This window comes from Schistocerca serialis, chromosome 5 (genome assembly GCF_023864345.2).
Source record: "Schistocerca serialis cubense isolate TAMUIC-IGC-003099 chromosome 5, iqSchSeri2.2, whole genome shotgun sequence".
Classification (NCBI taxonomy): domain Eukaryota; kingdom Metazoa; phylum Arthropoda; class Insecta; order Orthoptera; family Acrididae; genus Schistocerca; species Schistocerca serialis.
In genome coordinates this window covers 610,236,806-610,453,497 of record NC_064642.1, presented here as the reverse complement: position 1 = coordinate 610,453,497, position 216,692 = coordinate 610,236,806, and the positions used below count along the sequence as shown (strand labels likewise).

Genomic DNA, 216,692 nt, shown 5'->3' with positions numbered 1-216,692 from the left:
CATAATGAAAATAAATTCTGTTCTATGAGAACACTTCACTGAGATCTGGTGCCTCCAGTCACCAAAGGTTGGTTTTTGACAACTATCTAAAATTAGAATCCTTCTGCCAAAAGGAACCACTGGCTTCGAAAGCTTGCATATGTAAAACCTTTTTATTTTACATGAGTCGTCTTCTGCCACTGCTTGGTGAGTACTTTTTTTTTTATCCACCCAATTACATTGTATTGTCAATAACTGATTATTTTCATTAGTATATCTGAAAAGGATTCTCACCTAAAGTGATACCTGCATCTCTTCCCACAAATTCTGTATGAATATGATGACAGTCATCACTGCTGAAAGTTTTATAAAAAACATGTTGTTAACCAAAAGCAATTGATGATATTTTACTGTTACTGCTTGTCTCTCATGGTCAGTCAAACTTTATTCTACCTTTGTCACAAACATTCTTCCTAATTACTGTTTCACTTGCTACTTAAGTGACGCCCAGTCTTGATTAACATCTCATTGGGCTCTAAATTCAGTGAACAAAGTTAGGATGACCACAAACACGCAGACTCAGAATTTTTAAAGCAGGGTACAGAATAAAAAAAAAAGCATACAACATGAATACTAAATCATTACAATGTTTGCAGCATTTTATGTTTAAAAAAGAGCTACACAATAGGCAAATTAAAAAATAGTACACTGACCATATAATAATTTATATCCAAGCAGAAGATCTGCAGTCCATTAAAAATGAGCAAGGACACAGAAGCATGACCCTTCTGCAAAGAGTCGTCATAAAAAAAATCTCACTTGTACTTTAGTAACTTTCATTTCTAAGTCACAACTTCCCAATTACTATAATAAATATGCAGTCACTCATGAAAACACAAAATTAATATGCTACAGTTGCATCATATCATTACACACACAAAACCTATATACAGCAGGTAATTAATTACATAGCGTATTCCTTGAATGTTTACAATAATTTACACAAAGGAATGGTTATACAGTGAAAAGAAGAAAATTAAATTATACAAATATTCATAAATTCAAAACAGAGAATCTAGATGAAAAATGAAAATAATGTTCAGTATGGCAAGCAGTGCTCCTTTTAAGTATCCTTTGATACAAGTACTCTTTTTTTTTTGCTTTCATGCAAAGTGACGGTAAGTAAATATTGCTATTTCATTGCTGAAAACATTTACAAATGTTGTCAAAACGAAATCAGAATCCTATCGAATTATGTAATTTTTGCTAATGTTTTCTTGTATTTCACAAAGTATTACACATTTATTTTAATACATAATGCTATGTTACAAAATTCCTTAGTTGCCTGTTCAGTATTTCTGATCAATTACACTGCCTAAGTGCTTATCAATATGGCAATTTTCCTTCATTCTTGTTTTAACTGGTCCAAAGCCATTTTGTTAATAAGTAGCAGGTGGAAAACAAAATCTTTTGGTTTATTGGGGATTACAAAGAAAAAGTAAAATATAATAGCAAAGAAACCAGACATGTAAGTTGATTACTAACATTTGCAGAATCAGTAATAAAGGGAGAGAGAAAGGGGCGGGGGAGAGAGATTCTAGTCTAGTTCCTACAGTTGCAGCAATTGTTGAGAGAGCTTTGTTTTTAGGTAGTCTTAATTTTGTCTGAAAACTGAATTCATAAATGTTCTTAAATTTGAACATCTTTAAACAAATATTCTGTAATTAGTTTCAAAGAGTTGCTTGACATTACAAAATGCCAGATGTAAGTTAATCTGTGCATAATCATTCAACGAACAAAAGAAACATAGGTCAGAAAGAATTTACATATCAAATAGTTTCACAGTGCTGACTCTTACATCATACAAGTCTTTGATGTAAATATCAAGTTAAAGTCTCTTGACAATTTCTTCATGAATCTAAAATCTCTAATTTCACACAGTTAAATTTAAATTTTATTTAAACAGGGTTGGTAATGCCATAGTCATTTGTGCAATTTACAATAAAGGAATCTTTACAACTCGTCCTGTTCTTAGGCTCTGAGGTTACAGTATTAACCACTGTAATAGTGATAATTGTAAAGCAGGTCATGTATACCACATCTGAAGCATATAAATGTATATAGGAGCACACTGTTGAGATCTAACAAAGTTACATCAATGTCTTTATTGGAAATAGATAATTTTTTACTGATTTGAAGTGCTAACAATTTGATTTGTAATCAATTTGCTTTATCATCTTATTTAGTATTCTATTACTATGATACTGAAGTTCTGCTTGCATAAAGGTCATGTAAGCATAAGGGTACAAAGAACATAACAAAAACCAGTAACAGCAATTTCTGTTCACACAGTAGTTACACATACAACAATTTTGTAGTATCTCTGCTGCATCAAACAGTTTACACAAGTCATATGATGAGGTATATTAAAAATGAACGGCATAAAAGTACTATTAATTCCACTGGGTAATGGAAGATCACCGAAAATGTGACACATTGACAAAACATTTATTCTCATTATATCACTAGAATTATGATTACACATTGACATTATGCATTTTCATAATGTGCAGTCTTCTATACTAAATTATTCACAACAGGGAAGGACATATAGATGTGGCATACAAAAATGCAATGACTCAACAGTATTCTAAACAGAGCAAAGTATTAATGTTAACTCTTTAAGAGGTACCTAAGCTCTGATAATATGTACTAACTGAAAAATGCAAATATAGAAATCTTTCTCTTTCAGCACTTCGAGGTTCCAATGAATCTATCATTTACAATCAATCACACATCTAAAATAATATACAAAGCACTTACTGCATCCAGAATGTTGCAGAAGGGACCAACACGGGACTCTACTCTGCAAGGTAGTCAGATAATAAATTAAACCTGCAACTCAATAAAATCGTTACAATGAAGTTACAGCCTTCATTAACCAAAATCAGTAACATATTCCTTATTTTTATCATGTGCATATTTTGGCCATTTGTTTTGGAAAACTGATTTTATTTTTGCCACAGAGATAACAATGACTAGAGTCTTATGGAGCTCACTGTTACATCATAACACAACAGTATTTTATGAATCTCAAATAATATGTAAAAATGGTCACATAATTCACTGTACGGCTCACGCAATCACAATTGTTCCTAACAAACTAAACTAGCTTTCCAAGACTTCCAAAAACAAAAAAAAAAAAAACAAAAAAAAGCAAAAAAACAATATTATACACACACTTGCACTCATTCTGCCGTTATTCTTCCAGCATATATTATAATTATATTCTAACAAACACAAACTCTTGAATGACAGATATGTTCTTCAGGTTAAGAGTAGGGTAAATAATGTAAAACTAATATTTAGCAGTTATTTGAAGATTTTGGGAGTGGCCGTACAAGATATAATTTCTCGCCTTGCTTGTTAGTATAAATAGGTGCACGCTGATAATGGTCTACGAGCTGATCCAAGGTATGAAACTTCCGCTGACCAATGCAATAGAGTGCACCTTCCACATGCACTCTGAAATGCTTATTTCGTCCAGGAGCTTTCAAAGATACCGAATAGTCACCCACCTACAAGAAGAGAAAAGACAATTACTACATAAATCTGCAAAACAATATCCTCATAATTCACAATGGAAAATTTTGGTTTGCTGAAGCAGAACTCACATTGGTTTCACTATCTCTTATTAGGAAGTCACCATCATGGCCATGCTGATTTAAAAGATTATCACACTGGGCACGAGTAATTGTTCCATAATACCACGGTTTTCCCACAAGATGAGGTCTGTCGACACTACGAACTCCTGGGGCATTACCGTCTGTTCGATGATCCAGCGAATCATGCCTTTCTCCACCGCCATCTCGATTTCTATAGGGCTGCGTAAGGTATTCACTTAGTTCCTAAACCAAATTAATTATACAAATAAGAAAAAAGATGAAAGAAATCGAGTGACAAGACCATGTTCTCTTACACATACACTAACCTACCTGAAGATAGTTTCTTGGAACCAAGCCTATTTGGCCTTGTGCATTGCGAGCTTTATACCATTCTGGATCAGAGGGTGGTCTGTCCAATATTTCAAGGCGATCTCCCTTTTCAAATGATAACTCTTGTTCGTTGTTTGATGAAAAAGAATAGAGTGCAACAACAATATCGAGAACATTTTCTGCCATAGCATATGTGTGCAAAGTATCATCTGCATCCCCTTCTTCTTGTGTATAATTGCTTGGAAACCAACCAGCCACTGAACCACTCTGTCCACGCCACCAGCCATCATTACTCTTCTCCAAAATCAAAATCCGTGTTCCCTTCACTAGAGATAGCTCATCTGCTTGCTGAGCTTGATAATTGTACTTCACAACAGCTGTTCCAATAGCTTCCGATGGGTCAGCTGGCAAACGTCGTCCCATTGTTGGTGATTCAATAGCTCGTGATGGTGAATTACTGGAAGGAAGAGTTTTTGAACCAGACCCTTTCTTCACTTTTTTCTTGATGCTGAAAAAGTATTGACAGAAATATTAGTACTTCTGCAAATACTAATGAGAATGAAAAGGATGTGGAGGGAGGGAGGGAGGGAGGGAGGGATTATCGAAATGGGACACATTGATAGATATGATGTAAATGTACGGATAAACAAATGATCACAATTTCAGAAAAATTGTATGATCTTTTCTAGAGAACGAGCTTCACAAATTGAGCAAGTCAATAACACATTGGTTCATGTATGGTCCATATGCTAGGAGTTATTTAGCTTGGCATTGATTGTCAGAGCTGTGGGATGTCCTACCGATGGATATTTTCCAAATTCTGTCCGACTGGGATATCAGAGTGTCAAAATCGCAAGATGGTTGGAAGGTCCTGCCCATAATGCTCCAATGTTCTCAACTGGGGAGAGACCTAGAAACCATGCTGGCCAAGATAGGGTTTGGCAAGCAGGATTCTCTGGCGTGGAACCAGTGATGGTCTGGTGTGTCATTTCTTTTCATAGCACGACTCCTTTGGTTGTCATCTGCGACACCTTTACAGTACAGCGGTGCATCGACAATATTCTGTGCCCCTTACGGTAAGCCCTCCTTGGCTTACATATCAGCAAGATAATGCCCAAACCACACATGACGAGAATTTCGACTGACCGTCTTCATGCTTGCCAAACCCTACCTTGGCCAGCAAGATCTCCATCTCTCTTCCCAATTGCAAATGCTTGGAGCACTATAGATGATGCCAAGTCAAATAACTGCTTTAATAAGGGCCAGAGGTGGACCAACGAGTTACTGACTTGCTCAATTGGTGAAGCTCTTGCCCTTGATTAAATCACAATTTTTTTCTGAAATTGTCATCATTTGTCTGTCTGCACATGTGCATCACATATACTGATTTCTGTCCCGTGTGAATAATTCCTTCATGGTGTGTATTTCTGAAGCTATTGAATTGAAGTGGTGTTGAAGTGAGTCTAGCTATGGAGACTGATGTAGGAAAGCAACGAAAATATTTATTGAAGGCACAAAAATGCAAATGAGCGATTGGCGTCATTGGCCGGGAGGCCCCTTGCGGGGCAGGTCCAGGCGCCTTGGTGCAGGTCTTATTACATTCAACGCCATATTGGGTGACCTGCACGCCAGATGGGGATGAAATGACGATGAAGACAGCACAACACCCAGTCCCTGGGCGGAGAAAATCCCTGAACCAGCTGGGGATCGAACCCGGGCCTACAGGACGGCAATCTGTCATGCTGACCACTCAGCTATCGGGGTGGACATTGAATGCACACAAAACATGAGTGTCTAATTGCGTACAAATCTTAAAAATATTACTTGGAGGAAGCACTATTGAAAACTGAACTTTAAGAACAATAGTTAGGGGATAGTATTCAAGTGCAAATTGTTTTTCTTTCAAATTTCAAGAGGTATGATAGAATTTGAATTTTGACATGTAACAGCAATGTGCAAAAAGTTCACAGACAGGCACCTCAAATTGTTCTGAAACCCTTTTTTGTTTAATAATATATTTTGTCAATGCACTACATTGCCTTAAAATATGTATGATTGACAAAAAGATTTTTTTACAAACAATGGAAAATTTAAGATGGAATAATGACAATATTATGAAATGGATCGCTCACTGCTCACTATATAGTGGACATGTTGAGCTGCAGATAGGCACAACAAAAACACTGTTAGACAAATAAGCTTTCAGCCAAATGGTCTTCTTCCGAATTAGACACCACACACACACACACACACACACACACACACACACACACACACAGTCTCTGGTTGCAGATGCTAGAACACGCGCGCGGGTGTGTGTGTGTGTGTGTGTGTGTGTGTGTGTGTGTGTTCTAATGCGGAAGAAGGCCTTTTGGCCAAAAGCTTACTTGTCTAACAGTCGTTGTGTTGTGCCTATCTGCGGCTCAACATCCCCACTATATGGTGAATAGCGATCTATCCTTTTCATAACATTGTCAAAAGATTTTTTTGTATCATATGTCTTGTATTTAGTAGCAGATGACTGATTTTCACAAGAAGCATAAATAAATGTACATACACTGAACTGTTATAGAAAAACCAGCCAGTGGCAGACAATTACCATAAAAACAGGAGACATACCTTTAATCTTTAAGGAACATTACTGGAAGTTTGAGAATGTTGCTGTTGTTCAGAGACTGTTAAAACTTAAGTTTGGGACTAATTCACTAAAAAGATTAATAACAATGTCTGTGAGACAAATTTGAAATACACGCAACAGTTTTTGATGTGCATAAAGACTTATTGTGGCAATCTCGCATGATTACAAGTGATGAATCCTCTAACGTGGTGTTGGAATTCAGCACAAAAACCTTCAAGGCAAGCTTTGTGTAAGAGTGGTGCAAGCACTAGTAGCATGTAGCAAATTCTGAAAAGAAGGAAAGTACAGAAACTAGGCGAGGCTGACTCAGACCATGCAGTGCAATTCTGTGAATAACAGGTGATAGTTGTGTGTCAGATGGTATATATGGGTAGCATTTTAGGGGTGTGCAATTTTACTTGAATCAATATTATGAAAAGGAAAATCGCTAGACAATTGACCACACTGCGAGCAGCGGCACCAGCGCATGATGGGCGTGGTGACTGGGTGGGGTAAGGAGGAGGCTAGGGTGGGGAGGGGGAGGGATAGTATGGTGTGGGTGTCGGACAGTGAAGTTCTGCAAGGCAGTTGGAGGGCAGGGGAGAGGAGGGGCACGAGAGAGGTGAGGGAGTAGCGAGAAAGGATAAAAGTAAAAATACTGGGTGTGATGGTGGAATGAAGGCTGTGTAGTGCTGGGAGCAGTCGCAGTCACAGTCAAGGCCTGTGGTATATGGATCCTTCCCACCAACACCAGCTTCTCTGAATTGTGCAGGTGGGAATGTTCCCTGCAACACATCCTATGTTCCTGTAACCCTCCTGGCCTCAACCTTTGTTAGTCACTGTCCTCATACATCCAGCCCCTTCCCTGTTCCCATTCCAACACTGCACAGCCATCATTCTACCATCACACCCAGTCTTTTTACTTCTCTCCTCTTCCACTACTTCCATGTCCCCCCCCCCCCCCCCCCCCACCGACCCCTCTCTCCTGTCCTCCGTCTAACCTGCAGCACTTCACTTCACTGTCTACCACCCCACCATACTATCCCTCTCCCTCTCCACCCCAGCCTCCTCCTTATCCCCACCCAGTTGCCACACCCATCATGCACTGGTGCTGCTGCTCGCAGTGTGGATTCAGTTGCTTGAGACTGCAGTTGTGTGTGTGTGTGTGTGTGTGTGTGTGTGTGTGTGTGTGTGTGTGTGTGTGTGTGTGTGTATTGTTCACAAAGGCCCTAATGGCCAAAAGCTTTATTTGTGACAGTCGTTTTGTTATGCCTATCTGCGACTCAGCATCTCTGCTATATGGTGAGTAGCGACTTTCCTTTTCATAACATTGTTAAATTCCACCCTGGATTTTCCGTTACTTGAATCAAAATTTATAAGGTAATTGGACAGATAAAAATCTACTACCAAGGGGCAGCAGGAGCACACACACATTAAGGTACTGAAATTTGGAATATTTTGGAGCCAGTGGTTCCTTCTTCTGGCAGAAGAGATGAAGGGGAAGGAAAAGTGGTGAAAAAAAAGGACTGGTGAGATTTAAGACATGGGGAGAGTTCAGAAAAGTCACCCAGAACACCGAGTTAGGGTAGACTTACCAGAATGGAGGGTAAGGGAAGACAATACATATAATGGCAGTGACAGAACATGGGGAACCAATAAAGTTTCCTGTGCACACTCTAGACTTCTATTTCTTCTTATGGGACAATGTACTAAAATGGGCAACGGAACATCACTTTAAGAGGAGTGGGAAGGCTCTTGGGTTGGATGTCCCTCATTTCAGGGCATGATGAGAGACAATGAAAGCCCTGGCGAAGGATATTGTTTAGTTGTTCCAGTCCAGGGTGATGAGGGGGATGCTCCTTTGAACCTGATTCTTGGGGATGGTGGGAGGAGTGGGTGAAGGGGGGAGGGGATGAGGACATGGCACAGGAAATCTGTTTACAGAGTAGGTTGTGGGTGGTGCCTCCATGAGTATGCTCCAGCTCAAAAAAGAATAATCTGAAAGCTGGGAATTACTTGACTCAACAACTCTACTGTTCGGTAAGTTCTTACTTTTACTCCTAAATTATTTGCATAATATTCCATGGGAGTATTTTCATTTTTCACAGAGTACATGATTCAGCACACTCTTGGTTTAGTTCCTCTTTAAGAAACAGGGTGAGAAAACACACTAATAAACACACACACACACACACACACACACACACACACACACACATTATTCAAATAGAAATCAGGTCACCTTTGCTCTCATTACATGTTAAAGGTTTACTATTTTATTTAAATCAGGGGGCAAAATTAGTTCCTTCTGGAAATGATACAAGAACTGGCAGGAGGTACTACGTATGCAAGCTTTTGGAGCCAGTGGCTTCTGGCAGAATGTTTGAAAGGGCAGGTAGAGAGCTGAAGGAAAAGGACTTGTGAGATGTAAGAAAAGGTAGAAAAGGGGTAGAGTTCGGAAAAGTCATCCACAATCCTGGATCAGGAGAAACTTACCAGACAGGACGAGAAGGAAAGACTCATACATCCAGTAAGTCTCCCCTGCCCTAGGGTTCTGGCTGACTTTTCTGAATTCCACCCCTTTTCCTAAACCTCACCAGTCCTTTTCCTTCACCCTAGTTCCTTCACCTTCAATCCTTCTGCCAGAAGAAGGAGCCACTGGCTCCAAAAGCTTGCATATGTAATGCCTTTTATATGTGTGTTCTCCTGCCGCCGTTTGGAAAGTAGGTTTTTTATCCATACAATTACATTATGTTTTCAAAAACTGATTATTTTTGTTAATACATGATATAACACATTTGTGATCTAGCATTGTGAATAAATTAATTGGGGGGGGGGGGGGGGGGGGAGATAAAAAATACACAAAAAACACAAAGAGTTCATAGTATAATGATCCTACAATAGAGTAAACTTAATTCTTAATAAATTATGAGACAGAATTGCTGGTGAGTACTTACATTTGGACGGCAAAATGTATAGAACTGCCATTAGAAACAAGTACAAGTAACACACTGCTTAGCTTTCAGGCCTAATGGTTTCTTCATCAGGGAGGGATAAGGGCCAAGTTAAATTTAATTCTTGCCCGATAAACTGCTACACCCAACAGTAGATTGATCGTCGGGAAAATAATGACTGTTATTGGCATCAGAGTAGAGTAAACATTATCTACTAATACTGCAATGGGATAGTAGCAAGGATATAAGAAGAACTTTTGTAGAAAAACTGTATATTTCCTTTCTAAAAGATGTTCCCATTTTAAGTTCACAGGTCAGTATCTGTATTTACAAGGGTGCTAAATACAGTATTAGCAAAGGAACCACTAGAAAAACTAATAATGTGCGCAATTTTCATCTCAATAATGACAGAAACACAAAAGAGCTCCGATTTATTACAAAATACAGCTCACACAATGTGGAAGGAATGAACCATAAGGTTCTTCAAGAATAAATCTGTTAATAGCAGTGTCCAGTTCTTAGGATTGATACTCAAAATCATAAGCTGTGATAACATTTTCAGAAATGAGGAACACAAAACTATAAACTATCTTTTAGAGTTGTTTTTTGTTTAACTCAAAGTTCACACCAAACAAATCAACATTTAACAATGAAAATTAATGATGGTAAAGGCAAGAAGGAATTGAGAGGTTGATAGGTATATAACTGAGACTGACAATTTAGATAAACTTTTGAACAATGTTCTTCAAACCTAATTAATACAGGTGGCATAGGAAAAGAAAAAAAATTGTGTGCACCTGTTTAGCTTCATTTTACTGACCTACATTGTACTGATGATGTTGCTTAGCTGGCGTGTGATACAGGGTGGAGTGACTAAGGGGACAAAGGAGGCATAAACAAGAGTAGATTAGAAGGGGAAGGTAAAATAAAGACAAAGATTGTTGTTAGTGGTTGAAGGTGTAGTATGAGTCAAGTGGGTGAGGGGGCAGTATGACGACAAGAGGTGGAGTGAGGTGAGTGTGAAACAGGAATTAGAGGATACTCTGCCCACCTGGCTTGCAGGGTCCAAGGATGTACTGTAAGGATGATTCCCACCAATGCAGTTCAGTGAAACTGGTACTTCGAGATGGTGTGGGAAAGGATGCATATAATAAAGGTTGCACCAGTTGTGAAGCAGCCATTGAAGTCAAGCAAGACAAATTCTGCTCTTGGCCACAGTTTGGCAGTGGCTATTTATTCAGGAGGGTAACTGGTTGATGGTTATGCCAAAGCTGTGCGTAAGTTACAGCACGGCTGGTAAAAGATTTAACTGCTTCCACAGATCGCCTGGCTTTAGATAGGATAGGACAGGACAGAAGAGGACAGGACAGGACATGAGGATATAGTTAGGTGTACAAGGAATGAGGTAGTCAGTCTGGAGGCAGCAGTAGATTGGGAGAAGTAGTGTTCAATAGTGGCATTTATACGGACAAAGTTTACAGTAAATAAAAGTGATACAAGTTAGAGCATTTAGGAAAAACAGACTAGAGAGAGAGAAGATAAAATCTGATTATGTTTCACATAAGTGTCCTCAGAAAAACAACTTCTCTAAACAGATCTCAGAGAAATTTTTCTAGCACTGAATGTGAGAACAGCTGAAGTTCTGAATATTAAGGTATGCAATATGTTCCGACAAGTGACTTCCTCAGTGCTATACAATTTCTTTAAAAATGCCAAAGTACATTTAAAGTATGACGGAGAAGAACACTGCAAAAACAATATTATTCAAAGCATACCTGTCAAACAGTGATGGTTTTTCCTTCTTGACATAATTGCTTGGCACATATCCCGCTTGATTTCGAGCATTCTGAACTCTCCACCAGTGTTTTGAATCATCCAACAGCAGGTAGCGTTCATTCTTTCTAAGATCCAGTTCCTGCGCTCCTTGAGCTGCATAGTCATATTTAGCAACGACATAGCACACATCATCTTGGCTTGTTTTGCCTAAAAAAAGTATAGGTCTCATTAATATAAGTTTCAAGAGTAATGAAAATAAAGAACAATTAAGTTGTGAAGTGTACCCTTGACTCACAAGCTAATATGAATGTATTCTTCACAGTACAAAAAATTACTAGAGAATAATATAAAATATCTGGAATCCTTCCCAGTAGCCAATGATATTACAATGTGCGCAGTACTGATTATAAAAATATACCATGTTTATAATTTTTCGTACAACTTCAGCAAGTTACACATTGCAAAAAGGACACTTATTCTAAAAGGACAAAAGAAAATTTGAGCTATTCAACTCCAACAATTATAGAGCTGGTAAACATTTTGTCATGATGAGAACAATTGCAAGAAATATTGGGATGTTTGCCTAACTCTTGACAGGTTAAAATGAATTTCAAAAAAGTATTGTTAGATTCAGATCCCATCTCTCACAGAATTTGTTTGTTGCTATATTCATTTGTTGCAACTTTTTGGAATATGAGACTAACTGAGAAGGATCTCAGCAATCATTAACATATTCTGGGCCTGCAAGTGAATATAGCATTTGATATTTTCATCATTTAAAATGTACCATAGTTATAGCAGAGTTGACCTGAATCTTAAAGGTGGGTTCACATCTGTTCAACTTTCTGTATGCATAAGATGCACTGGGATGATGTTAGATTTCTATGCAGCAGATATCTTTCACTGGAACTTCAAACAGGGGTAACTGTCCTCGATAGCAAGAATTTGAAACATCAGACCTAACCTTATCATCACTGATTTAATGTCTCTGTATTTAGCATTTTCCTCCACTATCAATGGTCTGACACAGAAGAGGAAGACAAGTAAGGAAATGGAACCCCATATATTTGATAACAATAGTTCCAGGTTTACTCTTGAAAAATATATGATGAAACACATTGTTACAGTTTATCAGGGCTGTCTAAAATGATAGCTCAGAGTAACTGGCGACTTGCAACTCCGCAAATGATGTGGCCCTTACCCTACTGTGCTCAGGGAATCAAAGTTTCATGAAAGATGATCGCCTTACTTTGAAGAATATATTCCTGAAAAAAAAAAAAAAATTTAACTCAAAGTCTCAAGCAGAAATGCGCATCAATAAAGTAAGTTTTGATTTGCAAATGGAAGTGAAAACACAACATTTAATGTCCTGTGCTTCTTTTATCTATAGCAAAAACTTCTCCTCTCTCTGATTCACAAACAAATTTTAGCACCTAACACCTCTGGCTTAGCCAGCAAACTGAATTCATCGGAGCAACAACAAAATACTCAGACATTTGATACTCTTTCCAATGCTTCTGTTTACAAAATCCCCATGTCAAGCAAAACTTTGTATTCGTAATATAAACTGAAGGACTCAACAAGCAAATTGATATCATGATTGTTACTTTTTTCTAAATATAATTTTTTCTCGTATTTATAATTAACCATTACAATAGCACATTTTGCAAGATAAATAAAATATGCATAGTTATATTATCTTGAGGTATTCGTTACATGTTAAGAATATACAAAGGGTTTTGTCCCTCCAGTAAGCCTTGTAAGTAATAGTAGGTGGCCAAAGCCCATGTTTATGCTGCAGCCTCACTGGGGCTCATTGCCAGCACACTTGGCTGTTTCTGGTAAACAAAACAACTGCCCATTGTCCAGCCATACATGCAAATTTAACCTGCAGCTGTAGTTTGATCACTGGAGTAGTGTGTGTGCACTTCTCTCTAGGTGTGAATGGCATCACTTATATGCACATGCTGAGAGAGATGCATGCACATACTATGTGTAATGGAATCACTTATATGCACATGCTGAGAGAGATGCATGCACATACATGTATGCCTCTATTTGCACATGGGGCAAGTACAGGGATATTGGCGACTAGGCACAAATTGCAGTGGTGTAAGTGCAGATGAGAAAGACAGTAAATTGCTCATGTTGGTCCATCTCTTTGTAGACAGAATGATGATCTGAAAGTTATCACTGATTTCTATATCTTTTAATGGGCTCCACATAACTTTACCTTATTGCACATACTCTCTCTACACATATGACGTTTCGATGGGGCGAGAAAGGACACAGGACTGCCCTTTTTTTTTTTTAAATCCACACTGGCACCATCAGTAGCATTTGTATTGCAGACTGGACCATGCCAGAAAAAGTGAACCCTCCAGATGGAGTTGTCACACTGATAGGAGCACAACATGCTTACAATAAGACTATTACAGCTCAAATGAAGTCACTTTGTGATTGAATGATAGCAGTGCTCCCTGCCGCCGTTGGATAAGCAGCTGCAGCAGCAAGTCGTATACTCCTAGCTCACTCATTTGTTACATAGTTTAATTCTTAATTTCTTTGCGTGTTTTTGGTACTTGCATTGTTTAATTCATAAATTTCGGGCGTATTATAGTATTTGAGAGTTGTAGCATCGCGTTTTGTACCTGAATAGTGTAAATTCGCGTAGTCGTTTGTCTTCTGTTTTTGTTTTGAACGGCCAGTGTCAGTTGGTCACAGTCAGTGTGCTCCCTGCCGCCGTTGGATAAGCAGCTGCAGCAGCAAGTCGTATACTCCTAGCTCACTCATTTGTTACATAGTTTAATTCTTAATTTTTTGCGTGTTTCTGGTACTTGCATTGTTTAATTCATAAATTTCGGGCATATTATAGTATTTGAGAGTTGTAGCATCGCGTTTTAGTACCTGAATAGTGTAAATTCGCGTAGTCTCCTTCCGCCGCCGAGCAGTGTCAGCAGTGCGCAAGTAGCAGCATTACTGCATTTACTAGGCAATCTTGTATTTTAATAACCGTTTAAATTTTGTCGATTTGTTTGCGCTCTCTGTAGATTAGTTCAGACGTTCTTTGCAAAACAGTTTTTAGCATGGATAGGCACTGCAACTGCTGTGTTCGGATGCAGGCTGAGTTGGCATCCCTTCACTCCCAGCTTCAGGCAGTGTTGGCTTCGGTCACACAGCTTGAGGCTGTTGCCAATGGGCATCACTGTGGGGGTCCGGATGGGGGTTTGTCGGGGACGGCCAGCTCGTCCCACGCATCCCCTGATCGGACTACGACTGTGGTTGCCCGGGATACTGCCCGCACTGAGGCTGATTCCTCACCTGTGGTAGAGTGGGAGGTCGTCTCAAGGTGTGGCAGGGGGCGAAAGACATTCCAGAGGGCTGAACGGAAAGCCTCTCCAGTTTGTCTGACGAACCGGTTTCAGGCTCTGTCTCAGGCTGATACTGATCTTCGGCCTGACATGACTGCTTGTCCTGTTCCAGAGGTTGCCCCTCAGTCTACAAGATCCGGGCAGTCGCAGAGGGTGGGCTTACTGGTAGTTGGGAGCTCCAACATCAGGGCGTAATGGGGCCCCTTAGGGAAATGGCAGCAAGAGAGGGGAAGAAAACCAATGTGCACTCCGTGTGCATACCGGGGGGGAGTCATTCCAGATGTGGAAAGGGTCCTTCCAGATGCCATGAAGGGTACAGGGTGCACCCATCTGCAGGTGGTCGCTCATGTCGGCACCAATGATGTGTGTCGCTATGGATCGGAGGAAATCCTCTCTGGCTTCCGGCGGCTATCTGATTTGGTGAAGACTGCCAGTCTCGCTAGCGGGATGAAAGCAGAGCTCACCATCTGCAGCATCGTCGACAGGACTGACTGCGGACCTTTGGTACAGAGCCGAGTGGAGGGTCTGAATCAGAGGCTGAGACGGTTCTGCGACCGTGGGGGCTGCAGATTCCTCGACCTGCGCCACAGGGCGGTGGGGTTTCAGGTTCCGCTGGATAGGTCAGGAGTCCACTACACGCAAAAAGCGGCTACACGAGTAGCAGGGGTTGTGTGGCGTGGGCTGGGCGGTTTTTTAGGTTAGATGGCCTTGGGCAAGTACAGAAAGGGCAACAGCCTCAACGGGTGCGGGACAAAGTCAGGACATGCAGGGACCAAGCAGCAATCGGTATTGTAATTGTCAACTGTCGAAGCTGCGTTGGTAAAGTACCAGAACTTCAAGTGCTGATAGAAAGCACCGAAGCTGAAATCGTTATAGGTACAGAAAGCTGGCTTAAGCCAGAGATAAATTCTGCCGAAATTTTTACAAAGGTACAGACGGTGTTTAGAAAGGATAGATTGCATGCAACCGGTGGTGGAGTGTTCGTCGCTGTTAGTAGTAGTTTATCCTGTAGTGAAGTAGAAGTGGATAGTTCCTGTGAATTATTATGGGTGGAGGTTACACTCAACAACCGAACTAGGTTAATAATTGGCTCCTTTTACCGACCTCCCGACTCAGCAGCATTAGTGGCAGAACAACTGAGAGAAAATTTGGAATACATTTCACATAAATTTTCTCAGCATGTTATAGTCTTAGGTGGAGATTTCAATTTACCAGATATAGACTGGGACACTCAGATGTTTAGGACGGGTGGTAGGGACAGAGCATCGAGTGACATTATACTGAGTGCACTATCTGAAAATTACCTCGAGCAATTAAACAGAGAACCGACTCATGGAGATAACATCTTGGACCTACTGATAACAAACAGACCCGAACTTTTCGACTCTGTATGTACAGAACAGGGAATCAGTGATCATAAGGCCGTTGCAGCATCCCTGAATATGGAAGTTAATAGGAATATAAAAAAAGGGAGGAAGGTTTATCTGTTTAGCAAGAGTAATAGAAGGCAGATTTCAGACTACCTAACAGATCAAAACGAAAATTTCTGTTCCGACACTGACAATGTTGAATGTTTATCGAAAAAGTTCAAGGCAATCGTAAAATGCGTTTTAGACAGGTATGTGACGAGTAAAACTGTGAGGGACGGGAAAAACCCACCGTGGTACAACAACAGAGTTAGGAAACTACTGCGAAAGCAAAGAGAGCTTCACTCTAAGTTTAAACGCAGCCAAAACCTCTCAAACAGAAGCTAAGCGATGTCAAAGTTAGCCTAAGGAGGGCTATGGGTGAAGCGTTTAGTGAATTCGAAAGTAAAATTCTATGTACCGACTTGACAGAAAATCCTAGGAAGTTCTGGTCTTACGTTAAATCAGTAAGTGGCTCGAAACAGCATATCCAGACACTCCGGGATGATGATGGCATTGAAACAGAGGATGACACGCGTAAAGCTGAAATACTAAACACCTTTTTCCAAAGCTGTTTCACAGAGGAAGACCGCACTGCAGTTCCTTCTCTAAATCCTCGCACAAACGAAAAAATGGCTGACATCGAAATAAGTGTCCAAGGAATAGAAAAGCAACTGGAATCACTCAATAGAGGAAAGTCCACTGGACCTGACGGGATACCAATTCGATTCTACACAGAGTACGCGAAAGAACTTGCCCCCCCCCCCCCCCCCCCCTTCTAACAGCCGTGTACCGCAAGTCTCTAGAGGAACGGAGGGTTCCAAATGATTGGAAAAGAGCACAGATAGTCCCAGTCTTCAAGAAGGGTCGTCGAGCAGATGCGTAAAACTATAGACCTATATCTCTGAGGTCGATCTGTTGTAGAATTTTAGAACATGTTTTTTGCTCGAGTATCATGTCGTTTTTGGAAACCCAGAATCTACTATGTAGGAATCAACATGGATTCCGGAAACAGCGATCGTGTGAGACCCAACTCGCTTTATTTGTTCATGAGACCCAGAAAATATTAGATACAGGCTCCCACGTAGATGCTATTTTTCTTGACTTCCGAAAGGCGTTCGATACAGTTCCGCACTGTCGCCTGATAAACAAAGTAAGAGCCTACGGAATATCAGACCAGCTGTGTGGCTGGATTGAAGAGTTTTTAGCAAACAGAACACAGCATGTTGTTATCAATGGAGAGACGTCTACAGACATTAAAGTAACCTCTGGCGTGCCACAGGGGAGTGTTATGGGACCATTGCTTTTCACAATATATATAAATGACCTAGTAGATAGTGTCGGAAGTTCCATGCGGCTTTTCGCGGATGATGCTGTAGTATACAGAGAAGTTGCAGCATTAGAAAATTGTAGCGAAATGAAGGAAGATCTGCAGTGGATAGGCACTTGGTGCAGGGAGTGGCAACTGACCCTTAACATAGACAAATGTAATGTATTGCGAATACATAGAAAGAAGGATCCTTTATTGTATGATTATATGAGAGCGGAACAAACACTGGTAGCAGTTCCTTCTGTAAAATATCTGGGAGTATGCGTGCGGAACGATTTGAAGTGGAATGATCATATAAAATTAATTGTTGGTAAGGCGGGTACCATGTTGAGATTCATTGGGAGAGTGCTTAGAAAATGTAGTCCATCAACAAAGGAGGTGGCTTACAAAACACTCGTTCGACCTATACTTGAGTATTGCTCATCAGTGTGGGATCCGCACCAGATCGGTCTGACGGAGGAGATAGAGAAGATCCAAAGAAGAGCGGCGCGTTTCGTCATAGGGTTATTTGGTAACCGTGATAGCCTTACGGAGATGTTTAATAAACTCAAGTGGCAGACTCTGCAAGAGAGGCGCTCTGCATCGCGGTGTAGCTTGCTCGCCAGGTTTCGAGAGGGTGCGTTTCTGGATGAGGTATCGAATATATTGCTTCCCCCTACTTATACCTCCCGAGGAGATCACGAAAGTAAAATTAGAGAGATTAGAGCGCGCACGGAGGCTTTCAGACAGTCGTTCTTCCCGCGAACCATACGCGACTGGAACAGGAAAGGGAGGTAATGACAGTGGCACGTAAAGTGCCCTCCGCCACACATCGTTGGGTGGCTTGCGGAGTATAAATGTAGATGTAGACAACCTACAAAGCAGTGAACACATCCACTATGTGATGCTCAAGAAAGAATTGTGACTGGCTGATGGCTGGTCACACACTGAACAGTCAACCCAATAAGTTATTTTAATCTGAGTAGTGGAACCATCTGGCCAATCTCTTTTTACTGTGAAGCATGCGATTCTCTCACTCGCTACATGCAAACTAGTAGTCCTATGGAAAATGTGAACAGGACCTTTTTGTAGGAAATTTAATGTAGTTAAACTTTGTATTGGGATACTTTTTCACTACAGGCCATAGTCTTCAAGTTATTAAAGAAAAAAGTACAAAAGTGACCTTCAAACACAGCCCCATTCCCACAGTCAGCCTCCATTGGTCAGGATTTCTAGTATGTTGTTCGTGGCTCTCTCTCCTTCCACTGTACAAAAATTTCCAGTTACACAAACTAGTCCTGATATTCAACCTTTCTTGGTCTCTATTGACTGGGCTATTATGCCACCTTCATAGTTGGCTATTTAATTAACATTATAATTTAAACGTGCCCCAAAGCGTAATGAGAGAAAATCAACTTCTTTAAATATTATGCTACACTAATTACACATAACTAACACTTGGTTTAAGAATCATGAAAGAAGGTTGTATACATGGAAGAACCCTGGAGATACTAAAAGGTATCAGATAGATTATACAATGGTAAGACAGAGATTTAGGAACCAGGTTTTAAATTGTAAGACATTTCCAGGGGCAGATGTGGACTCTGACCACAATCTATTGGTTATGACCTGTAGATTAAAACTGAAGAAACTGAAAAAAGGTGGGAATTTAAGGAGATGGGACCTGGATAAACTAAAAGAACCAGAGGTTGTACAGAGATTCAGGGAGAGCATAAGGGAGCAATTGACAGGAATGGGGGAAATAAATACAGTAGAAGAAGAATGGGTAGCTTTGAGGGATGAAGTAGTGAAGGCAGCAGAGGATCAAGTAGGTAAAAAGACGAGGGCTAGTAGAAATCCTTGGGTTACAGAAGAAATACTGAATTTAATTGATGAAAGGAGAAAATATAAAAATGCAGTAAGTGAAACAGGCAAAAAGAAATACAAACATCTCAAAAATGAGATCGACAGAAAGTGCAAAATGGCTAAGCAGGGATGGCTAGAGGACAAATGTAAGGATGTAGAGGCCTATCTCAATAGGGGTAAGATAGATACCGCCTACAGGAAAATTAAAGATACCTTTGGAGATAAGAGAACGACTTGTATGAATATCAAGAGCTCAGATGGAAACCCAGTTCTAAGCAAAGAAGGGAAAGCAGAAAGGTGGAAGGAGTATACAGAGGGTCTATACAAGGGCGATGTACTTGAGGACAATATTATGGAAATGGAAGAGGATGTAGATGAAGATGAAATGGGAGATATGATACTGCGTGAAGAGTTTGACAGAGCACTGAAAGACCTGAGTCGAAACAAGGCCCCCGGAGTAGACAATATTCCATTGGAACTACTGACGGCCGTGGGAGAGCCAGTCCTGACAAAACTCTACCATCTGGTGAGCAAGATGTATGAAACAGGCGAAATACCCTCAGACTTCAAGAAGAATATAATAATTCCAATCCCAAAGAAAGCAGGTGTTGACAGATGTGAAAATTACCGAACTATCAGCTTAATAAGTCACAGCTGCAAAATACTAACACGAATTCTTTACAGACGAATGGAAAAACTAGTAGAAGCCAACCTCGGGGAAGATCAGTTTGGATTCCGTAGAAACACTGGAACACGTGAGGCAATACTGACCATACGACTTATCTTAGAAGAAAGATTAAGGAAAGGCAAACCTACGTTTCTAGCATTTGTAGACTTAGAGAAAGCTTTTGACAATGTTGACTGGAATACTCTCTTTCAAATTCTAAAGGTGGCAGGGGTAAAATACAGGGAGCGAAAGGCTATTTACAATTTGTACAGAAACCAGATGGTAGTTATAAGAGTCGAGGGACATGAAAGGGAAGCAGTGGTTGGGAAGGGAGTAAGACAGGGTTGTAGCCTCTCCCCGATGTTGTTCAATCTGTATATTGAGCAAGCAGTAAAGGAAACAAAAGAAAAATTCGGAGTAGGTATTAAAATTCATGGAGAAGAAATAAAAACTTTGAGGTTCGCCGATGACATTGTAATTCTGTCAGAGACAGCAAAGGACTTGGAAGAGCAGTTGAATGGAATGGACAGTGTCTTGAAAGGAGGATATAAGATGAACATCAACAAAAGCAAAACAAGGATAATGGAATGTAGTCTAATTAAGTCGGGTGATGCTGAGGGAATTAGATTAGGAAATGAGACACTTAAAGTAGTAAAGGAGTTTTGCTATTTGGGGAGCAAAATAACTGATGATGGTCGAAGTAGAGAGGATATAAAATGTAGGCTGGCAATGGCAAGGAAAGCGTTTCTGAAGAAGAGAAATTTGTTAACATCCAGTATTGATTTAAGTGTCAGGAAGTCATTTCTGAAAGTATTCGTATGGAGTGTAGCCATGTATGGAAGTGAAACATGGACGATAAATAGTTTGGACAAGAAGAGAATAGAAGCTTTCGAAATGTGGTGCTACAGAAGAATGCTGAAGATTAGATGGGTAGATCACATAACTAATGAGGAAGTATTGAATAGGATTGGGGAGAAGAGAAGTTTGTGGCACAACTTGACCAGAAGAAGGGATCGGTTGGTAGGACATGTTCTGAGGCATCAAGGGATCACCAATTTAGTATTGGAGGGCAGCGTGGAGGGTAAAAATCGAAGAGGGAGACCAAGAGATGAATACATTAAGCAGATTCAGAAGGATGTAGGTTGCAGTAGGTACTGGGAGATGAAAAAGCTTGCACAGGATAGAGTAGCATGGAGAGCTGCATCAAACCAGTCTCAGGACTGAAGACCACAACAACAACAACAACAACAACTAATTACACAGACAATTCGATCTAAACTTAGCTCTTACACGCACAGCAGTTTCAGAGTCAGAAGAACTAAAAAATACAATGATGTAATTTTTTATTTTATGGTGTTAAAAATACACAAAATTGTTAGGTAAAATTTACACTAAGATCAATTTTACAACCTGTAACAGTTGAACTACGCTGGTGTTATAGCAAGGTCAGTTAATGAAGACCAAAGAAGATCAAACGTGGGAAATAATTTGTACAGTTGCAAATTTTTGTACAATGTTAGGAGAGAGTGCCATGAACAACACACTACAAATCTTGGCCGTTGGGGGTTGAGTGTGGAGTGAGGCTGTGACTGAAGGTCACTCTTGTACAGTTTTTTCGAATAATTCAAAAACTATGGCCTCTAAAAAAAAGTATCCCAGTACAAAATTTAATTACCTTAGTTTCCTGCAAAAAGGTACTGTTTACTTTTTCTGTAGGTCTAAGAGTTTGGGCCTAGTGAGAGAGATAATATGAAAATCTCACATGTAGTTTATTTTATAATATACGCTACATATAAATACACATCTAATACATTAATATGTATATAATATATAAAGGGGAAACATTGTTCTCAAAATTCTCAAAAATTTTGTAACATTTTTTCTTCAAAATTGAATATTCAGACTGACAGACTAAATATTTTTTTTCAAACAACAATTTATATGTTTTCTGTTAAACTGACTCCGGGAAAGAAACTGCTGTGAATATGTGCCATTTCATTCTCTTTCTTGAAGTCAGTTTCAACTACAACAGCAGGGCATGTAAACATTTAGACAAATTGTTTCTCACATATATACAATCTTTCTCTTTAAATATATCAAACAAAAATTATATATATGACAATATACTGATTTGTTTTCTTTCTTGTTATCAGTTTTACAGAAAACAGGGAAGGTGTATCTATGGCTTATCAGCTAATGATTAGAATACTACCATGGAATGTAAATCTCCCAGAACTCCAAAACTTGCTAATCCTACCCATTCACAGATTAAAACTATGTGAAACACCAGCAATGCAGCAATGAAGCTTCTATCCTCACAGATCCAGCAGCTGGAGAAGTCTCTCTCAAACCCTGTACAACTGACGATCCCAACAAATTTACCCATTCATTTTAAGCAACTGCATTTCCCAATAAAAGTTTCATTTGCAATAACAAACAAGGCTCACAGTCATAGAGAGGGGTAGGAGGATGGCGGGGCAGGTGTGGATGTGGTGTGCGTGCGTACACACACACACACACACACACACACACACACACACACACACACACACACACACACACACACAGAGAGAGAGAGAGAGAGAGAGAGAGAATAGACAAGGGGAGGGGGGGGGGGAGCAAGGAGTTTAAGATGTACATCTAATTCCCAAACACATTTTCCAATTACAGAGCGTTTCCAAGTTCACTAGTACAAAGATATGATCAATGTGGGATGAATATTTGCTATGTTAAAATAAATCACCAACAGTTTTTATACTTGTTGTTACTGTTATTTTTTATTTGATTGAATTACAGATCTGATTTTTAGAAACTATAGAATGTTATAATGCTACAAATACAGAATAAGGTAATTTACAGTAAAAGCACCACCAGCACCATTTTTCTATCCACACTGCTGCTAAAGTTATAATAAAGATGGATTCTTGCATTATTTTACAGTCTATCAGTTATATAATTACAATAAATCTTGCAGTTAATACCAAACCGAACATTCCGTATCAATTATGAATCATAAAGCATGAGGTTGCCACGATAGACAACCCTAAATGTATCCACAATGAATAAATGTAGGGTTTCACCAAGTTAGAATGGACAATACGGGAAATTTCCTGATGTTCGCGATAATTTTTATCATTCATAGTTGCCGAATTACGACAATAAGGATTTTTTTCCCTCTCTAATGGTGCTATATACATTTTTCTCTGGCATTTGAAAGAAACTCTTAAGAGAACGTCGGCGATTTAATATGTATGGGACTTGACCAAACAGTATCAAAATAACAGTGCCGGAAACCACAGTCCCGCCTGTCAGGACAAGGGGCTCCACAAGGATATACATCAACATACATACTCCGCAATCCACCATACGGTGCATGGCGGAGAGTACCTCGTACCACAACTAGCATCTTCTCTCCCTATTCCACTCCCAAACAGAACAAGGGAAAAATGACTGCCTATATGCCTCTGTACGAGCCCTAATCTCTCTTATCTTTGTGGTCTTTCGACGAAATATAAGTTGGCGGCAGTAAAACTGTACTGCAGCCAGCCTCAAATGCTGGTTCTCTAAATTTCCTCAGTAGCGATTCACAAAAAGAACGCCTCCTTTCCTCTAGAACCTCCCACCCGAGTTCCTGAAGCATTTCCATAACACTTGCGTGATGATCAAACCTACCAGTAATAAATCTTGCAGCCCACCTCTGAATTGCTTCTATGTCCTCCCTCAATCCGACCTGATAGGGATCCCAAACACTCAAGCAGTACTCAAGAATAGGTCGTATTAGTGTTTTATAAGCGGTCTCCTTTACAGATGACCCACATCTTCCCAAAATTCTACCAATGAACCGAAGATGACTATCCGCCTTCCCCACAACCGCCATTACATGCTTGTCCCACTTCATATCGCTCTGCAATGTTATGCCCAAATATTTAATAGACGTGACTGTGTCAAGCACTACACTGCTAATGGAGTATTCAAACATTATGGGATTCTTTTTCCTATTCCTCTGCATTAATTTACATTTATCTATATTTAGAGTTAGCTGCCATTCTTTACACCAATCACAAATCCTGTCCAAGTCATCTTGTATCCTCCTACAGTCACTCAACGACGATACCTTCCCATACACCACAGCATCATCAGCAAACAGCCACACATTCAGAAAACAACAGCGGACCTACCACACTTCCCTGGGGCACTCCAGATGATACCTTCACCTCCAATGAACACTCACCATCGAGGACAACGTACTGGGTTCTATTACTTAACAAGTCTTCGAGCCACTCACATATTTGGGAACCAAACCCATATGCTCGTACCTTAGTTAGGAGTCTGCAGTGGGGCACCGAGTCAAACGCTTTCCGGAAGTCAAGGAATATGGCAGCCGTCTGATACCCTTCATCCATGGTTCGCAAGATATCTTGTGAAAAAAGGGCGAGTTGCGTTTCACAGGAGTGATGCTTTCTAAAGCCGTGCTGGTGCATGGACAGCAACTTCTCTGTCTCAAGGGAATTCATTATATTCGAACTGAGAATATGTTCGAGAATCCTGCAACAAACCGATGTTAAGGATATTGGTCTGTAATTTTGAGGCTCCGTCCTTCTACCTTTCTTATACACAGGTGTCACCTACGCTTTTTTCCAGTCGCTCAGGACTTTACTTTAGGCAAGAGATTTATGATAAATGCAAGCTAAGTAAGGAGCCAAGGCAGTAGATTATTCTCTGTAAAACTGAATTGGAATTCCATCAGGCCCTGGTGATTTATTTATTTTCAACCCATTCAGCTGCTTCACAACCCCAGGGATGTCTATCACTACGTCCTCCATACGGGAATCTGTACGAGACTCAAACAGCGGTATATTTGTACGATCCTCCTGCGTGAAAGATTTCTCAAATGCTAAATTTAAAATTTCAGCTTTCATTTTGCTGTCTTCCGTTGCCAGGCCAGACTGATCAGTGAGCGACTGGAAGGAAGCCTTCGACCCGCTTACCGATTTTACGTAAGACCAGAATTTTCTTGGGTTTTCAGCAAGATCTTTTGCTAAGGTATGACGGTGGTAGTGGTTGTATGCTTCGCGCATCGCTCTTTATACAGCAGTACGAATCTCTACTAACTTCTGCCTGTCCTCATTCTCCCGATCTCTCATGTACCACGAGTGCAACTGTCTCTGCTTCCTGAGCATTCTCCAAATTGCTCTGTTAAACCACGGTGGGTCTTTTCCATCCGTAACCCACTTTTTCGGCACATACTTGTCCAATGTGTGATTTACAATGTGTTTAAAATTTGTCCATAATTCTTCCACGTCCATCGTACCGGAAGTAAATGAAGTCGATTCATTTACTAAGTGGGATGCTAACAACTGCTTATCTGTTCTTTCTAGTAAGGATACTCTCCTAGCCTTCTTGACCGACTTTTTTACTTTCGTAACCATAGTCGTAATGACAACATCATGACCACTAATTCCTGTCTCAACACTGACACAGTCAATGAGGTCTGGTCTGTTCGTGGCTACCAGATCTAAAAAAGTTCCATTACGCGTTGGCTGTCGATTTAGCTGCTCAAGACAGTTTTTGGATAATGTGTTCAAAAGTAATTCACACGATGGCTTGTCTGTACCACCTGTAATGAATCCATAGACATCCCAGTCTATACTAGGTAGGTTGAAGTCGCCTCCGACTAATATAGCGTGATCCGGATACTTCTGCGATACAGAGTGTATGATTCTAGAACTGTCACGGTGGAACCTGGTGGCCAGTCGTAACACCCAACAATTAACTTTATTTCTCCTAGCCCTGTTAAACATGTCCAGATAACTTCACAATCACACTTTACTTTGACCTCAGTAGACACAATATTTTTGTCAACTGCAATGAAGACACCATCTCCTACGGTATCTAATCTGTCTTTCCGATACGCGTTCCAACCCTCACTAAATATTTCAGTACTTCCTATTTCAGGGTTCAGCCAGGTCTCAGTCTCGAGAACAATTTGCATGCCACACGCTTCCTGGAGGGCAGTAAATTCAGGAACTTTACTGCTAATATCTTGATAGCTGAAGTGTCTTTACACTGAGCGCGTCCTCATTTCCCCACCTGCACGTCGACTGATGAGTGTTCATCAGGTCACCTCGCACTACTGCCTAGCCTAAAAAACCCTCATGTGCACGCCAGGATAGATTGTTACTCACCGTAAATATGACACAATACGTTGCAGACAGGCACAAGGAAAAGACAGTTCCACACTGAGACAAAGCCTCCTGCAGAAACGAAAACACACATATACATATTCATACAAGCAAACACACCTCACTCATATATGACTGCTTTCTCCATCTGGCTATACGAGTTTTGCTTGCTTCTGTGGAAAAAGGCTATGGCTGAAAGCTCAGAATCTAACAGTCTTTTCATTGTGCATGTATGCAAGACGACGACGTATCTTTACGGTGAGTAGCAGTCGATTCTTTTCGTGGTTTGTTGACATTCTAACCTGGACTTTCTGTTATACCAAATAGCAAACACACAATTAGGGTATGGTTCTTGTGTTTACCAGTGTGCCTGAAGCCAATCAATCTGTGTTCTGCTGTCGTAGTAATCAGATAACTCACTCATAAATCTATTGAGACATCCGCAATGTACGTGACAGTCAAAAAGTCAATATCGTTTATGGTAAATATCATCAAATCCATTAGAGCAGTAATGTTGTTGTAGGCTGAAGAGTATCCAGATCATGCCAAGCTCTCACAATCTGTCTTCGTAAACATGATTTTTTTTTTAAAAAAAAAAAGGTCCTACAAACTGGAAGTGTAGAGAATAAAATACACCAAGGAAATACGAGCAGCTGATGAAAGAAATGAAACTAATGTTTCAGCAGAAGTAACACAATACAAATGTCATTAAGGGGCATCTCAGAAGAATGAGAGGGACCAACTGAACGAGTGTTCTGTGTACACTACATTGCGTCAAATTGCATCCTCTTTGTATTTCACTGCATCTATGGCCTCATGGCGAAAACTTTCAAAATTGGTTACAGCTCACTAAACATTATCTACGAGGGCTGTTCAATAAAGAACGATAATTTTCTCTTTTTTTTTTTTTTTTACAACATACTATTAACTCATCCTCATAATTTTGATGGTCCTCCTCAAAGTAGTCTCCCATGATTGCGATGCACTTGTCTATAATGAAGTTGAGGGATGCACTTAACTGATTTTTGCAAGATAGCAACAACATTGGCAATATGCGGCCGCACATTATCGTGGTGCAGCTTCCAGCCTGCTTCACGGAAATTTGGTCTTTTGTGCCTGATATGGTCTTGCAACGTTCTCAGGACATCCCTTTTTTTTTTTTTTTTTGTTTGTGGTTTTAGGGCGCAAAACTTCTATGGTCATTAGCGCCCAGCCCGTGACGTAGAAAACAGGAAAAAAACGAAATTTAAAATCAGCAGCAATGGAAACAAAGTCAGAAAATTTGAGAAACTAAAGGCAGAAGGAATGCTTAAAAGTCCACTATAGAAAGGGGTTGGTTGTCCCCAAAAAAAAAGGTTCAAATGACTGACGTCATTTCACTGTCACTAATAAACTGTAGAACGCGGTCAGCTGAGCGCGTGTCATCTGCTAAAATCAACGATAGATCAGGCGATAGCTGTAGACGGGAGCGTAACGGATTAAAATAGGGGCATTCAATTAAAAGGTGTCTGACCGTCCACAGCTGAGAGCAGTGGGGACAGAGTGGGGGAGGATCACCGCTTAAAAGATGTCGATGACTAAAAAGACAGTGCCCTATCCGGAGTCTAGCTAAAATTACCTCCTCCCGACGACGCGTTCGGGAGGAAGAGGTCCAAGCGCAAGGAACGGCTTTCACTTCCCGCAATTTATTGTGGGGAAGTGTTGACCAATGCGCATGCCATAAGTGAGTAACTTGGCGACATAAACCGCTCCGTAGATCGGTAAACGGAAGAGACTGAAGAGCTGGCCGAGGAAGAGAAACTGCAGCCTTGGCCGCTATATCGGCCGCCTCATTTCCACAGATACCAGCGTGTCCCGGGAGCCAGAGGAACGCCACTGAGACGCCCCCCAGGTGGAGCAAGCGCAGACAGTCCTGAATCCGGTGGACCAGAGGGTGCACAGGGTAAAGAGCTTGGAGACTTAGGAGAGAGCTGAGAGAATCTGAGCAGATTACGTACTGTATCCGCTGATGGCGGCGGATGTAGTGGACAGCCTGGAGAACAGCGTAAAGCTCCGCAGTATAAACCGAACACTGGTCGGGAAGCCGAAAGTGATTTGGGGTGTCGCCAACAATATAGGCACTCCCTACACCTAACGATGTTTTCGAGCCATCGGTGTAAATAAATGTGGCTTCCGTCATTTGTGCACATAGAGCAGCAAATGCCCGACGGTAAACAAGTGTAGGGGTACCATCTTTGGGAAATTGACATAGGTCTCTGAGCAAGTCGATCCGGGGACGGTGCCAAGGCGGTGCTGTACCCCAAGTTGTCAAGAAGGTTTTAGGAAAGCGGAAGGAAAGAGAATGGAGCAGTTGACGGAAGCGGACTCCCGGGGGTAGTAGGGAGGAGGAGCGGCCTGCATACCCGACATCAAAGGAGGCGTCGAAAAAAAGGTTATGGGCTGGATTAGCAGGCATGGAAGACAGATGGCTAGCATAACGACTCAGAAGGACTGCCCGCCGATTGGACAGCGGAGGTTCAGCAGTCTCAGCATAAAGGCTTTCCACAGGGCTGGTGTAAAAAGCTCCAGACACTAAACGTAATCCACGGTGGTGGATAGAGTCGAGACGCCGAAGAATAGACGGCCGAGCAGAGGAGTAGACTATGCTTCCATAATCCAATTTCGAGCGCACTAAGGCGCGATAGAGGCGGAGAAGGACCACCCGGTCCGCTCCCCAAGAGGTACCATTCAGGACACGGAGGGTGTTAAGGGAACGCAGACAGCGAGCCGAAAGATAGGAAACGTGGGAGGACCAGCACAGTTTTCTGTCAAACATAAGACCCAAGAATTTAACGACGTCGGAAAACGGAAGGTTGACAGGACCTAGATGTAAGGAGGGCGGAAGAAACTTCTTACGTCGCCAAAAATTAACACAAACGGTCTTACTGGGTGAGAAACGGAAGCCGGTTTCGATGCTCCACGAGTGGAGGCGATCGAGACATCCTTGAAGACGTCTTTCAAGAAGGCTGGTCCTTTGAGAACTGTAGTAGATCGCAAAATCGTCCACAAAGAGGGAGCCCGAGACATCAGGAAGGAGACAATCCATAATTGGATTAATGGCGATGGCAAACAGTACAACACTCAGCACGGAGCCCTGGGGTACCCCGTTTTCTTGGGAGAAGGTACGGGAGAGAGTAGTGTTCACCCGCACCCTAAATGTGCGCTCTGCCATAAATTCGCGAAGAAAAAGGGGCAGCCGGCCTCGAAAGCCCCAAGAGAACAGTGTGCGGAGGATGCCTGTCCTCCAACAGGTATCGTACGCTCTCTCCAGATCAAAAAATATTGCTACCGTTTGGCGTTTCCGGAGAAAATTGTTCATGATATAAGTGGAGAGAGCAACAAGATGGTCAACAGCAGAACGATGCTTTCGGAATCCGCATTGGGCTGGTGTTAAAAGACTGCGGGACTCCAGCCACCAAGCTAAACGGTAATTCACCATACGCTCCAAAACCTTACAGACACTACTCGTGAGAGAAATGGGGCGATAGCTAGAGGGGAGATGTTTGTCCTTTCCAGGTTTCGGAACGGGAACGACAATAGCTTCCCGCCATCGCCTGGGAAAGGTACTGTCGGTCCAAATTCGATTATAAAGGCGAAGGAGGTGACGCAGGCTATGGGTTGATAAATGCAGCAACATTTGGACATGGATACCATCCGGTCCTGGGGCGGAGGAGCGAGAAGTAGAGAGTGCATGTTGGAGTTCGCGCATGGAGAAAACAGTATTGTAGCTTTCGCGATTTTGAGAGGAGAAAGCAAGATGTCGCACTTCCGCTGCACGTTTCTTCGGGAGAAACGCTGGCGGGTAATTTGAAGAGCTCGAAATCTCAGCAAAGTGCTGACCCAATGAGTTAGAAATTGCGACGGGGTCCACTAAGGTATCATGCGCGACAGTGAGCCCAGAGACCGGGGAGAAACTAGGCGCGCCTGAGAACCGTCGAAGCCGACTCCAAACTTCCGAGGAGGGAGTGAAGTTGTTAAATGAGCTAGTAAAGAATTTCCAGCTTGCCTTCTTGCTATCGCGGATGACGCGACGGCATCGCGCACGGAGCTGCTTATATCGGATACAGTTGGACAAAGTTGGATGGTGACGGAAAATGCGAAGAGCACGTCGCCGCTCACGTATTGCGTCACGGCAGGCCTCGTTCCACCACGGAACTGGAGGGCGCCGGGGCAATTCGGAGGTGCGTGGTATTGAACGTTCCGCAGCTGTGAGAATAACGTCGGTAAAATGTGTGACCTCATCGTCGACGCTGGGAAAGCGACGGTCATCGAATGTCGCTAGAGACGAAAAAAGTGTCCAATCGGCTTGGGCAAACTTCCAGCGTCGCGAGCGCATATATGGCAGTTGAGGCTGCAGTCGAAGAACACATGGAAAGTGGTCACTCGAGTGTGTATCATCAAGGGCGAACCATTCGAAGCACCGAGCTAGCGGAACAGTACCGACCGCAAGGTCCAAATGGGATAAATTTGCCGTGGAGGCAGACAAAAATGTAGGGACCCCAGTGTTGAGGCAGACTAGATCCGCTTGGTGGAAGACGTCTAGCAATAGTGAGCCACGTGGACAAGGATGTGGAGATCCCCAAAGCGGGTGGTGGGCATTGAAGTCCCCAACCAGCAAATAGGGGGGTGGAAGCTGATCAAGAAGATGAAGGAGATCAGCTCGTGCCATTGGTGTAGACGATGGAATGTATACCGTACAAAGAGAGAACGTGTATCCAGAAAGGGAAAGACGGACGGCGACAGCTTGGAAGGAAGTGTTTAAGGGGATTGGGTGATAATGGAGAGTATCATGGAGCAGAATCATGAGTCCTCCATGGGCTGGAGTGCCTTCAACTGAGGGGAGGTCATATCGGACGGACTGAAAATGAGGGAGAACAAAGCGGTCATGGGGACGCAGCTTTGTTTCCTGAAGACAGAAGATGACCGGCGAGTAGGATCGTAAGAGGATCGACAATTCCTCCCGATTGGCGCGAATGCCGCGGATATTCCAGTGGATAATGGACATAGGGTGAACAGAAAATGGAGGAACGGCACCAAGGGTGCTGTCAACTCAACGACTGCTCAGAGCTTGCGACCGACAGCATGGAATGGCATTCAGTCGAAGGCAGAAGATCCTGATCCATAGGTTGGTCAGGAGCAGCTCCTGCCACCAACGATCGGCCAGTTGACCGGCCACCAACAGTGCGCCTCGGCGACACAGAAGATGGCCGAGGGCGATTTCCGCCAGGTGGTGCTGTAGATGGGACACGCCTTGGCGGAGAAGGAGAGGAACTGTGTTTCTTCGTAGCCTTCTTGGAGGTATGTTTAGATGAAGGAGGAACCGATGGTTGTGAAGTTGCAGTACGTAAAAACTCTTCACGAGAATGCTCTTTTTTTGTAGACTTGGCGTCTGACTTTTGGGCTCGAGATTTAGCAGAACCCGACGAAGGGTGAGCCATAGAGTGGGCAGGCGAAAGAGGTGAGGTTGAACGGGCGATCTTTGCGCTGGCCGATCTGACGACCGTGGTACTAAATGTGAGGTCGCAAGTCTGCGTGGCCGCCTCCTTTGTTGGCCGAGGAGAAGCAAGGACAGCGCTGTATTTTCCTTTCTGAGGCACGGTGGGCTGTCGACTGGCGAGTAACTTTCGAGCAGCAAAGGTCGACACCTTTTCCTTCACTCTTATTTCCTGGATCAGCTTTTCGTCCTTAAAAACAGGGCAATCTCGAGAGGAAGCAGCGTGGTCACCCATACAGTTGATGCAGCGAGGGGATGGAGGTGGACAAGCACCCTCATGGGCATCCCTGCCACACGTAACACATTTGGCCGGATTGGAACAGGACTGGCTGGTGTGATTGAACCGCTGACATCGATAGCAACGCGTAGGGTTTGGGACATACGGGCGAACGGAAATTATCTCATAGCCTGCTTTGATTTTTGATGGGAGTTGAACTTTGTCAAAAGTCAAGAAGACAGTGCGGGTTGGAATGATGTTCGAGTCAACCCTTTTCATAACCCGATGAACAGCAGTGACGCCCTGGTCAGACAGGTAGTGCTGAATTTCTTCGTCAGACAATCCATCGAGGGAGCGTGTATAAACGACTCCACGCGAGGAATTTAAGGTACGGTGCGGTTCCACCCGGACAGGGAAGGTGTGGAGCAGAGAAGTACGCAGCAATTTTTGAGCCTGGAGGGCACTGTGTGTTTCTAACAACAGGGTACCATTCCGTAATCTGGAACAAGACTTTACAGGACCCGCAATTGCGTCGACACCTTTCTGAATAATGAAAGGGTTGACCGTGGAAAAGTCGTGACCTTCGTCAGACCGAGAAACAACAAGGAACTGTGGCAACGATGGAAGAACCGTCTGTGGCTGAGACTCAGTGAACTTACGTTTGTGAGCAGACATAGTGGAAGGTGAGGAAACCATTGCGGAAGAATCCCCCATGATTACCGGCGTCTCCGATGGCGCGCTCCTCCCTTGTGGGGGCCCTCACCGAGGGCACACCCGCCTTAGGTGATTGTTCACACCTCAGGTCACACCTCCCGACATACGGACGGAGGGACCAATCGGCACTTTCGGAAGGTATCAGCTCGGGTAATCACCCCTCCCTGAGCCTGGCCTTTACCAGGGGGTACGTACGTGTCCTACCTGTCTACCCGGGGCGGGGAATTACGCGTTACCCCGTCACCGGCTACGCATGGAAGTGCGTGGGTCGGCCTTCAGACACGCACAGGGAGGAAGAAAGAGAAAGGGAAAGGAAAGAAGAGGGGGTCTCAAACGCCGCAGCGGAGAAAAGGGTAAAGAGAAGAGGTAAGGAAAGGAGAAGGACAAAGGAAGGAAGAAGACAGACAAGCAAGGAAGAAGAAGAATGCGGTACATTTACAAGCGTCCGTCTCCGGACGTAGGCGCAAACCATGCTCCCAGAGGGGGAGAAAGTAAAGGAAAGAGCAAGAGGTGAGGGGGGGGTGAAGACAGGGGATGGGGAAGGATGCGGAAAGGGAAGGTATGCAGCCCGGAAAGGAAGGAAGGCCACATTAGCTCGGGGCCCCGTGCTCGCTACGCACGTATCCACAAAAGAGATGTGGATCCCCTGGGGGGTCAGGACATCCCTGTAGTATTGTCCAGTTACTGATGTGTGTGAAGGTACAACATGTTGATAAACCATTCCATCAATATCAAAGAATGAGATGACCATAACTTTCCCAGCAGAAGCAACCACTTTTGCTTTTTGGGGGGTTGGTGATGAAGGAAATTTCCACACTGCGTTTTGTTGTTTGCTCTCAGAATCAAAATGATGTAGCCAAGTTTCATCAGCGTGATTACATTTGAAAGAAACTACCAATCTTCCTCTAACATCAATTTTAACCGCATGCAGACCTGCAAGCAAATGTCCTTTTGTTCGGGAATCAGAAGTCTTGGAACCCATCATGCACAAACATGTGTCATGTGTAATTTTTCTGTTACCAGTGTGTAGGTGGCAACCAATGAAATGTTCAGTATTTCAGAAAGTGATCTTAACGTAATTCGTCAATCCTCTACAACAATGACAACAGCAGTGTTCATGTTTTCTTCCACAAGAGCAGTAACTGGAGCACTGGGTCCACCTTCCTTTGAAATTGATTGTCTCCAATCTTTAAACATTCTAAACCACCTTTGAGCTGTGCTGTAGGGAAGAACAAACTCTCCATAGGCCTTCTGTAACATTGCATAGTCTCAGATGAATATCTGTTGAGACTCAAGCAGAATTTCAAAGACGCATATTGTTCCTTGCGTGTTACCTCCATTGCAGCGGTAGGCGATACTGAACATATATGACCTAGCCTGCCTGTCACAGGCAGAAACCAAGAGTCCCAACAATGAAACTACTACAGTGTGTTTGTTACACACTAAGCTAACAGAATATCACAAGATTAAAGTTTATCGCAAGAAATTATGACCATAATAAAATTATGATCATTCTTTGTTGAACAGCCCTCGTACAAAAAGTGTAAAGTGATGCAACATATCAATGTTAATGTTGTTTGAGGAAGAAGCATCTTCCACAAAATATATGCAACTCAATACTCACAATATGCACTAATCGTGAGCTGAAAATCCATGCTGATTTCAAGCAGCAGATAAAAACAATGCTCTTGATCTACCTATGTTTGGTGCATGTTTTTCAAGACAGCATCAATGGTCCCAATTTTACTGATGGGAATCTAAATACATTAAGTACCTCATGGTCCTAAGATACGCTGCTGCTGCAGTTATTGGAAGACATCCTAATGGACATGAGGAAATCAGTGTGGTACCAACACAACAGATTTCCCTCTCATTCCACACATGTTAATGACAGACCTTCTTAAGAGAACATTTGGAGACCACTGGCACTGCTATTCAGGGAATGCTAAATGGTCTGTGCACTCACCAAACTTAACATTTCTATCCTTCTATCTGTGGTGAAAATAATAGGTATGTTAGGAAACACTGACGACTCCACAGGTCATCTGTGCTGCCATTAATTCCAGGTGAAATTCAACTTGCAATGTTTTTTCTCCAGAATAACTTTACAGCGTGCAGTAATGCTCAAGGTTAACATGTTGAACTCTTGAGATCACAGCTGTGATAATAGATAAACAAACAATACCTAAGCTAAGTGTTTGCTTACATTTGGTATAATAAGGCAGTTTGTGGAACGTCTTCTCCTGTCGGAAGGACAGTGGTTTGTGGTGCCGTTATCTTGACACTATTTGACCAAGCCCCATGCATGTTATGTTGTTTAAGTTCTCTTAGATGCTTCTTTCAAATGCCACAGGAAAAAATATATAGTTCCATTAGTTCAATAAAATAAGATCAGTGTCTTAATCCGGTGACCATATATGACAAAAATTACTTGTGAATGTCAAGACATTCACCATATCGCCTGCTATAACTTGGAAAAAACCACACCTTATTTAATTAGTCATTCCAGGCATATTTCGGGTGGCCTGTTGGTTGGTTGGTTGGTTTTGGGGAAGGAGACCAAACAGCGAGGTCATCGGTCTCATCGGATTAGGGAAGGACGGCGAAGGAAGTCGGCCATGCCCTTTGAAAGGAACCATCCCGGCATTTGCCTGGAGCGATTTAGGGAAATCACGGAAAACCTAAATCAGGATGGCCGGACGCGGGATTGAACCGTCGTCCTCCCGGGGTGGCCTGTCTTAGCTGCCTTACCCCGTATGTGTTTCGCGTTCTTTGCTCATAAGGCAGACTATGTTGCTTACTGCCTTCCATTGGTACTAACGTTTCACTAATTTTACCTTAAACAACAAATAATAAACTAAACTTAGCATTAGGAGTAAAACTATATGGTCAATGATAGCAAAGGCAACCTGCAGCAGCAGTCATGTCGTATATTTATTCCAATGCCTCTACTGCACCGCCTTTTGTCTCAGCATATTCCTAACCAATAGTCCACCCGTATGGAAATCTACAACCAAACTGCAGCCGAGAGAATAGTTGACCACCAGACTCACCCAGTGGCAGGGCATCCCTCTCCATCCCCCCTCCCCTCCTTGCAACACCAGGTTTTATACATTGCATGGGTGGGACCTCTCCTGCCAACATATCTTTCGGATCCCCAATTTCCTCAGTGACACTCTCTGGGAGTCTCCGTTCTACCTCCATCTGTACTAGTGTTCCTGTTTTGCCTACTACTCCTCTTTTTCTGTAAGCTTCTTACTCCTCATGCCTCTCCTTCAGCCCTCTCACTTTAGTCAGATTTATAGGCCGACAAATTAATGAATTTTCCTCCACACTGTCTGCTCAGTGGTCTCTTCCTCTCTCGGAGCCGAATGCCACACCCTTCCTGAACTATATCAACCAGCAAACACACCCAATACATCACTATCAGTGGGTGCACCTGGGTAAGGACTGTTTCCATATTCCAACCCTTTTTCATTGTTGTGTCTCCCTCCCTTCCCTTCAAATGCAGCCTTCCCCTGATCTATTCCTTGTTTATCACTCCTGCACCACACTGTATACTCTTTGCTGGAGTGAGAATCTATGGACGACCATACTGTGCCCTATTACAATATGAGTGAGGACTTTATGGCTGAAAGGAGGTATGCTACTGCCAAATAGCTGTAGTTTATTGTTCACCATTTTTGGCTACTCTTCTTCTCACAGTATGTAAAATGACAATCCACTGAGCGACAGGATCTCCTGTACATGTTTCTTTGGCTACCATTTATGTTAACTTTCAAGCACACTTTTATTAACTCAAAAGATGAGCAAGGTGCCAGTGTAACCACGATACACTTTACAAACATGATAAATCCCTGAGCAGACCACATGAAAATTAAAATCATTCACATCACAAACAATGTGGTAATAGCAAAAGCAGATTCTAGTGAAGGCTGTGTGAAAACAACTGATAAAACCAAAAATTTAGAGGCACTAACGTGTAAACCTCCAAAAAGGAGGCACCCACTTATGGTCATACACAATGTATCCACTATCACATGTGAAGAAACACCTTTTGGACTCAATATATTGGCAAAATATGGAGGAACACATGCAAAGACAGGACTCTGACAGTGAAATTAAGTTAAAATTCAAGACAGTACCCAGGGCAAACATGTTTGTGCATCAGGTGGTGGATTTCAGCCAAGACTTAGGGAAGCTCTTACTATCAATGAATAGCTTGTACATTGGCTACAGAGCACTGCCAGTCAAGGACTCACTTAGGCATGTGAAAATGTCTAACCTTTCTCAAAGCAGAGAAGCAAGTTTGTGAACACTATGGTGAAGCCAACCACTTAGAGACTGCCCCAACACTACAACAACAAATGTTATGTATGTTCAAGCCCTGGAAATGAATGTGCTGTTGCAAAGAGAAATCGCAAAAATCGACTATGCCCAGTAACCCTCTTGCAGATCAGTGCCTGATTCTGGAAACAACACACAATGAAAGAACGGGTAATCATGGGCACGAAAAGAAGAAACCATCTCAAGTGTGGCAGGAAAGCCAACAGGATCATACCAGGATGAGGAATAATGAAGGCATGGATGACCAAGGGAAAAAATATTATGTTAATGATCAGCAGAATGTGTTATGGTACACTTTTAAAGTGTGCCCAATTATGATGCCCTTTTATTATTCATCTACAACCATTACGAACAAAATCAAACAATGGAAAGTCCTGGTTGGAATATCAACAATATTCTTTAAAAGGATCCTTTTCATAATACTGTCATTACGAACAAAACATACGCTACCCCAAGGCAGATGATGCTTGTGCGATATACATAACAGACACTGCCGAAATAGACTAGTTAGGCAGAATTCTAATGATCTGATAGGTGAAGTTGTAAATCATAGGCTTTTTAAGCGATAACTCTACTCTGTGAAAACAAAATATAACATGACTAAATCAGTACCAACACAAATTAAAAAGATGGAAGGCATACAGAAATAGATAGTGCTCTCCCTACAGAGACTCATATCCTCCCACAAGCCTTATCTATTGTGATTACCACTAATATAGTGCACTCACTGAAAGCTGTTATGCCCACTAATCTGCAATCTGTCACGAATCTGAAATTGCTCTCAAAGGGCATCACACAAGCTTCAGACATTGCAATACAAGCTAGAAGACATGCATAAAAATCTTGAAAATAATCTGCATCTAAACAGACTAGAGGACCTCAGCACACTTCCAAGTATATCCCTGAACTACATTACTTGCAAGGCACACCCAAAAGGTAGCTTAGTGGTCTTTCCAACATCTGAAGCAATTGGCCAAATTCAGTTGAAAGTGAAAACCCTACCAACAAACACACAAGAACTCTGAGATTTCATGAAGCAAGGGTTCACCAGGAGAAAAGAAGTTCAAGACCTAAAACAAAGTTACAAAGACTTTTTCAAAGCTCCCAGCCGAACCCACTTCAATTTCTCCCAGAAATCAAAGAAAAGTGATATCCTTGACAAATGTGAATATAACAAATAAATTAGAAGAAGATTGGGAAATAGACTATATATTCAACTGCCATATCTGAAGCACGGTGTCGCATGGTGTCTTCCAAAGAGTGAGGTGCCAAAGCAAGGTTGGTACCTCACAATGCAATAGCAAGAAAAGATCCCACCAGCCTAGCCATGTCGACAAATGTTTTTCTGTGTTGCCGCAGTGGGTCTTCTACCTACGACCGAGCATGGGACTGCTCAGCCTCAGGCCGTGATCACTGACTAAAACAACAGCATTGTCTTCTAGTAGGCCATCTTTGTGATCAACGTATTAGGCAGAAGTCAAAATGAAAGTTTTTGCTACATCTACTCTGTATAAGAGACTTTTATTTTGTCTGTATCAATTGATATATTATCATCCAGAGAAATTTGTAAACACTCATGACATTCCTGGGGAAGTAAATTGTACTAACGAGGAGAACACAGCAAGTGCCATAACCTGATTTCTCAGAAACATCACACAGTAGTAGAGGGGTCAAGATAAACAAACACATGTCTCGGCTTATCTGTAGAGACTCCGCTGTTTGTGAGAAAATTAAAGTCAAAGTTTTCTAGGTAAAGTATGTGCCTTTTAGGGAGTAAACAGTCTAACAAAAATGGTGGCACTGAATTACCGGACCGTTCCAGGGCATAGATTGACTCCTGCATCGTCACTACCAAAGGATGACGAAGGTAGCACTGGTCGATAGCTTGTAGGCTGCTGAAGGAGTCAGTACACAGAAGAAACAACTCCCCAGGGCATTAATGGACGTGCACGAGATATAGCCACCAGCTCAACAGTGAAAACACTGCAGCCATCAGGCAAACAATGCCGTTCAATATGTCCTCCATCGACTTATGCAAAGCTGGTGTGACTTATCAGCTATTGAGCCGTCAGTGTAAACCACTTCATGGTCTCGGTACATGTCAAGAATCGAGAGGAAGTGACAATGGAGAGCTGAGGAATGAACTGAGTCTTTTGGGCCATGTGTAAGGTCCAGGCAAAGCTGCAGCCTAAGTGTACACCATGGAGGTGTACATGAATGGACCTCAAGTATAGGTGGTAAAGGCAAGGACTCCAGTTCAGATAGAAGGGATCGAATGCAAACTGTAATTGTAAGCCCTAACCTGGGCCACAAATGCAAGAGAGGGACCACCGTGGGAGGGAAAAGGAAATGGTAATTTGGATGGGCAGGAGAACTACGAACATGTGCAACATAACTGGTGAGCAGTTGTGCATGCCTGACCTGCAATGTAGGGACTCCAGCCTCTGCCAGGACGCTGGTCATTGGACTTGTCCTAAAAGCTCCAGTCACTAGTCGAACGCCACAGTGGTGCACTGGGTTGAGTAAACACAAAGCTGAGGGTGCCACCGAACCATAAACCAGACTCCCACAGCCAAGGCGGGATTGAACATGGGCTCTGTAGAACTGCGGCAGCGTAGAGCATTCTGCACCCAAGTGGGTATTGCTCAGGCAGTGGAGGGCATTGAGGTGCTGCCAGCACTTCCACTTAACCTGACGAAGGTGAGGAAGCCAAGTCATTCAGGTGTTGAAAACCAGTCCTAAAAATCGATATGCCTCCACTATGGTGAGGGGATCATCAGTAAGGCAAAGTTATGGTTCCAATTGAATGGTACAATGCTGAGAGAAGTGCAAAACACATGACTTTGTGGCTGAAAACTGGTAGCTCGGGGCTAGAGCCCATGACTGCACCTTGTTGATGGCTCTCTGTAGGCGCCGCTCAGCAATACCAGTACTGGTGGAGCAGTACGAAATGCAGAAGTCATCTGCATACAGAGACGGTGAGATGGACAGCCCTACAGTTGCTGCTAGACCGTTCATGGCCACTAAAAATACAGCAGGAAATTCTCGATAAAAATCGGGAGCAGGCCCCAGAGGAGAGCCCACTCGTATAATGTGGCAAGGATATGACATCGCCAGGTGATGCCATACGCGTTTTGTAAATCAAAAAAGACGTCAACAAGGTGATGGCGTCTGAAAAAGGCTGTTCAGATGGCAGACTCAAGGGACACAAGATGATCATTGGTAAAGCGACCCAGGCGGAAACCACCCTAGAATGGAGCCAGTAGGCCACATGACTCCAGGACCCGACCCAACCCAACCACCAACACACCATACATTCTAGCAGCTTACAAAGAACGTTGGTGAGGCTGATGGGCCAATAGCTGTCCACATCAGGCAGGTTTTTGATGGGTTTGAGCAGTGGTATGATGGTGCTATCCCGCCAGCGTGACGGAAAGATGCCATCGCACCAGATCCGGTTGAAGATCATGAGGAGATGTTGCTTGTAGTCAGATGAGAGATGTTTAATCATCTGACTGTGGATCCAATCTGGCCCAGGAGCTGTGTTAGGGCAATGTGCAAGGGCACGGAGGAGCTCCCACTCTGCAAATGGGTCATTATAGGGTTCACTGTGGTGTGTAGTGAACGAGAGGACTTTCCCTTCCATCCGCCGTTTGAGAGTGTGAAAGGCTGGGGGGTAATTCCCCAATGCAGAGGGGCGAGCATAGCGCTCAGCAAACTGCTCGGCAATTGTGTTTGCATCGGGAGATAACACTGGGAATACCTGTTGGGGTCTGGTACACAAAACTCATTTGATCTTTGTCCAGACTTGGAAAGGTGATGCATGGCACCCAATGGTCAAGACGTATCTCTCCCAACACTCGTTTCCATCGTTTGATAAGCTGGCGAACATGGGCACAGAGCCATTTAAAGGCTATGAGATGCTCCAGGGAAGGGTGCCACTTATGCCGCTGTAGAGCTCGCTGACACTCCTTAATTGCCTCAGCAACTTCCGACGACCACCAAGGGACTATCTTTCACCGGAGGCACCCTAAAGAATGAGGTATCGCGTTTTCCGTCGCAGAAATGATCATTGTAGTTACCTGCTCAACCACCACATCAATGTTACTATGTGGAGGAGATTCAACGGTAACAGCAGAGGTGAAGGCTTCCCAGTCTGCTTATTTAAAGCCCATCTCGGCAGGCATCCGTAGGCCTGACACTGGTGCAGTGACAGGATGATGGGGAAGTCACTACCACACAGGTCATCATGTGCCCTCCAGTGGATAGATGGGAGAAGACCAGGACTGCAAACCAAGAGATCAATAGCCGAATATGTGTCCTGTGCCGCACTGAAATGTTTGGGGGCACCTTTATTTAAGAGGCAGAGGTCGGGTTGAGACAGTAAAGTTTCGAAGTGTCTACTTCGGCCGGTAAGCACAGTGCCACCCCACAAAGGGTTATGGGTTGACACTATTATAGTCATTACCGTTCTTGTAATATCCTCTATAGCCATGGAGGGAAGGGGTCTGCATTTCCAGGAACCAGGTTTCCTGGAGGGCAATGCAGAAAGCAGGTGTAGAGCTTAAGAGTTGCTGTAGCTCAGCCAGGTGGTGGAAAAAACCGCCACAATTCCACTGGAGGATGACATTATCACGAGGCTGGGAAGACATGAAGCATGCAAGGAGGCAGGTTATGTCTCAGGGTCACCTGCTGCCACCGAGTGAGAATTTGTAGCCATTTCTATGATGTATGAGGCACCAGTGTGATCCAGGTCCTCAGGGGACACTAAGATCTCCACCACATCCCCAGATGCAGAATTGATAGAGAGTGGTTGTGTTGGGGCCACCAGGGAGTCCTGTTTCTAAACAGACTTCTTTTTAGTTTGCTTGCTCTCTTGCTTCTCTTTGGGGGCTTGCTGGGAAGATTTCTCCGAAGCAGCTTCAGGCATGGAGGAAGACTGTGAAGACAATAAGAAATTCAGCCTTCAGTTGCAAGGTAAAATTTTTTTAGTTTTAGTTAGTTTTAGTTTACCTAAGTTTCAATGCCAATAATGGTATCTTCTTCAGAACCTATAAACTAACCCATACGGGCATATGTTAAACATTGAAATACATCATCAATCTAATGATTTCATAATAAGGAAAATCGTGATACAAAAATTAAATTACTTTGAGGGCCAAACTTTGGCTATGTCACAGAATAAAACTAATACAGAATAAATACGCATAATAATAAGATTATGTCTGTCAATACTAAAAACAATAAGAAAACCGTATACGGAGCTACGCCGGGCCAGGAATAAGGGTCACACATAAGCAACAAGGAAACTAGGCGTCGAGAGCAGTTCCACAGCAAGGTAGAGACAAGCTGTCTCAAAATTATTTAGCGCAACATAAATTGTATACAAAATGTGACAGGTAACAGTCCAGCAAATGAAATGCCTACCTATGGTACAGTACATTAAACAATTTTTCTAAGAACTAGGTACTAAGTCAGAGCAAGAAAATTTACATTCAAATATTATAATACAAGGGCAAAACTCCACTACAGTTACTAATAAATTAGTATGAGAGGCACAGGCATGTGAAGCATGAAATATCTTGAACATAAAACAGGCAAATTAAGAAACACCTTTGCAACTGGCAATGAAATACATATAAGTTCCCTTTATAGGTAACGTATCCTACAAGGTAGACTGTTTATTAAAAAACCTAGGGTGCAAAGTTTGTTACTCTACCACCAACAAGCTTAAAAAGAATGTAGTCCATTCTCTTGATAAAGGTACTGATAAATCATCCCTGTCAGGTGTATACAATATCACTTGTGCTGAATGTCCCTGTTATTACATTGGCCAGATAGGAAGGGCCCTGTCTGTTAGGTTTAAAGAGCATCTGCCGAGGAGTGATGGACCACGAAGATCTACTTTTGCTGAACATCTTGTCCAAATGGCCCATGCTCCCAGGCCTCTAAAAGATACAGAACTTTTGCATAATGAAGTCAAAGGATGTAAGTAATTTACTGAATGATCAGCTGCAACTAAAAAATAGAAATTAATTCGAAGGATTGCAATCTTTACTCCAGTGGAGTTGACCCACAGTCCACTTTGAATGACCAGTGCTGTTTCCTATCTGCTTTGCCCCATTATTCTAGTGTGTTTGTACATTGTGTCTCCATATATTTTGTATTATACTGGTAATGATGCCTGTTGCAAAGGTGTTTCTTAATTTGCCTGTTTTATGTTCAAGATATTTCTTGCTACACACACCTGTGTCTCCCATACTAATTTATTAGTTCTGTAGTGGGGCTTCACCCTCTTATTATAATATTTGACTGTAAATTTTCTTGCCCCGACTTAGTAGCAAGTTCTTAGGAAAATTGTTTAAAGTACTGTCCCATAGGTAGGCATTTGTCCATTTGCAGGACTGTTTCCTGTCACATTTTGTTTACAATTTACATTGCACTAAATAATTTTGAGACAGCTCGTCTCTAGCACTTGCATGTGCACTTGCGCATGCACTTAGTCACTGGCCGAGCCTTGCCGCAGAACTGCTCGCGACACCTAGTTTCCTTGTTGCTTATGTGTGACTCTTATTCCTAGCCCGGTGTAGCTCCGTACACATTTTTCTTATTGTTTTTAGTATTGACAGACATAATAATATGATTATGCATCTTTATTCTGTATTAGTTTTATTCTGTGACATGGCCAACGTTTGGCCCTCAAAATAATTTAATTTTTGTAAGTATCGCGATTTTCCTTATTATGAAATCACTCGATTGATGAGGTATTTCAATGTTTAATATATGCCCGTATGATATAATTTATAGGTTCTGAAGAAGATAACATTATTGGCATCGAAACCTAGGTAAACTAAAAAAATTTTACCTTGCAACTGAAGGCTGAATTTCTTATTGTCTAAACAATTCATGGTTGCTGAAGTGCTGCATTATGTTAAAGATTTGTAGAAGACCATGAAGCTCTTCATCCTGCAGCTTTTTGGCTCCTTGAGCCACAAGCGAGTGTCCACTGTGGCATTAGTGGAGATCTGGGGAGAGAGGGCCCCAAGGGATCATTTCCGCACGAGACGAGCTGGTGGAGGCTGTTGCTTCTCCAGCAGGGAGGAGGGGACCGATGACCCCTGGGTTTGAGGGGGCCTTGCTCCTGAAGCAGTTGCTTTGTGAGCAATGGAGGAAGATTTGCCCCCTACCACCAAGGTGGCGGATGTATTCTGGTGGCCAGAGGGCCCACTGTTCGTTACACAGAGTGAGATACCACTGGCACTTGGGACAGTGATGGTGATGTTGCTGCAGCATATGTTGACGTCAACCAAATGGGATGTAATCTTTCAAATTTACGTTTAGCCTCTGTGTAAGTCAACCAGTCCAGGGTCTTGTACTCCACGATTTTCCGCTCCTTTTGGACTACTGTGCAGTCTGGTGAGCAGGTGGAATGCTGCTCTTTGTAGCTGATAAAAGTGGGAGGAGGTGCACAAGGAGTATCTGGACGCAGTGGACATCCACAGTCTCGACATGTGGCATTGGAAGTACAGTGGGAAGGCATGTGCCTGAACTTCCAGCAATCACCACATAGGGGGAGGGACATTTGGTTTAACATCACAGTGGCAAACGATCACCTTGACCTTTTCAGGCAATGAATCGCCCTCAAAGCCCAAGATGGAGGCACCGGTAGTAACCCTGTTGTCTTTGGGTCCCGTGTATAGATTGGCACAGAGCTCATCAGACTGCAAGAGGAGACCGCGATGGAAAATGATCCCCTGGACCATGTTGAGGCTTTTATGGGGAGTGGCGGAAACAGGAACCCCGCTTGTCACAGGCGAGTAACACTCGGGACTGGGCTGGGGATGCTGTCTGAATCAAGGCTGCCCCATTTCGCATCTTGGACAGCGCTGTCACTTCTCCAAACTTATCTTTAAGGTGTCCAATGAAAAATTGAGGCTTCGTAGGTAGAAAAGAGTCCCCAACAGCTCTGCCGCAGATTAAAAACCGAGGAGAGTACGGCTCCCTCCGTTCTGTAGCCCTATATTCCTCCAGTGGTGTAGGGAGGGAGGAAAACGATTTAGGATCATACCTGTCGGCACTGTATTAGATCTTGCTCTTCTTAAAGACTGCTGGCGCCATACATTCACCAGCAAGAGATGACTTAGTCCGCTTCATTGCGGATCATCCAACCTGATGCCACCCACTCCGATTAGGGTCTCTCCCCACAGATGCCACCCACCCAGAGCAAAGGCCAACTGGCATGATGGCCATTGCCATGAGACATTATGCCCCAGGAAGACAGGCATCTACTCCTTGGCATATGTGGGGAGTTTACAGCTCAGGCATCAGCAGTGTGATCCCTGTGTTGTCGGGGGGCTACCACCGAATGGGTACATGATGGCCCCAACACAATGGACTAGCTACCATGCTGGATATTGGGCGCAGAGAAATCCAATACTGTCATGGGGGCAAAAGAGGACAGGAGACAACAGAAGAAGATGAGATACCCCGAAAAAGTGTCCTCCCCCAAATAGTTGAATTGCAGGTGGAGATGCAAAGCCATGACAAGAGATTCAGCAGATTGAATCTAAGGGCACTATGAATAACTCTTACACCACATAAGGTGTCCTTCCCCATATGGTACGCACTTCTGTAGAATTTGGAAAGTGGCAGGTCAAACCATAGAATGGGACCTGAACTCATAGTGCCGAAAAGTGAGAGACTCCTTTTAGTTGCCTCTTACAACAGGCAGGAATACCTTGGGCCTATTCTAATCCCAGGACCCGCAGGAGGGAACTGATAAAGTAAATCCTAAGATGTATTCAAAGGAGTGTGCTGCTGAGGCTCACAGGAGCCTTTGGTACAACAGTGTTGGAAGTACTATTAGTCAGACTAGGCATGTGCTCAACTGATATTACTGTCAGATACAGGAGATCTCTCTACCAGATTTGCAAAGAGATGTTCCCAAGGCGAGATAAATTACAGTTCACGACATAACAACTAAACAAGATCTAAAATTATAGAAAATGAGCGAGTGGCACACAGACAATATCACAAAAGGTCACAGCGTATATGGCATATTCCAGATATCAAGGAGAGAATGCATATGAGCCACTAAATCCATTTATATGTATGATTCACTGCCTGACAGGCTATGGACCATACACTGAATATTTATACAGGATAAAGAATCACACAACAAATGTGGGTATGTGTGGAGACATTGAAACACAAGACCAAATTCTATTGAGCATCCTACCTACAAAGATTTCTAATTGGTTTAAATGTATGTCTTTGATCATAATTTTTATTCAATTAATTGGTTTAAATGTACTTTTTATTTATATTCCTTAGTCACATTATTTTATTCAGTGTATGAGCTTTTCATTTGCTTCATTTTTCTTCATATTATTCTTTTTCCAATTGGAATATGAATTTAATTATATTTACTTATAATATTCAATAATTTGAAAAATGTATTTTTGTTACTTGATGTGCAATTTTTCTTTTTTTTTCCATGGCAATCATCAAACAAACATTTGAAACATAACCTCAATACCTGTTGCACCATGGACAAAATAATGCAGATTACGATTTAAATGAAAGAAGGATTTATAAGTACAAAAAATTCAAACAAAATGAGAAATAGATATAATGAATGCAATAATGTGGATGAAAAAACAGGGTGATATAACAAAATAAATTAAATCAAAATTAATATACAAAATTAATTAAGAGCACATGGACAAAGATTTCGAGTGGAAAAGGAATGATTGGAAGAAAAATGAGAGCAAATGAAGTAGTTGATATTATGACTAAAATGATGTGCCAAAGGAATGGAAATAAAGAATTACATTTAAATCAATTAATTGAATGAAAATGATGATCAAAATCATTTCGATACAGATTTAAAAACAAAAAGAATTGACAGCCCCTAGTGAAATTCGAACCCACATATTCGTGCATGCTGTAATGAATGGGACACCCTCCTCTAATATTATCCTTTTTTTTATAGAAATAAACAATACAATTTATACTATCCATTCTTGTCTAGGTTAAAATTATCTGAGAGGGTTCACTAAAAGAATTTTATATGATTTTGAATACAATGAATTATATTTTGGGCTAAAATATGTAAAAAGAAATTAATTTGTTTGTGCTCTATACATACAGTTAAAATTACTCTTGTTTTAGACATATTTGAAATTACAAAATATATGGCATACTTAAAATTCATTTTATTAATTGCACAATCCAGCACTAATTATTAAATTTATTTCTGGACTCATTTACAAAATAATGATATATTTTAGCAAAAATTCTTCTTTTGTCAAGAAAGTTTGTAAAATCTTTTATTTGTAAACTCTTTGGAACCCACATCCTCCTGCATGCTGTAACGGGACACCGTCCTTTAATGTTACCCTTTGTTTTAGGTATAGAAAGAACCAATGTAGGTAGTAGTGGGTATGCCTCTGATGGAGACTGACGTATTTATATGATCGACACTAACAATGTAATTTGGAATATTAAGTGGAAATTATAAAAATAGTGTGATATTGAAAAATGCGATGAAGAATAAAATTCAAGAGTAGTACAGGCAAATGTTCATCAGTTATTTAGTCATCAAGAACCCACATAATGAAATCAAAATTTCAGCTGCAAGAATGTACCCCTAGATGCAAAAAACTGGAGCCAACAACAAGAGAAAATGAAGATCAGTAAAAAGTTTTTCTTTCGTATATCTTACGCCTCTCAAAGCTTTCAAAACTTGTGCAGAGACAGAGAATTTTAATAGTGAAGTGTGGGGGGATAAGATTACAATGCAAAGCTCCTATTCCATCCATTACACCATACAGCCATTCTATTTCATACACCTTTTTTAAATGCTAGTGAGTGTCACACAAAATCCAGAAATTTTTTTCATCAATTACTCACAAACGAGAGCCCACCAGGGTAAGTGGCTGCAGGGTCTGATACTTGGGATCTTAACCCACGTCACCACACATTCATTTTCAAAAAGTTGATCCCACCACTAGGGACCTCTCCTTGTAAGTGACATTGTTAGAGACAATGACAAATGTGACTTAGTGAATGAAGTAGTGAAAAGGTAGATAGGTATAATACTAAAGTGGATACTGTGAGTAAGTGAATATCACTGAGGATACCAAAAGTAATTTCTGCAAAGATTCCGAACAGGAGTGAATATGTGATCAATAACGTGGCATCTAGGGCAGGGCTAACGAATGGATGGGAACTTATACGTAACTTATACAAGTTCCTCAGCAAAAGAACTACATTAACTACATAGTATTTATAATTAAGGCTTGTGTAGAATGAAATTAAGTTAACATGAAACCCGAAGTATTCTCGAGCACATTTGCGACTCGACGGTTTGGGTTTTCCCCATTCCGATTCCCCGAGACTTTCAAATGGAAGTCGAAAGGAAGTCCTGCAGTGACTACTATCTTCATTTAGCAAGCTAGAAAATTACAAGTTACAATGTAATTTTATGACAATGATGGTTCAAATTGATTGCCTTTATAGCTATTCTCTAATACATATGTCACGAGCAGCTCCTGTATAGGTCTGCAGGTATGCATTACCCTCAGAAATAATTTTGTTCAACTGAGCTTGCTTTTTGAGCTTTCTACACCAGTGGAGAAATAGTGTGCTATTTGCCTCTTTTGAAATGCCTGGACCTAGTTCTACCGCTAAATCCTGCTGAGTGGGATAGGAATGTGCTGACTTTGACTCGGGGTTGCACTCTGTTCGCAAAGCACGTTAGGATGTCTCAGAAGGGGTGCAGGGTGCAAAAGCAGTGCTCAGCAACATTGTACTCGTGTACAGACCTTGAGTGTACAAACAATCTCACCGGAGTTGTTCTGCCAGTTGCAGAAACAGAGCTTGAACTCTCCTAAAGAGAACTGTAACTATTAGATCTTCGAACCAGAGAGAATTCTCATGTCCCCTTACCGGTTCACATGTAGCTACAAGCAAAATAAATATTTCCTGTGCACTGTATCTCTTATTTTAGTGTGTGCTATAGTGAATTTTGAGACTCAAGTGACAAGTGAAAAGGTGAAAAAATAATTTAGATAATTTCTTTGCTCCCTGAACTATTCAATTTATGCAAGTTTGAAGGAAAATTAGAAATCACGATGCTAAGTAGGCCATCTTCAACAATTGTGCAGACAGTTAAAACAAAAAGTCATCAATTCGGTAGAAAATTCAACTCCAAACTGTACAGCAAGAATGAATGGCTGTGTGGTTGCGATCTGAAAAATGCCTCATTCTGCTTTTCTTGTTTATTCTTTGGAGGAGATCTTTTGTTGACTAAACACAGAGTCTATGACAAAACTAGAAAACACAAACTTACTTTGCTCCATGTGAATATGTTTTGAATCTGGCAAGTTTGGGCAATGTAAATATAGCTACCCAATTAGCCAGAGGGTACAGAAGGTCCGCAGCATTACACTACCAAAAAGTTTGCGATAATACATACGTAATAAATCTAATTATTAACTGTATATGTTTCTGTGGTGCATTGGACCTTGCCCTCAGAGGACATGATGGGACTGAATCATCTTCCAATCCTTGCATTTTTCATTTCTTGATTAATGTTAGTGCAGAATTAGAATCCGTATTAAAATTGAATTTAGAATAAGCAACAGTTTTCAAAGGCACCTCTAAAACCACCCAGCATGAACCACTCTAATGCATGCTTGCCAATGCATATGAAGTTTGTGGCTGTAATAGCTGGCAAAACCAGTGACATAGTCTGCTTTTTACAGATGGTTATAGTATATAGGTACATCATTAATGGAAGGCAATTGAAAAAATTTGGGACTTCATAGCATCAGAAAAGCATGATACCAAGTCTTTGGCAATGTACAAGAGCAGATAAATCACCAATCACCACTTCGAGAACTGTCCACATAAACTAACCATGCAAACATATGATGGTGCACATTCATAAGTGGCTCTTCATGAGGGCACAAGCTCTGGTTAAAGAAAAGTTTTTCTATGCTTCACACAATCATTGTTATGTCCACCAGTTGAATCTCATTATGCTTATGGTTGCTTCAATTATTAAAAATTTGTGAATATTTTTCACTAAGCTTCAAAGACTCTGCAGCTTCTTTTCAGCATCTCAACAAAGAATAGCAATTCTCCACAAAATAGTACGAAAATGACTGCAATGTTCAGTGCCTACTCGATGGAATTTTCAGTCAACGAGTGTCAATAATGTTTCTGAATATACGGAAGAAATTGCCAAATGCTTGAATAATATGAGCAATGGGGTAAAACTGTGCAATGAAAAACACATACCTACAAAGTAGTGGCTCAGTAATGAATTTGATGGCTGAAAGGTTCATTTTCTAGCTCTCAATTTTTCATACCATTATGACCCATGTGGATATTTTGTGTGATAGGCTAGTGAAAGAGAAATATTGATCCAACTTAAGCACAAAATCAGCCGACAGCTTTTGATGGTGACATTCCAAAAATTAGGGGAGGAGTGAACGAAAATTCAAAATATTTGCATGAGTGCCATAAAAGAGAAAGAACTGAAGACTGAGGCAAGATGGGTAATCTACTATGGGAGGCAGAAGAAGTACGTCATGTTAAATGTTACGAAGCAAAAGAAAAATTCAAGTTCACTGGGAACATTGTTGCAGCCTCTCTGTTTCTGCAGGTGAAATGCATCACTTACTCTTCCAGTTTTCAAGAAACTTCTTTCAGAGCTACAACTGAAAGCTATTCTTTTTTGGAAGCAAAGAAACTTTGGACAGAACTCTGTTATATATGGAAGAGAGGAGTTGAGAAGCTTATGTGGAGCTTTGAGCTTGCTGGATTACGTAACAGAAAATAATATTTTGGGAAACACTGATTGAACCTGTAATGAAAGCAGTAATTCCAATTCGAATGGCCACATCAGATGCAGGACATTGTTTTTCATTACTGAAATGCATCAAAACCTCCTTCAAAATATTACGGATCGAGAAAGGCTACCAGCATTCGCAGTACTCTCTATTGAATAAGACCTCATTTTTTGAATTCCTAGCTTCAATCCAAGAGTGACTGAAGAATCTGCTAATACGAAAGAAAGAAGAATCGAGTTCCTGTACAAGTGATCATTACCACATCAAAATGCAGAGGATAATCTAACAGCGTTAATGTTGAGAATGCTGAAAAAGTTTAGTGAGGCAGTCCTACTACTTTCTGTGTACACAGAGTTGCAATTCGTCTTAATTTCTTTTGTCCTGCAAAGTAACATTTTTCTCTGTCTATATATTTTGCTGCTGTTATGAGCAGAAGCTGCAGTGACATGAGTGAGCAATCTGTTTATATATGCATTAAAAAGAACATGAGCAGTGCACTGATTTTCCCTCCTTTGTTAATGTACTTCTTGGTGAGCCACCACTGAGGTACGGTGTTCCTTTTATTAACCAAAATCATCGCATAGTTTCTCTGTAGTTCGGATCTATTATTTATGTTTCGTGCTGAACCTGCCATACAGCAGGGGGGAGGGGGGGGGGGGGGGGGTTGTACACACTTTAAAGCGCTGACTGTAACAAGATAAAGATTTATGCGATGTTGGGCGTATACAGAAAAAAAATTACAAAGCATTTTCCTACAGCTGGTTCCGGAGTACAAAGTCTAAATGACTCTTAGTGTTTATTTGATGACTACTACTGGTAAAAAACAATGCTTAATTCTAGATGACTCTACTCTGGTTCATCCAGTGGGATTCTCATGTACACTATACGATAATTATGTATAATCTCTGGGAAAGTGATTTCTAAAACATAATACTTTAGTTAAAAAAAATTGGCCAGATGAGAGTAGGACTCGCGCTCCGAGGGTTCCGTAGAAACTGAATTATGTATATAGGAGTCCATCCAATCTGGGAAATGAGAATCTCCACAATTTTTGCCTGTTACTGACACTGATACTAGCAAGCTATCAGTCCCAGGAATTCCAAGACACTCGAGAATGTTTTAATTTTCAGTTTGAAGTTGGATATCGAGTGACAAAATAAATATCTTTTTCATGTGATACAACTTCAAAGTAATAGTTTCCTGACTTTTCCTTTTCTTGCACAGAGAAAGCTTGCTTCTTTCAAATTTCATGATTCTGATCAATGGGAAGTACCATACAGGTTTTAATGAGTGAGTGTGAGAGTATCAAAATATGTGACATAAATAATAGTATCTTCTGATTGCACTGACTTTCAAATCTTAAATGTTATACAACACCAAGAGACTATAGACCTCACAATTTGACAAAAATTTCAACTTGATACCCCTTCTCGATACCGACGCGTCTTAACAGACGCACGACGAGAAAGTAAAAAAAAAAAAAGTTTATCGTTTGATATAATTACAAATTAACAATCTCAGATTTATTCCCTTAGTCATACTTTGAAACCTTGTTTCTTGCCAAATTTCATGATTATAGGTCAATAAGAAGTATCCTGTAGATTTTGCTGAGTAAGTTTGCAAGAATCAAAATGTGTGACTTAAATGGCAGTATCTTTTAGCTGCATTGACTTAGAAGCTTCAAATTTTTACTCCACAGTAAGATATAGTATGCGACGTAAATTTCAACATGATATGTCTATCTGTTGCAGAGAAACAGCTGGACTGACAACAAAGTGATCCCATAATGGTTCTGTTTTTACCAACTGAGGTGCCCTAATAATTAATAAATCACATGTAAGCTCTTCACTGCACTTATGCACACATTTTTAAACTGAACTTACTTATGGTACACCTGTGTTGATGGCATGCATATATATCAATAAATGTTTCATGTAGGATGATTGTGTCTAGATGACAACTGGTTATCATTCTACAGTTTTTAAGTTTCATGCAACATTTTACAAAAATTCTAAAAATGTTTAACACACCCTGGACAATTGCCATTGCCTGATAATAGGTATGAAAGTACCAATGTTTATGCTTTGAATATGCATGGATCCTCCAAACTGCCTTTTATTTATTAAGCATATTTTGGCCTTGTTTGGAATTGGATTAAAAGTGGTCTTGAGATTAAGAGCCCCCCCCCCCCCCCAACCAAAGGCTCATGGTGGACCAACACCCCCCCCCCCCCCCCCCCGCATCATCTCCCCTCTGCCTCCTTAGTCTGTCTCTGCAACCAATCCATAATTACAATACAGTTAAGTGCCAACTTGTTGTACAATTCATGATGTTTTAACAATCAACAATCAGGCTTAGAATTGATACATTAAGACATTATCTTCAATACACAGGCTACCTCAAGGATGTTTCATTAATTTCAAGACAGATCAGTGCAGAAAATAAATTACAGTAAAACTTCAACAATGAAGAGATAGAGATAAGTCATCTCATCATAAATCTAGAATTATTTACCATGAGTGTTAAAATTCCATAAAATCTTTTTATTGCTTGTAGACATGAGCTAGATTGTTTGTTCATGAGAAATCCTACTAGGTTGTGGAAAAGTAAAACTCAAAAGTTGACTGAAGCACTTTTGTATGCATAATGTGCTATGTGACCAATTTAAAGTTGTTTTCTTTGTTCAGGTTGGTAAACTTCTTTTCAGAATTATGTGCCACTCTCTTACAATTTCATTGCAAGAGTAAATAAGGTCCAATAATCTCAGAGTTCAGTTTTTTTTTCTTTGCTTTCATAATGTAGGCCTATATGAAATTGGTTTCACTTCAATTAGCCAACATTCTGTAATATTTTAGAACAAGTCATTGACCCCTTAACTACAACCCCTTTTAATTTTTACTGCAGTAAATCTGTAGATAACTGAAGAGTATTACATTGTGAAAAAGATCCCATCTCATCTGAATTCACATGGAATATTTACAGAAACATTTTTGTTTAATAAAGTCAAACCTGGATAAAAAAAAGAGCTGAAATTGTCTAGAATTTCTTCCACTTTACAGAGATTTCTCAATTACCTGCTTCCTAATTTTTATAAGCCTCTTTCACTTATAAAGGTTTCCCTTAAACCAGTTCTAGCATCTACACCTCTCACTTAGGGAGATTTAAGAAAATATTGGAAACAAGATAAGGAATCTAGGCAGCATTAAGAAAGACAGTAATGGTTTATAAAAAAAATCCCAAAATATTAGTGTGGGCATTGATTTACTAATCTAAAAAGATAAACACAAATCTTCTTACCTTTGGACACATTAAAATTTTAAATTTATCACTTAATGGAAGCACTTTTAATTTTTCATTCTGATATGATGGACTTTCCTCAGAGACAACACTTGTCACTTATTTGTCTGTCTCCTAAAGCATTATCACTACACAGAGAAACAACAACAATGCATATGTCTGACCTATCAAAACATACGCATTGTATTATGTTAAAAGAAACAAACATTAGATATACCCACAAATTTTTAATTTATCCAAATTTGCAAGTGTTTAATAATATTTAAAATACTGCATTAAATAGCTCTCCAGGTGCATTGTTTGCCTCCCTTGTTTCAATCAAGTCAAGAGTCCCTAGTGTAAATTACAGTATTCGTGGGTTACAATTAATTTATGTAAGTTCTGTGCATTATGCAATTATTTCTATTGGCCTATCACTGAAAATAGTGTTTCCATTATAGGTGTACTAAAAATGAACAAAGAGATAACAAATTTAATTTAATTTATCACGGCTGGAAATTATAAGCTATCGGCAGTGTTGATAAAAGTAAGGCTTTAAAGATATCCTCTACACTATTAGACAAACTTTTCTTTTGCTTCTTCAAAACTATTTAGAGCAGGCACTTGTGAATCAACAACACAAAACCAAAAATAACCAAGCAGAGAATGTCTGTTATCCTACGTCACAAAAAAAGCAAGTAAAACATGATCAGTATTTTCTGGAATGGTAAATTCAAACTACCAAAAAGGATATATCAACTGGTCGAGTCTTCTGGTACGTTGTCTTCTATACCTGACAATCACCTGACAGAAGCCTGTAAGGACTATACGAAAACAGGGTTGGACTTACCTTTAGTACACAAACACGATTGGGATTTTCTGATGTTTATCCAGAGCCATCAGAACTTGTTTGTACATCTGATAACAATAAACTGAAGTACAGGGGTCCCAGAATGTTTACCCCAATTCTAAACTGCTATTTCTATTTATTTATGGCATATATATACATGATAACCTAGTTTCAGTGTGTGGACTTTATTAAGTTTTTTGCACTTGCTGATTTTGCCACTGGAAGCACCACTATTGATTAAAGTGTAAAATGACAGCATTAGTGCATGAAAAAGCACAATGTATTGTGTGGCTAGCGGAGACGAAATCTCGATCAAGGTGCAACAAAGGTTCAGAACAATATATGGGAAACCACCACCAGACGTAAAGTTGATTTAAGATAGATGCAAAAATTTTAGATACTGGTACATTGAAAAGAAGGAGAAAAATGATTATCTTCAACATCTGCAGAAACTGTTAGAAACATTTGCACATTGTTCACACAATCACCCTTCAGATTGATGCGACAAGCATCACGCCAGCTCCAGTTAACAATGACCATACTGCACAGTGTTTTACACAAATAGTTGCAACTGTATACCTAGGAAATTGAGTTTGCAATAAATGAAAGCATGTGATTACAAACAACAAGAAGAATTTGCCAATAATATATGTTATTCTACATTGAAGAGAGTGATAGCCCAAGGACCAATGTGTGGCGTCCACTAATACACAACGTAACAGGTAAGTGAAGAAAACTTCACAAGCCAAGATCACTAAAAAAGTGCTTTATTGGATGACTGGTTTCAACAGAGCTAAACTCTCTTCATTGGATCTCATGCTTTAAAATAGTACAACATATTGTCAATCAGTGCTGCAAGTCCTTTCACATTACTCTGGCAGTTGCCAGCTTGTGGCAAACATGAACACTAGTGATCAGCACAATACAATTACCTTCATGTTTGTACACAGCAATTTTACATCACACTGATTTGGAGTGATTTTCGTGACAGTGGTAAGTGTTTATGCAATGTTAAATGACTTGCAACACTGATAGATAATATTTTGTAATGTTTTAAAGCATAACATCCAATGATGACAGCATAGTTCTGACAAAACTGGTCATCCAATAAAACACTTTTTTAGCGGTCTTGCCTTGTGAAGTTTTCTTCAATTACTGTACACTGAAAATTGCTCCATACTGTCAATGTTACTGAAACTGTGCTTCAGAATTATGCTGTCTCAGTTCCAGGTAATGTTAGTCCATGTAATGTTTCAAAATCACCTCTTTGGGACACATGGGTCTGTGGACGAAGAATTTCCATATCATAGATGGTAAAAGATGGCCCAGTCCCTGGCCACAAAGATCACCATACATTGCCCTCCCCCTTCTTTTGTGGTTGTGGTTGTGGTTGTGGTGTGGTGTGGTGGTGGTGGTGGTGGTGGTGGGGGGTGGCGATTGTGTCAAGACTAAAGTTTATGTCACACTGTACCACGTATGCCCAAACTGTTTGAAAGTAGGTCACTTCCTCAAATGCAGTAAAATGTGTGCCACAAAGTACAGTACTGTTTGTTTATTTTGCATGTTGTCAGCAGTGTTCACACTCGCAGCTCGAAATCTAAGATTTGTGTATGCATTGTCAAATATTGTGTCAATGTTAATTAAAAAATTGTGATCATTTTAAAGTCACGGTAAACATTCTGGAACACTGTAGCTGTAGAACCATGACTCTCAATACAGTAAACTTTTATGTCTCACTTGCGTGATATCAACAAACTATCCTTCCACGTTAATTTGTAACACTACATCAACCTGATGCATTAGAAACTAGTTGCAAATAAAAAATTATCAATATAGCAGCTTTTGATGTTTTGAGCATGTTGTTGTTGTTGTTGTTGTTGTTGTTGTTGTTGTGGTCTTCAGTCCTGAGACTGGTTTGATGCAGCTCTCCATGCTACTCTATCCTGTGCAAGCTTTTTCATCTCCCAGTACCTACTGCAACCTACATCCTTCTGAATCTGCTTAGTGTATTCATCTCTTGGTCTCCCCCTACGATTTTTAGCCTCCACGCTGCCCTCCAATACTAAATTGGTGATCCCTTGATGCCTCAGAACATGTCCTACCAACCGATCCCTTCTTCTGGTCAAGTTGTGCCACAAACTTCTCTTCTCCCCAATCCTATTCAATACTTCCTCATTAGTTATGTGATCTACCCATCTAATCTTCAGCATTCTTCTGTAGCACCACATTTCGAAAGCTTCTATTCTCTTCTTGTCCAAACTATTTATCGTCCATGTTTCACTTCCATACATGGCTACACTCCATACGAATACTTTCAGAAATGACTTCCCGACACTTAAATCAATACTGGATGTTAACAAATTTCTCTTCTTCAGAAACGCTTTCCTTGCCATTGCCAGCCTACATTTTATATCCTCTCTACTTCGACCATCATCAGCTATTTTGCTCCCCAAATAGCAAAACTCCTTTACTACTTTAAGTGCCTCATTTCCTAATCTAATTCCCTCAGCATCACCCGACTTAATTAGACTACATTCCATTATCCTTGTTTTGCTTTTGTTGATGTTCATCTTATATCCTCCTTTCAAGACACTGTCCATTCCATTCAACTGCTCTTCCAAGTCCTTTGCTGTCTCTGACAGAATTACAATGTCATCGGTGAACCTCAAAGTTTTTATTTCTTCTCCATGAATTTTAATACCTACTCCGAATTTTTCTTTTGTTTCCTTTACTGCTTGCTCAATATACAGATTGAACAACATCGGGGACAGACTACAACCCTGTCTTACTCCCTTCCCAACCACTGCTTCCCTTTCATGTCCCTCGACTCTTATAACTGCCATCTGGTTTCTGTACAAATTGTAAATAGCCTTTCGCTCCCTGTATTTTACCCCTGCCACCTTCAGAATTTGAAAGAGAGTATTCCAGTCAACATTGTCAAAAGCTTTCTCTAGGTCTACAAATGCTAGATACGTAGGTTTGCCTTTCCTTAATCTTTCTTCTAAGATAAGTCGTAAGGTCAGTATTGCCTCACGTGTTCCAGTGTTTCTACGGAATCCAAACTGATCTTCCCCGAGGTTGGCTTCTACTAGTTTTTCCATTCGTCTGTAAATAATTCGTGTTAGTATTTTGCAGCTGTGACTTATTAAGCTGATAGTTCGGTAATTTTCACATCTGTCAACACCTGCTTTCTTTGGGATTGGAATTATTACATTCTTCTTGAAGTCTGAGGGTATTTCGCCTGTTTCATACATCTTGCTCACCAGATGGTAGTTTTGTCAGGACTGGCTCTCCCACGGCCGTCAGTAGTTCCAATGGAATATTGTCTACTCCGGGGGCCTTGTTTCGACTCAGGTCTTTCAGTGCTCTGTCAAACTCTTCACGCAGTATCATATCTCCCATTTCATCTTCATCTACATCCTCTTCCATTTCCATAATATTGTCCTCAAGTACATCGCCCTTGTATAGACCCTCTATATACTCCTTCCACCTTTCTGCTTTCCCTTCTTTGCTTAGAACTGGGTTTCCATCTGAGCTCTTGATATTCATACAAGTCGTTCTCTTATCTCCAAAGGTCTCTTTAATTTTCCTGTAGGCGGTATCTATCTTACCCCTAGCGAGATAGGCCTCTACATCCTTACATTTGTCCTCTAGCCATCCCTGCTTAGCCATTTTGCACTTCCTGTCGATCTCATTTTTGAGACGTTTGTATTCCTTTTTGCCTGTTTCATTTACTGCATTTTTATATTTTCTCCTTTTATCAATTAAATTCAATATTTTTTCTGTTACCCAAGGATTTCTACTAGCCCTCGTCTTTATACCTACTCGATCCTCTGCTGCCTTCACTACTTCATCCCTCAAAGCTACCCATTCTTCTTCTACTGTATTTATTTCCCCCATTCCTGTCAATTGCTCCCTTATGCTCTCTCTGAATCTCTGTACAACCTCTGGTTCTTTTAGTTTATCCAGGTCCCATCTCCTTAAATTCCCACCTTTTTGCAGTTTCTTCAGTTTTAATCTACAGGTCATAACCAATAGATTGTGGTCAGAGTCCACATCTGCCCCTGGAAATGTCTTACAATTTAAAACCTGGTTCCTAAATCTCTGTCTTACCATTATATAATCTATCTGATACCTTTTAGTATCTCCAGGGTTCTTCCATGTATACAACCTTCTTTCATGATTCTTAAACCAAGTGTTAGTTATGATTATGTTGTGCTCTGTGGAAAATTCTACCAGGCGGCTTCCTCTTTCATTTCTGTCCCCCAATCCATATTCACCTACTATGTTTCCTTCTCTCCCTTTTCCTACACTCGAATTCCAGTCACCCATGACTATTAAATTTTCGTCTCCCTTCACAATCTGAATAATTTCTTTTATTTCATCATACACTTCTTCAATTTCTTCGTCATCTGCAGAGCTAGTTGGCATATAAACTTGTACTACTGTAGTAGGTGTGGGCTTCGTATCTATCTTGGCCACAATAATGCGTTCACTATGCTGTTTGTAGTAGCTTACCCGCATTCCTATTTTCCTATTCATTATTAAACCTACTCCTGCATTACCCCTATTTGATTTTGTGTTTATAACCCTGTAGTCACCTGACCAGAAGTCTTGTTCCTCCTGCCACCGAACTTCACTAATTCCCACTATATCTAACTTCAACCTATCCATTTCCCTTTTTAAATTTTCTAACCTACCTGCCCGATTAAGGGATCTGACATTCCATGCTCCGATCCGTAGAACGCCAGTTTTCTTTCTCCTGATAACGACATCCTCCTGAGTAGTCCCCGCCCGGAGATCCGAATGGGGGACTATTTTACCTCCGGAATATTTTACCCAAGAGGACGCCATCATCATCTAATCATACAGTAAAGCTGCATGCCCTCGGTAAAAATTACAGCTGTAGTTTTAGAAAGCTGTAGTTTTGAGCATATCATTCAACAATTATCTGAGAGCTGTAGAGCAATACTGCCTTTGATGAAGATGTTTTAATATATTTGAAAATGGAGCAAAATATCTGGAAACAATAGTGTTCTAAATCACAATGCTAGCACAACTGCCCACCTGAAAAGACCGTAGCCTCTAATTTATCTCCAAAATACTATTAATTTTTGAAGGACACACAACATACCTTGACTAACATAGCTGAACAACAGGGATAGGCAGCATAAATTAATGGCATTAACTTAATGAAATGTTGTATGGAAAGACAAATCTCAAGAAAGAGAGACAGAAGCATGAAACTAAACATAATGATGTAGGATTGATGATGATGGCAGATGAACATATCACTGTGGGAGACATCAGAACATCTTACTTGTACCAATAAGTTTAGGCAAGACCCCAAACACAATAAAACTTTGCATTCAACTCACCGCTTTCTAAAACCAGTGGCAAGTCATTATCTACACAGACTGCTATCTTCTTTTCAAAATACACCTAGAATGTAGTCAATTTCAATACATTGCATAAAAAGTGACAAATCACAAGCCCAAAAAACCACAATGGACCTGCTATATGCTGATGTGACAAATTACTTGAACTATAGCATAAAATATTAACATTCATTACTCCTGCTTCTAATATACAATAACTGCCTAAGTTCAAAGAGCTTTGTTTCTTGCATATAGTCACTAAAATACACCATGAGTGGGAAAGTAATAACAGGATATGCAGGCATTGAGTCAACTGAACCTACTGTACCAGAAATCTGTTTCACCTCATTACTTAACGATAATGTGGAGAGTGACAGGATAGAACAGAACACTCAAAATATTTCTTATGTGCTTACAATACTCTTTGGCATGTAGGTTGTGGTGAAAGACTGAGCTGTAGAATAACTAAAAGGTATAATTTAGACTGAAAGGCGACAATTTGGTCTTGATTTGACAAAGCCAACAAATGTGAACACACAATCTTTGTTGTGGTGAAATACTCATCTGCAGCATAGCCCAAGCCTACGTTAAGTTGTGAGTGGGTGAAGTGATATCCAAGGCTTCAATTAATGACAGATGTTTGGCAGAGCTTTCTCAAAATAGTATTTTTTCCTTTTACTGTACTAGGGTTTCTATGACCTGCTTGCATTCTGCCATGGTATACTTTTTTTTTCTTTTTTTTTTGTTATGGTTTCAGGGTGCAAAACTGCTACAGTCATTAGCGCCTGTTTGTGGCTTAGGGGAAAAAAAAAACACCCACCAAATTGGAAATCAGCAGCAGAAACTAAAAAACAGAAGGAAAGCTTAGAAAACCATTATAGAAGGGGGGGGGGGGGGGGGTGTTTTCCCCAAAAGAGCTTCAAATGACCAACTCCTCTCACAGACACTGATAACCTCGAGGACGCGATCAGCTGAGAGCGTGTCATCTGCTAAAATGGGGATATATCAGGCAACAGCCGTAAACAAGCGCATAGCGGAGTAAAATAGGGGCACTGAAGTAAAAGGTGTCTCACCATCCACAGTTGAGAGCAGTGAGGACAAAGTGAGGGAGGATCGCCGCTTAAAAGATGTCAATGGCTACAAAGATAGTGTCCTATCCGGAGTCTAGTTAAAATTACCTCCTCCCAATGACAAGTTCGGGAAGAAGAGGTCCAAGCACAGGGAAGAGCTTTCACGTCCCGCAATTTATTAGGTTGGTTGGTTTGGGGATTAAAGGGACCAGACTGCAACGGTCATCGGTCCCTTGTTCCAAAACTTAAAAACTACCACACAGAGCAAAAAAAAAAAAAAAAACGGACAATAGAGACAACAGACAACACAGGACAAGAAAAATTCAGACAAAGAACAGACATAACAAATTAAAATCACACGGAGTGTGGCGGTGGTTGGCCGACCATAGAATAAAAAAGGAAAAGCCAACCACCGAGAACACATTAACAACTCAGTTTAAAAACGTAGGCCAAAGGCCAGAATCAACACAAAACAATAAAATAAAACATAAACACTCATATTAAATGATAAAAAACCCCTGCTCGAATAAAACGTAAAACTAAGCCAGCCATAGCAGGGTCATCAGTTAAAAGGGCAGGGAGCGTATCAGGCAGTGCAAATGTCTGCCTGACCACAGCTAAAAGGGGGCAGGCCAGCAATATGTGGGCCACTGTCAAAGCCGCCCCGCAGTGACACAGAGGATGGTCCTCCTGACGCAGTAAGTAACTGTGTGTCAGCTGGGAGTGGCCAATGCGGAGCCTACAAAGGACGACTGAGTCCCTGCAGTTGGCTCGCATGGATGACCGCCACACAGTCGTTGTCTCCTTAATGGCACGGAGTTTATTGGGCGTGATCCGATCGCACCATTCAGCGTCCCAAAGCGCAAAAACTTTTCGGCAGAGGACTGCTCACAAATCCGTCTCTGGGAGGCCAACGTCCAGAGATGGTTTACTGATGGCCTCTTTCGCCAGGCGGTCAACATATTCATTGCCCGGGATACCAATATGACCAGGGGTCCACACAAAGACCACAGAGCGGCCGCAATGGGCAAGAGTATGCAGGGACTCCTGGATAGCCATCACCAGACGAGAACGAGGGAAACACTGGTCGAGAGCTCGTAAACCGCTCAGGGAATCGCTACAGATAACGAAGGACTCACCTGAGCAGGAGCGGATATACTCTAGGGCACGAAAGATGGCGACCAGCTCAGCAGTGTAAATGCTGCAGCCATCCGGCAAGGAACATTGTTCGGAATGGTCCCCTAGAGTTAGCGCATAACCGACACGAACAGCAACCATCGAACCGTCAGTGTATACAATGCCAGAGCCTTGATACGGGGCCAGGATGGAATAAAAGCGGCGGTGGAAGGCCTCTGGAGGGACTGAGTCCTTCGGGCCCTGTGCCAAGTCGAGCCGAAGGCAAGGGCGAGGAACACACCATGGGGGTGTACGCAAAGTGGCCCGAAAAGGAGGTGGAACAGTGAAAACCCTAAGCCCGGAGAGAAGCTCTTTGACGCGGACCGCGATCGTACAACCTGGCCGGGGCCGACGTTCTGGCAGATGGACGACCGATTGCAGGAACAGGAGACGATAGTTGGGATGCCCGGGAAAGCTAAAAACATGGACAGCGTAAGCGGCCAGTAAACGTTGGCACCGTAACCGCAGGGGAGGGACACCTGCCTCCACTAGTATGCTGTCCACAGGGCTGGTCCGGAAGGCACCAGTGGCAAGTCGTATTCCGCTGTGTAAGATTGGGTCCAGCACCCGCAATGGAGACGGGGATGCTGAGCCATAAGCCAGGCTACCATAATCCAGACGAGACTGGATTAATGCCTGGTAGAGCCGTAACAGGGTAGATCGGTCGGCGCCCCAGCTGGTGTGGCTCAAGCATCTCAGAGCATTTAGATGCAGCCAACATGCCTGTTTAAGCTGCCGAATATGAGGCAGCGAAGTCAACCGGGCATCAAAAACTACACCCAAAAACCTGTGGGTCTCCACCACAGCAAGAAGTTCACCATCAAGAGAAAGCCGCGGCTCAGGATGGACCGTTTGGCGCCGGCAGAAATGCATAACGTGGGTCTTGGCAGCCGAAAACTGAAAACCATGTGCTACAGCCCAAGACTGCGCCTTGCGGATTGCGCCCTGTAGCTGACGTTCAGCAGCTGCAATGTCAATATAGCTATAGTAAAGGCAGAAGTCGTCAGCATACAGGGAAGCGGAGACAGAACTTCCCACCGCTGCAGCGAGACCGTTTACTGCAATTAAAAACAGGCAGACACTGAGGACAGATCCCTGTGGTACCCCGTTCTCCTGGACTCGGGAGGAACTATGGGAGGCTGCGACTTGGACGCGGAAGGTACGATACGACAGAAAATTGCAGATAAAGATCGGCAGAGGGCCATGAAGACCCCATCCATGAAGCGTAGAAAGGATGTGATGACACCATGTCGTATTGTAGGCCTTCCGCATGTCGAAAAAGACAGCGACCAGGTGCTGACGGCGGGCAAAGGCAGTACGGATGGCCGACTCCAGACTCACCAGATTGTCAGTGGCGGAGCGGCCTTTACGGAACCCACCCTGAGACGGAGCCAGAAGGCCCTGTGACTCCAGTACCCAGTTCAACCGCCAGCTCACAATCCGTTCAAGCAACTTGCAAAGAACGTTGGTGAGGCTAATGGGACGGTAGCTGTCCACCTCCAAAGGGTTCTTCCCAGGTTTCAGAATGGGGATAACAATACTTTCCCTCCATTGCGACAGAAACTCACCCTCAACCCAAATGCAGTTGTAAAGGTCGAGGAGCCGTCGCTGGCAGTCCACTGAAAAGTGTTTCAGCATCTGACAGTGGATGCTATCTGGCCCAGGAGTGGTATCAGGACAAGCGGCGAGGGCACTGCGAGATTCCAACTCACTGAGTGGAACATTGTAAGATTCAGGATGGTGGATGCAAAAAGAAAGGCTCCGACGTTCCATCTGCTCTTTAATGGAGCGGAAGGCCAGTGGGTAATTGGAAGAAGCGGAACTCAGAGCAAAATGCTCTGCCAAGCTGTTGGCAATTTCGTCGGATTCTGTACAAACTGCTCCATTCAGTGAGAGCGCAGGGATGCTGACAGGGGTCCGATAGCCATACAGGCGTCGGATCTTGGCCCAGACCTGCGATGGAGAGACATGGAGGCCAATGGTGGACACATACCACTCCCAGCACTCCTGCTTGCTTTGGCGGATAAGGCGGCGGGCCCGCGCACGCAGACGTTTGAAGGTAATGAGGTGTTCAATGCAGGGATGTTGCTTGTGACGCTGGAGCGCCGCCAGCGATCTTTAAACGCTTCAGCGATCTCAGGCGACCACCAAGGCACAGTCCGTTGCCGAGCGGACCCAGAAGAATAGGGAATGGCAGATTCGGCGGCAGTAACGATGCCCATGGTGACCGTTTGAACCACCGCATCAATGCCATCATTAGAGAGAGGCTCAATAGCGGCAATGGAGGAAAACAAGTCCCAGTCAGCCTGATTCATTGCCCACCTGCAAGGGTGCCCAGAAGACTGACGCTGTGACAGTGACAGAAAGATCGGAAAGTGGTCACTACCTCACAGGTCGTCATGTACTCTCCATTGGACAGATGGTAAGAGGCTAGGGCTGCAGATCGGAATGTCAATGGCGGAGTACGTGCCATGCGCCACACTGAAGTGTGTGAAGGAACCATCATTTAACAGCGAAAGTTCGAGCTGTGCCAATAAATGCTCAATGGAGGCACCTCGACATGTCGCCACTGACCCACACCACAGAGGGTTATGGGCATTGAAGTCGCCCAGTGATAAGAAAGGTGGCGGTAATTGGGCTATCAGCGCAGCCAGGACATGCTGCGCGACATCACCCTCTGGTGGAAGGTAAAGACTGCAGACGGTAACAGCCTGTGGCGTCCACACCCGAACAGCGACAGCCTCTAAAGCTGTTTGTAGAGGGATAGACTCGCTGTGAAGAGAGTTAAGGACATATATGCAGACGCCACCAGACACCCTTTCATAAGCTGCCCGGTTCTTATAACAACCCCGATAGCCACAGAGGGCAGGGGTTCGCATTGCTGGAAACCAAGTTTCCTGAATAGCAATGCAGAAGAAAGGGTGAAGGCTGATAAGCTGTCGGAGCTCAGCTAGATGGTGGAAGAAACAGCTGCAGTTCCACTGGAGGATGATATTGTCCATGGCTGAAAAAGGCGTGAAGGGACCAGGAAGGCAAATTACGCCGCTGGGTCACCTGCTGCCTCCGATGGGGCACCTGGGCGACTGGTGAGATCAAGGTCCTCAGCGGACGCAAGAATCTCCACCACATCCTCAGATGCAGAGCTTGTAGGTAGCAGTGGAGTAGGTGCCACCGCAGGTCCCTTGGTCTTACGGGTCTTCAGTGTCGTTTTGTCTCGCTGTTCCTTTGGTTGCCGTTGCTGAGAGGGCTTATTGGAGTCAGTCTCTGGGACCGAAGACGATCGCGAAGCTCGACGACCAGCGACATGTGGCTTCTTCAGCCACTGGTTGGTGTCTGCTGTGCCGCTGGTAGGAACCTGGGAAGGGAGTGACCCAAGGGATCCCTTCCGAGCGAGAGAAGCCAAAGAAGACTTACGCTTCTCCGGCTTAGAAGTGGGGACCTGTGTCCCCGGTGGTTTAGTGGGTGCTGCTCCCGAGGTAGATAGTGTGGGAGCAACAGTGAGAGAAGGGGCCCCCATCGTCAAGGGGGCAGGTGAGGTCCTCTGACTCTGAGAGCTGACTGTTTGTGTTGCAGCTAAAGGAGCTGGAGCAGGAGTGACAGTTGAGGCATAAGATGCCATCATGCGCACGGGATGTACCCGTTAAAATTTCCACTTAGCCTCAGGGTAAGTCAGTCGGTCCAGGGTCTTAAATTCCATGATTTTGCGTTCTTTCTGTAAGATCCTGCAGTCTGGCAAGCAAGGTGAATGAGGCTCTCCACAGTTGACACAGATGGGAGGCGGAGCACATGGAGTATCGGGATGAGATGGGCGTCCGCAATCTCGACATGCGAGGCTGGAAGTGCAGCGGGAAGACATATGGTCGATCTTCCAGCACTTAAAGCACCGCATTGGGGGAGGGATATAGGGCTTGACGTCACAACAGTAGATCATCACCTTGACCTTCTCCGGTAATGTATCGCCCTCGAAGGCCAAGATGAAGGCACCGGTAGCAACCTGATTGTCCCTCGGACCCCGATGAACGCGCCGGACAAAATGAACACCTCTACGCTCTAAGTTGGCGCGCAGCTCGTCATCAGACTGCAAAAGTAGGTCCCTATGGAAAATAACACCCTGGACCATATTTAAATTCTTACGTGGTGTGATGGTAACGTTAACATCCCCCAACTTGTCACAAGCAAGTAACCTGCGTGACTGGGCGGAGGATGCCGTTTTTATCAAAACTGACCAAGAGCGCATTTTGGACAAGCCCTCCACCTCCCCAAACTTGTCCTCTAAATGCTCTACAAAGAACTGAGGCTTCACGGATACGAAGGATTCCCCATCAGCTCTGGTACGGACGAGATACCTGGGCGAATACGTGTCACTGTCATTCATTGCCTTTCGTTTCTCCCATGGTGTGGCCAGGGATGGGAACGATTTGGGGTCATAAATGTTACCTTTAAAATGAGCCCTCGAACACTTAGAGACTGCTGGCAGCTGGCCACCAGCGAGAGTCGATGTACCACGCTTCATTGCGGGCCATCCACCCTGATGCCACCTACTCCGACCAAGGGCTTTCCCCACGGGTGCCACCCAGCCACAGCAAAGGCCACCTGGCAGGATGGCCATTGCCGGGAGTCCCGATGCCCCAGGGAGATGGGCATCTACTCCTTGGCATACGTGGGGAGTTAAAGGCGCAGGCATCAGTAGAGCGATCCCTGTGTTGTCAGGGGGCTACAACCAACAGGGTACATGGCGGCCCCACCACAACGTACTGGCTACCGTGCTGGATGTTAGGTAACATGTGGTCCATGGTCACCGTCAGTGCAGAAAGAGACACTGCACAGTGCAAGGTGTAATCTGCACGCAGGAACGTAGTCATGCCCAAGAGATGGAGCGCGGGCAGGACTGCAATTCAACGGCGAATAAGCTGGCGAAAGGTCTGATCGCAAGATGGACACAATGCACCAAGTAAGGCGCCCTTCCCCAATCGGCTCGCTCTTCGGAAAATTTTGAGAGATGGAGGTCAAACCCAACAGGGGACCATCACATAAGGCCGAAAAGTTTGAGACTCCTTTTAGTCGCCTCTTACGACAGACAGGAATACCGCGGGCCTATTCTAACCCCCAACCCGCAGGGGGTCGCAATTTATTTCTGGGAAGTGTAGACCAATGTGCGCGCCATAAAAGAGCAACATGACAACATAAAACACTCTGTAGATCGGCAAAGGGAACCATGCAAACAGCAGGCTGAGAAAGAGAGACTGCAGCCTTGGCCGCTATATCAGCCACCTCGTTTCCACAGGTACCAACGTGTCCTGGGATCCACAGGAATGCCACAGAGATGCCTCCCAAGTGGAGCAAGTGCAGGCAGTCCCGAATCCAGTGGACCAGAGGGTGGACAGGGTAAAGAGCTTGGACACTGAGGAGAGAGCTGAGCGAATCTGAGCATATAATATACTGTACCTGATGATGGCGACGGACGTATTGGACAGCCTGGAGAACAGCATAAAGCTCCGCAGTAAAAACCGAACACTGGTCGACAAGCTGAAATTGATTAGAGGTGTCACCAGCAATATAGGCACTCCCAACACCAGATGATGTTTCTGAGCCGTCAGTGTAAATAAAAGTGGCATCCTTCATTTGTGCGCATAGAGCAGCAAATGCTCGACAATAAATGAGAGAAGGGGTACCATCCTTGGGAAGCTGACAAAGGTCACGAAGCAGGCAGGTCCGGAGGCAGAGCCAAGGTGGTGCTGTATCCCCAGTTGTCAAGAAAGTTTTAGGAAAGTGGAAGTAGCAGTTGACGGAAGCGAACTACCCGTGGTGGTAGAGAGGAATGGCGCCCTGCATACCCTAAATCCAAGAAGGTGTCGAAAAAAAAAGGTCACGGGCTGGATTAGCAGGAATGGAAGACAGATGGCTATCATAACGACTCAGAAGGACAGCTCGCCAATTGGACAGCGGAGGGTTGGCAGTCTCAGCATAAAGGCTTTCTACAAGGCTGGTGAAAAATGTTCCAGACGCTAAATGCAATCCACGGTGGTGGACAGAGTCGAGACACAGAAGAATACATGGCCAAGCAGAGGAGTAAACTATGCTTCCATTGACCGATTTCAGCGCACTAAGGCGCAATATAGGCAGAGAAGGACCACTCGGACTGCTCCCCAGGAGGTACCATTCAGAACACTGAAGGTTTTGAGGGATCACAGACAGTAGGCCGAAAAATAGGAAACGTGGGAGGACCAGCACAATTTTCTCTCAAACATGAGCTCCAAGAATTGAGCGACATCTGCGAATGGGAGGTTGACAGGGCCTAGATGTAGGGAAGGCAGAAGAAACTCCGTACAATGCCAAAAATTGATACAAACAATTTTACTGGGGGAAAATCTGAAGCTCCAAGAGTGGAGGTGATCGAGACATCCTTGAAGACGTTGTTCATGAAGGCTGGTCCGTTGAGAGCTGTAGTAAAACACAAAATCGTCCACAAAGAGGGAATCCGAGACATCGGGAAAGAGACAATCTGTAATTGGATTTATGGCAATGGCAAACAGTACAACACTTAGCACAGAGCCCTGGGGCACGCCGTTTTCTTGGGAGAAAGTACGGGAGAGAGTAGTGTTCACACACACTTTAAATGTGCGCTATGTCATAAATTAATGAATAAAAAGGGGTAGCCGACCTCGAAAGCCCCAAGGGAACAGTGTGCGGAGGATGCCTGTCCTCCAACAGGTATCGTATGCTCTCTCCAGATCAAAAAATATTGCTACTGTTTGGCGTTTCCTGAGATAATTCTCCATGATGTAAGTGGAGATAGCAATAAGATAGTCAACTGCAGAACGATGCTTTCCGAAACCACATTGGGCAGCAGCAAATGTAGACACCTTTTCCTTCAGTCTGATTTCCTGAATAAGCCATTCAGCTTAGAAAATGGGGCAATCTCTAGAGGAAACAGTGTGGTCGCCCATACAGTTGATGCAACGGGGGATGGAGGTGGACAATCACCCTCATGGGCATCCTTGCTACACGTAACGCATTTGGCCAGCTTGGAATATGAGTGCCTGGTATGATTAAACAGCTGACACGGATAGCAACGCATAGGGTTGGGGATGTAGTAAGGGCGAACTGAAATTATCTCATAGGGCGCTTTAATGTTCGATGGAAGTTGAACTCTGTCAAATGTTTAGAAGGTAGTACGGGTTGGTACCAAGTCCTTGTCAACCCTTTTCATGACTATGTACAGCCGTTACGCCCTGGTCAGACAGGTAGTTTTGAATTTCCTCACTGGGCAATCCGTCGAGTGAGCGTGTATAAACCACCCCGCGTGACGAATTTAAAGTACAGTGCCCTTCTACCCGGACAGGGAAGGTGTGTAGCAGTGAAGTTCACAGCAATTTTTGTGCCTGGAGGGCAGTGGCTGTTTCTAACAACAAGGTGTCATTTTGTAATCAGGAACAAGACTTTACAGGATCTGCAATTGCATCGACACCTTTCTGAACAATGAAAGGGTTGACTGTGGAGAATTCTTGACCTTCGGCCGACCGAGAAACAACAAGGAACTGTGGCACTGATGGAAGAAATGTCCGTGGCTGGGACTCATATAACTTTCGCTTGTGAGCAGAAATTGTAGACGTAGAGGAAACCATTGTGGAAGCATTCCCCATGATTACCGGTGTCTCCGATGGTGTGCTCCTTCCTTGTGGGGGCCCCCCTCTGAAGGCACTCCCACCTTAGGTGATTGTTCACACCTCAGGTCACATCTCCCGAGAAACGGACGGAGGGACCAATCGGCACATTCGGAAGGTACCAGCTTGGGTAATCACCCCTCCCTGGGCCTGGCCGTTACCATAGAGTACGTATGTGTCCTACCTGTCTACCCGGGGCTGGGAATTACGCGTTACCCTGTCACCGGCTACATGTGGGTCGGCCTTCAGACACGCACAGGGAGGAAAGAATGAGAAAGGGAGGACCAAAGAAATGGAAAGAAGAGGGGTCTTAAACACCTCAGTGGAGAAGAGGGTAAAGAGAAGAGGCAAGGAAAGGAGAAGGACAAAGGGAGGGCAGAAGCCTTTCCAGCATAGAAAGCAAAGAAGAGAGACTATGTCTTACAGTTATATGCGTCCATCTCCAGACATAAGCATGAAACATACCCCCATATGGGGAGAAGGGAAAGGGAAGAGGTGGAGGTGGGGGGGGGGGGGGGGGGAGGATTGGAAATGGAAGGTATGCAGCCCGGAAAGGAAAGAGAGCCGCACTAGTTCGGGGTCCCGTGCTCGCCACGCACGTATCCACAAAAGAGTTGTGGACCCCCTGGGGGGGGGGGAGTGTATATTTTGTCTCCTTCCATGCTCCTGAAGGTTCACCTTCTTATTAATAATTAATAATAATAATTAATAAATTAATTAATTAATAATTGCTTGCAGTGCTGTGAGAGGGTTGGGTTGGGTTGTTTGGGGGAAGAGACCAAACAGCGAGGTCATCGGTCTCATCGGATAAGGGAAGGATGGGGAAGGAAGTCGGCCGTGCCCTTTCAAAGGAACCATCCCAGCATTTGCCTGGACCGATTTAGGGAAATCACGGAAAACCTAAATCAGGATGGCTGGACGCGGGATTGAACCGTCGTCCTCCCGAATGCAAGTCCAGTGTGCTACCACTGTGCCACCTCGCTCGGTACAGTGCTGTGAGAGTTGTCACTTAATGTAAATATGGTTCCCTTCCCTCAGTGCCTATCTTCTGCTTGGACCTTTAAGCTGACTGACAGCACAGCCATTACTAAGCCAGAATTGCATGAAGGCTCTATAAAAGTAGAGCAGATGAGTTCTGTTTCCCATATCTTGTGACGAATATTAAAATACTGAGATCATTCAGGGGTGCCAATTACTGGAATATGAGACTAGGTACTTTTAGAATTTATAAATGCCCCTCAATCACAATTCCATAATGGTAAAAAAACATCGATCATACGTACCTACATATGTACACTGATTTCAATCAAACATGGTACCTGTATCACTTACTCCTTGGAAATTATCACTGTGGGTAAGAACCACCTAACTATTAGAGGGGTGTGGGGGAAAAAGCAGTGTAGTCGACAATGCACGAATAGCCTTACTTCACTTGTTTAGTATTTAAGAATGAGAACGCTTGGTGACTTGGAACAAACAAGTCTACACACAATTTCAAAACTTTACAGAACTTTTTCGCAATGACAACCCTAAAAAATGATGAGAGGAAAAAATATTATCACTTATCACATTTTCGCTGCTCCTGCATTAAAACTGCCTCATGAAATAATGTTTTAATTTATTACTTCTTTACTGCGAACTGCACTCACAATCCATTTCACAGATAGTATTCAAGTATGTTGCTGAATGTACCTACACAAATATACCATTGTACAACACACAGTTCAGGAGATTTGACATCATAAACACAGACGCATGACAAACTGCCACATCATAACTGATATTTTAATTTATTATTTATTTTCTACTAACCTTATTCATAACACATTCTGCATACATTAGCCACGTATACCACTGGATGTACCTGCAAAATTATATCATTGTACAGCACTTGGGTCAGAAGGTACGATGTCGTAACCACTGAGATGCATTAATATGAAACTTCAGGGCAAAATTCACTAGATATGCAGGTGAAACATGTATACAAATACATGTGAAACAGGTTAAATATATCTGACATGAGAAAAGCTCATCCTAATCCCCTAGAATGATTTCAACGAAATTTGGTACACATAAGTTATGATCTGGAAAGAAATATTGTGGGAGTAGGAACCACCAGCATCCTATTGAAATGAGCAAGATAACATGGTGAGAGAAGGGTGAGGAGGAGGAGGAGGCGGGAATGGATAGACAGCAAGGAGGAGGGAGGAGACAGAAACAGGAGGGGGAAGAGAATGGCAGGGTGGGCAGGGAGGGAGGGGGGGGGGGGGGGTTATGGAAAGATGGAGGGCAAAGGAGGAGATGGACTAATAGAAGATACCAGGTACTCAGCTAGTCTACTTATAATTTCTCAAGTGAATTTTCCCTTCGATACATATATTGCATATAGCTCTGTCAAAAACTTGTTTCAAACAATGGAAGTTACAGGACAGAAAAATGATATGGAAAGGATAGATTGCTACTCACCACACAGAGGAGGTGCTGAGTTACAGACAGGCACAGTAAAAAAAGAACACTAAATATATCTGCAGCTTTCAGAGAAAGTTCTTCTTTAGTAGTAGAAAACACACACACACACACACACACACACACACACACACACACACACACACGGCCACTGTCACCAGGCACTAAGACCCAACTGTGATCACATCTTATGTGAGCAGCAATCTACCTGGATGGTGTGTAGCAGGTTTAAGGAGGAGGCATAGGGTTGGGAGAGGAGGGATGGTATCTTAATAGTGAGGGAAAATGCTAGTGTGGCCTTTGGAAGCATGCAGGGATGAGATGGAGAATGGATAGGGCTACTAGGTGAATTAAATTCATTGATGACATCTTCATGATCTGGACCGAGAGTGAGGATACCCTATTCACATTCCTCCAGAATCTCTACATTTTCTCCACCATTCACTTCATCTGGTCCTCCGCAGCCCAACAAGCCACCTTCCTTAACATCGACCTCCACCTCAAGGATACCTCCATCCACACCAGTCCTACCAACCATCAACACCACCTCCACTTCGATAGCAGCCATCCATTCCATACCAAGAAGTTACTTCCATACAGCCTAGCCATCAGAGGTCAGCCAAATATGTCGAGGGTCACAAAGAAACTTTCAAAAACTGAAATTACCCTCCTAACCTTTCCAGAAACAGATCTCACATACCTTGTATGACCAGTCACCAACCATCCACCATATACGCCCAGTCTGGCCAAAAAGGAGCATTCCTCATGACACAGTAGCACTTAGGGATGGAGCAACTGAGTCACTTTCTCTACCAGGGTCTGGCATCTCTCATCCTGCCCTGAAATGATAAATATGCTCCCCAATAAGAGGACCATCCCTCTCACATGGTATTTTGTCATTCACACTCTGTACACAACATCCTTGTCTGTCCCTATTCCATACTTGCTTCCAAACCTTTGCCTCGTGAATCATGTATCTGCAATAGACCTACTTCCCACCATCACCTACTCCATTCCTGTCACTGGCATCTCCTATCCCATCAAATGCAGAGCTACCTATGAAAGCAGCCACCTGATGTACAAACTTAGCTGCAACCATTGTGTCGTTATCTACATGGGCATGACAACTAACCAGTTGACTGTCCACTCAAATGGCCACAGTCAAACTGTGGCCAAAAGACAGATGGACCAGCCAGTCAGTGAACAGGCAGCCGAACATGATGCGCTTCACTTTAATGACTGCTTTAGAGCATGTGCAATGTGCGTGGGGTCCCCCCACCAACACCAGATTTTTTAAACTGTGAAGGTGGGAGCTATCCCTACATCTCCTTCGTTTCCATAATCCACCTGGCCTGGCCTCAACCTTCGCTAGTCTCTGTCCTTGAACTGTCTCTCCGCCTTCCAGCTGGCCTCAGCCTTCGCTAGTCTCTGTCCTCGAACTGTCTCTCCGCTTTCCAGCTCCCACTACGGTACACACATGGCTTCTAACCTGCCTAACCTGCAACTACTAATACTTCCCTCTTCTCCAATTCCCTCCCACCTCGTTCCCCTCCCCACCACAGCCTCCCAGCACCACACCTAGCAACCCTGTCTCTAACATGTAGCTGCATGCTCCCACCAGCATCTTCCCTAACCCCCTAAACAGCAATCCCTACCACTCCCAACACTATGCCACCTCCTTACCTCCATTACTCACTCAAGGTAGACTGCCGCTCATTTCAGACAGTGGCTGTGTGTGTGTGTGTGTGTGTGTGTGTGTGTGTGAGTGAGAGAGAGAGAGAGAGAGAGAGAGAGAGAGAGAGAGAGAGAGAGAGAGTGTCTTTGTTGTGTGAAAGCTCTCCTTCTGACGAAGGAATCTGCCTATAAACTGAAAATATTTCTAGTGTTCCCTTTCATTGTGCCTGTCTGTAACTTAATAACTTCCACATGTGACAAGTTGCAGTTTACCCTTTCCATCTTCTTGTTAAAATTTTATATTACTATTGTCTACCCTTTCTTCTAACCTCATAACTGTTAGCTGCAACAGTGCTATGGTTGCTGAACTGCTGGAACAAGCATAAATACAAAAAAAAAAATCAAAATACTATCCACGAATAACAGATACTAAATGCAGCTGCTGTCAGGGATGATTAATCATTAACATCCATGGCAGAAACTACCACAGTTCAAATTTGAGACATACAGTGGGCAGCCATTTACATGTTTAAAATCCAGTATGTTATGCTTGATGGTGAGTGTTCATCAGAGACAAGGATATCATCAGGGGTGCCCCAGGGAAATGTGATAGGACCACTGTTGTTCTCTGTATAGAAGATGACTTAGACAAAACTTCTGCCTGTTGTGATGAATGGCAACTAGCTCTAAATGTGGGCATTTTAAGTTAATGCAGACGAGTAGGAAAAGCGAACCTGTTATGTTCATATACAGCATTAGTAGTGTACTGTTTGACACATGCCACGTCATCTAAATATATGGGCAACTTCAGTTTATTGGAAGAATTTTGGGAAAATGTGGTTCATCTGCCCAGGAGATTACATATAGGACACTTGTGTGGTCTATTCGTGAATATGGCTAGAGAGTTTTGGTTCTGTATCAAGTCGGACTGTCAGAGGACATCAGAGTAGTTCAGAGGTGGGCTTCTAGATTGTTACTGGCAGGTTCGATCAACACTTAAGTGTTATGGAGATGCTTCAGGAATTCAAATGGGAACCCCTGGAGAAGAGGCAATGTTCTTTTTGAAGAACAGTACTAAGAAAATTTAGAGAATCGGCATTTGAAGCTGACTGCTGAATGATTCTACTGCCACCAACATACACGGCACATGAGGACCCTGAAGATAAGATTCGAGAAATTAGGAGTTGTACGGAGGTATACGGACAGTCGTTTTTTTCTCGCTCTAGTTGCGAGTGGAACAGGACAGGAAATGACTAGTAGCGGTATAAGATACCATCCAACATGCACCATAAGATGGATGCACAGTATCGATGTAGATGTAAATGTAGATGTAAAGTAATCTAACAGAAACATGTTGAATCAAACTAAAATACAAGTAAAACTGCAATAGTAGGGACTGTATAATGGGAGAGAGCTGTCCCCATAAGCCCTACATATGGAGCTATCTGATGCCATTACATCTTCGAGAAATATCACAAGCATTCTCATTCTCAAGATTGCTGAATGCCTCATTCAGATGAGATCTTTGATGGAAAGCTTGTAGTATGGTCATCCGCAAGCTTCTCAGGTTTTCAATTGTGGAATGATATCTCCTCAAATGTACACTGGAAGTGAGTGAGAAGTAGTGCAGGGTCTAAGATTAATTCAATGCAGCAGTTTGCTACCTGCTACAAAGTATGTTGTGCGCATTCTTAGTATAACACTATGACCACTACAGATGCTTGAGGAAAGAAATTAAAATACATATTTCCAAAAGGTGCGGTAGAATCACTTTTACCATAACATTTTGTAAAAGATTTTTTTGTCGCCGGTGAAATGTCACATATTACAGATAATGCTCAATTAATCACTCACATGGGGAAAGAGCAGCTGTACACTTCAGTATTGGTGGTACTGTAATCCCAACTGATCCTCCATGAAAGCTGGATTCTGGTTGGTGGAAGGAATAATTTGAGTAAAAGAATTCACCATGGGCTGTAGATGTCCCTCTGGTTCGGATGGAGCTGATGTGCTCACTGTAGTATTAATATGTTACCTTGCTCTTCTACTCAATGTCATCCCAACGGCCTCAAACACAAGTATTTGTTGTGATGTTCACAGCAATTGGTCTGTACTTAAATCTTCAATGAAACACACTTCCATCTTTGTAAAGAAGCACTCCACACCTCAACAGTGTACACACCTTTTTTAAGTGGACAACTGTCTGAGCTCTTTACACTTTTTGTACATGAATACTCTCTGGAGAACCAACTAGCTACTGTTAGAATATGTACTCAAAATTACGGATGACCCAGAAGTTTCAAAGCAGCCATAGAAAATATGGTCAACCCAGGCACAACTTTGTACAACTAAGCAAGCACAGCTTAGCTGGAATGTAGCATTGTCCTTGGAGGTTTGTTGCAAACTTTGTAGCCTTAACTACTACACACCATATCAGTGTATACTTCATTTTTAAGGTGATATTTATTTTAGAGATTACTACCATCACCGAAATGCAGTCAGTTGTGCGTAGATAATTCTTTCCAAGATACAGAATGAATGTACCACCATCACTCCAAACTGTAGTCACTCAAAATACCAAGCATTTACAGCCCTGTGGGTTAATTACGTGTAGCCACATATCATGAACCCTGTGCTCTCTGAAACATAGCCAATTAGGACTGGCCAAGCTCCTTAGAGTTAGCGCAACCTGGAGAGAACATGCAGCTTAAAGAACAATGAGTGCAGTGAGCATTATCCACTGCGACAATGCTGATGGTGCATCCCCAAAGAGGTATTCACCTCTGCCTCCAAACACTGATACATGAGCACCGAAACTTACAACAAACAGCCATATTCCATTCAAATGTGTATTACAGAGGTCACATGTGAGTAACATATACTTTGGCTGTCTAAGAAAATGTCCTGTGACAAGATGAAGACAATTTATCAACAAGTAAATGACATATTCACATAACTTTGGCATATAATGTACCAGCGTGTGCCGAGTGTTATGCAACCAGCAGTTTGAACCTTTTAATCTTGACAATCAAATCCAACCATTGCCCTCAATACATTGAATTTATTCACTTGTTTCTACAGTAGACTTCTCCGCAATCCTTTTTCTAAGCCTACGGACTTTACAGTTTCCCTCCTGAAACATTTCAAGCCACATGTTTGTTAGCATAGTGTTCAAATTACAGGATTCAAAGTTCATCTATTAAGGCTCATTTTATATTAATGTTCTGGAACTCTTCATCAAAGATCAATCAGACCATATATTAATTATTCCTACCCACATTTATGGCCGTAATGCTCCTTAAAGGGGTGTTTTCAGATTTCTGAATACTGACTAAATATTATTTACAATACCGTAGAGTTGCACCCTAGTTCAGCAATGGTGTGAAAGATACTTTAACAGCTGCATATGGGAAGCAACAGATGATTTGGCTACTGAGATCACTTGATTTAATCTGTCTGAATGTCTCCAAGCAACGGGAGATGATGCAGCTCAGGCATGTAAATAATCAAATCAAAGAAGGCCTTCACTGCAAACAGTTGCTATCACTATTACTGCATTCAGAACTTGTTAACAGTCATCAAACATAAGTGGCAATCAATGCTCCTAAAGTATGCCAATGAAGTGAAGTTATTAATTGCACATTCAAGCATCTCCTGCATATTTGACAACTTTTTGTAACACATTAAGTGTTCTTCTCTATCTTTTTCATTACCATTTTCAAGTACCACAGGCTGACATCAGGGTATATCTTGCTGTTCTAAGTATGTTTATGCAAGCATTTTCTACCTATGCCTTAAGCTGGATGATTTACACTGACATGCCAAAGAAACTGGAATAGGCATGCATATTCAAATACAGAGATATGTAAACAGGCACAATACGACACTGCAGTTGGCAATGTCTATGTAAGACAACAAGAGTCTGGCGCAGTTGTTTGATCGGCAGTTGTTCGATCGGTTACTGATGTTACAATGGCAGTTTATTAAGATCTAAGTGAGTTTTAACTTGGTGTTATAGTCGACACATGAGCAATGGGACATAGCATCTCCGAGGTAGCGATGAAGTGAGGATTTTCCCATACAACCATTTCACGAGTGTACCGTGTGAATATAAGGAATCCAGTAAAACATCAAATCTCTAACATCACTGTGGCCAGAAAAAGATTCTGAAAGAACTGGACCAACAATGACTGAAGAGAATCATTCAACGTGACAGATGTGCAACCCTTCCGCAAATTGCTGCAGATTTCAATGATGGGCCCTCAACAAGTGTCAGTATGCAAAATAATCAATGAAACATCATTGATGTGGGTTTTCATAGCCAAAGGCCCACTCATGTACCCCTGATGACTGCACGACAAAGCTTTATGCCTTGCCTGGGCCCATCAACACCGACATTGGGCTGTTGAAGACTGGAAACATGTTGCCTGGTCAGACGAATCTAATTTCAAATTGTATCCAGCACACAGACGTATACAAGTATGGAGACAATCTAAAGAATCCACGGATTCTGCATGTCAGCAGGGGACTGTTCAAGCTGGTGGAGGCTCTGTAATGGGGTAGGGCACGTGCAGTAGGAGTAATATGGGTCCCTTGATACGTCTAGATACGACTTTGACACATACGTAAGGATTCTGTCTGATCAGCTGCATCCATTCATGTCCACTGGGCATTCCAATGGACTTGAGCAATTCCAGTAGGATAATACAACACCCCACATGTCAAGAACTGCTACAGAATGGCTCCAGGAACACTTTTCTGTGTTTTAACTCTTCCGCTGGTCACCAAACTCCCTAAAAATAAACATCATTGAGCATATCTGGGATGTCTATCAATGTGCTGTTCAGAGGAGATCTCCACCCCCTCATACTCTTATGGATTTATAGACAGCCCTGCAGGATTCATAGAGTCAGTTCCCTCCAGTACTACTACAGACATTAGTCGAGTCCATACCACATCGTGTTGTGGCACTCCTGAGTGCTCACGGGGGCCCTCCACGATATTAGGCAGGTGTACTGGTTTCTTTCGCTCTTCAGTGTATTTTGCAATAGCTAGTATACACCACTGATATGCACTGGGATTGCAGGAATACAGTGCAGCTATTTTTGGAAAAATCATAATAAAATTGGTTTGACAGCAACAGACTACAAGTGTGTCATTTTTAGCGTAAGACAACTGTGAAGCAATGAACTACCTCCATTAATCAAAATTTAAATAACAGTTATAACAGTTGTGGTGAAATTAGACGACTTTCTTTTCAGAAATATTATTGTCAAACAGTAGGATTAAGAAAAATTCAAAATTCCACAAAATAAAATGAGACAGAAGCACATAACAATAAAGTAGCAACAAGCAAGAGAGAATCGTCCTTCAGGTATCTGAGGATTCTCCTAACGTTGTGTTCTGAGTACATAAATGTAGTTTACAGGAAGATGTAAATGATAAAAGATGGGCAAACGATATATTACTGGCTGAGCAACAAATAAAAAAAAAAAATCTCACATATCATGAATGGAACTCTTTTTTTTACCACAATAACGACTTTCCTTTCCTCTCTCAAACTATAAGCAGTAGTTCAACCGCAGTTTTTAAATATCAATAATTTATATGGAAAAATATTAGTATAATTAACACACTTTGAAATATTAAGTATTCTAAAATTTGTGATTTATAAAACTCAATTAAAATTAAATTTCAATGCTAAGTTAAAAACACAGAATTCTCTGGGATTTTATAAAATTCCCAGAGATTTCCCTAATTTTTCCAGATAAAATTTAATTCCCTTAGAATTCCAGGTTTTATAGAAGAATTGCCACCCTGCTTTCCCTTAATCTATTTCGTAACCGTTATTCCTCAACCTATTCGGTATTCACAAATTAAGTATATGAGATTTGGATGATCACTTTGTAGCTACAGTATACAATGCAGTCTAAATACTATTCAAAAACTACAAGAAAGACAAAGCTTCATTATGTTACTTCCTCCATGCTATCACTTACGAAATTCGTTTCTTTGAAACATCTTAGTGTATTTGTTTGAAAAAGGTCACCAACACAGAGGAAAATTAAACATGAAATGTCATATTGAAATAAATATGAATTGTTTAATACTTACCTTTGGGAGATGACACTTACAGTATAGCAGATTAAAACACACAAAATAACATCAAAGGAAGGCCAAAGTTACATGCTACAGCTTTCCTCTTGAGGATGAGAGCAAAGGAGGATGTAGACAGAGGTAACTGGAGGAGGTATAGGTCAGTCAGAATCTAGATTAAGAAATTTCTACACAATGCACAACAGAGGAAAGGGAGAGAGAACGTTAATGGTGTTTGGAGGCCAAGACTGGGAGTAAGCAAGCACTACACACCATATCCTTCATCCCTATCTTCCTTTCTCCCTCTGAAATGTGCCACCTCCTCTTTTTAAATCTTCCTAATTTACTCCTCTGCATTTTTAAATGAGGGAGGTGCTATAGTGGTATTTGTTTCCTTATGCTGCACACAGAGACTGGGCAGATCTTTCTAGCCATCATCACTTGCATTATTTGTACGTCACACATGCCCGTAAAACCTGTTTTGAGCAGGTGACAGATGAGTATGTGTTCAAAAGTTTAGTGTCTTGTATATGTTGCTGGTGATAAAATTAAGGCTCTAGACTTGCATTCAAGATAAATTAGTTCAAATCTACATATAGATTTAAAACTTTACTTTTTATTTCAAGAATCATGCAAAGCAAATGCCACGATGGCTCCTCTACAGAGGCCATGGCAAGTACCTGGTTGGCTCAGGCTTATGACCCACCACTAACAGGAAATTATATTCTTTTTTCCCTTGTGCTAGAAGTGATTTCAAACAAAAGGCCTTCCTTGACTGTTATTAAGTGTATTTCAGCTATGAATCTGCTGTTTCAAAAACAAACATGAAATATGTTAAAACAGAGAGAGTAAAAGAGAGAGATCCAACACAGAAAGTTGTAAGTTTCCATACCATGCCAAATAGCTGCCATGTAGTGAGGTGAGGGTCGAAAACTGTTTTTTGTCTGGCCAGCAGTAGCTTCTCTGGTGCCAACAGATTTCTGTGATCTTGCTTCCAGCATCACTCCTGCATCTGACTGACCTTAGTTTGTCGTACAGCAGCTTAACTTTTAAGCTGCAGTCACCTGATACAGTGCTTCTCAAATCCCATCTTGAGTAGACATGTTATTACTAGTGGATGCAAACCAAAAATTTAAAATGCAAACATAATAAGGCACAATCTTTTTTACAATAAACCACTGACCTACCTTCAAAATGAGGCAAGCACAAATCACAAATTTGTATACAATATAAATACAACACATTATACAAGTGGCCAAGCAACAAAATATGGGTACTTGATTATGTTTAAGCTGAGGTGGTTTGCACTTACACTTCAATAAAGATAGTTTGTTTGAATTGATTTTGTGACTCAAGAAATGTGAAAAGTGCGGTCACCATTTCTGCAGTATACTACTTTAGCCTTTTAGGACCAGGAAATGAAGCATATGTCAGGGAACATTGTATCAAGTATGCCTTTGGTAGTGTGTACGAGTGGTACAAAATTATGTATTTCCCTTCCAACAGATTACAATATAAAATTAGTCAGTTTGTAATGTAAATTTTTTTCTCCCTTTATTTAGGTTTAACAAGTTATCAAAATAAAGACAATTTTATAATATAAACTTAGGTATAGGTGGGCACATGTAACGATGTATATATTTCTGGATGTCATGTGTAACAACAGTTAAATGTGAAGACTGCAATTCAACAAAGCTGTTCATTCTATATTCACAAGGAACACATCAACGAGAAAACTTTATAAATAAACAATCAAGTCTTAAGAAACTTCCTGGCAGATTGATTCTGGAATCAAGTCTTAGAAACAGTCCGTGAGTTGTATTTAGGGTAGCTCAGTGACCACATAGGAAACAAATACAAAGTGGTAAAAATTGGTCTGGAGTGCTTTTGATAACCTAAATGTGTGTCCATTGTGAAAACTAAACTTTCAATGTGTCTGAATCATAAGTTAACAGTAAGTGCATGTAATGAGCTTTGACATGTCTAGAGGGAAAAAAATGAGGGTTACATGGCAAGCAATAGAGAGACACATGTTGAGAACTATAAGAGGAGCAGGTGCAACAGACAAATGGAGTGGGGAACAGGCTGAACTGGTAATGAGTTACGACTGTAACAAAAATGAAATTACTGTGATATTGCCTCCAGCAACACATCTGCATCTGATTGACCTTAGTTTGTAGTCCAGTAACTTACTTTGAAGGTGCAGTCACCTGAACTGGATTTATGGCCGACTGAATCGATGGCTAATGGACCAAGGAGTGTCAGATTTCAATAGACAACAAAAGACTTGGTGGCATAATGGAAGGAGGCCAGATGACATTAAAAATGGAAAAGAATCAAGGCAGGCTTTATTAGGCACTGCATTGCATATTATCCAAATACAGATGCTACAAAATAAATCTGCTTAGAAATTCTGTCAGTTGTATCTTCATTATACGAGTAGATACTGGAATATTCTGTAATAGAGTGCATGCAGTTAAATGTCAAGTTTACAGGAAACAGGTTTTTATTCTTCATATAAACAGTGTGCTAAAACAGATATGTAATGCAAACTGATGATGAATGTCAGAAGTGCGGTGTGCAGCAATACACAGCTATACAAATGTCACATTTAATTACTGCAGGTATCTAATGAAATGTATCCGATTTTATGGTGGGCCCAGAGGTCTCTAAGGCATGCACTGGTGATAAAGATAAGTTATAGAATAAACGTACCTCATAATCAGTTATACCAATATTCCATTCGTTTACGCACTCCAAATACCGACCACTTAATCAAAATGCAACAACAACTCCAAAAAAAAAAAAAAACATTTTATTGCAACTGCATAACAACTACGGAATGTATCTTGAATTAGAATTACACAGTGCTTTCATATTCCGTAATAAACAAACTACGAAACAAGCATCCATGCAATCATTTACTAGGAGCACCAATTTTATGAAAATATCTTACCAATCTTCAAACTTGACATATTACTATGACAGGCATAGATATTCTATAGACGCAGTTCTTTTAACTATAAGGTTGTCCGCCCCGATCGCTATGAGGAACAGTATTTAGGCTTGCCAGTCACATCTAAATTCCAGTCCTGTGTTCCGCCGCTAGCGTCATATGAAAAAGTCTTTCTCCCTCATACAACTGACCCTGTTGTGTTGTTATTACTTTCTAATTCAGTTTAAGATTCTGTGGTAATAGGACCACCCTACAACGATATAAATCTCCTGTATCCCATACAAAATAATTTCGCTTCACTAGTATTAAAATTTGGGCTGAGGTACTCGCTACGCGTTATTTCTTTGTCAATCCGTACAGCGCCACTGGTAACGGACGGGAGTATTGAGAAGCTGCCGAGATCGATGTGAGGATTTGACGTCTGTAGTGAAAACTTGACAGTTCTCGATCGTATTTAAGCAAGCAAAATGACTATTATCACAAAACCATTAAGTGAAAAAAAGGCAGACAAGAAGGAAGCTCCCTTAGTTATAAATGAAGAAATTGGAAACTACGTAAGTATATACCTACGGCTTGCTACGCTAAGGGCTCTGTAATGGAGTAATGAAAATGGCAACATGAAGAAAATTATGCGCAGTTATCTTAAGCTGATAAGCGCTGGTGGAATTGCAGAATGTAATATGAGCGTTCACTAGTACTAGAAATTTCGCTGATGAACATCTTGTTACAGCCCTCGAAACCTGATTTGGAAGGAGCTGCAGAAACAGAACCACAATACTTTGTTTTGCGTACTCGAGCGCGTAGAGTTTCAGCTGCTACAACAATATGTTTATTTCTAACTGCTCTGTTAGTAATGAGCATCGGAATCATAGCCGGAGTGTATCTCTACAGACAATTTGCAAGATCTCAGGTAATCAAACATTGGCCCTGAAACTGCTGCATTAGCCTATGTATTTGAAAATATGTTTCACAATAATTTAATTATACTGTAATTCGCTGTCAGGTGCAACGTTTTCGTGGTTGGTGCACAATCCCATATGAAGGTACACATGCCACAATGTATTTGGATGACAGAAGCAACCAAAACGTGAATTCAGATTCATATGTTGCAGATTCAGACTTGTTTGCTGTAAGTATTAATGGGAAATGTATATTGTCATAATCTAAATAATAATAAGAGGGAAAAGTCTGAGCATAAAACTTGTTCCATTTTTTTTGCAGCATTGCACATATCAATACGGTTAGCATGATTGTTGAAAGGAAATTATACATGTACATGGAAAAATACATATTAACTGGTAGCAAATAGGGGCAACCATTCCTGGGGGGAGGGGGGAGGGCAAGATTAGGAGCTACATTCCCCTCCCTTCCCCAGCACTCAGGGAAAAGAAGAAAGTATTGTAGTCAGGTGTTTTTCTTTCGAGAAAATAATTTAAAAGTCGGTATTATGCAGGTGTTTAACAGGATCAGAACTGTAAAATTTTATGGCTACTTACAAGCCACCATTTGTCTTCCAAAATGCATACTCCAGGGTTAGCCCCCCGCTACAAATTATCGTATGGGCACTGTTTGTAGCATATAAAATTATTTTAGATTAATGAGACAGAAAGGGCAGCAGAATAGTCCTACTTAATTCTGAAATGAAATTGCTATTTAATCTTTTGGTCATACGAAATTTGTCTAAGGTAAGGATTAGTTTGTGTATGGGGGGGAGGGGGAGGGTCGTTCTAACATGCTAATGCCTTTATTAGAGATATTCACTGACAGTGATGAGTTATGTTGCAATCACAATCACCTGAAAGACATTCCATGGAGAGGTACAGGAATGCTTCATGGGAATAATTGTTCAATTGTGTATGCAGTTTACAATCTGTGCCTGATCCTGTAAATTCTATGTTTGATAGGATGGTGATATTAGTTGGAATTGATGTTTAAGTTAGTGTAGGTTCTTCTGCACTAAGTGACGTCCTGGTCGTCGTATTGCTCACTGCGAAGGATAAGAGGTTTAAGTAATCCATTTAGAAATCTTTTTAAGGACACCATTGGTGATGATGGGACATTAAACACTAATCTCCTCCTCCACCAGATTTTGGACTGTCCGATACCTATAGCACGAAGGTGACTATAGTTGTTGCCATCATAGAACATACATATTACAGATGTTATATATTCATATCCAGTTTGTATAGTAAAATCTCTTTTGGGGGAGGGGGAGAAGATGAAAGGAGGAGGATTGGATTGTAGAGTATAGTATTTTATCCCTCTTCCACAACTTTAATTATGCATATATATTGAAATAATCAGCAACCATTTGCATAAAAGAAATTGTATTTCTTTATTCCACACTCGCAAATAATGTGATAGTTATAACCTTCTGAAGAAGGGCACTAAGTGCCTGAACTGATTACAGAAATAAAATCTTTATAGGCAACTGGTTATTTTGATATTGTAGATTATAGTATTCCATAAACTGGATGCCTTACTTTAAATGCGTGAGTGTTACCTAATATGTGTGTGTATATGTACAGCAAAATTGTCCTGCGAGAACTCAATATTCTGTTAAATGGAACTAGAAGAGTTAGCATTTATTGAGTATGTTGCCGTTGTACTTGGAGCCTTATCATGTGGTCTCCTTTTGGGGATTATAAAGTGTATTGTTGGATGTGCCGTTGTGGGCAGGGGTAGTGGAAGGGGGCCTTTGGTAATAATGAAAATGTCAAGATTGTCTTTGATAATATTAAGAAACGATTGAGCAGGTTGGGGGTGGGTTACAGTAAAGTGCTGCCTGGGGGAGCATACAGGGATGAGGTGGAGAGAGGGTAGGGCAGCTAGGTGCACATTGGGAGGTGTGATGGCGGGGGGAGGGCATTGACAAAAGAGAGAAGTAAAAAAGACAGTGGACAGTATGGCAATGGGCACCTGCAAGCCACCAATCCTATGCCAACAAATTCATGGGTCATCCAATGGAATCGTTTCTAACGGCCCAGAATACCAAACCCCTCATCTGGTTCCGAATCATTGTTGACATCTTTGCAATCTGGATTGAGGGCGGGCACACCCTATCCATATTCCTCCAGAACCTCAACAGTTTCTCCCCCATTCGCTTCACCTGGTCCTCCTCAATCCAACAAGTCACCTTCCTAGAGGCTAACCTCCACCTCAAAGGTGACTACATCAGTACCTTTGTCCATATCAAACATACCAACCACCAGCAATACATCCATTTCGACAGCTGTGACCAATTCCATACTAGTGATGGGCAGTCCCTCTCAAAATAACCAAGGCTCTTGTTGAGACCTTCACAGAGCGTAATTACCCTCCCGACTTTGTACAGAAACAGATCTTCCTTGCCTTCTCTCTCTCTCTCTCTCTCTCTCTCTCTCTCTCTCTCTCTCTCTCTCTCTCTGTCTCCATCTCCATTCAACCCCCCCCCCCCCCTCCCACCTCCCAAAGTTCCACAGTCCAACCACAGAGGAGCAGTCCCCTTGTGACTCAGCACCATCCAGAACTGGAGCAAGTGAACCACATTCACCACCAGGGTTTTGACTATTTCTCGGCGGCATGCCCTGAAATAAGGAATATCCTGCCCGCTATCCTTCCCAATCCACCCACAGTAGTATTCCACCACTCACCGAACCTACACAATATCCTCACTCATTCCTACACAACCCCTGCTCCCAGCCACTTGCCTCGTGGCTCATATCCTTGTAATAGTCCTAGATGCAAGACCTGTCCCATACATCCTCCCACTACTGCCTACTCCAGTACAGTCATAAGCATCACGTGTCCCATCAAAGGCAGGCCTTTGATGGGAAAAATCAGTGATTTTAAGCTGCAGTCACTGTGCTGCATTCCATGTGGGTGTGACAGCCAACAAGCTGTCTGTCCGCATGAATAGCCATCGACAAACTGTGGCCAAGAAACAGCTGGACCTCCCAGTTTTTGAGCACAGTCTTCTTCATTTTAATGTCTGCTTCACTACCTGTGCCATATGGATCCTTCATACCAAAACTAGCTTTTCTGAATTGCACAGGTGGGAACTCACCCTGCAATATATCATACGTTTCTGTAACTCTACTGGCCTCAACCTTCGTTAGTCATTGTCCTTACTCATCTAGCCCCTTGCCTATTTACATTCCAGCACTACACAACTCTCCACTCCACCATCACACCCACAGTCTTCTTACTTCCCTCCCTTTCTGCCACACCCCTCCCTCCGTTTAACTTCCTCCCGACTGCAGCTAGCTGCCCCACCTTCTCTCCATCTTGTCCTTGTATGCTCCCACAAGCAGCACGTCACTGTTCCCCACACCTTCCTCACGCCAACTTTCTCCTTACCCCCCACCACCCAGACTCCCATCATGCTGTTCGCAATCTGGCAACCAGAGACTGTGATCATATGTGTGAGTTGCGTTTGTGTGAGAAAAAGACTAATATGCCTCCACCAATATGTTTGCTAACACGTAGACCTTATCAGCGAGATTCAGTGATAATAAGTAGTGTTTAAAGGTTCAGATTGATGGTGATCACATTGTGAAATCTGGCAATGTTTGGATTTAAAAAAAAATGCCCAGTAATATAGACAACAGTACACTTAATATTGATTTTCAATCATTAGCTCACTGTGGATGATGAAATAAAGGGCAAAACTGAAGATTGCTGTACCACCTGCTAGCTTTGACCTGTTACAGCATCAAGATGGTGGACACCTTCATTTCAGGCTTATACAATATGGTGACCATGATGTCACTTGCTACACATGCGAACAAACACAAATAATATGAAAAATATTTAATTGCAGAAGTAAAATTAAACAAATGGTGCAACTGTAAGATGTGGGGGAGAGGAGGTGATAATGAATTAAATGTATGACAATCCTAATAAAGAAAAGATACCAAAACACCTACTAAACAAAAATCAAGCAAGCAGAATATTCACTAATTGACAGAACTGAAAGAAAAGAAGAAAAAAAAAGAAACTAGTCTCCAAAAGACCTATATAGCTCAAAAGTCCACAATAGCACTTATTCACACACAGCTCCATAACCCAGTAGGCCTACTGAAAATTTCACATGACCTGTGCAGCGCAAACAAAAACCCCAAAACCACACATCTCAACAATTCTGATATCTAATGCTTCACTTGACTATGTTTCAAAACTGAAGTCCACAGTAACACAAAACCATAACTCTCTTATAACTAATATCGAAAACCTAACCTCACCAATATAACTAAAACAGACTTCATGATACCTTCCAGTCCAGCATCATTACTAACAACATAGCAAAAATTCATAAAAAAAACTGCATTAACACCAATTTTAATATAAAAGAAACACAATTATTGACATAAACACATATGCCATACATACAACAATAAAGGGAAACAAAACCATAAAAACGTACTTACCGGTCAGAGAGCCGACACACAAATCTAGTTTACAGTCACTTTTCAGATGGCCAACCTGGACTTCTCAAACCAGGAAACTCTCCCCATAGAATGTCATATGTTGTCCAGCTGGCAACTCCACATGTACTGGTCCCTGGTCCAACATGCAGCAGCTTTGGTCAGTCTCGTACCATCTCCACAAACATAAGATTTCACATATTTGGCACTTAAAATGAATAACTGAAGAAATTTAATCTTGATCGAGATGTCCCACATTGCTGCTTCCACGGATCTAATCATGAACTTCATATCTGTAACTAACAAAAATGAAATTAAAATTAAATCTCCAACCATAAACAACACACTACACTAACATATCAGAATCCAAATATATATCCTAGCTACTACTACTAACACCTAAATAACTCGCTAACAATTCGGTCCAAACTCGGATGTTATTCCCACAAATGGCTGTGATGGAGTCCAATGTATCATTAACATCAGTCACAAACAAGTTAGAAATATAAACATCCCATACTAAAGAGTCCCACTGCATACTAAGAAGCACCCTCTCCATCACTTATCCATTACCCTGTGCCACCATGAAGTCACAGGACACAATACATTTTGTCACAGGTCAAACCAGATGAGTGGTATTACAAACTTCAGTTGACCTCAATAGAGACAATAAGCTAAGACCTTTTTTGCATGATACCCAGAGCTCTAGAATTAGTGGATCTCACACATTGGCAATTACTACAAGAGAAATTGCAGTATCATGTATTTCAGACATTACAGTTGAATGCAGACTCCTTCATCTAACATTATCAGTTATATCTTCCAACATTTATACATGGCCTTTAAAACTATTATTTGACTAGCTTATCAACTGCAATCATTTTGAGTTTTTGTGGAAAACTACTATCATTTCATTTTCACTCACTGGTCATGCACAGATTTCATGATAAAATTATTCTTTTCAGGTATGGGAAGCAATTTTCTTACAGTACTTAACTATGCACACACATCCCGCAGGGCATACTAGACTGGAGGATTGATAGGTAGACGAGGCACAAGTTTCCTGCTTGAGCCACTCAGAAAGCATATCTGATCATGCCACAAACAAGAATTGCAACCACGATACTGGGATTTATAGATGAAGTGCTTGAAACTGCTGAAATTAAATTGCGTTTGCTGGTTTCAAGGAATGCCCCTCTTAGCAGTTTCGTTACTCCTTTCATAGGAAAGTTCCAGAAATTTCTAAAATCGAAAACATCTGTTATCCACAGTCCTCTGATGAGAAATTTGGTTTTGCTGTGGTTTAGTCCCAAGGATTGCTATCTACAGGATACATAAAGTTTCAGACATACCTCAAGTATACTGTGGACATAGTGAGGATTCCTAAGTGACTGTTGTAAAATACCAAGTCCTTGTTGCAAGAAAGGAAAAAGATCCAGAATGAGATTTTCACTCTGCAGCAGAGTGTGCGCTGATAATCTGCCAGGAAGTTTCAAGGAAAAAGATGTCTGGGATTTCGTCCAAAATCCTTGGACTGATGTCAACCAAATTGAACTCTGAAAAATCAGGCCTCATAAGTATCGGGATTTATAACCTCTTAGCTCTGGTGGGAGTGGAGAGAGGGCAAAAATGTTTTTTTCCCCCACCTCTCACATATAGGTTGCCTTGCATGACAAACGTATTGTATAGGAAAAGTTTAGGCTGCCTGATCAACGTGCTTTGCAGGCAGCCTACATGTCAGGGGCCAGAAAATGTTTTCCAGGCCCTGACGTGGTGGGGTGTTCAGCATGAAAGGCATGTCGTGTTGTAGTATCAGTCTGGATGGGAAGATGGATCGGGAGGGAGAGATGCAGGAGGGTATGGCTAGAGAGACGGGGAAAGGAGGGTAGGGACAGAGACATGGGGAAGAGGGGGAGAAGATAGTATGTCAGAAGAGGAGACAGAATCTGGAGGGGGTGAGGAGGAGATGGTCAGAGGGGTAAGGAAGGGAGGGGCAGGAGGCGGCATGAGGAGGGGATAGAGGTGATTGGATGATGTGCACAGTGACAGAGGAAGAGTTGGAAAAGACGGAGGGGGGGGGGGGGGAGATATGGGCAGTATTGTGTCCAACGCATACGTGTGCAAAGTTGTGGGGGTAAGGCTTGGGTCTGATAAAAGAAATAACTTGATGCCAGAAAAATAATGGAGAGATTGAATGAGTTATGGAACAGCATTTTAGTTGGGAATGTAATAAACTGTTTGTGTAATCTTGGCACAGTCAAAATCCTAAACAGTGCCTCAAATGAGCAAATAATCTGATGCCAGATAGATCAGATTTCTTTGATGCACTTCAACTGTAACAGTTTTGAATGCAACTGCATCTGCATAAATTTCACCGTAATGGGTTGTAATATATGACCATTTTTCTCAAAACTGGGCCAGAACTAATATGAAATCGAATTAGGAAAGTCTAACCAAATCAGAATAATTAATCCCTCTTACTAATGAGATGTATCAGTACCAGTGATTGCAAGTAGCTAATGAACATAGAATACATTTTATAGGTTACATGCATGGTTCACCTAAGTAGGACACCACTCTGGAAACGTGTTGTGCTGCAAGTGAGCAGGCATGGTCAGGTCATGTAGGCAGACAGGAGAGGTCACTCCTGGACGAGTTACCAGATGGGATGAGTGAACAGCTGCACATATCATTGCCTCTTAGCCAACCAGCTTTCCTTTCAGGAGATGGCATGAGGCATCGGTTGTTGAAGGCACAGTGGCATGTTCCATGGGGCAACCAGTAGAGCTGCTTTACAATTTGAATTTGGAAGAAGGAGAAAAGTCATTTTTAGCAAGGTAAGCAGAGGATGCTTTTGTGAGCAAAACAGAGAAAACAGGTCTTTTTTCGAAGTAAACCTGCTACACGAGATAAGATCTAAACATGGAGTGGGAACCCCTAGTCAAGGCATCTTTGTGAGTGTGAGAAGCCGCCAGGGCCCAGACACCAATGTAAGAGATGCCAGGACTGGATAACGTAAATAAATTAGCTGTTAGTGAAATAGGACTGTGCTGTCCAAGGGCCCACTTCATTGGTGTCAGATTACGGGGCCAATTAATTTATGTGGAATACTGTAATACATGCGTACTCTAACACAGGAAAGCCTCTGATATCCATATTTTTTTATGACTGGTGGGAATCCCACAACTTATTAGATAATAAAATAAAAATTTGTTTAAAACGATTTGCATTAAGATGTTATTGTGTGTGGAGTTTCACTGTCTTGGTGTAATAACACACTATGTAGTATAAAAGTAGCAAGATAATGATTACAGTCCCACTTATGTTAGAAACAAATGAACATTATAACTAAGAAATACTTGGACCCACTATGATTTTGTTTTTTGATTAAAGGATGTTTAACACTGCACACTTAGCCCCTATTACGGGATGCACCTTAGGTGTACAAATCTGCAGCGGCACTCTAAGCATACGTGTTTGGAATTTCAAACTGATTCACGTCAACCGATTACAACATACGTGCAGGATATTCGTGGTGCAAATCCACGCATGCACACTGGACAACAAAAAAGGCATGAAACTGGAAGGAGAATATCAGATTTCTTGTAAAGTCATTCATTTGAATTAAAAATTTGTAAGAGCTCATGGTTCCTATTTATTAAGTAATTGTTGCTGTCTTATGTAGCTGTCACTGAATTATCACTGTTCTGAATTATGAGCTCTACTGTTTGTTTCATTTCTTTGAATGTTGCTGCCGCCATTTGAATGTAGTAATTTCTATTTTATTGTTATACAATCCATATTTCTGCCTTACGCTGTTTTCATAACATTCTGACGTCTCAAACATAGCATGACTGTGGCTCCAACCAAAAAAAATATCAGTTTTTTGTTTTATTTTATGATTCTTGTTCCACAAGGATATTTTATCTAAATTTACATGTATACAGTGGTTGTTTTTGAAGTTGTTGCCCTGGCAATGTCTGTAACTGATAGAATTGGGGGCATGATGATGATGATGATGATGACAAAAATCCAGACATTGTTGGGTTTGACCCAGCTGGGTAGAAGGAAAGATAGCAGGGGGATGTATTCCCTGTTAATTATGGAATTGAGGCTGGAGAAGCTGAAGGTATTTCAGAACTTCGTGAGAGTGGGTGTAGCTTGTTTTGACAAGTGCTTTCGGTGATACAGGAAGGAATTTGATCAAGTGACATAGTAAGAGGTAATTTCACCCGGCTGGAGGTAAAAATTAAACAATTTGTTTATTCATTTTGTGAGCAGACTCACTCGCTACCTGTACCCAGTTTCTCCTTCCTAGCACGTTGAAAACAAAACATGTAATCAAATTTGAACTTTTTCTCAGTTAAGAACCAAAATCCAAATCACACATGTAAATTTATAAGCAAATTTACTCAGAAATTAGCAATTGCTAACATGCTTTATTATGATGCATTGGGTCACGAGCATCGTATAGCCACCTTTACTCGCCGTATGTGTGGATTAGGATGCTTAATGGTTGTTTGATCCCTTCCATTTCCAAAATATGAAGCAACCAGTGGAAACAATTGTTTTCACAGTCAGCTTTTATAAAAGAAAGTTTGCTGGCAAAAAATATTGCTTGTGTTTAATTAGTGGATTTATGTAAATTTGTTCACGAAATCACCAATATGAAAAACTGAAGTTAACTGCTGGCAACAGATGCCTGCTGTAACAGTACACCATAAACAATAGCAAGCAGAAAGCATACACTTCTGCACTTGTGTATATTATGTTGGAAAACAAAAATACAATAGCGCATGCTGCGTAATCAAAAACATTGAAGAGAACACTTTTACAAAATACATAGGAAAATACATTAACTTTATTATTATTATTAATATTATTGGAACCATCTTTATAGATGCTGGCTGTTAGTGGTGCCCCATTGAATGGGGAAAGAAAGAGAAAAGTACCTGTATATGTATAGTAATTGCCATGCTAACATCAAGCCAAGATGTCTTGTTGTTTAGGCTGTTCATGATATAAATAATAAGTAAAAGATTGTGGTATGCAAGACGACAGAAGTTCCTAGTTGTTCTAAGTGTGTGACTACCCTGGTTTTCTGGCTGTGCCACAAATTGTAAAAATATTACTTTTCTATTACTTAGTAGAAACATGGTTGTTTAAGAGTTTTGTACCAGAGATATTTTTACCTTTTTTGTGATTGGTTTATGGTAGGGTTAATATGGAATTTTGTAAGAGGTTAGCTCAGCTTACAATTAGATTAAATAGTAAATACATCTATTTACGTGTCTTTCTTAAAGGCAATGAAGAAAAGTATGAGGTATGGCTCATAAGCCTTGGTTTTCTGTAGAAGTTGGTTGGCCAATTGAATGGAAGTTACTATTTGTGTTGCTGCTCTCTCTGTGGGCTGCCCTCCTGGCGGTTAGTTCATGCCAAGAAGTAATAGCAATAATCTAAAAAGCAGTTTATGTTCGGAGCCTTTGATAGTGCTAACTTACTTCAATAAATTCAGTTCATGTTAAAAGTGTGTCTATTTTATAACTGTGATTAGAGAACTTAGAGTAAAATGAGTCTAGGTTAATGATGAAAGTTCATAATGGAATTATATATAATAATGATTTCTAAAGAGAAGACACATTAGTGATGGTTGGAAAAATAGGAAAAGATGAATACTTTATACAACTTGGTTGTATATGAATTACTAAAGGTTTTCAGTAATATCAGTATTGCTTATTTTTTTATGTTCAATAATTGTGACATAATTCGCTCAGAAAGGGGGATATGTGGTGGTGAAGTGAGAGGTTGCACCCTCTCTATAGTACCAACGAATGATGGTCACCACCATAAAAATATTTTTTTGTTTAGACTTGGCTGTTGTTTGGGAGTTGTATCTCATTTGTGCATGAAACCTGGTGAAGGTGGACACAATGTTTCTGCAAGGCAGAACAACGACAACTGCTTTATCATGCTTTCTGGTAACAGCTGATTTGCACCGTTTATTCTATACAGTCTTATCCTGGCTTTTAGATACACCACATGCTGTAGAGCGGCAAGTACCGTGAATGTTGGCGTGATGTCACAGAAAGAAAAGAAGCTGAAATATCATTAATGTCGTTTCGTACTGAGTAGATGTAATAGCACAAAATTTTACAAAGTGTTTTCTGACTATGAACGAAGAATCAATACATGGAGGTACCTGAGAAAAGTTTTGATCATTTAGTAGTGTTTAGATTAGTGAATATTCCCAGTTTCCAGCGCAGAAGAGGTTGCAAAGAAGTTAGTCCACATATGAAGGAAAAGCACACTTTTGCTGCAAGGTTAGACCAAGAAACAGCAACACAGTAATAAAAAATAATGGTGATCATTAGCTTTAATCCCAAAACTTTCATTTTAGACCCAACAGAACCTATCACTACGTGGACCTAAGTGGAATTTCAAGCTGCAGCATTTGCTACTACTGGCAAGAAAAAGGGTTAATCCATATGAAGTGGTCCAGTGATGGTTGCTTGACCATTTTTAAATATTTTAATTTTTTTATATGTGGCTGCCCTATATTTGAGAAGTTCAAAGCAGTTTTTTAAAATGATTTATCTTGCACCTTTACTGGATGGCGTCAGTTTTTATTTGTAGGCACGCTACGATTTTTCGGTCTGGAGACATTGGTGAAAATTTGAATATCTCTGCACTGGGTTAAGTTATAACATTGCAAATTGACATGATTGTTTTTAGAAAAGTGTCTTCTACAATATTGTCTGTTACACAAAATACCCTAAATTCACAAATAACCAGTCAAAATGACCTACAAAGTTTGATATCCAAATTTTCAAAAATCCACTTTTTAGGCCCAAAAATAACAAACAAGGAGTGATTTATGAGAGTCTTTTTTTTCCTGTAGTTAGATATCATGAACTACTAGCCTCATATAGAGCAATAACACTTACAGATGTTTCCTCAATTTTTTATGAATTTTTGAAATTTGAAAATTTTCAATTTTTGTTAAGTTTGGGATTAATTATCTCAGGTGGGACTGAACATAAAAATATGATTTTTGCACAGTTTGTACACCTATATGATAGCAACTTGCTGTAAAAATTTCAACATTGGTATCTGACTGTGAACAAAGATATGAAGTTTTGAAAATGAGGAGATAATTCACATTACTCTACAACCTATCTTATGGTGGTTGCCTATTCGTGTGTGATATTGGAGGGATATAATCAATTATTACTGAAGTAAGGTACTGAATTATATACAAAAAGTGGAAACATCACTGAAATTAACATTTACATTATTTTGAAATACTTAAAATAAATATTTTCAGTTAACATCCTTCAAGATTCGACTGTTCCTAAACCTGTTGGTGAATGTTGAGAACACTTATTTCTTCAGACAGCTTCTGTGATATAGAATAAGACCTCCCAGTTGCTGTGGTAAGTTCAAGCACTGAAAGTTTTCTTAAAACATTTTTCTTTGGTATCCAAACTTTGTCACTAGTAGATTTTTTGAATGTTATTCTTGGGCCAGTAGGGTGGTAAAAATGCACAAAAACATAATTGTTTTCCAAACTTATTCTTTCAACCTCTGTAAGCCACCACTGCCCATCACACACACATGCCACTATGTAATTCAACGTTAAAGACAGAGATGTAATTTTACTGACACAGTGATCCTCATAAATTTCAGTTTCTGATGTTACATGGCATTGAACTAAGTTTTCTGTAATGCCAAGGAATTTGTGGGAATGCCTTGTTCCTTTTATTGTTATACAGTTTTTGCTTACAAACGAAAATGGCTGCCATTCAGTAAAGGTGAAAGGTATATTTTTAAAAAAACTGTTTTGATTGTTTCAAATATAGGGTAATCACATATAAAAAAATAAAATATTTAAAAATGGTCAAGCAACCAACTTAATTTTTATTGGACCACTGCATTTGGATTGACCCAAAGGCGTTAAATATCAACAGTTCCAAAAACATTGACTGTCATTTTTTTGTGTGGGACATATTCAGAAAGTGTTCTGATAATTAAACTGTAATAAATTATTGGGAGATATATTTCTGTATAGCATTCGGGGCGGCTCTGCTTCAGAATTTTTAACTACGAGCCTTGCCTGTATGAGCTGCACTCCCAACTCCTCGCCCCATCTTGCCTGAGGCAGGGCCACGTTTAAAAAAAGTCATGTCATATATACTGGCTCAGCTGTAATTTCTGCACAGCATTTTCTGTGGGCATGACTACCAACTAGTTAGCCATCCGAATGAATGGCACCACCAAACTGTAGTCAAAAGCATAATTGGCCATCTAGCTGTGGAAAATGCTACTGAGCACCATGTGCTCTATTTCAGTGGCCACTTCACTACCTGTGCCATCTGGATCCTTCCCCCAACACCAGCTTCTCTGAATTAAATAGATGGGAATTGTTCGTGCAACACTTCATTCTATCCTGTGGTATTCCTGGCCTCAGTCTCTGCTAACTGCTGCCACATCTCTATTCCTGCACCATCACTTTAACTTCTAATCTTGTATTCACTCCTTCTTTCCATAGTCTCCTCTCCCTCTGTTCTCCCTCTCCCTCCAAATCCACACATCCACATCATTGTTTCTTGTCTGCTACTTCCCCTGCCTGTGGCCAGAATGACCTAACAGCTGCCTCATTCCTATCCTCTGCACATGCTGCCTCACCCTACCAGCCACCAGCCACCCCTTCCTCCCACTCCATAACTTTTCTCACCCCTCACGCACTCAACCTGAAGCGAGTCTTCACCAAAGACGAGCTACATTGCTGACACGGTAAAATCTTTCAGGAGCAAGGGAGTGAGTGTGTGTGTACATGCACACTTTACTGCTGAGAAATCGGCATAAAATGGGGTAATCATTAAGTACTTACTGCACTCTTTAACTCTAGAGAAAGGTGTCTTATCAGTGGTGGCATATTTCATATTCTTTTTTTCGCATACATTATATGAAAATAAATAATATGCCAATACCAGACACATGAATCCTTTCGTATTTCCTCAGTGTACACAATTAAGTATAATGAGAAAATTCAAAATATTGAAAGAGAGAAAAAGAAGAAAGTTAAGGGATGTTATGGTGATCTCACCTTGTTGACTAGGAAAGCATAACAGCAATGTTTAAGTCCACCCATTAGATAAAGAGAGTCCTACACCTTCTCTGTAATTATGACATTGGCACAGCTCCATGAGGTTGTGCAAAAATCTTTCACTTGTATTGGCAGTAGTAATAAGATTAAAAATCAATGTTTTTATATGTATGTACTTCCTTAAGGTGCCTATCACTACACTCTCTCTCTCTCTCTCTCTCTCTCTCTCTCTCTCTCTCTCTCTCTCTCTCTCTCTCCCTCTCCCCCCCCCCCCCCCCCTCCCAAGAAAAAAAGTTATAGTTTTTTGTTGAAGAAAGTGAAATGCTATCAAATGATGATTATTTTCAGAGTTGGGCGAGGACCAGGGACTCTGATGATGATGAATTAAATGAAACCAACAAGCTGGAAGGCTATTTCAAAGAAGAATTTGAAATGGATTTAGTAAATGAAGATTTTGAGAAAATTGATGTTCCTGAATTCAAGGGAGGACGAAGAGGAAGATTCGTTCATGATTTCAATGCTGTAAGCATGAAATATTGTAGGTATTTGTATTACGTATCTAAAATGAAAATCTGAATAATTCAAAGACCCTCCCCCTTTCTTTTACAGAACAAAACTGGCATTGTTGACTTAGATTCTCAGCGTTGTTTTGTAATGCCTCTGGATCGCAGTCGCGTACTGCCACCACACAGCATGTTGGATCTTATTAAAAAAATGTGGAATGGTAAGTTTGGTTTTAAGTCTTAAACTGCTTCTATAAGTAAAATATAAAATTATGGTTGAACTGAACAGCATCAAATATGTTTTTTGCCAAAACAGCTTTTACATTATTTTAAGGCTGACTTGTAGACATATTCAGAATCTGTGACAGTCATCGTAGAAAAGAACTATTTGTTCAGTGGGAAGTGCATTTAAATTGCAAATGTATACAAAAAGTCTATTGTAACTGTTTTGCTCTTCCTTCGATGTTTGTTCTGAAATTGTGTGAACCACCCTCTAATTAAAACTTACAGTACGATACTGGAAAATGAGTCATTACATATGACGTTCGCAAAAAACATTTCGTGGAAAAATAATAGAATGATAGATCCAGTAATTTGTGTAGCACCTAATGTGCACAACAATCCAGAGGATCTCAGTGTAACTGCCTAGGATATTCAGCACACTAATACCAGTTGTCCACCAAGTTCACTTACCCTGATAAATGCAGCTGTGCTTCATCAAGAAAAGGAACACTTAAGGATCGACCTGTGTAATGTACATTCTGCAATAGCCAATCTGAATTTTCCCCCTGCGAGTGCGGAGGTTAGAATAGGCCCAAGGTATTCATGCCTGTTGTAAGAGGCAACTAAAAGGAGTCTCACACTTTTCGGCTCTATAAGTTCAGGTCCCATTCTATGGTTTGACCTGCCACTTTCCAAATTCTACAGAAGTGTGGGCCATATGGGGAAGGATGCCCTACATGGTGCATGAGTTACCCATAGTGCCCTTAGATTCGATCTCCTGAACCTCTTGTCATGGCTTTGCATCTCCATTATTTGGGCGAGGGCACTTTTTCGGGGTATGTCATCTTCTTCCGTTGTCTCCTGTCTTCTTTTGTCCCCGTGACAGTATTGGATTTCTCTGCGCCCACTATCCAGCATGGTAGCCAGTCCGTTGTGGTGTGGCCATCATGTACCCATTTGGTGGTAGCCCCCTGACAGCACAGGGATCACACTGCTGATGCCTGAGCTGTACACTTCCACGTATGCCAAGGAGTAGATGCCTGTCTTCCTGGGACATCAGGACCCCTGGCAATGGCCATCATGACAGTTGGCCTTTGCTGTGGCTGGTTGGCATCTGTGGAGAGAGCCCCTGATCGGAGTGGGTGCATCAGGGCAGATGACCCACAATGAAGCAGACTAAGTCATCTCTTCTTGGTGACCTTATGGTGCCAGCAGTCTCTAAGAAGGGCAAGATCAAATACAATGCCGACAGGTATGACCCTAAATTGTTTCCCTCCCTCGCTACACCATGGAGTAATGTCGGGCTACAGCACAGAGAGCCATATTCGCCACGGTATTTAGTCTCTAGCAGAATGGACGGGGACTCCTTTCTATCTATGAAGCCTCAATTTTTTGTTGAACATCTCGAGGATAAGTTTGGGGAAGTGACAGCACTGTCCAACATGAGAAGTGGTGCAGTCTTGATTCAGACAGCATCCCCTGCCCAGTCCCAGGCGTTACTCACCTGTGACCGGCTGGGTGATATTCCTGTCTCCGTCACTCCCCATAATAGCCTCAATATGGTCCAGAGGATTATTTTCCATCACAACCTCTTGCAGTCTGACAACGAGCTCCATGCCAGTCTAGAATGGTGGGGGGTGTTCATTTCATCCAGCACATTTACAGGGGATCCAAAGACAACAGGGTTGCTACCGGTGCCTTCATCTTGGCCTTTGAGGGTCATTCATTACCTGAAAAGGTCAAGGTGATGGTTTACCATACGTCCCTCCCCCTATGCAGTGCTTTAAGTGCTGGAAATTTGGGGACATGTCTTGCCGCAGCTCTTCAAATGCCACATGTCGAGAATGTGGACGTCCACTGCATCCAGGTACTCTTTGTGCGCCTCCTCCCACTTTCATCAACTGCAAGGAACAGCATTCCCCCTGCTCGCCAGACTGCACATTACTCCAAAAGGAGCGGAAAACCATGAAGCACAAGACCCAGGACCATTTGGCTTACCAAGAGATTAAACGTAAATTTGGACGATTACACCCCAATCGGTTGACCCTCACGTATGCTGCAGCTACATTACCATCGCCTTTACAAGTACCATTCGTACCAGCCTCTGTGCCACGCCGCGGGCCCTCTGGGCCTGCAGAATACATCTGCCCCCTTGGTGGTAGGCAGAAAATCTCCTTCCTACCTGCTTTGGGAGCAATCCCCCCCGACAAATGTAGGGGTCATTGGTCCCCTCGCCCAGCTGGAGAAGCAACAGCCTCCTCAAGCTCCTCTCATGCGGAAGGGGTCCCTTGGGATCCTCTCTCCCAAGGTCTCCACTGCAGACACTCGCTAGTGGCTAAAGGAGCCAAGAGCTGCTGGATGAAGAGCTTCACGGTCTTCGTCCGTGCCTGAAGCTACTTCAGAGAAGTCCTCCCAGCAAGTCCCTAAAGAGAAGTGAGAGGGCAAGCAAACAAAGAAGTCGACTAAGAAAAAGAACCCTCTGGTGGCCCCAAAACCACCACTCCCTACCAATTCTGCATTTGCGGATGAGGTGGAGATCTCAGCATCCCCTGAGGTCCTGGATCTCACTGTGTCTCATCCACCATAGAAATGGCTACAAATACTCACTCGGTGGCAGCAGGTGACACTGCGGCATAACCTGCCTCCTTGCATGCTTCATGCCTTTCCAGCCTCACGATAATGTCATTCTCCAGTGGTATGGCTGCGGTTTTTTCCACCAGCTGGCTGAGTTATGGCAGCTGTTAAGCTTTACACCTGCTTTCTGCATTGCCGCCCAGGAAACCTGGTTCCCGGAAATGCGGACCCCTGCCTCCCACGGCTATAGGGAATATTACAAGAACCATAATTACTATAATAGAGTGCCAGGTGGAGTTTGTGTCTGTCTTGATCTCAGTATGCAGTGAACCTGTGCCCCTTCAAACCCCTCTTGAAGCTATGGCTGTTAGGATAAGGATGACACAGGAAATAATTGTCTTCCTGCAGATGGTGCAGTATCCCTGAACGCATTGGCTGCACTGATTCAAAACTCCCTAAACCTTTCCTGCTTTTGGGAGATTTTAATGCCCATAACCCTTTGTGGGGTGGCACTGTGGTTACCGGCCAAAGTAGACAGGTCGAAACTTTCATGTCTAAACTCGACCTATGCCTCTTAAAAACTGGGGCCCCCACTCATATCAGTGTGGCTCAATGGCACTTACTCGGCCATTGACTTATCCCTTTGCAGCCCAGGACTTCTCCCATCTGTCCACTGGAGAGCCTACGATCACTTGGGTGGTGGTAGTGACCACTTTCCCATCTTCCTGTCACTCCCCCAGCCCCATTCCCCTGGACGTCTACCGAGATGGGCTAAACAAGGCAGACTGGGAAGCTTTCCCCTCTGCTGTCACCACTGAATCTCCCCCCACATCGATGTGGTAGTTGAGCAGGTCACTAGAAAGATCATTTCTGTGGCGGAAAATCGATCCCTTGTCCTTTAGGGTGCCCCCTGCGAAAGTTAGTACCTTGGTGGTCACCGGAAATCACAGGCCATTAAAGAGCATCAGCGAGCTGTAGTGTGAGTGGCACCCTTCCCTAGAGCACCTAATAGCTTTTAAACAGCTCCATGCCCACGTTCGCCAGCTTATAAAAAGATGGAAATAGGCTTGTTGGGAGAGATACGTCTTGATCATTGGGTGCCATACATCATCTTCCCGAGTCTGGACGAAGATCAGATGTGTTAGTGGGTACCAGACCCCGACAGGTGTTCCCAGTGTTAACGTCAATGGCATGTTATCTAGCGACACAAACGCAATTGCCCAAGACTTTGCTGAGCATTATGGCCAAACCTCCGCATCAGAGAATTATCCCCAGCGTTTCGCACCCTCAAACGGCGGATGGAAACGAAAGTCCTCTCGTTCACTGAACCCTATAGTGCTCCATTTACATAGTGAGAGCTCCTCAGTGTCCTTGTACATTGCCCCGACACAGCTCCTGGGCCAGACCGGATCCACAGTCAGATGATTAAACATCTCTCGTCTGACTACAAGCGACATCTCCTCGTCATCTTCAACTGGATCTGATCCGATGGCATCTTTCCATTGCAATGGTGGGAGAGCACCATCATGCCAGTGCTCAAACCTTGTGTTGGTCCTAGAGTGACGTAGCCTACTGGCTCCATGCCAGGGCAGTTTCCGCAGCGTTGCTCTACCATTGATAATCTAGTTTCCCTTTAGTCTACCATCCGAACAGCATTTTCCAGATGCCAACACTTGGTTGCCATCTTTTTTGATTTACGAAAAGCTTAATACATGACCTGGCAATATCACATCCTTGCCACATTATATGAGTGGGGTCTCCGGGGCCTGCTCCTGATTTTTATCCAAAATTTCCTATCGCTCCGTACTTTCTGTGTCCGAGTTGGTGCTTCCCATAGTTCCCCCCCATATACAGGAGAATGGGGTCCCGCAGGGCTCTGTAATTAGTGCCTCTCTTATTTAGTGGCCATTAACAGTCTAGCAGCAGCTGCCGGGCCATCGGTTTCACCTTCTCTGTACGCGGATGACTTCTTCATTTGGTACTGTTCCTCCAGTACTGGTGTTGCTGAGCGGTGCCTGCAGGGAGCTATCCACAAGGCGCAGTCATGGGCTCTAGCCCACAGCTTCCAGTTTTCAGCCGTGAAGTCGTTTATTTCTGTTGGCGTCGTACCATTCATCTGGTACCAGAACTTTACCTTAATGATGATCCACTCACTGTAGTGGAGACATATCGATTCTTAGGACTGGTTTTCGATGCCCAATTGATGTGGCTTTCTCATCTTCGTTAGCTGAAGTGGAAGTGCTGGCAGCACCTCAATGCCCTCCGCTGCCTGAGCAACACTAACTGGGGTGCAGAGCGCTCTACGCCGCTACAGCTCTACAGAGCCCTTGTTCAGTCCCACCTTGACTATGGGAGTCTGGTTTATGATTCGGCAGTGCCCTCAGCATTGCATTTACTCGACCCAGTGCACCACTGTGGCGTTTGACTGGCAACAGGAGCTTTTAGGAGGAGTCCGGTGAGCAGTGTCCTGGTGGAGGCCAGAGTCCCTCCATTGAAGATTAAGTGTGCACAACTGCTTGCCAGTTATGATGCACACATTCATAGTTCTCCTGAGCATCCGAATTACTGTCTCCTTTTCCCATCCACAGTGGTTCATCTGCCACATCGGAGGCTCAGGTCAGGACTTAAGATCGCGTTTCGTGTCCGATCTCTTCTGTCTGAAGTGGAGACCTTGCCTTTACCACCTGTATTCGAGCTGCTGTCACTTCCTCTCGATTCTTGACATGTACCGAGGCCACAAAGGGATTTACACCAATGGCTCAATGGCTGATAGTCATGTTGGCTTTGCATATGTTCATGGAGGACATATTGAACAGTACTCCCTGCCAGATGGCTGCAGTGTTTTCACTGCAGAGCTGGCGGCCATTTCTTGTGATCTTGAGCCCATCCGCTCATGCCCTGGTGAGTTGTTTCTTGTGTGTACTGACTGACCCCTTAAGCAGCCTACAAGCTATTGACCAGTGCTACCCCCTGCCATCCTTTGGTAGCAACCATCCAGGAGTCAATCTATGCCCTGGAATGGTCCAGTCATTCAGTGGTGTTTGTGTGGACCCCAGGACATGTTGGAATCCCAGGCAACAAACTTGCTGACAGGCTGGACGAACAGGCTACACGGAAACCGCTTCTGGAGATTGGCAGCCCTGTAACTGAGCTGCGATCATTATTACACCGCAAAGTTTTTCAGCTTTGGGATACGGAATGGCATAATCTCAATATGCACAACAAACTGCATGCCCTTAAGGAGACTACAAATGTGTGAAAGATCTCCATGCAGGCCTCTCACAGGGACTCTGTGGTTCTCTGCCAGCTCCGCATTGTCCGTACGTGGCTAACACATGGCTACCTCCTCCATCGCGAGGACCCACCTCAGTGTCACTGTGGCTCACATATGACTGTTGTCCACATCCTCCTGGACTGCCCGGTTTTAGCCACTCTGCAGTGGACTTTTAACCTTCCCAACACTTACCTTTGGTGTTGGGCGAAAATGCCTCAACAGCAGATTTAGTTTTACATTTTATTCGTGGGGGGGGTTATCGTACCATCTAAGGTTGGGCATTTATCTTTCTCTCTGAGGTCACCACCCTCCCTCCATTTTAACTCTGTCGCACTTTCTTTTCATTTGTTTGTCTTGGTGATAGTCTTTCCCTTACATGTGTTCATCTTGCCTTGTCATTTGGGGTGGACATTTGAATGTGTTGCAGAGTGGATGGCTCATCCTCTTTTTTATTATTGTGATCAGCCAGTCCAGACCATATGCTCTATGGCTTTAATACCTTCTACTTTTCCTTGTGGTGTAGGGTGTTTTTGTACCTCGAGTCTTGCTTACATCAGGAAAAAGGGATTGATGACCCTGTAGTTTGCTCTCTTTATACCCCAAACCAACCAAACAATCTGAATTTGTGCACCTTATTACTGATGTTTATAAGGTTTCAGCTGGAATTTGTGCACAGCTCAGTGATCATATGCTACTGACACATTTGTCTCAAGTGCTAAACTGATCTCTCAAAGGTCACTCTTAACTCGTGTAGTTTATTTTCTGTTGAAATGTGGTTCTCCAGACCTTTTGTTTGTCTAATTTGTATCTGGTCTCTTGAGGTTTAGATACTGCTCTATAATTAGGAATTGGTAATCTTCAGAATATTCATATGAAAGTTAAGCTGACTTTCCACATATTACTCTGTTCTTGCACAATTCAACTTGAGGACTTGTCGATCCTTCATGTATGCCATATTGAACAGAAATTGCGCAAAACAACTGGGGGGGGGGGAGGGGGGGGATGCAGAGAGGTAGAGGAGGAGGAGGAGGGGGGGGGGGGGGGGCAAGGCAAGGCACAACACCCACTGAAGCCAAGACCACACAACATATGCATATAACTGTAAAATTACAAGGCTGGGCAGCTGATGTACAAACTAAGGCAGAAAAAAGTATCCAAGCTTTCATAACTGCTAGTTTGTTTCTCTGGAAGGAAACAGGGATAAGTTGGGGAAAATTGGTAAGTAGTGGCGGATCACTTTACCCCAAGATGAGAGGGACCACCTTGTGTCAACCCACAATAGGTGGGACACTCTCAGCATGGGATTTGAGTGTCCTGCTGCTCCCTACTAACATTCCTCAACCTGTCCTCCTTTCCATCACTAAAGAAAGAAACTAATAATTCAAAAGCTAGGATAAGTTTCCTCGCTTCTGAATGTATCTATTGGCAGTACAGCAACTACTGAATGTAAGTACTAGCTAGCCATTTTGTCTCTCTATAATTTTATAGTGTTATAATTTTTTTCTTTGCTGAAAATCAAATACTTGACGACTGCTGGAAACAAATAGTTTACCAACTTCATTCATTGCAGAATATAGAACGCATCTCTTAATTCCAGTTCAGAGGATTCTATTAGAATTTCTTGTACACAGGCAATTGAGGATGTACCTGTATCTTTAAGGGTTATAAAACAGTTATTGGAAATAAATTGTATAATGTTTGTGTTATGACAGAGATCTCATTTGCTCCTTCCGGTTAAATTCTTCTCAAACTGCTTTCATTAAATACTGAGTGATATTCCCAGATAGGTTTTTTAAAGTGAGTTATATGGTGTCACCCAGGGAGCTCAATATTTTATTCTGAGCCCTGACGTATGACTTCACAGAAGCTATGATAAGTGAGACCAAGCAAAAATGCAGTTATTTCTATTCACGGACACCACATGACAGTGCCTGGGTTTAGTTTGTCATTAACTGTTGATATTATTTTCTTAACTATGCAATTGCTTGTTCTTCTCCTTAGAGCTGTTTAACAATTATTGTGATATGTTCAGGTAATTTTCATGTTGTCATTAAGACCTTTCATAATGAAATGTGCCAACTTTTTACCTCTAGAAGATAAGGCAGTCCATATATTTCATTGCTTTCTATATGCAGTAACTTCTTCAAAGAATAGACACATTCATATTAACCTAAAAAGTCCAATGCATTGACATAAGAGACTGTTTTAACATACAAGTGTCTAACTACGTATAGAAGTGTATTGTTTTAATATGGGCTGTCTAAGGATGCCTGTGAATAACATTTGGTGGTAATACTTCTATGGCATTTTTATGCATCCCATTGTGGATGATTTGAAGACAGGCATGGATATACTATCAACTAGTCTAGCATTTCCTTGTAAAATGTCATAATAAAATCTCACAATAAGCTGACAGAAGTGCCCTCATTACGAAGTGCTGTAATATTGTGGTTGATTGATAATATAAAATTTATAACAATGGAAATTCCTGGATGGAATAATACATAAAATAGAGGAAAGGTAACCACTCACCTATAGTAGAATGACGGGTGGTGCATAGAATCACACAACAGAAAACTCACACTAGAATTCTAACCCTCACTCTTTCTCTAGCAAAAGTACATGCATTCTCTCTCTCTCTCTCTCTCTCTCTCTCTCTCTCTCTCTCTGTGTGTGTGTGCGTGCGTGCGCGCGTGCGTGCATGCCCTTTCGGTGGAGAAAGAGTAAGAGCTCAAAAGCTAGTGTGAATATGAATCTCCTGCAGGTGAGTGGTTGCCTTTCCCTTATTTTACATATTATAACATAAAATTTAAATTGTTCTAGAAATATTTGAGATGAATAGCTCTTCAGAATCTCACACTATACATTACATTTGTCTGTGTTGTGGGTCAACTGCCAATCTTAACGACAGTTGCCAGTCCTATCTGGTACTTCTAAATTTTACCAAAATTTTCAGATATTTAGATTCCCCATGAACAACAGCATGCACCATGAACAGCCTTGTGCACCAGGTCATTTAGAAAAATCATGATCGGTAATAGTCTTTTAATATGTTCTTGGGGCACTCTTGAAACTACTTACTCACTCCTCAACATGAGTGATACAATGAGTTCTGTTAGCCATGAAATCTTAAAAGTAGTTAGAAAGCTGAGCTGATTCTTCTACTAACTCGTATTTTGTTCATTGGGCAACCAAAGTCAGAGAACACAGCATTAACCTGGAATTGCTTTTTACTATCTTGCGGATATTGTGCACAAATAGAGAAAGTGACTATAAGTGCATAGCCAGCCACTCTTCCATGAAATTAGTCTACCTTCTGAGGAAGGCCATTTCAATTTGGCCAAAGTGTTGGTTACTTCAGTATTTAGCATTTAAAGTATTTTACAAGATGATGGATTTCAGTGAGAGCGAGTGGAATTTCACACAGTGCTGCTTGCAGAATACATGCAGATTCCTACAAAGAAATTCTGTGGTCACCCCAAAAACAATATCATATGTGAGTGTAAAGTATGCATTGTTAAATAACGCATTGATGTCAGTAATACAAGCCTACAGCAACTTGCATCTGTTAGATATCGATTACTGAAAAATAGATTGACATATGCCATTTTTCCAATTGCTTAGAACTTATCATTGCTCCAGTGACATATAATAAAGTATTGCTTCATGAGGAGCAAATTCTTTGACATAACCTCTATGGGATTGAATAAGTAACCCAATAGAGGCAGTGGCGTTTCCTCTATTGAGCAATTTGTTTATTTTAAATTCTGGACCCATTTATTTGTCATTTCAGTATCAATGTGATGTTTGAAAGGAGGACATGAAGTTCAGATTTCTGCATTGAAACAAGTTTGTTTTACAGAATTCAGTGTTTCAGCCTTGCCATCATCTGTCATTGTGCCAGTATGTTCAGTGAATGACTGGATAGGTGACACTTGCCTCTTGATTGACTTGAAGATCAACATTTATTAGTATTTTTTAATGGTTCCCTAAGTAATATATTACTTAGAATACATGCTACATTACTTGCATTACTCTCCTTACAGTTGACTTCTTTCAGCTATTATCAACAAAAGATTTTAATGTTGAAAATTACGGTGCCGTCTTTGATCTGTAGTCATTACCTAACATGGCAATTTCTAAAAGATATTGTTCAATAATCTTATACATTTCCTTTGATTTTCTCCAATTTAGCCCAGCAGAGGAATGATGTTGGCTGTCAGTGATCACCAATCCATTGCTTCTTATATCCGATTTACAGAAATATTTTCCTACCTTTCATAACATTCCTTTTAGTGTTACCTACTCACTGATACTATAATAAATGTATAGTCGCAGATGTTCTCCTCAGATTTAACTCTATCAACATGTTCTGGTCTGTTAGCAGGAGTTCAAGGACATTATTCTCACAAGTTAGTTTTCTAGTTGCTCGGGATATTTTTCAGGTAAGAATTTTACCAGAATGCTTGTTATTGCCACAGGCTATAGTAATTTGTGTTTTCTGGTGCCGAACTGGATGACATCTATTACCAAGGCAAGATGAGGATATTTATGTGTAACTGTATCCAAGCTTTCCCTGCACACCCTGCCACTATACACTACTCTGCCTAAGGCAAGTGACAGTGGGGCGAGGAATTTAACAGACATGTGACATTTATTGTCACCAAATAATTTCATATCGCTAGATATAATAAGTTATTTGCATCAATAAGTATACCACCACCAGTGGAGTCCACCCCATCTGCAAATAAATAATCGTAAGAGTAATTGCAACTACTCACTCAATTGTTAGGACACTATGTCGTTGATACACACATAAACAAGACAGAGAATGTTGATGGCTTTCGGACAAATCTTTTCAGAGCTATTAAGTACATTACGCCATGTTATAATATTATGAGAAAGAAAGTTGCTGCTCACCCTGCAAAAATATTTCAGTGAGAATTTTATATTTTACTTCTATTAACACGATCACTGCAGCGGACATTTAAAAGTGTCCACATGAACCATTACCTCAGTGCTCCTACTGCTTATAAGCATTTCTGCAACCGACAAGTCAGTGCAGTAGTTGCTTAGAAGTGTGTCCATCTGCAGGTATTGTTATAGAACCTAGTTGTGAACAAGTGTTTGTACAAGCAACAAAGTCTCCAGCACAGTTTTTTTGTACCTAAAGTTTTGTTTCTGCGTGTCTAGTTGGCTGACATATATTGTTCAAAATAGCAGCTAATTAACCAATGCTGGCAATGGGAAATCCAGGGTATGATGTAACAATATTATGAAAAGGATAGTTGCTACTCACCATGTATTAGAGATTCCGAGTCACAGATAGGCACAACAAAAAGTGTCGGGGAAAGTGAGCTTTCGGCCAACAAGGCCTCCTTCGAAATAAGACCCCCCCCCCCCCCCCCCCCCCACACACACACACACACACACACACACACACACACTCTCTGTCTCTGACAGCTGAGGCCAGACCGCGAGCGGCAGCGCATTACAGACACCAGGTGGTAGGGGTAAGGAGGCAGCTGCGCCGGGCAGGGGTTGGGATAGCAGGGGGACAGAAAGTGCTGCTTGTTGGAGCATACAGGGGCGAGGTGGAGAGAGGGTAGGGCAGCAAAGTGCAGTTGGGAATTTAGACGGATGGTGAGGGGGGGGGGGGGGGGGGTTGCAGAAAGGAGAGAAGTAAGAAGACTGAGGATGCATTGATGGAATGAAGGATTATGTAGTGCTGCAATGGGAACAGGCAAGGGGCTAAATGGGTAAGGACAATGACTAACAAAGGTTTGGGGCCAGGAGGGTTATGGGAACGTAGGATATGTTGTAGAGTGAATGCCCACCTGTGCAATTCTGTAAAGCTAGTGTTAGTGAGGAATCAGGTGGCGTGCTCCGCAATGGGGTGGCCCAGCTGTTTCTTGGCCATAGTTTGTCGGTGGCCATTATGCGGACAGACAGCTTGTTGGTTGTAATGTCCATGTAGAATGCAGCATAATGGTTGCAGCATAACTTGCTGATCACATGACTGGTTCCACATGTAGCCCTGCCATGATTGGACAGGTGATGATTGTGACCGGAGTGGACTGGGTGGTGGTGGGACGATGTATGGGACAGGTCTTGCATCTGGGTGTACTAGAGGTATGTGAGCCATGAGGCAAGGGGTAAGAAGCAGGGGTTGTGTAGAGAAGGACGAGGATAGTGTGTGGGTTCAATGGGCGTTGGAATACCACTGTGGGAGGGATGGGAAGCACAGTGGGGTAAGGGCGGAAAATATAATTCAGTTGCTCCAGGCCTGGGTGGTACGAGTCATTATGGGAATGCTCCTCTGTGTTCGGACAGGGGGACTTCGGGAGGTGGGGGTGGCTGGAAAGATAAGGCACGGGAGATCGGCTTTTGTTCAAGGTTGGGAGAGTAATTACAGTCTGTGAAGACCTCAGTGAGCCTCTTAGTATATTTCGAGAGGGTCCATTTTCATTACACATGGCAAACCCACACGTGGCTAGGCTGTATGGAGTTCCCAAGGGGCTGTTCTTTCATGAGTTTGTGTGTGGCACATACGGGGCCGTTGAGATATTTCAGTCCATTCTTCCTTCCCACGCTGCATTTCCTTCACTGTGGCCCTTCCTCCCCATCCTGGCTCCTTCCTTGTTGCCCCCACCTTCCCAACCATTATTATATATATGTATTTCCATTTGAAGCACCACAGGACTTTGCCCGTCTGACTCGTTAGCGTGACTAAACAAGTGTTTGAAAATAAGTTTTTTTATTCGTGGAAATGATAGTTTGAATGCATGACTGTATGTCTGTATCTGTTAGTCCCTAAATTGTCTGGTTAATGTGGATATTGGTCTATTATTTGAAGCGTTGAGTTATTGTGTGCCTAGTTGTTGAATTAGTTGGTGGGGCAAAGTTGAAGTCTTTTCATATAAAGCTACTGACTTTCTTTTAATGTGAGTATGGGTGGTTCGCCTAATAATTCTTTGATATGTGTGTTGGGCTTCTATCTATTGGCATCCGCTACAGTACAGAGGACACAGTTTTGCAGAGTTTGAAGTTTGTGCAGATGAGTGTCTGCCGCCATTGACCAGACTTCTGATCCATATAATATAATAGGGAGGATAACAGCTCTGTGAAGTCGCAGCTTTGTTTCTAAAGTCAGCCCTCCACCCTTGAGAAGCAGGTAAAGGCGAATAAATTCTATACTGCCTTTGTTCTAAGCCCTATTTATGTGTTTCCCAAATGTCAACTTTTTATCGATCTCAGTCCTAGGTAGGTTTCTGAGTGGCTCCAGTCGATTTCTCTGCCTACAACCAAAATCTGCCTGCTTGGGGGGGAAATAACTTTCTGGTGAACTTTATCGCTACTGTTGGTGCTGGATGTATTTTAATCTTCCATGTGGTGTACGAGCTTACTATTTCATTCAGATGATCCTTTAATTTCCTCACTGTAAAGTTGAGGTTGCTACTTCTTTTATATACAGCTGTATCATCAGCATAAAGCGCCAGTTCATTGCCTGCCAGTTTGGTATGTCATTTATATACAGGGCGCTCCATTTATCTTGACCACCCTAAATAACTGTTTGTCCAGATGCAAATTACAAAATGTTTCAAGCAAATGTTCTTTAGCCATCAGGGGGGCATGTTTTTTACAAGGATACCTTCAGTTCAGAACACGACGTGCACTCAAGGCATTATGTGCTGGACATCTATTGTGTTGATCCACATAAGCATTCTCGTCCTTAGCAGCACTTCATCCAGAAGAGGAGGAAGAATTCGTCTGAGGAAGTTGGCATTCGCTGTGCTGTTTAAACTACCATTGATGAAGTAAGGGCCAATAATTGTACCAAGCATCCCACACCAGACGTTAACTCTCCATTGACGCTAATGTTCCACCTGTCTAAGACATCATGGGTTGGCTGGACCAATAATACACGTTCCGTGTATTTACCTGTCCTGTGTTTGAGAAGGAACATTCATTGGTAAATAGAACATGGGAGAAGGTTTGGGTTGCCGAGGATTTGCTGCTGTGCCCACTGACAGAACTGTACACGATTCTGGAAATCATTACCATGTAGGCGTACATGGTAAGGATGGAAACAGTGACATGTAAGAACACTGGTTTTAGGATTGCCAATCTCGTGCTCAAGCTGTTGTGTGCTCACATATAGATTCATAGCAACAGAAGCGAGAACAGTAACTTTGGCAGCTTCATCTGTGTGAGTGCTATGATGATTGCGTTGTCGTGGAAACTTGCTGTTTCCTGAAGCGTCAGAACAAGACAATAAAAAATCCGTCGGGAAGGTGGGTTCTTGTCAGGATATCGCTCTCTGTACAGTTCCGCTGCCTGCTTAGAATTTTGCCTACTTTCAACAACAATAACAATAAAAGAAACATTGTGTTGATGCAGTTTGTGGGAAGGACAGCCTTTACTGTATGCCTATTCCAAACAACAGTATTTAAAAGGACTAAACTACTGTACTAAATGTACCCATACATAAGAAAGCAGTATTGCAATTACTGTTCTGCTAACTTACATTCCCCATAGATACATCGCATTTCTACCTTCTCTTCGTTTGTGACAGGTATGCATTCTACTTATGTTTACATTTGTCCTCTGTCAACGTCAGCATGTGGATGTGTTCCATTAGCCCGTGTATCTGCACTAAGCACTGGGAGTGTCAACGTCAAATGTTGCATAATGTAATTAATAAAGTTGTGTTTCAGTGAATGGTACACTGTGATACATTTTTGAATAGTTCTTTAGGAGAGGAAATGAATTACCGAATAAAAAATACAGGGTGGAATTTAAAAAAAGTCATACCACTCTTCATATCTTTGTAAAAAAAACAAAAGCTACAACGAAGGCAATCATGCTGATTAATGTCCCCCTAACAGCTAAAGAAACGGCTTGAAACATTTTATAATTTGCATCTGGACAAACAGTTATTTAGGGGGGTCAAGATAAATTGGACACTCTGTATAACAAGTATAGTGCGGGACCCAGAACTGACACTTGTGGAACCCCGGCCATAGCATCCCTGAGCATACTAACATCATTGCTGGACGTAACAGAGTATTGCCTCCGTCCCAGGAACGAGTCAGTTCTGCATATTGTGTGTTCTAGAATGTCTAACGGTAGTAACTTGTATATAAAGCCATAATGACAGGCTTTATTGAATGCTTTCTTGATGTCGAGAAATACAGCTTCTATGCTATGTTTTATATCTATCATCTTGCATATGTGTTCTTCCAGATGTAGGGATTGATGGACAGTGCTGTGTTCGGGATGGAAGCCAAACTGCTTAGGGGTGATTATGTTGTCTCTCAGGAATTTGGTAAGGACTCTCTGGATAGGGCACACCAGTACATAGCACAGGAGTGAAACGGTCTGTAGCTCTCAGGTAGGATTGGTTTTTTATTGGGCTTTGGTAGGGTTACCACCTGAGCAGTTTTCCATGTGGTTGGGAAGTAGGTTAGGGAAAAATCACTGGTTATATATGGCGGTGAGGTGAGGAGGAAGGTGTTTTGGGTAAGGGATACAGACCTTGTCAGGGCTGAGGGATTGGTTGTTCCATAGTTGTCTGATATAGGCACATAAAAGGTGATCAGGAACTGGTGTATATTCTGTTTCTGTCCTTTCTTGCTGTCACTCATCCGATTATTTCTGCTTGCCTATCAGTCATGTCATCGTCGATGACTTCAGTTCAGAATTGGAACTCCAGTGATGTTGTCAATACTTCTGCCATCTCCTTGTTGTCATAAACTAATCCGTTTTCTCCTCACAGTGGCCTGTGTACCCTGGGTGTAGTGTTCAGAGCTTTCACGATCTTCCACACTTCTCTTGTGTCCTGTTCTACCTCTGAGCCATTCTATCCATCTGAGGCCCTCTGTGCTCCTGTAACATTTTCTTTACTTGGGCTTCTGGTCTTCTAAGCAGGTGACGATTGGCGGGATTGCAAAAAGTTTGCCAATCCCTCATCACACACCACTTCTTGGCTATCAGGTCCCAGATATCAGGGCAGGTCCCTAGCACCAGGTTTGGTGGTTTGCCTGGTGCTAATCTCCTGAGCACAGGTCTGGAGTACATTTATAAAATACTCTATCATCATATCCACCTCTGCTTCATTCCTCAAGTGTGAGGTGTCATTCAGATGTGTTCTACCAGGGCGTTATATTGTTCCCAGTTAGTAACTGTCTGTTTTTGCCATCCTCCAGATTTAGTCTTTGTTCTGAGGCCAGCTTTTAGTGAACTGTTGCTGCAGCCCTCCATGGCAGGCATGGGAGCAATTATTCCCAGAGAGGGATCGCTCTTGATAAATCGTCTCAATCTCATCCCACTGCCATTTTCGGTGATGCAGCCCCAGTACCCATGCTTGGAATTCATGTCTCTCACTACTATGACTCCCTCGTCATTGTTCAACAGGGCCTGAAGGTGTCTTGACGTTTATCGTTGGTCATGGGTTTCATAGGCCAAAATTATTTTAAACACTTGGTTGCCTAATTTTAATTCTGCCCCGGCCGCCTCGACCGTGATCAAGTTTGGTATGTGTGTGGTTTTTTTTTTTTTTTTTTTTTTTTTTTTTTTTTTTTTTTTTTTTTTTTTTTTTTTTTTTGTGGCAAATCATCTGCCTCACAATGAGCACGAGTCCTCCGCCTGGGCGGTTTTGTCAATTGACCCTGTGGACCAAGTAATTGTGCACCTTAAATGAGTTGGTCGGCATTAGATGCATCTTCATGATGCAGGCAACATCTGTGGTGTGCCGGTCAAGAAAGGACTGCAGCTGCAGGGTTTTATCTGTAATGCCACGGGCATTCTAATTAAAAATTCGAAAGGATGTTCTTCTATTGAGGTCCATTGGCAAATACTGTCATAGCGGCTTCTACTATTATCATTAACTTGGAAAATATATCTGATTTTGCTCGGACCTTTGCCAGTGTTTCTTTATCTTTTTGCACCAGGGTGCTCATGTTCAGTCCCACAAACAGTGCTTTTATTTCTCTGAAATCTTCCAGCAAACTAAAGAGGTCACCACTAGTGTTTGGCGTCGCCTGAGGTGGCTCTGGTGCGGGTTGTGGAGCAGTTCTGATATCTTCTGTGCCAGGAGCAGCCGGAGGATCTGGTGGTGGGAACACAGCTTCATTGCTACAAGCAGTCGACTTGGCTGCTGGTGGATGTGGCAGTGGTGGCGTTCTCATCTCTGGGCCCACTGGTGGGTGGTGGGGACGCACTTGCTTCTGGCACTGCTGAGGGGGACGGGGAAGGGTTACTTCGGCATTGGAAATGGAGGGGCAGCCCGTGCGGTCTGTCCTGGCATCAGTACCAGGAATTGCCGTGCTGGTACCTAAACTTATCTTGCTGCCAAGTTCAGTTTTCAGTGGCAGCTGGGGCAAGTTTGCTTTGGCTGTGGTTTTGAATTAATCTTTGATAAAATTCACAATGGGCTAAGGGCACACTGGGTTTTGTGTTCTCCCATGGCTGCAAAGACTCGTCAGGTGCAGGCGTGTGCATTTCACGCACTTTGGCTGAAGTTAGCAGTTTTTGCTTGTGTGTTTGAACCTCTGGCAGCAATGGAACTGATCTGGACCTTCAGGCTTGTTGTATTTTTCTACTGTTATCCTAAACCTTAGTATACAGTGAAGACTAAATACTTGCGTCCTCATTATTTTCTAGCACCACCAAGAAGTTCTGCTCCTTCTTCCAGCCTCCAATTCTTTCCTCTGTTGCACTATGAAACATTCGCCTATGAGTTACTGCTTGCCAACCTCCAGTTCCGCACTTGAAATTTGTGTACATTGTACTACAGAAATGTTTTTAAGCCCTGCACTATTTATGTTTTTCCTTATTTGTCCCAAGGAATCTGTTGATGGTAGGTTAGCACACAATACTCTGGTTATACAGAGGTATTAATATGATATTGTGACCTATTTTCAAGAATCGAGAAGAAAATGATGTAACTACACTTCGTAGTCTCTGTAATACTGTAGTATCTTTTATGGTTAATTTATGGGCACCATAGTGTCAACATCATTTTTTCAGTTGTATACTGCAGTAACCTTCCATTAATTTTTCAAATTTAAAATAATTTAAACTTGTTTTGTGTTTAGGTTATTATGAAGTTGATACAAATGTGGTAAGAGAAACTATGAGAGTTGTTGTACCGCCTATTAAAGATTACAGCTCTGTTGGCATTTACATAGCAAGAGAATGTAAAAATGTACCAACATATTTGCTGGAGAAAGTTACTTCACCAGGTAAGAGGCATATATCAAAATTATTGTAATGATTGATGACACAATTTTTGAAAATACTAATCCAACTTTTCTGTATTTCAGTTTTCAAAAGAAGTGTGCTTGAAAACAATGCCAAGTTTGCAGAATTTGCAGGGAAGAAGATATTAGAAGTTGATCTCATTAATATGCCTGAGATTTTAGAGTATGAAGCTCAAAATCTGCAAGGTGCTTAATAATGTGTGGAGAACAGTGACATATTTATTGTATTATTTGTTACCAGCATATATAAGACCTGTTTTAGGCAGAGTTTGCTGCTGTTAGTAACTTTATTGTTTCATAAGTCTGGTGGTTTGGAAGACTGAGCAGTATGCTGAAATATATGTTAAGTTTTAGGTGTTTTGGTAATAAGACTGTGGGTGCAGATGGAGAAAGCTCAGAATTCTACTTAAGAATAGAATCTCAGTTATTCCTTACATATCAGAATATACCTTTCAGTCCAAATTGATAATGGAGCCTTTACCCCTCAGAGGAAGTGGTGACAGTTTGTTAGATACAAATTTCAATACTTTTACTTTTTTTTTGTCATTATGAGGAAAGAGCTTACACTCTACTGTGACAAAAAAATCGTTCCATTCAGTATAGATTTGCGGGCAAGTACATTCTTGTTATAAGCTTTATCAGATATCCCTGTGGAAGTGTGTTATGAGTTTTGGGATTAGACATTCAGTAGAAAACATTTTAGTTCCTTTAGATATGAATTTATATACTAAAGAGTTTAAATGTATTTTATTTGCAGATAATAGTTTACATGTTGAACTCTTGTTGTTTATATACTTTTAGAATAACATCCATGTTACTTTACAATATAAAACTGTAGTTTCCAATTTCAGAAAATAAAAATCATATAACAGTAATGAACAGTAACTAAATAATAGGTTCACCATTTACAGCTTTTTGGCGAAGGTGGAACAACTTCTTAATCCATTTTTCCATTCGTTGCTGATCTGAAAATAACTAAAAAGTATTCTTTATTTTAATCTGTTTTGAAGAGTTTAAAGTACAAAGTACAATGTTTTCAAACATAGAATCAAAAAGTTTAACTCAAACTTCCTCGTTACAATCTGCTGTGAAACTAGATTTTTTATAATGTAAGTATGGAAACAATAAGTCTATTAATTTTTGTAGACCAGAGATCATTTTCTGGAATATTTGCATATAAATCACTACAAGTGCGCCAGTTTCAGTGAAGAGAGCTTTCTGATAATTATTAAGTAGGTGTTTATATTGTACATTGAAGGGGGGGGGGGGGGGGGAGGGGAGAATGGAAAGGAAAGGGAAGAAACTGATATCAGCTGCATCGGGAGTTAATGCAGTGAAAATATGTGGCAGACTGGGATTTCCTGGTTACTAGGCACCACTGTACACAGCGTTAATTGCAAATGTGCAGACCATCTCAAAAAACCCAAAATCACCATAAATGGGCTCATTTTCTTCATTGTGATAAGTGGAGTATTAATTTCAAGCTTCCTGACTTATTAAAACTGTATGCTGAACCAGGACTTGAGCATGAAACTGTGCCTTTAAGAGAGTAATGCTCTTGTCAACAGCTATCTAGGATCAATTCACAACTTACCCTCACCACTTCATTTCTGCAGGTACCTCTCTCTCTCTCTCTCTCTCTCTCTCTCTATATATATATATATATATATATATATATAATCACACACTACATTGTGAAGTATTAATTTTTGGAATCTGTTTCCTAACACTAAGCAGGCACTTCAATAAAACCAAGAGGTTTGATTTTTTTTTAAATGGATATTTAGACAATTGTCAATTTTTCAGCATCAACTGCTCCAACAAATGTAATTTGCACTGCAGATTTCACAGATTTAAGGGTTAAAGATAGTCTCCAAACATAAGTGACTGTTTAGAGATCCTATTCCAATCTTGTACTTAATTTTCTCTCTGACAGAAGCCTATGTGATATGGAATGGTTGAACAGTATGACATGGTAAGCAAAGGAGTTTTGCTGTGTAATACAGGTCTATTGTACTTTGTAACAGTATTGCCTATTTTTGTCCTATTCCATTCGCGGCCGTTGTCACTGTCAATATAATTTTTCAGAGTATGTAAACACAATATATAAAATTCTCAGATGCTTCTGCCACTGTTGCAAATGGCCTTCCTCAGGGTGTTTTATTACCGCTATGCAGTCTTGTTTCTCTGAATTTACCTAACAAGGTTTTATGAGAACTGTTATCTTCCCTCCAGATATTCAGTTTTAAGTTTCTTGGAAATTTCTTTTAAACTAATGCAATGGGCTATTCTGACCTGAGAGCACCACACTCATACTGCTTCTCAGTATTACTCCAAAATAATAGTATAGTGTGACATGGTCACAATGTCAACCACCGATCTTGCAGTCTGATACTATATATTATGAGGTTCTCTCTCTCTCTGTTACAGGCATTACTTTGAACTTAATCCACATATAGAGGGGGTTGCCTTCAATTACATAAAGTGGATATTTTGTTAAGTCTCTCCGGATTCCCTGAAGTCATTCAGTGAGGATACTGACCTGTAGACAAAAAAAAATCAGTAAACGATCTTACAGTGCTGCTGATACCATCTTAACAGGATGTGTGTACTGATAACACTAGTGGCCTTATATGCTTCTTTGAGGCACACCTGATACCACTTTTGTTTCTGCTGAACATTCCCTGCCCAGTATAACATACTTGCTTCTATTAGTCAAATTATTCATAAAGCCAATCGCATACATGCGAACAAAAATACATATGATTGTATTTTGGTTAGTAGCAGATCATGTGGTAAGTGTCAAATGCCCTTTGCGAACCTAAGAAGAGAGGATCTTCCTGTTCATAAGCACCCACCGACTGAAAAATGTGTGTACAAATGCGGCAAGCTGTGTGTTACACAAGTATTCCTGAATCCATATGCTCCGGGGACTTCCAACTTCTTTCTGGGCAGAGCAGCTCGCCCACCTTACCCCTTCTTCCTTCTCCATGATTTTATTTCTGTCTTATTGAATTTTGCTGACAAAGCTTCCCAGGAGTTGCATTTTGTATCCTCCTCCTGAGAATTATTCCTGCATCAATACATATAGGATGAAGACTCATAACCTCACAGTTTGATCCCTTTAACTCCAACAACCAACCAATAATCCATGCTGATGCTGATTCTCAGAGCAGCTCGATTTCCTCCAGGAATCTCACTGTTTGAGCTTAGAATATGCTTCACAATCCTGCAACACATGTGTGCCACAAATACTGTTCAATAATTCTGTGCATCTCATCTTTTACCTGTTTTGTATTACCTGTTTGTAAACAAGTGTCCTGTGCTCTCTCCTGTCACACGAGACTATCTGCTGTAGAATTTCTCAATAAATAAAAGCTACAAGGAAAAAAATTCATTCTAACTGAGACTGTATCAGGGCCTGGCGCCAACTTTGGTATTACATTAGAACATTTTGATCATCAAAAACCATTGGAAAAACTCCAGATTCATAAATTACACATGATTAATTTTACACTGCTTACTATTTTCCTACAATAAAAAGAATGTCAACCATTAGAAGCTGTACGCCAAGTAACTTGATATAAGTCTAGAAACAAAATTCAAATTTATGTTTTACAAGAGCACTTAAGTTTGTTTCTCAATAATAATCTCCTTTTTGCCCATAGTCACATTCACTTTTGTAAGTACAGGTTTTCTCCTTTATCAGATGATGTCTTTAGATCCAAGTAAAATAGGTGAGATGAATTACATGAGAAACAGTAAATCTGACGTCTTTTCTTGCGAGATCATGTGCAGTACTGCCAACATTCCCAGTTTCCAAATATTCACAGCCTCAAACAGTTCTTAGTGTTGTGCTGTAGAACGGTATTCTGTAGTTATCTTTTTCTGCAATTGAAAGGTTGATCATTGGTCTCTACTTTGCTGTAGGTGAATCTTTAAGAGCAATGCAAACCGTAGGGATATTTTTTGAACCAGTTCCACAATAATGACAGATCGTTTTCATAACATTGCAGAATCGTACACCCATTATCGGGTAAAAGTGCCACACAACATATCACAAGCCTGTGGGGGCCAACATGCAAATTGCAGAAACACAAGTTTCAGCACCGTTGATTGCACTGAAACAAATAATATATCACATTTCCTGTTGATGCCAGTTGTTATTAGAGACTACAAATGTCTGTCATAGACAATAACATTATAAGACCATTTTTACTGCTGTAAATCAGTTTTCATTTCTAAGTCATCTTAGATTCCAAATTAAATTATCATGTCACAATTGGTACATATATCAACCTTAGATTTCTTTGTAGTCAGTTTCATTTTGTGAAATTCATCACAAAAGAGCCTATAACCTTGCAAAATTCTTTAGATTACTTTTCGTACAATGCAGCCATCATCAGGTAAATTAATAACAATTTCTTCTCAAATAATGGCTTTTGTATGTAAAGATTCCAGTTAGAAACTTAAGGATGTACTCTTTTATATTATTGTTTTCTGAATGAGACCTTTCAGTCCTGCTGGTCCATTCTGAATAAATACCTTTAAAAAACATGACTTGCTATTATCAATTTTCAGTCTGTATTACTCCATGTGGTCTTTCACATTAACTTCCCTAAATAGATTATTTTCATTTCAGATTGTGATAAGCTTTGTTTAAAATAACTTTAACAAACCTCAAACATAATCTTTTCATCTATTTCGGTCATTCATTGTTCAGTATGCACCAAATATTTTTCAATGAACTTCATTTGAGATTTTTCTGGTGACGAATGCAGGTCACAACAATCAGCAGCTACAGTACTCTTGTACACTGTTTAGACACTAGTCACATTACCCTTAATGTTTTATCATAGGATATAGTATATCAAAACATAAATGATGGAACGCATTATTCCCCATTTGACCACTATTGCTATTGCTGTTGAAAGTGTGTGGGACAAACTCACAAACTACACATTGCAGTCTCACTTTATTAACTGTCACAATTGCATATATCTTGACAGATTACACCGCTCTTCCCTAGTGTAGCCCAAGGATGGCAATTTTTTCCTTGCTCAAGAAAAATATCCAAATTCCCGAGAAAAGATTAAACGTGCTGATCTTTGTTAACCAGGTATGCAAATCAACATGCTGTTAGTGTAACTACTAGTCCCTAGGAGAGTAGCTAGCTGGTTAAGCTGTGTACTGACTTGCTGAATCTCTAACGTTAGAGCTATCTCGAACACGGTGAATAGTCCACACAGCTCCACACTTTTGGCCAGAAGCAGATGAACACAACATATCCTTCATCACACACCAAACTGTGGCTTGTTGATATATTCTTTGCACGCTATCACACTGCAACATTTGTTCACAGTATAATATGCACGAATACACATTTCGTCTGTTTAAAACACTAGCCACTTTCATCCCAGTGCTTACCTCGATTACATGTGACAACTCGTTTATTTGGTCTATTTTTAAATGTAAATCCCATGGATTTAATTTTTCTCTCTCCAGAGTTTCCTTACAGTCAAATAGCTGTGAAGTTTAAGCATAGTTGGTACGTCTTTGTACTGTACTAATAATCTATAAAACTGTCACGTCTGTTTGGATGTGCTTCTCTAAAACTACTGGATGAATTTTCATGGGGTTTTGGCAGGTAACTTGAGCATATCTTAGGGCACTGTATATATCATCAAAGTCAGATCACAGAAAAAAAAGATATCGTAACTGAGTTTTATCCATACTAATATTATAGATGTGACAGCAACTCCATTCGTTATAGAGATAGATTAAACCCTGAGGAAGAACAAAGACTGCTTTAGAAAGTGTGTAGTGCAATATACTTACTACTGGTTTCGAGAATATTATGTGAATTATGGAAAATATTTACTCTTTGCCTTTTAATTTTTATCATTTGTGAAAATGCTTGTATTGGTTGATATGTGCTACGATTCAAAGTAATGAATACAATGCTTACACATTCTTCAATGTGTTTAATCCTGACTTCCACACTACTTGATGCATAATGTACACGTTCTATAATGCATAGCTGCTTCAATAGCATAATGCATAGGGCACGCCTTCCTGCCCATGCCCCTCAGTATGCACTGCTCAGCAGTGACGCTGCACATGCTGATGCATCATGTGTTGGGACAGCATGGGAGGGGAGAGTGGGCACACATCACGAGTTGTGCTTACCCGAACAGGTAGACACATGAGGGCAGCTGATGGTACTTTGTGTACAGCAGCTTGCTTATTCACCGAAACTCATAACAACGAAACTACTAATATGCAAGTGCAGCCACAGCTAAGAGCTAGTTGCATAATAATAGTAATTTATCTGTACTCTCGCTGGGACAGTGATTTTGCACACTTGATTTCTCCTTTTCCAGGGGTGAGTTCTTGAATCCAGTTCCACTTAGCATCCTATCTTCCCTCCCATCATTGCACATCGTAGACATGTTCAACTTTAACATTTTGCTTGCATGTTTCACCAACTTTCCAATCAGGACTGTAACTCCTTTCTCCTACACAACATTAATAAATTGAATAATGTTAATTTAAAGCTGTCACAGCTTGCCCATGAAGACATTTTCTTTGCTTACTTCCCTTTCATGCATTAGGAGGTAACAAAATGCACTACCATGAACTAAAATGTGACTACCATGCCATGTGATCAAGTTCCCACTCTGCTAGGTCTACAGTTTGTCTTTACTCATAATACAAAGCATGCTGCTGAAAGTATCATCATGTGGTTCCTGTACAACACTACAAACCAGCTGAATATATTGCAGTCTCCTGATTCACATATGCTGAAAATTTGTTACATATAAAATTGCATTAAAAGTGATGATGAAGCCAATTCCAGAAGCCTTGAAGCAGTCAATTTGTAAATAAAAGGAACAATCTACGATTTTTAGCCTTTTCTCTGTGTTGATACAATTGCTATCGGTCTTCGCAACAAATCCTTCAGTGTCAAATTGTCTTTTGTGCTAAAATATGACTACAGCATTATCGAAAAAAATCAAATTAAGTCTCTAAAAACACACTGAACGTATAAAATGGACAACTACTTAATGTTTCATTTTTAATTATTTGACAAAGGTCATATGTAAAACAAATACTACAGCATCTATGCTCCGTGGCACGCATTCGTTTTATCAGAGCAATTTGTCTCCTAAACAAGCTCCACAGCTAAAAACATTTAGGTGCCTAAATACTTTTACAAATAGTGTAAAAGAAGATAGACCAGAGGTAAGTAATTATGTTCTTATGGTGACACATTTAAAAGGTTTAACACGTTGGGTGCCAGCGGCCACAGCAGCCATACATCTGACACTGTGTGCCTGGAATGGCCATGAAACATCCATCACTAAGCCTAAGGCATTCAACATGTTAATCCCTAACAAATTTATTTAAAAAGATATTCGCTTCCAGAAAACGAGTACCATGCTGCTGTTGTTACCCGCACAAATAACCTACAAAGAAAAAGAGCTACTAGTTGGGACAGTGTTGAAATATTTCATGGTTCAGAATGTGTATCACACCTATAGCATTTCTTCTTTCGAAACTAATAATAACACGAACAAATAAGACTTTTCTATGTAAAACATTCTCGGTTTTCGTGCTGCGTCAATTCGGGATAAAATCTCAAGCTTTCGACGATAGCCTCCATCGTCATTATCAGGAGCAACTGACTGTCTTCACTGCTGCTGTGTTGGCCTTACATAGCCTGTGGACGTCTTGTGATTGGTATGCGATTACGTACTGCTGTCGCACACGGTGTCAATGTGTGTGCTGGTGGTGCCACCACTTGGAACGTAAACCTTGGAAGGAATGTTTTTGCTGTAAAATTTGAAATTTTCCTGGCGAATCAATTGTTCAAAAAGATTTCACACTTTCAGCTGGTGGTTGGAAACTTCATTGCACAATATTTCGGCTGGACAACTGCCAGCCAACTTTAGGTGAGCCGAATGAGGACTGACGAAGACGTTCTCCGCTCCAGCTTTTATAGTGCGCTGATAGTACTGCCGTGCATGTGTTGCAATTGCGGAGACAGAAGGGCCACACCGCCCAAAGGCAGCGCCCTCGCTGGTGGAACTGCAGTACTCAGCTGCCGTCGGTATTGTCACTGGCCGCAGCTATCGAAGTCTTCTGGCATCTTCGTTTCGAGCAAATTTCGGAGATGACGGGATTCCATATGTTATTCAATTGGTAACCACTGTCACGGTTCATTAGATTTCCCGCAATGCATATTTCAACTGATTCTTTGATAATGGAGTCCCAAAAAGTTGTTGCAGTGGCCAAAATCAAAGTTTTGTCTCCGCAATTGCAACGCATGCGCTGCAGTACTATCAGCGCACTATATAAGATGGAGCGGAGAATGTCTTTGTCAGTCCTCGTTCGGCTCACCTGAAGATGGCTGGCAGCTGTCCAGCAGAAATATCACGCAATGAAGTTTACGACAACTGGCTGCAAGCCTGAAATCTTTTTGAACAATGTCTCTGCTGCTTCTCTGCATCGAGCGCTAGTTTCCATGCACTGCCCGGATAGTATCCACTATAACCATTAAAGTTCTTCTCGCTCATTCTTATTTCAACAGCCTCCTTCATAACAGAATCCCAGTATGTGGAGGCACGAGACAAAATTTTTGTTTCATCGAACAGTATTTTATGTTTGTTCGTGGGACTATGCTCTGCAATTGCCGATTTCTCCAGTTCTCTATTTTTAATATGCCAATGGTGTTCTCCACAGCAATCGGAAATGGTATGAATGGTCTGACCTCTGCAATTGCTTCCACACTCACAGGGGCTATTATAAATTACAGGGACCCTGAGGCTGAGACTGTCCTTAATAGCGCGCATCATCTCCTTAATTTTCTTAGGCCGACGAAAAATTGGTCTTATACCCCGTCTACCCAGGAATCTTCCTATTTTGTTGGATATAGTGCCACAAAAAGGAAGAACCACAATCAGTGCTTCATCATGTGAATGTGCAGCGTTTTCACATTTCCATCTCTTCAGAACGCTGCCTTTATCATGTGCACCATAGCCATTCTTTCGGAACATGTACTTCAGATGGTTAATTTCAGACTTCAAGTGGTCTTTGACAGAAACCATTTTTGCTCTGTATACCAAAGTGTTCAAAACTGCTCTCTTCTGAACAGAGTGATGGAAATTCTGTGCATTAAGGTATAAATCGGTATGTGTCGGCTTACGGTACACAGAGTGGCGGAGAAGCCCATCCACCTGCCGTTGTACTAAAACATCCAAGGATGGCAACCTTCCTTCCTTCTCCAACTCGACAGTGAAGCAGAGTTCTGATGTATGCTTTTCATTGTTGTTGTTGTGGTCTTCAGTCCTGAGACTGGTTTGATGCAGCTCTCCATGCTACTCTATCCTGTGCAAGCTTTTTCATCTCCCAGTACCTACTGCAACCTACATCCTTCTGAATCTGCTTAGTGTATTCATCTCTTGGTCTCCCTCTACGATTTTTACCCTCCACGCTGCCCTCCAATACTAAATTGGTGATCCCTTGATGCCTCAGAACATGTCCTACCAACCGATCCCTTCTTCTGGTCAAGTTGTGCCACAAACTTCTCTTCTCCCCAATCCTATTCAATACTTCCTCATTAGTTATGTGATCTACCCATCTAATCTTCAGCATTCTTCTGTAGCACCACATTTCGAAAGCTTCTATTCTCTTCTTGTCCAAACTATTTATCGTCCATGTTTCACTTCCATACATGGCTACACTCCATACGAATACTTTCAGAAATGACTTCCTGACACTTAAATCAATACTGGATGTTAACAAATTTCTCTTCTTCAGAAACGCTTTCCTTGCCATTGCCAGCCTACATTTTATATCCTCTCTACTTCGACCATCATCAGTTATTTTGCTCCCCAAATAGCAAAACTCCTTTACTACTTTAAGTGCCTCATTTCCTAATCTAATTCCCTCAGCATCACCCGACTTAATTAGACTACATTCCATTATCCTTGTTTTGCTTTTGTTGATGTTCATCTTATATCCTCCTTTCAAGACACTGTCCATTCCATTCAACTGCTCTTCCAAGTCCTTTGCTGTCTCTGACAGAATTACAATGTCATCGGCGAACCTCAAAGTTTTTATTTCTTCTCCATGAATTTTAATACCTACTCCGAATTTTTCTTTTGTTTCCTTTACTGCTTGCTCAATATACAGATTGAACAACATCGGGGAGAGGCTACAACCCTGTCTTACTCCCTTCCCAACCACTGCTTCCCTTTCATGTCCCTCGACTCTTATAACTGCCATCTGGTTTCTGTACAAATTGTAAATAGCCTTTCGCTCCCTGTATTTTACCCCTGCCACCTTTAGAATTTTAAAGAGAGTATTCCAGTCAACATTGTCAAAAGCTTTCTCTAAGTCTACAAATGCTAGAAACGTAGGTTTGCCTTTCCTTAATCTTTCTTCTAAGATAAGTCGTAAGGTCAGTATTGCCTCACGTGTTCCAGTGTTTCTACGGAATCCAAACTGATCTTCCCCGAGGTTGGCTTCTACTAGTTTTTCCATTCGTCTGTAAAGAATTCGTGTTAGTATTTTGCAGCTGTGACTTATTAAGCTGATAGTTCGGTAATTTTCACATCTGTCAACACCTGCTTTCTTTGGGATTGGAATTATTATATTCTTCTTGAAGTCTGAGGGTATTTCGCCTGTTTCATACATCTTGCTCACCAGATGGTAGAGTTTTGTCAGGACTGGCTCTCCCACGGCCGTCAGTAGTTCCAATGGAATATTGTCTACTCCGGGGGCCTTGTTTCGACTCAGGTCTTTCAGTGCTCTGTCAAACTCTTCACGCAGTATCATATCTCCCATTTCATCTTCATCTACATCCTCTTCCATTTCCATAATATTGTCCTCAAGTACATCGCCCTTGTATAGACCCTCTATATACTCCTTCCACCTTTCTGCTTTCCCTTCTTTGCTTAGAACTGGGTTTCCATCTGAGCTCTTGATATTCATACAAGTCGTTCTCTTATCTCCAAAGGTCTCTTTAATTTTCCTATAGGCGGTATCTATCTTACCCCTAGTGAGATAGGCCTCTACATCCTTACATTTGTCCTCTAGCCATCCCTGCTTAGCCATTTTGCACTTCCTGTCGATCTCATTTTTGAGACGTTTGTATTCCTTTTTGCCTGTTTCACTTACTGCATTTTTATATTTTCTCCTTTCATCAAGTAAATTCAATATTTCTTCTGTTACCCAAGGATTTCTACTAGCCCTCGTCTTTTTACCTACTTGATCCTCTGCTGCCTTCACTACTTCATCCCTCAAAGCTACCCATTCTTCTTCTACTGTATTTATTTCCCCCATCCCTGTCAATTGCTCCCTTATGCTCTCCCTGAATCTCTGTACAACCTCTGGTTCTTTTAGTTTATCCAGGTCCCATCTCCTTAAATTCCCACCTTTTTGCAGTTTCTTCAGTTTTAATCTACAGGTCATAACCAATAGATTGTGGTCAGAGTCCACATCTGCCCCTGGAAATGTCTTACAATTTAAAACCTGGTTCCTAAATCTCTGTCTTACCATTATATAATCTATCTGATACCTTTTAGTATCTCCAGGGTTCTTCCATGTATACAACCTTCTTTCATGATTCTTAAACCAAGTGTTAGTTATGATTATGTTGTGCTCTGTGCAAAATTCGACCAGGCGGCTTCCTCTTTCCTTTCTGTTCCCCAATCCATATTCACCTACTATGTTTCCTTCTCTCCCATTTCCTACACTCGAATTCCAGTCACCCATGACTATTAAATTTTCATCTCCCTTCACAATCTGAATAATTTCTTTTATTTCATCATACATTTCTTCAATTTCTTCGTCATCTGCAGAGCTAGTTGGCATATAAACTTGTACTACTGTAGTAGGCGTGGGCTTCGTATCTATCTTGGCCACAATAATGCGTTCACTATGCTGTTTGTAGTAGCTTACCCGCATTCCTATTTTCCTATTCATTATTAAACCTACTCCTGCATTACCCTTATTTGATTTTGTGTTTATAACCCTGTAGTCACCTGACCAGAAGTCTTGTTCCTCCTGCCACCGAACTTCACTAATTCCCACTATATCTAACTTCAACCTATCCAGTTCCCTTTTTAAATTTTCTAACCTACCTGCCCGATTAAGGGATCTGACATTCCACGCTCCGATCCGTAGAACGCCAGTTTTCTTTTTCCTGATAACGACATCCTCTTGAGTAGTGCCCGCCCGGAGATCCGAATGGGGGACTATTTTACCTCCGGAATATTTTACCCAAGAGGACGCCATCATCATGTAATCATACAGTAAAGCTGCATGCCCTCGGGAAAAATTACGGCTGTAGTTTCCCCTTGCTTTCAGCCGTTCGCAGTACCAGCACAGCAAGGCCGTTTTGGTTATTGTTACAAGGCCAGATCAGTCAATCATCCAGACTGTTGCCCTTGCAACTACTGAAAAGGCTGCTGCCCCTCTTCAGGAACCACACGTTTGTCTGGCCTCTCAACAGATAGCCCTCCGTTGTGGTTGCACCTACGGTACGGCTATCTGTATCGCTGAGGCACGCAAGCCTCCCCACCAACGGCAAGGTCCATGGTTCATGGGGGGGGATGCTTTTCATGTGTTCCATGAATTGTTTCAGAGCTTCTGGTGCTGTGTGGCCAGACCACAAATGTATCGTCACCATAACGATAAAAAAATGATGGACGGAGGGGAGCCGAATTTAATGCACGCTCCTCAAAATTCTCCATAAAATAGTTAGTCAATGGTGGAGACAATGGAGAGCCCACTGCCATACCGTCTTGTCATTTCATAAAATTTATTACCATACAAGAAGTAGGTGGTCATCATCACGATTTTCTCAACGAACATCTGGGAATTTTTGATGTGATGTTCACACCGGCCAATTACAGGAGTCATCGACTTTGTTAGGTATTTGGCCAGCTTGTAGGTAGGAGTACCAATTGCAGTGACAATAGGGCTCAACCAATTGCAGTGACAATAGGGCTCAAGGGAACATTATCCTTGTGGATCTTCGGTAGTCCGTACAACCTGGGAATTCTAGGAGCTCCGACTTCGAGATTTTTCGTAACGTCATCTGTCAGACTGGAATTCTTCAATAGCTCCATGGTTTTTCTCCTGTACGTCAAAGTTGGGTCCCATTTAAGACATTTGTACGTACTGTCCTCCAACGGTGATATTCAGTAGTATTGGGAACCACGGTGGCATTTCCTTTGCCAGCTGATAATACGACAAGATCTTCATCTCTCCAAAGTAAACGGACTCCCTCCCTCTCCTCTCTGCTGATATTGGATCTGGAAGGCTTAGCTGAGGAAATATGCGACTGGTAATAAGTCTCACTTCTTTGGTGTCATCCTGTGCAAGATGCCGCAGTGCCTGTTCTACTCGACTGATAAGATCTATGAAGGGTATAGTACTTAGTGTAGGAGCAAAATTCAAACCTTTATTAAGGGCCGAGATGGCTCCCATGTCCACATTCTTCTCCGACAGGTTGACAACAGTGCACACTGTTTCATATGATGACTCCCTCTGATCTTTGCATAGCTGCAAGATGCTCAAATTTCTTTGCTTGTTTAGCCGATATATTGTTAAGATGAGCTCTTTGATGAGCATCTGTCGTCATATCGACCCACTCCCAGTCAAACGGTGAGAGAACTGTAGATAACAAAAAGATGTCAACTATATAAACTTAGTGCATTAAAATCTAGTTCATACCTTGTGTGTCGTAACCTTTCTTTGACGCTCATGCAGCTTGTCTTCTGTAATATATTCTTCACTCCAACCGACTTGATAAGATGTTTATCCACAGCAACCTCAGGCACAATCTCCTTATCATGACAGCGTTGCAGAAATGCATAATTACCCCACTACTGTGTATATTTGATGTACAGCTTCTCCAGTTGACAAACCTGGCGTGCGATGTTCTCCCCATAGAGGAAAGATATATGAGAACAAAGTCTTTCATGATGGCACTTATATGTAAAACATTCTCGGTTTTCCTGCCGCGTCAATTCGGGATAAAATCTCAAGCTTTCAATGATAGGCTCCACCGTCATTGTCAGGAGCAAGTGACTGTCTTCACTGCTGCTGTGCAAGATCCACAAGGATAATGTTCCCTTGAGACTTATGTTGTTGTTGTTGTTGTTGTTGTAGTCTTCAGTCCTGAGACTGGTTTGATGCAGCTCTCCATGCTGCCCTATCCTGGGCAAGCTTCTTCATATCCCAGTACTTACTACAACCTATGTCCTTCTGAATCTGCTTAGTGTATTCATCTCTTGGTCTCCCTCTACGATTTTTACCCTCCACGCTGCCCTCCAATGCTAAATTTGTGATCCCTTGATGCCTCAGAACATGTCCTACCAACCAGTCCCTTCTTCTTGTCAAGTTGTGCCACAAATTCCTCTTCTCCCCAATTCTATTCAGTACCTCCTCATTAGTTATGTGATCTACCCATCTAATCTTCAGCATTCTTCTGTAGCACCACATTTTGAAAGCTTCTATTCTCTTCTTGTCCAAACTATTTATCGTCCATGTTTCACTTCCATACATGGCTACACTCCATACAAATACTTTCACAAACGACTTCCTGACACTTAATTCTATACATGATGTTAACAAATTTCTCTTCTTCAGAAATGCTTTCCTTGCCATTGCCAGTCTACATTTTATATCCTCTCTACTTCGACCATCATCAGTTATTTTGCTCCCCAAATAGCAAAACTCCTTTACTACTTTAAGTGTCTCATTTCCTAATCTAATTCCCTCAGCATTACCCGACTTAATTCGACTACATTCCATTATCCTCGTTTTGCTTTTGTTGATGTTCATCTTATAGTCTCCTTTCAAGACACTGTCCATTCCATTCAACTGCTCTTCCAAGTCCTTTGCTGTCTCTGACAGAATTACAATGTCATCGGCGAACCTCAAAGATTTTATTTCTTCTCCATGGATTTTAATACCTACTCCGAATTTTTCTTTGTTTCCTTCACTGCTTGCTCAATATACAGATTGAATAACATCGGGGAACGGCTACAACCCTGTCTCACTCCCTTTCCAACCACTGCTTCCCTTCCATGCCCCTTGACTCTTATAATTGCCATCTGGTTTCTGTACAAATTGTAAATAGCCTTTCGCTCCCTGTATTTTACCCCTGCCACCTTTAGAATTTGAAAGAGAGTATTCCAGTCAACATTGTCAAAAGCTTTCTCTAAGTCTACAAATGTTAGAAACGTAGGTTTGCCTTTCCTTAATCTTTCTTCTAAGATAAGTCGTAAGGTCAGTATTGCCTCACGTGTTCCAACATTTCTACTGAATCCAAACTGATCTTCCCCGAGGGCGGCTTCTATCAGTTTTTCCATTCGCCTGTAAAGAATTCGCGTTAGTATTTTGCAGCTGTGACTTATTAAACTGATAGTTCGGTAATTTTCACATCTGTCAACACCTGCTTTCTTTGGGATTGGAATCATTATGTTCTTCTTGAAGTCTGTGGGTATTTTGCCTGTCTCATACATCTTGCTCACCAGATGGTAGAGTTTTGTCATGACTGGCTCTCCCAAGGCCATCAGTAGTTCTAATGGAATGTTGTCTACTCCCGGGGCCTTGTTTTGACTCAGGTCTTTCAGTGCTCTGTCAAACTCTTCACACAGTATCATATCTCCCATTTCATCTTCATCTACGTCCTCTTCCATTTCCATAATATTGTCCTCAAGTACAGCGCCCTTGTATAGACCCTCTATATACTCCTTCCACCTTTCTGCTTTCGATTCTTTGCTCAGAACTGGGTTTCCATCTGGGCTCTTGATATTCATACAAGTAGGTCTCTCTAATTTTCCTGTAAGCAGAATCTATCTTACCCCTAGTGAGATAAGCCTCTACATCCTTACATTTGTCCTCTAGCCATCCCTGCTTAGCCATTTTGCACTTCCTGTCGATCTCATTTTTGAGACATTTGTATTCCTTTTTGCCTGCTTCATTTACTGCGTTTTTATATTTTCTCCTTTCATCAATTAAATTCAATATTTCTTCTGTTACCCAAGGACTTCTACTAGCCCTCGTCTTTTTACCTATTTTATCCTCTGCTGCCTTCACTACTTGAGACTTATAGTCAGTGCAATTGGTTCTCCTACCTACAAGATGGCCAAATACCTAACAAAGTCGATGACTTACAGCCGGCCAGTGTGAACATCACATCAAAAACTCCCAGATGTTCATTGAGAAAATCAAAAAGATTAGAGTTAGTCCAAATGACATTTTAGTCAGCCTGGATGTGGCATCACTGTTTACAAAAGTTCCTGTGGAGAACACTTTGAAAATGCTGGCGGATCTTTTTCCTCCTGAAACTATAAAGTTGTTCCGACTTGTGGTGACGACCACCTACTTCTTGTATGGTAATACATTTTATGAAATGACGGACAGCATGGCAATGGGCTCTCTGTTGTCTCCATCACTGGCTAACTTTTTATGGAGAATTTTGAGCAATGTGCATTAAATTCGGCTCCCTCCATCCATCATTATTTTATCATTAAGTTGATGATACATTTATTGTCTGGCCACACAGCGCAGAAGCTCTGAAACAAATCAGAGAACACACAAACAGCATACATCCGAACACCTGGTTCACTGTCGCGATGGAGAAGGAAGTAAGGTTGCCATTCTTAGACGTTTTAGCACAACGGGTGAATGGGCATCTCGACCACTCTGTGTACCTTAAGCCGGCGCATAACGATTTATACCTTAATGCACAGAGTTTCCATCTCCCTGTTCAGAAGAGAGCCATTTTGAACACGTTGGTATACAGAGCAAAAATGGTTTCTGACAAGGACCACTTGAAGTCAAAAATTAACCATCTGAAGTACATGTTCCAAAAGGAAACGTGAAAATGCTGCACACTCACAGGATGAAACACCAATTGCAGTCCTTCCATTCTGTGGCTCTATATCCAGCAAAATAGGAAGATTCCTGGGTAGACGGGGTATAAGACCAATTTTTTGTCGTCCTAAGAGAATTAAGGAGATGATGCGCCCTGTTAAGGACAGTCTCAGGGTCCCTGGAATTTATAATAGCCTTTATGAGTGTGGAAGCAATTATGTAGATCAGACCATTCATACAGTTTCTGACCGCTGTCCAGAATACCAATGGCATATTAAAAACAGAGAACTGGAGAAATCAACAATTGCGGAGCACAGCCTCACGAACCAACATAAAATACTGTTCAATCAAACAAAAATTTTGTCCCATGCCTCCACATACTGGGATTATGTTATTAAGGAGGCTGTTGAAATAAGAATGAGCGAGAAGAACTTTAACCATGATAGCGGATACTATCTGAGTGATGCATGGAAACGAGCGCTCCATGCACAGAAGCAGCAGAGACGAGACATTCCTTCCAAGGTTTACGTTCTAACGGAATCGGTGGCGCCACCAGCGCACACATTGACACCGTCTGCGGCAGCAGTACATAATCGCCAACCAATCACAAGTCGTCCACGGGCTATACAAGGCCAACACAGCATCAGTGAAGACAATCAGTTCCTCCTGATGACGACAACAGAGGCTATTGTCAAAAGCTTGAGATTTTATCCCGAATTGACACAGCAAGAAAATCGAGAAAGTTTTACATATAAGTGCCACCGTGAAAGACTTCATTCTCATAAGACATTTTCTATGACATTCAATGGCCCATGATTTCCACTTTGTTTCCATCAGCAGGCACTACATGTACTGTGTTTAATACAGCTCTTTCTCATGGACACCGAACGAATTAAAAGCTCCAATGAAACGACCGAATTTTCACTGTGTGTCTGGCATTGCTGGCCTACCAAATTGCACATAGGATGAGCCATAAATGAAGGTATAGGCTATCAGCTCATTCCGCAAGTTGCCCAAGCAAGTATTTGAATCTGGATTTTCAGAGGGCCACAGAATCGTGTTTACACACTGGAAACCTGTGTTTGTATTTCTCATGCCTAGTTTTACGCTATTTGTCTGCACATCAAACTCAATTGGCACTTTTGAACTTGACATGCTTTATGCAACAAACACAGAATTATACAGTGCTTTTTTAGAAGTTAAAGGAGACTACGTTCATAAAGAAGTGGTAATTTTTTCTGCGCAAAATATTTAGAATTACTGTAGCCACAGTCCAGTAAAATTCAACAATAAAAAACTGCATTCTTGGTTTTGTCCCTATTTGATTACCAGCACATTGATTAAATAACAAATTGGTGCACTATGTACTCCATGATCCCAAGACCAAAATACAGATGTAACCGTAGCTAATACTTTTAACTATCTGCTACCGATATTCCAGTTTGTCACATTACTTTGATTGCTTAAGCACTTTACATATAAATAACAATTTTATATCTTCGCTGCTTTAGAGGATATACTATCACAGGATTTTACAAAAATAGGTCGAATACCTGAATACCTAATTAAACTTTCTACTATGTCATTTTTGCAGCCTCATTTTGGAATCATATTTCAGCTGCTTCACTATGTTTTGGCTTAAACAAAAGTCACATCAACGTTTTAGATTATATGTAAAAGTCACCTCAGGATGGTGCACATTATATGCTAGTGGATGAAGGATTTGTTTCATGACCCATTTATAGTAGTAAGTAAGTACGGTGGGGCTAGGATAATTTTAATGAGACACATATACCTCAATTTACATTCTTTATATATAAAAACAAAGATGAGGTGACTTACCGAACGAAAGCGCTGGCAGGTCGATAGACACACAAACAAACACAAACATACACACAAAATTCAAGCTTTCGCAACAAACTGTTGCCTCATCAGGAAAGAGGGAAGGAGAGGGGAAGACAAAAGGAAGTGGGTTTTAAGGGAGAGGGTAAGGAGTCATTCCAATCCCGGGAGCGGAAAGACTTACCTTAGGGGGAAAAAAGGACAGGTATACACTCGCACACACGCACATATCCATCCACACATACAGACACAAGCAGACAGTCTTTAAATATGTCTGCTTGTGTGGATGGATATGTGCGAGTGTATACCTGTCCTTTTTTCCCCCTAAGGTAAGTCTTTCCGCTCCCGGGATTGGAATGACTCCTTACCCTCTCCCTTAAAACCCACTTCCTTTCGTCTTCCCCTCTCCTTCCCTCTTTCCTGATGAGGCAACAGTTTGTTGCGAAAGCTTGAATTTTGTGTGTATGTTTGTGTTTGTTTGTGTGTCTATCGACCTGCCAGCGCTTTCGTTCGGTAAGTCACCTCATCTTTGTTTTTATATATAATTTTTCCCACGTGGAATGTTTCCTTCTATTATATTGATATCAATTTACATTCTATTTTACCACCTCAATTTTATTGCATCTCCCATTCATGACACTACCAGCAACAGAAGGTTTAATATCAACATTCTGCAATCCTGTACAACATAAGACAAGTCTAACAACAACATAGGCACAAATTTGATAGCTTATCCCAGTTATCCGAAAAGGGAAAGGTGACCTACAGTTTAACATGGAATCCGAACCAAGTGTCATTTTCCCCAGTTGTACAACTCGAATAGGTTAGGGGCACACAAGTTGCCACACTGGTGTCTAATTGAAATACTTGCTCTGAGTCACATGAAATTATTAGTATCTGTCCTTTTTTTTTTAAATTGCACAAAATCCTGTAATATTCTAAATATCAATATCAGTATAATCTAATTCATCATATAAAAATTCTAAGCATTTCCAATTTCTCTTCCAACTTCAGTGTCCTGTTAGTACGAAATGCAGGCAATTATTACAGTACATGAAGTTATTTTCATTGTTGCATATACTTTAGCCTACAGCAATAAAATTGGACACTGTTTGGTTCATAGGCTATGTCTGCTGTCTCGCATATTTATTCAATGGCACACAAGCATCAATTTACTTTTGAGATTCGTGAAAGCTACAGATTGATCTGTGAAACCCGTCAATGCTTTCCCAATAGTGATGCGCAGTTTGGCATTATTTTCTCCATTGTTGTCCACAGAGAAACATAAAAATTTCATTTCTACATTGCACAAAATATGATGGGTTCATTGTTGAAGATAGAATTTGAGGACTCCCACAGCTAATAGTCTTCTCATGGCCAGAGTGAAAAAGCTGAAAATTAGTGACACAGAAATATGAGTACTTTACAACACTGTATGTTTTCAGTGATCTGTGCCAAATAACGCCTGCACTAATTTTTGAATGTTTTTCACTTGTGTGTCATTTCTGCTGGTGTACAAGAAAATGTTTCACTCGAAGTTGTAAATGTTATCAGTGAAAATGAGCACTGTTTCAGGGTGCATTTTATAAGTATCTAGAACTCTGCACTAACGAAACCCTATTATTGTTCAAATTGTAATTATCTTTTAAACAGTTTCTTTCACTAAAAGTGATGTATGTTTGGAATAAAACCCATTTACAAGATGACTTTCAGACTAGCTGTGGTTTCGATTATAAAGTGTTTAAATGTTGGACTGCAACAACAGAAACTGTTTTCACAAAAGAAATAGTGACACAGTGGCAACACTCGTGAAGATTTCATTGGAGCTACTTGACCACTGGTACTGAAGGCCACATCCATTCCTCTGGTTTTGCAACTACATGTTGTACTGTTCACAAGAATGCCTTCTAATATGACGTGATTTTAAAATATTTCTTTTTGCTGATGATACTAGCTTGGTAGTGAAAGAAGCTGAGTGTGGAGTGGTCAATGTATCAAATAGTGCTGTTCAAGACATACAATTATGGCTTTTAGAAAATAAATTGGTGGTAAATCACAGTAAGACTCAGTTTTTACATTTTATTAGACAAAACTAAACTAAAACTCACATTTTGATTACACACAATGGGCATATGAATATTTTGTCCATAAGGGATGTCATTGTGAGGGCTGTAACTGTTGTTCAATACAAATACAATAGTTTCTGCATCAGTCTGACTGGTGCAGAAACTGCTTTATTTGTATGGGCATACGATTAGCGAGTCTGAACAATTCAAGTTCCAGGTTTTCAGATAGATAGTAAGCTGTCATGGAAACCCCTTGTTCAACATCTTGTTCAAAAACTGAATACTGCTATACTTACCATTCAAACGCCATCTGCCATAAGTGATAGTCCAACATGAAATCAGTCTACTTTTCTTATTTGCATTTGCTTATGACTTACAGCATTATACTCTGGTGTAACTATTTCATTCATAATCGATATTTTTGGCTCAAGAATGGGAAGTCTGAGTGTAGAGGGTGACAATTATTGAACTACATGAAATAAAATCATCATAACTTCTGAACGGTTTGCATTAGGGCGTTCAAACTGCACGGCTGGCCACAGGGCATGACGGGAATTAATATGCGGTGTATGGTTTGGTTTAGCGACGAAGCCCACTTTCATTTGGACGGGTTCGTGAATAAGAAAAATTGGTGCATTTGAGGGACTGAGAATCTGCATTTCATGATCGAGAAGTCTCTTTATCCTCAACAGGTGACTATGTGGTGTGCAATGTCCTGTCACGAAATAATCTGTAAGATGCTCCTTGATGGCACGGTGACTACTGAAGAATACATGAAGGTTTTGGAAGATGATTTCATCCCCATTATCAAAAGTGACCATGATTTTGATAAGGTGTGGTTCATGCAAGATGGAGGTCAACCTCATCAAAGCAGGAGAGTGCTTGATGCAGCACTTTGGGGACTGCATTCTGACTCTTGGTTACCCACAGGCTACTGCCATGGGCCTCGATTGGCTGCCATATTCCCTGGATCTGAACACATGCAACTCCTTTTTGTGGGGCTATATAAAGACAAGATGTACTGCAAAAACCCCAAAACCATTGCTAAGCTGAGAACAGCCATTCAGAATGTTATGGACAGCATTAATGTTCCCACAGTTCCAAGGGTCATGCAGGATTTCATTATTTGTCCGCACCACATCATCGCGAATGATGGCAGGCATATTGAACATGTCATAACATAAATCTAAATATCTCTAGTGTCATTTACATGTTGAAGTGTATGCATGCTGTAGTTCGTAACTAATTTACATTTTTTTTTTTTTTCATACACGTTTTATTGTTAACTGTGTCAATAATATACTTACATCTTGTAGTCTGCAGAGGATTCATGTACATTTTATTTTACCTGTTATTTTTCTGATGTTAATTTCATTTATTAACTTATTCTACAACCATGGAGATTTGCTCCTCAATTTGGCACTACAGAGCTAGACATGTAAAGAAACTTCAGTAGACACTGAAACAAAAGGCTACCCTGTTTGTGAGAACCAATGTGTTACTGGTCATTAAGTGGTGTTGCCAAAGAGAAGTGAACACAAAGAACCTGAAGGTCTTCAACCTATTTTCTTTGCATCCTATGGCCACATATGCTCCACACTAACAAAGAAATAAAATTAAAAGTAAGTACTAAAGTCTTTAAGACATTAGAGTAATGTGACAAACCACATTATCAGTTTCAGATAGTTATAAATTATTAATCCTTATTACGTCTGTATGTAAAAACATAGGAGACAATGTTCTTGGACTTGGGGACCATAGATTGTCAGTGCTGCAAGTGGCAACAAAGTTGACATTTGAGCCATCTGTTGGTAATAAATAAAGAGTGTCTCACTACGTATCAAGTCGGACAACTCCCCATAGACTTCTGTAAGGATTTTTCCATGACATCATGATTAAACAAGTAGGATGCCACAAGTTATGTGCTGGTGGAGTCCAAAAGTTCCAGGTTGCAGAATTTTAGGCAGAGGAAATTTGTCAGTTTGTTAAGAGAGATGATAAGTCCATAAATATGAATTGTGATTATGCAAAAGTTAACATATTTTATTTGGAGACTAACAGAAGTTAGTTTCCAGATAACTCAGCATTCAGTGTCTCCATGTCCTTATGAAGCACTACACAACATTTAGGTTGGCCTCGGTAGCTGAGTGGTCAGCACAGATGGCTGCCATATGGAGGACCCAGGTTCAGTTCCCAGTACTGCCAAGTATTTTTCCTTGTTGGGAGAACTGGTAGGGGGTGCACTCAGCTTCATGATGCCAACTTAGCAGCTACCCGACCAAACAGTAGCGACTCCATGGTCTAGAAAGTTTGTAAAAGAACCAGGAGAGCAGTGTACCAATCACATGCCCCTCCATACTGTGCATCTGCATGAAGCTGAAAGGCAGAGGATGACATGGCAGCCAATAGACCTCACTTCGCCTTCCACGGCCTGGATGAGAAGCCTACACTATATGTAACTGTTTGCTCTGTGTGTCGTATCATTGACATTGTCTTCTTCAGCCATTCAACAATCTTATTTGTTGACAGATTTAGTACGTTAATATTTATCTGATAGACTCGGTCTATTGCCAGACTCGCAAATGTACGACACATTTTTTCCATTTGTTATTTATTTCATGAACATACTATATTTTCTTGAGTGCTTTTGCAGATTATTATTTTGAAGCCAAGGGTTTATGCAACTGCAGCTGAGACCGATCTGTATTGCACCGCTTACAAATTTTTGCCTTCAGCAACATGGTCCTCTTGTGTTTTGGACAGCGAGTCAAAAAATATTTGAAGCAATAGTATATGGTTGTGACAGCCTCATTGTTTATTTTTTTAAAGACATTTAAATTCTGTATTCCCTTGACGTCTCTAACATACTGCAGTGTCACTGTGTTGAAGCATTTAGCTCCTCACAAAAAATGGAATATACTTATAGCACATGACAAAAGTGAAAATTTATGAATACTTACTCTTGAGTGAAATATACTTTTTGGATCATCATCATTTGTTAACAGTGGCGGAGCAGGTGCTTCTACTTCAACTTCCAGTGCTTTATCCGCTATTCTCCCAGCAGATTTTGTTGATACAAATGATTTCTGCTCAAATCCAGGACTATTCAATTTGTCCAAAACACTTTGTGATGGTCCCAGAGAAGTGATTCCTGTAACTTCAAGTTTTTGATTTACATGTTTAACTGTTAGAAATTTTTATGGTACCTCTTTTTTTACAGTATACTTACCAGTAATCCCAAGAATCTTTTCTGCACTTTCTGTAATTTGCTCTTTCAAACTTTTTCCATTTTCTTTCTGTCCTTCATTAACTTCACTGTTTTCTTTTTGATCTTGTTTCTCTGTCTTCATTTTAGTATACAGCTGGGAGTCTCTCGAACTCTGTGACAGAGATCTCTGTACGGAACGTGAACGTGATCTCGATTTGTCTTTCGATAGTGATCTCGAGTAAGATCTATATCTGTGTCTGGACTTTGATGGAGATCGGGACCTAGAATGCCTTTTAACCTTCTTTTTAGATCTGGATATTATACGGTCATGTGATCTCTCTCTTGATAGTGACCTTGATCTCTCTCTGGATCGCCTGCTATGGGTCCTATTTTTTGAGTGTGACTGGTCATTGAGCATTCTGGAAAGTAAAAGACAGGTTCTGGAAGACAATTCAGTTTTAAAAGGAAATTTAATATTAACAACTTCTTTAAAATTTTACCTTTTGCCATAATGATCCCTACTATGAGAGTGGTGATGTTTTCCCTTCTTGTGCTTTCGTGAGTGCCGTTTAGAATAACTACTGTCACTGCTGGAGTATGAACAGCTTCTTGACCTGGAACAGTAATCATCATCAAACAGCATTCTCAATTAGAAACAGAATTTTAATAGTAAAAAATGCATTTGTCTTACCTTCCTCCACTTCTATTTGACTTTTTTTTCTTCCGATAATGATCTTCTCCTCGACTAGAGTTTGAGTCGCTTGAATATCTGCTCATTGTAACTTTACAGATACTGTAACAGAAAGTCATTGTTGTCAGAGGTCATTACATATTCCCTTGACATGTTCAGTGCAAGTCTGAATATAAATTTTTGGATGGCCTCTTCACATTTAACTGTTCAATTAATCAGCAGCACTTTCTACACAAGCAACAAATATTTCACTGCAGTAACAGTATACTTTATCAGTCACACATTCTAATAAGAATAACAATAATAATTGCAGAACTCTGGCACTACAACAGTGCCCACAAACCAGATTGCCTTTCCTTAAGTAACCAGATTGCCTTTCCTTAAGTGCAGCTAAACAATTAGGTGAAATAGAAAAGAAGGTAATAAAAATAATCACGAAAGTCTTGGGACCAAAATGTGAGAATGGCAAATGGAAATTAAGAACCAATAAAGAAACTGTAAAACTAACAGAATCAACATTAAAACTAACAGAATCAACATCAGATATGATGAGGAAGAAAAGAGATTTAGTCTATGGACATCTAAAATGGCTAGGCGAAAAGAGGATGCAAAAAGAATTTTTAACTTTTTTGACAGAAACCAAAAAACATCCATGACAGGGATCAAAGAAATTAAGGCAGACCTGGGAGAAATGTAAATAATACAGGAAGAAATAGGAGAAAGTGAAAAGTTCGGATCAAAAGTAAAAGGTTTCAAGTGTTTCCAAGATAAAACAAATAAAAAGACAGGTGCAACATGGAAAAAGAAAGATGCCAGCAACATATGGAAATAATGAAAAACATTGGAAACAAAGAATAAAAGACGTAAGTTATTTCATGTGCTCCTTCGCAGGTCAAACCAATTAAATAAAAAATGGGAACACATTTGTCCAACAACAGCTCATTCTGGAATGAGATCTCATTCTGAAAACATCCCCCAGGCTGTGGCTAAGCCATGTCTCCGCAGTATCCTTTCTTTCAGGAGTGCTAGTTCTACAAGGTTCGCAGGAGAGCTTCTGTAAAGTTTGGAAGGTAGGAGATGAGATACTGGCAGAAGTGAAGCTGTGAGGACCGGCCGTGAGTCGGGCTTCGGTAGCTCAGATGGTAGAGCACTTGCCCGCGAAAGGCAAAGGTCCCGAGTTCGAGTCTCGGTCGGGCACACAGTTTTAATCTGCCAGGAAGTTTCACATAATGAATTGTTTGTTTATCTGCAGGTAGCATTTCTACTGTCTTGTTACACACTGAAATCCTCACACCACAGTGTTGCAGCACACTGCTAGAGGAACCAAGTCAAAATGGCACAGCCCATTCATAAAGTGGAGAGTTGTATAGTTATGAATATTTATCAGCAGACAATCATTGTCAGAGTGTATTAGTTATCTGACTATTGAACAAAAATAAGTAGCTCAAGAAAAAGAAAAAAGTGTCTACTATTTTGATAGTTTGAGCAGAATCAAAGTCTAACTGCAACCAAATTAAGCTCAACTACTTGACAATACACAAAATGTTAAAACTAGACACTTTCATGCTTAATATAACACAGCATTGTCCTCTAATTATCCTTCTCTTGTCAACAAAATGACCATTTCCTGTTGAAGTGTTGTACTGAAACCTGTATGCCACAAATATTTACATGTTTTACTTTTTACAAGAAATAAGCAATTTCTTGTGCAAAGGTGTACATGGTGACTAAATGCTACCTTAGCAGCTGTAACTAAATGTGCCCAAAATGATATTTCTGCCAACTGAAGTACAGCATACATTAGTTACAGACATCAGTAAAAACAGACAGAAAATGAACGATGTAAGCTGCAATGAAACAATTATTAAAGGAGTAGAGGGTTTCAAATATATAGGAAGTAAGCTAACCAAGAAAGGAAACATCAAGGATGGAATTCTGTTATTGTGTATCTAACGTAATTAGGAACTGGAAAATGCTGGCAAAGGCAATATCATGATATACAAAAGTCATATTATCCATCAATTTTATCCTTCACTTTAATGACTGCTTCACAGCCTGCACCATCCAGATTCTATCTACCAACAGCAGCTTTTCACAGGACTTTAGATGCAAACATACGAATACTAAATGTATATAGATCAGTATTCATATGTTTGTTTCTAAAGTACTGCGTCATATATTTACATTCATGGAATGTGCTAATCATTTTAAGTTATGACTAATGCAATATGGTGGCTTAAACCATTTTAACTCTTATATGTGAAGATGGCCCAAGATTGAAACCGATAGATATTTGGGTTTAAAACAAAAGCAGCTGATGGTTCAAATATGCATCTTATACATTGTTTAATGGCTGTTGACAGTCACATTATAAAAATCTGTTCAAAATTATTTTGTGTAACTGTCTGTCTGTAGCCCCCGCAATGAATCCATAGACATCCCAGTCTACACTCGGCAGGTTAAATTTGCCTCCAAGTAGTGTTGGATGACCTGGGTATTTACACGCTACTGACCATAGAATTTCTTTGAATAACTCTAGAACTATCACAGCGGAATCAGGTGACCAATAAAAACATCCAACAATTAACTTAGTTTCACCTACAACTGTTGTAAGTGACCAGGTGACTCCACTGTCACACTCATCTTCGACCTCAATTGTCAACTGCAATGAACACTCCCCCTCCTATGGCCTCTAATCTGCCTGTTCATTATACATTACATGACTCTCAGCTTTCCACTTTGGGTTTCAGCCAGCTCTCGGTCCCAAGAATAATCTGAGTGCGAGAACTTTCCTGGAGGCTGGCAAATACGAGAACTTCATTAGGAATACTTTGACGACAGTTTACTGATAAAATTCCAGGATTGTTTTCTCTACACACAATTATTATCAATGGTTTCATTTAAATATTGTGAAATCAGAAGTAAATAAACAGCAGTTATTTCATGTAAAAGTGAAAACAGCAAATTTTCCATTAATTTTGTCACTTATATAATTTCAAACCACATATGATTCAAAATATTGGATTTAGTGGAGCCTAAATTGACCTCCTATTTCTTACTATCTGGAGAGCATTCAGAGCCACATAGTAAATAAAATAAACCTCCAGCATGCCTGACAAGGTACATGTTGGATTCAACACTTATTAGCAACAGAATTCCGCGGACAGAGAAATAGCACATATGAAAGATATTGGCTTAGTAGAAAATTGTTCCAAAGTACAGGAATAACTGTACATGAACGGTACTTGCTACAAAAACTAACAGCTCAAATTCAACACAAGGAAACACAATATAATGCACGTAAAAAAAATAAAAATAAAAAATTATCTGGTGTTGTTTGATTATATCACAGCCAATCAGTCACTGGAATTTGCCATCAACCATTACACATCTAGGGGGTAAATACTAGTAGACTACACATACAGTGGTTTGCAGAATACAGATGTAAGTGATAAGAGTTGTTACTGTTGTGGTCTTCAGTCCGAATTTGATTTGATGAAGACCTCCAGACTAGTCTGTCCTGTGCAAGCCTCTTCATCTCCACATAACCACCACAACCTACAGCAATCTGAAACTGCTTACTGTTTTCATGCTTTGGCCTCCCTCTCTAATTTTTACACAAACCCCCCTACATTTCCATCCATTACAAACTGACAATCTTTTGCCACTCAGGATGTGTCCTATCAACCAACCCTTCTGTAGTGCCATTACTACTTTGTGGGAAAATCTGTGGGAGTACAGTGCCAAAGCATTGCAGCAGATACTGGCAACTGTCAAGCATGTGTTGGACTATCAATTGCCGTAACAGGCTGTTGGTTCATTATAAGACATGTCAGGCTCAGCTCTGCAACATGTGCCAGAACAGCATAAGACACTGTTTTTTGCAGTTTAGGCAAGGACACCAGGATCAGGTCCGAGAAGAGCAACATCGGCACAAGATAAACACTTCTTACAACTTGAAGTTCTCCCAACAATCATACCACTCCTGTCGAAGCATAAAATCAGTTCCACCAAGTTCAAGAGGTTCAGTTTTTGTGAGAGAACCATCCAAAGAATACTGAGAGAAACCAATCGTCAATCCAGAACACCTGCTATAGGCCCAGAACTCACCAGAAACCATCACACAGCTGACTATGTTTCGCAAGGGAATATCGCAGGTTGAGAGTACTACAATGGGAGCAACTGCTGTTCTCCAATGAGCTGCAAACTGGCCTGCAATAACCTGACTGTAGGGAGAGGCTCTGGAGGACACTTAGGGAAAGATATTTCCCCTGCACATTCTCGGTCAGGACACCTTTCCAGGGTGGAGTTTTGATGCCATGAATCAATATGACTTTAGGAATAGATTTGGTCCTCATGGAGCTTGGGAGCCTTCTAAGAGGAGCCTCCTATGACATCGGTGTGTGGAGGAAATCCTTGTAGAACATGTTGTGCCTTTCACTCCATTTACTGGTTGTGGTTTTGAACTACGGTAATGCTTGACAATGCATACCCAAATGTTGTGAGAATCGGGCAGGGGTTCTTGGATGAAATGAAGATTCATGCAATGGCTTGGCCTGCTTGAAGCCCTGATTTGGATCCTATTGAGCATGTATGAGGTCAGCTGGAGAGAAGGACCCATCAGTACTACTCAGAGAAACTACAGAATCTTCGAGGGGGCCTCCTGAAATGAGTGGAGTGCTGCATCAATGCATTAATAAGAGTATGGCTGAAAGGTTTGATGCCACGATTGGTAGAGGAGGAATTGATGCACGCTTCAGAAGATGCGACAAGAGGTCTATGAAGTGTATCCAAAATACACCTGCCTTATCTTTGTTAGCTTTCTCAAAATTTTTCTTGAAAAGTGCATCTGTGTTAGGTTGTTAATAATTGTATTGTATTTTTTTTTTTCAGACACTGTAGCACAATATTTTATCATAAGATATTACGTTAGTGTCATAAAAGTGACTAAAATTTAAAATAATTTTCTTAAGAAATCAAAGTGTTACATTTTCTGTGCCAGTCAGTGTATTTCTTGCAATATAAAATCAATCCCACATATCCATTTGTCCTATCCATTTTACATACTTTCACTTTCCTTACATATGATGTTTTGAGTCCTTTCGAAACCCAAGACTTTTTTGATGTCTCATTATTCCCACACTTCTTTGTCTGCTTGGGTAAGCTGCTGATAAAGATTGATAGGAATCCATGAAAAAAAAAACATTAAATTAAGAATAGACATCTGTCACATTAGACACATTTACTATTTCAGGCCTTCAAGAACAGATTATGGAACACAACACAATGATGATGATGATGATGATGATGATGATGATGATGATGATGATGACGACGACGACGACGGCGACACATGCACGCACACCTTACTCACACATGACCACTATCTTTGGCCGCTCTGTCCACAATGCACAGGGGTACGGAGGAGGCTGGGCCAGAGGGGGATGGATAGCAGAGTACGTGCGAGGGACAGTGAAATGCTGCTAAAAAGCATGCAGGGACGAGGTGGAGAGAGGGTAGGACAGATAGTTGCAGTTGGGAGGTTAGAAGGAGAGTGGGATAGAGGTGGGTTAGTGCAAACGGAGAGATGTAAAAAGTACATTGGTGGAACAGAAAGCTGTGTAGTACTAGAATGGGATCAGGGAAGTGACTGGATGGGTGAGAACAATGACTAATGAATGTTGAGACCAGGAGGGTTATGGGAACGGAGGGTATATTGCACAGAGAGTTCTCACCTGCGCAGTTCATAAAAGCTAGTGTTGGTGGGAAGAATCCATATGGCACAGGTTGCTGTGAAGCAGTCGTTGAAATGAAGAATGTCGTGTTGGGCGGAGTGCTCAACAACAGGTCCAGTTGTTTCTTGGCCACAGTTGGTCAGTGGTCATTCATGCAGACAAAGACAGTTCATTGGTTGTCATGGCAACAAAGAATGCAGCACAGTGGTTGCAGCTTAGCTTGTAGATCACGATTGTTTGTGACCAAACTGGAGTAGGTGGTGGTGGTGGTGGTGGTGGTGGTGGTGGCAGAATGTATGGAACAGGTCTTGCATCTAGGTCTATTACAGGAATACGAGCCATGAGGTAAGGGGTTGGGGGGCAGGGGTTGTGTAGGGATGGATGAGTAAATCGCGTAGGTTCACTGGATGGTGGAATACTCCTGGGGGAGGGGGTTTGGAAGGATAGTGGGCAGGACATTTCCCATTTCAAGACATGAGAGGTAGTCAAAACCCTGAAGGAGGATGTAATTCGTTGGTTCAGTCCTGGGCGGTACTGAGTTACAAGAGGAATGCTCCCCTGTGGCCAGATGGTGTTGAAAAAAACTTGAAAAAAAAGTAAATAATGTAAATTACATCTGAAAAAAATGCAAAAATACACCCAAATACGTGGGAAAAATAACAAAATGGATGTAAAATGGGGTGGGGAATGATATCTGAGAGACTATAACGATAGTGAAATGCAAAACCTCACTAAAATTGTTGTGAAGTCACAATGAGATCGCAGAAAAAATATAAATTAAAAAAATTTATTGTGGGTTGCAGGTCTGAGGGTGGACAACTGTGAAGAAGGGGGACAGTATATGCGAATGGATGATGTGAAATTAGTAGATGCAAACTGGAATGAAATGGAATCAACGTGAGGGGTGGGGAGGGGTTGGTAGGATGAGATAAAAGATCATGTGGCACTGGAAAGGTGCGAGGATAACACTTGAAAATATGGGAGAGTGATGCAGGGAGAGTGATCAATTTGACGGTACAGGTTTAATTATATCGGTGGGAGTAATGTGAGACATAAGATGCTTCACCAACAATCAGTGTGGTCTTGTAGCCATCTGTTGTGTGCGGCCAAGATGAGTGATACAGTGTGGATCCTAAGCAGACCATGCAGTGCAGTTTGTAAGGCAGCAAGAGAAGCACAGGAAAGAAGAGATGGAAGGATGGACATTGAGTATAGCAATGCATTAGAAGATACACTGAAACTCTTAAGAAATTAGTACAGGCATGCATATCCAAATACAGAGATATGTAAATAGGCAGAATACGGTGTTACAGTCGCCAATGCCTATATAAGACAACAAGTGCCTGGTGCAGTTGTTAGATCTGTTACTGCTGCTGCACGAGTGTAGCATCTACGAGGTAGTGTAGAATGGGGATTTTCCCGTACAACCATTTCACGAGTGTACTGTGAATATTAGTAATCCAGTAAAACATCAAATCTCCAACATTGTTGTGGCCAGAAACAAATGCTGCAGAACGGGACCGACAATGACAGAACACAATTGTTGAACATGATGGAAGTGCAACCCTTCTGTAGATTGCTGCAGATTTCAATGCTGGGCCATCAACAAGTGTCAGCATGCAAACCATTCAATGAAACATCATCGATATGGGCTTTCAGACCCAAAGGACCACTCGTGTACCCTTGATGACTGCACAACACAAATCTTTACACCTTGCCTGGGCCTGTGACATTGGACACTTGATGACTGTAAACATGTTGCCTGGTAGGACGAGTCTCATTTCAAATTGTATCGAGCAGATTGAAGTGTACGGGTATGGAGACAACCTAATGAATCCATGGACCCTACACGTCACAAGAGGACTGTTCAATCTGCTGGAGGCTCTGTAATGGTGTGGGGCATGTACAGGTGGAGTAATATGGGACCCCTGATACGTCCAGATACAACTTTGACAGGTGTTATGTACGTAAGCATCCTGTCTGATCACCTGCATCCATTCATGCCCATTGTGCATTCCGACGGACTTGGGCACTTCCAGCAGGAAAGAGCGGCACCCCACATGTCCAGAATTGCTACAGAGTGGCTCCAGGAACACTCTTCTGAGTTTAAACACTCGCACTGGCCACCAAACTCCCCAGACGTGAACAGAATTTGGCATATCTGGGATGCCTTGCAATGTACTGTTCAGAAGAGATCTCCACCCCCTCATACTCTTACGGATTTATGGACAGCCCTGCAGGATTCATGGTGTCAGTTCTCTCCAGCACTACTTCAGATATTAGTTGAGTCCATGCAAAGTTGGATAGTTGAACTTCTGCCTGCTCATGGGGGACCTACACGATATTAGGCAGGTGTACCCGTTTCTTTGGCTCTTCAGAGTAATAACAAAGGAAAATAGCATTGGCTTAGGATGGAAGAAAAGCCATTAGGTAAAATCAAACAATGGAAAATCCTGGATGGGATGTAATAATATTATGAGGGATAGTTGCTCCTCACCATATAGCGGAGGTGCTGAGCAGCAGATCGGTACAACATAAAGACTGTCACAAACTAAGCTCTTGCCCAACAAGGCCTTTGTCAGAAATAGATGAGACACACACACACAAAACCATAGTCTGTGGCAGCTGGAGCCACACTACGAACAGCGGCAACAGTGCATGATGGGAGAGGCAACTAGGTGCGGGTACGGAGGAGGAGGCTGGAGTGGGGAGGGGGAGGGATAGCAGGGTAGGGGTGGGGGACAGTGAAGTGCTGCTGGGAAGCATTCAGGGACAAGGTGGAGAAAGGTGAGGGCATTTAGGTTAGATGTAGAGTGAGAGAGAGGTGGGGTAGCAGAAAAGGAGAGAAGTAAAAAGTGTGTTGGTGGAATACAGGGCTGTGTAGCACTGGAATGAGAACAGGGAAGGGGCTGATGGGTGAGGACAATGACTAACAAAGTTTGAGATCACCCTCCAAAACTTCCTCCCACCACCACACAGAATCCAGAACATAAACAGACACAAAATACTGTCATGAACCTTCCATCTGAAAGCCTTAACCCCGCAGAAATATCAGTCCTTTCCAAAGTCCTCACCTTTTGCCCCATTCCCAAATTCATTCATGCAGTACTTGTGAAAGACCTTCTCTCCTTCTTCGGGTCCCTTCAGGGAGACACTTTTTCGCCACCAATCAGACTCCACCAAAGACCAATGTTGAACCCTGCCTGACTCGGGTCACTCCTCCATCCAACCGTGATCCACCGCCACTGCCCCCCAAATCACCCCCTGTTAACTTTCCAGAATTTCTTAACCTCAAACCTTGCCTCACCATCATTCTCCAAATCTCTCAAAATGCGAACTAACTTCACATCTGCAGAAAGAACCATAGTCCACCATCTAAAAACTGATCCCGACCTTATAATCCTACCTGCTGACAAAGCCTCCACCACTGTTGTTTCTAACTGCATGGATTATCTGGTAGAAGGACTCCATAAATCCAGCAGGATCTCCAGTCTCTCCTCAAATCCTTATGCCCATCTCAGAACCTCTATGTGCAGTCCATCTATTTCCTCACCCCTACCACTCTCTGCACTCCTACCTTCTACATGCTTTCCAAAGTACATAAACCCAACCACCCAGGACACCTCATTGTGGCCAGTTACTGTGCTCCCACAGAGAGAATTTCTGCTGTCATAGACCAACACCTTCAGCCTACTGCCTACAACCTACCTTCCTATATTAAAGATACCTACCATTTCCGCCACTGACTCTCCACTGTTCCTGTCCCTTTACCACATGATGACCCGCTCATCACTATTGATGCCACCTCCCTTTACATTAACACCCCCAATAGCCTTGGCCTTAATGCTATAGAATACTACCTTTCCCCATGCCCAATGGATTCTATACCAGCAACCTCCTTCCTAGCCGCCATGACCAACTATGTCCTCTCTGACAGTTACTTCTCCTTTGAAGGCATTATGTACAAACAAATCTGGGGTATTGTTATGGGCACCCACGTGGCACCGTCCTATGCCAACCTATCCATGGGCCACCTAGAGGAATCCTTCCTAAACACCCACCCCTTACTTGGTTTAGATTCATTGGCGACATCTTTGCGAACTGGATCGAGGTTGAGGGGACACTATCCACATTCCTCCAGAACCTCAACAGCTTCTCACCCATTGGCTTCACCTGGTCCTACACAACCCAACAAGCCACCTTCCTAGATGTTGACCTTAACCTCAAAGATGACTAAATCACTATATCCGTTCATATCAAACCTACAAACCACCAGCTATACCTCCACTTTGACAGCTGCCACTCATTCCCTACCAAGAAGTCCCTTCCATACAGCCTAGCCACCCATGGCCGTCTCATTTGTAGTGATGAGTGGTCCCTCTTGAAATATACTGAGGGTCTCACTGAGGCCTTTATGGACCGTGATTATCATCCCAACCTTGTGCGAAAACAAATATTCTGCGCCTTATCTTTCCAGTTACCACCCACCTCCCAAAGTCTCACCATCTGGCCACAGGGGAGCATTCCCCTCGTAACTCAGTACCACACAGGACTGGACCAATGAATTACATTCTCCTCCATGGTTTTGACTATGACTCATCGTGTCCTGAAATGGGAAATGTCCTGCTCACTATCCTTCCCACTCCTCCCACAGTGGTATTCCACCATCCACTGAACCTACACAGTGTACTCACCCTTCCCTACACAACTCCTGCCCCAACCCCTTGCCTCATGGCTCATATTACCGTAATAGTCCTAGATGCAAAACCTGTCCCATACATCCTCCCATCACCACGTACTCCAGTCCAGGCACAAACATCGTCTATCCTATCAAAGGCAGGGCTACCTGTGAAACCAGTCACGTAATCTACAAGCTAGGTTGCAACCACTGTGCTGGATTCTATGTGGCAATGACAACCAACAAGCTATCTGTCTGCATGAATGGACACTGACAAACTGTGGGCAAGAAACAAGTGGACCACCCTGCTGCTGAACATGCTGCCAAACATGCTATCCTTCATTTCAATGAGTGCTTCACAGCCTGTGCCACATGGATCCTTCCCACCGACACCACCTTTTCTGAATTATTCAGGTGGGAACTCTACTTCCAATATATCCAACGTTCCGTAACCCACCTAGCCTTAACTTCGTTAGTCATTGTCCTCACCTATCTGCGCTTCCCTGTTCCCATTCCATCACTACACAGCCCTCTATTCTACAATGCACTCTTTACCTCTCTCCTTTTCCGTTACCCCACCTCTCTCCCGCTCTCCGTCTAACCTCCCGACTCCACATCATTGCCTTGCCTTCTCTCCACCTTGTCTCTGTACACTTCCCAGCAGCACTCACTGTCCCCCACCCCCACCCTACTATCCCTCCCCCTCCCCGTCCCAGCCTTCTCCTTACCCCCACCCTGTTGCCTCTCCCATCATGCTCTGCTGCTACTCATAGTGTGGCTTCAGCTTACCTCATCCCATCAGAGGCCGGGCCACCTGTGGAAGCAGCCATGTAATGTACCATTTCTGCTGCAGTCATTGCACAGACTTTTATACTGGTGTGACTCCCAGCCAGCTGTCAACCAGGATAAATAGCCACCACCAAACTGTAGCCATCAGTGAAGTGGATCACCCTGTGGCACAATGTTCAGCTGAACATAATAAGCTTAATTTCAGTGGCTGCTTCACAACTCGGGCCATCTGGATCCTCCCCCTAGCACCAGCTTTTCTGAACTGCACACATGGGAGTTATCCTTACAATGCATCTCTGCTGCCAATGTCATCCCGGACTCAAGCTACCATAGTATACTGTCCCCACACCCTCCACCCAACAGTTTCCACTTTTGCTTTCCTATCACCTCCTCTCACTTCACATGCTTTCCCCCCTCATAGTGCTCCGCTCTCTACCAATGCACTCCCCTTTACTGCTCCTAGCCCCCCCTTCCCCTCCCCCACCCCACACAGTATCCGAACACTACATCTGGCAACTCTGTCTGGCTACCATCTAGTTCCTGCACACTCCACCATGCAGCACTGACTCCTCTCGCACCACCCGTTGTTCCCTGCTACGCCTCCCCCTTCCCCACTCCATTCTGGATTGTTGCTTGCATTCAATGCGACACCACTGCATTCTAGTCAGAGCACCCGGACACAGTGCCAATATGTGCGTGATGTGTGCTGTCTTGTGCAAATGTCTGTGTGTTTGCTTTCTTTCCTGAGAAGAAGGCTTTGGCCAAACGATCAGTGTGTTACAGTCATTTCGTTGTGCCTGTCTACAAATCAACAAGTCATCTTTACGGTGAGTAGCAATCTAGACTTTTCATTATTGATAAAATTATTTAATTGGACAGATAAATAGCCTACTCACCATGCAGCGACGGAACACACACATTAAAGACTGTTGTGATTGGCAAGCTTTTGGAGCCTGTGGCTCCTCCTTCAGGCAGGAGGGTTGGAGGGGAAGGAAGGAAAACGACTGGAAGGGTCTAGGAAAAGGGGTGGATATTGGAAAAGTCACCCAGAACTGCAGGTCAGGGGAGACTTACCATACAGGATGAGAAGGAAAAACTGATTGTTGGGGGCTGCATCGGACAAGATTTGAAAACCTGAGAGCTTAAAGGTGGAAGACAGGGTAATATGCAAGACAGAATTACTATTAAAACATGGATGAGTGGGCATAGGCAGGTGGTATATACTGCAACTCACAATATCCTGTTGCAGAACATACTATAAAACATGACATTCGTGACCTCGGCACCAGTTTCACCACACACGCCATCTGGATTCTTCCCCCAGACACCAGTTTCTCAGAACTCCGCAGGTTCTCGTGCACGATATTTTAGTAGGAATCTCTGTGTTGCAAATTACCCCGTCTTCCACCTTTAAGCTCTCAGGTTTTCAAATCTTGTCCAATACAATCCCCAACAATCAGTCTTTCCTTCTCATCCCATACAAAAAGTCTCCCCTGACCCAAAATCTACCCCTTTTCCTAGACCTCTCCAGTCCTTTTCCTTCACCCTTCTTCCTTCCCCTTCAACCCTTCTGCTTAAAGATGAAGCCACTGGCTCCTAAAGCTTGCCAGTCACAACAGTCTTTAATGTGTGTGTTCTGCCACCACTTGGTGAGTAGATGTTTTATCTATTCAATTAAAGAATCTGGTCTTTTTATATTATTGCTGATACTCCAACCTGGACTTTCCACTGTTCAATTTTCTAGAGTTGAATTAGGAAGTTTTTGTATAATGTTGTTTATGCTTTTAAAGATTTTCCAAGTGGAAATCAGTGTGTTGAGTAATTGCATTTAGCATTCAAGAATTCTCCTTTTTTTGTGGACAATCTTTTTCTGTTTCAATTAATGCTGTCACTAAACACAGTCTCTGTGACAGTGTCCAGTAATCATAACCTGTGAGTACGTTTTATTCTCCTAAAGAGTCATGTTACACTATTTCAAAGAAATTGCCAGGACCCTCTGGTACCAAAAGTAGATACTGACAATCACACATGACAGAATTCTCTTCTGGAGTAAAGTGCATAAAGTAAATGAAGTACAGCAGAAGTTAGCATTAAGAGTATTGTGTCCAGTTATACCTACACCACTTTTAGATGCCCTTTCAAAGTAATAAACACATTTTTCCGGTGAACTGTGATTTGCACAATTAAAATTAATATGTGGGAAATAGAATATAGTTCCTATTAAACTTTGTCTTTCAGCCTAGGTATCAGAGAGGAGCCACATACTCTGCTGCAGTTATTAAACAAGTTTTCAGTTTCTGTACAGCAAGAAATTGTTAACATTCGTAAATCCAAAGGCCATTGAAAAATATATATCTTATTTCATCTACATCTACATCCATACTCCGCAAGTCACCTGACGGTGTGTGGCGGAGGGTACCTTGAGTACCTCTATCGGTTCTCCCTTCTATTCCATTCTCGTATTGTTCGTGCGCTCTAATCTCTCTGATTTTATCCTCATGGTCTCTTTGCGAGATATACGTAGGAGGGAGCAATATACTGCTTGACTCTTCGGTGAAGGTATGTTCTCGAAACTTTGACAAAAGCCCGTACCGAGCTACTGAGCGTCCCTCCTGCAGAGTCTTCCACTGGAGTTTATCTATCATCTCCGTAACGCTTTCGCGATTACTAAATGATCCTGTAACGAAGCGTGCTGCTCTCCGTTGGATCTTCTCTATATCTTCTATCAACCCTATCTGGTACGGATCCCACACTGCTGAGCAGTATTCAAGCAGTGGGCGAACAAGCGTACTGTAACCTACTTCCTTTGTTTTCGGATTGCATTTCCTTAGGATTCTTCCAATGAATCTCAGTCTGGCATGTGCTTTACCGACGATCAACATTATATGATCATTCCATTTTAAATCACTCCTAATGCATACTCCCAGATAATTTATGGTATTAACTGCTTCCAGTTGCTGACCTGCTATTTTGTAGCTAAATGATAAAGGATCTATCTTTCTGTGTATTCGCAGCACATTACACTTGTCTACATTGAGATTCAATTGACATTCCCTGCACCATGCGTCAATTCGCTGCAGATACTCCTGCATTTCAGTATAATTTTCCATTGTTACAACCTCTCGATACACCACAGCATCATCTGCAAAAAGCCTTAGTGAACTTCCGATGACATCCACAAGGTCATTTATGTATATTGTGAATAGCAACGGTCCTATGACACTCCCCTGCGGCACACCTGAAATCACTCTTACTTCGGAAGACTTCTCTCCATTGAGAATGACATGCTGCGTCCTGTTATCTAGGAACTCCTCAATCCAATCACACAATTGGTCTGATAGTCCATATGCTCTTACTTTGTTCATTAAACGACTGTGGGGAACTGTATCGAATGCCTTGCGGAAGTCAAGAAACACGGCATCTACCTGTGAACCCGTATCTATGGCCCTCTGAGTCTCGTGGACGAATAGTGCGAGCTGGGTTTCACATGACCGTCTTTTTCGAAACCCATGCTGATTCCTACAGAGTAGGTTTCTAGTCTCCAGAAAAGTCATTATACTCGAACACAATACGTGTTCCAAAATTCTACAACTGATCGACGTTAGAGATATAGGTCTATAGTTCTGCACATCTGCTCGACGTCCCTTCTTGAAAACGGGGATGACCTGTGCCCTTTTCCAATCCTTTGGAACGCTACGCTCTTCTAGAGACCTACGGTACACCGCTGCAAGAAGGGGGGCAAGTTCCTTCGCGTACTCTGTGTAAAACTGAACTGGTATCCCATCAGGTGCAGAGGCCTTTCCTCTTTTGAGCGATTTTAATTGTTTCTCTATCCCTCTGTCGTCTATTTCGATATCTACCATTTTGTCATCTGTGCGACAATCTAGAGAAGGAACTGTACTTTATGAATTTTGTGGTTATCTCACCCCTTTTCTTGGTTTTTAAGTAGATTTGTCTTGTTACATACACTGATAGGACTATCTCCGCTTTCCTCTGGCACGTTCCTTTTCCTTAATCTGCTGGCAACTTTCATCTATTTCTGAAGTCATCGAGCATCACAACCCATCCTCTTCCCTGCAAGCTTAACTTTAATAACTCCTCACAATAATGTTCCAGCCACAATATTTTCTAAGTTCTTACCACTTCCACTAGTCGTCTTCTTATTTTTTAACCATACCTTTATTTCTCATTCTACCAATCCTTTTTATTGTAAGCATATTTTCCGCATCGACATTTTGAAACTACAAAATATTATTCTTCTTTCTTTTCAGCTGTCCTTGATTTACTGCCACATAAAACTACACTCCAGTTAAAATATTTTCTAAACCTCTTTCTTGGTTCTATCTGAATTCTTTTTACAGTAAACAAAACTTTCACCGTTTCATAAACTTTTTTGTCTATTGATATCTTACTTCTTATAGTATCCTTACAGCTTCCAAAAACAGTTTGCTTCTTCAGAGAATTTTCTTTCAAATATAGTTTCATAGAAATGTCAAACAGTGGAGACTACAGTCTGGAATAACAACATTCTAAGGACAGACTGCTACTAACTACATAGGGGAGGCACTATGAGAAAGATTGCTAAAATCCATGCACACTTCTTCTTCGGAAATAGAAAAACACGCATACTTGCAAAAGTGCAACACTCACACTCTGTGGGAGCGTGCACGGACATGATGAGGACCGGTTGGGGGTCTTGCTGTGGGGGAAGTGTGGAGAAGCATGGGGAGTGAGGAAAGGTGGGGGTAGTGGTGGGGGGCAGAAAGTATGTATAGGTGCGTTGAAAGGATGGGTAGTTTGTGTAAGACTGAGTGGGACAAAGGAAGGGGATGGGCAGATAGAGGCCAGCGACTAGTGAAGGTTGAGACCTGGGGGGTGAGAAGCGGGGAGGGGGGGGGGGGGGGGTTACAGGAATGAATCTGTTGTAGTTAAGAGTTCTCACCAGCACAATTCAGAAAAGCTGGTGTTGGTAGTAAAAATCACATGGCACAGGCTGTGATGCAGTCATTAAAATCGAGTATGCTGTATTGGCCAGCTGTCTCTTGGCCACAGTTTAGCAGTGGCCATTCACATAGACAAGCAGCTTGTTGGTTGTCATGCCCACGTACAAAGTGGCACACCGATTGCAGCTTAGTTTGTATATGGCATGGCTACTTTCACAGCCAGCCCTGACTCTGATGAGATAGGAGATGTCTGTGACAGTACAGATGTAGGTGTTAGTAGGAGGACGTATGGGACATGTTTCGCATCTGGGTCTATCGGAGGAAAATGAGCCGTGAGGCAAGGGGTTGGACATGGGAGTGGAGTAGGAATAGCCAAGAATATTGCATAGGTTGGTCCACAAAAGAGCACTCATCTTGTGACTCAGTATCATCCACGACTAGAGAAACTGAATAGCATTCTCTGCCAGGGTTTTGACTATCTCTCATTGTGCCCTGAAATGAGAAATATCCTCCCCATCCCTCCCAGAGTGGTATTCTGCTGCCCACTCACCCTACACAACACACAGGGTACTATGAAAGTTTTGCAATACGATGCAACAATAAGTCCCAGAAGCCTGGTTGTTGTTCTGTTCATACTTGCATTGTAGCCACTGTACCAAGTCTTTGGGCACAATTGTTCACTAGCAGGGTTAGTTTGGAGCGCTTGCTATGGCATCTTCATCATAAAGTGAGGTTCAGGCAGTTTTGCAGTACAACGAAGTTTAAACATAAACCAGTGCTTTGAAGAAATTACTCTTGCACTCGGTGATATGTGTCCACATCATACAACTATGTTCAGGTAGTACAGAGGATTCCAAAGAGAACATTTCACTCTGAAGGATCTTGAGAGGACATGAAGGCCACCATCATCAGTTACGGAGGAAAACATCGACACTCTTGAGGAAAATGCTAGACGAACACAGTCAAGTGACACATAAGCGTACAGAAGATACCTTAGCAAGTCGTTCGATTCTGCATGATCATTTGCAAGTAAAGAAACTTTGTTGTCTCTGGGCGCTGCACAGACTGACGGAAGAGCAGATGACGCAACATAAGACTCTTGGTACCAGGAGATGTTAAAGAAGGTTTCCAAGGAACAATCCCAGTATGGTGAAAAACACTCCGACAGTTGAGACTTAGCTGTACTACTATGACATGTCGACTAACACTTGAAACAAATTTTGGGTCTTTGAAGATGATGACACACCCAGAGCTATCATAAAATCCCACTCAGTAAAGAAGAAAATGGCAGCCAAGTATGCACTGAATATTTGCATGGTACAGAACTGAAACTTCTTGAGCACCCTCCTTACGGTCCAGGCCTTGCTCCTTGTGACTTTGCACTGTAACTGCATGTAAAAATGAAGCTGAAAGGAGTGCAGCTTTCAAGTGATGAGGACCTCCTGAAGGCTTGGGACAACAAGTGTGCCTTGCTCCTTACAGAAACTTGGGAGAACTGGTTTATGCATTAGTTTCAGAGGATGGAGGGATGTATTCAATGTGCCAGAAATTACTTAGAAAAAATTAAGTAAATAAAGCTGTACTGCAAATCTTCCCTAGTACTCTTTGTATTCTTGTCCTATCCTACTCCAAACCTACTCCTGACCTACTGCCTCATGTCTCATATCCCTGCAACAGACCTGGATGCAAGACCTTTCCCATACACCCTCCCACTGCCACAGGCATCTCCTTCCCCATCAAAGGCAGGGCTACCCATGAAAGCATCCATGTGATCTACAAACAAGCTGCAACTGCCGTGCCACTTTCTACATGGGCATGACAGTTAACAACCTGCCTGTCTGGAAGAACTGTGGCCAAAAGATAGCTGGACCTACCACTTGCTGAACATGCTGACCAAAATGACCCACAAGACTATTTTACAGCCTGTGTCATCTGGATCCTTCCTACCAACACCAGCGTTTCTGAAATGTGCTGGTGGGAACTCCCTCTACAACATATCCTTCGATCCTGTAATTCCCCTGGCCTCAACCTTCGCTAGTCCCTGTCCTCCAACTACTTAACTCCCTCCCTGCTCCCACACCATTACTACACACGCCTTCTATCCTGTCAACACACTCCCTCCCCACCCCCCTCGCCTTCTCTTTTGCTCTCCACAACCTTACCCTCATCCTCTCCAGTTCAGTCTCTCAATGCTCCACCTAGCAGCCCTATCCTGCCCCCACTATGCCCCTGCATCTTTGGTTGGTTGGTTGGATGCTTAAAGGGGCCAAAATGCTAGGTCATTAGTCCCTTACAGGTCTATACGACTGTAGATCAAAGATATCTTACGACGCATTACCCAGGGGAAGAAAACCCGAAGGCCTACCAATGTCAGCGTGGCTGAGATAAGGAACAAAAAGAAGAAAGGGAGACAGAGGAAAAAAGGCAAGCAAGGTGCCCATTCTAGGGAGCAGCCAGAAGCCCCTGAAGGCAGAGTCCAATGAGAGACCATACATCCCACAGCCCCCATTGCTTACCAGACGTACTCTACTCCAAGACTGCCTCGGAAAGATTAGCAACACAGGCAGGGCTAGAGAAGCACAGACAGGCAAAAGATGAACAAGTCTAACAGACTACACGAGAGGTGGGGGAGAAAAATAAAAGAGCAGGAAGGGTGAGAACCGGGTTGAACCACCAAGTCCAGACAGCTGAAGCTTGATCTGGACAAAGAGTGTTCTGCCAACCTTTCAACAAGCTGATATGGGAGTGGTAAAAGCCTGCTTCAAGAATAAAATGTAAAACTTGGTCAGCCACTGGGCGCAGCTAGCAGCAGCGAGTCAGGGAGATTAAGAATCTGCTGCAGGGTATTGGATTGAGAGAGGCCAGCAAAATGTGGACTACCATCAAATGGGCACCACAAATGACATTGGGGTGGGTCCTCGCTATGGAGGAGACGACCACGAATCAGCGAAGTATGGCCTCGCAAGAGGCCTGCGTGGAAGACCTCCACAGATTTGTAGTCTTCTTTATCATCTGTAGTTCCTTTGGTGAAGTCAGAGAAGCCATTCTGTATTCCAGGCACCTAAAACTTGATGGCATAATACTGATCGGAGGTTTGTTTCCAAAATACTGATCTCGAGTCAGTTTGGCCACACTATCGGCAAGTTCATTCCCCCGGATCCTGAAATGGGCCAGGGTCCAGATGAAGGGCACTGAGCGTCCACACTGTTCGAGGGTATAAAGGGAAACCTGGATAGCAATAACCAAGAGATGGTGTGAGTAACACTGGTCAAGAGCTTGCAAACTGCTCAAGAAGTTGCTGCAGATAAGAACGAACCCACCAGTGCAGGAACAGATATGCTCAAGAGCACAAGAAATGGCTACCAACTCCACAATGAAAACACTACAGCTATTTGGTAAGGAGAACAGTTCAGTACATCCTGCATTAATATAAGCAACCATCGAGCCATCAGTATAGATGACTTCTGAGCCTTGGAATGTGGGAACAATGGAGAAAAACTGGCAGTGGAGAGCCTCAGGATGAACTGAGTCTTTTGGACCTTGTCATAGGTTCAAATGGCTCTGAGCACTATGGGACTTAACATCTATGGTCATAAGTCCCCTAGAACTTAGAACTACTTAAACCTAACCAACCTAAGGACAGCACACAACACCCAGTCATCACGAGGCAGAGAAAATCCCTGACCCCCCCGGGAATCGAACCTGGGAACCCGGGCGTGGGAAGTGAGAACGCTACCGCAAGACCACGAGCTGCGGACCCTTGTCATAGGTCAAGACAACGCTGTGGCAGAGGGATGCACCACAGAGATGTACAGGGTTCAGTCCAGAGGAAGGGTGGAAGAGGAAACTACTCAAGTTCAGAGAGGATGGACCAGATGCGGATTGCGATCATAAACCCTGACTGAGACCACTGTTGTGGGAGATGGGTTATTGTCTTTGGAAAGAGGAGATGGTAGTTTGGCTGCTTAGGTGAGCTGCAAATGTGGGTAGCTTAATAGACAAGCTGCTGTTGGTGACTGATCCACAATGGAGAGACCTCAGCCTTCACAAGTAAGCTTTCATGGGGCTAGTTCAAATGCTCCTGTCGCAAGTCAAACCCCACAGGGGTGCATCATATCCAGTATCCGCAAAGCTGAAGGTGATGCCGAACCGTATGTCAAACTCCCATAATCGAGGTGGGATTGTATCAAGGGTTTGTAGAGCTGCAGAAGGGCAGTGCAATCTGCACCCAGCTAGTGTTACTCAAGCAGCAAAGTGTACTAAGGTGGAGCCAGCACTTTCGCTTAAGCTGGCAAAGATGGGGAAGCAATGTCAACCGAGAATCGAATACCAGTCCTAAAAGATGATAAGTCGGTAAAGTTCTGGTTGTGGGTGAATGGTACGACATCAATAGATGTGCAAGATGCAAGTTGGGGGGGGGGGGGGGGGGGGTAAAACTTGAAAGCCATGAGTGAGGCCCATGCTCGCCTTTCATATGGTACCCTGCAGTTGACGTTCAGTGACACCCACACTAGAGGAGGAAGAGTAGAGGCAAAAGTCGTCAGGATACAAGGAGGGTGTTACTGAGGACCTTGGGACGGAGACAGATGACACCGAGACTTGAGAAGCCAACACAAGCACCGGCTCACAATGCGTTCATACAACTTATATAGAACACTGATGAGACTTATTGGGTGATAACTGTCCACTTCTAGAGGGTGCTTACCCAGTTTCAGTTCTGTGACGATGATGCTTTCCCACCATTGCGATGGGAGCTCGCCCTCGCTCCAGATATGGTTAAAGATGGCAAGGATATGACACTGACAATCCGTGGTAAATGCTCTTTCATTTGGTTGTGGATGTGTGCCGGCCCTGGTGCTGTATCTGAGCAGTGGGCAAGAACACTGACAAATTCCCAATCACTGAATGGAGTGTTATATGGCTCCAGGTGACGTGTACTAAAAGATAATTGGTTTTGTTCTCACTGCTGTTTTTAGGACACAAGAGGCAGGTTGATAATTCTCAGAAACACATGCTTGATAATAGTGTAGAGCAAAAAGTTCAGTGATGGCATCTGAGTCAGTGTAGACAGTACAAGGTAATACCAGGTACACTGCAGGTGTTTGTTTAATTCTAGGGTGCAAAAACAACTAAGGTCGTACGCACCCATGTCAGAACTGTAGAACACAAAGACAGAGAGAGGAGACAAAGATGACTACACGTCAATCCCAATCAACGGAAGTGGAGACAGCTAAAAACAAGGATGCGGAGAAAAGTCTATAAAATACGCCATAGAGAAATGGAGGTCAGGAACTAAAAATTACATGGCCTTTGCCGTATTGCTACGACGGATAAAAAGTAAAACGCAATCGACAGGCTGTGCAACGTTCACTAAAATGGCTGATAATTCAGATGGCAAATATAAATTGGAACATAAGTAATTAAAAAAAGGACATTCCATAAGGAAACGGCAAACTTTCAAAGGTTGAGGGCAATTAACACAAAGTGGTGGGGTAACACCATTTAACAAATGGTGATGGCTAAAAAGATAGTGCCCAATATGCAACCTAGCTAAAATAATCTCCTCACAGCAAGATGGCCGAGAGGAGATCATCCAAGTTGCTGGGAGAGTTTAATTTTCCAGAGCTTGTTCCCATGAAGGGAGGCCAGTGGTGGTGCCGAAGTAACACCACCTGCTGACAGATGGTAACAACACAGATTTCATGGTATGGAAGAACTGGCAGGCTGAGGTAGCAGACTGCAGCCATGGCGGCAGCATCAGTAACCTCATTTCCTGACAGATCGATGTAACCAGAAACACACACAAACATCACTGTGGCTCCATCAAGAGTTAGCAAGTGACAGCTTTCCTGGACCCATTGCACTACGGGATGGGCAGTGTATAGCACACAGACACTTTGAAGGGCACTGAGAGAGTCGGAGCAGATGACGAGCCTGTGTCGCTGGATGTACTGCATGGCCTGATACAGGGTGAAGAGCTCCGCTGTAAATACTGAGCAATGTTCCAAAAGCAGATACCGAAAAACATCAGTGCCAAGACAAAGGCACACACGACACTACTGTCAGTCCAAGAGCCATCAGTATACACAAAGGTACTATCACAAGGCAAATGGCACGCATATCGCAGAGGAAGAAGTCAAGGCAGTATGACAGTGGTAGTTCGGCAGCTTCTGCATACAGACTCTCAACCAGGTTAGTATAAATGGTGCTACCGGCCAAACTGATGCCACAATGGTGGATTGTATTGAGATGGCGTAACATGGGAGGATGTGCAGATGCATACAAAACACCCATAGTCTAGTTTTTAGCAGACAAGCGACTGGTACAAATGGAGGAGAGGGTGATCTGATCCGCTCTCCAGGAAATACTGCTGAAGACAAGTAGGACATTGAGGGACTGTGTACAGCGGGTGGCCAGTTATGACACACGAGAGGACCAAGAAAGTTTCCTAATGAGAATGAGCCCCTGGAATTTCGTAGTTTCAATGAATGAAAGAGCAACAGGCCCAAGACATAAAGATAATGGAAGAAACCAACTGTGCTGCTAGAAATAAATACAAATGATTTTGTCGGTGGGAAAGCGAAAGCTATTCTTGATGCTCCATGAGTAAAGAACATCGAGACATTGCTCAAGGAGAAAAGTCCATGGAGAACTGCAATATATGGCAAAATCGTCAACAAAAAGTGTGCCGGAGATGCCCACGAGAGACAGGCAGGGTTAATGGTGATAGCAAAGAGGACGATGCTCAGGACGGAACCCTAAGGCACACTGTTTTCCGAGATAAAGGTGTCCGACAAGGCAGCGCCCGCATGCACCTTGAAAACTCAGCATTTTAAAAATTCCTGAAGGAAATGGGGCACATGGCCACAGAAGCTCCATGTGTAGAGAGTACAGAGGATACCAGTCCTCCAGCAGGTGTCATAGGCTTTCTCCAAATTGAAAAATGTGGCTACAGGCTGGTATTCCCACAGAAAACCATTCATAACATGGGTTGAAAAGGTGACAAGATGTTCAACTGCAGAACAGCGTGCTCGATATCCACACCATGCAGTGGTCAGTAAATTGCAAGACTCAAGCCACCATACCAACCGGGCATGAATCATACATTCCATCACCTTGCAAACACAGCTGGTGAGAGACATGGGATGATAACTACCAGTGGCTTCACACCAGTGTCTGGGAAATGTGCCCTCTGTCCACATGCGATTGTATGTATGAAGCAGAAAGTGCCTGCCCGCAAGAGAAAAGGTCTGCAACTTCTGAATGTGAACATTGTCTGGCCGTGGGGCGAATGATCCGAGTGAAGTGAGAAAGTGATTTATCTCCCTTGTAGTAAAGTCGGCACTGAAGCACTCACTATTCTGAGAAGAGAATCACCTGAGCCGCCTCCACTTGTTTCCATTGGAGGAAGGCAGTGTGATAGTGGGAGGAGCTAAAAATCTCCACAAAATAGCGACTCAAGGTGTTGGAGATAGCAAGAGGGTCCACTATGACATTGTCTACTACAGTCAGGCTGGAAATTGGGGAATGGACTGTGGTCCCAGAGAGCCATCGGAGGTTGGCCCACACGACAGAACAGAGAGTAGAACTGTTAGAAAAACCAGTAAATGAAATCCAGCTAGCTTTTTTGCTATCCCGAAGAGCACAACACTGCACATGCAACTGTTTATAAAGAATGCAGTTTGCCATAGCAGAATGTAGTTAAAAATGCTGAGAGTACTTCTCTGCATGCAAATCGCGTCACAGCACACCTTAGTCCACTAAGGGACCGGGACATAGAGCAGTAAGGAGGTAGTGTGAGGAATGAAAAGTCCTGTGGCGGTAAGGATAACATTTGTAAAATATTATACCTGGTCATTGCAACTGGGGAAATGTGGTCCACTGAAGGTCACCAGGGAAGCGTAAAGCCTCCAGTCGGCCACAGAAAGCTGCCATTTTGGTATGCATGTAGGTACGGTAAGAGTCAGCAAACGGACAGTACAAGCGAAATGGTCACTCGAGTACATGTAAGAGAGAACTGACCACTCGAAACAATGGGCAAGCCGGGCAGTGCAAAGGGGCAGGTCCAAATAGGAATAGGTGTGCGTGGAGTCAGAAAGGAACACAGATGCTCCCGTGTTAACGCAGATGAGGTTATGACGACTGAGGTGAGCCAAGAGGGCACCTCTCTGACAGATTCTGGGAGAGCCCCAAAGGGGATGGTATTTCTTCAAGTCACTGAGCAGCAGAAAGGGGTGAGGGAGCTGCCCAATAAGCTGGAGGAAGTCTGACCTCATGATGCCAAATGACGGAGTGATGTAAACCTTACAAAGGGAAAAGGTAAAGTGAGGAAGGAAAAAGTGGACTGCAACAGCCAGGTAGTTAGGGAGGTGGCTTGACATTGAACAACATCCCAGATGAGTAACATGACTCCCCCATGAGATGGAATGCTGTCATCAGGGAGAAGGTTCAAGCGGACCGGGAAGAAATGCAGGAGCTCAAAGTGATCGTGAGGATGCAATTTTGTTTCCTGGATGCAGAGAACAAGCAGATGCTGCGATTCTAAGACCAACCGTAAGTCCTCTTTGCTGGATCAAATGCCTTGAACATTCCATTGGAGGAGAGTTCTGACGAGGAAAGCGGAGGAGGGAAAAAATGAAGGGATGTCACCTCGGCGGCTGCCGAGTCCCCCCTTTGAAGACTCATTGCTACAGCGCACAGAGGATCCTGCTCCGTGTCTACAGAGGCATCGGCATTCTTCTTCTGTCAGTGTGCAGAGTCCAGGGTAGAAAAATGGTTGGCGGTGCACACTGGTGACACAGACGTCAGCCGGCCGAGGATATCGCGTGGCGACACCGTCAAAGAGAATCTCCAAGTTGGTGAAGGATAAGATCATTTGCCTTTGTTTGACTTCTTGGAGCCTTTCTGGTTGACAAAGGAAGACTGAGATGTTTGTTGGCTGGAGGGACACAGGGAGTGTTCGCAGGAGTATTCCTCCTGTCCTTTCCGGACTGCGGTTGTGTAGCGGGTGACTTTGCGCCGTGAAGCTAAAGTTTGGGGGCTTGTTGTACAGCTGGAGGAAGAGATGGGATGCTACCATGGCAGTGGGCAATTTTACAACCAGGGAGCTGAATTTGAGGTTGCATGTCTGCATGGCTATGTCCTTCGCGAAGCGAGATGCAGCATGAACAGTACTATAAGTGCCATATGATACGATGCAGAGTTTCCAACTAGCCAACAACTTGCAAGTGACCAGTTAAGGCACTTTTTCCTTCATCCAGATCTCCTGGACAGCCCGCTCATCGAGATAAACGGGACAATCTCGGGAGAAGGCAGCACGGTTGCCATTGCAGTTCATACAGCGGGGAGAACAAGGCGGGCAATCGGCCTCGTGAGAATCCCTGCTACAGATCTGGTTGTAACAATGACACTGGTAGCACACACTGGGTATGAGTAGACTGTGATAACTTCATAACTTACTTTAATCTTTCATGGAAGCACCATTCTACAAAAAGTGAGAAAAAGAGTGTGTGTGGGCACTAAGAATGCATCTAACTTTTTCATCATCCAACAGACTGCAACGACACACTGATCAGAGAGGTTCATTTGGATTTCTGCTCTGGTCAGACCATCAAGACCATTTGAATCATTAGCTTCATTCCGTTTACATTTAGTAGACTTTGACTGTGATGAAGAAGATTGGCTCACTGCGAGAAAACTGCCAGCATCTCCAATGGCACACTCCTTCCCAGGGGGGCCCCCTTCAGAAGGAGGCACACCCACCTTAGGTGATTGTTCACACCTCCCGAACACCTGATAGAGGGACCAACCGGAAATCTGGGAAGGTAGCAATTGCCCCCTCCCTGAGCCTGGCCCATGCCAGAGGCTATGTGCAAAACCCTATGTGTCAACTTGAGGCTGGGAATTATGCGTTACCCAGTCACCTGTTATTTGTCAGACACGTGGACTGTCTTTCAGGAGCACACAGGAGGGAATAAGAAAAAAAGAGGAAGCTCAAATCAAAGTGGAGGAAGGATAGGAGAAGGTGAACAAAGAAAGAGAAAGGAATGAATAACAGTGGAGAGACTGTTCTGATATCAGCTACTGAAAATGCAGAACACATTTCCAAAAACATCCCAGGCATGTCCCTCAGGGGACAGGAAAAAGAATAGCAGGAGGATAGACATGCTGCACACATAAGAGAAAAGATGCTGCAAAGGCTGGAGCCCCAAGGTAGCCAAACACAAACCTGCCAACAGGCAGCGAGCCACCTGGGGGAGGGGAGGGGGGGGACCTGCAGGTGTCTGGTATCCACAGAGCTGTCTGATCTTAGCCCAAACCTGCGATGTAGTAGTAATTGGTCCAACGGTTGCAACATACCATTCCCAGCATTCCCACTTTTTCTCTTTTTATTAGGTGGTGCATCCAAACCATTATGGGGGCAGACATGGGTGAGCAGTCTAGAGGGGCCACTGTAGGAGGCTTAACGGCCAGGAATACCGTGCCAAAGGGGGTGAAATTGTCATAGCTGTAGCACGTGACAAGCTGGGTGCAACTACTCATATTTCTTCTTGGCCTCTAGGTAACTCAGTTTGTCCAGAGTCCTGTATTGTTGAATTTTCTTTTCTGTTTGGTAACCAATGCAATCTGGTAAGCAAGGAGAATAGTGCTTTCCACAGTTGACACAGATGGGAGGAGGTGCACAGGGAGCATGCAATGCTCATCCACGGTCTCTACAGATGGGGATAGCGCTGCAACGTCAAGACATTGTCTTCTAAGTTCTCCACAAATAATAAGGGCTTTGTGGCCACAACAGAATCATCATCAGTCCTTGTAGAAATGAAATATTGCAGGGAGTATTGCTCTGCTTGTCACTAAGTCCTACAGTCCTCTGACGGCATAGTCAGGGAAGGGAACATGTTAGGCCCCCGCCATATCTCCCTGCATTGAAAGAGGATTGTTCTTTCATAGAGACTGCTGGGCCCATATGGCTACTAGTGGGAAATAACTTCATCCGCTTAATTTGTGGCTGACCCACCATTGTGTCACCCTCTCCAAACGGGGTCTCTCCCAATGGGAACCACCCAGCCTCAGCAGTGGCAACCTGGCCAGTAATCCATTGCTCAGAGTCCCCGTGCCCCAGTCATGACCAGTCACAAGAAGCACATACTCCCTGGCACACATGGGAAATTTTCAGTTCAAGCACGAACAGTGCCATCCCTGGGTGGTCTGTTGGTGCCATTCCTGCATGGTCAGGGGGCAACCACCATGCAGAAGTTGACGATCACCCCCACAACGGGATGGCTACCATGCTGGGTTTTTGATGTATTACTGTACGAAGGGGAAGAGTGCACAGATGGAAAGGCACAAAGGTAGAGACACACCACATTTCATGCCCTTCCCTGAAGGATCTGCAGTTCTGGAGGATTTTAAAAATGGGTGGCAGGTCAAATCCAACAAAGGGGACAATGTGTTTATTTGATGAAAAGTTGTAGAATACGCTAGAAGAGGAAACTAAAGGCCCAATCATAAACCAGGTCCAAGCACGGTTGGCACCAAGAAAACCATCCGGTGGAGAGGCAGAGGGAGAATGGCATAGTGAAAGTATAATCGTGCAGCACAGAAAGGAAGTACTGCTGCAAAGGATGATGGGGGGGGGGGGGGGGGGGGGGCTGCACCTTCCCCCATTCCTAATGCTATCCTTTCCACATTCCCCACCCCACGTCTTCCTATCCTCACTACCCACCCTACCTAGATTGCTGCTCACATCAGATGCAGCCACAGTTGGGGCCCCAGTGTCCAGAGTTTATGAGTTGTCCTCATGTGAATGAACATGTGTTTCTACTTCAAAAGAAGAACATTGTCCGACAGCTTAAATATTTTAGTAATTTTTTTTTCTTCAGTGTGCCTGTCTATAACTCACCACCACCTCTATGTGGTGAGTAGCCAAGCTATCCTTTCCATGTTGTTGTTTTTAACAGAAACTTCATCTTCACTGATCTCCATCACTTTAGTTTTCCTGTACTCATCTTCATTCAGTACTTTTTCTCACTTTTACAACATTCACCATAATAATGTGCAGTTCTGACAATACTGCAGACTTAAACATCCTTATCCATTTAACTCTTACAACTACATCTCCCCTCAGAAGAAATACCGAAAAGTTTTGGTGATAAAAACCCCTCTTCCAACACTTATCTCATATGTCTTCCCCCAGCAATACTTACGATGACTTTTTGCCTTGCGTACAGTTCCTTTACCAGTCTTCTCCCCTTGTAATTTATGCCACAGTCTACCCAATTTATGGTTTAAACAGCCTGATGCAGCATGACAAGTGACAATTGTCATTGTACACAGGTGTCATCCGAAGAACAAGGCGCCCAGGTAAGTGTGGTACCTCAAGATGGAACCACAAGCAAGCACAGTCACTGCCAGATGCAATGACAAATGAGAGGTGTCTACATAGACATGCCCTCAAGAGTTCCATACGCCACAGCTGTGGCATGCTTACTTATGTCAGAATGGTGTGCCATTCAGCCCAGTCTGGAATTGTCGTTAAGACAAGAGCATTATCTTGCGAGAGCTTTATTAGACAGAGCTATACAGTAAAATTTACAGTCAATTCTACTTTGAGAGAAGAGGTAATTATCTTTTACAGTGTCAAGTTATGTGTTCACTGACAGTAATGAATACATGACATTGCTGTGGGCATGGGCTGCTCCAAAGTATTTCATCTTGTGATCAAGTTATAACAAAGTGTTGGGCTCCTCCAGAAGTAAATCTAAGAACCCACCATAGTGTCGACAAGTATTACTGCATGCAGCACAAAGTACATGTAGATAATAGTAATCCTTTGACAACAGACAAAAAGCCATGCAAATATTAAGAAAACAACAGTAGATGAACAACTATTCAGTATAATCAAGACAACAGCAGATTTTTCTTCAAAGTACTGGTTTTCCTGCTTACTTTTTCCCCCTTTCCCAGCCAAACAGACTACAGCACTAATGAATTCTTTTTGGGAAACTAGCTAAGTATCATTGACTTGTGAGTTGACAGAACCTCATTCCGAACAGAAATAGTGCCTAGCTGCTATTCCAAGAATAATTTTGTCAATGTAATATGCTGAGAACACCTGCATTCACATATAGGCTATAGCAGTTTTATGATATTTAACTGTTAACAGCATATATTGATTTAGTTTCTAACAATTCCTTAGCTCATATCCTGAACAGATCTACACAACAAGATACATGAACAGACAACTGATTAAAAGACAACCTCCACATGATAAGTGTCAGACTGGTGCCACGTAATTCATTAAAAGTCCTTACAAAGAAACACGACTTTGACTTGCAGATCATTACTTTCATTGGTTAAGTGAATAGGACTCTGCATAAAAAGGCAGCTAAAAAATTATAATCTGCTGCTCCAAGGTTATAAAGTCACAACTTGGCAGAAACAATATTGGGCCAGTGTGTGATACTGGAATGCCCCACCCCCTCCAGCTGAAATCTTGCTTAAGGCAATACACTGATGAACAGCATAGTCCAATGTCTAGATTATGCTGTAAGATGATAATTTGATTGAGTGTTGGCGAAGCCACTAAATGAGTATGGCAAATAAAGATCATGGTAACAGCATACCTTAACGTTTACATCTGTGCCATATTGAAAGCACTTATCATAAAAACTAACGATAAATTCAGAAAAGCCTATATTGGACAATGGATAAGTCTTTCGTGCATATTATATACATATCATACATAAACCACGAAATGTGCAAAGGGAGTCCATTACTCCCTAACTTTTACCCAGCACTGTACGGACACCTCTGGATGGCAGTGAGCAGCAAGTAAAGTAGATTGTATATCAAAATAATATCAGCATGAAAGAACATTAACTGACTGGATTTCCTATTAGCTTAACAAGAAATGGATGTGAATATGACATTATACCTGGTTCAGAATAAAGTGATGGAGCTAGTTGTTTACAGGGTATCTACCACAGCAACAACCAGAGTATGAGTTTGGTCACTCCCTTTGTTCTGCCTAATATATCACTCTGCAACCTCAGCTGCAGGTCTCTTAATCAGCTGTGAACAAAAGTCATGGTCTGTAACGAAACTGTTGTGATTTGTTTCTCTGTGTGAAAAGTTCCTTTTTATGGAGTATATGACACCAACTATGAAAAAATTGCGAATCAACAACACCTCCACCTTCCACGCTCAACTGTCAGGCACTTTGTTACTCTGATTCAGGTATAAAAGCATTTAGCTTCAATTCAATTAAATCATTGTGGTGTCACAAGGCTTAGGCCTGTCCCACCCCTCATTAAATCGACCAAGACTTATACGAATAATTGTAAGAACAGTTATTATTATAATGTACTTTAAGTTTTTTTTTGGGGGGTTTTCAGAAATTCTGTGGGAAGAAAGTTTATTTATGTTGCAGATAACGTGGAAGACGTTGCCCAACAATCACCACAAAAGTTCAACATAGCAGCAAGTGGGCAAGGAATAAAACGAATGCTGCAAACTACCGCGAGCCATGGAAGAGCCTGGGCCGCAAGGGCGTCAAGCTTCCTAGGTCGTTGTTGGACAACGTCAAAGGAAGAGATATTCTGCTTTCTCTTTGTAAACAAATCGATAGAGTCTTGAAAGGTTCACGTAAAACATATAGGCAGGTGACACATTAGGTGGGCCACAATGCCTGTAATACTTCCACAGTTATTAAAAAGTTGTTAAACGGCAAAACCAATAGTTCATCATTTATACAGATAAAAAGTAGTAAAGATATAGGAAAGGAAGAGTTGCGGCGTCAGAACGAAAAGTGATACATCGCTCAGCAACGAAGAAGGGTGTAAACAGCGGGTGTTAGGTGGTGAAAACAAATCAACTGCTAAAATAGTAAGTCTGTAACTAAGCATAAAGCCACGTAACACTGAATCATGTAATATGTCTTCAATAAATCCTGCTTCAAAACTGCTGTTGAACGGGATCTTATTTTACATATAAAAAGAAAACCACCATGTTCACAGCAGACAGCAACATCCAGTTTGAATGCCTATCTTCAGTTGCAGTTATGAATCCTGTTGAGACAGACAAATGTGAATACAGTCTTGTTTCTTGGTTCAAAGACTTCTCTCAACATATTTCTATCCACTAATCAATATAAAAAAATGCCTTAGCCCTAACGGAACATATAATCTAAAAAAGGATGCCTAATAGGGTTTCATAGAGCTATCAATCTCTCTCTGTTCTATGACTGAAATACTGCAATTAACACTTCACGTAAAAACAGTAAATAAGATGATAAAAATATAATACTAAGAGATATACAGGTATGTCTAAGTCTAATAGTCTCTGAGTATCACCACACATAGTGCTACTTCGTGATACTGCTTATCCACACATCCTAGAGACTCCTTTCAAGGGTACCCATACAACATTAATTTACATAATGTAAAAAAAGTAAAATTTCAGCAAACTATTAAAACATAATTGCGGTCATTTTGCATACAAAACAAGCAGCTATTACGAATATACTGGAATATTGTAATACTTTGATTAATTAAAAGAGTAAATGTAAATGCCATGAGGCTAGGGCCTCCCGTCGAGTAGACCTTTCGCCTGGTGCAAGTCTTACGAGTTGACGCCACTTCGGCGACTTGCATGTCTATGGGGATGAAATGATGTGTAAAGCGAGCACTCTGGATGACGTATAGTAAGTGACAAGTGCAATGTGGCAAAAGGCAACAGCAAAAACAATAGGTAACGACACGGCTAATCTTCGGAAAGTTTAATTAAACAAATTCAATTGAGAAATATAAACATACGCTAGTATCGGGGTAAACAGTAACGTAAGGCACCGTAAACTGAAAAATTCAGGTCAGTCAACTCCTGTAATTGCCATTCGGAGACAAATTTACCATAACATTGATATCGAAAATAATTACTAGTGTATGTCCAGTCACAAAAATATTACACTCAATAAATCCACAAAAACATTAAACTCAACAAATCTTACCAGGCGCCCTTATAATTATTCGCCAATGAATAATATCAACAACACTACTTGCTACTAATTGCGGAATCATAAGCCTTGTTCATATCTTAGATATCTAAACGCAATTACTTACATTCTACCTACCACCTATCACAACAAACAATGTAAATATAAACACCACGGCTTATCAAATCCCACTGACAAATTAGACATCGCGCTACTATCATCACTGGATACTACCATAGCCAGTGTTACCAATACCCATTGAAAAGGCGTTCTAAAATAAGTTACTTTGCATCTTCGACCATAGATATTGTATCTATGGTCGAAGCTTTGCATTGAAATAACCTAGATGGTATTTACATTTTACTACGTCTATAGGTTTCAAAATGCATGCAGTTATTTATCTACCACATATTTTATTAAAATACAAGATAACAAGAGTGTTGACTACCGTAATTAAATTAAAACGTGGTTTAGTTTAGTATATTTTTTTGTCCACAGATCATATTTTACAACGATATTGCACATGTCATGTTTACAGTTCTATACAGGCTGAAATAAATTGTTTTGGTATTTGCATGGGTATTTGTCATTGATACATATATACAATCTTTTGTAATAATATTTATAGATAATCAATATTAATACGCATTGATGATATATACTAAAAGGCTACATTAACTTACGCAACAATCTTCTCCATACCTAAGAAAAGTTTACAAAGATATATATATATATATCGCCGTGCTGCTGAAAATACTAATACATTTAATCAAAATGAAAACTAATTTTTTACATCATGTATGATGACCGTGCTGCAGAAAATATTTACACATATACACATAGTGAAAACTTATATAAATCATAGATGCACCATTGCACGTAGTCAGTATGTTCTCTTCTGTATTTTCAGCACTACGCTTCGTTTTTCATTTTCCTTCTTTCAGAAAATTTGTTTCCACACGAAAAAGATATTGTTTTACTCCATTTCTAACTTTACATTACACGGCTTTGCCTGCAAGTGTTTTTTCATCTTTTTCCAACATCCAGATATAAGATGTTCCTTATTTTTTTTGAAGGTGCTCACTTCCTTCATCCTCCATATGCTAAGTGTCAGTCTGTTATAAAGTAAGTTTCCCGCATTTTCAGAGTCCCTATTTGCCATCTTTTAGAGAAGGAATGGCAGTTTTCTCTGACTCTTGTGTTGCGGTCACGTAAATCTCTGTTTGAAAATGCTGTATAATTTAGCCTACCATTAAAAGAACTATTGTCTCATATATGTACAAACTAAGCAAAGTCAATATTTTGATTTTTTTTTATTTTATTTTTTGCAGGATTCACATCGTGTTAGTTTAGCTATGCATCTGATGTCTTTCTTTTGAAGTTTTGAGATTCTCAATGTGTGCATCTGCTGCTCCTCCTCATACGGGCATACAGCACAGTACGTGTGGGAAGATAAGTCTATAGTCCATTTTTAGCAAGGTTTCTGTGTCCACCATACAGCACAGTCTTTTCATTAAGAAAACATTTGTATTTATTTTTGAACATATCTTATAGATGTGGTTATCCCATGTCAGAAATTTGTCCACCTCTATTCCCAGAAACTTTAAACAATTTATTTCTTTTAAGTCCGCATCCTCAATGCTCAGAATAAATTCCTCTGAACTGTTGGCTCTGTTTCTTTCAAATTTTGTACACATATTTTTCTTCCTGTTGATCAACAAATTCGTTAATCTAAATCTTAATCTAAATCTACCTTTTCCAGATTCTCACTGGCTGTCCTTTCCAAATCCTCCACTGAGTCACTACATGCTAGTAAAGTTGTTTCATCAGCATACAAAATCATGTTTTCATTTACAACAGTGGGAATATCGTTTATACACAAGTTAAAGGGTACTGGTCCTAGTACTGAACCATTAGCTACTCCATATTTTACCTCTGGAAAATCAGAGACTGTTTTCTGTGTATTTCCAGATACATGTTTTATTTCGATGCACTGTTGTCTGTTTTCAACAAAGGTTTATATAATATCTGCAGCGTTTCATCTTATGGCATAACAGTCCAGTTTTTCTATAAGAACTTTATGTCAGGTATGATCAAAAGCTTTCGAAAAGTCTAAGTATACACTAGATACTTTCCTCTGATGATCCAGTGCCTTAGTGATGAGTGTTATGAGGCTTGGCACTGCGATCTTAGCGGATTTCCCCTTCCTAAATCCATATTGTGCTTCATTTAAGATGTTTTGATTCTCTATGAAGTTTATAATTCTGTCTTCCGTCACTACTTCTACTGTTTTTGACAGAACAATTATGATTGTTATGGGTCTATAGTAACCTGGATCTCCTTTCTTGTCTCTTTTAAATAGTGGGCCTACCTTGCTGCTTCTTAGACATTTTGGTAATATGCTTTCCTTCATTACTACATTTATCGGTAATGTCAGAGGCTTTGCAGGATATCAAGCACAGTGTTTGACCATTTTTGCTTACATGCCATGCAGGCTTCTGTATTTTTATTTTTTAGTTCTCGAAATTTTTTGAAACTTCCAATCCATCTGTAGGGAGTAAGTGTAACTGTCAGAGAGCCTTTTGATAATTTCCATGTTCTTTGATACTAATGTGGTTTCTTTTAGAGGTTTCTCCACTACAGCTATATAGTGCTGATTAAAGAGGTTACACAGTTGTTGTGAATCTGTCACTTCTTTCCCCTCCGTTTTCAATATTATATTTGTGTGTTTTAAGACATGTGACTTGTTTCTGTTCTCATTTATATAATTCCAGACTCTTTTAGAGATAGAAGGTGCTTGCATTTCGTGTGTTTGGACGCCTGATAAATACCATTAGCCATTTTCAGACTATGAGATAGTAAAAAGACATATGTTGGAAGTGCCATGGCATTTTTTGAAGAGAAAAAGGAATTCGTTTCCCGAATTTAAGATATTCCATTGTCAGCAAGAAGTAATACAAGAAGAAGCAAAATTTTGGCTGCTGACAGTAAAAGTAGTTTGTTCGAAATTCTGCAGAAGGACCTTGCTATGCCATAGCACTAGATAAATCGTGCAACATTGTTGATGAAGAACAAATGTAGATTTTCGTGCGATTTTTTGATATTGGAAATAAAGAATTTAGGGGAGAACTTCTAACAGAATTGTCACTTTAAGACAAGATTCGCGGAGATTTATTCAAGACTTTGTGACACAAATCAAACATTAGTTATGATGAAAAGATGTCTCTTTCAACTGACACGGCCCTAGCGATTAAGAAAAACGACTAGTAAAGAGAATCAACGGTAAGAATGCTGGGCTGCTATCTTATCAGTGCATAATTCACCAGTAGCACTTAGTGTGACTCTGAAAGAAGTAATGGGCAGGTTGATCAACTTGACTGATTTTATGAAGTCTTGTTCTGTTCTTGAGCACAGACAGTTCAAAGAGTTTTTTTTCTGAGTACGTTTTGGTGCATTGTGACATACTGCAGTACAACAATATTCATTGGCTAAGAAAAGGTGAAGTGAAAAAACGTTCTTGGGAAATAAAAGAAGAAGTAACACCCTTGTCAATAAAATTCTTCTGGGTTTGGGATCGCATTGTCAGCTATAACATTCCGACGTTTCAGCGTTCACTTAGCAATACACCCTAAGGAAGGTGTCTTGCAATAGTCGCCCAAACTTCAGTATTTTATGGCCCTAAACCCAGAAGAAGACGGCCATGGAAACCTACATTTACAAGTAACATCATTCTTAGAAAACTTGGATTCGCAAGAAGCCATTTGGAGTTCTTAGCAAACGAACACAGTACGCTAGTTGTGGCTTTCTCAAAAGAGATTCTTAAAACATTGAAAGGCGCACAGTACCAAGCTACAAGGAAATGAAAAGTTAATATGTGAACTGATACAAAGTGTGTCTTTTCTCCATTGCATGCTGGGTATCTTTGAAAAAGACATTTTGCACTTTCCAACAATATTTGAATACAAAAATAATTCTGAAATAGATAGTTCAGTATTCTCAAATTTTATGACATATCTCAAAAGGGAACTTGTAGCAAGATTCCAAGACTTTTCAGATATAGAGAAGCTGTCGCAATTCTTAAAATTTCCTTTTGAAGTATCTCCAGCGACAGGATGGATATAGCTGAGAAGTTAATCCGCCTTTCAAATCCTTTACTCCAAATGGAAATAACATACTTGCAGGAACACATTTCCTTGCGAACATATAAAATTGCATTAACTGAAGAATTTTGGAGTAAACATGTTCCAGAAAAACATGAAAATTGCAAAAAATTACCCACAACCTTGGTACTGTTTTTGGTTCCACATATATTTGTGGAATTTCTTTGTCAAAAATTAATGTTTTGAATAAAAAGTATAGCTCAAGATTAACGACCGCTTACCCTGAAGATACTATTCACATAAGCTGCACACCACACATGAACCTAAGATTCAAAAATTGGCTCAAGACTACAAACGTAACATACATACATAAATCCTTATTCCATAGATCATGAATATGACATTTCGTAATGATGTGGAATGTATCACTTTAATATCAGTTTTCTTTACACAAAATAATTAATTAATTAATTTTTTTACAGTTACTAATTCATATCTAAGAATTCATCTACTGAGTAGAAGAGTTGTCATTCAGAAATCCTTTTAATTTCCTTTTAAATGTTGGTTGGCTATCTCTCAGACTGTTAATACTATTTGGCGAATGACCAAAGAATTTTGTGACATCATAATTCACCCCTTTCTGTGCCAAAGTGAGATTTAATCCAGAATAGTGAATATCAAACTTTCTTCTTGTGTTGTTGCTTTTCACTTTGCTGTTATTTTTGAATTGGGATGGGTTATTAATGACAATTTCTCATATCGATTATTTAATACAATTATGCCTATCTAACATATTCCATATTTAGTGAGTGAAAATTAAAATAAAAAGTAGTAAAAAATATTCGTTTTTTCCTGGATTTTCAGTACAAATACGCCTATCTATTGTATTTCATATTTTTTGTGAGTGAAACCAAAAATAAAATAATAGTGAACAATATACATTTTTTCTGGACCTTTTAATGCAAATGTGCCCATGTATTGTATTTCATATTAGTTTGTGAGTGAAAATCAAAATTAAAACATGAGAAAGGAAAATGAGCTTTTTCTAGATGTTGAATACAAATATGCCAATCGGTTGTTTTCATATTATATTGTGAGTAAAAGTTAAAATAAAAAATTAGTAAGGAATTAGAGGTTTTTTCACCTGGACCGCAAAAAAAATTTTTCAACTGTATCTGGACCCCATCTAAAATTACTTGCTGACACCTGCTCTAAGGATTGATTGATGAGAGGATACAGAACAAAGAAGGTCTAATGAATTTATGTCCACAAATGCATAGTTTCCATGCTAGAGACCAATTATTCAATATTCAATACCATGCAGACACAGTTACAGAATCCATGGTTTCCTGCTAGAGGGTGGTCCTGTCCCTGATACCTCATGCCCTAGTGCCTTCACCTACTATATTAATAGATAATGTTGAGTCCAATTAACTTCTCTTGCTGACTCATCTCATAGTGGATGTGATACAGCGTTGTACTAAATGTTTCTTTATTTGAATCGAATGATTACTGACAATGTTTACTTATGGAAAGGCAAATGGCGATGGGCGGTGGCAGAAAGGCTGTATCAGGAGACTTATCCCCACAGACAGCAACAACAGCATTCAATATTTGCAACAGTGTTTCGCCGTTTGTCTGAGACAGGGTCGTTTCAGGAAGCAGAAATCATGAAGGACGTACCCGAAATTTTTGGACACCACACTTGGAGGAAAATGTGATTAACACTGCAGAAGGCGACCACCATGTCAGTAGCAGGCAGTTGGAGCACCAGTAAAGCGTAAGCCAGATGACCATGTGTAAAATTCTCCACGATAATTGTTTCTAGCCGTATCACATACACCATGTGAGGGCTTATTAGCAACAGACTTTCCACATCAAGAGCAGTTTTGTCACTGGTTTCTTCACCAGGCTGCGACAATTCCAGGATTTGTGTCATCCATCCTATTCACATATGAGGCCACATTTACACAGATATTTCATAACAGTCATCTGTGGGATAGGATGAGAACCCCCATTATATGGTGACAGAGAATCATCAGTATCGGTGCAGCCTGAATGCGTGGGCTGGGATAATTGGCGACCATATTTTGGGACCAGTCTTCCTTCCACATCACCTAACAGGCCAGAACAATCGCCATTCCTTATGGATGACTTTGCCCCTCCTGCTGGAAGAAGTGCTATTGATGATTCGAAGGGTTATGTGGCTGCTACATGATGGTGCTCCAGCTCACTTCGCCATTAACTTCCAGACAAATCTCAATCGTGTCTTCCATGGTTGATGGACTGGGCAAGGGTGTTGAGTTGCATGGCCTGCTCATTCATTAGATCTCAAACAGTGCGATTTCTGGTCATGGGGCCATCTCAGAAGTATTTATGCAGAGCCGATTCCAGATGTAGAGACACTGGAGCAGCGTATTCATGGTACCTTTGACACTGTTTGCATGTATCCTGGCCAATGTGAACGTGTGAGACAGGACATGCTATGGCGTGTACACACATGTATTGAGGCACATGTAAACCATTTTCAACATATACTGTAACTGTGGCAGCACGGAACAGCATGCGTTAGAATCTCTGTAACAACTTATAATTGAATAAATGGTCTGTAACATGGAAACCATGCATTTCTGGACATAAGTTCATCAGACCTTTTACGTTTCGTATCCTCTCATTGATCAGACCCTACAGTTTGCACACAGTGGAAAAATAACCCACTTATGTTCAGTTCTGCAATAACATACTACATTTCTGTATCTCATTAGATTGAATACCTTGAATTCACTCTCCTTAAAACCATGCCATGTCATTACGAAAATATTGGACGCCTCAGCAGCTAAAAACACTTCTAATTCTTCTGATTTGTCACGTGCATATTGGGCATTTTGATGTAGCATTTTCAAATTGAATATTTTTGATCTGTTGCTTCGTTTTGGTATATTGGTTCTTTCCTATCTCTGGGTACCAAAACTGTTGGTCCTTTTGTGTGAGCTTCCTGTTCTTTGTGCTTCTTTCAATGGGTCCTGGTGCTGCACAAGCAGCTTTGGACGATCTGATGTTTGTACTGTTGTTGCTGCAGAAAATACTACTAATCCTATGCTTTGTAGCTCCTCTTTTGCAGTTGATGTACCCTCTTCTTTTGCAGATGATGTTTTCTTTGATGGATGGTAAGATCGCAACTCCAGCAGATGAGGTAATTTTAGAAGAATCTAGTGTCTCCTCTTGTTGGTCCGTTGGCGAAGCATTTTTCTCTTTCGCAGTACCAGCATAAGAATGGGTTTTACTCTGTCTTTGTAATTCCATATTCAAGAAAATTTTAGGAATTTTTTCTCTTATTTAAATTTGTGATGTTATTTCTCATTTTCTGGCAAATAAATTTTTTACCTTAGTTGTTTAAGTGCCCGTCATCCCAGATCACGTAAGAAACAGATTGACCGTCCTTACGGCGGAACAGGCAACCGTAAAAATAGTTTTCCCGTCGGTCAACAGATGTCGCAGGCGACACTACAATGCTAATTGACCTGTCCATGTCGCGGAATTGGCAACGCTGTATCTTCAGTGACGTGAATGACGCTGATTTGTGTTTGGCTAGAGCGCTGCACGCGAAATGCATTCGTCACACAGCTGACTGTAGACCATGATCGGCTATGGTTTTTCCCGAGTTTTCAATCAAAGAATGTAGATTAACTCCTGTAATTCCACAAACCAAGTTTATTTCTACTGTAGGGATACTTCTCACAATCATATGCGAAATGAAAAGTAATACACAATCTGCACTCGCGCAGACATGTTACTATAAACAGTGTTGTTTTCGAGTGAAAGCTCTGTGAGGATTATTAGCGCACAGATAAAAAAAAATTAAAATAGGCAGCGTCTATAGTTTGCATGCTATGCTCGTTCTCTTCTATCCTCCTCCCTTCATTCCAGTATAAACGTTTGTTCACATGTATAAACGAATGGCACTGAACATTGGCGAATTATCTATGAATACTCATTTGCAGCAGTGTAAACGAGGTTTTACACTCGTTCACTTCGTTCGCTCTAGTATATACCAGGATTTAGAGGGACCCATGACCTAGCAGTTAGATGACGTCTATTATTCATTTATTTCACTGTTGCAAACTCAGTTCTAGAGCCATTTTCAAGTACCAAGGGAAAGGTCTTCTAAGGTAATGCTTCTTAAATTGTTTACCAAATGTTACCACACTATGCTTTGCGTTTTGTTATCCATATCTTATATTGGTTTCAGTTTTCACATTGCACACAAAAATGCCTCTACGGCCAAAATTACGATAGTGAAGTGAATAAACAGTTTAAAAAAAGTCCAAATCACAGCAAAGATTTCATATAAAAATTATATGACATGATTCTTGTACAGGAAGGGCTGCGACGTTATATCAGAATATAAGATCGACAAAATTTAGATAGGATAGAATGCTTAGGGATCTTTATTAATTCTTACTCGTAACTAATTTATTATTACTTATATAACTAATTTATTCCTGACAAAACTCTACCATCTGGTGAGCAAGGTGTATGAAACAGGTGAAATACCCTCAGACTTCAAGAAGAATATAATAATTCCAATCCCAAAGAAAGCAGGCATTGACAGATGTGAAAATTACCGAACTATCAGCTTAATAAATCACAGCTGCAAAATACTAACACGAATTCTTTACAGACGAATGGAAAAACTAGTAGAAGCCAACCTCGAGGAAGATCAGTTTGGATTCCGTAGAAACACTGGAACATGTGAGGCAATACTGACCTTACGACTTATCTTAGAAGAAAGATTAAGGAAAGGCAAACCTACGTTTCTAGCATTTGTAGACTTAGAGAAAGCTTTTGACAATGTTGACTGGAATACTCTCTTTCAAATTCTAAAGGTGGCAGGGGTAAAATACAGGGAGCGAAAGGCTATTTACAATTTGTACAGAAACCAGATGGCAGTTATAAGAGTCGAGGGACATGAAAGGGAAGCAGTGGTTGGGAAGGGAGTAAGACAGGGTTGTAGCCTGTCCCCGATGTTGTTCAATCTGTATATTGAGCAAGCAGTAAAGGAAACAAAAGAAAAATTCGGAGTAGGTATTAAAATTCATGGAGAAGAAATAAAAACTTTGAGGTTCGCCGATGACATTGTAATTCTGTCAGAGACAGCAATGGACTTGCAAGAGCAGTTGAATGGAATGGACAGTGTCTTGAAAGGAGGATATAAGATGAACATCAACAAAAGCAAAACAAGGATAATGGAATGTAGTCTAATTAAGTCGGGTGATGTTGAGGGAATTAGATTAGGAAATGAGGCACTTAAAGTAGTAAAGGAGTTTTGCTATTTGGGGAGCAAAATAACTGATGATGGTAGAAGTAGAGAGGATATAAAATGTAGGCTGGCAATGGCAAGGAAAGCGTTTCTGAAGAAGAGAAATTTGTTAACATCCAGTATTGATTTAAGTGTCAGGAAGTCATTTCTGAAAGTATTCGTATGGAGTGTAGCCATGTATGGAAGTGAAACATGGACGATAAATAGTTTGGACAAGAAGAGAATAGAAGCTTTCGAAATGTGGTGCTACAGAAGAATGCTGAAGATTAGATGGGTAGATCACATAACTAATGAGGAAGTATTGAATAGGATTGGGGAGAAGAGAAGTTTGTGGCACAACTTGACCAGAAGAAGGGATCGGTTGGTAGGACATGTTCTGAGGCATCAAGGGATCACCAATTTAGTATTGGAGGGCAGCGTGGAGGGTAAAAATCGTAGGGGGAGACCAAGAGATGAATACACTAAGCAGATTCAGAAGGATGTAGGTTGCAGTAGGTACTGGGAGATGAAAAAGCTTGCACAGGATAGAGTAGCATGGAGAGCTGCATCAAACCAGTCTCAGGACTGAAGACCACAACAACAACAACAACTAATTTATAGATTTACCTGAATGTAAAATCCACTCGCGTAGCCTTTGTTTATTTTGGACGGGAATCTGAACGTTTTTAGTTCCGGATTTGTTCGTCTACTCCTTCCACAGTTGATATACTCTCAGGCCCTCGGCATGACGACTCGATCCACTACCACCGGTATGTCAGAAACAGCTGTACTTCACAGACGCCATATAGTTGACAGCTGCACGCGTTCGGCCGATGTTGTCACATATTTCACAGAATGGAGTGCCATCTAGTGGTTGATTCCACAAGTAAGGGTGTGACGCTGTTGCCGCCTGGTGGCCGTTCCCTGACAAGGGTTGCCTGCTAGACCAAGCGATTGGGCAATCTGTTTCTTACGTGATCTGGGCCGTCATGCTTAGTGAAATGTGTTCTTTCGCAGGTATGCAATTCAACAAAAGTGGCATCTGAAAACCCTTTAGATATTACCTGTAGTTTCCGATTACTGTTTTCGATTTCTTTGTTAGCACATAAAGTACGAGTTAAATCATAGTGCCAGACTATACTGGACAGGATGACATTTACATTTAGTAGACTGTTGATGGCTTTCACTGTTGCTCTGATAGTTTGTTTGCATTGTTATGACACACATCGTTAGATTCCCCCCATTAAGATAACGACGTCGTTTTCCCTTAATAATTCTTATAGTTTTTGGAGTCTTTTATTACCTCATGCATGGGGGTACACCATGTCTTACGAAGGATGTCACATTGAAGTTCATTTCCCTTAGTTTCCGCGTAATATTACATCTATGGCTATCGTAGAGAAGCAGAAACTGCCTTTCTTATTACGCATGGCACTGTACTTGTAGTTGTTACATGTAGGTCTGTTTCTGCCATCCAGTTTCATTTAGTTATTTTGCACTTCTGGGAATTCGAAGTGAAAATTCACTCTATCAGTCGAAACACTTGCTTCCCCAGTGCTTCAGTTTCCATACCGCTAATTTGCTCGTCCGTAAGCGCTTCGAAACTATTTTTAGTATACTTAAAAGACGTGGGCAATTGATAACTTTGGTCCACTCGTAGCTGGAACTGGTCGGTTCTGCGACCTTCCTTTTGTTGTTGGTTTAAAGTTAACATATATTGCAAGTTGATCTAGACAGCTATTTCTTGACTTAGTGTTGCTCCATGAGGAGCGAAGAAAATTAAGAAAACCGGAATGTGAGAGGACTTTGTTATGAGACAGGATAACGAGAGGACGTGTAGGAAATGTGTTTGATGAAACACTCATTGTTAGCCGCCATATTGTATAATTTTTGATTTTTGATATTCACTAGCAATGTGTAATGTTAATGTGGATTTTAGTAACGGTCATAATACAGTTTGTTGCATTTCAAAGGTAATTGTGCGTATTTAATTTTGAGCAAAGGATTCTGTGATGAACTATTATCTACTACAAGCTTATATAGGACTTCGAACATTTGATGGACGATGTTTGCTGTCGAACCTGCTTCAATAACACAGTCAAAATCATGGAGAAATTTTTCTCTACTAAAAAGAACTCATTTCACTCGTAGACAACCATCGAATGACCAAATGCGAATGGCAGTGTTCCAATTCGAGAAGATCCTATAGAAGTTTTCTTTCTCTAACGTCTCAAGAATTTTACAGGCATTCGTCGGAGTCTGCAGCTGCTTCTCACCACGAGAGTAACTTGTCTACACGTACGAGTTTGTGTTCGCTGGGTAGAGGTCGACTCCGTTTGAGATATTGTCCTTCACAGAGATACAAACAGAGGCACTGTACACACTAGTTCAATAACAGCGAGTTTAATATTACCAGCTTGAAAAACATTTTTTTTTCCTTTGAGCAGCAATATTATAGTGGTGAGCGATCTTCTGATGGATTCCAAAGTCTGGACGAACTTTTTTGCTGCTGGAAGATACTGATGAAGAACTTAAACAGTACTTTCTTCAGTTCCAGCACGCAACTTCAAGATTGCAGTTGCCTGACGATCACACATTTTTATGTCACAGTTACAAGCTTCCTTGGGCTTGACAGACACGAAAGTGTAACCAGCACATGCGTTACTGCACACAGTCTAATAACTTGAACAACTCTTTCTTTGCAATGTCTGCATGATCGGCAGAACCGTCAAGTTCAAATCAGAATTCTGTTATCAGAAGAAATGAAGGTGCGCTTGCAGTTGTGCTCGAGATGTTCTTAGCTCTCGAAGATGGAACTGGAGTTCTTGGCAGAGTATCAGCTGTATTTCTTGAAGGCAACCATAGTTCCAAGTTTTCTCAAACTTCCAATGCAAATTTATAGTTTTTACCACACTTTCTCGTCTTATTTGTTAAAAAAGGCGGTGCTCTGCATTCTGGCCCATAAGAGACAATCGGGACTGCCGTGTGATCCTCTGTCAACAGCATTATTCGGATGCCCTATGGGGGGGCGTCAGATCAGCACGCTTCTGTCCCGACCATTGTCGGCTTTCTTGACTTTGGCACCACTTCTTCTCATTCGAGTAGCTTCTCAGTTGTCATCATGTAGTTGAGTGGACTCCATTCAGTCCCTCTACCAAGTAAAAATCTCTGGCACAGTACCGGGAAGCATTTCAGCCATACACTCTGACCACCGAGCTATGGGGGCAGACCCATCCTACAAAGCCCTGCTTTTACTGTAATTATTCAGTTTAACACTTGCAATGACATTCTGTGTGTAGTTTGTGTTTTGCAACTTTTCATGGCACTGAAAAATTCTTTCTACCTCTGCATTTGACCATGCCAAAATTAGTAAAGAAGTTGCTAAATGCACTAAATACTCCAACAGAACAATGCCCAAAGTATATTTATAGTCACTACCTCATATCAGAATCGCAGGTTCTCTGTTTCTTTCCATTTAACAAACGTTAAATTTTACTACTGAAATTCTGCTTTTGTGATCGTTTCGCTAGGGACTTGTAGATGTTTTGTTATTGGTATCCTTTGACTAGAGAAAATAATTTGAAACTTACAACACTGACATGTTTCTCAAAAGTTAATACAATCAGGAAGTATTATGTATAATTCAATATGTAGCTTAAGAAAGAAAGTAACACGTTTTCCTGTATTCTGTTTCTTCTTCAGTAAGCAGTTTTTAATTGTGTAATGTTTGCTCAATTTCAAATGCTAGATACGCATGATAATGTACATAGCTTTCAAGGTTCTCTGCCAAAAAATCCTTTGTGGAGGTTGGGAGAACGAATATCTTTGCAATACCTTCCATGAAAACTATTAACTCTTCCAGCTGCTTAGAAGAAGCTACAACCTAGGTTTCAACCGACATATTTACCCTTTACACAAAGGCAAATTTAAATTCGTCGACAAACATTTTGAAGCTGACGAAATCGCGAACTGTAATGAGTGACATTCACATTGAATCATGATGAGATAGGGTTACTCATTTCACAACCTTAATATTAATCCATGTTATTACACTTGTGTTATACACTCCAATTCCTTTCGTGTTCTTGATTCACATAATATTTGCAGTATACATGCACTTACACTTTAGGTGTCACAGTTTTGTAGCTCAGAAGGACAAAACAAGTTGAGTCAAACGATGGACATATAAAATCACAAGGGTGAAAGTTATATAGGGATTTTCAGTAACACGACCATGGTTCAGTCCCAGGCCACTTGGAGCGCTGCAAGTTTATCAATCCATCATCTTGGTTCTTTACTGGGTGTTTGCAGTCCACCATATTTGTTTGGGTTTCGTTCAAAACAAGTGCTGGTTTCATATAACAGTGTTCGTGATTATGACTTCGTGTGTATATTGTGTAAGTAGGCTGTTTATGTTTTCTTATTGGCAACGTTACGTAGCGGTCTGTATAAGAATCACTGGCTGTGCTGTGTGCAGTCTGTGGGTAGTTTGCATTGTTGTCTGCCATTGTAGTGTTGGGCAGCGGCAGCTGGATGTGAACAGCGCGTAGCGTTGCGCAGTTGGAGGTGAGCCGCCAGCAGTGGTGGATGTGGGGAGAGAGATGGCGGAGTTTTGTAATTTGTCATGAACCGCTATATATATTATGACTATTAAGGTAAATACATTGTTTGTTCTCTATTAATATCTTTCATTTGCTAACTATCCCTATCAATAGTTAGTGCCTTCTGTAGTTTGAATCTTTTATTTAGCTGGCAGTAGTGGCGCTCGCTTTATTGCAGTAGCTCGAGTAACCAAGATTTTTGTGAGGTAAGTGATTTGTGAAACGTATAGGTTAATGTTAGTCAGGGCCATTCTTTTGTAGGGATTTTTGAAAGTCAGATTGCGTTGCGCTAAAAATATTGTGTGTCAGGTTAAGCACAGTCATGTATAAATTGTTCTAAGGGGACGTTTCATATGTCGACCCTTACCCGAGGATACCTCACGGGAATCTTCTGATCTTTTCTTGTAGTTTGTGTAATTAGTGTAGATTTTGTTTATTGCTGGCGCGTAATTGTAGAGAGAATCTCCTTTGTAGTTGCAGTCTTTCATTGTTGTACAGTAAAACAGGTGTGGCATGCATGTAGATTTGCACCAAGTATTTCACAGCTGGGCTTGCAATTAAGTAGACATTATATCCATTGCTATGTTATTTTATTTTGCTCTTCAAATTGTGCTTTTCTGTGTTATCATGTGAAATATTGTGACAATTATAGCGTGTGAAAAACGTAATACTAGGCTCCAAAGTAAACTGAGAAATGACAGTGAAGACGAAAGCAGTGTGTTAGCGCCACCGAGTAGTGAATTAACTGATGTTCAAAGTAGTAATTTGGTAATTGTGCATAGGGAAATGGAGCGGGCTGCAAACAATGGTGTAGACAGTGAAACAGGTAGTGAACAGGGAAGCATTATCGATCGATCGGTCGGCAACAGCTCGCCTCAGGAATCCGAAATGACAGGACACAATTTCGCAAATACTGTAGATTCAGGTTTTGGGTCATTACCGTTTTCTCAAATAAGTCAAGACACATTTTCTGCTTGTCAAAATGTGAATGTTGCCGGTGCAAATGCACTGCCGAAAAGCGTAGAGAAACAGATTCCAGACACTAATACATTATTATTGCAATTAATGCAACAAATGGAACAAAATCAGAGACAAATGGGACAAAATCTAAAAAAGTTAGACACAGTGGAACAAAATCTTAAAAAGTTAGACACAATGAAACAAAATCTTCAAAAGTTAGACACAATGGAACAACACCAGAGACAAACACAGCAACAGTTAGACACAATGGAACAAAATCTTCAAAAGTTAGACACCACACTTGAACAAACACGTGAAGATTTAACTACTGAGTTACATAACATTGAATCGAAATGTCAAAAAGTCTGTAATGACGTAAAAACACAAATTTTTGAGCATTTTCAACCTATTTTTTCGCGGCATGAAAATGCATTACAGAATCACGAAGCAGCCATAAAAGAACTGCAAACCATTGTTCACGAAAATCATGAGACCTTGTGGGCTAAAATTGACTCAGTTGCATCTACCGATTCGGTTACGCAACTTGCAAAAACTCAGGAAAACTTAAAGGACACAGTAGATTCGATTTCAACACAAATGGACACTCTGAAACTTGGTTCAGAAAAACACACTGCGGAAATGTGTTCACTATCGGAGAAAGTAGCCGAAGTTTCGGATCAGGTCACTAACTTATCTACAAAGATAGATGATGATCTGAATGACACAAGACCTGTAGCCTTCACTGACACAGAAGAGTATGAACAAATTAGAAAATTCAAACAGAATCAAAATCAAATCAATACACAGTACAAAAGAGAAATCTGGGAAGTACAAGATCAGCTGACACAGGTAATACAAGAATTACGTATTTCAGAGGACACTCGCGCCCCAATACAGGAAGAGGGACATAGAAATACGGAACAGCCACAAAGTAATAACACAGCGCATTTCGGAAATTATGAAAGAAATTGGCAAGGTGCACCGAATTTTGAAATGGAACCGCCGAAACGACGTAACAATGACCGATATGCGACTCGCCATACGAAACGTCCCCTTACAACAATTTATACATGACTGTGCTTAACCTGACACACAATATTTTTAGCGCAACGCAATCTGACTTTCAAAAATCCCTACAAAAGAATGGCCCTGACTAACATTAACCTATGCGTTTCAAAAATCACTTACCTCACAAAAATCTTGGTTACTCGAGCTACTGCAATAAAGCGAGCGCCACTACTGCCAGCTAAATAAAAGATTCAAACTACAGAAGGCACTAACTATTGATAGGGATAGTTAGCAAATGAAAGATATTAATAGAGAACAAACAATGTATTTACCTTAATAGTCATAACATATATAGCGGTTCATGACAAATTACAAAACTCCGCCATCTCTCTCCCCACATCCACCACTGCTGGCGGCTCACCTCCAACTGCGCAACGCTACGCGCTGTTCACATCCAGCTGCCGCTGCCCAACACTACAATGGCAGACAACAATGCAAACTACCCACAGACTGCACACAGCACAGCCAGTGATTCTTATACAGACCGCTACGTAACGTTGCCAATAAGAAAACATAAACAGTCTACTTACAATTGTACTATCTGAATTGCAATTATGACTATGTGTTTTACTAGGAAAGTTAAGAAAGGTAAGAAAACGTTTTTGCTTAGCAGCAGTGACGGGATACAAACTGAAAAATACCTGAGCAGTCAGCATCAAATATTCAGTATTCAGGATGAAGATGTGGAGCACAAACGGAAAAAAATTCAAAAGCATCTTTCAGCATTCCTTAGACAAGTATGTTATAAGCAAGGTCTTAAGGGATGGGAAAAACCCATCGTAGTTTAATACCCATATTATAAAACTGCTACATAAACAAAGGAAGCTTCATCACAGATTCAAAAGAGGACAATACCTATTAGACAAACAAAATCTGAGGGTAAAGAGAGCAATGAGAGAGATTGTTTACCAATCTCAGTACAAGCCCTGAGAGGTTTTGGTGTTATGTAAAATCAGTAAGCAGTTCGAAATCATCTATTCACTCGGTGACCATACTGACATCGAATCAGATGATAACAGAGTGAAGGCCAAAATACTGAATTCGGTTTTCCGAAATTGTTTCACCGAAGAAGATCGTATCATGGTCGCTGATCTCAATCATGATACAAATGTCTATGTGACAGATACTGAGACAACCGATGATGGATTATAAAACCATCTACAATTGCTTCGTAATTGGAAAGCATCATGACCAGGTGAAATACTTGTGAGTTTCTACCAAAATTGCGTGAAAGAATTCACTGCCTTTCTAGCAGTAGTTTATCGCAGATTGCTGGAGGAACGAAACGTGCCTAGCGACGGAAAAAAAACGCTGGTCATTCTCTTTATAGGACAGATTCACATATTTATAGACCTAGGTCGCTGAAGTCAGTCTGCCGTAGTATTATAGAACACGTTTTACATTCAAGAATTATGACGATTTTGGAGAATGAAAATATCCTCCATAAAAATCGACACAGATTCCGCAGAGATCTTCCGAAACTCAGATCGCTCTGTTCTTCCATGATATCCATGATGGTGCAAAGGTTGATGCCGTATTCCTTGACTTCAGAAAGACTTTTGACACCGCCCAGGACTGCCGTTTAGGGAAAAAATATACGAGCTTACCAGGTATTGGACCACATCTGCGACTGGATTCAGGAGTTCCTTGGAGATAAAACTCAACACGTCGTTCTTAAAAGAAAGAAATCGACAGATGTAAATGTAATTTCCGGAATACCCTAAGGAAGTGTAATAGGTCCGTTACTGTGACTCTTCAACTTCCAACAGCGTATTTCTTGAATGAGATGAAACTTCCTGGCAGATTAAAACTGTGTGCCGACCGAGACTCGAACTCGGGACCTTTGCCTTTCGCGGGCAAGTGCTCTACCAACTGAGCTACCGAAGCACGACTCACGCCCGGTACTCACAGCTTTACTTCTGCCAGTACCACGTCTCCTACCTTCCAAACTTTACAGAAGCTCTCCTGCGAACCTTGCAGAACTAACACTCCTGAAAGAAAGGATATTGCGGAGACATGGCTTAGCCACAGCCTGCGGGATGTTTCCAGAATGAGATTTTCACTCTGCAGCGGAGTGTGCGCTGATATGAAACTTCCTGGCAGATTAAAACTGTGTGCCCAACCGAGACTCGAACTCGGGACCTTTGCCTTTCGCAGGCAAGTGCTCTACCAACTGAGCTACCAAAGCACGACTCACGGCCGGTACTCACAGCTTTACTTCTGCCAGTACCTCGTCTCCTACCTTCCAAACTTTACAGAAGCTCTCCTGCGAACCTTGCAGAACTAGCACTCCTGAAAGAAAGGATATTGCGGAGACATGGCTTAGCCACAGCCTGGGGGATGTTTCCAGAATGAAAACCCAGGTGTTTGTATGAGCTGGCCGATTCCAACAGTGAATCATTGATATTATAGTTATATGATATTACGTTTTTTTGTATTGTGAAGTGCACGATTTTACATTTCTGAGCATTTAAAGCAAGTTGTCAGTCTTTGCACCACTTTGAAATCTTATCAAGATCTGGTTGGATATTTATGCAGCTTCTTTCAGATAGTACTTGCATCATAGATATCTGCATCACCTACAAAAAGTCTGAGTTGACTATTAATACTGCCTGCAAGGTCATTAATATACAAAATGAACGGTGAGGTTTCAGCACACTTCTACATCGGTCAATTATTCTCCATCCAAGATTGCATTGTGCATCCTACCTACCAAAGGAGAACTCCATGTTGGTACCTTTTGACAGAATGGTATTCAACTGTATTATATCATGTCACAGTCTGAGTATGTCATTCCCCTTCAAATGATGTTACTTCTTGCCACCTAGTATGCTTTGTAGCCTTAGTGGATAGTACAATCTTCCTTGCAAATGTTAAAAATGCTACAATAGTTATACAAATGTGGTCACATGTTGTTAATAGGTACTGCTATAATCTGTTCATCATACTGTAACCCAGTAAGGAGGAATTTCTTCATTTTTTGACACGCACTGGTGTTCTTGAAGTCATCTGCCTGTATCTACAATTGAAATGTAAGAGAAGATGTCCAAATAGCCTAAATTCACACAAGCAGTCCATTTCTAATAATGCAATTGTATATCATATAAATTTTTTCCTTTAATATATGTACATATATTTTTTATTAATATAACACAACTGGCGATGTGAGTGCTACAGCTTCAGGGCACCTGTTGTAAGTAGAGTTTGTTAACTATTGATATATTAAGAAATTTCTATGATATTGTTATTAGTCATAAAAACTAATTATCTGTATTTTCTGTTTGCATGAATCACAATAGGGAGCATGTATAGCAATAAGACAAAAACTGAGGAGAAAATTTTGGCAAGGAATAAGAATGGACACAGATTACTTAAAATTTTCCATAGTAAGCAGTTCTGTTTGGTGCATCAAAGATAGGATGGTGATGTAAGTTGCTTTCAAGGTTACTCTTGGTAGTGCCTCTTTTGATGTAGGCAGAAACCTTTTCATCATCCCCTTCCTTGAATTTTATGATGGAAAATTTACAAGAACTTTTCTGAGTGATACGCATTGTCAGTAAAACATAAAGAACTGTGACACAATAGTTTGCGTGTCATAATAGACGTAAAACAGCCTCTGACATCATGTAAATTACAATTATCAAGTGTGAAAATAGCATATGAAATGTTAACTTTTTTGCGAAATTTTTATTTTTCCATATACTTACAACATGGTAGAAAAATATATGTCCATTGTCAATAGCAATAGCGAAAACACAATCAGCCAAGATGGCATAGAATTGCACGATTGAAGAATTGAAGTTCAGGTGTCATGCAAACCTACAGCAGAAAATTTAGGTCAGAGATGAGTGTCGCAGGTGCGACAAATGATAGCCATGCTCCATAGCAGAATAACCTTGAAGACACAATGTTTACAATTGACAAGACAATGTCATGCATCTCCCAGAGTGATATACCGCTCATGAATGAAACACCAGAGAGCGATACAAATATGAATCTTGACAACACATTAGGAACACCACTCGTTCACAACACAAGAATTAACTTGGAAAGTACAGTTGATAACAACCACAGTAGTACAACTGAAGCACTGCTATGGCAGTTATTACCTAACACAAACATGAAATTTGATAATGTGAACACCAATCTCAGTGATATCAAACAGAGTATGAACACCAATTTCAGTCTCAGATGTTAAGTCCATAGTGCTCAAAGCCATTTTGAACCAATTTCAGTTATATGAAACAAGATATGAATACCAAAATTGATAATTTGACACAATCTGAACACCGTCACACAAGATCTAAATATAACGAAACAAGAACAAAAGCAAGCATTCAAGGATTTGCAAGACACTGTCTCACAGAAATTCAATGACATAGCCAAAAATGTTGTTACTAAAATCAACAAAAAAATTCTATGATATGAAAAAAAAAGAATGAAGTACTTCCTGAAGTTAACAGTAACATTACAGAATTAAAACAGAAGGTAGATTCTTTTAATGACCATCATGATCTAGTAGAGCAACAGATAAAGAACATCACAGATGCAAACACAAATATTAAAGCCACACAAAACAATTGGTTTCGACAGTAAAAAAACGTAACCACTGTCATTAACAAACTAAATAAAGATTATGAAGGTGTACCTCTGGCTGTACAGGAGCTTACTTTAAGGGTAGCAACATTAGAAGTTGACTTGTCATGTGCTAAGAAGGAAAGAAAGAAGATCAATTAAAATCGAAGTGACATCACTAGTCAAGCTGAAACAGTTACGTTAGATAAGGTAATACCATTACAGAAGAGTTAGTAACAGATTGTAAGTTATACACAGATGTAGTAAAAAAGGCTATTCAGAAAAAAGAAAAAACGAAAGTGAAATAGTGAACAAGGTAATCATTAACCTACAAGCCACAGAAAACAGCATCCACAATCTTTTAGAAGAAAATATTACTGGATCTCGAAATATGCACATAAATAATGTTCAGGCCACAGTGAACAAACCATAACCTGATGGTATTTATGCACAAATTGTCACGAGTCCCACAGCAGGTACCAGTGACAGTTGTAGAGTGCAAAATGTAAACATACCCACAACTCAAATATCTGAGCGATTTGCAACTGGAATTACAGGTAACTACAAAACAACAAAAATACGACTGAAAATGCCACGTGTCTATGAACTATTTTTGCAGACAAAGGTTTGCTGATACATCGACAGTAATATTTATCAGTGCTTTTCGTTATGTATTTCCACGCAACTGCACAGAAGCACAGAAAATCAGATTTGTCATGGGATATATGCAAGATGACATTCTGTTATAGATAACTGAAGTGGCCAAACGTTGCAGCACTTATATCCAATTTGACCAAGATTTCCTCAACAACTGGTCTGAGGCAGTGCAATGCAAGAAAGATTCAGATGCGATGATTTCAATCCAGCACCATGCAATGGGAAATACAGTAGTCTGCTTGGACACTTTTAAAAATACCTGAACAAGACACATTACTGGACGAACCCAATATCACAGGTAGATGTGTTAAAAATTTTGAAAAGTCGTTTACCATCGCACATTGGAGAAAAATTAGTCACATGCCAGAGTATGACACTGAATAATTTCTGTGAGTGCTTGATTCTATCAACTTTATCTATGAGGAAAGATCTGTACCCAATAGAACAATAGAAAATCAGGCACAACAACAACATAGTTATGTAAATCAGTCAGTAAAATGTGATCTAAACACTCAGCAAGAATGGTACACACAACAGTAAAGTTACATATCCAGAGGTAACGAGTACGGTAAAGGGAACTGAAAAAATAATCGATTTAAAAGAAATCTTCAAAACAACAGGAGTAATTACAACCAACGAGCGAATTACAATCCACCATCAGAAGGCCGTATGCCGATCATGAACAGAAACAGTCACCCCAGCAGTGGCCACCACACGGCAACAATGCCACGCATTACGCTGTACTGCAGCCGACCTTTGAGCAGCAAAATAACAGCACAGCAGCCAAGGACACAAATTGGCGAAGTACCCACCTGGTGCAACTAAGTGAAATTACTCCAATTACTCTAGGTAATGAATTAAGTTACACTACACTGTTGGAAAACACCAACCAGTCATAGTTAAGCCACAGACTATTGTCCTCCTATGCAGTGGGGGTAAAGCAAAACTACAAACATGTTTCATAAGATTTGAAAAGCAAGGTGACACCAACGATGATCTGTATCAGCATGAGTTAGATACAACAAATAATATCCAGGAAGAACACATTCAAGCAATCAATATGATGAAAATATTTAATATTGACACAAAGTTATTTTTAGAAACAGGTTCAACTACCAGCTTAATGTCAAATACATTTTTCTGTGAATCGAAGAAGAGAGGCAAATTCCCAACATTTCCTTTCGAAAATTGCAAGGTGTAAACTGCCACAGGCAGTAAGACTAAATTGCTCAAACATCAGGCACTTATTCAATTACAGACTGAACATTTTACAGTGAAGTACAATTTTCTTGTAATTGACAAACTTATAGTTAATTGTCTTACTGGCATGGACACGTTTAGAACATACAAAACACAGATTGGCGGAGGTAATGGTAAATGCAATTTTTATGTAAAGCATCATATTTTTCTATTGATTTAGTCAAAACACCTGATGAAAGTAACAAAAACAAACAAGAGTCAAATATAATAGTACAATATTCCTTCCCAACTGTATATTTCATGAACAAATTTGATACTGAACAAGAAGCAATGCTACGGTTAGTTACGAATTGGTAGAGCAGAAACTACATGAATAACAGATACTAAATGATATGCAAAGACAAGAACTTTCTACTTGTTGTTTAAGTATGCAAATGTTTCCAGTAAGGAGCTAGAAGTAATCAAGGACTATGGATATAAATTTGAAGTCTATCCACATGAAACATTTTGTGTAATGTCATATCCTATTTCACAGACAAAACGAGAGGCACTAAGGGAAGAGATCAATTATGTGATTAAATGGCGAATTGTACAACCTTCATTTCCACCATATGTATGATATATTATCAGTAAGTAAACCAGACAGGTTCGTAAGATTAGTTCTCGATGCTAGAGATATCAATAATTTTTTAGTACCAGTACGTATAAGACCAGACAACTTGGATGAACAGATTCCAAAGTTTTAAAATACAAAATATTTGCGTATACTCGATCTCAAGATTTCCTACTGGCAAATAAATCTCCACAAAGGAAGTCGAAAATACACATCATTTGTTTGTTGTGGTGGAAGTTATGAATTCCATGTTCTACCTTTTGGACTGAGCATTAATGCAGGTATGTTTATATCTGCACTGGACAAGGTTTTAGGACCAGACTTGCTTAGCAAAGTCACTGTTTATGTAGACGACATGCTAATAGCCACACCCACTTGGTTAGGACATATCAAGCTAATTGAACAGGTACTTCACCGGTTTGCAATTTAAAAAAGTCTAATTTTTGTAGGGAGCAAGTCAAATTTTTAGGACATGTTGTGTCAGAACAAGGTATATAACCTGATCTGCTAAACTTGATGCCATACGCAGTTGTCCAGCTCCAAGCAATAAAAAACAACTAAAATCATTTTAAGGACTAGCATCCTTTTTTTGTAAATTCTTACCACAGCAGCTGATGAACACTGATGCATTACTCAAATTATTACAAAAAAATAATCCTTGGTTATGGGGTAATAAGTGTCAGGAGGACTTTAATAACACTAAGCAGGCTTTAGTCAATGCAGACATTCCTATCCACCCTGACATGTCCAGGGATTTTTGTCTATGCATAGATGCCTCATCTCAGGGTCTGGGGGCATGCTTGTTCCAGATCCTAGAAGAAGAAAGTAAAGAAGTACCCAAGGTCATCAGTTCCGATCTTACTCTGTGTCAGAATTGGAAGTTTAGCTGTAATATGGGCATTTAAAAAGTTTGAATATTTTCTGTAGGGTAAGAATACAAAAGTTTAGTCTGACCATCAGTCACTGTCATTTCTTTTAATATGTAAACTTTCGCAGCGTGTATTAGCTAGGTAGTGTCTATACTTACAAGAATTCAGTTTAAAGATCATTTGTATTAAAGAGAGACAGAATGTTATTGCAGATGCCCTGTCTAGGTTACCACAAGATTTAGAGGAATTTAGTGAATTAACAGAGCAAGAGGCAGAAATCAAAACTTTATTAATGCAAGGTACAACACAACAGTCTGATTACCATAAGTTTAGTAAGCAGATGAAAATTATACAACACCAAGATCGCCGATGGAGTAAAGTCATGCAGAACCTTAAGCAAGGTGGAATGGTAAGTAAATTGTATCAGAAGTACAAGGGCACTTTATTTTATAGGAAACATAAAAAATCTGATCAATGGTGTGTGTGTGTGTGCATGTATTCCTGAAGATTATATTGACGAATTTATAAGACACACAGATGAAGAAAAAATGTTGTAATGTGTGTGAATTTCTAAGCGCCCAAACTGCTGAGGTCATTGGTCCCTAGACTTACACACTTTAACCTAACTTATGCTAAGAACAACACACACACCCATGCCCAAGGGAGGACTTGAACCTCTGGCGGGAGTGGCCGCGCAGTTCGGTACATGGTGCCTCTAAACACGCTGCCACTCCAAGCGGCATACTCGCATGAAGTATGGGGATTTTATAGAGAAAGCAAGTACTGAAACAATTGCAACACTTTGTTATTTTCCAAATTTGAGAGGGCGAGTTGTAGAGGTATTAAGAAAATGGGCAATATGTCAAAAATAAAAACAGTCCAATGTGTCAGAATATACTGAGCTACGACCAATACTTATAAACAACCCTCTAGCTATAGTATCTCTGGACATAGGTGGTCCATATCCAAGAAGTAATGTAGGAGTAAGATATGTAGTAGCACTGTACAATATTTTCTCAAAACATATCAAAATGTATACCATTAAAAATGCAGCAGCCACAAAGCAATTGAGGGACACTATTCGAAAAGAGTAGGTAAACCAAAGGTGCTACTAACTGATAATGCTTCATATTTCGCTGGGCAAATGTGGAAACAATTTATGACCTCACAGGGCATAAAAAAATGTGTCAGTAAGCTTTTTTCATCCAGATGCAAACGCAGAAGGACGAGTCTTTAAAGAATTAATCTTTTTATTAGGACATACACGCCTCACAAACACACCCGACAGGTAGAATATGTAACTCCTTTCATGCAAGTTGTCAATGACCTTCCACATTCTTCAACAGGTTTCACACCTAACGAATTGATGTTCCGGACAAAACAAACGAATGCGTGGGAGTCGCCAACACCAAAGCAAACAACTACAGAAATGACACTATAAGACAGAATCAAACAACCCATGGTTACACTAGAAAACAGGACCAAGTAGCGAAAGAAAATTTATAATAAGAAACTGAAATGTGTTACACAGATTTTTGATGAGCAACGAGTCCTCTTACAGATGCACCCTATATCGACAGAATTTGGCAAACTGAATAAGAAGCGGCAATTACTCAATTCAGCATCATAATATTTCAAAAATACCATACTCTGGGATGTGCAGATTAGCCTAGGAGAAAACAGGAGGAGACAAGGGTCTCCACCCTCACAAGGATCTAAAAGCTTTTATAGAATGATGAAGCTAGGTAGCATCTTTTCTTTCCATCACAAGATCATTGTACATGGTGTACATAACTCTAAACATAATTTTTCTTCTGGAGTGTATTTTAAGGTAAAGTAATATGTACGGGCATAAGTAATTCTTTTGATTTGTACACATAACCATAAAATCAAAAGCAATGAGGAGTAATACACCACTTCATACTAAGCGAAAGTATAAATAAAATTAGCTTATGGCTCAGCTGTCCCAGCTCAACAATACGCACTGACGCCAGTAGTAGGAGAGGAGGCATTGACCTGTGCACATACGCAACACACTGGCATAAGATGCAACCAAACAGGAATGCGATATGTATATGTACCTAACTTAAATATAAAGTAAACGGAAATACTAAGCAATTGCATCTACTGTCTAAGAACTAAGAAACCTATTGATATATGTACACAGGGATTTAATTAAATACTATTCTATGTACGACGTATGTACAAGGAAAAGGAAGCATTATGGGAAAATATACGAGATGTGTAAGCTAAGGAGAAACGACAAAATACCGTTAGAAATGTCAAATAATTTTCTTTGCAGGGTAAATCATCATAATGGGTAACGGAATAAACGAATGTCTACGGATTTAAAGAAAGTATGGAGATATCTGCGGTCGGATGTAATGACAAAATATATCAGTGGCCACCGAGCTAGTTGTAAGTTAGTTTTAAGTTCTTTTCTGTCAGTGACCTGTGCATCGTCAAGGTGCAGATGAAGAGAATTATGTGGAGAGTAGCAGACACCAAATAAAAAAATTGGCCACACCTTGAGCAAACAATTTAGCGGCAAGTATGTTTATACAAAGCTAATAAGGCATATGAAAAATGAAAATATGGATTGTCGCAGTATTATCTGAGACATTTACCAGTACCTATTCGCTGCAGAGTACACATAAACGTTTAAGCATGCGATTTTACAAAAACCAATTAATTGTTATGGTGTCACATGGAAACACAAATAATGGCATTTTCAGGTATTCGAGAAAGATAAGACTTTGATGGTTGAAACTTTTTCATATTTCACTCTAAGCTACACATGAATGGAAGTAAACAGCACTAACAAATGAAGAAGCAACAGGATACTTTGTGAATGATTAGTGAATACACATTATTTCCAAGAAATAAAAATTCCATGCCAACTAGTTCATCATTGTGCGAGTAACATTTCCTCATGAATCCTTGAACCAGTAGATGAGTATTTCCTTTCTTCCCTCCCAAACAATGGAGGCAGCACCAAGCATAGTTATGCCAGCAACGAGTGATGTTTTAGGCTTATTCCTAATGTTTTTCTTCCTCCTCTGCCTAAGGAAGAAATGAGCTCCCATAAATGATAAAAGCCTATCTATAAAATGAAGTATAAATACATCATATTCTTGTTTTGTACCATAAAAGTGTGTTATATAATTAATTGAATATGTGATGTGAATGGAGATACGTTAAATCTACTAAACAAACTGTAGTTACAGAACCCAGTTAATGAAAAATTTTTTTACACTTTAAAACTTAAGAAATTTATGTTTGTAATGCAAGCGATGGATGGAATTACATTTCCTTTATCGTTTTCCATAGATCCCTTGGAGAGGAGTCTCTGGGATGTGGAAAGAGTAAAAGTCTTTTTTTTTTACTGAGATCCATGGATATTGTACAATTCTAATGCAGACAGTGTTATGAGTTATAATCTTTGTGAAGATATTCATCGATGGAGTAGAAGGAGTTGACCAACAGGAAGTTCTTTAATTCCCTCTGAAACCTATCTTTATCACTTACAAGACCTTTGATATGCTCTGGTACGTTATGGACTGTATGAGTACCCATGCATTTGACTCCTTTTTGTACTAATGTTAAGCTTTTATAGTCCTTATACAGATTGTTTTTGGTTCTGGTATTATAATCATGGTTTGCACTATTTTGTGTGAAAAGAGACATGTTGGAAATGACTAAGGACATCAATGAGTATATGTACTGAGAAGTAGTAGTTAGAATACCAAGTTTCTTAAAGAGGTCTCTGCGTGATGATCTAGGACGGACACCAGATACAATTCTAATGACTCAATTCTGAATTTTGAAAATGTTCTCTTTGTGGGAGGAGTTTCCCCAAAACATGATTCCATAACTCATTAGTGAATGGAAGTAGGCCGAATAAACTAACTTCTACATTTTTAAATCATCTATTTCTGCTATCATGGGTACTGCAAATGTAGTTGTACTAAGGTGTTTCATTAAGTCTAGAGTGTGAGTTTTCCAATTTAGGTTGTGATAAATTGTAGCCCTAAAAATTTGACACTGTATACAACATTAATTCCATTGTTTGAATACATTACACTTACAGGGTCAGGTATTCTTTGTGAGGCACTAGACTTTATGCACTGAGTCTTGTCAAAATTCAATGACAATCCATTTGCTGTGAACCACCCATTGATACTTACACATATTTTGTTAGATGATTGCTCAGTGAGATCACGGTTACTGTTTTTTATACCAATACTTGTGTCATCTACAAATAAGACGAAATTTACATTTTGTGGCACTGCATATGGAAGGTTATTAATATATTATAGGACTAACAAGGGAACTAAAATAGAGCTCTTGGGCACCCCTTGTCTGATGGTTTCATATTTTGAATGACTATTGTTATGTGGTAAGCCCAATAAACACACACACTGTTTTCTATTAAAAAGATAGGGTGAGAACCACGAGCCTGCTACTCCTGTTATCCCATAATATTATAACTTTTGTATAAAGATATCATGCTTAACACAATCAAAAGCTTTAGTGAGATCACAGACTATTCCAAATGGTAATAACTTCTGAATTATTGATTCTAATATATCATCTGTAAAAGTGAATATAGCTTGATCAACTGACAATCCTTTCCGAAATCCAAACTGATTGTGAATAAGAATATTTATCTAAACTAAGTGTTTATAAAGTTTATTGTACATAACCCTTTCAAACACTTTTGAAAATATTGCCAATAATGAAATAGGATGGAAGTTTTCCACTGATGATTTGTGTAATGGTTTGACAATAACATATTTAAGCCTATCTGGAAAAGTACCACTGTGGAGGGATTCATTGTATAAGAACTCAGTATGTCACAAAATTCTGAGGAGCAACATTTAATTATGTTAGTGCTGATTTCATCATAACCACTAGAACATTTGTTTTTAAGAGAGCTAATAATATTAGAAACCGGTCTCAGAAACTGACATAAAGCTGGGAGAGCGGTGTGCTGACCAAATGGCCTGCATATCCGCATCCAGTGACGCCTGTGAACTGAGGATGACACGACGGCTGGTCGGTATCGTTGGGCCTTCATGGCCCGTTCGGACAGAGACAGAGAGAGAGAGAGAGAGAGAAAATAATATTAGAAATCTCTTTTGGTGAGGTAGGATATAATTGAATTTCGTCAAACTTCTGTGGAAATGCATTTTTTGAATATTTTAACCCGTCTTCTGAGGGACTATGCAAACCTAAGTTGTCTGCTACTGAAAGGAAAAAGTTGAGGATGTGTCGGCAATTTTGGAGGTATCTCTAATCAACTCATTATTTACATTAAATATAATTTCCTCATATACCTAATTAGTTTTTCCTATTTCACTTTTTACTATGTTCCATTTGGTTTTTATCTTGTTGTCAGAAACATTTATTTTTTCTTGAAAAGAAATACATTTTGAGGTTATGATTACTTTGTTTAGAATTTTACATTATGATTTGCAATGCGATTTAGCTCTGTAGTCATCGTTTTCCATTAACATTAAGTACAGTCTTCTTTTTGTCTTGCAAGATACTTTTATTCCATTTGTAATCCAAGGTTTTTAAACATTTAATCTATTTGCTTTGATTACTTTCTTAGGACAGCAGTTTTCAATGTGACCTATGACCATATTAGAGAAACAGTTATATTTTTCATTTATCGCAGGTGAACAATGTACATCTTTCCAGTCTGTATTCCTCAAACAGTTTTCTTATACCTCAATTCCTGTTCCATTTATTATTCGTTTAGTTCCCTACTTCCTGTTATTAGTTGAATCAGACCCCATTAAATTAAATGTAAGCAACTGGGCATCATGATAAGAAAGGCCACTAAATATTGAATTTATTCAATGATTTGCTAGTGTGGCAGTATCTATGAAAATTTTATTAATAGCAGCGCTGCTGGTACCCATAATCCTGGTTGGAAACTATTCTAAGGGAATGAGATTATAAGAAGTAGTAAGAGACTCTAGTATGGATCTCCAGAAAATTTAAATTAAAATCTCCACTTATTATGAGTTCATTATTTTTAGAAGCTGTTTAGTGAATAGCTGGAGATTACCATTTGGAGCCTTGTATATTGTGACTATAATTATTTTTCTTTTGTGTGTTTCTACTTGTGTGACACATGTTTCAAAATGCTGATCACTAAAGTATTTGAGAATGTCAGTATTTTTATAATTGTGACCCCTTCTAATGTAAGTGGCAACTCCTCCTTTCTCCATCTCTTTTCTACAATACTTTGAAGCTAAGGTATACCCTTCCATATTAAACATTTCAAATTCAGTACCTAAATGATGTTCAGAAATAAAAGTATTATCAACAGGTTTTGTAGACTGTAGCTCATCTCAGCAGATCTGAAATGCATTAACTTTTTTTAAAACACTGATATTTTGTTGTAGTAACTTTACTGTTACTTTTTTTGTCTCCACAAGTATTATGCTTAACATATTCAGATACATCTTGTTCCAATATTGAATGTGTAGATAACGAGCTTAACCTAAAAAAGAACTACTTCCATGAGTTGCAGTGTCCCCCCTTAAAGAATTTGCTATTAACCTAGCCAGTATATCCCCTATTCTATTGAGATGCAGGCGATGAGAAGTAAAGCCCCACCTACCAATAGTGTCAACAGGAACCAAACCATTCCCTGACCCAGCACCAGCCTGAAGCAGTCGATCCAACACCATATTGACCCTCTTCACAGAGCTGTTGAACTGGGGTCGATCATATTATACTCAACATTAGTATGGTTCGTTTCTGATGCTATTTTTACCAGGTCACTGTCATACTGTAGCCCTGGTCCCTATCGATAATGTTCCCTGCTCTGTCCACTATTACAACATGATCCTCCTTGGTGAAGCCGTTACACAAAGATCCTATGCCCTCTATCACTTGGCCGAGAGATCCACTAGATTGAAAAAGTTTATGACCTCGTAGCTGTCACCTAATTTTCCCTGCAGAAGTTGGACCACCCGTTTTCATGACTGCTGCCTAACAGCAGAATTTTCTTCCTACTTCCTACTTTTTCTGAAGCAACAGATTTCCTAACTGAGTTTGCTGTGCATCAGCTACACTTACATTTGCATGAGGCTTTTCATTACTTGACTGTGGCAGCAGGGCAAATCTATTTTTTGTGCTAACAATGAAACTGTCAGATACTGTCCTCTTTCTGTGGCCACTGTTCCCTGCCACCACTTCCCGCTCCTCTTCACCCTTCTCCCCCCTTAACCTATTTAGTTCCTCCTCCAGCCTGAAGGGTTCTAATCTTCCCCTCCTTTTCTGCTATTTTCATATCCTGTGAACACACTCTACAGTACCTAGGAAGAGTCTCATTTTGTTCCCCAATTTCCATGCTACTACATCCCTTCCCCCCCCCCCCCCCCCCCAGTGGAACGATTTGTCACAAAAGCTGCATAGCACCCAAGAACTAACGTTCCTATGGCAGCTAAAACACTTCACACTCATGACTGTTTACAGTGTAGGCCTACTTTTTAAGCTTTCGGTAAATAAAGATAATTTCCTATTTATTATGTTCTATAGTGGTCTAACATAAATATAATATTAATGTACTTACTTCATTGCACTTCGAATCACTTAACTTTCGTACACAAAATTGAGGCCTAAAAACGGCTGTTAGGCGGTAAATTTTCTTTAAAAATGTGGCACAGAACTTAAAATCTTCACTTCCCCGAACAGGTATTACACTACTGCACGCAATCAAACCTAATAAAATCTAGACAATACACTTAATACTTACTAAAACTTCAAAAGTAAGCGCACACTTAGTAGGCTTAAAACAGCTGTTCAGCAGTAACGGTTTTACGCTATTTTCTTTAAAAATGCTGCAGAGAATTTAAAATCTTCATTTCCCCAAACCATTATTACACTACTGAACGCAATTAAACCTAATAAAATCTAGCCATAGGTATAAGCTATCATGTTATGTATATTGTTGTAACTCAATACTTGTATAAATTATCATTGGCACCAAACTCCATGTGAAGGAATGAACTTTAAAGACAAGCAATTGATACAATGTTTTGTACAGCCATAAGTGTTTTTCAACAAGTGGACAGTCAAGTGCTGTGACATTCACGTAAGGGTACAATGAAATAATTTCCGAGTATTGTGGTTCACAACGCTTGATTCATTAGTAAGTGAACTATAGTTGTTCGAGCCAGTGCATACCTTGTCGACGGATGCAGTTGGTCAGAGTTCTCTCCGCTGAAAATGCGAGTACGACTGGTAATAGTGACGCCCCTGCTGTAAAAATGCAAATCTTCTGCCACAGCTTCTGATTTTGAAACTATAAGCACACACTCACTCCACCCAGAATGAAGACAAAGGCCATGGCAGTTCTTCAATATTTAACACTCAGGTGAAAATGTGACACTCAATGTGAAATCAACACTAAGAAAACGAGTGCACACACGGGCAATGGTAGCAACTAACTCATTGACTTTTAGCGACTAGTGCTTAGCCGCAAAACCTGCTAGTGCACAAGACTGAAACCCAACAGTGACGCCGAAGCAAACTGAACATTATAGTCAGTGCACTAAATTCAATTGTGTAATCAGCTATCATATTATGTATATAATGTTTCAATTTCTTGTAGAACTTTAACATACGTAGGATAAGCTGACATACCCATTCCATTAAGTAAAAGAGAATCCGACAAATAAGGACATCGACCCCTATAGGCAAATTTGAATGTAAATATGTATGTGCAAAATACGCTGTATGTCTACATACCATGTCAATGTACAGTGCGGGTGCAATTATGTAGGTACATGATGAAAGACACCCCACCCCCCCCCCCCCCCCCCGTTATGGAAGGTTAAAGTTTATTTTTAAAAAATGAAACAGCAATTGACCATAAGCATCAGCAAAGACATTAATTATGAATGTGCAGTAAGGCGCTGAAAAAAAAATCATTCATTTTCCTTTGTAGATGATTTTGTTTTCTCTCTCTCATATGTAGAAGGATGGTTAAGATGTATTGCTTAAAGTATGAACCATTACAAGTGTTATGTATGATATGTGTGTGTGAATAAGAGAATACGTAACACCAGTATGAAGTATTTTTATTGAAGTCAAATGTAACCCAGTAAGGAGGATTTTCGTCATTTTTTGACATGCACTGGTGTTCTTCAAGTCGGCTGCCTACCTCTACAATGTAAGAGAGGAAGTCCAATTAGCCTAAATTCGTAAAACCAGAACATTTGTTGTAATGCAATTGTATTATCCTTTACACCTTTTTTCCATTCATATATGTAGACCTTTTTTATTATTATAACACAACCAGTGTGAATTTTCGTCGCCTGTACTGTAGGAGGACCATATCCCACAGACTATCAGTTGCGAGAGAGGCCCCTACGTTGTTCTTTCATAACCATTTCGAGACATTGTTTTTTCTGCTGTAACACACCCAAACAGTGTGTAGCTATACACACATTTTGTTTTTCCACCACGACTTCGAGGTCTGTGTCATGTGTTAAACCGACATTAATATATTTCGATCAATTGGCTGTCACAGAAACCTGGACATCATATAAAGTCTCATAAACTAGGATTAATATACAGGGTGTTTCAAAAAGAATATACATCTTTCGAATGCATGTATTTATCAAACTTTAAGACACACGAATATGAAAATTGGCACACATATTTACGCACCTCTCAAGTTCAGATTACACATGTTCAATATGTCCTCCATCAGCGACACGAACAATATCACATCGATACTCAAATTCCTCACATACTCGGCCAAGTAAGTCCTTCGTCACTGATGTTATGGCAGTACAGATCCGGTTCTTCAACTCTTCCAGGTTCTGTGAGAGTGGCGGTACATTAACGTTGTCTTTAACGAAACTCCACAAGAAGAAGTCAGAGGGTGTCAAATCCGGTGACTGTGGAGCCCAGCTGAGACTTGCTAAATCGCCAGCTCCTTGATGATCAATCCAATGGTTCAGTAGAGTTTCATTAAGATATTCACGCATTTGGCGACCCCAGTGAGGGGGGTGCCCCATCTTGTTGAAAAATGAAGTTATCTTCGTGCAACCTCGGAAACAACCAGTTTTGGAACATAGTGAGATACTGCTGACCGTTAACCATCTTTACATCAAAGAAGAATGGGCTGTAAACAGATGATCGGGATATCGCACAAAACACATTGACTTTGGGCCAATCTCGTACATGTTCAATGACTGCATGTGGGTTCTGTAGGCCCCAAATTCGAACATTGTATTTGTGTACCTGACCCCTAACATGGAAAGTCACTTCATCACTGAACACGATGCATTGTGCGGAAGTGTTATCATTGTCATTAGCATCAATAATCTCGTTACAAAGTGCCACTTGTTTGCATTTGTCATCAGGACGCAGAACTTGTAACAGCTGTAACTTGTATGGTTTCATAACCACCCGACGTCTCAAAACACGCCAAATTGGTGTTGTAGGCAGTTGTAACTCCCGACTGGCATGGAGAGTTGATTTTGAAGGACTAAGTTGGAAAGCAGTTTGAATTCGTGCAACATTTGCTTCAGGAACACGAAGGCGGCCAGGACTCTTTCCTTTACATATGCATGCTGTATCTAGAAACTGTCGATACCATCTCCGAATGTTCCACCCATTTGGATGATCAATTTGGTACTTCAACCTGAATCATCCTTGCACTGTAATCAAGGAATTGCACTTCGCAGACTCGAGAACACAAAACGATTTCTGCTGTGGAATAGCCATTTTAAACATGTGACGGTTACCAAGCAAAACAGAAGACAAATGAGATCTAGTGGCTATGAATATAAACTAAACTACGTTTCTCCAATAGCCGAGCTAAGACACAGCGATCGGTAATTTGGACAAAATAATACTTTGTAATACGTATATTCTTTTTGAAACACCCTGTATTTTCAACTGTCTTGTTCGACTACTTTCTTGCTTGTCCCAACTGAAATGCCTGCAAGTAGCTAATAGGAAAGAGCGAAATCCCCAGAAAGTCTTCAGTAGGTTTATAGATATTTTACATATAAAATCAAACCACACTTTGCTATGTTACCAATATGAGCATTTACATACTGAAAAAATGGAAAAAATTACCTAAAAATCGGTAAAAAAAAGTTACGAAAATTGTGGGAAATACATACAATTTGAGGGTAGATATGACAAAATGCAGGAAACTTGAGAGAGAATTAGAGAGTACTTACATGTCTGCTTAGCACAGGAAAGTTATTGTACATAGAAATGAGTGTGTGACAACAAGGGAAATACAAGGAAAAAATTAAAAATGGAAGCAATGCTACCCAGGGAAACAACATGACCATAGAGAATGATACGACAGCTGGAGTAGACTGTGTAACGTGGCTGACCTACAAATGTAGAATAATATGTAATTTATGTATGTCAGATAACAAGCTCAGGTGTTATGGATTTCTCTATGAAGAGCCTGGACACGTGACTGCAAAAAATTCTTAGATCCTCCTTAGGTAAAGAGTACTGTATTACAAGATTTAGGGTGCAATATACAACTACTGAATAGATCGTATGTTTGACCCTGTGCAAGACTGCCTACGTTTTTCAAACCCTAACAAATAGCATTTACAACATGCTCTCTGTACTATCCACCAATGCCAACCTTCCAGTCGTGCTAACAGTTACCTTACAGAACGGCCACTGAATGGTTTTTTAACAACATTCTGAAGTTTTTTTTTACTGAGGTTGTAGGAATATCTACAAGCTGACTGCTGTCTTCGATGATTCCCTAGAAAATTGTTGTGGATGTGAGTTAGAGCGCTATCTACTTGCGATTGGGAACAGCAAATCTCTCCATACCACAGCCAACACAGCACTTCCAGTGGATGTGTGACGAATCATTCCACCAAACAGAGTGGAAAACTATTTTGGTACCCTCCTTTAGATGAACGAGATTGCATTAGAAGTACATCATTTCCTGGTCATATTTCTGGCATGAATCAAGTCGCCATTTTCATAACTACTTTGATTCTAAGTCACTACTAGTGGTTTGCTTCACAGTTGATATGTATGTGGTGTGTGTGTGTGTGTGTGTGTGTGTGTGTGTGTGTGTGTGTGTGTGTGTGTGTGGAAGAGAGGATTTTCTGCTCGTAGAATTAGGGCGTCATTTCCGCCAAACCAGTGGAAAAACTATTTCAGCGCCCTCCTTTAGACGAACGAAGATGCAAGCGAAGTACATTTTCCAGTCGCATTTCAGACATGAATCGAGCCAACAGTTCACAACTACAATGATTCTAAATCACTCATAAGGGTTTGAGAGGTATTGCAAACCCTGTGTGTACATTTGCCTCACAGTTGTCCTCTTCATGGAGTTAGTGGAGCATGGTGTGTAATTTCACATGTCTAACACCGCTGCTATTCACTTGTCTGTTTGCCCATAATATGCATTTTACATTGCTGGCAATCATTTTATAGGACTGATGCGAATGTAGTATAACTTCTGAACCATAATCGAATGTGAACAGTGGGCGCTATACACCTCCAGAAAGCTATATTTCGCATGTATCACTAAGAATCTACATTTTTCTTTGGTTCAGAAGGAAGTAATTTTATCGTCTTAAAGACTGTCACTATAGTGAGTGGGATATAAAACTTGCAGGGTGGTTGTATCAGATTCTGGAAATATATGTTTGCTTTAGAGTACAGAGAATGTTGCATTTTGCACGGCTACTATTTAAGAAACCAAATATCTTTAATATTTTAGTGTATTTAAGTTTAGAACTGTGTTGTCTGTGTTAATGTTCATTCCAGACAATGGAACAATACTCTGGAACTGATAGCACAGGTGATTTACATAAAAGTTTCAAACTCCATCTATCTGCAGCTCCATCATGCATAAACCACACTTTTCTTTTTAACCGTCGTTTGCATCACCACAACACTCTCGTGTCTGCTGTACGCCAATAAGTGGTGCTAACCTCCTCGACTTGCACACATCTGGAGAGATTTTGTACTTTTGGTTGGGTGCCATGAGTAAAATTAGTGTGGAACAGTCTTATCTGAGCAGCTCGCTCTGTTCCTTCAAGAGATGTGGAATGTAGTGGGTATAGTACTCACTTACTTCCGGTCAGTTGCAAATTAAATCAGTGACAGTGTTGCAGGGAGGGCTGGTCGAAGACAATGCGGGGAGAACTTTCAATCGATCATACAGAAATTGTGAAGCATGCTGCTGTGTCATTGGTTAGCGCTGAAATTACCGTAAAACTGGTAAAACCACTAAAATTGATCATGCGATCAACTGTGGTGCATATTACAGCACATTGTCCCATATAAGTGGTGTCTCTTCCATCCCATCTGTTCACTGGCACACTATTAATTATCACATAACGACTGACTGACACCGCTTGTTTGAGATGGAGAGAGTCTTGGTGGGAGCAACACCTACCAAGAATGACGAGCAAAAATACTGTGGTCACATACATGACCGCAATACGAAGAATCGGTGCTTTTGCTCACTTCAAAATGGAACACTGAACATCGACTACCTGTCACTGTGGAATGTGACATTAAATGTAGAGGTCATCACCTTCAGACAGCTGTCAGGAGACGTTCCTCAATGCTGTAGACTTTTCCTGTTTCCGTATGCTGTGCTGCCCGTCACAATTTTTGTTTTGTTTTTACCAATAAGAAAACAGTACCTCCTTTTTTTTTTTTAGGTCCCCAGCCCTGCGCGCATTGTGAGCAGCTCCTTCGATGGATGGTCAACACTGGAACACTGATCATGTACGTGTGTGTAATATGAGAAGGCATTGCTGTTGACTTCTTCGAGACAGAACACTGCGATATCTGTCACTGCAACACAAGAATCATATATTGCGAGTGATAGCCTACTGGATATGGTCTTCTTTTCTGTACAGCAGACAAAACTTGGTCGATGTCAGCATGCTGACAGTATTTGGTTTTCGATATATCTGCAGAGAGACACTGTATAATGCTATAGGATGACATTAGGAGGTTCTATTACAAGGAGTGGTATGACACGTTAAAGTTTCGAGGCAGGTAGTTCGTAGTTTTTTTTACCCACTCTGGATGTTACAGAATATCGAAGAGGAATGCTCTCGAAAATAATAAATGACTATATCGATGGTGATCTGTATCAGTATATCATATGACTGAAATGAATGTAATGCCCTCATGCGGGACAATTTACAGTTTGAACACAAGGAATTCTCTCAAATTATACCGATCTTGTTCATGAAACTAATAGAAATTGACTGTATCTATTCTTGTGGAACCATGACTCTTTAATTATCGTCACGATTGTATGTTTAAAAATATCTGTTACCACAGGTCATGGCTTTTTTTCATTCTTCGCGATTGCTAATTATAAAGTTGCCACCACTTGAATTATGGCTTGTGGTGGAACCTAAAAATGATTTTTTCCGACACGTGAGTAGATTGCGTGAAACAGACTGTTCTGTGATGACCAAATTGCTTACGAAATTACACCACCAGAATCCGATATTGTGAATAAAAAAACTTTACCCACATACAGTTCCGCAGATGCGAATTTTTGGGGGACGAATATGTTCGATTTTGGCATACAGACAGTATTTGTTTTCGATATATCAGTGTAGAGATTCAGCAAAATCTTATAGGGATCTCTGCTACGTGGTGTTAGTTCTAGGTTCCACTACAAGGAATGGTATGGCTGCTCAAAGTTTAGCTGTAAATAGCTCATAGTATTTCTTACTGACTGGATGTTACAAATAAACGTGGAGGAATGCTCTAGAACTGCATTAGTCTGCATTTGTCTGTACCACTTTATAGTCAAGTTTCAGTCAGCGCCTAATAAGATAACCTTATTCCAGTACATAGCCATGAAGAGAAATGTATAGGCACTTTGTCAAGTATCAGAGATATGTGAGAATAAGATTAATGTACCAAGACCAAAGGAACTTCAGATTGTCAGTTGTAAACAGCATCCAGAATCAAGTTATGTAATATCTACGTTTTTTATTATTTTAATAAATGTGTGTGAAAATTAATCAAGCTCTGTTTAAAGTTGGTCACCGTCAATCTGCTACTCTAAGCGTGCAAGTGGCATTTCAATCGTCTGACCTAACGGCAGAAGATAAACACGCCACAATAAGACCACGAGACATATTGCTGACACTCGCCTACTTCGTTAGAGCGACAAGTCAAATAATCTGATGATGTGTGTACCGAAGGTCTTACAGTACGCACACCACACTTTCCTTTCATGCCAAGTGCTCTGAACGACGTATGAGTGTGTTGGTATGTGTGAAATTATGAAGATGTCCCACCCCCAGCAGGTATTAGTATGTAGATTGGACGGAGGCAACTCTCTATGTACTTTTATGATAGTTTTGCTCTTTCATCCTTCCATAAAAAATACTTTGAACGACGTATCAGTGCAAGGGGTGTGGTGCAGTACTGTAAATGAATGAATTGAGAGCGAAAACTTAGGCAGTGAATCTCAGGAGAGCACACACAAAGCGATTCCAACCAGTCTATAGCATTCTAATTACATAATTAGAACATGTAGTAATACTTGCTCTAACAGCTGAGATTTTTTCCTCAGTGGGGAGGCTGTAGAACAGTTTCGAGTGGTATTGATACCCAAGGCACACACACGAGATCGGCAAAATGTGAGAGCAGGCCCAGAGAAAGTGATGATGGGGCGGTGGGGGTAGAGTGTGGGGTGGTTGTAGAATGGTTTGAACTCACTCTGGTAGCCGTATTGTGAACTAGGGCAGCCATTCTTCTAACTTCAAGTAAAGATAGACACACACGATCTGAAAAAAGTGGGGACAGGAAGTGGCAAAAGTGGAGACAGGGAGTGGCGGAATGTGGGACAGTTTACAAGAACTCTTTGGTGTCTGTAGTGCGAACTAGGACAGTCAATTTTCAAACTTTGAGGAGATCGTATATACACAGACTTGACCTGAAAAAGTGATGGTGGCAGAACGTGGGGGCTGGAGATGGTGTAAAGTAGAGGCAAGGGGTAGTGGAGTGTGGAGGACAGTCCAGCAGTCAGTTTCCAGCAAAAAACAATAATGAATAAACTACACTTATCTAAACTTCCTTTCTGGCAGCTGGGCAGAGACTGACCATTCCTCGCCATTTCCAGATGTTGTGTGGTGGTGGATGATGTCATGGGAGTGGGGGGAGGGGTGGGTGGAGTTTGATTAGTGGATGTAGCCCAACTGACCTACTTTCCCACCAGAGTTTGAATTTCATACCATGACGCCAGTGTGACGTATCCATATTTATGGCCGCCATCTTTGATCTGCCACCTTGAATAAATTTCTCAACAATGCAAAGTGTCCCAAATACTGCCTAGCCCCACTACTCGAGTGAAGTGAGAGAATGTGTGAATCATTAGATTCCATACAAAATTGCAACCTGTCAACAAAAGTACCTGTCTTAATAGGAAAAGACAACATCAGAAACATACGCTTTTCGAGGTTGAAATATGTGTTTACATTCTCTTCCTGTCAATGAAGTAAGCTTCGATTATACAGATACTTGGAAATGTTTCTCCATGAATAAGTTGTAGCTTAGATACCTAAATCAGCGAGATTCAGCTGTGTCTACATTTTTTCCCAGATCATTCATGGATTTCGATAATTTGCTAATGCTTGGAAGGTAAAAATACTATAAATATTTCATTAATTAAGTGGAAAAGTAATTTGCTTTCTCATCACTTGAAACGATAGTGTGGCTGAAGCTGTTAAAAGGTAACAACTAACAGCTTTCATAGCAGAGAATGTTGTGACTGTATATATTACACCTAACCTGGCCAAACAATGTTCTGCGAGGGCATGGGCTCCAGCTGCGCTCCTGCATAGTGCTAAGAGTGCAGTGGCTAGTGGGACTGAAAGGCGAGAAGGAACAAGAAAAGCAAGGCTGTGGGCCATACACTGTGAGGCAGCCAGCTTCTCACAGTTTTTCAACAATACCAGTTGTGTTAAATTAGGTTTAAGTTCTGCATTATACATTCCACCTGCTCAAAAAAGGAGAAGTGGAGAAGCCACCTCATCCAATGCTGAAAGAGATGCACGGATGCACGCCAAGACCGTAGGATCCTACGCAGTGCCGTAGGGGACCGCACCGCCACTTCCCAGCAAATTAGGGACACCGTTGCTCCTGGGGTATCGGCGAGGACCATTCGCAACCGTCTCCATGAAGCTGGGCTACGGTCCCGCACACTGTTAGGCCGTCTTCCACTCACGCCCCAACATCGTGCAGCCCGCCTCCAGTGGTGTCGCGACAGGCGTGAATGGAGGGACGAATGGAGACGTGTCGTCTTCAGCGATGAGAGTCGCTTCTGCCTTGGTGCCAATGATGGTCGTATGCGTGTTTGGCGCCGTGCAGGTGAGCGCCACAATCAGGACTGCATACGACCGAGGCACACAGGGCCAACACCCGGCATCATGGTGTGGGGAGCGATCTCCTACACTGGCTGTACACCACTGGTGATCGTCGAGGGGACACTGAATAGTGCACGGTACATCCAAACCGTCATCGAACCCATCGTTCTACCATTCCTAGACCGGCAAGGGAACTTGCTGTTCCGACAGGACAATGCACGTCCGCATGTATCCCGTGCCACCCAACGTGCTCTAGAAGGTGTAAGTCAACTACCCTGGCCAGCAAGATCTCCGGATCTGTCCCCCATTGAGCATGTTTGGGACTGGATGAAGCGTCGTCTCACGCGGTCTGCACGTCCAGCACGAACGCTGGTCCAACTGAGGCGCCAGGTGGAAATGGCATGGCAAGCCGTTCCACAGGACTACATCCAGCATCTCTTCGATCGTCTCCATGGGAGAATAGCAGCCTGCATTGCTGCGAAAGGTGGATATACACCGTACTAGTGCCGACATTGTGCATGCTCTGTTGCCTGTGTCTATGTGCCTGTGGTTCTGTCAGTGTGATCATGTGATGTATCTGACCCCAGGAATGTGTCAATAAAGTTTCCCCTTCCTGGGACAATGAATTCACGGTGTTCTTATTTCAATTTCCAGGAGTGTAGTTTGAAGGGCATGGAAAGTGCCATCACACTATTATGAGCTGGAATATCATTCATTGGAATGTGGTTACAACAGCAGCCACAAAGACAATATGATGCACTTCTCTTCTGATGAACGAGAGTGAATGCTGGCTCTTCAGGTGACCATTAGGGAAAACATTGAGTTAAGGGAAAAATTCTATGTGGTCGACTTCACCAATTATTTCATTTCATCAAATCTTTTAATGCAAGGGAAGAATGTTTGGTGACTGACACGGTGGACAAGATTAATGCAATAAAACAAAAATAAATCCTATGGAAAATTCAGCTTCAAGTTCATGATATGGAACATATACCAGAACACAAGGCAGTCATTTCTGTATCAGATATATCTGGCTATGTTTCATTAATTGAGACATTTTAACATGAATTCTCAAAGATTTCGATTTAAATGTCAGCCCATTCTCACTTGTGGTTGCTAGTATACTTCCTCATTACCTCCAACTTGTCCTAATACACTTACAGTGTAACACACAGCTCAATGACCTGTTTGTCCAATCCAGAAATTTACAAGAATCTTATAAAATGCTGCCATAAAAGACATATCGTCAACTATTCAGACAAGTCCAATCTTTGGTTCAACAAGTGTGTGTGAACAGATTTTCTTCTGTTATGAAATTGAGAAAGTCCCACCAGTGTTCGGAATTACCAGATTTTAATCTGCATGACACCAGTGTTTGTATCATGAGCTGTAGTTCCAGATGTATCACATAGTCTGAAATCAAACTGTACATAAATTTATAAACGTCACAACTTAATGTTAAATGTCTGTATGTATAGCTGTTTGTGGTTCTGTTCACTGCATCAGCATTGTGTAATGTACATATTGAATTAAGCAGGAAGTCATTGCTTTGGCGGAAAACTGAAAAGGTAAAAATAAGACTACAGGTAGCAATGAAATCCCCATAGAAGAATGTGCTGGAGTATTTGGCTTTTAGAAATAGTCGCACTGTGCTGCAACAACGTCTTCCTGGCACTTACGTCTTCGAGTGTTTCTGGCCCCTGATTTATTACTGCGCGAAACCTATTTTCGGATCCAACATTAATGGGTTTCGTCTTCCTTGTATTTAATTCT

At 41.3% G+C, this 216,692-nt stretch overlaps 3 protein-coding genes and 1 non-coding gene across 12 annotated transcripts; 1 reads left to right on the top strand and 3 right to left on the bottom strand.

The window, feature by feature from the left end:
* Nucleotides 1-612: 612 nt before the first annotated feature.
* On the bottom strand, nucleotides 613-83,749 carry LOC126481617 (cytoplasmic protein NCK1). Of its 5 annotated transcripts, XM_050105497.1 has the most exons (7): nucleotides 83,402-83,749; nucleotides 83,161-83,215; nucleotides 81,338-81,555; nucleotides 11,321-11,528; nucleotides 3,975-4,482; nucleotides 3,654-3,887; nucleotides 613-3,557 (listed from the first exon to the last, which is right to left on the bottom strand). In XM_050105497.1, the coding sequence occupies exons 3-7, from the start codon at nucleotides 81,444-81,446 to the stop codon at nucleotides 3,345-3,347; spliced, it is 1,272 nt and encodes a 423-aa protein (XP_049961454.1). In that variant the 5' UTR covers nucleotides 81,447-81,555; nucleotides 83,161-83,215; nucleotides 83,402-83,749; the 3' UTR covers nucleotides 613-3,344. The 5 variants fall into 5 exon arrangements, with proteins under 5 accessions (XP_049961454.1, XP_049961453.1, XP_049961457.1 ...); XM_050105496.1 differs by lacking the exon at nucleotides 83,161-83,215; XM_050105500.1 differs by lacking the exon at nucleotides 83,161-83,215 and having other exon boundaries at nucleotides 3,654-3,863.
* Nucleotides 83,750-83,756: 7 nt separating this feature from the next.
* LOC126481618 (integral membrane protein 2C) lies at nucleotides 83,757-117,623 on the top strand. The gene is made up of 7 exons (XM_050105502.1): nucleotides 83,757-83,955; nucleotides 84,132-84,311; nucleotides 84,405-84,530; nucleotides 98,261-98,434; nucleotides 98,522-98,636; nucleotides 116,584-116,730; nucleotides 116,812-117,623. Exons 1-7 carry the CDS (start codon nucleotides 83,869-83,871, stop codon nucleotides 116,940-116,942), a joined length of 960 nt encoding a protein of 319 aa, XP_049961459.1. The 5' UTR covers nucleotides 83,757-83,868; the 3' UTR covers nucleotides 116,943-117,623.
* LOC126481619 (serine/arginine-rich splicing factor 4-like) lies at nucleotides 117,468-173,847 on the bottom strand. 5 transcript variants are annotated; one of them, XM_050105503.1, is made up of 6 exons: nucleotides 173,718-173,847; nucleotides 141,455-141,556; nucleotides 141,264-141,377; nucleotides 140,785-141,182; nucleotides 140,516-140,712; nucleotides 117,468-117,723 (listed from the first exon to the last, which is right to left on the bottom strand). In XM_050105503.1, exons 2-6 carry the CDS (start codon nucleotides 141,538-141,540, stop codon nucleotides 117,634-117,636), a joined length of 885 nt encoding a protein of 294 aa, XP_049961460.1. In that variant the 5' UTR covers nucleotides 141,541-141,556; nucleotides 173,718-173,847; the 3' UTR covers nucleotides 117,468-117,633. The 5 variants fall into 5 exon arrangements, with proteins under 5 accessions (XP_049961460.1, XP_049961463.1, XP_049961462.1 ...); XM_050105506.1 differs by having other exon boundaries at nucleotides 140,516-140,706; XM_050105505.1 differs by lacking the exon at nucleotides 173,718-173,847 and adding an exon at nucleotides 173,606-173,710.
* Nucleotides 173,848-191,431: 17,584 nt separating this feature from the next.
* On the bottom strand, nucleotides 191,432-191,507 carry Trnas-cga (transfer RNA serine (anticodon CGA)). The gene has a single exon. It is a non-coding gene; the product is annotated as a tRNA-Ser (tRNA).
* Between the last annotated feature and the right edge of the window lie 25,185 nt (nucleotides 191,508-216,692).

Bases quoted from the DNA above. Each gene is read 5' to 3' on its own strand.
- LOC126481618 (XM_050105502.1), top strand. From the start codon at position 83,869: ATGACTATTATCACAAAACCATTAAGTGAAAAAAAGGCAGACAAGAAG. The intron at 84,312-84,404 runs GTAATCAAACAT...ATTCGCTGTCAG, and splicing joins GACAATTTGCAAGATCTCAG to GTGCAACGTTTTCGTGGTTG. The intron at 98,435-98,521 runs GTAAGCATGAAA...TTTCTTTTACAG, and splicing joins TCGTTCATGATTTCAATGCT to AACAAAACTGGCATTGTTGA.
- LOC126481619 (XM_050105503.1), bottom strand. From the start codon at position 141,540: ATGAGCAGATATTCAAGCGACTCAAACTCTAGTCGAGGAGAAGATCAT. The intron at 141,378-141,454 runs GTAAGACAAATG...TTACTGTTCCAG, and splicing joins TCAAATAGAAGTGGAGGAAG to GTCAAGAAGCTGTTCATACT. The intron at 141,183-141,263 runs GTAAAATTTTAA...TTTACTTTCCAG, and splicing joins AGGGATCATTATGGCAAAAG to AATGCTCAATGACCAGTCAC.
- LOC126481617 (XM_050105497.1), bottom strand. From the start codon at position 81,446: ATGCTGGAAGCAAGATCACAGAAATCTGTTGGCACCAGAGAAGCTACT. The intron at 11,529-81,337 runs GTATGGAAACTT...TACTTTTTTTAG, and splicing joins CATGGCAGCTATTTGGCATG to GCAAAACAAGCCAAGATGAT. The intron at 4,483-11,320 runs GTATGCTTTGAA...ATACTTTTTCAG, and splicing joins AAACCATCACTGTTTGACAG to CATCAAGAAAAAAGTGAAGA.